Source organism: Archocentrus centrarchus, chromosome 14 (genome assembly GCF_007364275.1).
Source record: "Archocentrus centrarchus isolate MPI-CPG fArcCen1 chromosome 14, fArcCen1, whole genome shotgun sequence".
Classification (NCBI taxonomy): domain Eukaryota; kingdom Metazoa; phylum Chordata; class Actinopteri; order Cichliformes; family Cichlidae; genus Archocentrus; species Archocentrus centrarchus.
This window is the reverse complement of record NC_044359.1, coordinates 36,822,960-37,078,071: the sequence shown is the minus strand read 5'-3', so window position 1 is coordinate 37,078,071 and position 255,112 is coordinate 36,822,960. Positions and strand designations below refer to the sequence as shown.

General features: G+C 42.3%; 6 protein-coding genes across 13 annotated transcripts; 1 reads left to right on the top strand and 5 right to left on the bottom strand.

The window, feature by feature from the left end:
• Positions 1–14,264: 14,264 nt before the first annotated feature.
• On the bottom strand, positions 14,265–37,652 carry nova1 (NOVA alternative splicing regulator 1). 2 transcript variants are annotated; one of them, XM_030746949.1, is made up of 4 exons: positions 32,621–32,857; positions 30,037–30,180; positions 16,352–16,518; positions 14,265–15,979 (listed from the first exon to the last, which is right to left on the bottom strand). In XM_030746949.1, exons 1-4 carry the CDS (start codon positions 32,622–32,624, stop codon positions 14,960–14,962), a joined length of 1,335 nt encoding a protein of 444 aa, XP_030602809.1. In that variant the 5' UTR covers positions 32,625–32,857; the 3' UTR covers positions 14,265–14,959. The 2 variants fall into 2 exon arrangements, with proteins under 2 accessions (XP_030602809.1, XP_030602808.1); XM_030746948.1 differs by lacking the exon at positions 32,621–32,857 and adding an exon at positions 37,091–37,652 and having other exon boundaries at positions 14,266–15,979.
• A 9,123-nt stretch (positions 37,653–46,775) lies between these two features.
• kptn (kaptin (actin binding protein)) lies at positions 46,776–60,447 on the bottom strand. Of its 2 annotated transcripts, XM_030746297.1 has the most exons (12): positions 59,961–60,447; positions 57,415–57,497; positions 57,225–57,309; positions 57,100–57,154; positions 55,600–55,678; positions 52,610–52,683; positions 51,835–51,941; positions 48,940–49,044; positions 48,792–48,855; positions 48,568–48,703; positions 47,695–47,868; positions 46,776–47,224 (listed from the first exon to the last, which is right to left on the bottom strand). In XM_030746297.1, the coding sequence occupies exons 1-12, from the start codon at positions 60,160–60,162 to the stop codon at positions 47,060–47,062; spliced, it is 1,329 nt and encodes a 442-aa protein (XP_030602157.1). In that variant the 5' UTR covers positions 60,163–60,447; the 3' UTR covers positions 46,776–47,059. The 2 variants fall into 2 exon arrangements, with proteins under 2 accessions (XP_030602157.1, XP_030602158.1); XM_030746298.1 differs by lacking the exons at positions 57,225–57,309; positions 57,415–57,497.
• A 15,601-nt stretch (positions 60,448–76,048) lies between these two features.
• On the top strand, positions 76,049–78,924 carry crx (cone-rod homeobox). The gene is made up of 3 exons (XM_030746128.1): positions 76,049–76,547; positions 77,325–77,476; positions 77,721–78,924. The coding sequence occupies exons 1-3, from the start codon at positions 76,451–76,453 to the stop codon at positions 78,357–78,359; spliced, it is 888 nt and encodes a 295-aa protein (XP_030601988.1). The 5' UTR covers positions 76,049–76,450; the 3' UTR covers positions 78,360–78,924.
• A 6,005-nt stretch (positions 78,925–84,929) lies between these two features.
• Positions 84,930–90,150, bottom strand: h3f3c (H3 histone, family 3C). Its single transcript, XM_030746129.1, has 4 exons — positions 89,998–90,150; positions 88,332–88,475; positions 87,304–87,457; positions 84,930–85,359 (listed from the first exon to the last, which is right to left on the bottom strand). The coding sequence occupies exons 2-4, from the start codon at positions 88,457–88,459 to the stop codon at positions 85,231–85,233; spliced, it is 411 nt and encodes a 136-aa protein (XP_030601989.1). The 5' UTR covers positions 88,460–88,475; positions 89,998–90,150; the 3' UTR covers positions 84,930–85,230.
• Positions 90,151–92,288: 2,138 nt separating this feature from the next.
• arhgap32b (Rho GTPase activating protein 32b) lies at positions 92,289–227,660 on the bottom strand. 5 transcript variants are annotated; one of them, XM_030745823.1, is made up of 25 exons: positions 227,176–227,660; positions 185,589–185,709; positions 163,853–163,958; positions 156,181–156,275; positions 155,850–155,934; positions 133,523–133,609; positions 131,706–131,843; positions 130,733–130,825; positions 130,264–130,386; positions 128,641–128,718; positions 118,979–119,060; positions 117,317–117,367; positions 115,925–115,999; positions 105,102–105,251; positions 101,725–101,827; positions 100,561–100,705; positions 99,981–100,063; positions 99,589–99,696; positions 99,019–99,164; positions 98,734–98,935; positions 98,401–98,546; positions 98,204–98,278; positions 97,268–98,098; positions 96,375–97,039; positions 92,289–95,977 (listed from the first exon to the last, which is right to left on the bottom strand). In XM_030745823.1, exons 2-25 carry the CDS (start codon positions 185,681–185,683, stop codon positions 93,785–93,787), a joined length of 5,955 nt encoding a protein of 1,984 aa, XP_030601683.1. In that variant the 5' UTR covers positions 185,684–185,709; positions 227,176–227,660; the 3' UTR covers positions 92,289–93,784. The 5 variants fall into 5 exon arrangements, with proteins under 5 accessions (XP_030601683.1, XP_030601685.1, XP_030601684.1 ...); XM_030745825.1 differs by lacking the exon at positions 227,176–227,660 and having other exon boundaries at positions 97,268–97,516; positions 97,739–98,098; positions 185,589–185,761; XM_030745824.1 differs by lacking the exons at positions 115,925–115,999; positions 117,317–117,367; positions 227,176–227,660 and having other exon boundaries at positions 185,589–185,761.
• Positions 227,661–239,117: 11,457 nt separating this feature from the next.
• Positions 239,118–252,189, bottom strand: vps26bl (vacuolar protein sorting 26 homolog B, like). Of its 2 annotated transcripts, none has more exons than XM_030746792.1 (6): positions 251,809–252,189; positions 246,961–247,117; positions 245,337–245,501; positions 245,068–245,243; positions 244,911–244,972; positions 239,118–240,890 (listed from the first exon to the last, which is right to left on the bottom strand). In XM_030746792.1, the coding sequence occupies exons 1-6, from the start codon at positions 252,029–252,031 to the stop codon at positions 240,855–240,857; spliced, it is 819 nt and encodes a 272-aa protein (XP_030602652.1). In that variant the 5' UTR covers positions 252,032–252,189; the 3' UTR covers positions 239,118–240,854. The 2 variants fall into 2 exon arrangements, with proteins under 2 accessions (XP_030602652.1, XP_030602651.1); XM_030746791.1 differs by lacking the exon at positions 239,118–240,890 and adding an exon at positions 242,125–242,769 and having other exon boundaries at positions 244,830–244,972; positions 251,809–252,177.
• Positions 252,190–255,112: the final 2,923 nt, after the last annotated feature.

Below are 255,112 nucleotides of genomic sequence, written 5' to 3'. Positions count from 1 at the left end.
TTTCCCACAAACTGTAAGTGGGCCTATCCAACTGGGATAGGCTCCAGCCCCCCCGCGACCCTTAACAGGATGTGCGGAAGCGAATGGATGGATGGATGGATGGATGGATGGATGTAAGTATATTTTCAGTTGGACAGTATTCTGATCATTATTAGGATTGTTGTACACAGATTGAGATTTTCCTATATTTTAATGACCTCATGGTTAGAGTTAGTGGGCATATTGAGTGGGGTGCGCAACAGGTGTGAAGTTATGTTGTTTCATAGTTTAGGTAATTTCAATGTAACACTGTCATTCAGTTCTTTATTGTTGTTTCAGTGTCTACAGTTTCACGAAGGACATCAATGAACTACCTCATCATCGGCTCCTGTCTCAGGTGATCTATGGGACAAGTAAGTATGTATATTAATTTTTAATGCACACCAAGATTGCACTTGAGTCACAGACATGCAGCTGCCTCTTGAATCAGGCGTCACAGCTTGCTAACGATGACAGCTGTTACTTGTACCAGATGTGATCTGTCCCACTACTGTACAGATATAATTCAAGAATTACCAACTAGTATTTCTTGTGCCAACTAACTAGTAAGTCAAGTAACTGTGCATAGCCACAGTGACTTATATCAGCAGCAGTCCGGCTTAAACAACAAAATATGATCCATCTCTAGCTTCTGTATGATAATATAAATGCCACCCAAGCCTAGATCATGTTTTTTGTCAGAGCTGGAGGTCAGGAAGAAAGTTTACCTAACATGAAGCTGACCAAAGGCTCCTGCTGCCTGTGTGCAGCCGATACTGACAGCTGCTGTCATTTATGTGCAGCTCTCCATGAACGTGAACACACAAACCATCAGCTGGCCTTTACAAGTCATGTACGGTTAACTGTTGGGCTTGTTAATTAATTATATCAATATCATTATCATATTCAATATTCTTAAGATTCATGCTCCAGCGCTGTTGTAAACCTTCTTATTTGGTCATTTAATCCACACAAAGAATGATTAGGCATGGTAGGGAAATCATGCTCTGCAGTGCACTTAATATTAGATAGATAGATAGATAGATAGATAGATAGATAGATAGATAGATAGATAGATAGATAGATAGATAGATAGATAGATAGATAGATAGATAGATAGATAGATAGATAGATAGATAGATAGATAGATAGATAGATAGATAGATAGATAGATAGATAGGATTTATGGCAAGGAAATATCTATCTATCTTTCATTTTACTTTGCTGTATCTATAATAAAATATTTCTATGGATAGGAATATATTAATGACAGTTTCATAAAGGAAGAGGAACTGGAGCACTGTTTAAAGGCTCTATCCATTCCTCTGAAGATTTGCCAGTGGTCTTCAGGCACGTTTGAAAATGACAGCGCACCACATTGAATAATTAAACACAGCTTAATGATGGAGAGAAAATTGTGTTTTCATTTATTTTGACAAAATCCTATTCTCTGATAATTGGATCATATAAGTAGTGATTACTCTTTACTCATAATGAATTGGGCCATTTTTTGTTCTCTGATAACGACTGTGTGGCATTTCTGCATGCAAGCACAGCCCCAGCTGCCAAGTCAGGTCCTACTATCCCACCGCTGGCCTGGGGGAGCCGACCATGAAGCAAAGCACTCCTGGTTCCAGTAATTCCTCTGTTACTTATAACATATGTATACATACTTATACATATACATACATACTTATATATGTTACTTATTACTTATATGCAAGGGTTAAACATGAATCATTTGAATAATGACACAAAGATCAAATCATAGTGGGCTTTAATTAAGCCTTTCCTGCCACAGCTGTGCACTGGTCGAACTGGTAACATTAGAACAGCTTCAGTTAGCTCAGCACAGGATACCAGTTTATGTTTGTGCCACCTGCAAAGTAGCACCCCTCACTCTGTGTGTGTGTGTGTGTGTGTGTGTGTGTGAGTGAGTGTGCCTGTAAGTGCTGAATAAAGCCACTAAGTGGAGTCAAAGAGCATTTGTTTAAGGCGATGACAGCAGACACAACCGTATCTCCTGCATTTACCATACAAGTATTCCAGGTACACGCCATCTACCCAAATGTAGCTCAGTCATTAATCATCTAACTATAGACACTTTTTCATGGCTGAGATCACCGTTTTCTTTCGCTGATGTTTATCTCTCTGCTTGCACTGCTGCCTTTCGGCTAAGCTGGTAAAGCTTTGTACACATTCTGATCTAGTGTGGAGGTTTGGGGGACAAAACTGTCTTTTTATAAACCTAAGAGTTCTGATGGATTTCTTGAAATGATGCAAACACATCCAGGTAAACAACCCGCTCTCCTGACATAATGATACTGTAATACGTCTTTAGATCCTTCACATGTTTCCTTCTTTATTAAAATGAAAGAACTAAGGGTAGTGAGAACATTTTCATATTTTCCACACACTCGTGGTATGCATTTTTCATGCATTTATCCTCGATAAGTCTCCAGAGTCTGTGACGTGTTGACACATGCACATCCTGTGCCTTTACTTCAAGAAACTGAGTTTGTCTCTGAGCTGCTTTGTTTTTATCATAGCTACATCTCCTCTTAATCCCTTATGCCCAGCGCTATCATGGCTGCCTTGACAGTGCAGACAGTTCACTCACATTCACTGCAGCTACCTCGCCTCAGCACTACTATCCTCTGTTCCCACAGCACACACCAACGGCAACATGTCCACGAAAAAGTGCTTCAGAAGTGTCAACACTGCTGCCACTAGCAGTAATGTACAATATCGCTCCATTTTGTGCACCTCACAGTCTAATGTAGTATAAAAATAGTTTGTAAGCACTAATTATATCATTATTTTTTTAATATAATTTTGATTATAATTTTTCTTCCTGAAATCAGCTCTGCTTTTTTTTCTCTTGCTGGCATATAATCTATAAAACCATGAGCTTGACTACGACACCTGCTGTTTACTATAGTTTAATGAACTAAATGCAGCACGATCCCATATTGCATCACTGGCACCTGCCTGTGTTCTCTGAGTTTACTTTTATTGCTGCAAACAGCACATCCCATATGTCAGTGGCTCTCTGTGGAGTGTATGAATTTGTGTGACGTTTTATCATCACACCGTATGAGTTCATTCACAAAGTGTATACATTTACAGGACTTTCTGAATGCACGACCTTCAATGTATTTGCTGTTTAACCATAAATTTAAGATGTGATAATATCTGATACTGAGTGCAGGAACAGTGTTATGTATCTTTCAGATCCCACTCCAGCTAAAATTACTCCATCCATGAAATAGAGGTATCCATGGTTACTTCAGGAGCCATGTTATAGGGTGCCTCGGTGTATCTCTGCTCTCTTCTCACTTTCCACCTTTTTCCCTCATTCATCATTTGAAAGAAATCATTGTGCCTCCTCAAGGTTTCTGACAGTTACAATTTGGTTTTGCAAATGGGATTTGTAGTGACTAATCTCAATAATATTGATGAAGACAAACTGGCTATTAAATGTCTCTGAATTATGAATGCGAAGCATATTACATCTGCAGTTAACCTGCTTGACTCTAAGGGAGTGAAACGCATAGCTTATGTAGTTCAATGCTACAGAGGCTGCAGGCTGAAATATTGTATGGGAGCATCCCCAGTACAACATATTTGCAGTCTTCAGAACAACCTGTTACCTTGACAACGCAATTTTATCATTCAAGCCCATTGCTACCTCCTCTTACAGGAGGAATCAAATGTGCCTTAAATGTATAGTGCTGCAGGGTTTTACACCTCAGTTCAAGGTAGAAACAAGAAAGCGAATGGGTTAAGATGTGCAGAAAATTTTGAATTATGATTTCACTCCATCACTGCACCATGGGCAATATCGAATTGCAATTTCTTACATTTACACTGTTTGGAAGATGGTTTGCTCTGTAGGGCTTAACAAAAAGCAGGTAAGGCAGACACTGGAAGATCAGATTATAAGGACTTAAAATGATTTTGTTCTTCATAGCTACACTAAACTACATGACAGATATTTTAAGCTTTTCGGATATACGTGCTATGACATGCATTGTGAGTGATACACTACAGCGGATTAGACAGAGTTCAAACTGGCAACATATAATTTCCCAAAATACCAGTGACCTCGGGATGTTTACTATTTCTACTGACTTACTCATGCAGTTATGCCTAATTGTCAGGCCATATTTGCAAGTTAGTCAGTCATTCTGATAATTCTTATGTAAGCTACATGAGAGCTTTCCACCAGGCGAGTCCATCTGCTGTTGTCTCTTTTTCACTGAATTCCACAAGCATTCAGGGAGGAATTCAAAGATATGCCAAAGATATCTAAATCAAATTAGCAATAAACTTTTATATTTCCAGCACTCAGAGAAAAGAGAGGAAATACACATTTTTTGTCAGGATTGGATACATCTGAATACTGGGTGATGTGACAGGAATTTTTTCTTGTGGAAAAAAAAAAAGCAGAATCCCTTTTTCTTGGACCAAATATGTCCAATTGAAGAAAATAAAAAAAGGCACAACTCTCTCACCCTCATAAGTGCATTTACCATCTGACATTTTTCAACTTATCTCCCCACAAACTGACATGAGGTGATCCATATGCAACAGCTCATAAAAAGGCAAGTATGATGATTGTTGGGGAGGGGCATCTGTAATTTTTGGAAACATTGAAAAATGTATAACGCAATTAGCTACAGTGCTGTGCAAAAGACTTCTTCCAGAAGCACATCTGTGAGGTCAGACACTGATGTTGGAGAGAAGGCCTGGCTCACAGTCTCCGCTCTAATCCATCCCAAAGGTGTTCTATCAGGCTGAGGTCAGGACTCTGTGCAGGCCAGTCAAGTTCTTCCACACCAAACTGGCTCATCCATGTCTTTATGGAGCTGCTTTGTGCACTGGTGTGCAGTCATGCTGGAACAGGAAGGGGCCATCCCCAAACTGTCCCAAATGTCTTGGTATGCTGAAGCATTAAGAGTTCCTTTCACTGGAACTAAGGGGCCGAGCCCAACTCCTGAAAAACCCCCCCACCCCATAACCCCCCCTCCACCAAACTTTACACAATGCAGTCAGACAGGTACCGTTCCCCTGGCAACCACCAAACCCAGACTCCTCCCTCAGATTGGCAGATGGAGAAGTGTGATTGATCCCTCCAGAGAACACGTCTCCACTGCTCCAGAGTCCAGTGGCGGCGTGCTTTACACCACTGCATCAACACTTTACACCACTGCATCAACACTTTGCATTGAGCTTGGTGATGGAAGGCTTGGATGCAGCTGCCATGGAAACCCATTCATGAAGCTCTCACTGTTCTTGAGCTGATCTGAAGGTCACATGAAGGTTGGAGGTCTGTAGTGACTGACTCTGCAGAAAGTTGGTGACCTCTGTGCACTATGACCCTCAGCATACTCTGACCCCACTCTGTGATTTTACGTGGCCTACCACTACATGGCTGAGTTGCTGTCGTTCCCAATCGCTTCCACTTTGTTATAATCCCACTAACAGCTGACTGTGGAATATTTAGTTAACCTGGCCCTTCAGCAATGGTCTCTGTGGAAGGGTGGCTGTCAAGAAGCCATTTTTAAGGAAGTGAAACAGGGAGAAAAGGGTGATGGTATTCCAAATTACACAAGAACTAACCAGTGGTTGATCATCTGGCGCTGCGCCAGCCTGAGAATTTCACTGGTTCACTATCAGAACTGTTCACCATTAGCAATTAGCAAGCAGGCGCAGCTATTAGCACTAGCAAGTGGTTGTCCAATAGCCGGGGGAGTCCCCCCAGTTGTCTGATCCCCCGATACTGCCGAGCTGTGATATTTTTTTTTTTTTCTGGTTAGATCCCTGTTTAAATCAGTGGCAATAGATATTAGGGAGTGATTAATCAAAATCTCAGCTTTTTGAGTCAAATGGTTGTCAATATGTATGGAGGAGGTGAGAAGGAGAGAGGCACAACAGTGAGTGGCTACAGCTATCTGTAAGACACAGTGGAGGGTGTCTCGGTTTGGGGCAGCAATGCAACCACTCGAGAATTTTGCAGAGTACTGCATGATTGATTTATTAATAACAGATTACTTAAGTTAAAAACAGTGAGGCATAACCATGAACTTTATATAAAAGATGGATGTAACCACCATGACATCATCTATTAGTTTCGGATTGTATTTTGAAGCCTTAGCATTTTATTTTGGCATTCCTGTTTATGGAAGCAGAAGTCATATTTGGATGAGAGGTTGGCATGCTAAGTTATCAGCCAACTATAACATGCATTTTTAGAAAATTGAATTCAGTTCGATTAAGTTTTATTTATATAGCGCCAAATCACAATCAACAGTCCTCTCAAGGCGCTTTATATTATAGGTAAAGAGCCGACAATAATACAGAGAAAACCCAACAGTGAAAACAGCCTCCTATGAGCAGCACTTGGCGACAGTGGGAAGGAAAAACTCCCTTTAACAGGAAGAAACCTCCAATAAAAAAATGTATAGCTAGCTAGCCAATTAGCAGTTGCTATACATTTTTTTATTTGACAAATGATCATGTAAAATCATAATTATAAGCCATGGACATCGATTCTGGGTCAGGAAACTGTAGTCATTGCGGAAGTGTCTTGAACCTGCTTTTGGGGTGGCTGTAGCTCAGGAGGTAGAGCGGGTCACCTACTGATCAGAAGGTTCGATTCCTGGCTGTTCCGGGATGCATGCCAAAGAATCCTTGGGCAAGATACTGAACCCCAAGTTGCTCTCCAATGCAAGCGTTGGAGTATGAATGTGTGTGAATGTTAGATAATAAAAGCACTTAGCTTAGATACTCACAGAAGTGCTTGTGTGAATGGGTAAATGTAAACGTGTTGTATAAGTGCTTTGACAGAGTAGAAAAGCACTATTTAAGAACTAGTCCATTCACCATTTTTATCTGAAGGCCACCAGATGGCAGTAGCTGTGATTACAAAATGAGTTCTGGTCCTATGGGAGTCTCTGGGAAAATGGCGTTCTGACTTGGGCTCAGCAAATATTTTCCTGATGAGTTTATTGTTTCAGGATGCATTTTGAGTCATACCGAATAAAAAATTAAGTCTATTGTAAATCTTGGTCATACTGTATTTAAAAAGGAGGATCTGCGATATGCTCATTGGCTAATGACTTGTGATTGTCACATTTGCTTGTTTTGTTGTTTTTTTTAACTTAATTTTAATTTTCAAGTAGTGCCCTTTTTTGTTTGGGGGTGGGGGTGGGGGGGAGGTGGAGGTTGTGTGTGTCTGTTTTGTTTAAAAAAAAAAAAAAACAGTGGGAGGCTGTGGTGAAATTATCCATCTTTACAGTATGTTGGACACACCTACACATACCAAGGTGTCCCCCAATAAACTTTCTTTTCAGGTTGATGTTTGTTTAGCATGTCGTCATGATGGGGAATAAAATGCATCTCCATCAGTCAGTCAGGACAGTGACTGGTTGGGTCATTCTTAGCAGATCTCCACCTGTTTTAATCAGCCAAATTAGGTTAAAAAAATTAATTGATTTAAAAAAAAAAATACCAGCATAAAAATAGCGGACTGGCCTCCACCTATAAAATCCCTTAAGTTTGCAGGGACAGACTGTGTTCAGACTGTGTTCACAGGGAAGGCAAACAGTTCAGTGTTTCCCTTGGATGCTTAACTAAATGAAACAAAATGTTCATATTTGTACACGAGCTCTGCTTAAAGTCGCTGCTGCTGAAAAGCAACAAAACAAGCTTTTGAAGCTGATCAACATAATGAAGTTAATAAAGTATCAACAGTCTAAAACACTGCCCTCAGTAAACACACCCACCTGTCAAATAAATCAGAGTAAAGCAGGTGTGAAATTTATGCTGCTTTTCACTGCAGTCTTGTCACGTGAGCACTGTGTCCACGTAAACATTCCCACTGTTCACATTTAATTCGGCTCTTCAGAAATCGATCTATTCATAGAACGTGTTGGTTGCAATTATGTAAACACTCAACCTTTCACTCAAGTGAGACAGAGCAGAGGGACGGGGTGGAGAATAAAAGCAACAGAAGACAAGTGATGTTAAAATGAACATTTATAATGACTCTTTGTTGCTGTCGCAAAAATAATCTTTAAAAAACAATTCAATTATTAACACTGAAATGCTGACTTCACTGGTAGTCCACGAGTCATAAAACACAACTCACTGAATTTCTTTTACAAACACAGTACTACAGTTACATTAAATAGTCATTACCGTTAAATCTATTAATGAATAATGTTCAAATTAACTAAATAATAAAATCAATGACACTTTTAAAATCCTCTCATTCCCTCACCATAGTCGCTGTTTTCTTTATAATCAACGGTGTATCATTTAGAAAATATACAGCTTCTGAGATGTTTCTCTGACAAAAGCAGAAAACAGACTGGCAGCATAACAACAATGGTACATGAGCTCAAACATTGTACAATTAAGGTGATGTTTTTCAAGGGGAGTGGAAATGGGACGGAACCATTCCAGTGATCTAACATTTAGTTATGTAGGCTGGCTGCCTTTTGGCTCAGTATGGAATTATTTGGCACTCTTGCTGACAAATATTTGCCATAAAAAGCTTTCACACTTTTTCTAAAATGGCACGAGAAGGCATTTTCCTTTCTGAATATATTCAGAGGACTTTTTCATTTAAAAGACATAAATGCTGTCCTAGAAAGCCCTTTGAGTCGGTAACACTGTGGACTTTCACAGATTCTCTCACAGATGAAAGACAGAACCATTGTCATTAATATCAAAGAGAACCCAATCAACAAAACATCACTTTGCTTAGGTTGGAATATTTGACCTTATGCTGTCAGTCCATTTTTTTCTCGGCGATGGAAAGAACAGAGGTTAAACAACATAAAACCGAACCCCAGAAAGAAAATTTACAATGACGTGAAAATGTTTGCAAGGTACGAGCATGCTTTCTTCAGTTTACACTTAAGCAAGCAATCAACCCTGCAGAATAGTCCAAATAACTGGAAAATGAAAGAACAGTCTGGCAGAGTTTGACAGTTAAAGTGGCGTAAAATATCCAACACATATATGAGTTCTCGAGGATGGAAAAGGTCAACAAAGTTCATGGGAGGTTCAGAGGGTCAAACACAAAAATGGCCTCATGTGGTTGGCAAAGAATCCTGTATTTTCCTCAGACGAAAGGGCTCAGAAATACCTAAAACCAGTTAAAGGGTGGACACGGTAGCGGGTGCTCCGTGTAACGAAACCAACTGTGATGTTGTGCAGGCTGAAAGTGAGACTCAGGTAGAAGAGGTTTAAAGAGAGGAGCGAGCAGCCTTAGCCAGTTAGTAACGTTTAAAGCCAGTCCTAGCCTTCTTGTGAAAGGGCTCCATGGGGCTGGATGAATGTCCAGACTGAAAATCAAAAACAAAACATCACAGCTTTTGGAATGATACTGCGATTCGGTTAGCACTCGGACGTGCAGCAGTAAATGCAACAACGGGGTATTTGCAACACAAAACAATGAGACAGAAATATCACTCATGTAACTAGGCCTTAACCATTCAAAGGTTTCCTCTGTGGTTTTTCATTGTGTTGAGGTGGCAGAGGCAATCTTCTTTTTGCTGGTGCCGATTATGTCTCTCAGACCCGGCTGCTGTGTCAGCCGGACCTCGAGCTCGCATCCTTCAGTCCGGTGTTCGAGCGCTGGATAAGTTAAAAAACCATTTGAAAATTTGGAATTTAAAAGCAAAAGAGGATGCAAACGGATAAAAAGGCGTACGGATCCTTTGCGGTTTCACATTCTAGTGCAAAACAATGCACACAGTGATTGACGTAGACCTCTGCTGAAGGGAATGTGAAGGAGAAGCCTTCGAGTGAGGAAACAGTTGCTACTTTTCTATTTTGTCTGAGACTCCAGCCCTTTCCATCATTCATGAGACCCGACAGGATCAGGGAATAAACAAATTAAAGTCACATCACAGCAACAGCAAAGAATGGTGGCAAAAATCAAATGAACTAAACTTCTGAAAGCCAACATGGTTTGCTTCATTTCACACCCAGTATGACCCACTGATCAGTAAAGTGCATTTATGCAACACCAAACAAACAAGATAATGTTGACAGCGAATCGGAAGTTGTGTTAAAACATATCTGATTCATGACTATGGCCGTGTAAGGCCTACCTGACTGTAGCTGAAATCTGTTATTGACATAGATATTCTCTACATGTATTTGACATTCCTGCCCTGAATTTACATCAAAGACCAATAAACATTTGACAGAACTTAAAAAAAGAAAAAAGAAAGAGCAAATGGGTACATTCATAGATTAGATCTGGGCTTTCAAGCTGTGACAGAAAAAGATTTTGAAACATTATGGGACAAGTTACATGAGGTTCAACCTGTTTGTAACAGAAATGAATGCCTGATATCCTAGAAACACAAGGAGCCAATGCACTGAGTAACATTTTCACGTTTGCTTGTTTCACATTTTTAATACTCCTCACTGTACCGAAAACCTAATGATGTGTTCAGAGATGACTGATGAGAAATCTGATCTCAGATGTGTGTTTGTTTTTTTGTTTTTGTTTTTTTTGGGCCAACATGACAATAATGAGCTCCCTCCCAACTCACAACATAAAAGAAAACTTCTTTTTTTTTTTTTTTAAACATGAGGTGAGTAAAACCGAAGTGCTTTACATTTGACTGCATGCAGCGTTATGTCTTTGAATGTTTGCGAGACACCTCGCAAATTTTTGTAAATTTTTTTTCCTCCATAATTTACTTTGATACCATGCAATAGAAGACGTGCAAAAAGATAACACCTAACTCCACAAACACATTTTTGATTGTTAATGGCTATGTTATGAATGCTTATAACATGTTATGCTTAGTCCATGCTGGCCTATAGAGACATTTGTGAGAAAACAGCAGTACTTAAGCCACAGGTCAAACAAACACACAAGGGATGCATGGAGTGTAAAACAACATGGATCCATAAAAATCACAATCTTTAACTCTTACTCTATGTACCTATGGGATAAAACAACGCACAAAAAGTTCTTTGTCCTTTGTTTTCTTAAGTAATGTATTTGATTATCTTTTCTTAACTTAAAAGACAGTGTTTGATTGGCACTTGATCAGCACTTCTAAACAAGTTATTGATATCTAACATTTGATCGCACATCTACAATTTCAGAAGCTGCAGAGGTCTAGTTTGGCACAGGTTGTACTATGGAGTCTATTATTACTTTTACTATCTTACCAATACTGTATAGTATTCTATACACCTCGTTTTATGCTCCAGCCTTTTAGAGCATGTTTCTAATCAACAGACCAGACATCTTTTCAACTAAAATATTTTGTATAGTTTACTTATCAAATAGCAGCATTTTCATAACTTACAAAAAGTACATGTAAACCTATTCATTCAAAATCTTAGTAATTTCAAAGGTTCATACAACAGACATAAAACACAAAACAGGACAACATGCTACTATATTGCTTCCAATATTCTTTACATTTTCTTACTGTCAAACTAAATCATCAATGACAGAAATATGGACACCACCGGTCGATGATGAGTCATCATAATGCACAAACAAATTGCGAAGCTAATCTTAATCAGGCTTAGTTGGCACTCTCATCATCCACACAAATATAACATAGTTTCACATTGTATCGACAACGCTGGACTGCATTTGGACTACAAACTAGAATAGCTACAATAAAGTACATATAGATCATATGACATGACATATTGTATTCCACAGAAATGAATTCTAGTCATTTTCAGATAAGAGGATATGCATAAAGGATGTCATTGTTTCGGCTTGAGGTCACAAACGAGTTCCCACCTTATTCTTGCTAACCTATGCGTTCTGTCCTTACTATGCTTTGTTTTGGAGGCTGCAGCCTGAGCTCAGCCAGCGTATGAATATTTATTCGGCCACGACGCGCTTTCTTTTGGGAAAAAACAACACTTTCTCTTCCCTTAAAAGGCCATAGTTCACTGTCTAAACCTGTCTACTTGTTCTTCTTAAAGAGGGAATTTGATACTTTGAGCTGACGCTGCTGGTTGGTCTTGGTGGGTGTCACAGTTTCTGGAGGCAGGTGTTTTCTATGCATGTTAGCCTTGTGAACTCTATGGCCTGGGGAAATATTTTCATACCCTTATGACCTACAGTGCATAACTTGCCCACCAGCAGCATATCCAACACACCACCCATGAGAAGACAAGACAGGAGGAAGGAGAAAGAGGGGGAGAGCACAGTGTAGGGATAAGCACAGACAGGGATTAGGACACAGGAGGAATCTCAGAGCAGTGAGAAACGACAGCATGCAGGGGAATAAAATGTTGAGAGAAAGAGGAAAGTTAATGAGGGGTTAGAGAGAACTAGCATTTGGCACGAAGTATTGATCAGAGAGCTTCGAAGGACAGCTCTCTGCAGTCAAGCAGTCCAGTTGCATTGATAGAACAGCTCCTTGTTTTGTGCTTGTATCTTATTACATGCTAAAATCTTGGGCAGTAAAAGGTTATCTTATGCTATGAATTCACTGGTGGCCAGATTGAATTTATGGATGACTGCGAAGCCTTCCAGACACATAGTGAAAGGAAAGATTTAGGAAAGGCTCACAGCTGTTGCAGTTGCCACACATAATGTTCAGACACAGAGATTTAACGCTTTCGTATCCGCTTACTTTCAAACGTGATTTATGAAAATGAAAAAGGCTCTTCATTAAATTTTTCCCGGAAAAAAAAAAAAAAAAAAAAAAAGGGTGCGGTTCTGGTTTTCTTGGACATAACTCAGCACCAACCCTCACAGCCGTGTATTCAGGAAGCTGATCATAGAGCTTGGGTTGATGGGGACAACTGAAGATCTAAAGTTTTATCTTTAGAGCGGGGGGGGAGGTGGGGGGGTGAACGTAAACAGGACTGTGCAGAAAAATGCAGTGGGAATAATTTGTAGTTGGGGGAAAATGTCTGCTAATTTAAGTGCAGTGCATTGGTAAACAGAAACATCACAAGATGCTTGAATATAAATGCTCTTGTGGCAAAATCCCTTCTATCGGTATTGGTAGTTCTTGTGTATGTGACATACATGTGCACATTAAAATATACTTACATCCCCAATCAGGGATAGACACACCTCACATTGTGTTCTTAATGTCTCACAGTGCAGTCTTCAGAGACCCAGTGTACTCAGGATGAACACTATGGATAGCAGCACAGAAGGAAGCCAAGGTAATCTTCGAGTGCTTGGAAATACTCGAGACAATTAGCCTGCCTGCATTAGACAAACAATTGTCTATAAAAGACAACAATGCCAAAACATTTTATGTTGTAGTGTGTGCTTCACTTGAGGTTAGTGAGCTTTAACATGTTTTGGGAACAATAACAGGCTGCCTGGATGAACTGCAGAATCATCCTTTTTTCCCTTTTTTGTCTTGATGCAAATTGGCGAGGACGGCTCACAGAAAAAGTGAATCCAAGCCTTTTTTTTTCTTCAAGTGTCATTTTACTTCCCTTTCATTAGTGTATGTCTCTTGACTATTTGGTACCCTTAATGTAAAGGCAATAGTTTCTTTGTTCACAGACATTGGTTCATACAGCTTTACTTATCAAAATGCTTTTGTAGTGCTTTGTTCCCTTTGCGAACTGAACTGGTTAGACACTGCTTTAAGGTAGTCTGAGCTTTGAGTTAAATCTTGGGAGTTACAAATGTCGAAAGTAGAACAAAAGGCTTGCGTTGAATGAACTTCAAATATTAAGACTGGATTGCTTTTTCATCACTGATGCTGAAATTGATCGTTTGTCACTAGGTGAGAGGCTGGGTCGGGTCCAACGGGCTACCGATGGCTGGACGACACAGCAGCTTTTTTTAAATAAGTCGCGAGATTAAGTCGCCAGAGAGATTCTGATTCCATGGTAAAGGAGATATACACCTAATCCTATAGCACCAAAAAAGGGTTAAACAACATATTTCTGTGTGTTTTGTGACTGAATATGCAACTATGTTTCAGTGTTTGTGCGTTTGTGGGAGCATCATCTACGTGTATTCATGTAAAATATATTTATACATTCCTGTGTGTCTCCTCTATCCTCTCACATTGATTATTTAACCCCTGAACTATCCTTGCAAACAGCAACAGTGAAGTTCAGACTGGGTTTGAGTTATACATTTCTTTCACTGCAACACAATATTTGATCCCTGTAAAGAAAAAATAGCGATAGGCTAATAATGTTTTTACATTCAGATCAACCTGCATTTGCAGGTTTAAATAATCTATTTGTGTTTGAATGAGACCATGTCAATAAATAAATGATGAAAATATAAAATACCCAGATTTAGAAACTTCAATTATGACATGAGCCAGAATTTAACATATGTCAACATAGATATGATTTTTTTTATTTTTTTTTAAAGAAATGATTCTCAGATTGCTTCCCCATAAACTGAGATGACCTCAGGTGCTTGTCATAAAACCATGCCCCTGTTCACAACGCCGTCTGCATTGTATACAATGAGCAGGGTTTGTAAAACAGCTCTATTAGCTGGCTGGAACTTCATCTGACACACTCAACTCACCGGGAGCTGAGGTTTGCAACTGAAATTAATACCAACAAAACCAAACACAAAAAGTAAAATAAAACAGCTATGAGGTTTTGGAGGAGGGTGACACCCTTTGGCCTCACCCTTGAATCTGCAGCTTGGCAGTGGACCAGTTCAGCTTACTCTGATCACCATCATCAAAAGGACTCGACACAAACTTTTAAAAAACATCAGGACGTCAGTCCTAAAAACACATTCACATATCACACACACTTATCTTGGTTGTCTCCCCCACCTCCTCCTTTGTGATTCTCTCATTTGATACTGAAATATTGAACAGATATTTGGACGTTTCTTTTCTTCTGCTTTATTCATTATGACTCTCTCAATTCCCTTCTATCTCTGTCTTCATCCTTTCCTTCTTTCCTCTTCTTTTTCCTTTTAGCCCACCTTTTGTGGGTTGGTAGCGCGCACGCCCTGCTCGTAGGTGATCCGCTGGCTGATCAGATACTGTGCTGCTTGCGTAGCGGCTGGCGACCCTGTTATGGTAACTTTACGGTTCCGAGTACCAGGAATGAACTCTCCTTTTTTAGAGATCTGGATGCGGGCTCCTGTTAGCTCCTGGTACTCCACCAGCGTTTTCCCTCCTTTCCCTAAAATGGCACCCACCAGATTCTCGGGCACAGCAATCTCAACCACGTCCTTGGCCCCATCTGCCAGCTTCTCTGTTGCCAATAGGGAGGAGGCCATCAGTGGGGATGAAGCATTTAAGTAACCATTGGAAGCCCCAGTAGCAGCTGCTAGAGACCCCAAGGAAAACCCGCCGAGACCTGTAGCAGGGTGGCCAGCACTGCTGGAGGCATCACTAGCGTAGGAGGCCAGCAGGTTAGCCGCAGCAGCAGCAGCCGGGTTAGCGCTAGCTGCTACTGCAGCAAGGACCCCTGAAGCAGCTGCCGGGTTGAGGCCCAGGCCGAGGGTGTTAGTGTTGTAGCCGTAGCTGGCCAGTGTGTTGAGAGCTGAGGTGATGGCCAGCAGATCATTACCAGATAAGCTGGACATGGCGGCAGGGAAGGCGCCCATTCCTGTCAATCCAGCCTGACCCAGAAGGCTGGAGGCAGTGGCAGCGGCTGCAGCTGCATTGGGCAGCACCTCGCCTGTGTTAGCATAGGGGGAGCCAGTGGGGTTGGAGTTGGCGACTGGGCCTGAAACGTTGGAGTAACTTATGTTGAGACAGCTGCTGCTCTGAGGGTCCTCCTGAATTTTCTGCACTATGATTTCCACAGCCTTTCGGTTCTGTTCAGGCTCCCCGCTGATGGTTACTACTCGTTCCTGCAGGTTGATGCCTTCTGGTTTCTGCGAGAGCTGCACCCAGGCCCCTGACTGCTCCATCACCGCTTTCACTGTGGCTCCACCCTTGCCAATGATCAGCCCAGCTGTGCTATTGGGCACGATCAGTTTGGCCTGTAGAGAAACAGAAAGATTGTGGTAGCAATAAAAGGTAACATGAGGAATATATAATAGCATAAATGGTCGACAGAAAGAGCAATGTCTCTCAGTGAGTCAGAATACTATACCAGCCCCCGCTTTACTCAGCAATTTGTTAATCCCAGGGGTTTAGGCTGCAGCTGCCACACAGCTCTGTCTAGCTATGAAAGACTGGAGGTAAAAATAACCACATACCCTCACATTTTCCTGACCCTACCAGACTGTGGGTCGTGGCCCAGAAAACAGCTATGACTGACAACTAATAAACAAAGTGCTCTGGAAGTGAACTGTTCCTATGGCCTAGTGAACGCACACCCCGATGACCCCACTAACTGTCCAGGATCTCACCTGTTTGACGCGGTCTGGGTTGACTGTGGTCTGTGGCTGCAGTATGCTGACTGGTTCTGGTTTCTGGGCGCTCTGGGGCATCTCGCGGACTTTCTCCGCAATGAAGTTGTGGACACCATTAAGGGCTTCGACCGTACCCTGGATCAGACAGACTCGTTCTGTCGTTCCTGTGATGAGAAAGTAGGATAGGACAAACACAGCAGAACGGTTACTCTAAGTGGGTACTTAGCAAGCAGGTCTTTGAGGGCTTTGGTAGAGACTGCACAAAAATCTGCATTTATATTAAGGTGTACTGGCAATGAAGCATGTTCCTTGACATATCACAAAGACATCCAATTACTAAGCTATTGCTTGTTTCCTCCATTTATCCAATCAATAGAGAAACAGCTGAAAGACTGAACCATACTTAGTTAGCAGGCCATGGGGGGGAGAAGGATTCCTCTTTAATGATGTAATACTTTCAGTGCTGTATTACTGAGCTTGTCCTTGCCTTGCAGCTCTAATAGACGAAACACACATTTGTTCTTCCTCTGGACTTTTTTCTACACCCACATTGATGACCCAACCGGCATTCCGTTGCCATGGTAAAGGGGCTGAGCCATGGAAACAGGTGATGCAACAGTGAGCCCTTTATACTCGCTTGCACGATTTTTAAAACACGCTTCCTTTTGTATCAAGCTTCCTGCTTTGCCCTCCTGCAATCTGCCTGCTTTCTAACTGACATACAGTTAGACCTGACATACAGATTAAATCTGAGTAACGAGTGAAAGCAACATGACCCACTAGCCACTGATAAGACCAGCTGAAGAGTCCTATTCTTCTTCATGGCTGGCATTTCCATCTTTAATTCAATTTCAGTATTTAGTAACACACACATCTGCATCTGTCCTCCAGCTATTTGACACCACGTAGGTAATGCTAAATCAATTTGGTGAAAATTAGGCAGATGTCACCAGTTTCATGCCACAGACATATTGAATATTGGATTTAGGTAATCAATAGGTTAGTTCAAGCATATCAAGAAGAGGGATAAGAAACTAATTGGGCTAAACAGGCAAAAGTGTGCCTGAACGGCACTGGACCTTATTTTCTTGGTTTCTTTTTGAGTTCTTGATGATAGACATTCAGTTCTGCATCATGCACGCAGACAGCATACATCGATCAATCAGCTCTATCAGCCCTATCAGCCCTATCAGCCCATGTCAGTATTGTGGTCTACTATAGACCGACTGGCTAATAACATATTAACCATCCGCAGTGGCTCATTTTATACTGGTTTAAATATTTAAAAATAGTGATGAAGAGCTTTAGAGGAGTTAATTTACTTAGTGCTAAGGCTGCAGTCTGGACTGTTGATATGCTCTCAGTCAACCAAATTCTTATTGGTCAGACAACTGCCAGTGTTATTTTCATCAGGAGAAAAGCAAAATCCCTTAAACATTCAGAATTAATCCATTATTTCTGTCTGCAGGAAGAGCAAATCTGACTACAACTACCAGCTTAATTAAAGCTCCCAATGGTCCCCCCCCCCCCCCGGTATATCTCTGACTTGCTCACTGTTTATAACCCAGTCAGATCCCTCAGGTCATCGGTCTAGAGCTTTTAAATGTTGCTAGATTCAGATCTAAGTTTGCTGAGGGTGCCTTTAGTTATTGTGGTCCTGTTCTTTGGAACAAGCTGCCTGCTGACCTGAGATCAATTACATCTGTGCATACATTCAAAAACAAACTCAAACCCTTTTTTTTCCACACAGACTTACACTCAATCACTTTGTGTGTGTGTGTGTGTGTGTGTGTGTGTGCAATTTTTGTTGTAAAGTTTTATTTTTTCTGTTTTCACTGCTGTAAGGCATTGTAATCCGACACAGGTTTTTATGTTTTATCTTCTGTGTTCAGTTTATGTATAATGAAATGTGCTACATGAATGAAATTGCCATTTTTATATTTGCCATGTTTATATTTACTAAACTATTACCTTTGAGTCAGCTCCAACCTAACTGAAACCACGTCAATGAAATCACAGGTGTGACCGGATTTTGTTAAAACAGAGGGCCAAAAAGGAGACAGTAAACTTTGCAGAAGTTTGTATATCACAGCTCATCATGTCAGATCATCTAAAAACAGTAAGTTAGCATGTCTGTGTTAGTATATGAGGTGGCTGCGGCTCAGGGGGTAGAGTCTACTAATGGGAAGGTCGGAGATTCAATCCTTGATTGCTGCGGTCTGTGTGTCGATGTATATTTAGGCAAAATAGTCAACACCAAGTTTCCCTGGATGCATCCATCAGAGTGTGAATGTGTGCATGAAAGTTAGACAAAGTCTTTAGAGATGGAATAAAAGAGCTGTGTGACTGGGTGAATGAGGCTTGTAGTAAAAAGGGCTTTGAGTGCTCAATTAGAGCAGAAAAGCAGTTCAATTTTATTTATATAGCACCAAATCACAACAAACAGTCACTTCAAGGCGCTTTGTATTGTGGGTAAAGACCCTACAATAACACAGAGAAAACCCAACAGTCAAAACGACCCCCTATGAGCAGCACTTGGTGACAGTGGGAAGGAAAAACTCCCTTTAACAGGAAGAAACCTCCAGCAGAACCAGGCTCAGGGAGGGGGGGGGGGTCATCTGCTGAGGGGGGAGAGACAGGACAAAAGACACAGTGTGGAAGAGAGACAAAGATTAATAATAACTAATGATTAAATACAGAGTGGAGTATAAAGACCGAGAGAGTGAAGAAGAAACACTCAATGCATCATAGTAACCCCCCAGCAGCATAACTAAGGGAGGGTTCAGGGTCACCTGATCCAGCCCTAACTATAAGCTTGATCAAAAAGGAAAGTTTGAAGCCTAATCTTAAAAATAGAGAGGGTGTCTGTCTCCTGAATCCAAACTGGGAGCTGGTTCCACAGAAGAGGGGCCTGAAAGCTGAAGGCTCTGCCTCCCATTCTACTCTTAAGTATCCTAGGAACCACAAGTAAGCCAGCAGTCTGAGAGAGAAGTGCTCTGTTGGGGTGATATGGTACTATGAGGTCTTCACTGGCTTAGATATGAAGCTTCGTCACTCATCCACATGGAAAACAAATTGCTCAGTTTGTTACGATTTTAGTGTAAAACAACAGTTTGTTCTTGTTTTCCAAGAACAAAAAGAGAAAAACAAAATTTCACCATCAGTGAGCTCTTACCCTTTCAACTGTCACCTTTCTTTTTCACTAACAGGTATGGTATATGACCAATAATTCAATAATAATTCTGAAAAAATAAAACTACTAAAGATTTCTCTTCATGCGCGCCTGCCTGTCATTCCTGAAGTGGCAGACTGAAGCCTGAGAGTACAAGCACTTATCTGACTGCAGAATTTTACGTCAGCACATATATCATAGAGCACTGTTAGCAATATTTCAAAAAGATAATGGATACAATTCATTATATAAAATACATGCACGATGCTTTCTAGATATATGCTGCATTGGGAAATCTAAAAAGTCCAGCCATCTGAAAATGAATCTGTGCCTAAACAGTGGGTTATATTTCCTATTAGGCCTAATTGCTTCTCTTTCCCCATCACATTTATTAATAGTAAGTATGCTGGAGGAAATGGTAAAAGGATTAATTCTTGTGTATGAATTGAACTTTCATATGCAGCAGGATACAAACAACGAGGACAAAATCCCAGGAACCAGTATGTGCGCAAAATTTAATCACACCCACACACCACTGTGACTTCAATAAATTCACCTTAGCCTGACTTATTCTAATTTTTTAGACTGAGCAGCCTCGTTCCTTGAAAAAACCCTATAAACTAGGCCACCTTAAATGATGCAACAGATCCTTAGAAGATATATTGCCCTGAGTCTTTGTTGTTCCTGCATTAAATGCTGAGGAGGTCCCTGTGCTTTGCTTGCTACAGTAGTTATCAGTTGAACGTCTCTGTGTTCACAGACTGACAGTGCTGCTCCCAGGTCAGTGGGGCTGTTTTTGCTAAGTGCAGAGATCGTGATGTGTTACTACAACTTTTGCCACTGATGAGTCACCTTAAAGAGGATGCGAAATTGTGGGCATCAGCTTTTGCCTTCCCCCTTTTTTGAGGATGACAGTTTTGTAATAAAAGCTCTACTTTTGAGTCGCAGAGTGAGCTCGGCCTCCTGTTGGCAGCAGGACAGAGAAATGTGTCAGTGCCCCAGAGAGCAAACATCTCAGTCTTCAGCGTTCCCCATGAGAACGGTGACTTAGGTCTTCTATCATGATCCTAAAATAAGAAAGTTTCTCTCCAGTTGACAGAGAATCCACATCTGCATTAGCCTGTCCAAATCCTTTGCCTGATTTATTTAGACTCTTAGCATGTCACACATAAAATATCACCCATAATTACTGTCATCACATCAGCAGATTTTCTAAGTAATTATTCACACTGCAAATTGAGCTGAAAATTCTTTGTTGGAAATCTCCATGCTGAATATATTCATGCCATGTTGTTGCGATATGGCTCTAAAATGTAAACACCGATTTTGAATGTGGAGATCTTTTTGTAATGTGACATTTATATCCACAAAATAAGAAACAGCGTCCTGGAAAACGTTTATATTCCATCATATAATGACCAAAGGTTCCCACAATCCATCTGTCCATCCTTAAAAAACAAAGACAGTGAACACCTCCAGTACAAAGAAATAAGACACTAAATTATAGATCCTTTTATTTTATGTACTGGGTTCTAGGAAGCTATAAGACTCACACACTGTAATTGTAAGCACTAATGGGATTTCTATGAGACCTTTTGGAGTAAAAGAAGATAATTTCGGACCGTTGTAATGAAAGCTCTGATATTTGTGCTGAATTAAAATACACCTGGAATTTTCCTGTTCCGTGATGGGGACAGTAAAATCCCTCTGACTGGAGTTTAAAGACTCCACTTGTTTAAAATGAATCGTTTCAACTTGAAGGCTTTTACAGAATGAGTCTGGTGATACTCGATCCTTTTGTTACTGTCAACAAATTTCACAAAGCGCCCCAAAAAGAACAAAGCTCGGTGCTTCAGGCGTCCCCTGTTATGTTGGTGGCCCATTTCATCTCTGTCAGCATGATTAGGGAAAAACTACCAATCCGAAGTCCATGAAGCATGTAGGACAGGTGCAGCAACGGCAAAGGTGCAGATTCAGATCACTTTTGCTAACACTGCAATGTAGGGCACTGGCTTGGTGGAATACTGTGCTCCTCCAGCATGCTTCTAATTGGGGACCATTTTCTCCTGTTTACAGCAGCACAAATACAGTAATGTGAGATTCAGTCAAAATAAATACAGTCCCAGACTTTTCTTATTTAAAGAAATAATTTAACAGCTACAACCAAATATTAAAATCATCCTTCCTTATTTTCTGTCATATCTGTGCTGTTACAATATTCATATTATCCATGTCAAAGGTTTCAAATAAAAATACCTACAAGCATGAGCCAGAAGCTCAAAGCTCCACACTCACAGTTTATTCTACTCTTGGCTCTGTGTGATGTCATAAAGAGCACATAATCCAGCTATCTCGGGTCCACAGCGCTGGCTGTGAGCCCCACACACCTGCTGCCCCGCTCTTCTGTTTGCAAGGGACAGCCAATCAGGAGAAAGTTGGCTTACAGCAGTAATTATTCAAACATGGCAATTGTGGCACACTGCACTTCAGAACCCAGAAAAAACTTTACTAACAATTTCTTCTCAGTCATTAAAAATCCAAGTTGTCTTTTGCTGAAATCAAGGTTAGTGCAATAACAGCAGCAAAGTCTTATTACTTTTTCTAAACAGATGGTATTCATTTGCCGAGTGTCTCTGCATATTTTTCATGTGGTTGTCCGAGCCCCATCTCCAGCAGTTCTCTGTCCCACCAGTGGGGTCCACACTGTTTAAGAACAGCTAGGTTAGGTTAATTTTAATGGCACTAAAACGGTGTGTTTCAGACGGTGGATGAACTGAGGGGCAGCTAATTAAGGATTTTTGAAACTGTGATTCATGTAAGCAACTCTACTAGAGTCCAAGCTTTACAAAAGCGTTATGCTGGTTAAACACATATTCCAAAAATACTGTATTTCAGAAATGAAAATGAAATACATAAACAATCCAGTGGTAAAAGGGTTTGAGAAGCAAAAGCAGTCAAAGATACACACCCTCTCCAGTCTGTGGCCAAGACAGAGAGACAGACAACAACTCACACTCACAATCAGCAATTAACCTAACCCCACTAACTGCATGTCCCTGCACTGTAGGAGGAAGCCACAGTACCAGGAGAGATCCCACGCAGAGACGTGGAATCTGGCTACATCCTCACAGAAAGGCCAGATGGTGGACTTGAACCCAGGACCTTCTTGTTGTGAGGCAACACTGCGCCAATGTGCTGCACGGGCATTGAAGATTAATTTCCTAAACCTGGCTAGTAGTTGAAACATATAGTGTCTAGAAGCTATAATTTTGAATGTGGAATTTGTTTTGGCTATTTTGCAAAGAACAATTAAAACTGATTTAATTTGCAAAATTAAGCTAAATTCACTGCACTGACATCAGCAAAAGAAGGTTACAGGGCTGGGAACAGAGTGACACAGAGGAGTGACTCAAGCTCAACAGCTAAGGTTGGGCACTTGCAGGTGGCAGAGCCTGGCTCTTTCCTGACACATTTCTTCAGAAGCAGATTCAAAGCTAAAGAAATTATTTTTCAGTGTACTGTCAAATAATTTTATCTCTCATATTCAGGCCACTAACAAGTGGGAAGACCAACTGCTAATGTAGCAGCAAAGGTAGAGTATTACAGCCAAGTCAAGCTCTAACAACACCAGATCCTACGATATAACAACACCCTTCAGAAGACAAAAACCTGGCACCAGCATGACACCACAAAATTGCAGGGCTCAAACTTGGAACCGCTGACTTTAGTGGCTATGGGAAAGGCTATGACAAGAAACTCTGGAATGATTGACAGATACAGATTCTGTCTGCACCTGTCACCAAAACCACTGCTTATAAGGCTACATAGTGTTTGGTTCTCAAACCTGCTGTAATGTGGGCTGTTACTCAAAAGGCAACAAGGCAGAACCAGTTTGGAACCAGCACCATGTTGATGGATATGAGATACCACAACATTTTCTACAAAATTATATATATATATATATATATATATATATATATATATATATATATATATATATATATAAATATATATATATATATTCATTCAGGTATAAGACAAAAATTGTGTTTTGCATCTGGCCTTTCGCAGCTTTCATGGTGTAACATTGTATTTATTTTGCTCTTCATTCCAAAACCAGCTTTCAGTTTGAGGCCTGTACAGAAGTCCTCTGAAGAAAGAAGTCATTTGTAAATATGTGTCCATGATTGGGCACAGAGTGCAAATCTGTACACAGTAATTTCAGTTCACATCAATTTGTAAAACCACATGTACAAATTTACACATGGCTCTTCTTCTCCTGACAAAACCTAAACAGGTCTCCATAGTAAACTGATATCTGAGTGCAAAACTGGTGTCCCTTTAATCAGCTGACCTTTGTCAATCACAAAGAACAGTAGTAATGATACACCCTGTATCGTGCTTGCAGCTCAGGTCATCTTGCTCACTGTAACGCATTAGTACCAGAGAGCAGAACAGCACCGGCACAATTCTGAGTCACTGGAGGCACAGACATAAATCTGGGAAAAGATCTCATTTCAGTCACTTTGAAATCCTCACTTATGGCATCATGCTAGAGTGTAGTGATACTGTCCATAAAAGTGCATCAGTATGTGATGTATGCAGATGGGAAAAAGCAAACACAATTTCTTTGTCCACTCATCACCTTACACTCTGTGGAACAGTGGTGTTTCCAGCATGAGGTCATGATATTTTATTAGATAATGAAAAACATATGCCCATTGTTTCAGTGACGTCACAGCAACCTCGTGTGTTCTGTGCTGTACAAAGCAGGATGCTGGCTGAAAGCCAACAGCACAAAGCAAAGGGTTAAAGTTTGGTTTCTAAGTTCATGTTCAAATCGTGAGCTCCCACAGCTCCCACAGCTCTCTCTGCAGCCGCTTACATATGTGGATGTCAGTAAGTAGGTGCAGACATGCATATGTGCTGAATGCAGTGGGTGAATGCATGACATGCAGCATTTATACAGGCTCCAGTAACACAGCCATGGAACAGTTCAGATGAGGTTAATGTAGATCATAAAAGAGTCAGCATTCATGTGTTAGAAAGTGAGCACGCAAACAAACGTTTAGGAAAAGAATGATGTCATCTTATCTGGCCCAAACCCTCCCAACTACCAGGAACCAAATCTAAGCAAAACAGTGTGCAGAGAGGAGGGAAGAGGAAACTTGGCGTGTGTTGGAGAAGCTCGGGTGCAGCTGGGAGAGGGGTCACGTCCACAGAGAGAGATTGAAACAAGCTATTTCTGGGCCTGCCCCACTGTCCCCACTGTCCCCACGCTCACATACAATCATGCATCATCCACACCCTTCACTATCTCTGCTCATCCATCACAGCCAGCCACAGCAGGGCCCAGTTGCAGATCCCCATCAAGACCACTGAATTCATGGTTTCATGTCTTCCACTGATGGATGGCTGATGTGAGGAGGGTGGGAGTCACTACAGAAGAAAATGGCCACACCAGTTGTTGTCGCTTGATTTCTCCGGTACGCGGTCGTGCTGTTGTGAGTGAGCTCAGTCTGCTGGTGGAAGAGCAATGAGGGCGTCAACAGCGTGCAATGGCATTACCATGCTACGATAGCCCAAAATGCAGCGGATTCGTCGCTGACGGTTAAGCAAATGTAGCCGATAAGTTTAACAAGCCAAAAGTCTAACATTTGGGAACAAACTTACATCAGCAACACTTCGTCTCCACTGGCTACTTCAAAAGCCGCCCTCTCAACTATTGTACAGTGTACAGTAGCAGTCTTAATTTTACTCGTGGGGGCCAGAACAACCAATCAAATTCTTGCCAGCACCCTCTCCCTGAACTCTTCTTCTCACTCAACACCATAATGAGTAGGGGGATGGGCAGAGCAGGTGGTGGCCTATGAGCACATCCACAATCCAAGTGGGAAATAAGGATATACATATCACTCCTTTCATTTGTTCCAATGCTGGAGTAGTAGCTGTAATTCATTCCCTCAAAATGGCTGGCCTCCTTTGTGGAGAATTTCAAGCCATGCCCTCCAAACATGTATCCTTTCATCGTGGTTAACAGAAACACGGGGGAAGAAAAAGCACAGGAAAAATATTTGCGAGCACATCCTTCTTCACCTCTCCCCCAGCACTCAGTAATTCTTTACTGCAGTCCAGTCTGTCCAATATATCACATCCAAGTCCCAGAAGAACAGGCCACATTCAAGCGATGCTGGCTATTTGAATTAAAGGAAGGCTATACCTTCTTAGGATCCTGCTGCAGCAAGCAAAAAAGCCATTACAAAGGGTTGGCTTCAGAAGAATCGCCCTACTGGCATGCTTTTTGTTAATACTGTCAAACATATACATACCACAGAAAAGACGATCTATACAGCTCCAAAAAGAATTAGGAGGAAAAGGTGTGGATATTCGGCCCTCGAGACAAACTCTTTTCCTTTTTCCTTCTCTATTAAAATACGTGATCCTGTGTCGACTTGTGCTTGGTAACACCTCACTCTGTTTGTTTATTTTTATTTATTTTGCAATGTGTAACAATTAAAATACAAAAGTTTTTTTTCTTAAATTAAAGAAAGGGTGATATTTCCTCTTTTACAGCAGATACTTTAAAAGTACACTTAAAGTACCGGTTATGATGAAAGGAACATTTTGGAGGATAGCATTTTTCTTTGCTATGTTATTAGCAGTTGCTAACATTGTTAAAGGCAATCTGAGAACAGTCTGAGAGTCGAATTTGAAAACATCTGGAGTATTTCTCACAGATCTACATACGACTGGCATCTATTTCCCATCTAAAGAGGTAATTTGATCTTCAGTACATCTATATGAAGTACAAAATATACTTCTACACAGGGATTATTTGCTTGCATCGGTTATCTCAGAAAACATCTGGACCTAATGAGCAGCAAGACGCTAAGCACCTGTTATTTTTCAGCAGGTTGAAGCGTCCTCTGAGGCATGAAGGACAAACAGCCAGACTCCTCTACGACTCAGCCGTTTTGTGTTTGGAGGATAAGATGGCTCAGCTTTGACCTCCGTATGATAGGGGTCAGTGAGCTGCATGAGCATCCATCTCCTGATTTGAGTGACACCCTCCGGCACAGCTAATGCTTTGGATGTATGTCCTCTGCACCATGGCGTTGGGAGGAGGCAAACAAGATGGCAGTCCTGCATAGTTTTTACAGAAGTGTGATACAGGTCGTGTATTGCAGTGATATAAATACTGTAATGTTACAGTGATGGGTGCAGCCTGCTAGCTGGCATCCTTGTAAGCTGGTTCACTTCCCAGAAAGGGGACTTTTGTTCCCTTCCATAATAGAGCTGGGCGATATATCGATATTTTAAAAGGCCCCGTGTCTTGAAAATGCGTTTTTATAATCTTATGAGATTTCTGAAGTCTAAAGTCGCCTACTGCCAGCATTGTTCTAGGCCCCTGGCAACAAGACCACCTCCCAACATTACAAGCCAGTAAGAATCTTCCAATAGGAAGTGACCAATAGGAGCTGAGCTAAGATTCACCCATAGTCCCGTCCAATCACTTTTCTCGGGGTAGTGGGAGAGGAGTATCATCGCCTGCTGCTAACATGGATAGCTAAACGTACTGTGGTGGCCATAATGTTCATCAAACATATTCTGATCACTGTCAGTTTAACCCTAGATGCTCTTTGTAAACTGAAGCCGCTCTCCTGGTTAAAAAATGACCGCGCAGAGCCCAAAACTCTGCTGCTGCCTCACCTGCTTACTTTGTTTGTGTGAGTAGTCTTAACATGTAAATTCTGAGTAATGTGTTAAATGTCAGTAACGCTTCAGAGTCACGCGGGTAACAGCATCCGTGTTTGTATGAAAAGATTTCTGATGCATATTCAAGTGTGGCATGAGAGCTTTTGAAAGCAAAGCCATGGGGTCTGACCACGTCATGCATCCCAAGTCAGGTGGAGGGTGTCAAATGTGGGGGCTTGACCGGTATGGTGAGCTGATCACTCCAGTAAAATATCCAGAAAGGATCTGTGACAGCAAACAAAGCAATGAAAATAGTCAACAAATAACCAAACTAACACTGTCGTGGTTTCCCATCATCTGAAAAGCTGAAAACTCTGAAACACTTCAGATGATGAAGTATCCACAGGAACAGGACAACCCTGCTGTCGCCTGGTGGGGCTAATGTGGTTATGTGGTTAACGTAATTATTAACCTTGATCACATGCACACAGGTTAGAGCTCCAGGGAAAATGAAATGCTGAGGGACACCCATGAACTGTACAGACTTTAAGGAGCGATTTATAACAAATAGAGCAGTACTGGGTGTGTGTTACTGTGTAATGATGTCGCTTTATGTGCTTCAGTGCAGTTAAATTCAGCTGGCTTTCTATTAGCCATTTACATCTGTTTGCTTCTCTCACTCATGCTGCATTTTACTGCAGCCGAACTCACACCAAGTCTGTTCTCATGGACATATTTTTCTGAACGACTATGAGATATTGACTCAAATGTGGCCCATGACCTACATGGGAAAAAAAATGCTAACACACTTGATAAATGATGCTCTGCACTGCTGTAATCTGGGTTTGTGTAACCGCAATGCTATCTGACAAACTGTTCACATACAAGACAAAGAGCCTGGTAATAATTCAGCTGTATTTACAAGTAAAGTTATGGTTCAGAGAGAAAGAAGCATGCAGTGTCTCATTCATGTCTGCATCAGTAGCCATGTAGTCTACTGACTGACTGCACCGCTCCTATTGGCTGCTTCTCTCATTTACAGCTATCTTCCTGAAAGGGGCAGGTGCTGTTTCAGATCAGTTTAAAGCTACAGAAACTGAAGCACACAGTTAAAAACTGAGATCAAATCCAGGGGTAAACAGAAACGGTTAAAGAATATTGATCTGTGTGGTATTTTTGGCTGAAACGTGAATATAAACATTCTGGGGAAATGGAGACTAACATTAATGTCAAAGTTGCAGAATACGGAGCCTTTGAAATCTAGCTATACGGGACAATATTAGACTATATATTATTAATACTGATACAGTTTTATGATGAAACATTTCCTCAGTAAAGCCGTGCCAGTGTTTGCAGCTCTCGTCTCACTTGTGCAGTCCCACCCCCTCTCTGCACTTTAGCTTTGCTCTCAAAGTTCTCCCGCAGCAAAGAGGGAGACAACAGCGCTGCTCCAACAGTGAGGTGGTGCATGTTAACCTAAAGTGAAAATGATGTGTCAGAATGGCCGACAAAGTTTGTTAATGTGCAGAAACAAGAAGCTAAGACAGTGGTAGCTCAATCCAAAGCCACCAGACGTCACTGAGGAATAATGATCATTTCCACCTTACAGAAAACGTGGGATGCTGGTCTACTTTGTGTGTATTTGGATACAAACGAACTCTTCAAAACACCAAAGTCGCACAAAGTATGCAACCAATTAAGGCAGCAGTAGACAATCAACTCCCAGTTGTGTTTTGTGGTGTTTGCATTAGTTTCTCATGTTTGCTGGAGTTTAACAGCTTAGCTTCTTCATTTGACGGCGGGTAAAATGGTAAAATGAAGATATTCTAAATTTACACATAAACCAAAACTGATTATTTTAGTAGAGTTAAGTGTTTCTGGCTGTGTCCTCAGCAGTGCATAGCTTTATTTTCTGTTCTAGCTTGGGGGTGGGGGGGTTGTGCGGTCTGCTATCTACACTCTGACTGTGCATCAGAACTTAATACAAGCCCACTTCAAAGAAACAGAACTATCCCCAACAGTTTAGACAGTTAATAATTTATCTTCCTAACATCCATCAGGTCACCGGCAGCCCGTCTACGTTTAGGTTCGAGGTGGTTTTTAGCCACATGCTAAATATTCAGAAACTGTTAATGAAGTCTGATAAATTCATTTTTGGCATTACAGTTTTTCTATTAAAAACTTTTCCTTTTGGATGTTCCAAATAAGTAGAAATCCTATAAAAAGCAGTGAATTCAGCTAACCCTAACCCTGTGACCCAAAAGAAATATAGAAAATTGTTTTACAAAGTTTCTTAAAAACCAACAGCCTTAAAATAGGACTTATAAAATGTATTTTTTGTTGTTGTTAATAGAACATGCATAGGTTTCTCTTGTAGAATATATCAAACATATATCAGGGATCGTCATTCAGCCATAAAAATATCGAGATGTGATTTTATTTTTTAAGCCAGCCCCGTGTCAGATCCCTCTCACTGTCAGCACACAGTTCCTGTTTCTATTTCTAGCTCCACTGTCAACAACAGCAAAATGTGAGAGAGTAATTTTGTAAATATAAAAGACCAGAATTGTCTGTCTGTAACACCCCCATGCATGTTTAGTCTCTCAAGGACATAGGGATAATTAAGTTCAAAGAGTTCATGATTACTGTGTGATTAAAATGGAGTGCAATTATTCCTGGGAAGCCAAATGAAGAGGAAATATCAAAATCAGTCTTCCACTAAGACATCAGTCCTTTGGCCGGGTGATGAGTCAGATGACTCGTGTATATGAGCCTTTGTGATCATCAATCTTAATTACTGAGCGTTCATTCTTACCTGGGTAGAAGTCTTTGGATTTGGACAGCTTAATGGTGGCACCCGTCTCTTTCTGCAGTTGTACGATGGTCTGGCCACCCTTGCCAATTATAGAGCCCGCTGCATAGCTGGGGATCAGCACCTTCAGGAAGTACTCACCCTCCTCTGGGGGAGAGGAACAAAATGGGAAAGGGTCATATTTTATAAAGCAGCTCTGCACATCTTCATATACACCAAACTGTTACAGTAAAAAGAAAAAAAAAAAAAGATCATAATAAGGAAGACGTAGCTTTGACATGTATGCAGAAAGGCAAAAATCATAATGGCAGGTGCCTTTTTTCCTCTGGTGAAGGGAAGATATCTGAAAGGAGATTTTGTCTTTTGAGTAGGAGTCTTTGTAGCTTTGAGTACATTCACATTCTATCAGAGATTGGTGACATGTTCTGTGTCCTGTCCCAGATTTCTTGTAGAGTAAATGATGACCTCCTTTCCAGTTTGCAGAGGTCTAATTTTATCTGTTTTCAAGGAGTTTTTGCAACCTCTGACTGAATTCAAAGCCAAACCCAGTGTTACTAATCATTTTTCACACTTGAACAACAGGAAAGTAGAAGGAACGGTTCAATCTGAAAGTGAAAATGTATCTTCTAAAAAACATGAACTCATTATCCATACAGTTCATGGATGCCAATACAGTGTGAGCCTTCGTAATTAGCAGACGTGTGGAGAACATATGGGAACCAATCCCACAGATTTGCTCAAAGAGTACGCTGCCAAGATGGTCTAAATCTCCTCCATTTTGGAAGGGGCTTCTGTGGCTTATAGTGGCTTGTAGCAGTCAGTGAGTGACAGCACGTCAGTTCGAAGAATTTCCAGCCAAACCCGTTTCTCCCTTTCAGCTTGGGAAGTTCATTTTCCTACAGTCGCAATTAAGAATTAATCAACCCCAAAGTGGGCGAAGTGTCTGTCCAAGAAAGCCCTGATCATATTGAGTGCGTAATCTAGTAAAAAGCAATCAACCACATATTGAGCTTGGGCCCAAATGTAATTAAAGAACCTGCCAACAATGCATCAAAAATCCTGTATTTATAGATGTGTGACGGCTGGGTTTACCCAGTGAATTACAATTATACGAATGACGTCATAGTAAACACTTGGTACAGATGCGTACTTGGTATACCAAAGCACTGATACATAATCTCCCTTGCATGCCGATTTGGATGCAATGACGTCATGTTTGATCCTTTTCAGCTGCCTCAAGGGTGACGTCACTGGAGCGGGCAGAGATGTAAAAAGGCACTGCATTTTCAAGCGCAGAGATGAGATAGGTTTCTGATGGCAAAGCCACGGCTTCTGCCACCATGTCACCGCGTCCCACGTCAGGTGGAGGGTATCGAATGTGGGGGCTTGACCGGCATGGTGGATGGATGGATCGAGGTGGACCAACCTGTTGCCTCAGTTATGCCCTCATTAGAATCAGATGTGAATGAACATGGCACTGTGACATTAAGGAATTTCACAGCCTACATGTTAGTTCTTCTTATTGCATTAATATGCCCCTCATGCTTCATTCAGACACAGGCTTGTTGTCGTGCACATCACCCATAACCAACAGCTCTGACAAATGCACACAGATGATGACATGATTGTTAATTTCACTTTTGGTTTAGATTAACTGGCCATACTCGCGTGAGAGCTCCAAATTCCCGGGATTGCCACATTAAAATGAAATTACACATATGAATGTGATGAACAGCTAATAAACGATGCTGGTCAATTTGGCATTTTTCTGATAGCAAAAGAAAGCTTTGCAAAACTCACTCTAATCAGTCCTGCTTTCCTCACAACGAACAACAATAAAATGACCTTGGAGAACAAATAACCATGATTCACGACTGACATGGTCGCTCTAAAGCTTCTGAGCTCTCCCTCACCCTTTGGCAAATATTGGCTACCGTAGCCACACAAAGAAATTAATTTGAATGATGCTGATTGCAGGATCCAAACATCCAACGACCTGTTGTTGACAGACAAGCCCAAACCCACTGCGTAACTTTCTGCTCATCTCCAGCCGGAGTAAACCCAGCAGGGGAGGAAGCCACTAAGATTCCCTCCATCACCCTCACAGCCACGTTTGCTGTCATTAGTCAATAATTAATTCTGTCCTAGTGTCTGAGATCACAGTAACAGGTTTTAATGGCGTCATGTGGTAGAGTAAACATGGCAATCTGTTGCTGCAATCCGCCAGGGAACGGGAGCAGTGGGGCACATCAGGAAACTGAGCCAGTGGGGTGTTAGTTCAGACCCCTGCTTCCAATACTGGAAGGATGGCTTGGAGACGTGGACTTTGAGCCAAATGTGTTTAGTTAAGTCACTCGAGGGGGGTGGGTCAGAAGGAAATGCCTTGTGACCGTCCTCCCTCCTTCTCACTACCCCTCCAAGTACCCATTCTGCATTTCAATGGACTAACCTGCTCCTGAGAGGCAGCAAGGACGATGGAACTAAAATGAGCAATAATGAACAAATGAGCTCTCGGTGTATAAAACTGCATGTAGTCTAGCATGATGGATCAATTCAACAAGTCAGACAAAAAGAGTTTGAGGCTTACCCATTCTGAGATCTGCTGCTTCTCAAGTCCTCTGTCAGATCGCCATCAATGCCGGGACACAATCTCTAAAGGGGATCTTAACATTAGCCTAGGCATAGGTGCAATGGTAGTGTTGAGGAATGCGGCCAGTCGACCTTTTTCACCGAGGTCTATTTCATCAGTGGGTACAGAAAAGGAGATTTCACCGCAGCATCCGAGCCATGCCTGCAGCTGGCCAGAGCCTCAATTGTCCGAGAAAATGCTAATGCAGGCTCTCAGTGTTTTCAGTGAAAGACGGCGTGCATTGTTCAAGCCTGCATCGGTTTGAAGGGGGGGGTCTTCCCTGCCGCATCACCCTTTTCACTGCTCTCATCCATATTCATCGAGTGGCCTGTCTGTCTGCAGCAGCACGCGGGACTGACACCTCGCTCGGCCAATGGGCAGCCTCCTCTCTCCAGCACGTCATATCCCCACCCCCTGATGCCGGTCCCAAAAAATTGAATTTTCTCCCCTACTCCGCCTCTTTTGACGCAGCACTATAAAGTATGGCAGTCCATTCACTCACTTTTTTCAGTGGAAAGTGACAAAGGTGAAGTGGCAGGGGGAGCAGGTCTCAGCACTGAGCAAGGAAGCATGTGGAGTGACCTTCAATAGTGGCTGAAGAGGTGTATGGAGAACATAAGCAGATGATGAAGGAGGTGGAGGAGGAGTGATCTGAGACGGCGTGCCTTACGCCACCCACCCTCCTCCTCTCCTTTTCCCCACCCCCAATCCCTTAGACGGCCATGTTTGAGAGGGCGGAGGGGCTCATCAACCATTGCAAATGGCAGTGCCGCAGAATGGTGGAGGGGGGTGATGAAGCCAATCACTACGACTATAAATCTTACACCGAGAGGTATCTCAAGTGAGTGTAAATGTGTGTAAAAACTGCATCGTGAACATGTCAGTGTCTGTGTGTGGACCTGGGGATGGGTCCAGTTTCATTTTATAGTGGTTGCCACAGAAACTGTTATAATTTTTTTTTTTTCAGGCTTTTGATTAGTTTAATCCACAAATCAAACCTGAGCATCACGGCCCATTTGGCTTTGGAACGAATGCCTTCCAGAAAATTCTCGCAGTCTCATTCACTGAGAGATGCTCTGGTATATAGACACAGTTCCCCTGTAGACTCCACTCCCTCCTAACCGTCTATCTCTCTCTCCTTTTCTCTCAGCTCTGCTCTGTCTTCATTTCTATTGCTCTCTCTCATTCTCTCTTTAACTGCCACCTGGCAAATTCACAGTCCGCTCACGTCACATCGCTCTGCAAGGGCACCTGTGTCCTTCCCACCAAAAAATAAAAAAAAATAAAAAATAAAAAAAAAAACTGCTCACATTCCACTGCCAACCTTTCCATTAGCAACATTACGAGATCATACCTAATCCCTGAGCCACACAACCTTTTTGGAAGGCACATGCTTGGCAGCCAGATGGGCTCAGAGTGTGGGTAATTAGAAAGAGAAATGAATGAATGATGTTCGCTTTAAGGAGAGAAAAGCAATGCTGATAAAAGAGGAGTAATTCCTCTCATTCAGTGTCCACAACTCTTAATGCACAACAAGGGGATCAGCTTTGAAAGAGCACAGGCTTCCTTCCCTTTGTTGTAACTGCCAGTCACGTTAATGATCAGTTCAGTAGGAATAACGTGATCAATATCAGACGTAGTCAAGGGGTTGGTGATTACAAGGATGACTGAAGATTATCAGGCTGTCTACCCCTACTGCTAACAGAAAGGCTGGGGGAGGGGGGGGGGGGTACATTGTTATATGCGATGCATGTAGATTATATGAAATTAAATGGGAGGTGACATCAAAACATGTTACATAAAGTGTGTGTGTGTGTGTGTGTGGGGGGGGGGGGGGGGGGGGTATTTTGTGCAGGTCATTACAAATGTCTGAATGTGCATTTCAGGTGAGCACGGACACATGAATATGTTCCAGCAGGACTCGGCTCTGCAGATATAGCTGCGTATCTGACAGGCTGCAGTTTCACTTGTATAAATCTAAACCTTAACTTATTGCTTTGGAGATACTTTACTTATAATAAAATGTAGTATATACCTCTGCTGGGATTTCAGAGCACAATCTAAAGGGCAGTATATGCTGCAAAGTGGCCATATAGAAGTGCTGCTTGACCGTACTCTTCAGATCAGCTCTACATTAAACTGCAAATGTGATAACTACTTCTATCACATTTGCTACACAAACCACTGCTTGTAAATGGGTTTAGCCCCAGTTACCGGGGGCTTTTTAGCATGCATTGCAGTGTGTCGTTTAGATTTTTAAAGGGAAACAGTTGAATTCCCTCCCAACACTCGGAGGGCCATTCGATAGCTGAGCGCAGACAAACAATCTTTTCTTAAAAGCACCCAGAAAACAAGAAATCCTCGTTATGCCACAGTAAGCTCATACAGCTCCTGAATCTTCACATTTATTTATGTGCACTGAACAAATAAGTCGTTATAATTTTCTATGTGACTTGTCTGTCCACCTTTGGTTTTTCTAGAGTGCACAGAGTAGGGGCAGTTTGGGGATGAGACGTTAATGATTACAAATGGGATTTTTTTCACTTTGTTTTCCTTGATTAAGCAATCAGGTATTCTCCACACTGATACGATCTTTTTCAGGAAGTCATCTGAAACACCCCCGAGACAACAAGCCAGCCTCTTCAGAGTCAGACCCTCATCAGCACACGATTAATTGTGTGCATTGGGAAAATAAGACGGATGCAGAAATGAACGTGGAGTTGGGCTGGTAAGGCGGTGTCTCGTGCCATTATAGAAATCACAGCACTAAAAAGCCTGAGCTGTCTGTGTGGCGAATTATTTTTTTTTTTCAGAATTCATCCAGGATTTTCAAAATTTCACCTCACACCACCAAGCCGTCCTTAGCACCTGGATGGGAACAATGCAGCAAAGTCTCGGTGCCGCAGTCAAATGGTGAAAAGTCTCCTAGAAGCAGGAACGCTGTGTGACTTCTCTGTTCTACAGTGGTTTTAGGGGTGCTAACGGAGGACATATGGGGTTGGATGTGTTCTAAAATGCTGTCTGGTACTTCAGTGGTCCTTGTGTACCTTGCTGAAATTACATTTCTGGGGTGCAGTGAAGTGCAGCAAAGACGTGCTCATGCTGTTAGAAATGGGAAATGATGCTGCTCTCACTGAATGCTGGGCTGTCAGGACGCAAAGACAAAGAAATTTCAGTGACATATGGTGAAGAAGCTGCTTGTTCTCTGCAGACGTCTAATTAGCATTAAGTTCTTGAATAAGTGGTCCCTGTGAGTTGCAGACCAGAACAATCACAAGCTGGAATAAGATGTACAGTAGCTGGAATCAACCGTCCTCTCTGCTGCACTCCAACATCTTACTGACAAATCATAAACCTTCTTGCTGATTCTTTAAACGACCATTTCTCCTCCTCAAAAACCAATCAGGTTTGGATTCCCATGCATGATCCTTATTGGACTCCACCACCCAGCTCTGCTTCTTGAGCACGTACATGTTTTGAATTAGCATTCTAGTGTTTCACAATTGTCCTTTTACCATTACACAGAGGCAGCACGTCAAACATCATGAGCTAAAACAATTCCAAACAGATGCTGAGATTTGGCTCAACGCACACCCTATAAATAACCCAGGTTTACTGGGAATCGAGGCTGCAAGTGGCGATGAGCATGAACCCTGCAGGGTGGTATGATTTTCACCTGTTGGCCTTTCTGCTCAGTTCACCTTAAAAGCACAAAATCTGAGAACTCAGCGTAAATCAGGAATCTCATAAATCACTAACACTATCACACCTTCTGTTGTTTCTCATCCATCTCTTGTCAGTGTTCACAAACCAACACTAAACTGTCCAGGATCAAAGAGTAGCTTCCTCTGACACTGAACAGTGCAGTGCTGAGGGTTTGCTGGACATACTTGACATATTTGTACTGGTCCAAGACTTGAAGGTGAGTGCTTCACAGAGTCTGTTATTCGTTTGAGGGTAAAGTTTGAAGACTGTGATGATATTTCTGTCAGTTTTTGACTTGTCTTGCAAAATAAATCCCTGACTAATGCTGCAACCAACAGAACTCTGATGAACAGATTTCTGAGGACCCTAATATTAAATTATTTACAAATCATCACTTATCCACTGAATTACAGACTTCCCAGCATAACCTCCAGATGTGGAGTAGAGAGGTTGCCGAGTTTAAATTCAGAGCTGACCTAAGATGAGGAGGCCGCTCACTCAGTGGAGCTGTTGGGGTATGCGGCGTATGAAGTAACAGCCATAAACACACTCAGTGTTTCAAAGTGCCAAGTGCACAGGTGCTGCATGTTAAAGCCAACATGCCGCCCAGAACCGCTCATATGCGGCTCGGAATCACACTGAAGGCTGTGCTCCGCCGTTACGCTCTGGGTTAATGTGGAGAAGACAAAGTGGATGGGCTGCTGCTTACTGCTTTCCTCTTACCTCCAGTGTTGGTGCGTTTGGTACAGCCGGCCTCCTCAGCCGGAGTTTCCAGCGGCCGTTTGCGGGAGTCCGGGTTATCGGCGTCCATATGGGTCTGCTGGAGGCTGTGGAGGTTTGGATTTGTGTATATCCCGTTGTGGTCAACGGCTGCTCCGCCACCACCACCGGCCATCATCATCTTTCCTCCCCGGAGCTGTAGATAAATTTGCGCTATTCCCCCCTCTTTCTCTCACACTCACAGCGCCCTCACCACCACATAGCCGTGTACCGTGATATGAACGACAAGTTTTGGGGGCTCGAAACGGTATCAAAAGGAAGCTAAATGTTAGGCACCGGGATCGGGGTCTCCTCCTTCCTCTGCTCGTCTGGCTGCTCCCTCACGGAGCTAAATATAAGAATTCCATTGAGTGAAATGCGCTCTTTTAATGCGCTCTCCGTCGCTCCAACAGCATGCTCCTTATTGTTGACGCGCAAAACAACCCGCGCCTTAAAATAAAAAGCAGCCCCGCACTCCGAGAGAAGACAAGTGCAACAGCTTCGCGGAGGTCTGTCTTAACTTCTCTTTACGCCATACTTCTCCTTTCAGCCCAGTGCAATGAGCGCAGCTGTTGTTATTGTTGCCTTTGTAGTGCAAGAGGGGAGAAATATAGTTTGAGAGCTCCAGAGAGGACTACAGTGCCACAGGCCGGCCAAAAGACACGGGACCGGCACAGCCAAGACTTACGTGAATTTCCTGCTTTTCATTTTTCATTTCATTTTTCATCTCACCATCTGTGTGAACACTGACGTTACTGTATTTAAATCTTTCTTAGTTATTTTTCCAGTTTAGTTTTTTATTATTATTTCTAATAATATTTTTTTTTTATTTTTCCTTTTGAGTGAAACTTAAGTCAACTTGAAGATCAGTTTTTATATTTGTGCATTCATAAAAAGTAAAGAAAAAATATCTAGAAGGAAACATGTAACTGAAGTAACTCCTGAAAGGGTCGTTTTCAGGAGGTTTCAAATGTGGCATCGAGGACCGAAACAGGAAGGACTTCTGGAAAATAAAAAATGTAAAAAAAAAAAAATGAAAAGTCAGAAATAAATACTAAACAATTTTTGCTTTTTTCTTTTTAAATTAGGCCAATTGTAATGATTTTAATTTTGGCCAGACCTCCTGTATTCTGGAGCCAAAAGTGACATTATTTGGATGAAAGCTGGAGTGCTGAGTTAATGCAAGCTTGCATTCATTAACTGTACATAAACACACATGCAGTATCTGCTAAATAAGCTGAGAGTATAACTATTAAAATGCTAGAATTTTACCCACTAACGTAACTGTCTGCACCACACAGCATCATGCCTTTTCTATTAGAAAGCCGCCAAAAGGCACCATCAGCACCATCACTGACTCTTTAGCTGACGCACATTAGGACACCTGTCAGTCAAAGCAGCCACACCTCCAAGTCCAGGATCCAGTTAGAGGGAAACTCTCCACAGAGGCCAAATTCTACCAGGCTGTACCTCTGACCACAACTGTAGTCACAGTAACCGAGATGTAACCAGACCAACATGGAGCATCACTGTAAACTTTATCACTGCCAACTAACCGCCTATTTTCACGCAACCTTTGAATAACAGAAAAATTATATACATCAGTTTGTTTTGCAAGACATTTCACAAAAAACACAATTCGGTTAAAATAATAAATCCAAGAATAGATCCAAATTCATATTTAAAAGCTCTAAAATGAATTAGGACATTACATGTAAGATTTAAATTTCCAGTCTATAAAAGTTGCTGAGTAGCTCTTACCTTTGAAAATAGCCTCTCGGTTTCCGCTCCTGTCCTCTCGGTCTCACATCTTTCCCATCCATCAGTGTCGCACACTGGTTTTCTCTCCCTGGGAAATACAGCAACTGAACCTTCAGTTCACACACAAACTGTGCAGAAACACTTTGTGTGTTCGCTGATATTTGTTGAGCTGTTGCATTTAAAATGACCTGGCACTTAAAACACTTTAAACTCATACTCGTTCCTCTTCTGTAGCTAGCTAGATGCTTAAGTACCGAACCCGCCCCTTTCCGTCTGCACCGTGAAGGCATCACAGGGATGAGAAGGAAAAAGATGAATTGAAGCTGGAAGCGGCCGTGGGATATCATTATTTTCTTATTACTGAGCAGATATCTTCATGCCCTCACTGGAAGCAACAAAAAATTAACTCAAAGTAAAATGCATTAACCTGCCAATCAGATTTAATTATTCATTAACTTTGTGTGTTACTTAGTAACACTGTTGCAGATCATTCAGGTCCACTTTAACCCCTATGTATATTATTGTGTGTTTGTTTAAATGAATCAGTACTATGAATCACAGTAATTCATATTTTGGTCTTAGTTACATTCACCTTATCAATGGAAGCTGGGATTTAGTGATCTGATCTCATCATTCATTTGTCCACCAGTCAACCTACACTGCATGGCCAGATAATGCTGGGCCATACCTCAGGTATTTTCAGTCCCATTTCCACAGTTGTATAAAATCAAGCACCTCACCATGCAGTCTGCGTTTACAGACATTTATGCAAGAATGGGTCTAAAGAGCTCACTGAATTTGACTATGGTACTGTAGGCACCTGTGCAACAAATCAGTCTGTGAAATTTCTTCCATGATCAGCTGTTAAGTTTTATTATTGCAAAGTGAAAGCCTTCAGGAACCACTCAGCCATGAGGTGGCAGACCACATAAAGGTACAGAGTGGAGTCTCTGAGGCGCATCCTGTGCAAAAGTCACCAACCCTGGTGACTCAGTGACTGCAGAGTTCCAAACCCCCCTCTGGCATCAACATCAGCATAAAATCTGTGCACAGGGAGCTTCATGGCACGAGCTTCCATGGTCAAGCTGCAGATGTAATATGTAATTGTCCCATAACCGGCTCTTAAGGTCTGGATGCTGTTTTGAAGGAGTTGGCCGCTTCCAGTCAGGTCTGTGGGTGGCTCCGGTCTGTACAGCACCAGTCTAAACACCAAAGTAATGCTCACCAGAGGAAAACGTACAAGTTTCATGTTAATGCAATTATATATTATTTATATACCACTTGTTCATAACAAGAGTCATCTCAGGGATGATTTGACAATTTTAGGATACTTACGATGCATCTGTAACAATGTAACAGATTTAACTGCTGAAGCATGGAAGGGCAGCATAACAGAACAGATCCAATAACTGAGTGCAGACATTTTACTGCACAAGTGCAATCATCCTTTAATAATACACAATAATTCAGCAGCAACCTTGAATTGTATATTTATGCTAGTATTTCTGTCTATCAGGCCTACTGTGTTGTGGTGTTTCGGTGTGTCCCTTTTCTCTCTCCCTTACTTGGGTGCCACCCCCTTTCTCCTGTGGAGCAGTGCACAGTTGACTCCACTCAGCAATGAATCAGCTCTGCAGTATCAAAGCTCTCAGTGTGGGTTAGCTTCAGTACTGTCTGTTTTTGAACTTGAAGTGAGTAGTTTGTTTTGTTTTGTTTTGTTTTGTTTTGTTTTGTTTTGTTTTGTTTTGTTTTGTTTTGTTTTGTTTTGTTTTGTTTGTTGTTTTCAGCCAGATGATTGTTTCTTTTGGATGTCTTTTTGTCAGCTGGTTGTTTTTGTTGGTGGTGGTGGTGGTGGTTTTAGCTAGGCTAATAGTTTTTAACTTAACTGGTGTAGGTGTGTGGTTTTGTTTGGTGCAAGTTTTCTACCGTCACAGCCACATATTTGATATAAACATGTTCTGAGCCAATCTTTGACTCGATTGGATCTTTATAAAAATGATTTGTGTGAAGTAGCATCATTTTATGGTGCTACTTCCCTGCCCAAATATGAATTAAAGGCAGCTATTGTGTCCAGACTGTAGAAGGGGATTCTTCACTTATCAGTATCTGTGGAAACCCCTGGCCTCACAGGTGATGGTGTGGCAGCTCTACTCCTCTCTGGTCCAGTTGAAGAAACTAAATTCCAAAATCACAATTATGCATAAAATGACACCTCAGAATTAAAAAGCCAACAATATAAAGTCAAACAAAATAGGCAAGCTTAAAGAGATGTGTTTTAGGGCTGGCTTTAAAGATAGGGGAGGATCAATATTGCAAATGTGTTGTAGGAGAGAGTTCCAAAGATAAGGAGCCACTGAGCTGAAAGCTCTAAAGCCCATGGTAGTCAGGCGAGCAGGTGGTATAATGAGAGTAATACAGGCAGAGGGTCTCAGAGTATGGGACGTGGCGCCAATGTGCAGAAGATCAGAGAGATGTTGAGGTCCAAGGTTATGGAGAGACTTAAAAGTAAGAAGCTGAATCTTGAAATTAACACTATGTTTTACAGGAAGCCAATAAAGCTGTTGGAGGACAAGAGGAAGATGTTCTGTGGAAGGAGTTCTGGTAATGATACAAGCAGCCGCATTCTGAACCAGTTGGAGTCTATGGAGACGTTTGTGTGGTAAATCAGAGAGGACAAATTACAATAATCAATATGAGATGTAACTAGAACGTATACAAGAATAGCAGTACTGTTAGCTGTGAGGGATGGGCCGACTAATGTTATGTAAGTGGCCATATGCAGGCATGGAGATATTATTGAGTGATATTATTGAGTGATATTGTTAATAGAGGGCAGCACAGTGGCGTGGTGGTTAGCACCTCGCAGCCTCACAGGTAGAATGACATCTAGAAGGTCTGGGTTTGATTCCACCTTGGCCCGGGCCTCTCTCTGTGGAGTTTGCATGTTCTCCCTGCGTGGGTTTCCTCCCACAGTCCAAAGACTTGCAGTTCCTGGGGTTAGGTTAACTGGTCATTCTAAATTGCCCATAGGTGTGAATGGTTGTCTGCCTCTCTGTGTTAGCCCTATGACAGGCTGGCGACCTGTACAGGGTGTACCCTGCTTCTCGCCCTATGTCAGCTGGGATAGGCTGTCATCAGCATAAAGATGAAAATGTATGCCAAAATTCATAAAAATGTGGCCTAAAGGTTGAAGATAAATAATAAATAGAAGAGGGCCAAAGACAGAACCAGGGAGAATATCAAACAAGCGGGCAAGCTTGTGATCTTAAATGTTTTAATTGTATGTATTGACTGCAAACTGAGAGATAGGATTTAAACCAATGATACCAACAGAAAGAAAAGAAGAGGGGATTGTACAGTGTACTGTATGTCGAATTACCTAGAAGAGCAAGCTGCTGCTGAATATTACTAATCTTAGTATTAAAAAACTCATAAAAGTATTACATTGCTTAGTGCAGTAACACTGAGGTGAAAATATATCAGGCGGTTACATAATGCGGTCCTTTAGCTTTAAGGTGGCATAACTCTGGGGTGAACCAGGGAGCAGAGTGGATGAAAGAAGCATTTTTCAAAAGAGCAAAATATCTAGAAGACTGTGTACTCCGTCGTTATAGGATACCAGCTCACCAGGAGTCGTTAAATTGTCTCTTCTAGACAGACTGTCAACTCCACTGGAGAAGGCAGTTATATCCACATTCTTAATGTTGCAATATGAAATAGGCTGACATTGTCATGTCATTCAAATATACCAGTTCATGGTCAGATATGAGAAGGTCAGATGGATGTACAGCTCTGAGGAATAACAGCAGAACAACAGATAAGGTCAAGAATGTGGTCTTTAGAGTAGGAAAATCAAACAAATTGCTGCAGACCAAACATGCAGACATGATGTGAAATCTCTTGTAAAAGTATCAGTGACAATGTCCATACATATATGAAAATCACCCAGCAGAATAACATTAGAGGACACAGAACAAACTGAATTAGCAAACTTAGAAACTTCATTGAAAAAGTTCTTATTTAGCTTGAGCAGGTGACAGACTTTAGCAAGTGTAGTGGGAGTAGGCCCATTGATTTGTAAGATCATGGACTCAAATGAGGCCTAATGAGGCGTAGTTTTAGATGATACTTTCCACTTCTCATTGCAGAGTATCATGAGACCTCCACCAGGAGCAGATCACTGGGCTGACAGCTGTAAACAAACCCAGGAGGAACAGCTTGACAACACTGTGCAAAATCATTGGGTTGATGCCAGTTCTCAGCCACACAAAGAAAATTAAACTTAAAGTTACTCAGCAGATTGCAGAGCAGAGGACCCATACTGGTGAGTGAACGGACCTTAAATAGCCCGAAGCAGAATTTGTTTGTCCAAACTGTGGCATTAGTCCACCTCGCAGTGTTAGCTAGCACACTGTGGTCAACAGTGCATCCAGATCTCCATGGAAGTCGAGGGGGAGTAGATCCGAATGAGGGGAGAAAGACAGGACAAAAGACGCACTGTGGAAGAGAGACAGAGATTAATAATAACTAATGATTAAATGCAGAGTGGGGTATTAACAGAGTGAAAAGAGGTGAATGAAAAGAAACAGTGCATTATGGGAACCCCCCCAGCAGCCTAGGCCTATTGGGTCACCTGATCCAGCCCTAACTACTGTATAAGCTTGATCATAAAGGAAAGTTTTAAGCCTAATCTTAAAAATAGAGAGGGTGTCTGTCTCCTGAATCCAAGCTGGGAGCTGGTTCCACAGAAGAGGGGCCTGAAAGCTGAAGGCTCTGCCTCCCATTCTACTCTTAAGTATCCTAGGAACCACAAGTAAGCCAGCAGTCTGAGAGCGAAGTGCTCTGTTGGGGTGATATGGTACTATGAGGTCTTTGAGATAAGATGGGGCCTGATTATTCAAGACCTTGTATGTGAGGAGAAGGATGTTAAATTCTATCCTAGATTTAACAGGGAGCCAATGAAGAGAAGCCAATATGGGAGAAATCTGCTCTCTCTTTCTAGTCCCTGTCAGTACTCTAGCTGCAGCATTTTGGATCAGCTGAAGGCTTTTCAGGGAGCTTTTAGGACAGCCTGATAATAATGAATTACAATAGTCCAGCCTAGAAGTAATAAATGCATGAATGAGCTTTTCAGCATCAGTCTGAGAAAGGATGTTTCTAATTTTAGAAATATTGCGCAAATGCAATAAAGCAGTCCTACATATTTGTTTAATATGTGCATTGAAGGACATATCCTGGTCAAAAATGACTCCAAGATTTCTCACAGTGTTACTGGAGGCCAAAGTAATGCCATCCAGAGTAAGTATCTGGTTAGACACCATGTTTCTAAGATTTGTGGGGCCGAGAACAAGAACTTCAGTTTGATCTGAATTTAGAAGCAGGAAATTAGAGGTCATCCAGGACTTAATGTCTTTAAGACATTCCTGCAGTTTAACCCAGGCCCTTTCTAGCTGCCTCCTGCTCCACATGTTGTGCTGTGTACTGTGTGTGATATGTACTACATATGGTAAATGGTAAATGGACTAGCTCTTATATAGCGCTTTTCTACTCAGTCAGAGCACTCAAAGCGCTTACACAACATGTTTACATTTACCCATGCACTCACATTCATACAAGCACTTCCATGTTTATACTAAGCTAAGTGCTTTTAATTAACTAGCATTCACACACATTCATACTCCAACAGGATGATCGGAGAGCAACTTGGGGTTAAGTATCTTGCCCAAGGATACATTGGCATGTAGCCTGGAGTAGCCAGGAATCGAACCGCTGACCTTCCGATCAGTAGGTGACCTGCTCTACCTACTGAGCTACAGCCACCCCATATGTGATGGGTCACTGTATTTATATGTGTGATATGTGTATGTGATGAAATAAAGACCTTCTTCTTCTTCTCTAATTGCTGTCTTTGTGGATGGATAAAGCTGGGTATCATTTTCATATCAATGAAAACAGATGCTATGCCTTCTAATAATACTGCCTAAGGGAAGTATGTAAATAGAATTAGTCCCAGCAAGGAACCCTGTGGAACACCATAATAAACTTTAGTGTGTGAAGAAGACTGTTTGTGCTGTTTGATGCAAGCCTATGAGCTTGTACAAGAGACCTGTAGATGTTTTTTGAGGTCTCGAGAAATTTTTAAGTCCATCTTGTATTTCCTGTCATATAGCATCATGTCATCTGGTTGCAGATTGTAGGAAACTAAAACTGAGGTCTCAAACCTTCAAACTGCCAAAAGGAGCAGATTTGACAAAAGTGAAGAGTCATAGTTGTCAGACTGTTGCTGATGTGTTTAAAGATGCTGTTACAGTACATGGTCACTGAATACCTTTGCTGTCCAATTTAAAGATTATGCTCCAGCAAACATGCCTGTGCAGGTGCACAGTGGGTAGTTGTGGGTGAACTGTGGAGTTGTGCGGGCAGGCCAAACCCACACTTATCTAATAGCAGTTTTGCCCTTTTGGGCCCCCAAGAGGGAATTCAATGGGTAACCCACTGTGAGCTGCCCATTGAAAACTCGTGTGAGTTAGTCCATGCAGGCCCCACGGTAGTTTTACCTTGTGAGGCCCCCATGACTGTGGGCAACTCATAGTGGGCTTGCCCATAAAAATCCAAAGGGGAAAACTGCTGTGGGCCCTATGTAGGCACACCCACCTTCGGCCCATGTGGAGTTAGTGTGGTTTACCCTGCCCACACAGCCCACAATTCACCCACACCTACACACTGTGGGTCTGCTGGCACATTATTTATGATAAGGAAACACCATACAGGGAAATGTCACTATTGTGGAGAAGATGACGCCATAGAACAGGCTTTATTACACTGTCAGAAATATGAGGCTGAGAGAAGACGACTGATTCAAAAGCTCAGTAACACGGAGGTTAAATTGGATCTTATAGGTATACTATAAAAGAACGTAAGAAGTGAAGGATGTCAGGCCATATTCCACTTTCTAAGACTGAATAACTCGTTTGACAGGATTTTTTTTGTTTGTTTTCTTCCCTTTGAAGGCAAGTGGCTCCACAGTGTAGTGGTTTACATGTTTGACTATCACGCAAAAGCTCCCTAGTTCAGGCTTGGGAGGGGACTTAAACCCCTTCAGGGTCTCTGTGGTGACTCCCCGTGAATAAAGGAGTGGCTAAACCTAGTTCTTTTTTTTTTGGTCAAACATTCTGGTCCACACTCCACACCAATTGGTGGCGGTATTGTACAGCGGTGGGCAGCCCACTGCGGGTCCCAGTATAGGCTGCCCACATGGACCCCAAGGGGGCATGTTTGCTGGAGTATACTTGGGTCATGGTTTAAATTTGTTAAATTTGTTGTCAGATTGAAACCATTACTTCTTAGGCCTAAAGGAATACAAGGCTCAACAGATGAAGGACATCTAAATTAGTGGAACAGCATTTTGTTTCCAGCTTACACATGATCTCCTATAAGGCGCGCATTTGTAAATTATATCAGGGAGTCAAATGTTATTTCTTCTTCAGAGGAGCCACAGTAACCAGTGTTATCTGCAGTGAGGCTGCAGCACTATTGTTCTGGGACATGGCACTGAAGGAAATAATAAAGTGTAAAAAGGAGCATGCTAAAGACGAAACCTTGTCGCACCCCATTTCTTACAGGAAATCCATCAGAAGCAACTACGTGTTCTCTCTGTGAGGTGCCGTATTCCAAGAGACACTAACAACATTTAATGAAGATTAAATGTGTCTTCAGAAGTTAATCTCTTCTAGGTTAGGCCAAGCCCTTCCTCTGGTTTAAAAAAATATCAGACAAAAATGTTTAATTATTATACCATTACTATAAGGAATCCTGATAAGACATAAAACAAACCAATCAACCTACTTAGCATAGGTAAAGATCAAATTAATTAAACCAGAACAGGATGTAAATACTAACATCATTTATTATGTGTAAATGACTGTACAGTATCATCATCATCAGCCTATTTGTGTGCCATCTTTACAATCAACTATATTCAATATGAACTCACAAAGCAGAACTGATTATGTATGATTCTCCTAACCAGTGTCTCTCATTATCAACACATTAAAGTCTCCAGGAAGATAAACTCCTGAGGAAAAACTTCACGTTGCACCTTTAATTAAGACAAACATTTCATTCTGAACCACTGGGATTCACGCATGAAAAAAATAAAAAGCAATATTTTTGTTAATTTGAAGGTGTCTGCAGTGTACACTCCTGTTTCTGAGCCGGAGCCTCGTTCTCCTCAGTGTTTCGTGCTTTCGCTGACTCCAGCTCAGAGCTGGCTGTTAGCGCCGACGCCCTCTGGGTGAGCCGCTCAAGGACCACATCAGCAGTCCTGGTGAGACTATGCTGGAAAGACAAAGAGGAGTAAAATAATGAGTGTCTGCGGGGGTGACAGAGCCAACACGTGCATTAAGCAAGACATTCATTTTTCACAAGAAACTCATGGTGATTGTTTTTCTTTGGAGTTTACAGTGGATCCTTCCTAATTCCAGCTGCTCAACAGGACTGGAAAAGCTCATTTTAAAAGAGAAAATCTACTAAAAACATTAAGTAATAGGTCATCCTGTCCTTTTGTAAACATGAGATAAAAAGCCTGTGAAATCAGTTTTGCTTTTAAAGTTCTGCAGCTGGCAGCCTGTGAGCCTAATCTGCATTCACTTCCTCCAGTTAAAATGTCTTTTCTCAGTCTGGGAGTGAGCTCAGCAGATACTGTATGTTATGTTAATCTGCAGCTCAGCAGCACAGAGGCACTGACCACGAGACGACGCTACACTGTACCATCACAGATCACTGCTGCACAGACTTCTGCTACACACCTGTAAGATGTGAAGGCCCTTCAGGGTGAGGACAGCCAGCTCTCTCAGACCATCCGCGGTTAAGTCTAAATAGATGAGAGACAGCAGAGGACTCTTGAAGCTCCGTCTCCACTGCAGATGAAACTGTCCATCTTGTTCTCTCCCCACAGGCTGGAACTTATAGCAAAGTAGTTCCTGCATAATAGAAAGGGAGGTAATAGATTTGTTTTTTTAATCGAGAGCTCACCATTTTGAGCATTTCTCTGAGATCGAGGTGACCCCAAATATAATCTATCACTTTCAATCACACTCATTTGCTCTGAACCTACTATGTCCTTTTATTCATGAAGAGGTCTGTTCTTACAGTCAGAAAATCCCATGAAAGCAACAAGCTTCAGTGTGTATGTGTTTCATTTATTCCTCTGTGCCACTGAGCTCCATTTATGTTCATAAACTATTAAAAATAGATCAAGTCACAGCAATGCACTGGTTTCTTTTCTTTTCTTTTTTTTTTGCTGTGAACAAACACTGCAGTTTGTTCTGAGTCAGTTCCACACGTCCACAGCACGCTGCTGCTGAAAATACTCACTAGAGCTCCAAATGTGGATCATTCTACAGCTACAGGTGGTACAAGCAAATGCACTGCTTTTCATTTTTAAGTAACGTTTGTTAAGAAGTACAGTAACCGCATTTCCACGAAAGGATTGAGCCTTTATCCTAAGTGACACGTCTGTTTTAGTGAAAATGTGCCTGTGTTCAGTGGCTTCAGGTTAGGGGAGTTGGAAAGTACTGAGCGATTAACACATTCGTGGTCTTGGTCTTCCCATGCCTTTTATTGATATAAAAAAATACACACTATCATTCATCCATCCGCTGGTAAAGAAGGGCTCTCACCTGTCCATATGTTCCCAACAGCACTTCCTTCTGCCCATCAAAATCCAGATCAATGACCAGAGCACAAACCACTGCGTCCCATTGGTCACTTTCTAAGAGGCACGTGGACTGAGACAAACCATGCTCCTGGACATCTCTGCAGTAAAACACATGCAATAAAATGCTACAGTTCTTCACCTTAGGAGAGCAAATGAAGCTACACAAAACATCCATCTGTCTCTGACCTGTACACCACTGCCATCTCTATGGTACTGGTCACCAGGAGGTTGTAGCTTTCCATTTCCACACCTGTACAAGAAAAGAAAGAGACAGTCTTGAGGTGCACTGCAGAATCAGAGTGAAGCAGAGACCAAATGCAATGCAGTGATGTACTTGTCTCTCCGCCCGGCTGTCTGAGCTCTGTCTGGAAGCTCAGAGGGAACAGCAGCACTGTAGAGATTGGACTGTCAAACTGGACCCGCCAGCTCTGCAACACCTCTGACACAAACACACAGACACAAAACATCTTAAAACACAAACAGAAACACTTAATTAGACTTAATTAGGAATTGACTTATATTCACATACTTCACCCAACATTTAATAAACCTACACTATACTGCCAAAAGTATTTGCTCACCTGCCTTCACACACATGAACCTGAGTAACAACCATTCTTAATCCAGAGGCTTCAACTATTCTGGGAAGTCTTTCCACAGGTTTAGGAGTGTTTATGGGAATTTCTGACCATTCTTCCAGAAGCACATCTGTGAGGTCAGACACTGATGTTGGAGAGAAGGCCTGGCTCACAGTCTCCACTCTAATCCATCCCAAAGGTGTTCTATCAGGCTGAGGTCAGGACTCAGCATTCAGGGAGGAATTCAAAGATTTGCCAAAGATATCTAAATCAAATTAGCAATAAACTTTTATATTTCCAGCGCTCAGAGAAAAGAGAGGAAATACACATTTTTGTCAGGATTGGATACATCTGAATACTGGGTGATGTGACAGGAACAATCTTCTTGTGAAAAAAACAGCAGAATCCCTTTTTCTTGGACCAAATATGTCCAATTTAAGAAAATTAAAGAAGGCACAACTCTCTCACCCACATAAGTCCAGCGGCGGCGTGCTTTACACCACTGCATCAACGCTTTGCATTGAGCTTGGTGATGGAAGGCTTGGATGCAGCTGCCATGGAAACCCATCCATGAAGCTCTCACTGTTCTTGAGCTGATCTGAAGGCCACGTGAAGGTTGGTGACCTTTTTGCACTATGATCCTCAGCATGTGACCCCACTCTGTGATTTTAAGTGGCCTACCACTTCATGGCTGAGTTGCTGTCGTTCCCAATCGCTTCCAATTTGTTATAATCCCACTAACAGCTGACTGTGGAGTATTTAGTTGTGACTGGACTTGTTGCACATGTATTATTATATCAGGGTACCACGCTGGACCTCACTGAGCTCCTGAGAGCGACCCATTCGTTCACTGATGTTAGTAGAAGCAGTCTGCATGCCGAGGTGCTGGTTTATACACCTGTGGAAGTGACTGGAACACCTGGATTCAATGATTTGGATGGTGAGTGAAGCCTTTTGGCAGTATAGTGTATCCTCATTAGACCTCAGCTGAGTCTAAGATAAGTTTTTAATTACACAGAGCACTGTATAGTGGAATGTAACCTATATTATGCTACTTGATCCCACAATGTAATGTGTCACATTTTAAAGATTTACAGTCCAGGTAGAAAAAATGATAAATTAAATGGTGGCTGAATTTCATGCCACTGCTTCATATCCATGGTCCTAGTATACGAGCTGACTCATCATCTCCGTGGCATTGCTTGAATAAATCGAGGCTACTGTTACTGCTATAATGAGAGCTGTGACTTTCCTGCTATAGAGTCTCCTGTGACAAGTCGACTGAGTGAAAATGCGATTCAACAGTTTTAGACAACGTGGCATTATCATGATCATTCCATGAAAAAAAAAAACCCTACTGGCACACTATTAAAATTAGCTGCTTTTATGTATTTGTAGCAGTTTAATCCCAAATAATAACCAAATACAGCGTATCCTTTAAATTTGTCGTGTTTACTAGATTAGTATTAATATTTGGTTTTATTTGGAACTAATCGCCTGCAGTTTATCGCTTCTTTCCATCAAATGGGAGATGTTGTAACAGAGGGACATTGTTATAGCTCTGTATAGCTATGTATAGTCTGAACCATTTACTGTCATTGCAGTAAACCTGTGGGTGTTTGCAAGGGCAGGACAAACTGCATCTCGATCTAGTTTATTAGATGTGGAATCTCTTTCAACCAGTCCCCACGGCAGCTCCAACAACCATCAAACTGAGCAAAGGTCCAGTGAGTGGAAACACTATAAACATAAGTGTACACCAACCAGGCTGCAGTTTACATCCAGGGTTTGTTTATATATATAGTTGTGGTTTATATATGCTCATCATGGGCATGAATATCATGGTAGTTTGGGCTTTTCATGAGTTCGCTGAACTGTACAGTATACATCTTTAATGGCTTTAAAAAACAGGTTTGAATGGATTTTGGAATTTCTCTAATTCACACAGGCTCAAACACATTGGAAAGGGCCTTATATGCAGTCTCTGTCGCAATCAGGCTGGAAACACCTGGAGGAGACTGAGGAGGAGAGCAGCTCCCTTTCAAAGAGAGGCCAAAGGTCAGTGGCTGTAACAGTATACGAATAGACTCCAATAAATACATACAGTCACTTGAATCTTTTAATAAATGGTGCTGAAGGTTCTACACTGTGTTTTAACTTAACAAGGCCCATTACATTCTCAGTAGTGATCATGACTGACAACAACTTCTGTCTGCCAGTATAAAAAGCATTTGTTCAACAGCATTCATTGACTAATATTCAGAACAATGGGAACGAACTCTGTGGAGCCCTGACATCAGCCCCACTGGTAATTTGAGCACTACGCTTTCAATGCCAGAAAACCAACCAATTTAAAGGAACTACAAATTCTGCATAGAACAGAGGTCAAATATCCAGCCAGAATTATACCAAAAGCAACTTGAAGAGCCTCCCTTGAGAAAGGCAAAAGAAATTTTTTCCACATGAGAACAGGACAGATGGACAACTGTAGAAGATAAAACCAACAGCCACTGCTGCACACGCTTAAAAATAAATGATTTCAGCACAGGACTGGTATGTGCAGCATCCCTGGAGAGAAGCAGGAGGGGTCCAGTTTTACTTAGTCACTGTTTGGAGGCAGACTGCATGTAAAGGAATCACCAGACCCTCACCTGGCTCCGCCTGGCTGACCAGAGCCAGTCCGACACAGCCGTTCTGACAGCCAAACACTGAAAGTCGCCGGCCACCACCTACGCTCAATATATCCAACCACAGCACGCTGCACAGAGAGAAGGAAACAAGCACACAGGGTTACAGACACACGTGCGTTTCACTTACTGTCACTATGACAAAGGGTTTCTTTCTTGTACCAAGAACTTTAAATAACATCATCAACAATGACCAACATTAACAGTTTTCATTTTATAAATACAGTGTTGTGCAAAAGTCTTGAGCCAGCCATCATAATTTGCTTTTAAGAAGCCAGAGTAATTTTTAAAGTGGTCTTGAGCAGTACTTCTACAGGCTTTTCAAAGTTTTACATTTTCACTTATTTTCAGTCCAGTCCTTGACCATTTTCAGAGGAATGTTTTTATTGTTTAAGCCACTTTCAAGCACAAAAGGGAAGAATCAGTGGTGTGTCTATACATAATAGACGATTTAGCAATGAACTAATCTTAACTTGTATCATTAAGCACTTTGCTGCTAGCAGCCTGTCACAAAAACACATAACTTGTGCAGGATGACAGGTATAAAATAGTATCTTTACATCGAGAAGGTGATTCCCAAAGAGCTACAGTGCTCTTCGGGAATCACAGCTGCAGTGTTTGGATGGTTAATGTAGGAAATCATGAGTCTGATTAACAGATAAACAGAGTGACACACATAGTGCTCGTCCCTCATTAAAACCAATCAGACCAGCAGCCACATAGAGCTGAAGGGACTCACTTGCTGGGCAGCTGCTGTAGCTCGGGGAAGAGTCTCTCCACTGGCTGCTCTTCAAACTGGTGCAAGGAGGCGTTCTGTTAGACACAAGAGAGTCAGGCTGAGCGGTGCTCTGATGTCTGCATGATCAAAGTAAACATCTTCAGATATGCACAACTCATTACAATCATGTTTTATCTCCAATGCTAGAAAAAAGCTTCTTGTAGGCTTCATCCCTTTAATCCCTGAGTCTTCAATTTAACCCCAGCATGGATGCAAATGGTTTCATTTTGAAATTCAACTTTTAAACCTTTCTGGGACTCATTTATACATTTCCATAAGAGCTGGGTATATTAAGATGCTAAATATTTGCTATAAAATAGGGTTAATATTGTTTTTACATTGTAATAACAGACAGAAAGAACATTAATGTCATAAACAGTTAAATTATGCACTGGGTTCACACTTTTTCCTGCCTGATAGTAATCAGGTGGCTACATGAACACTAAAGCAGGATTTACTTGCTGTGATCTTTCCTCCTGTTCATACTAGCATTACAAAATCCCTTTATTATGTGCTTCCAGTGGAGGTGATGAGGGGGAACAAAGCACAGTCCTTGTTCTCTGCTAATATGAGGCTTCAGCAGTCTGAGTGAGACAACTCCAATGTCTGTTTGGTCCAACAGTCCCTCTGGAGTCTCCAGAGACAGTGTGTCCCTGCTGAGCTGCAGTGCAGCTCAGGCAACACAAAGAGCAAGCTTCATAGTAAACAGACTGCCACGCTGAAAGATGTTCACTTGGTTTGGCTCTTCTGACAGGCCGATGCCACATTTTACCTTCATATAATTCACCAATATCTTTAAAGAAAGAAGACTGAAGACTTTATCCCCCACAGCGTCCACTGGAAGCACTTCATCCTTGTATTTTCTGTTGCTTATGTGGACATGGGCTGTGGTGGAAGCAGGCTAACACACATCCCTTTCTATAGCAACATTTCCAGCTACTCCTTAGGGACCCTGTGTTCTCAAGCCATATGAAATATACAGTCTCAATATACAATGTCCAAAGATGAAAAAGTTTAAGACACTAAGACTATAGGCTTAAAATCTGAAGTTAAAGAGTTACAATTTAAGGTTATGAACAAGAAAACTGACATTCAAATTACCCTACTGATACAAAAGTTTAATCTTTTGCTTTGTAAATACTGAAAACAGAGGCTGTAACCTTATTGTTGAGGACAAACCATGGGACCTGGGGACCTCTGCAGTGACAGTACACACTAGTACTGATCAAGATCTCAAGCAAGTATTGGAACAGAGAGGCCAAGCCCTTTATTTCTCCTGCAGACTGAAAACATTTGGGTTTGACATTAAAAGATAAATATGAGGCAAAAGATCAACATCTCAGCTTTTATTTCCAGGTATTTACACCTGGATCTGATGCACAGTTCAGGAGATAGCACCTTTTGTCTGAACCCCCCCCCCCTCCAATTGTTCTTGTGAGCAAAAGTTTTGGAACATGTGACTGACAGCTGTGTCCTGTTACATTGATTATTCCAACAAGAAATAGCGCTGAATGTCTACACTCAGGCTCAGATCTGGGTTTTGCCGGTGCAGACTGTGCATTTATAGTTAGAGGAGGAACCAACATGAAAACCAGAGAGCTGTCTGTGAGAAACAAGCAGCTGTGAAGCTGAGAGAAGATGGAGAATCAATCAGAGCCACTGCACAAACACTGGCCACAGCTAGCACAACAGTTTGGAACATCCTGAAGAAGTGTCCTTTGGAGAGGAGTGTATTCCCCTAAACCCACTGGGATTTTCTATATACCTGCATAAATATGACCTAAATATTCATCCAATTTTCACAAAAATTCTAAAGAGGATGAAAAGAACCCAAATATAGAAATGAAAGGGACAAATTACACTTGGTTTCTCATCCATCGGGTTTCTGTTGCTTATCCCCTCAGCCCCAACCGGTCACAGCAGATGACCCCCCCTCCCTGAGCCTGGTTCTGATGCAGGTTTCTTCCTGTTAAAGGGAGTTTTTCCTTCCCACTGTCACCAAGTGCTGCTCATAGGGGGTCATTTTGACTGTTGGGTTTTCTCTGTGTTATTGTAGGGTCTTTACAATATAAAGCACCTTGAGGCGAGTGTTTGTTGTGGTTTGGCGCAAATTGAACTGAACTGAACTGAACTGAACTGAATTAATTGAACTGAATTGCCCACGTTCTGGGGATGGCAGTCTCAACAGGGAAGCCCAGATCTTCCTCTCCCCAGACAATTCCTCAAGCTCTTCCAGGGGAAGACCTAGGTAGTCCAAGTCAACCAACAGATGTAATCTCTCCAGCATATCCTGGGTCTGCCCCGGGCCTCCTCTCAGTAGAACATGCACAAAACGCCTTCTGGAGGGATCATAGGGACTCATCCTTCCAGTCTACATGTGCTTTGTAGACTTTGCTTATGACCGGGTTCCTCGGGAACACCTGTGGGGTGTATGCAGACGTTGAACTGGACGGTTGTGGTGACAAGAGAGCTAAGTCAAAAGGCAAAGCTTTCGATTTACAAGTCTATGTTTATGGCCAGAAATCTGGGTAATGACCGAAATAGTATGGTCACAAATACAACGGCCAAAATGAGCTTCCTTTGTAGGATGACTGGGCTCAGCCTTAGAGATAGGGTAAGGAGCTCAGACATCCGAAGGGATCTCAGAGTAGAGCCGTTGCTCCTGTATGTCTAAAGGAGCCAGTTGAGGTGGTTTAAGCATTTGGTTAGGATGCCTCCTGGGCACCTCCCTTTGGAGGTGTTCTGGGCATGCCCAACTGAGAAGAGACCCAGAGGTAGACCTAGTGGCTGGGGAGAAGCCTGCTGCCACCACGACCCAACTTTGGATGAGCAGAAGATAAGAGATGGATGGACTTACTGGAGAGAATATCACACACATTGATACACAGATAAGGAAGACACAAATATTTTAAGTTCTCATCAGAATGCACAGATCTGGTGTTTGCTCTGACCTCCTTGTAGAGGTGGATCCTCTGGTCATGACCGCTGAGCAGAAACACCGTCTCACTGCCTCCTTCGGCACACTGCACTCTGACAGAGGGAGAGAAGAAGCTCACTGACATTTACTATCCACACACACACACACACGTGTGTGTTCAGTTAAACACCATCTGTACTTAAACTGCTTACTGACAATGCTACAGCCATAAAGATACTAAACCCATTCATGAATACTCGTGAACAAGCTCATCATAAATGATGGATTCCAGCTGAGAAATTGAGTCAGTCTGGCAGAAACACAATGAATCAGGACAGCAATAAGATGTAAGATGTGGTAACAATAGTTATGAGTACTACAGGAGAACATTAAGTTTTTACAGCACTGGAACGTCACTTGTCAAGTAGCTGAAGCTGTAATGCTGCCGGCCTGGAGTTATGGTTTTTGCATCTATTATGATACAACAGTCCACACAGATTACTGCACATAGATTTTCATCTTTTTGTTTACTAATATCTGTCTTCCATGTATTCCTGTCTTAAGATATTGACACTGTATGATCTGAGCAATCTTTGAAGTTATTGTTAAGCCAAACTTTGCAACATGGATCCAATAAAGTTGGGCAGGACATCAAGTCACCTACTGCATTGTGGGCCAGGACGCACGGCTGGTGTTCCTCTGCTGTCTGTTTCTATGAGAACAGCAGGGAGGGTGACACAGCATGCAAACAAGCTTCTGCTGCCTCGACTAAAGTGGATTTTCTTCCTTGTTGGAATCCCAAACACAGGTGCCAGATGGCCTTCTCAGATGCAGCAGCAATTACATCCCGAGATGGCCATCCTAAAATTGTGACACCATACACTGACAGCTTTATTATTTATTTAAAAGTTGCAGAATCATGATGCTCTCTGACACCATCAGAATTTCAGCCTAGGCTGTTTTTTAGTCACAGGACCTTCATAACAGCAACTCTGAACACACTCACTCTGTGACGAGGATGACATGACTTAGACCTCTTTGCATTTCTGACATCTTTCATCTTAAACTGCCCAAAATCAATGTGTATACCAAGCTTTGCTCAGTACAGACTGTCCACACTTCAACTGGCCCAGCAAGTCATCAAATCCAACAAAAATTACACATGTAACGCAAATTTTAGCACTCCTGATCACCGAGAAGTTTGTTTAAATCATCAATCAATGATTATGCATATGGCAGAATTGATGTTGCTCCTGCTAATCCCTTAAAGCCTGGATGCAGCCTGGATGCAGCCTGGACGCAGCCTGCTATCGTTCCACAGAACTTGTTTGTTAGTAATTTCTGCTCGATGCTGCAAACCCGAGGAGATCATCACCCCTGGATTCTGTAACAGCCTGCTGCAGGAGATCAGGAACAGCTCTGTTTTCTCTTTTAATTCTTGGTTAAAACTATGTAGCAAAATCCGCAGGGTTAGTTACCATGGTGATTATACTCAGCATGAACCATCTTTGCGGCTCTACAGCAGCAAACTTACTCTGTGTGGTAAAGCTGGAAGGGCGTGAACTGCAGCTCCAGATTCAGGCAGCTTTCTGTTGAGAGAAACACCATCAGCACACGTCAGAGAAAGCACCACACAGATCTAGACAACGCATCACTCACGCGCAATAGACTCCAGGTTGAACTCCGACCCAGGCTCATAGTCACAGTAGATATTTAAGAATGGAGTGGCTTTGTCACCAGAGTCCTGCGAGGAGATCAGCTGTGATTCAGTGTGCTTCTACCATGACGGAGAGTTTGTCCCTCCGTCACAGTAAACTTTACACAAGCTCTGATTTTAGGATGAAGATACCTTAATGAAGGTGATGCCCACCACCAGACCTCTTTTGGGTGGAGACTTGATGAAAGCGTCGATTGATACAATCTCTGCATCGACTAGATAAGAAAACAGGATCAAACCATTTCAGCACTGACCAACAACAAAAACAGCAACAACAACCTGCATCATAATCAAATTAGCATACGACCGCACACCCACAGCTTTATTATTTAGTTATTACTCGCAGAATGAGTTCACTCGCTTGTTTTCTGAAACAAGAGAATAAATATTTTGGGAATTCATTATGAGAAAGAAAACCTGTTGTGTTGCTCTGAACTGATTACATACCTGAAATCCTGACAGACGTCAATGCAGCTGCTGCTGCTGAGCCCTCCAACAATACCATCTACAGACCCTACGCGAGTATGACAAATACTGCTAGAATAACTGCTCATATTGCTGCCCTAACTGACAGGTATGGCACATGTCCTGACAGATATATATTGCTATACTCCTACTACACATACATAGCTCATACCTTAAACTCCACCACAACTCATGCTAATTCACTTCAATAATTATAACAACTAAAAGGAGAGAGCACAAAAAACTGTGATGAAAAGTTGTTAAGTGTGTTTATTTAGTTCGCTGAAGTATTTCAAAGTCTGTGCTGCATTTATTTGAAAACTTTAGTTAAGACTTACTCAGCGAATGCATTATGATGCCATTTAAGGTGAAAAAAGTTACACGGTCTGTGGAAAATTCACAGGCACCATTTACAGGAAACACTTCCTCTGCTGTCACAAGGACACACAGGAAACCTTTCACACCTCATAACTCAATACCTGCATTTATTATTTAGGTATTTTACTTATTAAGCTCCCAACTGCATCGTATTTAGAGTTTTATTCACTATGCTCGTTTACATTTTTTTATTTAGTTTTTCTGTTTTCTGTTAAATTCTGCTCCTCCGGTGTAATTTTTACCTCTTTGGAGCTGTCATATTGTATTTATTGATATTGTATGCTGAGCATTTCTGCTTACAGCTATTTTATTAAACATTGTATTTAAAGTTTTGGAAGCTGTGACACAATAATTTCCAATCTTCTGGCATAAATTAAGTATATTTTATATATTCTGTATTATTTTATAATAATATAGAAGGGATGCACTCGTAAGTAAACAAAGAAATCTTCATAAAATAACTGTCTCAGCTCTTCATTCCACTATCTTTGACATTTTTTTCAACCTAATGTGTCTCAACAGATAACCGCGGGCCTCTGACACTGAGAAGCATCTTCTTGTTTGCAGATAGGCTGATATGAGCCGGTATCAGCCCATATCAGTGCATTCCCAAATGTCATTCAGAAATCTGCAATACTTTTGTTTTTGTTACTTTAAGTGCATTATGATGCTAAAATGTTTGTAAAAATATTCAGTGCATGACTTTTACTTGAAACTGAGCCTTTCCACACTGTTGTGTAGCTACTTTTACTTAAGGACAAGCTCTGAATACATCTTCCACCTCTGCAGCAGCATTTCTGTGCACATATCTGAGCAACAAAGGAGTAAAACAGCTTCTTTGCAGTCCCCACTAAGTGGGGCCCCTTTAGGGAGTTCTGTAGCTTAACTTCAAATTGTCTATTGCCCTGTTAAGGGGGAGGGGGTAAAGTTTGTCAGACCTCAGAGGCCCCCCCAAAAAACCTGGGGCCCCAATCATTGTCCTGGCATGTCTGGTTGCAAACTGCTGGTGTTACTGAATTTGAAGGGGGGGCACCCAAATCTGCAGCAAAATGTACTGAGTTCTTCTTTTGTTCATGAGTTTCAAGAAAATAATCCACCTGGTAGGTCTGCCGCAGCTTGCTGGCAGACAGACACTAATGAAAACAGCCTCTATGGCAGAGGAATGATGTAGTTGTAAATGTTTGTATGTACCTTAGATGTGCAGTGATGGATGATGTATTCAAATCCTTAAGAAAAACAAACACCACTGTAGAGTCACACAGTCATCCCAGCGGTGTTCCAAAAGGGCAAGTACGGCAGGTACAGCTTGTCCGGACATCAATTAAAACCAAAGGATCTCTCCTCGCATCTCAATCAACGTTTGCGCTGTGAGCCTCTCTCAGTGCCCGTTTGCGTCACGATTGAAATTTCTGCCATCTTGTGGCCACAGTGTGCTATTATCTCTTCCACTAACAGTGTTAGGAAAACGCGCTCAAGGCATTATAAAAATGCCGGATTGTTTCTTGCAGTCAAAGCTAGTGACTGACGGTGGTTATGTCCTCTTTTTATATATATAATTTCCAACCTGGGGGGTCAGGCCCCTCCAAAGAATACCAAAAATGTGAGGGTGTTCAGACGAAGGGATAGAAGATGACTCAAAGTCCTGATGCATAAAACTACTTTAACCGATACTTTCTTCTCCAGCCGTTTTCAGAATTTTTGTAAATTGTTACTTTATTTGATAGAAATGATCAGAAACACATGTTCAATAGGCTGAAGCAGAAATAAGCATATCATACTGATTCTCGTGTAAAGTGCTTCATTTCTGTACTGGAGCACCTGTTTCCTGCGGGTACCTGGTATGTAGGTGAACTGAACCTCCTTGGCCACCGGCCGGATCTTCTGCTGCAGCTCCTGGTACCTGAAACACACCACCTTCCCCTTGAGGGTGGCCGCTAACAGCTCCTGCTCCCCGGCCTGACACAGCCCGTAAATGTTACTCTGCGACGGGAAGCGGCTGAAGCTGTCCTCCACGAAGGGATACGACTCTCGGAGCATCTTGCAGGACACAAACACACTCGCTGTTTTTTTTTTAATAAATTAATATTAAGACTTTTCCCTGTTCATGCTTGTTTGTCTCAGCTCTCCGAGCCACAGCATCGAGTTAGCTTACAAATTATGTTTCCGCTCATTTCAAAACACAGTTGAGACTCTCCGCAAACAACATATCAGTGCTAAAATAACACAGATAATATTATTTTATTCTGAAATTGCATATTCTCTAATGAACGTCTCTACAGCATATGAACAACTTGAATATGAATCAGACCCAGAAACCACGAAGAAAACATCCGGGTCTGACCGAAGCTGCATTCACAATTATTGGAAATATGGGATTTAATGCTCATTAGAGAAAAATGGGCTCATTCGTGACAAAAGTGCGATCAGACCGATTAAGAATGTGATTTATTTCACTCAAATTAGCTTTCAGAAAGGTTTTTGTTGTTGTTGCTGTTTTGTTCATTTGTCTTTGTTCCCGTCAATGATTTATTCATTTTTTTCTTAAAACACAGCTTCCCGCTGACTTTTCATGTGCATATGAAACGCCACACACCCCTTTACAGAGCAAAGACAGTCATTCTCTTCAAGTTTAAAAACAACGTTATAGCGCAGCATTAAAGGACTTCAGATTTCTGTGCTTTGGGGTTAACGGACGCTCCGAAAGGCAACGCGCGTCTTTTCTTCTTCGTGTCTTAAACTGGTGATAGAGTCAGTGCGTCACTTGCATCATGCTGCCATCTATCGGCAGCCCTAATCTACCTCTATCTTTCACATTGTGTGACCAAAGTGGGTGTGGAATTTATTTATTTTGTGGATGCATCGCTTTCCATTTACCTAACCCCCCCGTACTCCTTTGAGAAATCCTGACTCAGAATTATATACATGTATGATGAAATGCCTGCAGCTGCAAACCAGTCAGCTGCATTAGAACAGTGAATGATGTTCATCCACCAGAGGTCAGAGCTAACTCACTCATTTAGTTGACGTGATTCCAGACGGCGCGGCACGGAGCGCCGTGGCCGTGGGCTCAGATCCAGGCTGGAGCTTTTCTGTGTGGAGTTTGCATGTTCTCCTCGTTCTTGCATGGGTTCTGTCCGTGCGCTCCAGCTTCCTCCCGCAGTCCAAAGGCATGCATGGGGTTATGTTAACTGGAGATAACCTGGCTGTGTGCGTGAATGGTTGTCTCTGCCAGGCGATTCTAGTAGCTGCAATTCCTGCAGCAGGTTAGACTCAAGTTTAAAAAACATTTACAGATTTTTCTTTATCACCAAATGAATACACGCGCAGTTTACGCTTCACTGATGTCAGCAGGTGTAACTTAACGACTTCTCACCTGGTCTGTAATCGCCTTGATTTGAACTACTGAGGGACGTTATTAGCAGTCACAAGTGAGACTTATCACTGATGAAAAAATCATAGAAGAAAATTATCACTTGAAAACCTTTTTTGAACAATTAGATTGTTTTCGTTTCTGCCCTCAGTGTAAAAAGTAAGAGAGACTGCAGCAGTCTGTTCTTGCCTCTCACCTCTCAGCCAGTTATCCGTAAAAAAAGGACTATCGAAAGGTTTTGAGCTGCATCTGTGTGAGATCATCAAGCAAACAATACTGCTTTGCACAAACCTGATTATTAAAGCTTCATATTTAATTATGTTTAAGCTTTTTGTTTTGTTTTCAGTGTCAGCTTTCAGTTCAGTTTGGTGTCAGCTGTATTTCAGAGTCAATTTGTTTGTTCTTTTTTTTCTTTTTGGTGTATAAAATGTTCACTTTCAGGAGTTTTAACATTACTTTTACATATTTGTTGCTCCTTATTTTTTAATCATTATAATATGCTTTTCTTTTCTTTTTTTTAAAGAACTATTGCTCAAGAAAAAGTCTGGCTCCTCGGCAGCAAACTGTAAAGAAATGAGCGGCAGTGAGGACTTCAGCAGTGCTGTGATGACAGACGGTTCAGGCCTGCGCCGCTTTTGCCGCTTCTTCGTATTTAGAGGCCAAACCCGCACCCGATAAGTTACGTACGGGCAACGTATGTTTAACGTGACACGTGAAACAAACGCAAACGGAGAACGTAACGTCACACTCGCACTCAATGAACATAATATATCGGAAAATGCAAACACTTGGAGTTTATAATAAATCTTTTTAATTACACATAAATGATAATAATTGCTGTATGTGTGACAGTGTCTGTGTGAAGTTTCGTTGAGATTGGCCCACCCGTTAAGGACGTGCACATACAAACATACACTACGATCATTATAATAAGACTGAGATCAATAATTAGAATTTTGGCTAAGATTTCATGTTTTGACGAGAGAACTGGGTTAGTGCAATAAATACTAAGACACAGATGATGTTAGCATTAAGATCACGTTTAGAGACACAGTGTATGTATTTGTAATTAAGACTGAACCTTTCAGCAATTAGAAATTTATGTTTTAATGAGAGATTTTCATGACTGTGATTTTTTTAAGGGACGGGGCTTAGATATGGTTACAGTGCTCAACTGCAGCGACGTTTTTCCAGGTAAAGATGTAAATTTTAAGGCTACAACAGTGTACAGTAAAACACAGTGAGAAAAGGAAAATGCAGTAAAGCAGAATTACTGTACTGTACTATAAATGATAATATGTTACAAATACTGTATAAAAAAAATCACTAAACTGTACACAAACTTCATACAGTCCTGTAAACAGGGTGTAACTTACATCCAGCTGTCAGGAGGCTGCTGCATAATTTACAGCAAAGTTGCTAAAACTGAAGACATTCCCATATTTTTATCATCAGCTAGTTTTTAAGTCAAGATGATTTCAGTTACCTGAAAGTTTCTACACCTTGTTTTATTTATTTATCTTTTTAAATCAATTTATTTTTAGCTAACTACAATGTATATGCACAATCTTTACATCTCACATCACCTTACAGTTAAGAAAAAGTTCAAACAAGCTCATAAAAACATGTGATCCTATTTCTGTTTTGTGACAGTTCATCAACCAATATCTACTTTATTTATTAGAGTTCCACTATAGTGGTCATTTTATGTGCTTTTATTTTTTTTATTTTTAAATAAAAGGTTATTTAGGGAGATGTTATTGTAAGATTTACTGTAATCTTACAGTAACAGATTTACTGTTACTGTAAGATTTGAAATCCCTTTGAAAATCTTCATATCATTAAAACAATGAACAATCTTCAAACTTCCCAAACATTCCTCTGATTCTCAGCCTAAGCTGCTCTTACACATATTACAAACTAATAGCTCACAGTAGTTATATATTTGCTGGGTCCCTGGCATCACTGCTAAAAGGTCACATTTAAGTGCGGTACAGTAGAAACACTGTGAATAAATTGCGGTGATTTCAGTTCAGTTCTAATTTTGGCTGCTCGGCTTGATTTCAAACTAAACTAAGAAAAGAGACTCATCAGTGACCTTTGTCTTTGTCTGATCACTGCACAGTGTGTGTTACCGTGTCCTGTACGTGTGCTGAGGTGAAGCAGACGGAGGTGAGGTCCCTCATGCTGCTGCTCCATATTGTGATGGTTCAGAGGTGGCAATGTGCTACACCCCCACTTCTCCAAATGCCACCTGCTAATCCATCTGCAGGATTACTGTCCACTGTAATCACTCATCCTTCACTGTGACACACCTCACCCCACAGGGCAACTCCTGAGTCATTACACACACACACACACACACACACACACACACACACACACACACACACACACACACACACACACACACACACACACACCTTGCATAAGATGTTTATCATGCTGTAGTTTTATGTGAATGTAAAAGTGTTAGTCAGGTTCACCATCACTGTGTGCTTTATCATTCACTGGATTTAAGAGACATTCCCTTCACTGATGGTCAGAGGAACTTTTTTGTATTGCACAGCTTCGTCCGGTATCACACATTCACTGTGCTGGATTCAGACTGCAGGAATTGTACTTCATTTGGAGTCTCTTGCACTGCAGTTTCCAGTTTCAGAGAGCCAGTAATTCTCAGTTTAGGTGTAGAAAATATAAAGAAACAGCAAAGAAAGTTGGCATTGTTCTAAGTGACCATAAAGCACTCGCTGGTGTGTGAATGTGCTGGAGAGTGTAAGGTTAAAGGACTGCCATCTTTGGTATCCAGTTCAAGCTGAGTGGAAGCGTCTCTGTTTTCATGTGCACACCAACCACAGTCATTGTTTTCAAGTCGAATCCTTTGAGGGAATTTCTACAAATCTGACTTTGATTCAAGTTTTGAGTTGAAAACTGTGCAATTTTTGTTTATTTATTTATTTTTGCATTCATTAATTTTTAAATCAGTAACATCCATATTTGAAGGTGTGTCTGCTGTCATGGTGACAACTTAGTGTCCACTATTAATAATGTTTTACACGTCATTAAATTCCTTCAAATCTGCACAAACGTGAATGCAAACTTCAGCTTGACGGGTTGACAGACACACAACCTGATTTCCTGCAGAAGCATGGGACTGCATGTCAGCTGTGCTTTATGACTAAAACACATTATCTGACTTTGACAGTGTTACAGAAATGAAAAAGAAATATGACCTTGTAAAAGTAAAATACAATAAAGCTGGATAATTACTCCTAAAATTGTTGCTTTCATTACATACAAACAGCAAATTTACACATGCAATCTATGTTTCAATCCTGGACATACAGTGCTGTGAAAAAGACTGATTTTTTTGGTATTTTGTCACACTTATACATTTCAGACCATCAAACTAATTTTATTAAACAATGATAAATACAGAATGCAGTTTTTAAATATGACTTCATTTATTGGGGGGAAAAATCTATCCAAACCTACCTGACCTCATGTGAAAAAAGTAATTTATCAAACATCAGTGTGAGGTTAAGGCATTCAGAGAAATAAAGTATAATCTGTGCAACAATGTATTCTGCATAACTAATGTTTCACAGGAAAAGCACAGAAAGAAAAAACCTAGAGTAACATTGTGATTAAACAGACATGATGTTGGAATAAAAGGTTCAAATATAAGAGGCAGCGAGACCTTGGAATAGCTTAAAAGAAGAAGTTCATAGAGTGAGATTCACTCTGAGTGTGTCGCTTTATTTCTCTGTTTATTTGAACAGACATTTCTTACTGAAAAAATAAACACAAATAAAGCACTATGCAAATATTTTTCAGTTTAAGATTTTACTCACATTTTTATACATCACCAAGTTTCCGGCTCACGCTGCAGTGCATGCCCTGCATTCCTCGGCAGCAGTGGTGGAAATTAAAGCTGTGCGTTTTCAATACACAATCGAGCACACGACTCGTGGAGGCAGAGAATCAGCAGCACTTCGGTCTCACTGAGCTGGATGACAAACTAGCTGTAATATTGCCCCTGACATTGGGCCTCATTTACTAATATTAACATGGAAACATTCTTACCCTGCACAAAACAAGAGCTCACCCACAAAATCACCATCAGACAGGTGTGCGCTGGCCAATTTTGTTCTTGCCACCGTGGGTAGGTAATTAATTCAGATTAATCAGCAGAGGCAATGACAGATCAAGTGGAGAGAGCGGTGACGGTGCTGTCAAGAGAAAACTCTGCACCACTAAAGCAAGAAAGAAGGACAAAATCCAACTGGAGAAACTGAAGTCTGAGGAGGAAGCCAGAAATAGGGCAGCTTTCCAAAGTGTTTTCCATGAACATGAAGAGTGCTTAAAGTAAAGAAATAAATAAAAAGTGAGGCTGAAATAAGGTGTGCTGAATATCATTTCCCCTGAGACCCTCACTGTGCTCGAGGAAAGTTTGCAATCAAATCTGACATTAAAAAAAACCCAACAGACTATGAGAAAAAGAAGAAAACAAGTGGAAGAGAAGGAGCACGTGGCAATGCCAAGAAATTAGACTGTTAGTAATGACACTGACATGGATAGCTGTGTGGCAGGCAGGACAGGACCCCAGAACGCACAACTCATGGGACAGAACTGAACATGGTTTTATTGCAGAGTGACAATAACAAATACAGTACTGCTGGAGCTGGTCAGGTACCAAAACTAAACCACAGAAACTATGTTGCAGAGACACACAGCACAGAACAAACATTGACAACAACACAACAAGGGAGCAGGGAAAAATACTGACTATATATACACACCAGGAATAATGAGGCAACAGGCAACAGGTGGGGAGCACAGCTGCAGGTAATAACAACGGATGAGACCAGGAAGTAATGCTAAACACAGAGCACAAAGACCAAAGGCACACCAAAATAAAACAGGAAGTGACAAACAGAAACCCAGACTAAGGAACATGAACTTGAAACCAAGACGAACAATACAAGAGACACACTCAAAGCAGGGCACCAAAGATAGACACAGAGACGAGACTATTGAACATGGGAACACCAGACAAAATTGGGACATGATTAAACTCATTCAAATGGAAACAAAGGACAAGAAACCAAAAACCAGAGATCACAAAATAAAGCAGCAAAACTTAAGAAAGCACAAAACACTGGGCAAAATGGCCCGGGACAACAAGAGACATTCAGAAATGATAGAAGTAATTTTTAATGAAAGATAAGAACATTTAAGATACAATAAGATGAGATACAGGATGAATAAATATGTTTCAATTAAAAAAGATTCAAGCCTACACCTTTCCATTTAGGCCCCGTTTACATGAGAACGTTTTCAGATGAAAAGTTTTAATGCGTTTTGGCCTCCTGTTTACACAAGAATGGCATGAAAACGATACGTTTTGAAAACAGATTCCAGAATGGAGCCTTTTTCAAAATGCTTCGGTCTCCATTTCTGTGTAAACAGATGAAAACACTACTTTTTAAAAATGGGGGTACTAGCACATGCTAGGCAGATTCATGAGTGCATTTTACAAAGGAAATACAACAAGCCATCCATTAGGGCTGGGGGATATGGGCCAAAAATAATATCTTGATATTTTTTAGCTGAATGGCGATATGCGATATATATCTGGATATATTTTCTTCCCAAGAGTATAAACATAAAGGTACTTCTGAGTCAAAGCTACATGCCCAAAATGTCACACAGACACTTTTATTAACATTGAGCTGTAGATATACATGAGAAATTGCTCAAAAATCAACTATTAGCATATTTAAATAATAATGCTCCTCAAATAAATTAATGCTTTTTTCCTCCATTACAAAAGACTCATAGCTGTGCTATTAAAATGTAAACAGAAAAGATAGAGAGCAAAAATAGCAAAAGGCTGACTTCTTCTTTAAAAAGCCAGTCTGGTGAAGTCTACTTCACTGGAAAGTACTTCTTCCTGTGTGTACTCCTGTACATCCAGTACTGTGACAGACTGCATGAACAAAACTCCATCCTACAGTCAGCAGGATTCTAACCAGCTCAGTAAATCCATAGACATATGCACTGACGTATCACAGCAAGGGGCCCACCCGCTCAATGCAGCGTCTGCAAGCACACAAAAAAGACCCACTTCCACTATTAAGGTCACGTGACTTATGGTACAAACCAACTTCTGCTGCGTGTGGCGGGGCCCTCTTACCTGCAGCCAGGGATTCTTGGGGTCCAGGCGATGCCAAAGCGTACAAACGGACGCAGTACGAAGGCTGTATGTACACAAAACATGGCAACAGTGGAGGATTTCAGGTTTCCAAAACGTTCCAAAAGTCGCCGATGTTACCAGAAAAAGTCGCTAAATTTGTCACTAGTCGCTTTTTGGGAAAAAAAAAAGTCACCAGCGGGGTCTGAAAAGCTGCTGAATCTAGCAACAAAGTCACTAAGTTGGCAACACTGCCATGCTGTCACTTCCTGCACGATTTATAGGTGATGCAGTGAGGGAGAGAGGCGGGGCAGTGTGAAGTTGTGTAGAGATAAATTGGGAGAAAAGAAAGGTGAACTGGTGGCTCTACAAGTATGATTGTAATGCAACATGGACTATATTGATATAAACGATATTGTCTCATATCACATATGAAAATATATTGATATTTTTTAAAAACTCGATATATCGCCCAGCTGTACCGTCCATACCTGAAGCCTTAGAAACTGCTAAACAAAGATTCACACCCTTGGCTAACTGCTTGAGAGGTATACCAAAGAGACAGAAGCCAGAAGAATGTTCTCTACTGAAGCATCCAAAGTGTACTCTCAGTGGCAAGGGACCAATTTGACAAGAGCCCCCACCACCACCACCACCACCAAGGCTGGTAGACAGAGCAATACTTGGATGGAACACACAGCAACAATGCTCAGTGGCTAGTGGCTCTAACAGCGGACCACAGCAACCTCCCTGAACAGGCTCCAGTAACCATCACAGTGACAGACATCCAAGAAAAAGTCTCAGATATGAAAGCAGGCCCTGACACGATTCACACCTACTGGCTAAAGAAGCTAACTCCACTCCATGAGCGCCTGGCAGCAGAAATGAACCTGCTGCTAATGGATAAGACACACCTAACTGAAGGCTAGACAGTCCTGATCCCCATGAGGGACCGGTCCCAGCCAATAACCTGCCTAAGTACAACATGGAAGCTCCTGTCAGGCATTAGAGTGGCTAAGATGAACAGGCACATGGCTCAGTGAGTGAGGCCCATAAAGGAAGAGGCAGTAATGCAACAGGAGCAAAACACCAGCTACTGTAGATAGAGCACTCACTTGAGACTGTAAGACCAGACTGACCAATCTGTGCACTGCCTGGATTGATTACAAGAAAACCTATGACTCAGTGCCTCATACATAGATCCTGGAAGGATTAGAAATATACTAGATCAACAGGACCCTAAGAGTCTTCATCAGGAATTCAATGGGGATGTGGAAAATACCACTAGATGCCAACTTCAAGCCAAAGTCACCATCAAGTGCCTCCTCCTTGAATCGCCACCGTATTGTGGTGGAGGGGTTTGTGTGTCCCAGTGATTCCAGGCGACATGTTGTCCAGGGGCTATGCCCCCTGGTAGGGTCTCCTATGGCACATTGGTCCTGGGTGAGGGGCCAGACAAAGATTCCAATGACCCCTCATGGACAATACAACAAGGGAACTGTTTACCCTGCCTGGGATAGGGTTACCAGGGCTCCAGCCTGGAGCCAGGCCTGGGGAGGGAGTTTGAGAGAGAGCATCTGGGGGCCGGGCAATAGCCCATGGTGCCCAGCTGGGTACAGCCCGAAATTGCGACACAGGCCCATCCTCCTGTAGGCCCACCACCCACAGGAGGTGTCGTAGGGGTTGGATGCAGTGTGTGTCGGGTGGTGGCCAATGGTGGAGGCCCTGGCGGACCAATCCCCGGCTATAGAGACTGGCTATTGAGACCTGGAATGTCACCTCTCTGGTGGGGAAGGAGCCTCAACTAGCGTGTGAGGCTGAGAGATACTGGCTAGATATAGTCAGGCTCACCTCAATGCATGGCCTGGGCTCCTGGAGAGGGGCTGGACTCTGTTCCAGTCTGGAGTTGCCCTGGGTGAGAGGCAGTGAGCTGGGGTGGGTATTCTTGTATCACCTTGGCTTGCTGCCTGTATGTTGGAGTTTTCACCAGTGGACAAGAGGGTTGCTTTCCTGCGCCTTCAGGCCAGGGAACGGGTCCTCACTGTTGTTTGTGCATATGCGCCAAATGACAGTTCAGAGTACCCACCCTTTTTGGAGTCGCTGGGCGGGTGCTCAAGGGTGCTCCATCCGGTGACTCCATCGTCCTACTGGGAGACTTCAACGCTCACATGGGCAATGAAAGTGAGACCTGGCATGATTGGGAGGAACGGCTTGCCTGATCTGCAAGATCTTCAACTACTACCTCCAACAGAACTTTGACAACATTCTGAGGGAGGCTGAGGACATTGAGTCCAAATGGACCATATTTCGCTCCTCTATTGTTGAGACTGTTGTTCAGAGCTGCAGCTGCAAGGTGGTTGGTTCCTGTCGTGGTGTTAATCCCCGAACCAGATGGTGGTCACAGGAGGTGAAGGGAGCCATCAAGCTGAAGAAGGACTCCTACAGTTGGCCTGTGGCACTCCAGAAGCAACTGATGGGTACTGGCAGGCCATGCGAAACGTGGCTCGGGTGGTGGCTGAAGCAAAAACTCGGGTGTGGGAGGTGTTCGGTAAGTCCGTGGAAAAAGACTTTTGAATGGCCTCACAGCGATTCTAGCAAACCATCAGGTGCCTCAGGAGAGCAAAGCGGTGCTCTACTCACACGGTTTATAGTGCAGGTGGGGCACTGCTGACTTCAACTGAGACCATAGTCGGGTGGTGGAAGGAATACTTTGTCATTTATTATATCCTCCAGTAGCCCCTGTGTGTATTTTAGTATGTTTTAGTCATGGTCTCAGTATTAGCTATATTTCCTATTTTATTTTGGTAGTCTTTGTCCTGTATGTTTGGTGCTCAGTTTTACTTTACCCAGTCTTGTTTCATTAGTAATTTTTAGTTGTGTTCCCTGGTGTGTCTTATCTCCCTGATTACCTTTTGTACATATTGTCTGAGTCTTTCTCACATCCTCCCATCATACTGTGTGTGCCATGTGTTCTGAGTTTCATCCTTGTTTCCTAGGTTGTGTATTTGTAACTGGCTTTCTTCTGTAAATACATTTCTTCCACACCAATGCTCCAAATGTTCCTGGTCACTATTTTGCTACCTCATTTGGTATCTCAGTTATGAAGAAATGTCCAATTTGAATTTGTGAGCCCTACACAGCCCCAGCCTTTTGACGCTGCCCTGTGCAGCTTCGGCTCGTTCCTGCTGCTCCGCCTGTGTTTGCCAGCACCGCCATCAGCAGAGAATGCTGCACGCCCTGTTGAGTGGCCCCAGTCATCAGAGGAGTTGACTGCAAGCCCTGCACAGTCCTAGCCGCCGGAGGAGACAGCTGTGAGACCTCTGCAATTTGGGTATCCCTAGCAACCTAGGTATCCTGAGCAACCTCTGCAACCTGGGAATCCTGACCAACGTGTTTCAGAGCTGCTGCAGCCCCAGTTAGTGGAAAAGATTGCAGGCCCTGCCAAGCAGCCCCAGTCGCCACGTTATGTGAGTCCTGAGTCCAAGGGTCCAGCACCGCCTGATCAAGAGGCGTCCCGTTGCCTCCATCAGCGTCGGTCTCTAGAGGGCTTCCTTTGTTGCAGGCCTCTGGAGGGTCTCCTTTATCACCAGTCCCCAGAGCATGTCTGCCATTGTTGGCTTCCAGCCATGTCACCCTAGGGTCTCTGTCATCAGCAGAGGCCTCCAGTCAAGCCACCTGAGGGTCTCTGTCACCATGTCAACCTCCATCTGGAGGGCCTTAATTGCTGTCATCATCCTCCACTTAAGCTTCCTGGGATGTCTCGTTACCACCGCCGACGCTGGTCTTCAACCAGCCGCTGGCCTCCTGGCCGGCCACGTTCCCTGTACTTGCCCCACAGCCATGCTGGACGTCCCGGACTGTTTCTGTTTTGGACTTTCTTGCTCCCTGCTTTTTCTTTTGGGTTTATGGTCTTCTGCCACTGCCAAGCTTGTATGTTTTAGTCTTGGTCTCAGTATTTGTTATATTTTCTGTCTGTTTCATGCTCAGCTTTACTTCACCCAGTCTCGGTTTTCCAGTGAGTTTCAGCTGTATTCCCTGGTGTGTCTTATCTCCCTGATAATCTCGTGTATATATCGTCTCAGTCTTCCTCTGTTCTGTCCTTCCCTCATACTGTGTGCTCTTTGTGTTCCAGGTTTCCTCCTTGTTCCTAGGAGCATTTCTGGCTTCTGTCCAGTCCTGTTTGTATTTAGTATATTTTTTCCAGTGAGTAACCACAATAAAGCTGAGTTTAAGTTTAAGTTTATGGACAAAATGTTTTGACAGTGTCAACACTGCCAGAAGTTTTGGCCATGTTTTATATTTGGTCATAAACATTTCAGAACCAGATTTAATCTGGATGGGATTGTCTTGGCCTCCAGTAATACTTTCAGGAACCTTGGAGTCATTTTTTGCCAGGATATGTCCTTTAACAGGTACATTAATTAACCTTCTTTCCTCTAACAAAATAATCATATTCGTGGTCTTTACTTGCCTTCAGTGCCAGTCCCAGCTTTATATGTTTCCTTTTTCCTTCTTTCACTCACTGTAGTCAGGGTGGGCATGTGTGTACGCATGGGCAGGTGTCCCTGTACCTGTGAGGTTCTTAAAGGCAGGTCAACTTATTGGTTCCACTGGATATCTGGCTGACAAACTTGCTCCTTATCAACTGGCTCAGTCTTCCAACAGTCTGATTTTTCTAGTTGTCTAAACGGTGTGTAAATGGGGCCCATTTACACACCGTTTCAAAATGAAAACAGCTACGTTTTGATGCATTTCAGCCTCCTGTGAAAACAGAGTGAAAAATGATTGTTTTTGGAAATGGGCTCCAGAGTGGAGCGTTTCTGAAACGCTTTGGCCTCTGTCTCCATGTAAGCGGATGAAAACGATGCTTTTTGGAAATGAGGGCACTTGCATATGCATGCTACGGTTGTGGTTTCTAGATCCACACCACCAACTGGTGGCGTGGCAATGGGAACTGCAGTGTTCTCAGTGTTTTGGGTTTCCTAGGATAAGTATCCTAGGATACTTAAGAGTAGAATGGGAGGCAGAGCCTTCAGCTTTCAGGCCCCTCTTCTGTGGAACCAGCTCCCAGCTTGGATTCAGGAGACAGACACCCTCTCTATTTTTAAGATTAGGCTTAAAACTTTCCTTTATGATCAAGCTTATAGTTAGGGCTGCTATAGGCCTAAGCTGCTGGGGGGTTCCCATAATGCAGTGAGTGTTTCTTTTTCATTCACCTCTTTTCACTCTGTTTATACCACACTCTGTATTTAATCATCAGTTATTATTAATCTCTGGCTCTCTTCCACACTGTGTCTTTTGTCCTGTCTCCCTCCCCTCAGCAGATGAACCCCCCTCCCTGAGCCTGGTTCTGCTGGAGGTTTCTTCCTGTTAAAGGGAGTTTTTCCTTCCCACTGTCACCAAGTGCTGCTCATAGGGGGTTGTTTTGACTGTTGGGTTTTCTCTGTATTATTGTAGGGTCTTTACCCACAATACAAAGCGCCTTGAGGCGACTGTTTGCTGTGATTTGTCTAATTGAATTGAATTGAATTGCATTGAATGGCACTGAATTGCATTGCATTGCATTGCATTGCATTGCATTGAATTGAATTGAATTGAATTGAATTGAATTGAATTGAACTGAACTGAATTGAACTGAACTGAACTGAACTGAACTGAACTGAATTGAACTGAACTGAATTGAACTGAACTGAATTGAATTGAATACCATTCCATTCCTGACTCTGTTCTGTCGCTCCACATCACCACAGCCTCAGACTGTCTCAGATTCAGCCTACAGGGAAACCTCTTACATGAATTTAATAATAAAATCCCTAAAATTAGACTTTGATTTCTGCATTCTGCATTTTTGAGTCCACCTATTCTCACTGAGTTCATGACACATCCTGCCTCAGGTGACAAAAGTAGCCCATGTAATTGTTACTTTTAGGTGGGACAATTGCAATTTCGCATTATCAGGATGTCTTAAAATCTCCAGAAAAAGCTGATCAAAGTTGATCAGTTAATCAAAAACACTACAGAGTACTAAAAGGGTCTAGGTCCTAGACCCTTTTAGTACTCTGTAGTGTTACAGTAGTATGACGATCTTTATTATATTACAGGAGAAATGATGATCTCACTTTCTAGACTCTAGAAAGTGAGATCTTCTTCATTAGTTCCATGTAAAATCCAGAAATGTCTTCTATCAAAGTCTTGAATGATCACAACAGCTGGCTAAAATTCCCTGAGCCTGGTTCTGCCAGCGGTGTCTTCCTGTTAAACAGGATTTCTTCCTCATCACTGTCTCCAAGTGTTTGCATTTGGGAATACTGGATCACTGGGTTTCAGTCTGTAATGTTATGAGTTCTTACATTGCTGTGAGGTCTTATCTTACAACATAAAATACCTTGAAGTGCCTACTTTCATGGTTTGCACCATATATTTAAAATTAAACTGAATTAAATTCATTTGAAACCACAGTAGAACTCGGTGAGACACATCTCTGACAGTACAGTGCTCCAATGGGTGTGAGTCCTAACTGGGGAGGGGGGCTGGTGAGCTGGTTAATGGCGGTCTGTGCAGAGTTTCTGGTGGCACCTGGTTTGCACAGAGGAGATTATTACAGTGTGTCTGCTTGTTTTAGTGTGTGCGTGTGTGTGTGTGTGTGTGTGTAGGGTGAGTGATTGGAGCTGACAGCAGTCTCTGTATTGCTGGTTGGCCTGCAGATTTAGCCGACCTGTTTTAGACACTCTAATCTGGATTAACTGCAGCAGTGTGTCAGTGGGGACGAGGACCTGAGCCTCCCCCATCCCCTGCCCCTTCACCTGCTTTTCCTCATCCCTCTCACTTCCCCTCCCATCCATCCATCTGTGTGTGGGTCTTCTCTCCCCTCCTTCCACCCACCTGGTTACGTGGTCTCTATCCCATGTGCCATCTTTCTGAGTTTAAGGCCTCGCACAGCAGTGGCATGCTGATCACAAAATGTTCAGTCATAAATATCAGTGCTGGCTCGCTTGCTTCATTTTGAACATGTCTCTGTAAGTCCAGCTTTTTGGGGGGAAGGGCAGTTGGGCAGGGATTAAACCAGCTCAGTCCTCTTCCCTACTTCCCTATTTGTTATTGCAGCCGTAGGAAGAGTTGTTCCAGTGCTGAACAGAGACTGCATTGCTGCCATTAAGCGGGCAGCGTTTGTACAGCATATATGATCATTTACCTCAAATAAAAATAAGTCACAGAGAAAAGAGGTGCAGTTTCAGAAGAGACCATCACCATGGCCTTTGACTCACATTATAGTGGCTGATGTTAATGATTCTACAACACTAATATTCCAAATGAAAACAAAACTGAGCAATTAAACAGCTAAAAGTAAAAAGTTACTCTATAAGCAGTCATAATTTTAAAACTGAAATAAAGGCTTGTCAAAGCCAGAACCCTTTATAAAATCATAAAGTTCCCTATCAGTCACACGTATGTATGTCAGACTCACTCCTGAGTAATATTCTCTCATCACTGGTAACAATCTGGTCCACAAACACAGTTTGGGACTGAAGAAGCCCCAAGTGTGTGTTTTTAATTCCTTTCCATGTAAACCTGATGTGTCTCCTTTAGGTGCTGCGGGTTTGAATCCTCCGTGTCTCCTGCACCTTCTTGTCTTTCTTTTTTGTTCGGTTCACCTGCTGAACCGTCCAATTCACGCTCCTGTGGTGCTGCTGCTGTTGCTCCGTGCTGCTCTGCCACTGAACGGATTGCTCTGCCTTTCCTCTCTTTATCTGGGGATAAGATACTTACTTTTCAGATAAAGCATATTATGATAAATCAAATGAGCTTTATCGCTTTTGTACATCTGGGTGTTTGTGCGTGTGTGTGTGTGTGAATGCAGCATGTGTTTATGCATCTGCTTTGCAGATATAAGCTGTCATGTGTGAATCTCTGAAGTGTTGGAGATGTGCAGCAGCTTCATTGATCAGGAGAGGAAAATGAGACTGTGGGACGAGACTTTTTGTAAGAATCATAGTTTTTATACTAGCATTTATTTTTCATTTTAAATCACTATACAGGTTAGTGTGAAACGTACATTTGTTTTTTACTATATATTTTAAATACACAGACTGAAAATTATTGTAGTTTATAACTTTTGGGTAGATATCTATGTTACATATATTTTAACAACTTGCTTTGTGTAAAGTTCACGTGATTATTCACGTGAAAGGTTACAATTAGACAACTGCTTTAAAACAATTGTACAGGCCAAGAACAGTTTGTACATTATGTAGACTCTGTGTGTGTGTGTGTGTGTGTGTGTGTGTGTGTGTGTGTGTGTGTGTGTGTGTGTGTGTGTGTGTGTGTGTGTGTGTGTGTGTGTGTGTGTGTGTGGGAGGGGTTTGTTGGAGCCACTTGCTCCCTCTAATTAGCAGCGTGCGCCGGTAAAGAAACTCAGTGGAGCGACCTCACCGAGGCGCAAAAACACCCGGAGGCCACTTCACCTGTGCGATGACTTTGAGTGTGTGAAGTTGGAGTTGGAGGAGGTCCGGATGCTCGCTGCGCTGCTGTGTGCTACGCTGCTTAGCTGACAGTCGGTTACAGCTGGAAGAGCAGTTTAAGGGGGAAAAAAGCACTTTGACGCTTGTCTTGTGAACTCCTGCGCGTCCCGCTTCTCGCTTCAGCGGGTGGGCTCGGACGCACCGACTTGTTGCCCCAGCTGAGCTCCGAGGGGGCCACCGCTGTTGTGTTGCGTTTCCGACCTACAAGTCAGTGACAGGACTTAAAAGGCTGCTGCAAAGATGATGTCCTACATAAAGCAACCCCATTACACCATGAACGGGTTAAACGTGCCTGCCCCTGGGATGGATGTGCTCCACACAACCGTCGCTTATCCGCGTAAGTACAAACTTTATTTAAAAAAAAAAAATGTTTCTCAGTAAGATGCGGGAAAACGCGCAGGCTGTGACGCTGCGAGAAAACGCGAACTTAAAAAAAGTGTGTGTGTGTGTGTGTGTGTGTGTGTATATATATATATATATATATATATGACAGAAAAGTATGGAAATACAGTATAGAGTTATTACACTGAACAAAATGGTGTGTTTCAGGAGAACTGTGGTAGTAAGAGATAATTTGATGAAGCGTCGGTCTTTAAACGTCCTCGGTCTGCTCTGTGAGGATCAGATACTCAGCTCAGCCTGTTTCCATTGAAAGGAAAACCATTTGTTCTGAATTCAGATCCACACAGGTTGTTGGTGGTGATGTTTTACTCATTTTCCTTTGAGGCTTCATTAACGCTCAGATGAATACAGACTCACATAGTTCCTCGCAGTACTTGTTCTTCTGCAAATACAACTTAACATTTGGCTGTGTGCGCCATGAACTGCAGACTCACAGGACTTTAAAACAATAGTTTAAATCAAATGTTGTCTCTTTAAGTAAGGTGAACTCTACTGAACACCTCTGACTATTTATTTATTTTATTCTTTGTCTTTATTCTGGTGTTATATTGAGACGTTTCCATTAATATTTGTATTTGTTGTCATGCTCACATGGAGCTGGAAAACTGAATGTTTTGAGCGCCTGTTTTCTTTTCACATCGTAGGTACAGTCTCACAGTTCATGCCACCCTTCTGCTGATGGCAGCATGATAATCTCCTCTCTTATTTTCAGCCACTCCCCGGAAGCAGCGCAGAGAGCGCACCACCTTCACCCGGACACAGCTGGACATCCTGGAGGCGCTCTTCTCAAAGACCCGCTACCCAGACATCTTCATGAGAGAGGAGGTGGCCCTCAAGATCAACCTGCCTGAGTCACGTGTCCAGGTACTGCAGAAGTAGGCTACTTCCAAGATGGAGGTCACTGTGTTCAGTCTTTGTGGGTTCCTCATAGTGCGACAGCTTGTGAACTTTAAATAAAGTAAAAGTCTTCTAAAAAGAGTTTCTGCTGCATAGCAGTCTGTCCTTTCGTGCCTCTGTAGCCCAGAGCTCTGATTATTTACAGGTTTAACACGTTTCTGTGGCTGACAGTCGCTAACATGCTGCATCTTTTTTGTTTTGGTATCTTCAGGTTTGGTTTAAAAACCGCCGTGCCAAATGCCGCCAGCAGCAGCAGCAGAGCAGTGGCCAGTCCAAGCCCCGCCCTCCCAAAAAGAAGGCCTCGCCAGTGCAGGAGCCCAGCGCTCCCGATCCTATTCCCAACCCATCTGGCTCATACAGCCCCTCCTCAGCCCAGTCGGGCCCCAGCCTGGCCCCGAGCTCCAGCACTGGAAACACTGCTGTGTCCATCTGGAGCCCGGCCATCTCGCCCCTGCCTGACCCCCTGGCCTCCTCCTCAGCACCCTGTATGCAGCGGCCCTCACCTTACCCTATGAGCTATGGCCAGCCGTCAGCCTACACCCAGGGCTATGCCAGCACAACCTCCTACTTTACTGGCTTGGACTGCAGCGCCTATCTGTCCCCCATGCACTCACAGCTGTCGGGCACTGGGGGCGCTCTCAGCCCCATTGCTGTGCCCTCTATGGGGGGCTCCCTAAGCCAGTCCCCAGCATCTCTGTCTTCACAGGGGTACAGCACTGCCTCCTCCCTGGGCTTCACCTCTGTCGACTGCCTGGACTACAAGGACCAGCAGGCCTGGAAGCTGGGCTTCACCACAATGGACTGCCTGGATCACAAGGACCAAAACTCCTGGAAGTTCCAGGTCCTCTAGAAAGGGTGTCACCATGCCACGTGTGTCAATGAATCCCATGTAAGATAGGGCAGAGCGATTCTGCCAGAGGACTGAAAATTGATTTCTCAATTTCTTGTTTGTAAGATCTTCTTGATTTTAGAAATGCATTTGATTTAACGGGTTTGGAGATGAACGACTGTCATTGATGCTGCCTGACTGCAAATCGTGTTTTCTTCTTCATGCCATCGTAAATAAGAGAACAAACGCCTTTAAAAAGTTTGAAGGAAAAGACTGGAGTTCTACCTATGACACAATACAAGCTGTCTCTCACACACACATACACACACTTCATGTTCAGTTTGCATAGACCTGGAAGAGCTCCTGGAAGTCCTGTAGGTCCTCCTTCAGGGTTACTTTAAGCTATTTATTATTATTACTATTATTATTTGAAGTTACATTTGAATATCTAATTTGATTGCATGTAGATTTTTTAGTGTTTGTGTTAAGTATTACAGTGTTCACCTTTAGTGTCGTCATCCTGATCTGTTTGATGGGGAAATAGATTTTGTTTTGATTGTGACATTAAAGTGATCTATTCTTTACACGCTTGTGCACTGATGATCATTGAGATGAATTCCAGTGTGAAAGCTTGTTACGGACGTGTGTGATGCAGTTAGAGGTCAGTGTGAAGTGGGGTTTGGCTGTGCTGCAGTGGGCTCTGTTCTCGCCGTGTTCGTCATACGGCCTGCATGGCTCTTACTGCTCCATCTTGGTTATTTTAGCTTATCTGATTCTGGGAGTGTCCCAATCCTCTTAGCCTCCCTTCAGCAATGCCCTAAGTGAATTAGTTAGGATTATCGCCCCATCTCCCTCTGTCTCTCACCCACCTCAGTCTCTTCCTCCACTTCCATTCCCGTCTTTTTTCGTGCTTCCCTCCATCTTTTCTCTCTTTTCCTCTTCCCTCATCAGCATTGCAGTATTACTTTTTCCTCTACATCTTCTTATAGCTTTTTCAGTTCAGGTGTAACTCAGTTGTTACCCCCCCCCCCCCCCCCCCCCCACACACACACACACACAAAACAAACAAACAAAACCAACAAGAGCTGAATCACTGACCTCGGGGCAGTTTAATAAATTCTTTTTGCTACAGTTGTTTCATTCATTGTTTGAGCTCACTGTCACTTCAGAGGCTCCCCTTCTTTCACCCCCATCACTCCACAACCCCCCCCCCCCCCCAACTCCTCTGACAGTTTGGTAATCCTCACATGTCCTGATTACTGCAGTATAAACTTAGCTATGACATCACATAGGTGCAGCTTGCGTGTTGTGGGAGTTTTTGTTGAAGCCACGTTCTTACCCAAATGGAAAATCATTTGAATCTGAGCTGAACATCAAAACTAAAACCTGGGCCAGTGAAATGCTCCACATCAATCAAGAGGCACAATCACACATTTCTGATGTCATTCTGATATTTACAATAATAATAATAATACCAGTTTTTGTTGCCATGTAAATCATATTTGATCACTGTCCTTGACCATGTAGTGCAATGAGAGAAGTTAACGGGTAGCAACAGACATTTTAAAGCATTTTTCTGCACTCAACACTGACCTAATCCCACTCTGTGCTCTGTTTAATCCCTCTGCCTTCCCTCTCTGTGGTGCAATTGGTTAATCCCTGCATCTGCATGCCCTGATTGGTTAACCTCTCTTGGATGGTGCAGTGCACTTCTAATCTTCCCCCTCAGCACTGAGTGTTTCAGACAGACATTTGTGCTGTAATCCCATGGAGGAGCAGATGTGATGGGGGATGGACAGCGCCGAGCAGACCTTGAGGAAGGTGAATGCAGGAAAACTAAAACACCACAGACAATCTGAGAAGGAAAGGTTCAGCCTTTGAAGAAGAAAGATATAATGAGGAAGTTCAAACTTTATTAAAAGTAATTGTTACAGGTTAAAAACATGGCAGCAGCTAAATGTTAAATATCCAGAAACCACCCGATGTACAGTCATTGCTACATGGACTCAACCAGGTCAAAGTCAGCTGGAACAGAGTGGAGGAGAATAAGGTGAAAAAAAACAGCTAAAAACAATAAAAAGCAAAAAGTATAGTTGATATGTGGTTAGATAAACCTAAAAATATGTTTTATACTCAGCTAAAAGTAGTTTTTAAAGAAAAAAAAACACATTCTGGTCTGCAATTTTAAGTGGTTAAAATTACAATAAATATTACCAAAAGTATTCCCTCACCCATCCAGATCACAGAGTTCAGGTGTTCCAGTCACTTCCACAGGTGTATAAACGAGCACCTGGGCATGCAGACTGCTGCTACAAACATCAGTGAAAGAATGGGTCGCTCTCAGGAGCTCAGTGAACTCCAGCGTGGTACCGTGATAGGATGATACCTGTGCAACAAGTCCAGTCACTGCTAAATATTCCACAGTCAGCTGTTAGTGGGATTATAACAAAGTGGAAGCAATTGGGAACGACAGCAACTCAGCCATGAAGTGGTAGGCCACGTAAAATCACAGAGTGGGGTCAGTGGAGGGTCATAGTGCACAGAGGTCACCAACTTTCTGCAGAGTCAGTCACTACAGACCTCCAACCTTCATGTGGCCTTCAGATCAGCTCAGTGCAAAGTGTTGATGCAGTGGTGTAAAGTGTTGATGCAGTGGTGTAAAGTGTTGATGCAGTGGTGTAAAGTGTTGATGCAGTGGTGTAAAGCACGCCGCCACTGGACTCTAGAGCAGTGGAGACGTGTTCTCTGGAGGGATGAATCACACTTCTCCATCTGCCAATCTGAGGGAGGAGTCTGGGTTTGGTGGTTGCCAGGGGAACGGTACCTGTCTGACTGCATTGTGTAAAGTTTGGTGGAGGGGGGGTTATGGTGTGGGGGTGTTTTTCAGGAGTTGGGCTCGGCCCCTTAGTTCCAGTCAAAGGAACTCTTAATGCTTCAGCAGACCAAGACATTTGGGACAGTTTGATGCTCCAACTCTGTGGGAACAGTTTGGGGATGGCCCCTTCCTGTTCCAACATGACTGCACACCAGTGCACAAAGCAGCTCCATAAAGACATGGATGAGCCAGTTTGGTGTGGAAGAACTTGACTGGCCTGCACAGAGTCCTGACCTCAGCCTGATGGAACACCTTTGGGATGGATTAGAGTGGAGACTGTGAGCCAGGCCTTCTCTCCAACATCAGTGTCTGACCTCACAGATGTTCGGAAATTGGTCAGAAATTCCTTCTTCGGGAAAACTTCTGGATTAATTTACTATAATGAATTAATAGGTTTTATGTTTAGTATATTTTCCATATTATCCTACTTTGAAAAGTAATTATTACTAAGTAAACCTGCCAAAGAAATGAAGTAAAATGAAAAAGGCAATGAAGTATTAAGTAGATTAACAGAAATATTTTATTACAAAGAGACCAGAAGTGGGAGTGAGAGAAATATATTTTTCACTAAGAGGTCAGATTATATAGTGTAGAAATGCACACACTGGGGGGCATTCCCTCCAGAGATTTTGCCAGTGGAGATTCAGAAAATGATTACTAACATTTTGAAAACAGGGTGACCAGATGTCCCACACTGAATGGAGCTGCAGCTTTTTCATCTCGTCTCCCTGTTCATGTACTGAGAAAATGTCCCAGTGGCTCATTCAAAAACCAACACTGCAGGACACACACTGCAGGACACACACTGCAGGACACACACTTTAGTAACGTTTGTCTTTTATAAACTAGAAAGAAGGGAAGGAAACATTTTGAATCACCACAAAGACACAAGCTATGCAGGTTTCTGCAGAACAGCATGCAAACTACCACATTTAAAAGCAACAATAAAAAATGGCAAAAATAATAAACAGGTGATGCTGGTGCAAGGCAAGTCTCAAAATCTTTACCTTCATAAATATTCTTTTTCTATTATTGTTTATTTATGACAGGGGAGCTTAATGACATGAAGACAGATAAATCTCATAAAAATGTTTGCCCATAAATGCGTCTCCTCTGAAACCCAAAAGGACCAGCAGACAATAAGGAGCATAAAAACAGTAAAGAAATGATGCCAACCAATCAGAGTGTTTAAGTCCAATAAGGTGTGGGAGTCACTATGGAGCATGGTTTGAATGGTTTGAAGGCAGGACATTAGATTCAACTCATTGTCATTGTGCGCACAAGGCACACAACGAAATGTTCGTTCCAGATCACTCATCCAGAGACGAGCATCTGCTGTCATGCAGCCAGAGACCGGCAATGTGGTTTAAGTGTCTTACCCAAGGACACAACACAGCACAGGGACAGGGGCTCGAACCTGCAACCTTCCGGCTGCAAGGCGAGCGCCTACCCACTGCCACGAAACATGATTTCTGACTCATGGTCACAGCAGCACACGGTGTGAGAAGGTAAGAATATCTGCCCTAGTGATCAAATAAAAATGTGTGTAAGTAAGTTGCACTGAGGGTTTTTGTCAGGTTTTATGAGGTTTATTTTGCATGTTTAGAAATTCAGCGTCTCTTTCTGTTGCCTCAGGGTGGAGTTGTGTGATAAAGGGTACTTCTTGAGGGAGGCTTAAAGGGTGAGGGTTAAGAGGACTTTAGGTAAGGTAACCCCAACCCTGCCTAACCCTCAGTGGTCCCATGGCCTCGTGTCTGCTTGTAGAAAACATCACACTGGCCAACGTGTGAGAAGGGAGGATGCAGAGCTCCTGGGTCCACAGGAACACCAACCGTGGTGTGTTCAGGGCCTAACGTGTGACGCTGTTTTACAGCACAGGACTGTTTGTGACGTTTCACAAAGAGTGAGGGGACGGTCTCACAACATGAGAATCAATGTGACATGATACTGGGTAACACAAAATAACCCTGTATAAATGTAATACATGTAACTATGTTTCATAATTTGTTGACCTTTGTGGAAGATGGATGTTTTTTGCTCTCTAACAGTCGTTTTCTGATCTTTTTCCTGCAGTTAGCTTGTCCTGATTATTTCTCCTGAGGCATCAATGAAGTGACATTTGTTGCTTGAGCATCAAACACTTCATTTGCTGCATTTTTGTGTCATTTTATTCAACAAATGTCCTTTAGGGGCATCACTAAAGCTCACTGGATGTAACAGGTGACCCATGTGCTGAAAGACTGCAGGGGTCCAGGTCTGAGTGTGCCCTGGACCATTTACTACATGTGGCTCCACCTTCTCCGCTGTCTTCCTGTCTACTCTCTACTGTCCTGCTCAATGAAGCCTAAAAATATTTAACACAATTTTAAAAATGAATATTCAGCATAATTTGATGGTGGAACTATACGTATTTATGTAACGAGATCACGTGCTGAAGACAAACCTGTCCCTGTTGGAGGCTTCGTTGAGCTTCTGTAGGTTATGGCAGCTTTTCAGAAGACAAGTCTTCTGCCTTCCTTTTACTGGTGGGACGTATGGATTATGCCTTTATTTATTTCTATGTACGTTTATCAGTGAGAATTTGTTAAATCCTCAGTTATAACTTCATACTTGAGCCAAATGAGCAGCACTGTCGTCATCATGAGTCAAAGAAAACATGACTGGTGTTTTGAGTTTTTGTCTAAGCTCTCCCCCATGTGGTCGTTGGGTTCCTCTGCACTGACGAACCAGCTTTCTGGCGATGCAGCATATGGAAAGCAAATATGACACACAAACTATCATTCATTTGTTTTAACATCTATTTATTACCACCATAATATGAGAAATTTGGAAAATACAAAGATCAGCTTATTTATACGTCTGAAAATCTCAAGGAATAAGAAAAATATAAAAGAAAAAAGTATGAGGTTATACTGTGCATCCCAAATTTTGAGAAGGGACAGATTATATGCTCAGGTGTACAGAAGCTGCAGGAGACACACAGACCGTAAACATGCAGAGATTCACTATAATGTCAATTTATACGGGTGTGATGAGTTTAATGCTAATCTGTGGTGACAGAGAGAGATGGAAGCTTAATGCGATGACTGATCTACAGAGAACTGAAGAGGAGACGGTGAACCGTCGCCCCCTCGTGGCTGCCATTAGAATTTAAGTTTCCTTGGAGAATGGAGAAGCCCTTCCTGATTTCCTAGAGCAAATCAGATCACTGCAAAAACAAAACTAACTGATCAGGTTGATACTATTCATTGCTTTTTTTTGTTTGTTTGTTTGTTTGTTTGGAGACGCTCCTCCATGAATTAGATGTGTAAAAAAAATAGACACCATATCCACAACAATAATATTTTTAAGAAACCAAGAGATTTTTGTTTGAATACAAACGGTTTGGAAGATCAGAGTTCACAGGAGCACACAAACAGACCAGCAGCCCATCCCCTCCCAGACCAGGTGACAGAGGTGCACTGAAAAGCTACAGCAGAGCATCAGGGGGAGGCGGGGCGCAGAGGGACGGACTGAGCAGGAGGGGAGGACGATGTTCAGAGGGGGCAGAGGCCTCAGGACTAGTTTTAATAGCACCCTGCTGTGGAAGTTGCAGCTCCCCTTAAGCAGACTAGCCCCTTGGCCACGTCCCTCTGCTTTGGCTGTTTACCACAAAAACTGCACTCTGAAAGAATCCAGGTGAGCTTCCTGTTGGGCTTCCAGATGTGAAGTGCCTCCCAAACCCAGTGATGCATGCTTGCGTGTGTGTGCACATGTGCATCTGATCTGCAAAACCTTTACATGCACGAAAAAGGTACCCTAAAACATTTGGTGAAGACAAAAAAGAAAAATCGATCAGACTTCAACATATTTCTATCTCTTCATAATCATGATTACTCTAAAGTCTACCGAGAAGCTGGGCAGGCCGGGGAGGGAGGGGACCAGGGACAGGTGGAGGTGGGACGGGGTAAGATGAAGGAGTGAAGGCAGGGATAGGTAAAGAAAAACAGGACAGAGATGAAACATCAGGAAGGCGGACTAAGCGCGCTCTCCACGGATACGACGTGCCAGCTGGATGTCTTTGGGCATGATAGTGACACGCTTGGCGTGGATGGCACACAGGTTAGTGTCCTCAAACAGACCCACCAGGTACGCCTCACTAGCCTCCTGCAGGGACAAACAGGTACAACACATATTAGCAGTGGATTGCAGTATTACTGATATTTTTGATATAAGAAAAAATACCAAGGACCAAACTACACTACTCAAAAAACATGAAAGGAATCAGAGTTGAGCATCAGTGAGGTAAACCTCTGTGACACTGACGTGGTCAGTAAGTAGCAGAGGGGGGCGTTCATCAGGTGCACTAGAGGGGCAACAATGAGACAACCCCCCAAACAGGAATGGTTTACAGGTGGAGGACACTCACATTTTCCCTCCTCATCTTTTCTGACTGTTTTTCACTAGTTCTGCATTTGTTTAGGGTCAGTGTCACTGCTGGTAGCATGAGGCCATACCTGGACCCTACAGAGGCTGCACAGGTAGTGCAACTCCTCCAGGATGGCACATCAATACGTGCCATTGGCAGAAGGTTTGCTGTGTCTCCCAGCACAGTCTCAGAGCATGGAGGAGATTCCAGGAGACAGGCAGGTACTCTAGGAGAGCTGGACAGGGCCGTAGAAGGTCCATCAGCAGGACCGGGATCTGCTCCTTTGTGCAGGAGGAACAGGATGAGCACTGCAGAGCTACAAAATGACCCCCAGCAGCCACTGGTGTGAATGTCTCTGAGCAAACAATCAGAAACAGACTTCAAGAAGGTGGCCTGTGGGCCTGATGTCCTCTAGTGGGCCCTGTGCTCACTGCCCGGTGCCGTGGAGTCTGATTGGCATTTGCCATAGAATACCAGTATTAGCAGGTCCACCACTGGCTCCCTGTGCTTTTCACGGATGGGAGCAGGTTCACCCTGAGCACGTGTGACAGACATAAAAGGGTCTGGAGAAGCCGTGGAGAACATTACGCTGCCTGTAACATTGTTCAGCATGACTGGTTTGGTGGTGGGTCAGTGATGGTCTGGGGAGGCACATCCATGGAGGAACACACAGACTCTCTGCAGGCAACGGCACCCTGACTGCCATCAGGATGATGTCAGACCCTACAAACTACTGAGCACCATTTAGAGTTGCTGCAATGAAATGTCTGTAAAATGGACCAATCTGCAGCATCATTTTCTCACTTTGATTTTTGGGGCGACTCTGTAGGTTGATAATTTTCATTTCCATCACACGATGAGAATCCTAACACGTTACCCCGTCCATATCAGTGTAGATATCCACCGTGTTTTTCTCCACTGAGATCTGATGTGTTTTCAAAGTGTTCCCATAATTTTTTCAGTAGTGTATTAGTCACAAAGCAGCCCAGTATAGGATAACCAGTATTTTTCATTACAGGAAGAGCAGATGTTACAGTTAAACTTTGACCTACTAAAAGGTCAAAGTGAAAACATTCAACATCTGTATCCTCTAACCTGTGATGTCATCATGTCCTTAAATATCTACAGCTGAAGGGGTTTGTAAAAGTATATCTACATAATTCTCTTACTAGGCCTTTAAAAATTCATTACAGAAGAACTATTTAAGAAAGGGCAACATTTAATCTGCTTCTATCTTGTTCAGTGTTCACATCCTCAGTTAAATGCATGGAAGGAGGATTCAGAAACCTCTCCACACAGGACTGAAAAGACGCTTGTGCTGTAACACACACTGAATACACCTCAGAATAACGTACGGTATAATAAAAATATACCACACACACACACACACACACACACACACACACACACACACACACACACACACACACACACACACACACACACACACACACACACACAGAGGTTAAAGAAGCACCTTTTCTCTGTTCAAACTGAGAAAATGATCTGAAATGAAATTCCTTATCACGACTTACAATAAAAACGGAGTGCCAAAAAGATATAAGCATTATTTTGGAAGAAACAAAATAATAATGTTATAAAGAAACAAACTGTGTTGGATTTTACGGACACAGTAAAATCCCCCCCCCACCCAAAGCTGTCAAACAGCAGTGAGGTTTCACCTGCAGAGCTCCAATGGCAGCGCTCTGGAAACGCAGGTCAGTCTTGAAGTCCTGAGCGATCTCCCTCACCAGGCGCTGGAAGGGCAGCTTACGGATCAGAAGCTCAGTGGACTTCTGGTACCGGCGGATCTCTCTCAAAGCCACGGTACCGGGCCTGAAACACATAACGTCAAGCTCAGTGCATCGTTTCAGTGTAAAAGCTGGAATTTGGAAAAGCTTAAACATGATATCTGACAATCAGACTTATTAACAACAAATGCCCCCCCTTGCTTCTCCCTCATGGGGGGAGCTGGAGCCTATCCCAGCTACCACAGGGTGTGAGGCAGGGTACACTCTGGACAGGTCGCCAGCCTGTCGCAGGGCTAACTCAGAGAGACGGACAACCGTTCACACTCACATAGGTAATTTATAATCACCAACCCAAACCCACTAACTGCATGTCTGTGGGAGGAAGCCAGAGCACCCAGGAAGAACCCACGCAGACATGGGGAGAACATGCAAACTCCACTTTGACAAATTCAAATTGAAACTGGCTTATTTGTTTAGTTTAAGTACTTTTTATAGTTATTAGGCTGCTATACATTTTATTTATATGAAAGTAAGCTACTTTTGAGGGGATTCCTTTGCACACACACACACAGGGTGGGACTCAAAGCGGCCTTGCTTTGTAGCTAAAAAGAGAGTCTTTATTAGAATGTATAGGTCTGCTTTTCATCCACTTTACATCGTTCTGTTTTGTTGGTAAAAAAAAACATTTCTGTTACTGCAGTTCTATAATTATGCAAATGCAACAAAAACCCTGATGAAAATGTAAAGTTAAAGTACTAAATAATCATAAACAGAGTATTCACATGTTAAAATATGATTTTTTAAAAAACACCTGTTAGTAACACTGACAGGCTCGTTTATGCCCAACAGGCTGTCACCTTCATTATGAGGCTCAAATGTGTTTTGTGGCTCCAGGCAGAATTTTCTGGTTAAGAATTCATCCTGATAACGAGCCATTAATGTGACTCAGGGAATGTTACCTGTAACGATGAGGCTTCTTGACGCCACCTGTGGAGGGGGCGCTCTTGCGGGCAGCCTTGGTGGCCAGCTGCTTACGAGGAGCCTTTCCTCCAGTGGACTTACGGGCGGTCTGCTTGGTACGAGCCATTACGACAGAGTATCACCTGAAGGGAATGCAAAAACAAGCAGACCATGAATTGATCGTGACATTTAATCAGTGGACGTACAGGAGGCACTGAGGACAGCTAGTGACCTAAGATTCAGATAAAATCCTTAATAACAGTTTGCAATATTTAGTCTTAAATGCAGCAACTCTGAAACTGATTTAAAAAAAATATTTAAAATATAACTAATTAAAAACATGAAATTCCCCCACCTTTACTAGTTCATGCATGCTGACGATTCTAATGTGCTTTTGTCTTTGTGAGTTTATATAAGTGATTTTAATGTTATGTGGGTATGTGTTTTATTTTACACATTTCTGCCTTTTACCTATGCTCACATGCTTCTGTATGTTTGGCTTTATTGATTATTATGCCATCAGCCTGAAGACGAATATTAGCCTGTGTGGCTAAATCTGGCATATTTACATGATGAATCTAAGTGCTCGTTTTAATTAATATGCATTGTCCCTTTTAAATAAACAGAAACATTTTATTTGTTATTTTGCTGAGTTTTTAATACTTATTGGATTAATTATTATAATTTTTTTCCTAGTTGGTTCCATAAAGAATTACTGTCAATTTACCTGGTTAAGTCTATCTGATATAACTTTTCATATTTACTTATTTAAAAACCCAATTATAACTAATAATAATCAACTAAAATTATGCCCTTTTGTTAACTTCACGGTCTGCTGAAAGCTGAGTTTACATACGGTGCTGCAGAAGCTTGTAAACAACAGTATAACCGATAGTGAAGTCGTATAATGAGTTTCCTTGTCTCAGTGTGCTTCCTAAATCTCTGCTCTCCCGTCATTTCGGACCCCTGATAAAACTTTCCCCCGGGCTCGGTCGCTGCGCGCACACACACACACACACACACACACACACACACTCACACACACACACACACACACACACACACACACACACACAGTGTCCAGCCAATCCAGGACATTGTGGGATCCCAATTACACCAATCACAGCGGTCAACAGGCTGCTTCTCTGAATCCCACCAATCCGCCGCGGCTCCGCTGTACTTAGGGACCAATGAGATTTGAGCCAGGAGCATTTTAGGCGGGACAAGTATACTTAACCCCGCCTCTTACCGCAAGATTATGGCCGCAGACCTAAGCGAACCTACCAATACAGAGGCAATGAGCGGGACGTAAACTTTGACATTTTCCCACCAAAACAGAAAACGTGTATTCATAAGAGCATTAACAAAACGTAGGAGACAAGTGAAACTATCGAAAAAGAGTCAAAGGCGGTTGAAGTGGAAGTATTTTAAAGCAAAAAAGCGAGGTAGAAATCGCCGCTGAAAGTGGACTACATATTTCGGCAGTGGAAGTACTGAGCCGTTTTTCTCTCTGCTTGGAGATCGGGGAAGCTGCTTTCTCTTCTCACTACACCATCGAAAAAACACGATATTAAAGCACGAAAATAAGTTTATTCGCCCCATTTTCTCCACCAAACGGTGATTAATATGCTTATGTAACAAAAATTACAGGAAATTTTTACTTACCGGGGGTGAATTTTGCGCCTTTTCTTCGCAAGAATACAAGTATGTTCTGGTTGTCTGGCAGTGTCAGATATTTACTATCTCCCACACAATGGAAGCAGCCAGAGCGGGAGCAAAATGGCGCCCGTGTCAATCATCTGTCTCCCATAATGCAATGGTAACATTTGTAAACAACGTAACTTCGGTTCCTCGAGTTTCCCTTTCAAACTTTAGGTTTCAGGAGACGGCAGGTGAAGTCGGTTATGAAAGTATTCATAGATTTTAGACTATTTCTTTATGGTTTCCTTCAAAATCGTGTGTTACGAAATAGAAAAAAAAGATGCAAAAGTGAGAATATGAAAAATGTAAAAATAAAAATAAGGCACACTTCCATCTAAAACGGCAAGAAAAAAAGGAGAAATGGATAATGCTTAAAAATGTCAAAGCAAAAAAACAAATTATTCGCTAATGCAGTCTTAAAATGTAATCCAAAGTCAAGTGAGGTAGTGCAGATTGATCAAAAAATAAGTACAGTATGTCCTTTAAACCCAAGTAAAATGAGAGTACACACGGAGCTAACAAAATACATGCCTATTTTAGCATTTATGGATCCCATATTTACGGATTTCCTGTTTGAATTTATAACGGAGCATTGATGATGCATCACTGCATCTAAACCCCTGTAATTATAAAAACATCCTTTTTAACATCTGCTCGGTATATGAAGCAGGAGGCACAGCATGCCTGCTTTTCTCGAGCCAGCTGAGAGGTTAGATTCTCTTCATGTGGGTCAGTTTACCGACATGTTTGATTAATATTTCTTTGGACTGGGAGTAGGACTTTTCTAATCATTTTTAGGTCCCTCTAATGGCTAAATTGAAAACGCCGTGACTTGTGAGGAGCTTTTGTCTGAAAATACGTGCAGATTTCTGGTCACGTGGTCTCATCGCAGCTGAACCAAATTAGTTATTGATTACAGCAAACATTTCAATTTTGAAATCATAGACTGGTCAGTTTATTTAAAAAAATTTGCCAGAATCTGCCTTTACAAACAAACGGGGGGGAAATGGGTCATTCTATGGTGCTGCAACAGGAGGTCACTGCTGCACAAAGTCAGCTCGTGAAATTTCTTCCCTCCCAGAAATGAGCTGCTGCGTTCAGGAACTGCAGCAGCTCTGTAACATTGTGTGTAACCACATAATGTTACAGAGCGGGGTCTCCAACTGCAGCGGGGCATAACGTTTAAAAGAGGCCGCCACTCCGTAGAGCCACAAGCACTCAGCAGTGAGAAAACACAAGTGAAGGTCAGATTAAAATGTAGCTTGGGCCTATTCAGAAAGCCACAAGAAGTCCATCAAGATGCATTTAGATCAAAGTTATTTTAGTTTAAGATTTAATAATTATTTGTATTCCACTTGGATTTGTTTTGTCTTCAGTTTAGTTTGAGTAGGTTTGATAATTTATAGTTTATTTGAAAATGTTTCATTTTCGATCATTTTAGCGTTAGTTTTATCTTTTTTAAAAGAAGTATATGAAGAGCATTTCTCAGCACGTTTTTCCAGAAGTTCAGAATATTATACAGATTCTTTGAAGGGAGTTGACTCAGTCATGTAGACATGCCGATTCTCTCACACAGGCCAAACAACTGTGACTGAATTGAAGGACTAAATCTACAGACAGTTCCTCCGTATTATTTATTAGTTTATAGGGTAAACAATACTGTTTACTTTTGAAGAAAAAAAAAAACAACTGATTTTTACTGTGATAACCTTGATTTAGATCATATAGTAAATAATTTGAGGCATGAAGCACTTTCCTCGCAGTGATGGTCTGTCAGCAGCAGTGAGTACTCAACATCCTGGTCAAACACTACCACACACAGAAGTGTCATTTAAAAGCCTTACAAGATACGACTGCCATCCTATAAGAGCTGTCAGATCTACTGAGGGTGCGTAACGGACATTTTTATGCATGTTCTGTGAATCAGGTGGAAAAGGTTCACTCATATGACTACAGATGGTGTTTCTTCTCAAAGACCACCTGTAGTCATCAGCATATCTTGGTGGCATGGGGGGTGTGTGTGTCCAGACTGATATGGTTTGTAGATGTCTGATCCATCATCTAGAATTCCTGGGATTCCCAAAGCAGCGCTAATTTAGGATAAACTCATAACTAGATCTTTGACTTGGGGAAACAAACTCACTGAAACCTCTTCTGCAGATTTTTTTTTTTTTCTGTCCGTCTCCGGTGAACTTCCAGACTCGACCGCGCAGAAGTGTGAGAAACATCACGCATATGCACACAGAAGCCCTGGATGCTCTCTCTTCCTGAACAGTTTATTTCATATCTGACTGTAGATAACCTCTATTTTGAGACGAGTGTTTTCACATTCAAGTACACATTGCCTTACATCAACGCCCCATCTGAAAAGGTAGAGGCTTTACATAAGGCAAGAGGAGCAGAACCTGCAAGCGATATAGAAGTCAAACAGTTACAGAGTACAACCTGGATTTTGACATAATTGAAACATATTGTAATCCATCCATTATGCTTACCCATAAGGTCTTATAGTATAATACCAAATGAATGTACTACACATCGATTTCCAGCCTGACAAAAAAAATGTCCCCACATATCCTTAAAAACATCCCTCCTTCATTGTTTTAAATGCAGAAGCAGAGAGGTGACAGAAAACTAAATAACCCAAGAAAATCACAACAGCCTGTCGGCCCGACAGAAGTGTGTGTTTGTGTGTTACGTCACTAAAAATAAAATATGGATTGCAGGAACAAAATTTAAGGCTCATCTAAGTTTTCCCCAACAAAGCAGCAACAATGTGTTGTTCACCACACCGTTCAGAAGGACGCTGTTTTCAGCTTTATTCTGTTAGTCCAGTTTATGAACGTACCGTGAATTTGACGGGGAGAAGAAAAATAACCCCTTTACAGTTCTGAAGCTACAACAGGCCTTCATCCACCTTCATCCCACATGTGCAAGAACCGTGCTGAGTCATTTGGTCCCTCTTCTAATGAAGAACACAAGTACCAAAGCATTCCATTAGAAGTCGCTGTTTATAACAAAGTTACATAAAAATGGCACAGTCACAGAGGAAATAAAGACATTGATAAGCACTACATTAACTCAAAGTAACCCACTGCAGGTCCTTATCTAACCTCCTGCTCAGTCACATTCTTCAAAACAAACAGGGACACACTGCACCGCCTTCCTGTGTGTGTGTGTGTGTGCTAGCAGGAGGCAGCTGTGTAGACCTGCATGTATCCTCCTTAAATAACTTGTGCTGTGACATCCAGAGAGAACGCAATGGATAGAGAAGTACACAGAACTGTTCTGTAAGAGATAGAGTGCATGCATTTCTAAAATGCAAACCTTAGTCCCAGTTGATGCTCATACCCAGCGCCACACCTAAAAATAAAAAACAAACAAAACCTAAACTAAAATCCCTTTTTACATGTGTTTCTATTTGTATATATAGATGTAGTATATATAATTTACATTTTTGTGGTTCCTGTTACAAGTACCTCACGTCTTTCATATCATATACATTTAAGACTGGCTACTGTCTCAATCAATCACAACAACAACAAGACCACAGGGACAATAATTTCAGGTATACATTCAGGACTTTCTGTAAAAAGTCTTACAATATTCTTTACAATTCTTTAAAAATACAGAGAAGCAAAAATATTGGTGATACAACAGTCCACTGTCCTGCAGAGGCTGCTCGACCATAGCGCAACAGAGTCTTTCTTCTAAACTGCTTAAGATTATTTGACACCTCCCCCTAAATGCTTCATTCTGTATGAATCTCTGTCTCTGGCCTCTGCAGGGCCAGGTTAGTCTGGATAAAGGCCCCCTGGCCCAGTGCTGTGGAGTAAGCTCTGTTGCTGTGGCTCCCTGTAAATCCCGGGGCTGGGTAGGAGCTGGCTCCTCCGTGTTTTTGAACAGGGGCGTGAGGCTGAGGTACTGGGTGGTAATCGTCTAAGTTGTCATAGTGGGACTGCACTGTTTTGGTGCTGTGTTTCTGACACGAGTAGTCTCTGTCTAGGTCTGCTTTGGCCTGGCTGTAGTGTTGCTCTCGGACACTGTGCGATCGCTCAGGTTTGGAGCGGCTCATTTGTTCCCTGGGGGCTGATGGCTGATCATCTGTGTTGTGGTAGCTGCTTGATGTTTTCGCTTTACTCTGGTGGTGGTCAGAATCTGGACAATCGTAACGTGCTTGGAAGTTCCTCTTGTGTTTAGACCTGCCGCCGTCATCTCCAGGCTCATGCTTGGCCTCGTGCCGGCCGCTCTCCTGCTGATGAGAAAGACTGTGGCTCAGAGCAGAAGGGAGGGAGTGAGAGGACTGGCATTTCTTGGAACTGCTTTGCTTGGAAAGTGCATCAGACTTGTCACCCACTCCGCTGCCCTGGACGTGCTTGTCAGTCTCCATGTACATGAGGGCGTCGGGGTCTGAAACCATTTGTCTGGGCAGGTAGCGGCCGTCTTTGCTCTCGGCCGGTACCAGCACAGCTTTGCCAGGGTCAGATTTACTGCGCAGGTGCAGGGTTTCATAGCCTGATATATCTGCTGGTGCGAACAAGCCCACGTTGTCATACTGAGAGAGGACGGGGCCTTTAATCTTAAGCCTGGCCCTGCTCTCCCTGCGGATGGAGTGCATACGCAACCGTTCTGCCTCCTCTGGGTCCCAAGATAAGTAAGCAGGAACTTCTTTGCTCCCATGCCCGGGGGGCATGTCCCTGCTCACAAAACTATGCTCCTTCCCAGGAGGGAGAATGTGACGAGCGAGGTAGTGGTATCCGGTCTTTCCAGCAGGACGCCCAGCGAGCGCTCCTGGATCTCGGCTGTTGTACGAATGGATGTGCCTGACTCTGATAGTGCCATATGGGTCGATGTCATAGTAAGGCGCCTCCAACGGACCTGAACCAGAATATGGACTGTAGCGGTACTGGACTCGTCCGTTCTCAAAGTAAGGCTGCAGCTGGGTAACGTGGTAGTCTGCTTGTGAGGACTGCTGCGGGGGCTGCTGGTAGGCTTTGCACTGATACACAGGCCGGTGGTAGAAGAACATGTCATCGTCTGGAGGAACTTCAGTCCTCTGGATGGGGACTGAGCGAATGCTGGAAGGAACGTGGAGCGAGTGCACTCTGCGGATGGTGGGATAACCATGGGTTCTGTCGTGGCTGTAGCCCGGATGCCCAGGCCCTGGAGACACATAAACACTCCTGGGGTTTCCTCTGGACTTAATGGAGTGATGGTATGACCTGGGGCCTAAAGTGCTGTACCTGTTATCTATTCGGGCACTGTAAGGTATCTGAGGCTCAGACTTGGACACATAGGAGTGTGGAGGGACACTGTCTGGTTGGTAGTGGTGTGGTATAGAGGGGGGCCCCAGAGATACAGGCCTCTGGTGGTAATATGCAGCTCCTGAAGGATCAATTAGGACTGGTTCCCCTTTAGCATGGTACATGTAGGCTGGTTGGTGTGTGGAAGATTTACGAGGAGAAAGAGGATGGTGAGGCAGAGCATCCTCCACATGGCCAGGCGGAGGACCTTCACCCAGGATATGGTAGGAGGCTTCACTCTGGCTGAGTGCTGCTGTGGCCAGTTTGCTCTCTATAGTGCGAACAGGTGGGGCTGGAGGAGTGGCTCCATAAGAATCATGATATTTTCCGGACTCTGCACAGGGCTGCACTGGCTTTATGGCCTCCCAAGGCTTCTCCACAGGCTCGGCAGATGTGGGCGCGACTCTTGCGCTAGCCTTAGAGAGATGAGGTTGGGGTTGGACTGGTGTCTGGGATTGTGCGTGAGGCTGTGTCTGAGCTGGAGACTGTGTTGGAAGATAAGGCTGTATCTGGGCTTGGCTCTGCTGCGGAGTTTGGGTTTGGGGTAGTGGGACAGCTCTTTTTGGCTTCTGAGCTGGATGAGCTGGCTGTTCTGACGGCTTTGGAAGAACTGGGGGTGGTGCTTTCTCCTCTGGTTTGACCTGAGAAAAAAAGCCCAAAACAAAATAAGACACTATTTACACAAGGTTTAGGAAAACAACACAGAACTAAATTAAATAAAAATACTAGTTGAGTATTTTTTGACAAGAGCAAGACTTTGCCAACATGAACTCCAAAAATCCAAAGAATGTATCAGTCTGGAGGTATTTTAATGCAGATTCGTAGTAATACAGTCAATTCATTAAAAAAAAAATACAGGGATAGATTTTTGAATTGCTATAGACTGCACTGAGGCAAACTCCTGTCACAAATACGTGGAGGAGCTGATTCAGTTTAGTTTATGACAGCACATGAGCCTTTTGGTGGAGTACAGTGAGTTTTGGGACTCACTGCTTGGACCCCTTGGGACCAGCCAACATACAGAACTGATATATTTACCTCAGGAGCAGGCTGTGGTAAGATTCCACTGTCCTTGCTGCTGCCACTGGGAGTGGTGGCTGCAGTGGAACTAGATGAGCTACTATGAACTGTGACCTGTCCTGTCACAGGCTGCTGCCTTTCTGGACTTTTCCTGGTTGGAGAAGTCAGGCTGGCTGATGTGGAGAGTGGGGCACACTTGTAAAGTGGAGTGTCTGGTGGGGAGGAGTCTGTTTCTCGCTGTGATGCAGCTGGAGCTGCAGAGGACTTGGCGCTGTCTGATGGCTTAGTGGTCATGCTGGTTAACTCGAGTGGCTGGTGTTTGTTTGAAGGAGTGGAAGTGGAGGGATAAGATGAAGCTGTGATCACATTTATAGGAGCACTATGTGGTGGTGGGGAACTTCCTTGTCCTGCTCCGTCCACTGAGGCAGTCTGGAATTGTGGGACAAAAGGATGTGGCGAGTCCTGGAAGTTGGAGGCCTCATGTAGCTGCTGAGGGGACGCCAGCGTTGGCTCAGAGAACCGGGGCTGAGACTGAGTGGACACCTGCTGGGCAGACTCGGCGAGGGCCAGGGCCAACATGCGGGCAGCATTTTTAGGGGGTGGAGGAGGAGGGGCAGAAGTGGGTGCTGTAGAGGTGAGGGAACAAGGGGTTAGGTCCTTTGACGAGTCCAGAGTTATGGCTCCTAGTGGGAACACAAAACACAAGGGAGCTATGACTGAAGACTGAATAAGCAAGAGAGCACTAGGTGAGTTTTAAGGTGCTTTGGGTGGGGTGGGGGGGTGGGGCTCAGGCATCGTAAGAAAAAAATTCAGGATGAAATCCCTGCAAAGCTAAATCTAAGCTACACAGTGAACCAAAGGGCAGGTCAGAAAAATCGAACACACTGCATCTACATCATTCTCCGTCCTACCTTGGTGCTCTTGGCTGCTGGGAGCTGGTGCCTGCTGGACGCCGTCCTCTCCCGTTAGCTCTCGACTGTCCGCACTGTCAAAGACGGCCAGCTTAGAGTTCAGCTCCATCTGAAAAGCTTCACTTAGAGATGGCTCAGCCGCTTTCAGCAACACACTGCCCATCAGGGGAGGAGAGTCCTTGGGTATCGAAGGAGGAGATAACGGCTGTGGAAAGACAGCCTGTCCAGCTGTAGTCTTGTCATGTGTCTCTGTGGAAAAAGTGTCTGACGTGACAAAAGGCATCAAACTGGTGGCCTTTCCACATTTAATAGGTGACACAGCTTGTGTGGGTTTATCAGTGTAAGAGTAAGACGTGGTAAGTTTTTTGCTTTCTGCCTTCTCTCCAGCAGCACCGCTGGTGTCTGTGGATAAGGGGGAGGTCAGGCTGCTCATGAAGGAGGCAGAGATGAGATCAGAGCCATTGGTCTTACCACAGATATTGCCCTGGCTCCTCTTTAAAGTGGAGCCCTCAGCCCTGGCTGGTGAATCATCTAGGGGGAAGGCATAGGAGGTGTCGGGGAGACTGCATTGGAATGACATGGGGTCAAAGTCCAAGGAAGCCATGCCGATGTCCGGTGGGCTTAGGTCCACATCTTCACCCGCTGAGCGTGGAGGTGAGATAAGAGCGGGCACACAGATGGGTCCGTCGTCTCCGTCGCTGTCTTCTGTGCCATCCAGGTTATCGTAGGAGTTGCAGTGCTGCCGGCTGTCCAGCAGCTCGCCGTTAAAGGAGGCCGACAGAGCGTCGCTGCTGGAGCGCGGCCGCCGGGGACGGTACACCTTGGACTCGCCTGAAGGAAGAAGGGGTATGACAATCACAAATAATGTCCCGCAGATACTGATCAATTAAGCTTTTTATACTAAGTTTAAGTGAACTGGAGGTCATAAATGATTACCTTCAACATTATGCAAGGAACTCAGAGACTCTTCACTTTTGGCTGACCTTAATGTTGCTGTGTCTCCTCTGCCTCCTGAAACACAACCATTAACATTCATCAGGGTAAGTCTTGTGTACTCTCTTCAGCTCTTGTCACTGCACAACGCTTAGTTAGCCTAAGGCAGTTTTTACTGTAGATGTGGTGTGTGCACTCACCAGCAAGAGCCATAGCCTTTAGCTCATTAGGCTCACTGGGGTTGCGGTGCAACTTGCGCTTGGATATAGAGGAAGACTTGCCCAGGTTAAAGAACGAACGCCAACTACCTACAGGAGACTTCTTGGACTTGATAGGCGGCCTTTTCCTATGATTAAAAAATGATGGTTGACAAGAAGGCAGTTGGTTTACTTGACTTAATAAATCTCAACAAGTCTGCAAAGAACAGGGGAGGAGGAAAATTACTCTCCCTGCATTTTCATCAAAAACCAGAAGAAGATGCATCATGCAAGGATTTTTCATTTGTAAAGACATAAAAGTGGAAAACAACAAACCTCTCTGTGGGAAACTCAATGACGGTGTGGAACTTGCCCTGCAGAGCAGCTGGACCTTCACCCACTTCAATGTATTTGCTGTCTTCAGTGACTGGAGAGTTGATCTGAGCCTGGGTCCTGGCCTGGGCCTCCTCTAGGCTTAGAAGTTTTGTGGAGGGAGATGAAACCAGCAGGGACTTGGGCCGTGACAAAGAGTTGTGACCTGACGATGTAGAAATAAAGCAATCAATGGAAAATTGTCTGTATTTAGCTCAGTGAGTGCACAGGGGTCGAATGTCTCTGTACCTGCTCCCTCTCTTATTAGTGAGCTGAGTTTAGTGCTGAAAAGCACATCAACATGGTTCAGGATGAACTCCACCACCACAGACTGGATTCGGACTTCCATGAAGGCTGCTGTGCCACTGAAGCAGGCAGATTCAATCTGTTTTGACCTGAGACAACAGGGAACATTTTGACTGAATCAAGAGCTCCAGTTAAAGAAAATTGGAGGTCAGTTTGAGTAAAAATCATTTCAAGATGAATTTCCAACATGTGATGTTGGGTTGAAAAACATCCGCCCACAAACAGCTGCCTAAATCCTTTGATTCAGGCAGAATGACTCATTTGAAAACAGGAGAGAACACTTCCTGCAGCATGCAGCCTATTACCCAGGCTGATTCAAGTCTAAAACTGACAGAGTGCTACCAAAAAGAACAGCAACTTTATTACATATACATCAAACTAAAAAGATCATTACATGCATCTTGAACTTAGAGGTCACCTGAAGTCTCCAGCCAGCTGAGGAGGCATTTAGGTGAGTATTTGCAATTTATTCACCACAACGAAAAGATTCACCAAAGCAGGATGACCTCTCACCTCAGCAGGTTGGGTGCCCAGACGATGGCAAGGTTCTTACTGTGCATGTTGGTTATGTAGCTGAATGCTGCCAGGCGGGAGAGGTGCCTCATGAGGAACTCCAGGGTCCTAAGAATCACACGTTTAGATTACACTGGCTCTGTGCAGACTAATGAGCGTGATAAAGCAACGTTGTCACAGCATCAGGGTTTGACTCTGTGGAACGCCGCTCGGAAATTTCACACAATATCCGAAATTCAATTCATCACATTTCACACAAAGATTCCATTCAGCGTAGCAGCATTACAGAAAGCATTAATTTTAACACCATCAGAGACAAATGAATGCACAGTGAGTGTGTAACCTGCAGTGCCTTAGCCTGCCAAAGGGGGGCAATGTGCCTCTGCACTGACCTATAATGCGGCGGCGGAAGCTGCTGGATGACGTCATGGATTTTGATGAGTCGCTCTTCGTCGGTTGCTGCTGATACAGCCTCCTTCAGAGTGAAAGCCAAACAAGAGATGAGAAGATAGGGAGTCACAGATAATACTGGGATGTAGCAGAGTGTCCACATTAATCTTATCCTCTCAATATCCCAAGTTGAAGCTGCTACACAGGGCGCAGAGGGAACTTCAGTATGTAACCTTGAAGCCCCCCCCCCCTCAGCCCAGCCGCCGTAACGACCAGCATGCATTTACGTCATCCTGAAGGATGGCTCTGCGGTGCTTAGAGAAAGTTTTTATTCTAAGTCACACACAGAGCGGTTTGCTGCATTTGTAATGACAGGGTGTGTCAAGTGCAATGCTATTATTTTAGGGGCGCCTGTGGCCCGAGACTGGAAGAGGAATTTCAAGAATTTCTATAAGATAAACCAGTTTCATTTCTTTTCTATAGAATCAAATTTGAAAAGTCAGCAGTGTCAGTCACACCTAATCTGTAACAGTTAGCAGCCCTGGAGCCCACATTAATGTAACCGCTGTGCTCTTTGCTTACAGAGAACTTCTCGTAGAGCTGGTAGGTGAGCAGTGGGTTAGGCAGCTCTCTGAAGTAGAGCTTACACAGCGAGCCAACACAGTGGATGTCCTGGATGTAAACATCTTTGGTCAAGTCGGGGATCTGCTCAGAGTCAAACTCGTGCCTGACGGGAGAGAAAGAGCAAAGCCAGAGTCAGCAAACCATCCGGCACCTATCAGCTGAGACGGGGAAAAAAGATCCTCCCCCTGAAACACCTCAACGTGGGTGATAATCTTCTCTGCATACAATGTGTGTCAGTGTGTTATGTGGTCAGCACATCCCTGTTAGGCACCTTTCTTTATTCGTGCTGTTTTCTACAGCGTAGAATAAAGCTGAAGACATTAAAACAATGAAATAACATATACGTACATATGTGTAAAGTATTCCTCAGAAGAGCCACTGTTTGCATTAATGAAAGATGTGTAATATCATTAAATACTGTTTATTTATGATTGTTATTCCACATGTATCTGAAGACTAATCCTCTGCTCAGAGTCATACTTCAGTACTTTTAGGTCACAAAAAGTCCAGAAAGGGTCGACAAGAATCAATAAAAAGAGCGCACCGAGGAACCATGTTTACTTGACCTGCGAGATCTTCCAGAAGTGGTGACCCTATTTTTAGAGAACTGATTGGTAATTTCATCCTTGCTGATTTCTAATCTGGAACATAATCTGCTCTGAAGCAGATTATGTTCACAGCATAGGTTACCATGGCAATTTATCCTGGTAGGAAGGGAATAACTCTGAGGGTTAACCCTGAAGTTACCTGGATACAATGAAACCCTGCCTCATAGTACAGGCCTCTGCACTGTAATATCCTTATTTCATTAGAAAATTACAGGGCTTTTCACCACAGTCTTACATAAAGTATTCTGCCATCTCTCTCAGGCTTACCACATAAAATCCCTACAAAAAAAACTAAACGACTGGTTCTACGGTCCACAGTATTACCAATGGTATTGAGGACATGCCACACACACACACACACACACACACACACACACACACACACACACACACACACACACACACACACACACACACACACGTACGTGATATACGGTGGTGAGTGTCTTCTGTGGAAATGTGGAGATACTCAAAGTTACATACATTGGCTGCTGGTCAGTTTGTGCCTCCTTACCGCAATTTCTGGATATTTGAAGCAATTCCAGACAGGCGGTAAATGCCGTCCACCACGCCGTGCTTCTCGATGAATTCCGTGCAGCTCTTGAGGACCTGGGGCACTGGCAGCAGAAAAAAAGAGCAGCGTTTCATCAGTCTGTCTGTGCGGAGCGCTCCGGAGATGCCAGGATATTGAGAGCGGATTACTAACTTTTTTGTGCTTTCTGATGGAATGCACTCTTGGAGCTAGGGTGGACACAAATATATACTGAATTGCTTCAAACATGCATTTCTTTATTTAGTTTTGTGGCCTTTAATCTTTTTCTACTTTGATGCAGGCAGACTGTAAGGAAACAGCCAGTGACTGTGTGGCAGACAGATAAAACCAAGAAAAAGCTTATAGCGTCCTCATTCTCCTTCAGCAGCTATGCATCATACAGACATGTTATTGGTCTGTGCGAGTGTGTGTATGGAAGAAAAGGACAGCATGTATATGTACAAGGAGCTCCCCGTGACTCCCACAGCTCACACATCGTTCAGACTGAGAGCAGGACACTCGCTGAAGCAGCTGTTCAAATTCCACACGTAGCCAACGAGTAAACAAACTAGCTGATATTCTGCAGCAGAGGACGGGACTGAGAGTTCTTCAAGTGGGAAGAGCTTGTTATGAGCTTCTGTTATCACAAAGATACACAGCATGAGTTTGAATGTGGAGACACAACGGGGATGTTTCCCCTCTAATTCAAAATAGCTTTTTTAAATAGCTTTTAAAATGCACTTATAACTCTTAAACTGGCTTATATGCAACAAGGAGTGAAAATTCTTTGTCCTTTCCTTATGGACATGAGCTGGATACTGGAAGATGACAAACTTCATGGTAAACAGCACCTTTCTGCCCTACATGAGCACTCCAACGGCTTTATACAGCATATCTAATTCACCCATTCTCACACACATTCACACAAGCTCTTTCTACATAAAAGTGCTTTCTATCTAACATTCACACACACAATCACACTCTTATTAATGCACCAGGAGCAACTCGGGGTTCAGTATCTTGTCCAAGGATGCTTTGGCATGCAGACTGAAGCAGCCAGAGACTGAACACCAACCTTCTGAACAGTACATCGCCTGCTCCACCCAGTGCTGTGCTCAGTAAGTCTTGACACTAGCCACTGAGGTCACAGAGAGCAGGGGAGCAGGGGAGCCTCTATATAATCATACATGTGTTCTGGAACCACAGACGTCACCCTCTGCAGGTTTAAGGTACTTCTGCATTTTATACACTTTTATTTTTTATTTAACCTTTATTTATACAGGTAGTCCCACTGAGACTCAGTGTCATTGGGTGAAATCATTTGAGAGAGCTGCAAGTCCTTCTGCAGTGTGTTCCATGAAGATGGAGCAGAAAAGGAGAAAGCCTTTTTTCCAATCTCTGTACGAACCGATGGAACAACAAAGGCAAAAATGTACTTTCAGTGCAAGAAGAATAGAAACAGGAGCAGAAACACTGTAGAGTCACAGAGAGTAAAAACAGTCAATTTAAAAAAACAAAATAAAGCTCAACTACACAGAAAAGAACAGCAGTATGAACTACAGACATAAATATCAGTGTGTACAGTAGTGCAAATAGGCACAAAGTGGCATAGTGTTAATCATAATATTAATGTTGCTGGCAAATGTGGTAATTAATAACAGAATGTAGTAGTGATAATAATCCTGGGCTGTGTAAGAGTATTAGTGTTGGTGTGTGTGTGTGTGTGTGTGTGTGTGTGTGTGTGTGTGTGTGTGTGTGTGTGTGTGTGTAGATTTGTAAAATGTTTCAAATGTCAGAGTAGAGAGGAGTTATGAAACACTATGTAACATGAGTTTTGTCACTGACAAGTGTTATTTTCTAACTCTTTTTATTGTAAAACAATAGAAAATATCCATTATTCCTGACAAACTTTGCTTTTGTGGATTTTAGAATGATTTTTGCCCCAAATTAGCTATTATGGTATTAGTTATTTATAGTTATTTTTTTCTTTTACTTCAACATTTTTACCATTTTTATAGACAATTTTTGAAGAGAAAAGAGCTTGAAAAAAAAGGTTACCAGCTGAATGAAGACCAGCCCAATTACCAAGCTAAATGAAGAGCTTCTCAGCTGATCATCCAGGAGTGAAACTCACAGCTGAGGATTTTAGCTTTCTTGGTTTGTTGCCAGCAGCTCAAAGCAGAAAAAAGATCTCTCTAATCCAAAAATTCTTATTGGAATGAATTTGATGTCAGCATTTTTTAAAGAGAGCTACAAACACTATGAAAGGTGTCTCGCACCTTAAGCCTTTTCCATACTGAGCAGTGCCAAATGTAGGTTTACCATTTACACGTCTCAAACCGTACCTCTCGTCACATTTTCTCTGTGCCTCATAAACACACACCGTGACTGTCTGACCCAGCACCGTGTGACAGCGCCCTCTCTCTCCGTGACCTGGTAGGGCAGGATTTACAGAGGTCAACCACCGTCTCCTTCACCCACAAATGTGACAGAGCACCCACGGGTGTGTGACCATGCTGTTAAATGACCTGGACTGTGATCACTATAAACTAATGTACTGATAAGATGAGAACCCTTCATGTCCACACCACACAATGTCAACCATTAAACGGGCTTTTAAGCTGGAGTCAGCATGAACTAAAATGAAGTTATTGATCGGTACTCAACAACAGAGTAGCATTATTAAGCTGGTCGGAGCTGAAGTTACAGTGTAATCAGGACACCATTACGAGCATTACGGCTGCACACCAGGCTGCTGAGAGCTCAGAAAATCATTCTGGCTGCAGCTGTATGTGCGTACGGACTTTAAATCCAGCAACCCTCCTTAATACAACCAGAGGAGCTACAAGAGCTCATGTTTAGATGCAGCGTGAGGTGGACACCATTCAATGACAACATTAAATCAACAGCTGAAATGGATATATTAAAAAAATTGTTACACTGCAGTGTTCTTCTGGGAAACCGTGGTACCTGGCATTCATGTGGATGTCCACTGAGCACACCCACCATTGCTTCAGTATGTTCTGACTGCATTTGCCTTCTCCAGCAGGACTACCTGCCTGCCAACCCTCAAAAAAAGCTCTGGAAAAACTTGAAAGATGACAGAGCTTAAGGTGACCAAGCAAAGAGGGAAGTAAGATGACAGCCGTGCTGAGCAGCGCAGTAACACGATACGGAAAACGAACCGTTGTGTGGAGGCTGTGTCAGAGTAAACTACAGGGTAACCACACTGTGCACTGACATTTAAAATACAATCTGATTATAGAAGAATGTTATTAACTTTCAAATGGCTATTAAAAAAATAAAAATTGGAGCTTAAAATACTGTACGGTGCATTTTTGTAATGCTGTATCACTCACCATCGTGTCCTGAGTTGAGGAGGTGCTCTCCCAGGTCACAGCCAAACACCCTCTCCCGGAGGATGCCCCTCTGCTTCAGCTTCTGCTTGGTGGGCCTGGACTTCATGAAGGAGCGCAAGAAGGTGATCAGCTTCCCGTGCTTTTTAGACACTGAGGAATCAGGGAAGGAGGAAAGGAAGGAGACACTTTAGATCCCTCACACAGCTGATTATGGTTTCACAGTACGTGCAGATTTCCCGCACGATGCATCCATGTACTACAGTTAAACCCCCAAGGTTACTCGAGGTTGTCCCATTGTGAATTTCAGCTTCATTGTAATGGAAACTTCTTTTACGCATGTGTGATTTCCTTGAAGCTACGTCTTCGTTCTAAAATACCACCTCCTAGGAAATTACAAAGGAGTCCCTCACACACACACAAAAACACAAAACAGAAGAAAAGAGGGGGAAAAGAAAGTGATCTTAAAAACAGCCTGTATTAATCAGATAGCATGTCTGGGAAAAGCCATAAGCTCCTTAAATTACACGCAAGTTTTCTCTACTGTGAAGAGATACAGAAAGGCTTTCCAGTGAATCAGACAATGAGCACGTTTTGGAGGACAAATCTGAGACGGTCGACTCAGACAGTAGCAGTGGTTTAGCACTCTGTGGTCACTTTACTCGACCCAGTTGTGTAAACTTGCCTCATGAAAATTTAAAATTTCCTTTCAATGTGCATTTACGTCACAAAAAATATGGGAAAAAAGAAAAAGGAAAAAAAAAATCCCAACAAGTTTTAATCCTAAATTTTCCATTGGCCGCTCACGTAATGATTATGGTACACCGGTGCACTCCATCAATCATTCAAATGGCAGAGCAGATATTAAATAAACTTCATGCAGAAACAGCAGTGTGATCTACATTTTTCATTTTCACGTCATCAAGCTGAACACTTAAACTCTGTAAACAGCATCAGTTCCCCTTTTGCCATTTTTTATACCTTCACCACATCGGAATGCTTCGGAGTTGAGCCTGAGTCATCGCGGAGAAGGAAACCTTATCCTCACTAATCTTTCTAGTGTCTGCTCTCGTACTGATGTCAGTGGTCTGCTCTCAGCTTACGTCACTACCTGAGTGAAGACGTTCTCTACTTGGATCTTACCTTTTTTCCCCTTAGTTGCCTCTTTTTCATCTTTACACCTTGCTGCCCTTCGCACTGACTTTGACCAACTACTCTTCTGACTTGGGAAAGCAAAAACATCTGGAATTTATATATATCTTCCAACCGTCGCCTGTCTGAAAGGGAAAAACTGATGTGTCGCATCAGTTTTTTAAATTTCTGTTCCAGGACACACATTCCTTCAACTCATTCTAAATGCAGTCGTGATCACAACCCTTCTATTTCTCTCATGTGTTCATATTTATTTTACCTTCATATCAGACTCATTGTATCTCCAGACTGGAATAAATGTACAGGTTGCAAATTCCATTAAATAGATGCCTAATCCTTTGCTGTCTGTGGCTGGGCTGCACTCCAGCTGAAAGTAGGCCACTGCTTACTGAACTCAGTCTGCAGAAACAAAACAAGCCGAGTTCAACAGAGCTAAAGCTACGCTGTAACACAGTAACAATATCCGAGCGGCGTCTTTAATCGCTGCTTTATTAGTGGAAGTGTTGATGACCTGATCGAGATGAACACATTAAGACACGCCCACACGTGCTGTTGTGAACATCATTTAAAAAGAAGCAGCCACTATGCGAGCGCCTCTAGGTGAAAATGAATGAGAAGCTGCCTCTTCTCCATGCTAAACACACACCACGGAGCTGCTGACTTAACTGGCAGTCCGTCGAGTACGTTGAGAATGCAAACATCTAGACGAGTCAAACTAATGCACTAATGGAAAGGAGAGTTACTTTGTAGCGGAATTAATTTAACAGTGCACACAGAGGCACACAATGAGACAGTGTTTCACTGTGGCAGTGACTCTTAGTACTGTGAGTAACATCCAGTATACCATCAATATTACTATCAGTCCAACTACATCACAGCATACTCACACTGTGGGATTTTCCCCTATCATTTCTTATAAATGATAATCAAGTCAATCCTCCCTTTGTCTTTCCTAAAGCTGAAATGTTTTCAGCTAACGTGTGGGCTGACCTCCCTACTCCAGTTAGATAAATCATGTGCAACAAACTCTTGAATTCTGGGTCTATAGAGAGCCGTTTTAATGCGGCAGCACGATCGGCTGTGAATTGAGAGCTGGTCTCATTGTTCTATTTCAGGAGAAATTAGAGCTACAGTTCACCCCTCAGGGAGAAATTCCTGCTGTTGCCGTACCCACACACAAAACCGCTGAGCCAGCTTTGTTTACTCACTGTTGAGGCATCGAAAAGGGCCTTAAGTATGAGGGATGAGGGGGTTAAACTGTGCAACTGTGTTGGCTTACATGACACGTTGCTTTTTAAACCTGTAAGACATGAGGAAGAGGAGCACAATGACAAGTATGACGCTCTGGAGGATGGACAGAGACTCCCATCTTCTTTCTGTCAAAGGAGATGACAGACAGAGGGGGCTGAGCATGCTCTGCACTGAAGCTGAAATCCAGCTGGTTACAGGGCTTCCAGTTTAAAGACAGTGGGACTGATAGAGGCTTAAAAAAATTACTTTCTCTGACATGAATTACAAGATTTGTAGCTTGTGGCACCCAAGGGGAACACATTTTTAACCAGAATGAAACTGAAGCCACACTCAAAGGTTTTCAGGACTTGAAGCAATGCCAACTGTGAATGGTCACCATGGCAAACTGTGGAAAAACTCATCTTAAGGCAAGCAGCATTTTGGAAAAAAAAAGCAAAGATATGCTGATAAAACCCCACGTTTCAGCCTTTTTTGCACCACAGCACCAACATCATCAGAACATTTTCTTTACTGCTTGAGTCATAGGTGGGCTGTCCAAGCTTTTAGTGGGGTTTTTTTTGGTTATTAGTTTCTCTTCTCTGAGCACAGTGCCTTGGCTTTTTCCATTGGGGGTCTGGGGGGTTGAGATGGAACAGGTTGCTGGTTTATCTAAAATGACAAACAAATGAAAAGTAGCTGGTGCACAAACATCTGAATTCCAGAGCTTTACAAAGTTATGCTCCAAGTTGCCATGAATGTACTATGAGTCATGTAGCCAATAGAGAAACACTAACAATGTATCCTACATTTCCCATGATGCCACTGGATAGTCTTTGATTAGACCATCCCCATCAAGCAAATGCCTCCAGTTTGAATATCAAGCTGCAATTATAAAGGTATAGTCTCAAAGTAAGAAAACAGCCCTCTCTCTAACTCAGGTGACGTCAGTGTCTGATGACAAAATCAGGACTACTTCAAACTCCTTTTCAAAGCAAGTCTGCAGCTATCTTCAGCATCTCTGGGCTCTTATTTAAACAGTTATTTTGAAGCTTGACCTAAACTAGCTTTATTTTAAACAGAACATATTAAAAAAAAAACTCCATGCGAAGACACCAACTGCTCAAAAACCTTTTTAAAAAGCTTTTTGCCCCCTCTGGAACTTCTACTTCTGCCACCGTCTTTGCTGTGGTGGAATTCTATGAAATTCAGTTCAATATTCTTTTAAGTGCCATGTCTCTCTGATTATATCGCCGATCACTTGGATTTGACAAAGCTCTGCTTGAGACCCAGAGGAGTGTATGCTACTGTCTTTGCAGTTTTCATCAAGCTGATCCTGTGTGAAATCAGAGGAGTGCCATTTTCACACAAACTGCTGAATCATCATGAAACACACTGACATATTTCATGATTCATGTCGGGAGGGGGTCAGAGCTCAGACATTCACAGCACAGGAAATCAGAGTCCATGCCTGGCTTTTGCTTTTACAGCAGATATGACAAAGCTCAACACAGAGGAGGTGGTTATAATGCCTCAGGATGACTGACAGGTTTCAGTTTCTGCCCTTAACAGACAGTATCTGAAACCAGGCCTTTCCCCAAGAGAGAGCAGAAAGGAGGCCAAGCATTACAGCAGGAACAATTAGTGACATGATGGCAAACATCAAGCTTCCTTTACCCTGTCAAACCCAAAGCCAACCACCTCATTCCTTTCAATTAGCAGGGACACAGACTGGAGGAAAATTCCAGCTTAGAGTGCTACTGCTTCCAGAACAGAGCAGGGATACCACAGAGCTGAGCGGCAGACTCAAGCCTGAGATATTTGATACAACAATCGTGTTTATTGACAACAACTGGTAGGTGTGGATAGAGCTCACCGGGGCTTCAGAATACCCATTATTTTTAGCCAGCACCCCTGAGAGTGTGCACGGGTGGGGAATACAAACTCCCCTGCTCCTCTTTATCACTGTGTAGATGACTTGGAAATGATTCCATCATAAAGTCAAGTCTTCAGAGGTCATCAAAAGTGTCTGTAGATGTCTGCAAATTTCCAAGTTAGCACTGTGCATTAACTTGTCAATGCTGCTGCAGAACACAGAAACATGCACACCGCTTTGATCATATGTCTATAAAAGCTGATCCTGTACTAGAGGAACTGACAGGCCGACTCCATAGACTGGATGAAAAAGGGGGATTTGTCCACTGAAAGGCGACTACTGAAACTAACACTAACAGCAGGAGATGCTGCGCTTACAGCTGTTAACAAGTCACCTGGAGGGGTTTCTGCATGCTTGTTCACTGGACACAGCAGAGCGGTCTGTGCCTGTTAGAAGGCAGTCATGAGTGATGGTGACCTCAGTGTGGACAGAGGAGACCAAGTGTGCAGTGGTAGCAGGAGCTAAATGCCTCATTGTTTCATCTCTCGGGGAAGGAAGAGAGAACAGAGGGGTGGATGTAGGTGGATTCTGACTGTGTGGACTTGGAAAATAATTATGCCAACTAGTGTCAAAGAACCCCAAAAATAAAGAGAAATATTAAATAAAAGGAAAAACAAAACAAAAATATCCAAAACAAGAGCAATTTTGAATCCACTCAAACAGCACAGAGCTGAGACTCCTTTAAAGCCAGTTTTCATAAATTAAATCTCAATCTACACTCTCCTGTTTACTTTAGCAACACCTGTGCAACCTAATGCAATCCAGAACAAGAGCTCATTCACTTTCAGCTTTTACTCTTTTAATCACTAATGGAGCAAAGCCTGTGAGCCAGTCTGGGCAGGCTACCTGCATCATACATGCCTCACTCTCCTCAAGTCATACAAACACGCCCTCCCAAACTGGCAGTCTGTTTTAACCACCACATTTCCCATCTCTGCCACCGACATGTCAGTGCTGCCCCGTCCATCACCATCCCACCATCCACCTTTAGGCTCATATTTGCAGCTGGTGATGCACCCACAGCTTGTAATACATCTGTATCTGGGCGCAAGACTGCCTGAATATTACCTGCCTAATCTTTCCTGTTTTTCTACACCGTATTTATTTCTAATCCAAATTTGATTTCTTCACTCTGTAATAAAATTAATTTTTTTTAGGTTGCCTAATCCTGCATTATAGTTATTAAGAACAGTTTTCAATAATAAAAACAGCCACTAAACATGTCAACAATTAAAGTCCTAGCACCTGCCCAATCATATCAATATCTGAAAGTGTAGCAGCAGCAGAGTAAAACTGAATTTATGACAGGGCTGCGTTGGTGTCAACTGCACAGGTGTTCCTAATAAAGTGCTCCCTCAGTGTACATTCAAATTACAGTGATAGAGGACTGAGCCGTCTTTGACTGGTGCTCAGTAACCCATCTGCTGCTTTATTATACCCCCATGAATGTTTAACCAGATCATACGTCTACATCCCATAAACGACACATTTCAAATGTTAAGCAAGCTTTCCTGAAACGCAAGTTCGGAGCTATAACGTGACTATAAATGTGAATATTAGCACTTAACACATGTAAAGAGAGAGGAAGTGGAAAAATATGGAGTCATACAGCGCAGGAGAATATTTTTCCATACTTCTTTAACACCCAGGAATAGCCTTCCATCATCAAAGCCTCTGATTCCGCAGAAAACACGAGCGGAAGTCCCAAAACACAGGCCTCAAAATAAGAATATCCGTGAGGCAATATTGGAGGAATATACTGCGAACTCCAAATAATTCAAACGCATTTTCTTACCTCTGCTGCATAGCGCCGGACCTGCCTAGAAGCGTTATGACTTTTAGTCCAAAGTCCAACTTGTCTTTTTTCTTCCGCTAAACTCGCACCTGTACAGAATAAGGATGGAAACGGCTCTAAAAGCAGCGAGGTCTCTGACCGAGACAATAAAAGTTTAAAGTTCAGCCAGGAGAGCAGAGCGGAGCCGCAGCCTTTCCTCTGCTCCGTCAGCGAGCTCCAGCCTATCAATCCACTACCGCGCGCCTGGTGCCTTCAAATACTCCCGGATATATCAGTTTCCCTGGCTTTCACCAGCTGTTCAAGTCAATATGCCAGAGTGAGTGGGACTAACCAACAACCTTTAGCTTATATATTAAAATTAAACGCCTGTAGATTACCTGTGTAATTACTGTAAACCCACAATCAACATTTAACTCAATTTAAACGTGAACTAAAAGTCAGCGGCTGTCAATGCTGTTAACTTGTCGCAGACGATTAAGCTACTTCATTTGATTAATTGTACATCGTGTCATTTATGTGTTTGCACCCGTTCCTACTGGCCAACAGTAATTAATAAAGCCCTAGAGTTCTTTCCGCTTAAATAATGGGTTTGAATTGCGCTAAATGTGCAATATTTCTAGCAGCAATTGAAGGCAACACCGGTGTCGACCAGCCAAGCTTGCACAGCGGAAAATGCTACTTCATCCTACACGCTCCTAACAAGCAGCATCACCACTTTTACGCTCTGCAACATTCAAAATCTTCAAAGTAATTACAAACAGATCCTAATGTGAACAGATCAACTGTGTACCTGTACGTCTATAAAAGCCTCAAATATTCCGTTTTTTTTACTGAGGCTGGATTAGGTGCATTAAAGCGACTATACTGATTCATAAATTACTGAGTTGAAGCAAATTCCAAAATGACTTCCTATTCGTTCTTATCCCCCTCCCACACACAGACACACAACTCTCCCATTGGCTCCTGCCTGTCAGTCTCCCAGACTGACAAAGTCAAACCAAAGACACAAGACCAACTGACCAAAGACACAAACACTGTGACTGAGTGTGGCTTAAACAACCTGTAGGTATTTAGCTTGACCATGGCTTTAAGTCAGCTCTTCCTTCTGAAGAGCCCCTGAAAGCATCATCTCATTTCATTAAATAGCTCAGAACCACAGCAGGCATACGGACTCAGAATAACACTCATTTTTAACTCATTTGTTGCTGACCTAGAATCATAAGACTGCAGGCAGACTCGTGCGCTCCATGTGACTGCTTTAAGATGATGCATATTTAAGTTACACACAGATTTCCTTGGGTAATTACAGTACATTCACTCAAGTCCTGAACTTAGGTATACACTCTGCCCATTTGTAGTTTTTCTTCTGGTTCATGAACACTTCTACTTAATAACAAGTTACTCATCCGATGAGCTTAAAGAACAGTAGCTTCTAATGTTGAGCAGCAGATGTTATTCTGAGCAGTTCCAACAGAGCATGAGAAGCTGAGGTTGGGAACACTACCTTACAGCAGGTAGTCATTTAGCCACTGCTTTATTCATTCAAATTGATATTATCAGCATTAAGATGCTGACAAATATAATCAGCCACAAGGAACATTTCTCTGCACAATCTTTACTTTTGCATTCTTAACCACTGCTGATGACAGCTCTGTACTCTAATCTTAAATGCAGGCGTTTTACTGACTGAGTGTTTCTGCATAATAAACTGATACAGCTGTCCATCTTCTATGAGCATGTAATGTGCTCTATTAAAGACTTTTTAATGTGGTATCATCCAGCTGTCTGTATGACAGAAAATTACTGCGAAACTCAAATTAGGTTCATCTTAAACAAGTTTGCTGTGTGCAGCCCAGCTCATACTGCCCACCTCCAAGAAGAGCTGAGGTAAAATGGCAGCCTCTTGTACAGAGCAGGGCAGTTTCTCTCTGAACTTACCACGAGGAGGACCTCAGCCACAGGGCTGAATAAACCAGCTGCAGGGAGCGTGGAGTTTTCTCTCCTTTAATGTATTTGTCCACTTTAGGTATGCTTGTATATTTGTCACACGATACCTTTAAAGTCAGATCATGTGAATGCTTTTTTGGCGACACAGTAGTGGGAGGCAGTGTGACTCTCATTAACGTGACAGAGATGGTCAAACAGACCGAGTTGTGCTCTAGAACAAACAGCTACTGAGCACACCAACGGTGCCCTGCACAGGCAGAGCAGCAGCTCCAGAGCAGATTTAGAGAAGGCGGCTCATAGTTTCTAAATAGGAAATTTGTAATGCTTTCATCTTATGTGGTGTAACTGTTTCTATCTGCCTATTAATATAATAAAAATGTTGTGTGTTCATCCTGTGACAGCCCTCCCTCGGTCTGCAACAAAGTCCCAGCCTATACTGCTAACTGGATGACATGAAGGATATTCAGCTAATGCAGCTCAGCTGAAGCTGGCCCAGTTCAGTTTCTGCCCTCCACCTCCCCTGACACCAACCCTGTCTGATGTCTGTGTCTTATTTTAATAAATTCTCTTTATTTAGATAAACCTCTTGTTTAAAAAGTATGTGGTTTCAAAGCAGTGCAGACACTTAACAGCTTACATATGCAGTTTTAGCTAAGGTTAACTGATTACTGCAGCAGCTACCTTTCACTTAATGTGTACATGTCAGCTGAGCTTTAGTAGTTAACCGTCTTTCTGTGACTTCAGCTCATCTGTCTCTTTATCGCTCTTATAGACAGGAAGCAGTAAATTCTTGCCCTGCTATCTTGCACCATATAACAGGCTGGGAGCTTGTGATAGATTAAGCATCACACAGCTGGTATTTTGCATGGATATGAATAATCCATTTGACTCCTGGAATGTCAGAAGTACAAAGATGCCAAGTTAGCTGCAGAGGAGCAGAACTCCATGTTGTCTGAAGCATAAACATGGCAGTAAATATGAATTCCCACCAGTTGGTTAAAGGCCTGTGCATTTCACAGTCACACAGTTAACATGAGAACTTGCTTCTGATGTGAATCGCAATAGTGCCGAAGTCCATCTCAATGAAAGCCAAGTATCATACAACTAAGGATATTTGTTTTCTATTTCAGTGATGGATGCAAAGATGTAAAGAATGATCTCTGTGCCTTACACAAACAGTACGTAATCAAAAGCAGCCTCCCAGAAACAAAGGTGCAGTCTGCAGCCAGTGTCTTATTGAAGCTGCAGAGGAACACGTTACTCAAACCTTGGCCAGTTTCACAGCACCAGGAAATGATTTGAGATCCTCTGGAACAGGAGGACAAATCTAACTGTCTCACACATTCTCTCCTCCTCTCCCTCACACAAGCAGCTGTCTTGGCTCATGTATGCTCACAGCTGCCCAAATCACTGGTCCCCAGACATGATGAAGCCTGCACTTGGGGGCCGGGGGGGTGTCTACATCTGGGTCAGTAACTGGTAGGTCTGTTGTCTGTGGAGGAAAGAAGTCTAACGCCCCCCTTGTTTATCAAAAGTTCACAACTCTTTTTTTCCTTTACCATGAAGCTAGTACAGTTTGATCCCAGTTTCCACTGCAACACAGCGCAAACACATGGTGTGAGGGATTAATAGCTTCTAGCTTGTATGGTCTTCATTTTAACTGGAACAGTGCAGCATGTTAACAATTTCCATCCTTTTACCGGGAAGCAGCGAAGGCTCGCGGTGAACTGCGTGGATCGAGGCAGAGCAAGCATATTTTTCCAATGTTGTGTGGCTTCCCTGCAGGAATGTGCTCTTTCAGTCACCATGGAGAGGGAGACAGAGATTCTTACGGTTGCAGGACAAAGCTTAATGCTCAGTGGATGGGTTTACAGGCTCCCACATTGTGAAAGGATTAAATAAATCAAGGCCGGTTGGGACCTAGCGCCACGGTACCCCTGCCACGGCCTTTCAGCTTTGACCAAACAGGCACACACAAACACAACTGGCCCTCATCCAGACACAGGACATTCAACAGCAATGAGTAATGCTCTAGTAACCTGGCTCACCCCTGAACTCATTTAAATGCATCTAGAGGGGCCACAGCAGTTTAAAGAACGGGCTGGAGAGCGAAGACTGTTCTCTTTAAGATTATGCTTTGGAAAAAGGGTGACAGAGATACCCCCAAATCCATTCGCAAAACGTAACTATATACAGTACTGATATTCCCTTTTAAAGACAGATGAAATGAAAAGCGGACACAAATATTCAATCTGACATATCTAAACACATCCTAACATATCCACATAGTAATAATGCGGATGCTGGAGTGAAGAAGAAACAAAACAGTAACAAAGTTAAAAGAAAACATGGGAGTTATTTGCATTAGACAGATCTTTTCAAAAAGCAGGTTACAATGTGGCAAGTGAAAAACTACACACAAACACTGGAAATAGCTCCACACTACTGCGTGTACATGCTGTACTGATAATATACAATCAGATGTGGCTGAAGGCTTCCTAGTCCTCCCTCCGTGTGGAGAAGATGTGTTAAAGGTCACAGACAGGACAACTTATGAGGTCGGGAAAGGCCAACCTCTTTCAGTGCAACGCCAAAAAGTGCACAAGCCTTTATTTGTGTGTATTAACAATAAAACTGTAATGTCACAGGCACACAGACTAGTCGTACCAGGGTCACACAGTGCAAACACATCACTCGGGGGAGAAGAGTTAGTTTTTGGTTAGGGGTGGTGGTGCAGCACACCAAGGGCTTTTTTTTTTTTTGGTCTACCTGAACTTATGCTGTAGTGGTTTAGCGGGTCGGCCACCCATGCACTGTCCTGTATTACACTCTCCATCTCCAAGTCTGCATGCATCCCGATGGACAGATGGGCCAACAGACATTTGGATGGATGGATGATGGAGACATGAGAGAATCAGCAAAGGGAGAGAAGCACTTCAAGTTAGAGAGCAGATCAACTGTGTACTTTGGAAATGTGAAGAAATGGCACTTTCAGAGAGCAGATAACAGAACAGATAACTGTACTCGTAGCAATGAATTATACATGAATCAAATAAAAGAGTGAGAGAACTTCAATTTAACTTTCGAGTTATAATCCTTAGGATTTAAAAAAAGGAAAAAAAATCATCCAGCCTAAGATTTACATCACATACCTGCTCATAAGGTAAGGATTACACTTGCACCAACATAGTACAGTATAAGGACATAGTACAATAACAGCTACTTGTCCACGCGGGTTTGAATGCAAGTACTTGTTTAGCCTATAGGCTAAAAAACTGCATTTTGCTTCTTTGCATCCAATCACATCCGAGCAGTGATGTCACAGGGTACCGCGGTGGTTCTACTTATGCTAACGTCTCTTCACTTCCATCTTTGCTTTGAGATGAGAGTTATGGAGGAGCCAAAACTATGAAACGAGAAATCTTTGGTTCCACAGAATCACTTTTAAGCAACATCAAGCTGCTTAAAAGTGATGAAATGCTCCACAGCTGGATCATCTGTCAAAATAAACAGACCCTTTATTTAATAGAAATGTGAAATCCAGATGTTTAGAAGATAGATAGACAAAAATATATGAAAATTTCTTCAAAGGTCTTTACTCACTTAGGTACTGAGATTTTCTGACATAGCTCATTATTAATAGCATTATTACCGTTATTGACTCTAAGATTTAACATGTCTTTTAAAGCTTAAAACTATGCGGCATTAATCCATCACACCACTAAATAGAAGGCTTCCACTTAGGACTAATCGATGTTTCCTCCCTTAGAGCGCCTCCAGAGCTCTTTGCCCTTGTTCCTCGAGGTGCATTTCAGGAAGGAAGAAGTGGGAGGCCTTCGAGGTCACGGGAGGAGAGAGACGTTAGCATAATGAACCCCCCCCCCCCCCCCTCCAGAGTACAATGTGAGGAATTAAGCCACTGCAGGTCAGCAAAAACAACTTTTGACTTCACAAATTATGGGGTTGCAGTTTTATGAAACACACTGTTAAAGTCAGTAAATCACGTAAATCTTAAGGATTATAACTTTCATTAGGCTCATCGATTTCTGATGTACAAAAATCAAAAAGTGTAAATGTGAAAATACTTCTATACATGTGTGTGTGAGTAAGAGAGGGTGGTGTGAGCAGACAGACAGGTGGAGTGTGTATACCAACACGCACAGGGGGGAAAGAGACTCCAAGAAGCAGGCTGCAGGCCAGAGCAGGGGGAGGCTGAGGCAGAGGAGTCACAGTCAAATGCAACAAATCAAGATACATGCTAAACACTACTGCACATCCCTGTGCAGTCAGACAGCAACAGCATTAATGCGTACTGAGGCAGTGGAGAGCAAAAAATGCACATTCTGAAACATACACTTCAAAAGGCATTCCACTTCTTAATGATAATAAAACTGAGCCAGTGTTCTCATTTAATGTCCTGTCGCTAAATGCTGCTCATATGGGTCATTTTCTCTGTAATTATTGTAGGGTCTTTACCTACAATATAAAGCACCTTGAGGCGACTGTTTGTTGTGATTTGGAGCTGTATAAATAAAATTGAATTGAATTAAATATATGGACAATGGGCCATGTGCAGGATTTCAGAAAACTTAAAGACTTTAGTTACTAGTATGTCCAATCATTCAAGAATTAATACGAGGAGTATCTGCTGTCTATATCTGAATCATGTTCCTGACCACTTGCAGATACTCTAATGAAACAAATACATCATTGACCCACAAGCGCACATGCAAAAAAACAAAAAACTGCAACAAGCATTGAGACAATACTTGAAAGCAAGGGAGTGGGACAGCAGACACAGTCAAGCCTTGGACTGAGGAGTGTACTGTGTGTGCACTACAACAAGATGCATTTGGGATTGGTCACAATCTGAAAGGATCAAAACATTAAGCTTGATACTTGAGTGGCACATCAAATTACATGAGCACCCACCCAGAGAGCCCACAAGTAATGACCTCCCCCCCTACTTAATGGTCCGTTTTATTCTTCTTCATCTTTTTCTTTCTAGCTGCGTCATCACTTAATGGAGACCCAGGAATCTCTGAGGCTTCGCTACGGTTTGGAGCCTCGGCTCCACTCGCCCAGCCCAGTGCCAGCGGGACGGCTGTGACGCTGAGTCATATTGCTTGAATCAATGTTTGGATTTGGAAGCTGTGATGTGGATTCATTCAAGACATTAAGGACTGATCGTTGAAAAGGGCTTCGCTCACAGCAACAAGATGTGAGCAGCTATTTCTGACAGCAGTGTTCAGCTCAAGCTGCTAAAAACACTGTTGAGTGCTCTCTCTGATTCTGAGAGGGTTTGTGTTGTGCATTTGTCTTTGACACACTCAGGAGCACGCTGAAGAGCTTATCTGTTTGCTCGGGACAGCAATAGATTAGCGCAGTTATTTGCAGAGGATTTGCATATGGCTGAGTCAATAAAACATGATTAGTGGCCTTTTTCAGCTGATCATGTGTCAGAGTTATGAGCTGCCTTTCACAGTAAGATGATCATAACCTAATTATGTAGCAGAAGTCTGTAACAGAACTCTGAATATTTCATTTAATTCTCAGACCAAACTTATCAACTACAATATATCACCAACAAATATCTGTTATATCTGCAAGCAGCTATCACTTTTAATACCCAAATCACTAAACTGAAGCGAGTCTGTTAGACCAACACACACACGCACACACACACACGCGCGCGCACGCACGTGCACACAGAGCAGCATTTCCTGAAAACACCACCACCATATTAGTGAGATGTTAACTGCTATCAGTGATCTCGCCCTTCTAACACATTTCCTGTGACTAGTGTAAGAAGAGCAGCAGTACCTGGTTTTGGCACTGAGTTGGTCATGGACTGTGGCACTTTGTCATTTATGAGCTCCACACACTCACTGGGGAAGAAGCCAACCTGGAGAGAGGTGGGAGGAAGCACAATCACATTTTAGAGGACAATAATGACACCTGAGAGAGCAGAGGTGCTAAGGTGTGGTTGTCACATCAGTTATGTGATTTATTATAACTGATCTGAACCATTTTGTCATCATTTTACATAAATATTTCCACACTGAACTGAAGCAAACTCAGATAAATTCAACCCTTCTTAGTGCGTCTAATTTAGTTTTACAGCAGGTTTACATGTGAATATAATCACATTCACTTTAATTTGTATAAACAGGGTTTCAAGGTACCCAGGACACTTAACAGCACAGACACACAAACAAACAAACAAAAACAGGACACAAAACAAATAATGTTAGCAGGTGAGACCATGTGGCAGTCTGAAAAGGTGGCATTCAAAAGGTCTTATGGCCTCAGGCACACAAGAGTAAAAACATGACAGTGATCTCATTCTGACTACGAGGAATAAATAAATAGGTGGCTGTAATTTTAATTTTTACTATTTATTTTTTTTGCATTTGATGACTACCGATAATTGGAAACAGTTACAGCATTCAACTGGTGTGTGCAATACCCTGAACCTCCAGTAGACCCTTTTCAATCACAAGGAGATTGCATGTGTCACCTGGTGGGAGGTAGTCACACTCTGACAATTTATAGATGCAGACAGATTGCCAACACTTTGCAAAATGAGTCATGATATGAGCTGATGAGCACAGCTCATCTGCACGTGTCTCTTTGGAACAGGGGACTTGAATCAGCTGGCTGCCACCTTGATAAATTCTCCCTATATAACAGTACGCTTGTGGAGCGGCCACATCACTAATTAAAGAGGAATTTCCCATTCAAATCTATGAGGTTACCTACGAGTTAATGTGAATTTCTCCTTAATGTGAACAATTTGTGATTTCATATTATCAGAGGCTCCATGTAAATGCCAACTCGACCCCATTCAGTCACAACCTGATAGAATGATTCTGTCTTATTAGTTTTTAATTGTTTTCCTGTGGCACTAAAGTTGCTTTGAAGACAGCAACTGAGGGGTTGCAGGCCTGGTCAGAGAGCAGACAATTTATTTTACAGTTAAATTGCTGGTGTCTTCCTTTAATGCAGTCAGATGTACTAGCTTTTAATACTAAAAATAATATATCACACACACTTACAGAGCAGTTTTCCTCAGTATATTAGAACATAGGTCACACACTGTTTTGGCGTCTTTCACAGCTGTAGTTATTCATAGACTTGCTTCATGCCCTAGCACACACAGGCCCCACTTTACTTTCCATTTATGAGTTTTTCATTGATTTTGTGACCAAAATCTGCATGTATTTAGCTCCTGCCTTTCTACAGCAGCAAGTCTTTGTGTAGTCAGTTCATTGACTGACACACACTCTGTGGCAGGATGTGTCTGAAATCACCATCAGTGATGCAGTGACCTTAAATCTAAAACAGCATCTGCTAATGCAGTTTAACTCCATCTGTAACTACTATATAAATCAAAGCATTACTCCCATTATTTGTCAAGTATATCATCTTTATGTGTAATTAACAGTGGAGTTGGATTCACAGTAAACAAAGAGGACAAAAGGTCGAGTTAGACAAATGGAGTGTGTAGCGTTAGGTTTTGTGGGTTCAGACTAGTTACAAAGATACTAAAAACCAAGAGGAAACGTCACTAACTTCACACAACCCTTAGATCACAGGCTTTCAGAAAGAAAGGGGAACATGGATTACTTCCATTGTAATCACAATAGGATCTGGTTATATTCAGGAAGCAAAAGCTGTGCATGTGGGCATGTGGGGATTGTTTCAGATCCTTTCATAGACAAACTAGAACACCCCACCCACTGTTGGCTGGGGTGTTGCTCAGAGTAATCACAACCTGTCAAAAAAAAAAAAAAAAAAAGAGCTGTGAGGCAGAAGGCCAAGCTCAATGTAAGGCAACAACTTCCAGCCAGGAAATGATGCAGCCTATCGAAAAACCTTGGAAAGCGGCTGTTGTAAAATGCTGCGTTAGTACGTCCAATGTCTGCGCACTGCTTTGGTGCATTAATCTGGACATCCTGGATCACATTTCACCGTCTTACCAGTTAAACACCACCAACGCAGCCCCCTCTGTGGCTTTAATGCTGGCCCGCTTCCTACCTGAACGCCCACTTAGCAAATTTTGCCCAGTGTTTTGTATACACTTGTCTGGGTGCAAGTCTTGTACACACAAACACAAAGCGGACATATTGTCCTCCTGTGTTATTAACCTTTATTTCAAAGTACAACTGCTGATTTAACTGCTTTGACAGCTTTTCACTACTTCAGGTTTTTTTTGGTGCCTTTTGGCACATTTTCAGTCTTATAATATGTAAATTTGTAGTTTGAATTATAAGCAGCCAATAAGAGATAAAAGTATATGAAGCAGGATCTAAATGCAGCTAATATGGAGGCAGTTAAATAAATAAATATATATATATATATATATATATAGACCAGCCTTATTTTGCTCGTCATCCTTTGAAGTTGCAGATGGCGTGTTCAGAGTGGATGCCCCTTAAAACCTGTCCTGTACAGACTTACAGTTTGATACTACACAATAGACCAAAGATCCCAACTGGATAGTATTAAATAAACTTATATTCTCTTAAACTTGAAAGTTCTCTAAACTCCCATTGCTGCATTATGATAGACATTAACATGACAAAGAATCTGTCCAAATTTTGTTGGGCAAACAGAAGTAATTTTTATAGATGTAAAAAGAAAAGATGTTGATGCTGAAGCATTTCTTGAGGATTGTGAGCTGCTTGTGTAATCTTTCCTGAAGTTCTCTGGTAGAGTTGGCCTTCCTATTGGTAATTTAGCATCTCCTACAAACTAAAAGACTATTATTTAAGTCGGTTTGTTGGACGTTTTATTTTGAAAGAAAAAGAGATTCCCTGCTAAGTCTATCACATTCCATTTGCACTCAGTTTTCTTTCCATTCCATTTGCACTCAAGAATCTGCAAGAAATTACCAACTCAATCGTCCAAAGAAGAAACCCTTCTCCAAAAGAAGGAACTTCAATGGACATTGGCAGACCCATAACAAGAAGCATGTATAAGAAGCTTCAAAACCCCAACTCTAACCCCAGAGAAAAGAACCCTGGACCAGGTGAAGGGACTTCATCCGGCGCTGTCGAACCCAATGTAAGAAATACGCAGCAAAACCCAAACCCCAAACAAAGAAACCCTGGATCCAGTAAAGAGGAGATCGCTATCCTGAGATCCCAACTGCAGCAGTCTCTGTACATGCAGCAGACCAGTCACCACAAAATGGTAGCTGCAAACCACAAAGCTGCCAAGTACAAGGTCCAGCTGGATTGGGTTCAGCTGCAGTTGAACTGCTGCAGACAAAATGTAGAGAACACAATTCAAGTTCTCCAAGTACAGCTGGAAGAGGCTCGCAGGAATAGACCCAAGTCTTACACAGAGGAGAACTTCACAGCTCAGCTGAGTGAAGCTCCTACTGAAGGCACTGCTAACACAACAGATGTTGCAGTTAAGAATCCCATAACTGCCCAACCAGATGAGACCTTTGATGCACTGGAGGTACTGAGCAGCCACCATGCTGCAGAGCTGCGAGTGGAGGCTTCTACACAAACCATGGAGGCCCCACACACAGACTCTGTAGAACTCAAGGCAACCAGAGAGGCTGACTTAGAAACCCAGTGCAAGAAGCAGCAAGTGCAGATCGACCAGCTCCAGGAGCAGCTCCTCAAGGCTCAGAAACAGCTTGCAGCCTCCTCTTCAAGCTGTTTCTGAGCCTCCTCCTCAAGGCTCAGAAACAGCTTGCAGCCTCCTCTTCAAGCTGTTTCTGAGCCTCCTCCTCAAGGCTCAGAAACAGCTTGCAGCCTCCTCTTCAAGCTGTTTCTGAGCCTCCTCTTCAAGGCTCAGAAACAGCTTGAAGAGGAGGCTGCAAAACGCGAAGAGGAAGAAAAGCAAGCCCGCTGTGAGACTGCAGAGCTCAAAGCTAAGCTCTGCACCAGTGACACCCTTGTTGAAGAAAATGCTTTGAAGGTATAGAACTTCAAGCAAGAGCTGGAAACCACCAAAGCTTCCTATGTGGAAATCGTAGAGAAGCAAAAGCAGGACAACATGAATGATCCTGAGGTCCAAAGTGAGACACTGCAGGAGACTCTGGAAAGCCAACAAGAGAAAGAGGCTGATGTTAACAAACTAGATGGTCCAGAGGAAACACCCAAAAAGAAAAATTAGAAGCATGGCTGGCTGCATAGACTGTTCACTTGTGGTAGTGCAGCGGCCACATAATCTCCTACATAATTTCATTAGTATACAACTAACTATCAAGAGCAAATAACTATTCACTTTGCTCCCCCCCAACCGGTCTCAGCAGATGGCTGCCCCTCCCTGAGCCTGGATCTACCGAAGGTTTCTTCCTGTTTAAAGGGAGTTTTTCCTTCCCACTGTCGGCAAGTGCTTGCTCATAGGGGATCGTCTGATTGTTGGGGGTTTCTCTTTAATTCAATTCAGTTTCCTGTACAGCACCAGTAACCCATATGGACACGCTCACCTATTCGTATAAAAGGGTAAGTGTGTCTAAACCTTTGACTGGTGCTGTACATGAAACTGAACTGAATTAAAGATGATTTGTAGGAGATTGAGTTGAATAAAGTGAATTACGCACTGAATCAGGGAATTTTAACATCTTACCCATAAATTTGACCAACAAATAACAAAATAAATAAATTGGCTTTAAAATAAAAAAATCTGAATTGTGAAGACTTATTTTTTTTAAAGCATTTCAAATGTCAAATTACAAATTTCACATTGCTGTGGAGGAGTTGTGGTCCACTCTTCTTTACGGCATTTCTATTATTTCATTGAGGTTTGCAGGCATTCATTTATGCACGGCTCTCCTAAGGTCCCACCACAGCGTTTCAATCAGGTTGAGGTCTCAACTTTGACTGGGTGATTGTAACTGCTTAATTCTCTCTTTTCTTGCTGTGCTTGGGATCACTGTCCTGTTTCATGACCTAATTTCCCAATGTTGGACAGACTTCACTCTAGAATACTTTGGTAGAGGAGTTCGTCGTTGACTCAATGACTGTAAGGTATCCAGGTCATGTGGGTGCAAAATAAGCCCAAATCATCGCCCCTCCACCATCGTGCTCACAGTTGGTATGAGGTGATTGTGCCAATATGCTGTGTTTGGTTTTATCCAAATGCAGTGCATTGTGACAGTGTAATGACTAGTGATTTTCCTGGCAACTAATTTATTACTCGACTAAACAAGGGAAAATATTTTTGACTAACCGACTAGTCCAAAACTAAGAAATGCTCAGATATCAAACAAAAATGTATGCCTGTTAAATGGACAACGTCAAAAACTGTCTAAACAAAGGCATTTGAAACCATTAATCGCATTTTTCTATAATGAATCACACTTTAAACGCTGCTTAACTGTGTGACATTGCACATTGTGCATTATGAACACTGCATGTTACACTCCAAACAGTCAACAACAAAAAAAAAAAAACTTAAAATCAACTGATGTTAAATATATGGACAATATTCACGCATCATTGAATATCATCACCTTGTTAAAATAATGGCCTAACCCATTTTTCAGTTTTTTCGGAAAACACAATAAACTGAACTAAATATTGAAAATATGATATTTATTAATATTTTCACTCAAAAAGGTTATGACAATAGATGACTTTTGACATACTAATAACAATGCCTGTCAATTATGTAACATCTAACAATTATGTAACATAAGAGGAATAAATGACTTTTAGTTTTAAATATTCAACTCTGTCAACCATGAAACATAACTAAAACTAACTAAACATAATTATGAGGAGGGGTGTGCATCTCCTCACTTCTCCCTCCAGCTCTTCTTTGCTGGGTTTTTGACTGATGCCTTTTGATGTGGCAAATTGTCAAAGAAGTGACGGCACTCAACGGGCATGACATGTTTCACTGACTGGAGATCCTGGAGCTTTCTCTCCTTGATGGGCAGAGCACTTCGAGACATTCCTATCCCTGCTATTGGCACATTTGGCACCTTTTACCTTCACTGCTGAACTGAAGAGCCCACAAATCATGCAGGCAGATATCCAACGTTTTTGCCTGGTCTGATGCCAAAAAAGTAAACTGCATTCAGTTTCAGGAACTCATCATGCCTAAGCACTTTCACATGGATTTATTGCTGGTTACGCTGCCTTCGTTTTGTCTTCATGGTGGCAGCTGTGACTCAGGAGTTAGAGCAGGTCATCTACTAATCGAAAGGTTGATGATTCGATTCCCCGCTGCTCCAATCTGTATGCCAAAGTATCCTTGGGCAAGATACTGAACCCCAAGTTGTTCTCCGACTGTCGGAGTATGAATGTGTGTGAATGTTAGATAGTAAGCACTTAGCCATTGAAGGAAGTGCTTGTATGAATGGGTGTGAATTGGTAAATGCAAAGATGTTGTATAAGCGCTTTGAGTGCTCAACTAGAGTAGAAAGGCTCTATATAAGAACTGTTCCTTTTACCATTTAATGGAGCAGAGGACTAATCACAGGATGGGGTATAAGCTGGATTGCAGATGACATAAACATCATCATCATCATCAGGTAAGTCCTCTTGATCCTCTCTTCAATGACTGTCTCATTATGATTTTCACTGGATGAGGCCTGATTGGCGTAAGAATTGTCAAGTGCATTGCCTACCCAAAAGGAGAAACATTTCTACCCTTGTCTGTACAGGTTCTCAGTCTTTCAGGTCATAGCAGTCTCTGGAGCCTGAAAAAGGTGAGTGGACTTATTTTTGTTTCTTCAAATCATTTCACGTCTCATCCAAAAGGCTTCTTCAGTTCTCAAACAAAAAGGTGGCGAGACCCAGGTATTTAAACCCCAGTGGGCGTAGTCCCCTGGAGGTGGTTGTGACCCACTATAGACCCTTTTACTGTTTGTAAACAATGATGACGTAGGTAGCGATGCGCGTGCATTTTGGAAACGGAAATATGGCAGAGTTTAATAGCACTTCAATCTGCGCGAAGGGATTATCAACAAAAGATCGTGAAAATTACCTGCAAAAATTAACTTTGACCATCGGCAACCGACTCCGATCCCTGTGGTACGTTAGCAAGTGGGCCAATATCCAGTGGCCGGATATATACGTGTATTTGGTGGAGAAACCCAGCATATACACCCGAGAGAAGTTACGCACATCCAAGTCACTGGACGCTTACAGTTATGTTGTTTGCGGCTGTGTACCGAACGCCAAATATCCTGACACAGACTCTGAGTTTTGTGTCTTGAAGGCAGAAGTTCTTCCTAATCAAAGACAAGGAAACAGGAGCACTGTGTATGAGGCCCGGGTCATTGTAAACAAGTCAGAGAACTACGTCCTCACAGTGAACTGTACCTGCATGGCAGCCTGAGTACTTCATCAAACTGCTTTTCTAGCTTGCTAAGAGTTTTCTGGCTGCAGATTTTATTGATTTACAATGAAAAATATATACTGTTGCAGTCAAAAGTCTGGACACATTCAACCATTCATATGTGAGTCTGCTCAAACTTTTGACTGGCACTGCATATTGTAATCTATAGTGCGATTAAATATTAATTAAAAAATCAGGACTCTCTGAGTCCAGCGATGCGTCACCTGTAAATAGCCACACTACAGTTTAAAAGCCAGATAGCCTACCAGCTAATGCTGTTTACTTTAGATACCTGACACCCCGGTATAACCAGAGTAGATTAATAACTTTACCTGATATAAAATGGGCGCGTCAAATACGACCATTTCTGATCGTGTCCTCAGTCCAGTTTTTATCAATACATTTGATGGCTTGCAACCACAGACGCCTCCGTTTTCTCTCAAACAGCCGTGATCCCATGGGATTCGGTACAACTTCAGTCCACTTTAGGTAGAGTAGAAATTCTGGCAGCCAAACACGCAACAGCAGACATTTTGATGCTGATATCGCTTTTAAATCACGTTTAAATGCTGTGCAGTCTCATTATCCTTATTGATTTGAATAGAGTAGCAGTTCACTTCTGTTGCCAGAGTGCACGCGCATCCTTTGATGACGTAGGCCGTGAAAGGGTCTATTGTTCATGTGCATAATCACATGCCTCAAAGTGTGAAAGGAGGCGTGGGTCATTACAATCAGTGGTTTCAGGTGAAACCAATTTGAGACTTGGCCCTATTGTATCAAGTGACCTGTAGAGGTCACCTGAAGAAAGGTGTGAATGGGGGTTGAGGTGCCTGTGAGGGAGCTCAAGACAGCGTTATAAGTGGGAGAAAGTTGGTGACGTAATCCACCTCCTCTGTTGAATGATGGTTGCTCACAGTGACGCTTCTTTTACTCCTCTTTCAACCCTTTGAGGTGTACAGTCACATATATGTGATCATTGTGAAAAATATTCATTGCCTTGTGTTCCCTTGTATTAAGTTACATCAGGAATTCCCAAAGTAATGTGCAACCCCCCCACCCCACCCCCGAAGGGTGCACAAGCTGCCTGTAGACACTGCACAGTTTGGTTAGGCTAACCAAAACTGTGTAGTTACAATATAACAAATCATAACAAGAAAAAAAATAATTAAATAAAAAGCCTCAGTAGGGTCTCCCTACTTAGGCTGCTGCACCGGTGCCCCCGGATAACTGGAAGAAAATGGACGGATGGAAAATAAAAGCCTGTAATAGAAGTCTTGTATTTTATAAGTCCATAAATAAGTGAGATCAGCACACATAAATACAGTAAACCTTGAGAGGGGTGTGTGCTGTATATATATATATGCTAAAAATGTCAGCATATATATTCTTACAGAGTAGCTAAGGTATAGCTAGCTAATCTTATTGCTTGCAAGATCCTTTTTGAGCGGTAATGTTAGTTGACCAACTTGCCACTTTACTTCACCAGCTAATGTGATGCGTGGCACTCACTTATTTACTATCTTCTGTATCATGTCAAACAGTCCTGAGCAAATATATGCATGAGTAATATGATTAATATTTGCTTTCTACAGTAACAGCGGAGGTAGCCAGCTAGGTTTAACTTAGCTTACTCTAACCCATCTGCCATTGGCTGCTTTGTCTCTTCTAAGTCAACATTTACTCAGTCTACACACTGTGAGAATGGTGACTGCAGCTTTCTAACAGCTGCGGGTGTCATTAATAATGGTGTTCTGAGGTTATCCAGAGCTCCTTTGTCTTTTTTCACCCACATGCAATATTTAGAGTATCAAGAGAAAATCCTGCTCACACTGCATAAGACTCAGGCTCAACACTGAAACTGGCACTGTATCAAAAGTCCTGAACAGCCCCAGTTTCAGTTATAGGACCGGACTGAAGACAGTGCAGGAATAAGAATGAGCTCAGGTGTACCCTGTGATCTCCCCAAAAGCTTCACATAAAGGTGGATTTGTATCTCCCTTTGTCTTTCAGCAAACCCTTGAGTGTTTGAAGTTTGCTTCAAAGCTGCTTTACAAAGAAGGATTCTCTCCTTGTCCTTGAAAAACCTCAAGTACAAGTCATATCAAAAGTTTACAGCCAGAGGAGAAGGACGTGCATGTCTGTGTGAGTTTGTGTCGAGGTGAGCAGCGTACCTGAAAGCCATGCTTGCCCCTCCACCATGTGGTGTCTTCTTTAGGGGGCATGTCGATCACAGACACGATGTCGCCAACCTGCAGAGAGCACCAAACAGCAGAAAGACAGATTCAAGTTGTTTCTGTCTGGCTCTCAGTGACTGAAGACATCAATGATTGCTTTAATTGAAATGATAATACATCTAAGCGCTGAGACTGTTTGGAGCTGAAGAGCTTGTCTAGGAAAAAACTATTAAATTTTCATATTTATTCACTGATAATATTTGGCCTGAAGACATCTTTATTGCTCCTTCAGCGTTTTCCTTTTTTACCACCATCTGTGTAACATTAACTGTTACAAAACCAGTTTAGAAAATATGTGTGAAGAATTCTCTCTCATATTTTGACACAGAGGACAGAGAGAGTGTGTTAATACTAATCATCTACAAACCAAGTGTTCATAAGCTATTGGCTCAGTAACACAGCATGGGTCTACTGAGAAATCTTAGGTGTCCTTTTGTAAGTCCTGGGACAGACAACGTTTACTGTTCAGGGGACCAGTGTTAATTTCGTTGACGAAATATTTTCGTCATAGTTTTCGTCAACGACCCTTTTTTTCATGACGATAACTAAATAAAAACTACCCAAAAGGATAAAAACGATAAAAAAATTGACACTTTCGTTGACGAATGAAAACGAGACGAAAATGCTTGGCGGGGACGACAGCCAATCAGAACTGATTTAATTTTGTGACAGGGCGGGACAAGTTAGGAAAACATCCAATCAAATGCACAGATGCACAAATTTGCTCTAAACCCGGGAAGGACAAACTAGCCTGTGATTGGTCATTACTTCCGATAGAACTAAGTGATGTAAACAATGTCAGCAGGGAGAAAGAGAAGAGCCGATGTAGGGACACATTTGTCCTTTGACGTTGTGACAAACTAAACGATGTGTAAACCATGTGGGGCGACTATCTCGGGTAAAAACACAGTCACCCAGATCTCCATGCAAAGGTCAGCATTTTAATGTCATGCAGGGTAAAGTGTTTTTCCCAGTTTGTGTTTAGAGAAAATCTCCACACCGCGGTGGATCAGCCTTTATAATCTTAGTCCTGAACACTGCCCTGTACCTTTCAGAGCGTCCTGCTGTAAAACGCTCGGATTATCTCAGTAAGGTGGTGTTAATGATCAGGTGTGTGGGAAGCAGGTGAAACGCTCATGTTAATATTATTAATAATATTCAATAACTTTTAATAAATGTTTAATTTTGTGTAAGTGTGTATAATGACTAATTCAAGGGAACTGAAGAAAAAGCATTTAGATTTTACACCCTTTATATTTTAGTCGACTCAATCGACTGTAGAAATCTTTATTTCCAGAATTCAACATGTTTTGAACTCTAGGCCTGTTTTTAGGGAGGGAACAGCCACACGCTGTTCGATTCATCTTGGACTATAGAAAGTAAACAGCAGCTTTTCATAGAGACTAGTGAAGGAAAAGCAAGAATGGACTCCACTGAGTTACTGAAGCTAATGGAATAGTGACACCCTGCACACCCCATTCTCTATAAATGCTCATGTATGTGACATGAATTTAAGTTACATATTTTTTCATATAAAAATAAAAACAAAAATGCTGTCACCTCAAAGGACAGCTCGTCTGAGGCCTGGGCTATGTAGCGCTTGATGACATGGGCAGCAGCAATAGCCGGCACGTTGATGGACGATTCTTCGTGAACCAGCAGATGATTCCCCTTATTGTCCACCTGGTGAACACACAAACACACACACAAAACTTACATGTCATATTAACAGCAGCAGCTATCAGTTAACAAATGACAATATGAGTGCTCCAAAATGTGTTTCTATTGAGGCTCGTAGATCACATGTGTGTGTCGATACAAAGTGGACGACCTGCAGGGCTTTTTCATTTCTTTGGTCATGACCAGCTTTCTGTGTGTGAGTGAAGTTGCAGTTGAGAGGAATGAATGAATGCTTGGCTGGAGGTTTCTGCTAATATCTACTGAAGATTCTGGTATTCCTACAGTAAAACCATGGAACTGCTTTTCTATATAAACTGTAATATTACTCTTTTACAGGAAGTGCAGTTACCTCCATCCATGTGAGGGCCGGCCCACAGTTGATCTTGTTGTCAGCAATTGCTGAGAGCCGGGAGAGGTAAGCCAACAACATCTGGGAAACTGACTAACAGGGAAGAAAACACACAGACCAGTTAGTGGCACTGCCTTTACTTCACAATAATGGCGCTTAATAGTGCAATAACTCATTACAAATGCAGTTAATTTTAAACTCTGCTGCTACAACAGGTCATTTCAGTTTAAGTTAAGAGGCCTTCTAACTGGTTAAAGTCTGGTTCCTTTTGTTGTGTGTTCACAAAAGCAGCTAATTATGAGTAAACAACTTGAAGTGACTTTAGCTGAGACCTAATGTTACAAAGGAAATTTAGCTTTATGGTTTCACTGGTAGCACACTTCTGCAAATTAAGTGTTTATGAAACAGTAAAACTTTGATCTCAAACTTTCTCCTGATTAATGTTTTCTCATGAAACACTCATGTCCATCACTGCTTCCTACTATTAATATTAATGCTTGATGGCCAGCCTGATGGCATGAATTCAAAAATAAATTAAATGAAATGAATCCAATGCAGCAACTGCTTGAAACTGAAATGGTGTAATGCCGGCAGCTATTTAAACTGTCGTTCTCAGGGCATCCACATACACAGCACCCCATCAGTGATAAAATGGTTGGACAGTTTGGCTTGATGACTCTGATCATACAGATTTAGTTTGGCTCAGAATACATTTTACAGACAAGACAAATCAAGGCAGACATGCAGGTCAGACTGAATATATGAAAATAACTGATACCTTGTCAGTCAGACCACAAACCACTCTGGAACGGTTTTCCCCAAATCTACGATTTACTGATTCTAAATATATGATGTAAAAAAAGGTCTTTCAATAAGCCTTAAGACAATGATGAAGGAATCCTGGAGAAAAAAAGGCCTATAGCTCAGATAAAGCCCCAGAGTAGCTTATTTTGCTCACAGTGCTCCCGTTTACCTCAGACTGATCAGTCAGACTGTCCAATCGAGGCAGCTCGGGCAGCTGTGAGAAGCGGCGGTCATAGATGCAGAGGTGCAGGTGCTTGTCCAGGACACGGAAATCCTCATAGCTGCGCTTCACGATCCAACTTCGACCCTTCAGAACAACAACACAAAGAATGAAGGGCTACAAATTTCTCTTGAACTGCAGTGAGGCTAAACTCCAAATCTGCAGTAAATTATAAAGTGTTATTTTATAGTGATGATAAATCTAACTGAGAGGGACAACACACGAAGCACTTCAAGACGGTCTTGGTGTTGGGAGTTTAAAAAGAAAGATTAAGGACTCTGAACACTTTACATTGCTGCTAAATGTTTCTCATAACCAGACTGATGTTTAAGTGTAATGACTGTATTTTCCTGACTTGCAGGCTGTAATTATTTACCATTCATTTCAGTACAACATGGTAATCAACTACCTGAACCTGCTTTATTTAGCTGTTCTACCACAAAAAGCTATTTTAACAACATGCTCCCCAATGTAAAGGCTGCTGCTCTGCAAGTTAATTTTTTTATTATAAGACTGATACCAAATGTGGTTTTGTAATGACAGAAATGATAAAAAGTCATTAATCAGGCTTTGAACTATAGGAGAGTTTTTCTCAGAAAGCTGGGACTCAGGTCTCCCATGGATTTGTCTGCTCTGTATTGAAAAGCATTCACAAACAGATCATCAGCTGCGTATCCAGTCCCTGCGTTGTAGAATAACACCATTAGACGCCAGCAGTGCCAGCGCAAACCAGAAGAATTCTGCCCTCAAGCCACCAAATGAAATCTAATTTTTGCTTTTATTTTTTGTATGTGCTTTTTTGTCCTATCTAAGAGTTGCTCCATGGATTGGTTATTTCTTTTTTAACCAGCAAGAAACCTCAAAACCCCTCTGAGAGAAACTAGTGGTCGAAAAAGTCTTTTGCTTTGATTTGGCCTAGAAAGATCTGTCTTTACTTAGGCCAGGACTTGCATGAGTGGGACTGCAGTGCATCACTCAGCCCACTGAATCTAGAGCTGTTTTAAAGTGCTGGCTGGGAGACATGCCACTGGGAGGGCTCTGAAGGCTTGGGGAACTCTTTATGCTTTCCTGCCCCACTTACAGATGGTTCTCCTAGTTAACCCTCCTTTCTGGGTGTATGGAACTGAAACAGTCTCACTGCTGTGCTTGTTTTTTCCCCCCTTTTTTTCCAAACAGAACTGGTATAGATTTAGCAGTTTTCCAGTTGCTCTAAGTAGTTAGAATTTCCAAGTGCCCAGCCACATACTTGTGTGGCATTGCCAAGGACTCACAAATGGAAGATGATCAGACAGGAAAATGCATGAAGCTGGAATTAAAAAATGTCACAGGAGGAGACCGGGGCAAAGCTCGTGAGCATGTCTGTGTTTGTTTGCTGCACTTCAAGGCTCCGGCCTCATCAAATTTCTTGTGAAACTTTGTAAATATTGTAATTATAAATAATAAGGTTGGTACTTTATGCTTCTTAAGTAAGGAATTTTGCAAATTGAAGAGTTGCCATTTTGACATAGTGGAGAAGACTTGGCACATATCATTAAAGCTCAACTAAAAAGTGAATTAAATGGGAGTTTTAGAAATTGATCCAAAATGACAGGGACACTGATTCACTGTGTCAGGACAGAGGCAACAGCAGCCAAATTTAAACCAGGTATAATTCTGTAGTCTCTAAAGTTTTCTGACTGCATGTTGTATAAATATATATAGGACAGGCGTGTGCGAGATGTCTGTATACTAATGCACCATCAATGCACTGGAGTCTGCAGTCTTACCTGGCAGTAAATATGAACTAAGTACACCAGCTCCTTAGACTCGTAGCCATTCCGCGTCACTTCGCTTTGTTCATCCCCGAGGGACAACTGAAAACAGAAAGAGAAGGGTCAAGGCCTTAGATGAGCATAACACGGGTTGGTTAATGTAATCACTGGTTCTTTAAATGTGATGAAAAAGTCTTTTTTTCTTTTGCCTTGTTTTATACACACATCCCTGCCTGACATATTTGGATAACACTGGCTCATGAATAGAATTTCAGTAGCAGTTTTGTGGGTTTCGTGCATACTGCGGTGCCTGTCCACACACAAATTTGTAATGATGGCTCTCAGTTCACTTCTTTGTTTGAGATGAAGTTCTTTTTCTAACTTTGCTTGGTGTTTCACTATGGGAATCACTTTGGCATGACCAACCACAGAAGCCCCAATGACACTACATCTGTTACCAGACACCAGCCAAGCCACGCTCAGGGTTCTGCCCCTCATACCAACACTGCCGACCGGCGCCTCCCTACTCATTTTAGCAGTGCTAGCGCTGCACTCTTATCAAAGAACCAGGGATTACGTTAAGCAATGTTTGGTTACCAGGGTAACCCTTGGTTCTCTGAAAACTTTTCCCCACTCAGCCAGATGAAAATCTTTTCACGCCCCACACGAAGTGCAGTCCAACATTTGTTCTGCATGACTTTTCTCCCAGCCAGGTTCTCTTTCAAACCTCACTCTGTATCTCACTATGGGAGATATAGCCCATCCCGGATTGCCTGTCCCAAAGGTCAGCATGCAGCTTGGAGTGTACCAATGAGGGCACAGTCATATCAAGGCAATAAAACCTAATAAATGTGTGTGGGGATGTCCAACTAGCAGCTGCACAGATATCCCCCACAGAAACACCCTTAAAAAGGGCCAATGAGGTAGCCTACTGTGCAGGAATGTGCGCACAGGTACACAGGAGGTTGCAGTCTCTGGTACTCATATGCCATCGCAACAGCCTCTACCACAAACTACTGACTGAAAATAGGCTTCCCTCTATGAGAAGGAGCCCAAGACACAAAGAGCTGGTTGCTTTCCCTAAAGCCCTTAGTCCTGTCCTAGCAAATGTTAGTGGTGGTGGTGGTGGAGGGTGAAAAGTTAATAGCTCCATTGTTGAGCAGCTATAAGTAGACTCCCTAACCTTAGGCATGAAGATACAGAGAGCATGCAAGTAGTTGACTACTTGTTGTTGTAATAAAGTCAACTAATTTGGGCTAAGAGTGTACATATTACACCAACAGGAACTCTTGGCCATGCAATGAAGTTCTCGGTGCACAGCTTTATGCTAATGTTAATGCCAGAGGAGGTCTGGATTTCTGTTAGTTGACAAGGTTACAGAGGTTTCCTGTAGTTCAACAGATGAATACCTGTCTCATATGGACAGCCTGTTGTCTTCACTGATGCCAAAAAGAGTGAGACTGAACTGTGTGTGTGCGCAGTTAGACCAGCTTAGAGTAGCATCCATTAGAACACAATGGCTATAGTGTAAAAGTCCAAGTCCAGTGGCTGACCTCTTCATCTCAGCCTCCTCACAACTACTCATTAAACATTTTTATCTTCTCTTCCATTTGCTGCATCTGCATCTGTGTTTTAACACAAACGTTCTGCTTTCAGAACAGCAGACACAAAACCTGAGTAAAGGTATTTATGCGCTCTGTAGGTCTGCTAAAGAGATACTGTGTGAACAATGTCGTGGTGCCAGTGAGGGGAGGAAAACACATGGAAGTGTTTTTGTTCCCATTAAAGCAAGTTTGATTTAATGCAGTTGTAAATGAAAGGGGGGGGGGGGGGGGGGGGGGGGGGGGGGGGCAACGAGCCTTAACAGATCAGCTGTCCTTTCTCACAGACTACACACAAGCTAGAGTGTCAGCAAATGACCTAATTATCTGTCTGGTATTTACTATCAGCACTAGGCAAACAGGAACTGTTTGTGCAGTTTTGCACTGCATGCACAACTAAAAGCATTTCTCTTGGCAGAGCAGCGAAAAAAGCAAAGGGTGGTGGTGGTGGGGGGTTAGCGGGGGGGCATTTGCTTGGGGGTATGTACAAAAAAACTAACAAAACAAAAAAACCCAAAACAAATTTTTAAAAAAAACAAAGAAAAAGTTTGCACTGGTAGAGTTGGAGTTCATCAGCTGAATAGTGACTGGCCAGCCCCCCAGCAGGGAAGCAGGAGACAGGAAAGGCTGGGTTAGCTGGTTAGAAGCCACTTAACTTTCAAAATAAGAGCAAGGGAACTATTCACTAGTAAAGTGATTGACCCATCACCAATGGGGATTATCCTCCCACCATTAATGAAAATACAAAATAAACGTAGAAGTCAGCATAATATTACGGCCCCATTTCATAACAGAAGACCCTTCAACAGACATCTGATCACCTTCTGCAAAATTATTTTGCCCTAATTTGGAGGCTGTGCCCTAAACTTTTATCCAAACACTTTTAGTCTCCCTGAGCTGGTAAAGATTTAATGCATATTCAATATTAACAATACTTACTAAATCAAAACAATTTTAAGCATGCTGTAAGAGATTGATATTCTGTGATTATCTTTAACATTTCTGCAAATACTTTTTGGAAACACCTCCTAGAACAGACAAAACATTTCCATGGCGACCAAATTAGAGAAAGTATATAATGCACTCTGTACAAGGGTCTACACTACATAATGTCTTTCCATTTATGTAATCTATAACAATAAACCAGATATAAAACATATTTACAAGGTATTATCATTATATTATACTCCTCTGTGTACAAGAATATGACTACATAATGCATCTATAATCTGCTGATAACAATGCGTTATGTACAATATCACTATAATCATAAGACAACCATGTTGTGAGTCATAGTCTGTACTATTTATGGCCATGAGTCATCCCGGACCAACAAGGGGGATAATGCTCAGCCAATCAGAAGCTGGCATCACAGGCTAGTATAAGGTTGCAGCCTTGAACTGATGTTACAGACTGGCTATTAGAAATTCCTAAAATTCAGTTTCTCACTATTTAGCTACTGCCAGCCGGTCAGTGACCGAGGTCAGTTGCTAGATATGGGAATCTCCACTTGCTCCATTTCAGTCAATAATGGTCAAGTAGATACAGCCAGTAACACATTATGATCACATGATTAGGTTAAGCCAATCAGGCATTAGAAAGAGGCTGTGTATCATTAGCATATATTATCATAGCATTAGCAGCCTGAAATCCTCCATGCTGTTTACACTTCACAAGTGCACAAACACTGGGAACACAGAGCTGCTTCAAATGCAAGGTTATAGATGAAGGTTAAGATGGAATACAGTGATCCCTCACCTATCGCGGGGGTTATGTTCCAGAGACCATTGAGATAGGTGAAAATCCACAAAGTAGCGGTGTTATATATATATATATATATATATATATATATATAGCGGGCTAGCTCTGCACCTAGAGCTAGCCTGCTATGCCTGCAACAGTGCTAGAAAGTACATTTTAATGGCAGCTGTACTTCAGTTTTCCAATACTTTTTACCTCCACTGCATACCAGAGCAAAACATTGTACTTTTAACTTCACTCCATTAACTGTAAACTTGCCTTTCAAGTATGACTTGAAGAAAATAACTGAACCCTTGACCCCTACAGGGAGGGGATCTGGTGGTTCTATTGTATAGTGGAAACAAGTGCAAAGTCGTTCTGAGTGATCAACTTTCTCTTATGATGAAACATTTCTATCCTGATGGGAGTGGATAACTTTCTGATGACTCACTGAATGGTTTGGGGACAAAATCACAGGTGCCCTGCAGAGTCACAAGATTTCCAGTTAAAAACTTACTTTGGACAATTTTAGACACCACATGATCAAACCAGTATGTGGGGACATAACAGGCAGGAGTTGCTCTGCCAAATCGACAGTTCAGTAAAAATGGAGAGGAAAGGAGACACGTAAGGCACATCTGTCGCACAGGGCTCTTTTGAGGTGGTGGACTCACCCACCTTCCAGAAATCCAATTAGCAGACATTAGTGTTGAGGCCGCCTATAGCGATCTTAAGCTGTATCAGTTCCTCTCGTCTCCAACCATGACGAGGTTGTGTTAACTCATTTGTCATTTAATCTAAAATTCACAAGATAGACAAGTTTAATGGTCAACTCTATTTCAGCCAGCAACGATGTCGGCCACTTACTGTACACAGGGTTCTGCACAGATTTACAGCAGAAGACTAAATCAGGCCTTAGTCGGTGCAAAGTTATTCCACTCCGTCTTGATGAGGACCTATATGTAAAAATGAACAGTGTGCTACTGATTGCTCACACTGTAAGAAACACAAAAAAGGGTACTGCCATCTTGCTGCCATGTCATTTTCAACCAGTCTGTGCAGTCGTGACCGGGTCAGTGAGAGAAGCGGTATTGATCTCCTGCCTTCTGGTCTGGACTGCACATGTGGACCAATTGATAGGTCCACAGGCTGACTCTGACTTAGAACCAGGACACTAGCATGACATAAGCAATGACTGTGCTACCTAATGAAGCTTTTAGTGTTAATAAATTATTTATCAATGTCATTATCAAAGGTTGCTCTTTTTTTTTAATGTCTTAATATTTTTCATGATCTGTTGGATCTTTGAACTCAATCTGACACAATAAAACAAAACAAAACAAAAAATAAGGTAAATGGAAAAAATATGAATTTACTGCTGCAAATATAAAAGTTCTTGGACACTTCAAGTCAGAGCTACACATGAACCAAACTCATTAACTAGACTCACATTTCAGGGAGTTCAGTTTACCTCCATCAGGATGGAGGATCTATGTCAGTAACATATATGAGGTCATTCTTCATCCTACCCAGCCCTGCAACACTGCTCCATGTAGTCTGTTTGTCTTCATGACTTTTATGCGACTGTTAATGTCAGGGTTTGTTTGTTTCTCAGCAATAAAAAGGAAAGATATGAGGTCATTCAATCCATCAGGTATTGGCTGTTTAAACAAAAGCCACTTTGTCTGCTTTTTGGCTGCTTTCTTTGTGTACTTTCTTGTGTTTATTGTTGATTTCAATTTATTGCTGTACTTGTATGTATTTGTTATTACTGACTGCTGTATAAGAGCCACATTGCCTCTCAGGGACATTAAAGCACTACTCTGCTCTATACTTAAGCAAGTGGTGTGCACGCGTGTTTATAAATTATTCCACATGATGTTGAATATTCTGCACCCAAAGTTCTTTTGGAAATGTTTCAGGGTGCAGTCACTGTGAAACCTCTTGATTTAGTCTGTTGTCATGCGAACTGTGGGACTCCATCCAGCAAACAAAAACCTCTGTGGTGTTTGTGAAATACTTTTACATGCAGACAAAGTGAATGGGTACAACAGAATTTGGGAGTTTTTGGTTACAGAAGAGTCTGAAAAATGTAATGAAAAGAGATTACGCTTCAAACAGAACATCTGGCCTCTCACTATGGAAAGGAAGATGCTGCTAAGGAATGATAGCACAACAATTGCAGGGCTTTAATATGTCAAAGAGGCTTAAAGAGCCAAAATCTATGGATAGCAAAACAAGGCCGATAAAAAGATGGTGTGAAGAAATAAACTCTGAGCTTGGGGTTGGAAATTATAAGCAAAACATCAGAACAAATTATGCTAAGAACACATCTTTTGAGTTTGTGGCCAGAATAGTAGCACGGGCCAAATAGATCAGATAACACAAGATGAAGGCTTTCTCGGCTTCCTGTCAGCAGATACATCACACACACTGATCGACCCCAACATTAAAACCTGACTGATGAACTGAACAGTGATCATCTTGTGACAACACAATGCTCTGCTGGGAAACCTCGGGTCCTTCCATTCATGGGAATGTTACTTTGATATCTCCCGAACACCTCAACAAAGCTGCAGACCAAGCACAGCACTCCATGGTATAGCACCCCCTAATGGCAACAGCCTTCCCAACAGGCCAATGCCTCCACAATCTCAACATTAGGGATGGTTAGGATTTTCTTTTTAAATTTCAAATAGTCTTTTAAGTTTTTGTAACCATTTATTTTCTTAAAATATATATTTTTTCCTTATATTTTTCAGCACATGGTAGTATGCAATGCACTTCTATCAGCAGGAGGTAGCAGTAAATCAGCTAGATGCTGTTTGGCAGCCTTCAGTAAACAACAGAAAAAGAACGTGTTACTAGCTACCACAGGGACAGACCAATAAACAATAATCTGTGGCACAGTGAGATTAGACGCTGCTACAAACAGGCGGAACATGCAACGCTAAAGATGGCTGTCTCCCAGTGAGATATTCAATTTTAAAAATCTAATCAAACCGTTCCCTGTGAATATGAACAACCTGAGCCCATATCTAATGAGAATAAGCTTGATCCATGCAGGTACCGCCTCCAACCCACAGGACTCAAAGGATTAGATGCCCATCTCTCTGCACTGTTTTGTAAAGTAACAATGGTAATAATCCTTCAACACTACAGCTTCTGTAGCATGAATGTGCAGGTGTATGAATAAAGTGCCAATTTTTCTTTCATCCAGTAAGGAACTTTCTCAAACTATGAGAATAATCTGTAGAGACGCATCTCGCCAAGTTTCCCAAGTCCTCGACCATCTCTGTTTACAGTATTTAGAAAATACAGATGACATCTAGTGAATAAACAAGCCAGGAAGTAAGTGAACAGCAGGCTGGCTCCAGCTGAATAACACCAGTGTTGTTGTGAAGCGAGCACCCGCAGGGACGTTTTCAGCTGTGATGAAGACTTTAAAAACAAAGACAACAGTTTTGGCATTTCAGCAAGTGTGTCTTGATACACAGCCTACCTACCATTTGAGGCCTGTTTTCTGCACTGAATGCAGCACACCACATTATAATTTGCTTTCAATCCAACCTGTGCTGCACTAGCACACATTGTCCCCGTAACCACAAAGGCAGCTGTAATCTTGCCAGTACTCGGCAAACTAGGTTTTCAAAAACCACCAGCTCCAGAATAATAGAGCAGGAATAGAAATATTGAAGAATTCCAGATATACTGGTTTAAGTTAAGATAACAACAAGACTGGCATGAAGGCTTTGGATCAATGTCATTTAAAGCCTCACTGTGCTCATGCTGTGCTACACATGGTCCCACTAAAACAAATAAATACATCGCTGGATGTTCTGTGCCTCAACTTTCCTTGTTTACACTGTTGTAAAAGCAGGATTGTGGAATTCCTAAAGTCCTTTCATGTTGGTCATTTTCCAAAGACGGACACTCAGAGATGCACGTTAATCTCAGCTGTCCCTCTAACAAAGGTTTCTGCATGCAGTGCCACACCAATCTCTTGGACAAGCTTTTTACACGAGTCCTGCAGGCACACAAGGACAACGGGGAAGCACAGCTCTGTAACCGCAGCAGCAGCAGAACATGTTTACAGACAGGACTGAAAGGGCAGAAAGACCTCTCATACTTACAGTAGGTCAGCTCTGGTTTACGCTCCTTCCTACGCTCTCCTTCTCTTCATGCACCTCCTTAACACTCCAACACCTGCCCCCCAGTCTCTGCTCCTCAAGTGTAAGAATGTACATCCAAGCTTGGTTTCGCCGCCACAGAGCACAATTCCCCTCGGCGGGGCGTAAATGTCAGCTCTCCACTTTCTTTCACATACAGTGTAAGCTCTCCCAGTGTGGGATCCAGAGAGAGAAGGAGAGAGGAGGGGGCAACAATATCATCAGCAGCTGGTGTTAGAGGATGAGAGGTGGCTCGGAGGATTCCTCACTGGGACGGCTTTCATCTCCTCCATTTTGCCCTCTTTCCCATTCCACCATTGGGATGCCCCATCCTGTTCTGTTTTTTTTAAACCTTTTTCTGGAGGTTGGCACCCAACACAACTTAGGAAACCTGATTAGCAGCAAGAAAAAATAAATGGAAACATCCTGGTTTAAAGTCCCCCCTGCCCCCCCACAAAACAAAAACCTGTGTTCTTTAGTCCTGTTCTGGCAACGTCACCGCCTGCTTTCTGTGTCCCTGCTCGACACGCTATTCTCTCCTTTTTTCTCCTCTTCCCTGTCTGACATGCTGGATCACCCCTCCCCCTCTCTCCTCCTCTTAACCCTCTCTGCTTGGTATGTTCCCAGGACAAAGAGCAGGGATGGAAAGACCGAGAGAGAGAGAAAAAAGTAGCAGAGGAGCAGGAAAGGGCAGGAGGGGATGGGGGGCTGTGCACTTGCCAGGGAGCTATTTTCCCTCCTTCCACATCTGTGCTGTCCTCAAGCAAAGTGGCATCTGACTGAAAGTGATCTACCGAGGAAACGATTAACAGGACTTCCCATCATTAAACCTAAAACCATGCTCAACTGTGCTGGTCAATGAGTGGTGATTTGCAAATGCAGCAAATAATGGGAAGCTATGCATGTAACCAAATAACCAAAATAACCATGGAGTGTGGTGGCTTGCAGTCTACCACACTTGCAAAGTAGAAATAGAGTCACCAGAAATATAACCCTAATCTACCCTCTGCTAAACAGCTTGCTCTCAGTTCAGGTTGCAGCCAGTTGCCTTAAACAGACAGAGAAGTGTAGGTTGGATCAGCTGTGATGACTTTATATGTGCCATCCACACACAGGATGGGTTAAAAAGACGGCCCCGCTCGCCTAAGGAGGACCTGTGTGCACCATAAGGGTGCAGAGCTGCATGGGACCTGTAAATGTCTCCCAGCTCTGCATGAAAAACATGCAAAGCAAATCTGAAACAACATAGTTCAAATATCCACACAGTGCAATTCAACTTAGACATATAAATATGCATCTAATTTTACTCTAACAACACCTGCTACCCAACTTTTTACCACAGAAATGGCACAGTGTGACAGCAGTGGCCTTCAAGAAAACACAGATTTCCACATTAGCTGTGAGCCGGTTCTCTCAGCTGTCTGCTCTGACCGGCTGCTGGAGAACAGCTTCATTTCATTTTCTACAATAAGTCTGCTTATGAATATCAAATGATAATCCAATGATGACCCAGTTCATTCGCTCTCTGCTCTGCTATGCCAGGGACAGGTTGGACTGATTTATCCGAACCCCATGTGGAGAGGTCAGATCCAGGAAATGTCCTTGCAGCCCAACCTGCTGACCAACAGCTGAAAGTTCTGTTTGAACATAAAGACTTCCTATATTCCTGTGTTGACTGAGGAGAAAACAAGCAGCAGTGGAAACATCTCAAGCTTTATTTTCTGGCCCCGTACAGTTAGTTTTCAGAGAGATCCAGCCAGTGGCTGTGGATGATTCACGTCATCCACTGAAGTCAACCTGAAGAAATCCAGTCAGGCGTAAATGTCTAGAAATTTCTTCCACTGCACTGAGGACTACAACGTTATCTTAGGATGTGACAAAATGAACATGAACAGCTATTACTGACACACGAGGAGATTAAACGAGAGTCAACTTCAAGAGATTTAAAGAATTAAAGGCACTTTGTGCTTTAAGTTACTGAGTTTCTAAATGATTTTCTGATAATTCATACGTCTGCTTTGCTACATTTTGTATGACATATATGAATGTGTGTGTGTGTTCACTACACACACCTGACAGATGTACAGAAGTTACCTGTTACAGTGGTAGGAATGCTCATATTTAACATGGCCACAGTTTCAAATAATAAGGTCATGTACGTACGTGTTTGAGATCTGGTTCAGTTTTTTTTACAGATTTGGTTCTGTATGACATTAGAGTGGGGGTATCCTAATATGGGCAGACACAGCTCTGGCTGTAAGCGCCACCAACCTGGCATTCAAAGTGTTTGTTTGCAAGGGACAGCCAATCAGAAGGAAGTCTGCTTAGAGGGAAGGTGGTCTTAAAGGGAAAGGAGATAAAGCAGTGGATGAACTGAGGAGCTGCACCAAGGACCGCTATGAGGATTACTTCTGAACAGTTAATCATGCAAAGTTACTGTAAGGTACTCCAAGAATAAAAATAAAAATATGAAGTTGGAAGTCAGCATAACGGGCCCTGTTTAAGGCTTTGCATCTAACTGTCTTATTCTGGCCTGAAACTCCTTCATCAAACACGTTTCAGATACGATGTCCTCTAGATCACCGTTCCAGGCAGAAACTCAAAGTTACTAAAATGTTCAGAAAAGAAAATGGAAAAAATGAATGAACTTCCAACAGAGACACAACAAGAACCACAAATATAAACCTCACGGTGACCTTTGAGGAAACGGCAGTCTAGGGAATTTGAATGTGCACATTTGTGTGTTTAATCCATCACACAGATGGTATTTCAGTCTAGACCAACATGCCAAACACACAGCCTGACAGAAACACCAACCTCGTGTGTTAATAAAAATAACAGTGTGAGCTGTATCAAGCATTTGAGATTTTTAATTATATGTATGATGCCTCAAAATAAAATAAAATTATTTTTATCTATCTAAATGGAGCACCCATGCTTGATGACCCAGATTGCTCTGCTTTGTTTTCACTACAGCCTCCCTTCTCTGCTGCAACTGGGATGTGAGAGAGCTGGTCAGTCCAGCTCAGCTCTACACAGACATGGAACGAAACTCAAATGCTGGGAATCTTATTTTCTGAAATTTCCTTGGAGTTGGGTGATGACATGGCTGAGGAAAACCCAGGGATTTGCGATTCTTGCACCATAAGATCACAGTCTCACCAAATGACTGCAAACACCAACCAACCAACAAAAACTACTACTTCTGCTGCAAAGCAAACAGAATCAGTTTATTAATAAATCACTCTTCACTGCTACTTCCCTACTAGCTATTAAAATGCATGTCAGAAGAGTAAGTCAGAGCTTCTTGTTAATGTGTTACGTTTAAAGATGTAGGATTGGGAGTTTGGAAGCATAACGATTGAAAAAGCGTGTATAAATAATGGCAGGTCCGCCATGGCACCATTTTCACCCTGTGGTGTTTTTATTTGGCTGCAGAGCTGGAGGGTCTGAGTGCAGGGCTGCCTGTGGGGCTTTGCTGCTGCAGTACTCCAGGGCTGAAGCAGGAAGTGTGAAGGAGCTGGATCTAAAATCATTTCAGAAGCTATAAAATGGGTCTGCTACGGCACCGAGGAGCGCCATGGAATTTAAAAGGGGGGGCTGTTAGGGGATTAGATCATGGAGCGGGTTCACTAAACAAATCCCAATATACAATTTTTTTTTTTCCTGTAGTGTACATGCACTTGCACACAGACTGTATAATGTGTATAGAATTTTGGAGCTTGAACACAATTTGATATTTATACTTGTGTATGAAGACATATTTAAGTCATACGATGAGTGATCTTAAAGTGCAGCTTTAATTTGTTGCAGTGAACCTACAGCATGTGCTCTCAATTCAAGTAAAGAGGTCATTGTTAGGCTGCAAAAACAAAACTAATGCAGAGATGTAGCGGGGATGTCTTAACAAGACCTGGACGCCCGTGAAAGACAGCAGTACTGGATGATCACAGGATCCTTTCTTTGGTACAGAAAAAAACTCCTCACAGCATCCACCCAAAGTAAACACCACTCTTCATCATTATCTGATAATATCAAAACAAATAAAGGTCACAAGAGCAAACTCAGAAGGTTCACAACAACGAGCGTACCCTTCATGAATCTAAGGCCACGTTAGGCATTGCCTAAAAACATCTTTAAAGGCTTCTTCAGTAAGTTCAGAAAAATATGTGTTATTAATGGATTATTATTAGATTATTTGGACAGATTAAACCATTAAAAACCTGAACCAAAATAGTTGGAAGAAATAAAATTTTGTAGAAGGCTCGGAACAGCTCATGACCCAAAGCATACCACATTATCTGCAAAGCATGGTGGTGATAGCATGATCCATGTGTACAGATGACTTTCATTGTCAGTGGGTCACTAGTACTGACAGTACTGACTGAGTGAGTGAAGACAAAAAGCACAAATGTGCAGCTGGACAGAGTCATACTATCTGCTAATATTCAGCCAAACACAGATAAGGAAACTGGACAGTGTTTCACAGTACAGATGAAACACTGTACAAACACTAAAAAACAGACAAGCCACAAGGTTTTAAAGCTGAAAGACGTTAACGGATTACCCGCCGGTGATGCGTTTAGGGGGCATCTATAAATTGTAGCCATAAAAACAGCTCCTGCCCTGGTTAAAGGGAAAAGGCTGGCATCAAGCAGAATTATTCTTTAATGCATTTATTAGATTTATCGTTATTGAAACTTACAGGACCTTACAACCTTTATTTGATTTCACCTCAGCCCTCAAAAAACTGTATACCACTTTACATTTGAGCGCGCTCACCTCACCCAGCCTGCCAGATGCAATTTATCAATGTCTGTATCTAAATACAGCAGCAGGAGCAATAACTAATAATGCTTTTCCAGTACATCAGCATTAGAATATTAGATATTTACATCACCATCAGTATCAGGCCATTTAGCTTTCACTGTCTTTAGCATCTAGTGGGCTTCTCCACTACTTTGCCACTCCAAGGACCCTCCACTAACATACAGCAATGTGCTGCTCAAATAACAACCATGAGACAAAGAGAAATGAAGGTTGTGTGTGAGAGGGTGCGTGTGGGGGCTCTGGCTGCTCTTTTGTTTCTCCAACAAGGGCAGAATGAGTCCAAGCGTTACATCACCCTCAGCTCACAGGCAGCAGAGAGGTCCTCTGAATGAACATGTGATAAAGGGTCTGACTTCATCTCTCTCAAGGCCCTCGTTCTGTTTTGTCCAGGCAACCACACAGTTTGACCCTAAATATCATACAGATGTAAAACCATCAGGAAAACTGCAGGTTACTGTTAAATGTCCTGTGCCTGTAAATGACGGGCTACCTGGCTGTGTGCTTTGGGGTGGAACTGCAGCTGATGGATTGGGTCCCACTGGGGGAGGGAATTCATCTCTATGCATCTCTCATTGTGCTTTTTGGGGGGGGGGGGGGACTGGAGTAATATATTTTGTGATGATGGAATAAAGCAGATGACAGAAAGGTGAATGTATGGATGGGTAAGAGGGGAGACAAAACTACACACAGGCTGCCATCACCCTTCCTCTAGGACAGCTTCTGTCACACACAGTCTGAAGGGACCAATCAGCTGTACACACAGTGAGGTGGTCAAAAGACCTGAGAGGGACCTCAGTCTTCATCACGTGCTTGGCTGCATACACAGCCTCTTATTTCATTCACCGGCACACACAAATCACACTCTCCATAACTGCATGAACCACCGTCGGCATGAGACAGGGGGCGCTCCTTTGCAGCTGTGTTTCCCTCTGCTTCTCCCTCTGTGTCGTCTTCCAGGTTCCTGGTAGGCGTGGTTAATTCGTGCGGCTGAGAGCACCTGGCCGATCTCCCTGGAGCGTTTAAGAACCGGCCGTGTCAGCTTTTGCTGTCCCTCTGTTCTCCCAGCACCATGTTATCTGTTGGCTTTGGCCTGGTTATTCCTGCTTTTACACTATACCACACCTTACATTCAGTCACTCATCCAGCTGCACACACACTAACTCACCTCAAAGTTAATCATAGTTTTTGCTTTATTTGGTTAATACATGGGTAAACTTTGGTTCATGCTGTCTCTCTCCCATCATATGCCCACACTGGTCCGTGTCTATATAAGTCAGTCATAATTCACTTTATGGCATTGTGCTTGGTTCAGTGTTTTAGTCATTTCACGGTCTTTAACGTTTCTCTCCTTTGTGTTTATTTGAGGGGAGCAGCTTCGATGTTGAAGGCCCATGTGGCTCCGACTAATTCAAGAAGAAAGAAAAGAACTGTGTGGAGGTGAAAGATGGATATCACGTTTATGATGCATAAAGCTAGGTAAGCCTCACACATTTCACAATACCAGTCACAGGGTTTAGGACCCCTGTTTTCCCAATATTAATGAAAATGTTAGCTGTTAAAGGAAGTAACTGTAACAGTACAATGGTACTGAGGAAAAAGTAAACTGCTCAATTGAACAAACAAAGAAAAAGCTTGCAGCAACAAAACTAAATTATACCTTGAAATTGAATCCAAACAATTCCTAAAGCTTATGATTACTTAACTCTGTACAAAGGCAGTGCTGGAAGTAATCGCAGTACTACTCCCTCTAATGCATTTCTGGGAGGGAACTGTACTGCTGAGAGAAAAATGCTGAAACAGGGGCAACGGTTGATAAGGAGCTCATCCTACACCACGATAATGAGTCAAAGCAGAAGAAAACACGCAGCACTCAGAGAGCACGAACATCCGCCAAGGCAGCTCCCCCGCTGGGCGGTATTTAAGGAAACAATAACTTATTTTGTTTTCTTGGTTCTTTTTAAACATACATTAAGAAGTTTGTATCATATAAGGGCAGCATGACAGATGTTTACTTTGATTACACAAACATTGTGTAGGAGCAGGTGTAACAAGTGAACACGGACAACTTGAGCTTATTTAATATTATACTGCAGTATATTTCTAACTTACCAGGCAGCTCTTTTCTTTAATGACAGAACACAACTTCAAATAGAGACAGATGTGAAATGTAAAGGTGAGGTCAGAGGTCAAATGTGACATGATAGCTTAAATCTTTTTTACTATATGTTGACACACGCGCATGCACACACACACACACACACACACACACACACACACACACACACACACACCTTGTAATTTTGGACCAATAAATCACTGAGTTGACCTTGGTGACTTTGGTGGATGGAAGCCAAATTTGAATGGACTGCTGAAATGAGCCCTACTGTTAAATGCTCGTACAGACACAACAACGTTTAGTTCCTCCAGAAAAATGTCAGGATTTTTCTGGTCAACATCACATACATCATTTTTTTCAACTGTCCATTAATAGCAAAACATGTAAAAGCTTGATCCTCAGTGTGGCCAATGTTACACAAGGCAGGGCAAAATACTAGGCTGAAAACCATATGGGAGAGCAGCGTTGACTGGCTGGTTGGCGAGCACAGTGGGACAGCAGCGATGAAGTCAATAAAGCTGTTTTGCTGGTCTCTGGTTGCAGACTGTGTCATGGAGCCACTGACCTGCGAGGCTGGGAGAGGGCTAAAGGGAACAGAGAAGCTGGGGCGATTAAACAGAGGCATCGAGGAGGGCACAGACTGGGGGAGAGCAGCACACGCAGTCCACAAGACAACATATTGTGCGAGTGTGCCAGGTCACAGGGAAAAGGGCCAGAGCCAGTCCAACAATCAATCAAAAATGAACAAGCTATAAATGGAGACATCACTCATTGGCTGATGAGGCCACGGTCTGAAGCCTTTGCCTGAGAAATCTGACTATCGTCATGTTTTTTTTTTGAATTAAAAGTGGGTCTGACAGAGAAACCAGTGGACGCTGTCATATACAAAGTAGCTACATTTATCTTTTATACACTGTTAATGAGAGAGAGAGCGCTACAGATCCGATGCAGAGAGAGGGACTGCGATACTGCATGAGGAAGTCAGGAGTGGCAGAGAAGCATGTGAAGGTGGTGCGGCACATGTTTGAGGACAGCAGGTAGGACTGACAGATGGGTTCAAGGTGGGGGTGGGATTACAACAGGGATCAGCTCTTTTGTTTTCAATGGTGATGGACTGTTTGACAGATGAGCGCAGACAGGAGTCTACATGAACCATGGTGTTGACTATGATGACATTGTGATCTGTAGTGAGAGCAGGGAGCAAGTGGAAGAGAGCCTGGAGAGGAGGAGGTATGCTCTGGAGAGCAAGGGAATGAAAGTCAGGAGAAGCAAGACAGAATACGTGAGTGAGGAGGGGCAGTGAAAATGCCAGGAGCAGAGGTACTGAAGGCAGATGAGTTTAAATACCTGGGGTGAACCATTCAAAGCAACAGACAGTGCACTAGAGGAGCGCTGGAGAGAGTGCAGGCAGGGTGGAACTGGTGGAAATGGTTGTCGGGTGATTTGTGACAGAAGGACAGCAGCAAGAGTGAAAGGGAAGGCTTGCAAGACATCAGCGAGACCTGTTATGTGTGGCTTGGAGACAGTGCCACTGACAAAAAGACAGGTGTCCAAGCTGAAGGTGGCAGAGTTGAAGACATTAAGACTGTTTCGTTGAGAGTGATCACAATAGACAGGATTATAAATGAGTACATCACAACGCAGCAAAGTTAGAGAGGCAAGGCTGAGATGGTTTGGGCATGTGCAGAGAAGAAACAGTGGACACACTGAACAAAAGATGCTGAAAATGGAGCTGCCAGGCAGGAGGAAAAGGGGAAGACCTCAGAGAAGGTTCTAGAGAAAACATATGATTGGGTGCCAAGAGAGGCACTGTGGTGCTGCATGAGTAAGACTTATTTTCGTTAACAGAGGAACCGAAAGGAGGACATGCAGAGGGTTGGTGTGATGGAGGAGGATGCTAGGGATAGGGCGAGTTGGAGGCAGATGATTTGCTGTGGCGACCCCTAAAAGGGAGCAGCCAAAAGAAGAGTCTGTGGTTCTGTCAGGTAGGTTTAGGCATCAGGGTCATGGACAGATGATGGAGTTAAAATGTGGACTATTCTGGCATTAAAGCAGATCACATTTTACTAACCTGACAGCTGTGATTGTCTGAACATTAAAAAGAATTTAACAAAGAACTGGGGGGAGCAGAGTTTTTTTTCCTTGGTGCAGGTACTGGATCAGGTGACCCTGAACCCTCCCTTAGTTATGCTGCAATAGGCCTAGGCTGCTGGGGGGGGTTCCCATGATGCACTGAGCAGTTCTCCACTCCTCTCTTTTCAATTCAATTTAATTTTATTTATATAGTGCCAAATCACAACAAAGAGTCAAGGTAAGGTAAAAACCCTACAATAATACAGAGAACAGTCAAAACGACCCCCTATGAGCAGCACTTGGTGACAGTGGGAAGGAAAAACTCCCTTTGAACAGGAAGAAACCTCCATCAGAACCAGAGATTAATAATAACTAACGATGAAATGCTTTTGTATTTATTTGCTAGTATTTAAATCAGCCCTTTTCATCCACATCCAGCTGTGTTACACAAACGATCATCTAGTTGATCGCTGAGCTTGTTTTAGATATTGTCTGTATGGATTCCATAAACAGTGAATTTAGGTGGCTGAGGTCTCTGCATGCTCCAGACTGCAGCCTCAAGGACTAGCTTCAGAGCGAGTGCAGGACAGTATGTTCAGCAGCACTGGATGGCACAAAGATCAGCAGGGACCAATCCATTCTCTCAGGAGTGCTTTTAGCCAGCGCACAAAGGATTTAAAGTGTTAGCCAAGGTTAATCAATACCAATTCATCTACCCTCTCTACATTCAATTTAATAGGTTTCTAAGTTTTGACATTTAATAGATTCTTAAGAATGCACCAACAATACTGTGCCAAAATCAATACAAATTTCCATGGCCACCCATAGCATGATGACCTAAACAGCATTTTTTTCCAGCCCACTCACTTTGATGTGCAGTCTGCATAAGATCTGCCTGAAGCTAGTTCAAGCCAAAGAAATCCTAATGAGAGCTGCAGAGGAAAACAAGAGCCAGTCCTCCTCAGAGCCATCATTCCTGCTTCTGGTTCCTCCATAACATCCAGCTGCCAAATCAGATTCATACATGCCTGCAGCCACAGGATGCTAATGTCACAGATGTATTCCTAATTATTATTATTATTTAGTAGTAGTAGTAGTAGTAGTAGTAGTAGTAGTAGTAGTAGTAGTAGTAGTGGTAGTGGTAGTTCTTGTTTATTGCATTGTTGTTGTAATTAAGAATATAAATATAAAAACAGTCAAACAATAGTTTATTATGGATGTGTGAGGCAATAAATGACTATTCAGAATGAGAGGATATTATTGACTAAGGTTTATACAAAAATACAAGATGTTTAAAAGTATCATATTTTATTTTGCTTTATTTAGTAACCTTTATAATGCAGGACAGATGAGATGTCACATTAGACTTTCTTGCTGTTCATTACTTTGACGGACAGGGTTGTAAAAATTAAAGTCATAATGTAATAACAGACAGACAGTCTGCATTTATGAGGGCACAGAGAGAAAAGAATGAGAGACTCTAATGTGTGCTAAATGAGAGGAAATCCTGCCATATGAACTCCATCTGAACTAGATCACAGCTGCACTTCTGGCCCCATAGTGATCACAGACGCTCTCCAAGCCCTCACAACATATGTGTTAGGATGCCAGCATGCAAACAATGCCCACCTTTTTTTTCTCCAAGGGACGGAATAAAATATTCACATTTAGTGTAATCCAGCTGAAAGCAAAACAAAAGACTCACTGTGGAAGAGGGCCAGAGATTAATAATGATTAGATGCAGAGTGGTGTGTAAATAGAGTGAAAAGAGGTGAGTGAAGAAGAAATGCTCAGTGCATCATGGGACCAAGGGAGGGTTCAGGGTCACCTGATCCAGCCCTAACTATAAGCTTTATCATAAAGGAAAGGTTTAAGCCTAATCTTAAAAATAGAGAGGGTGTCTGTCTCCTCAATCCAAGCTGGGAGCTGGTTCCACAGAAGAGGGGCCTGAAAGCTGAAGGCTCTGCCTCCCATTCTACTCTTAAGTATCCTAGGAACCACAAGTAAGCCAGCAGTCTGAGAGTGAAGTGCTCTGTTGGGGTGATATGATACTATGAGGTCTTTGAGATAAGATGGGGCCTGATTATTGAAGACCTTGTAGGTGAGGAGAAGGATTTTAAATTCTATTCTAAATTTAACAGGGAGCCAATGAAGAGAAGCCAATATGGGAGAAATCTGCTCTCTCTTTCTAGTCCAATAACAATCAACACATTACCTCCAGATTATTTTCAGAGAAATATAACAACTGCCGTCTGTTGGGAAGGTTGGACATAAACTTAGATATTTCTAGAATAGCCTAAATATATTGTTCATAGCATTTAAGTGTCAGCTGTCAGTACCAACCTTCTATATTGTACCTCTGTATTTGAGGACTTTTAGAAATGCAAAAAATTATTAGTAGTGGCTGGTCTCCAACATTAACCAAGATGAACTCCATTAGTTTTTACAGTTTCCAGGGATCCTGATTGTGTAATTGTGTCTGATGTCACTGTGCTATCATCAAGTCATTAAATTCTTTTTGGAGCAGCTGTATTCGGATTTGTAATAGTGTAGAATGGAAATGAAAGGCCAATCAAGCTGTTGTCATTAGATCATTTTCATATGGCCTGAAACGCTCTTTTTTGTGTTTTTTTTTTTTAAAGAAACTGTAGTTTAAGGCAATGGTATCTCTAATGCCAAAGCAATTAAATAAGCAAAAAGTTGATATTAGTTTATTTTGAAAGTGCTATTAAGGTCCAGTCAGATAGGTTACTGTTCCTCTAAGTTACAGCCATGCCAGCACCACTGTCAGGCTGTGCTTTTCTGTTTGGTGTGTTGACGTGCTGACATTTACCAGACACAATTCATCCTCTGGGGAAAATGACGTCTGGACCAAATTTCACAGCAATTCATAAGTTGTCAATACACTTTGCAACGAAACCCTCTGAAGACCAAAGCAGTGCATGACAATGTTTTCATTGTTTTACAGTCTGAATCTGAATTGATTAAACTGTAACACTGACATCATTTTGACTGTCTAAAAACATCGGCTGTGCTCAGACCAAGAGTGCACACGCTACTCAGCACATGTCATTTGTATAAGCTTAACCAAATCACAGGAAGTAACATGTCTGCAATGACAATGAGGTGGCCCCACTGGGAGCTGAGCTCCTGCTAGATTTGGCAGCATGTCCTGCTGAGCTGTGTTATGTACTGCAGGTATCCAGCTACAGGTACATTATACTTGAGTTTCAGTAAGAGGAGGAAATAACTGCATTCACTCAATTTAAGTCAGTTAGTTTTAACAGTTTGACAACCTACATGCCCCAATAATCGTCAGCGTTCAGGTGAGGTGTGACAGTCTCGTAACGATCACAGCAGAGGAGCGGTTCATTAGCAGCACGCTGGCTGCACGCACGGTTGAAAAGCCCAGACGTGAACAGTAATGAGGTTCTGTTGGGTCAAAACAAAGCAAAGAAGCTAATGGTGAATCAACAGAAAGAGCGCAGAAAGAAGACATTAAATTTTAATGAACCGACCGCTCTACGAACCACTGAGCAGATATAAAAGGCTTCGAAAATAAACTTTAGATTTTAAGCTGTGACTGAAAGGCTGAACAAAAACCAGAATACTGACAGGCTGTCAGTCAGATGTTCCATCTAAAACACCAGACTCATAAGAAAAGAAATGCCACGTAAGTGGTGCTCTCAGGCCTTCTGTGACTGCCATTCTTATGTTTCCACAACAAAGCCTTGTCTGACTCATATTCTCCTCTGGCAAAGATTTTCATTATGGAAGTGAAATAAAAAGTGTTCTAGCAGAAGGCCCAGTGCCAAAGCTGAACCTAAGTCCTCGGTCCAGCTGAGGAAACAAAAAACCTCACTGTATTCGGTCCATGTGCATGACTATTTTTTTTAATTTAGTGGTGGAGCTATATAAGAAAATATCACAGATAATTGTCGGGTGAATATCTGCGCTTTTCACTGTCCAAATCTGTGAAGAAGATACAAAAATGTGCAGTAAGGCGTCTGTGAGACACCCTGAATGATCTTCTGGGCAGCAACATTCTGACTTATCGCAAAAGCTCTGATAGTTATGCCATGTGAGAATCATTAGGGAACAAATAAACAAAATGCAGTTGTGACCAACTCATTAAACAAGCAAACATGTTTGGTTGAGGCGAGATTAGACATAATATACTGAGTGACATGGGGAACAAATAGCCAATAATTAATCCCTCAGCAAACACAGAAGACATGAGGTTCTGCATCTCAGCAGAGGCGGCGGGAGCCGCACTGAATACTAAAATCATACAGGAGGCAACACAAAGAGACAGGGCTACTTGAAGGCACATGAAAACCATAAAGGTTGAAGTAGTCATACCGCTTTGGGCAAGTATCAGCTGGGAAAACAAAAGGAGAACCAATCAACCGGCTGCAGGTGATTCAGAATAGCTTGAGATGCATACAGCGAGTTAACGGGTGGAGTCCACAGTGTAACCTGAGTTAGACCAAAAATGACCTGCATGTGAAGCATAACAGAAGCAAAGTCTTGCTCTGCCTCCTCAACAGCATTGTAATAAAGTTAGCTGACTGCTGACCCCTATTGGTTTCTTTGAGTAATGACAAAGACGGCTGGGTAGTCTCTGGGATGACTGGAACCTTTTCTCAAATCAACCCTCGTAGCAATGAAAGAGCATCCTTTCTTTTCCTGTTATGTTTCACACAGCGCATAGAGCCAGTCACTAAAGAACAGCTCATTTTACGCGACTAAACCATTTCAGTGTCACTTTCAGAGGCGCTCCAAAGATTTAGCACTGCACTTCCATGTTTATGTCCTGTCTTTAATTTCTCAGCAACACCAAAAACACTGGATCCTACCATTCTCACATGGTATCCTCCTACAAACTGCACATCTTGAGTTTGTGAAGCACACTTTCTGCCTCATTCCCACAGAAAAATGTCGACAGCTTTAACTCCCGGATCTTTTTAAATGTTCCACCATTAATTATGTTTGCAAAATATTGCATTCATCCTGCAACACCATTCCTCCTGACAAACTGTTTTCACGGCTTTAATCAAATGAAATATTAGACATACCTGTACTCCAGGGAGAAGGGCTTTTCATTAAGTTACTCAGGCATTCATGTTTTGCTTAAGCTTTTCAGCTAATTAAAGATAATTTTCAAAACAGAAACTGGAATAAACAATTCAAATATCTAACTTCAGATAGGGGTGGGGGTGGGATAAAAGGCCTTGGTTTCCAGTCTTCCAGAAGAAGTTTGGATATCCTAAAGCTGAGAAAAATCATTCAAGGGGGACTTTTAAAAACTTCAAAACAACTGCCAGCAAAGTGAGGCGTGACTATGATAGCATCACGGTGAGAAAAATGAAAAAGAAATAAATACATAAATAAAAATCGGCTTCTGACTCCAAACCTAGTAAGGTCAGTAAAGGCGGGGGCGTTCAAGGAGCCAGCGAACAAATGCTCATCACCATCTCCATCATATCAACGGCAAAAAGGATTCTGCTTGACGTCAACTGGAAAAAGGGGTGAGTCATGCTTCTTTCTGTTTTTACAAACATCATCAGCCCGTTTCTTTGCCAGCACTGCGGGAGAACATCCAGTGAGATCATGTGTTTTTGAAAAAACAGTTCAAAGGTTCATCTGTATCATGACTGATATTCACAGGGCTGGAATTTTAAACAGACAGTCCCAAACAAAGGTTTGAAAACCATACTGATCCACACATGCTGCCCCATCTTCATCATAACAGATTTATGCATCGCATTAAGAAATTCAAGAGAATAGAGGAGAAAGCTTCAAGACTGTACCTGAATTGTGCCAAAGTCCACATTCTCATAGTGGAAATGAGCACACTCTGCCAGTTTTGGGAAGTGGCCCTTGGTGAAGCAAAGTCTGCGAATGCAACGTACACAGTTTAGTTAGTGCTTCATTCTCTTCATATGGTAACACCTTGGAGTGTGTATGAGTAGTAGAAAAGGCAGAGGGCAATGCAAACGGAGGCAGTGAGAGGAGGAGGAAGGCACAGAAATAGACTCGATAAACTGGTGATAAACAGACAGGAGTGAGAGCTAGAGATGGACAGAGAGGAGAAATCTGAAAGGAGTGTGTGTGTGTGTGTGTGTGTGTGTCTCCACTCACTTCTTGACATTCTTGACCTTCATGCTGGCTGTGCTGCTGCTGCATGAGCGCATGAGGGGCTCGGTCCTCAGCTCGGGGATCTCGGCGCTCCTTGCCTAGAAATCACAAACACGAGTTATATTGTACTGCAGCTCTGCAGAAACACTCACATAACAAGCTGACTTTTAAGTTTGAGAATATTCAAAACTACTTAGTGGAAAAAGTCCTGGTCGCTCCAGGGAGGGTAAAATGTCCCTGCTGAACTTTGTGCAGTTCACTTGAGTTAAAGCAACTCCAACCTCATCCAAAACATTGATTTAATGAGGCGAGTCAGCTAAATTCATACCACGACTACACATCATTCAATTAATTAGGCCGAGTGACGCATCAGCTTGCTTAGATCAGGCGGTACATTGCAAAAGCTGTGTGGCTAATGCTACAACTAATGCTGTTTGACTCCATCAGATGTATCTGGATGAGCTGAGCCCTGCTGGGGGAAGTAGATAACTAATCACACGTGTCCAGTAGCTTGTTAGTTTCAGCTTTGTTTATGCATGTGTGGCATGAAGACTGGGAACTTCTATGTTCTTCCAGCTCATCCTGACATCGCTTCAATATGAACGCTCCTTTTAGCTATTTTTAAACTTCATATTTTTATTCTTGGACTCTAGTGGAGTAACTGTGCATGATATAAGGTACACAATAATCCTTATTTATCTCAGTTCATCCTCTGAAACAAGTTCCTCTCCCTTTAAGCCAACTGTCTTCTGATTGGCTACAGGAGGGTAGAACAGCAGGTGGGAGGGGTTTCTACGCTCACAGCCAGAGCTGTTTTATTAGGGATATCCTCTCACTGACATCATACAGAGCCAAGAGCCCAAAATGCTAAATCAGGCATTAAAAGCAGTCTGAAGCCTGAGCTCACTGGGAATACTTTCACATATGCTGATGCACGTTCTGACTGGTGACAGTGGGCAGATCTGAGGATGAGCTAACAGTTTAGTTCTGCTGTTCTGTGTTCACTGTGGCTGCCGTCAGCAGCAGGACAGCTTTTCTTTGTATGTTTGCAATAATATTTTATATAACTGCAAACTGTGGTCAATGGAGCCGACAGCTGAACGTCTTCAACAGCAACATGCTAACCCTGTCAGCGCCTCTTTCATTTGCTTGTCACTCTTGTTATGTTTTAATGGGAAGCTTTTATTGCACTTACAGTAACATAACCTACTGTCAGCTCTATTAATATTATTTAACTTCACCCGTCCCATCAGCTCCACAGTGTGGTGCACTCACAGTGAGAGCAAGGAAAGGACAAACAAGGATGAGTGTAAAGAACAGCAGTATGAAGTAAATGCTCTCACACCAAGCTGAAATGAGATGAATGCAAATAAATGAGGTGAATAAAAACTGACTTTGCCTTTTCAGTTTATCTTGGTCCTTTATTGTCATTTATTATTTTACTAATAAATACTAGATTAATACATTTATGTTCTTTAGAAAGCAACATTTCAGTGCAGCCTCGTCTTGTCTTATACAAAAGAGTGAGTCAAAGTTTCTTCCTCACAGTGAGGATTACAGCTTAATAATTTAAGAGTGGCCCTGAACAAGTACGTGGAATTGGCAGATACCCAAACCAAGGTATCTGTATCCTATCAGTACTGGAAAAAGCTACACATGTGCATCTAAATGTAGAGTAATTAATGTCCATGAATGTCCCTTCTATATCTGGCTGATAGACGAGCCGAGGAAGTGTATTGTTGCATTCCTGCTGCAATGTCTTTGCGTACTTTGTCAAAAGTATTCCCTCACTCATCCAGATCACAGAGTTCAGGTGTTCCAGTCACTTCCACAGGTGTATAAACGAACACCTAGGCATGCAGACTGCTTCTACAAACATCAGTGAAAGAATGGGTCGCTCTCAGGAGCTCAGTGAACTCCAGCGTGGTACCGTGATAGGATGATACCTGTGCAACAAGTCCAGTCACTGCTAAATATTCCACAGTCAGCTGTTAGTGGGATTATAACAAAGTGGAAGCGATTGGGAACGACAGCAACTCAGCCATGAAGTGGTAGGTCATGTAAAATCAGAGTGGGGTCAGTGGAGGGTCATAGTGCACAGAGGTCACCAACTTTCTGCAGAGTCAATCACTACAGACCTCCAATATTCATGTGACCTTCAGATCAGCTCAAGAACAGTGAGAGCTTCATGAATGGGTTTCCATGGCAGCTGCATCCAAGCCTTCCATCACCAAGCTCAATGCAAAGTGTTGATGCAGTGGTGTAAAGTGTTGATGCAGTGGTGTAAAGTGTTGATGCAGTGGTGTAAAGTGTTGATGCAGTGGTGTAAAGCACGCCGCCACTGGACTCTAGAGCAGTGGAGACGTGTTCTCTGGAGGGATGAATCACACTTCTCCATCTGCCAATCTGAGGGAGGAGTCTGGGTTTGGTGGTTGCCAGGGGAACGGTACCTGTCTGACTGCATTGTGTAAAGTTTGGTGGAGGGGGGGGTTATGGTGTGGGGGTGTTTTTCAGGAGTTGGGCTCGGCCCCTTAGTTCCAGTGAAAGGAACTCTTAATGCTTCAGCAGACCAAGACATTTGGGACAGTTTGATGCTCCAACTCTGTGGGAACAGTTTGGGGATGGCCCCTTCCTGCTCCAACATGACTGCACACCAGTGCACAAAGCAGCTCCATAAAGACATGGATGAACCAGTTTGGTGTGGAAGAACTTGACTGGCCTGCACAGAGTCCTGACCTCAGCCTGATGGAACACCTTTGGGATGGATTAGAGTGGAGACTGTGAGCCAGGCCTTCTCTCCAACATCAGTGTCTGACCTCACAGATGTGCTTCTGGAAGAATGGTCAGAAATTCCCATAAACACTCCTAAACCTGTGGAAAGCCTTCCCAGAAGAGCTGAAGCTGTTATAGCTGCAAAGGGCCCACATCATATTAAAGCCTCTGGATTAAAGATGGATGTTATTCAGGTTCATATGTGTGTGTGAAGGCAGGTGAGTGAACACTTTCAGTGACACAGTGTGTAGTTTGACATCTTACAAAATAGCCTTCAGTCCAAAGTGTGTGCTGTGTAGATTTTTATTTAAAATATCACCATCAGTCTTACTTCTGTTTGACAATTATTCCAGAACCGACTGACTGATTTTTAACTTATGCTCAGTAGCTGGTGTCATGTCAGGAACTGCCATTTTTCAGTCATTTAATTCTCATCAATAAGATGGAGTCTGAGCATTATGGAAAAAACAATGATGACATTTTGCATGGGAAACTTTAGGTTTTATTGTTCAGGTTTCACAGCTGAACTCAAATGTATCACAAGCCTGATACACACCTTGTTATGTTGAGATATCAAATGAGGACTATTTCTGCAGCGCCTGACCAAAGGACCACTCCACACACTGATTCATCAACAGCCACTCTCCCTGGTTGTTACAGTGTTCAAAAATAAAGCAACTCAGTTGCATCATTTAGCTTAAATAAGACTGAAAATCAAAAGCAGATGTGGTCAGCAAAACATGAAGAGTCTGGGGAATCTATTTTAGTGCAAGCAGATTTTATCAAATAAGGGTAAAAAGAAAAAGACAGACACAAAACACATCAATGGCAAAATAATTGGGGTAAAAAGGCTGCAAGTAAGATTTAAACAAGATGAGGACGAGGTACCGAGAACTGTGAAAGTTTTATTTATTCAGACTGTAACCTCACCACAGACACACACTCAGTGACTGTTAAGGTGCTGTGCAGATGAGATCAGACCACTGAGACTTTCCGCACCACCTCTATTCAAGGTCCTGCTAAAGGTGGAAACAGCAAACTTTCATCACTCGAGGCAAAAATACACAGTGGAGTACAACCAGGCTATGAAGGAGATACCAGCAGCTGGTGATTTAAATGGTTTATATGACAAAAAGTGCAAACGATGGATGGAAAATACTGATATGTTACATAGTGTACTGTATGATGCCGATTGAAAAAGGTGGTAAAGCTGATTAAAAACCGCAACCCAATATACAACATCCCAGGTAGAAAGCAGTTTTCAATTTCACTTTTATTAACTGAAATATTAAATTTCACTTAATAAAACTGAAATGTAATATGCACACTTTTCAACATGAAATTCTTAGACACAAAAACAAAGAAATTGCTGTTTCATTCAACTTTCATGAGGACTTGAGCAAATATGACAAGTTGTACCACAAAAACAAAAATATCAGATAATCCTATCGAATAAAGAATATTTCTAGAGTTTTCAGATGGTACTCTAATTATAACTGAGACAATCATTCAGTTAAATATTTGCATATTTTTCATTTCTGAGACCTACTCTACCTACCATTTCGTGACCTACTGCCAATCACGCCATGTGGACACAGCACCTCAGCCTTGCAAGACTGCTCACATGAAATGAGTCAACAATCCTTTTTCACTACTCTTAATTATTTTGCTATATTTATTTTCATGTATGAAAACAGTAGTTGCTGGGTTGTTTCATTTTTTTGGCCACAGCAGCTTTATTGGCAGTAGAGGGAGACAGGAAATGGGGGAAAGACACAGGGGAAGACACGCGGGCAAGGTAGCAACAGGCCGGGACGCGAAGCAGCGCGGCATATACATGTGGCCGCCTGCTTCAACACTGAGCTACCCGGGCTGTTGCATTTTTAATGCCTCTGGAAGGAGGTGGAACATGCTGGAAGTGGGCTGATGGACCATTTTTAAAACAGTTTATCTTGAAAAGTATTTGCTATATGAAGTTAAAATATCACAGCAATCATTATATATCTCCAACCTTTGGACCACAACAGTTTCAGACAAATCACAGATGGTCCAACAGAAGGCCCATGTTGAACTGAGATAAAATGACCCATTGAAATATTGTGATATGAGTTATATCACCACTCATGATGGCAGAGTGAACCTTATGTCAGTATAGACAAACACTGTTTTATCCATCCATCCATCTTCTTCCACTTATCCAATTTAGGGTTGCGGGGGCTGGAGCCTATCCCAGCTGCCATGGGACAGATCCACCCTGGACACGCCGCGAGTGACACAGAAAGACAGACAATCATTCACACTCACATTGCTCAAACAGGAGAAAAAAAATGATTCTACGATCTGCGTCTCATGCAGAATGTAGGAATCGAAGATCCTGCTGTTCATTTTCTTATCCTGTTACACGGGTGCACGCATGTTTTGTTCTTCGTGCACTGCACAGACTCTGATCTAGCCTACACAGTGCACCAGGGCGTTGGTGTGACAGCTTACACTAAGTTGTTCACACTTCTCCTCATCACCTCCTCGAACCACCGCGGACATGCATGATGCATGTCGCCTCAGAGAACGCAAACCCGCATCAGAAACCGACCCAAGAATCGCACACACGCAGTATTAAAAACCCCGCCTCTCATTAATATTCAGTAGCCTGCTCGGATTGTTGTTTCGCTCCCTCTCTGTTGCCCGATCGAAGTGAGCAGTCGAGATACCGCTCCAACCACGCGCCAACCACGGGTGGCTCGGCACGTTACCATGGAGACGGCCTCATTTTCACCGTGCTGCTGATGCAGGAAGCAAGACCCGAACTAAATAAAAGGAGGAAAGGAAATAATGAATGAAAGGCGGCCGGTGAATGGGGTAGGCACGGAGAGATTAAATAAACAGATGACACAGATGGCAGGTACATGACTGATCTGTGCAAAGAGCTCGGAGCGTAATAGCTTTATAACACCAGCAGTCTGCATTAATCATGAAGGTGCAATAGACTTTTGGGAGCAAAGGGGGGAGAGCTTTCAATAGGAGAGGCAGACACAACTCATCAGCCCAGTGGCTTAAAAACAGTCTCTGATAAGGACGTGACAGCAGCACACAAGCCGATCAGGGCGGGGAGGTGTTCTCACTGGATCAGCCATGTCAGGAATCACTGTCAGCAGTGCACACCTTCTCTGGCAGGTCGTATGGATCTGGCCCACAGAATAACTGCTTCTGCTTTTCTTTTCTACAGGCGTTTTTAAGGTTTGCAAACACTAATGATTGTTGATGGAGCTGAACTGACGGGAGATGGAGACAGTTCTTCATTCATCTTTTTAAATTTGATATGAAGGAAAAGTTCAATCTAATCTCTTTTTGATTTTGTTTCCTACATTTTTGTACTTCACACTCATGTCCAGGATATTGAATGTTGACATAGCTTCAGTAAGTGTGATTTACTGATGTACAGGCTTGATTCAAAGGGTAAGGAGATAAAGTGCAGATGTCCGAACAATATATTCTGTTATAGACAAGTTTAAGTACACTACAGGCACATAAACACTGGGCCACGCCTTAATCTTTAAATTCAGGTGTGTTCAGGCTCACTGGCACAGGTGTATAAAATCCAAGCCACCTTCGAGTGAATGGGTCTTTCTAAAGAGCTCGCTGAATTTGAGAAACGCTGCTATCACAGGATGCCAGTCCATGACACTTCTTCCCTCCTGAACATCCTACCATCAGCTGTAAGTGCACCATGAGGGAACAGCGTATGGACTTTGTGGACTGACTGATCCATGCATGCGTCCTCTATAAGTCCTCCTTTTGATACCATGTTTTAATGACAGTATCATGTGGTCCAAAGCTTGTGTTTGCATTGAGTCACAGTGTACAGTAAATGTCATTTTACAGATACCTTATCACCATTTTTAATTGTTCAGCATTAATAACAAATATAACATGAACAATCCGATTTGTTTACGTGATCCTTTTGTTTTAATGAAGCCGTATACTGAAAGTGCTGCTCTACAGCTGCTGCTTTAACACCACCGCTCTCTTTGTCTGTGTAACTGTAAAGATCTGGAAAGCTTGGCTGGTATGAAACGTGCACTCCAGAGACAAGAATGATTTCGGTCAGCCCGTTTAAATGTTTGTCATCATAAACCCTGGATTGTGCTTTAAAAGTCTCTTCTATGAAAGTTTTCTATAAAAGTGACATTTATTTATTTTATATTACACGTTTTAGGTTCATGTTTCAAGATTTCCAGCTTAAAGTTGAGTCCCAGAAGGTTTTTGTCCTGCACTTCTGAACTACTGGCACACTCCCCTCCCAAGTACCCAACACCGATTCCTGCACACTCAGACGTGCAGAGATCCTGGAGAAACACCATTATACAAAGAGGTAAAAGGATTTAAAATAAATAAAATTAAAAACATCAGTATATAAGCTGACAGACAGCCAATGCAGGGACTTTAAAATGAGAATTGTGTGCTCTCTTCTTCTGGTTCTAGTAAGCACAGTTGATATTCAACATTGTGAGGTAAACCACATTACAGCAGTGAAACTTGCTCATTTACTGGAAATTGTGTGTTTTCTGCATTAAAAACCAAAAACACAAAACTCCTGAAAGTAACAAATCCATCAGACGACTTTCACAGACCACATTTTTTTCTGGATGTAGTACTCACTGACAAGCAAGCATTAATAAACTGCTTTGTAACGTCTTTATTTAACAATCTGTTACCATTACCCAGCGAGGGGGAGTCACCCAGCCGCAGGGTGATTCTTCAGCAGCTCGCTCTGATGATGTGTGGCAGTGTTTTACGTGGGCGGGTTATAAAAACCAAAAAACAAGCCAAAAAAATAAAAAGATGGGCATGTGTGGATGATACTTCTACTAAAACTCCATATCAAAAAAGGTAAAGTGTGTCTCACCATGGCACTGATGGTTTCCTCCCAGTCCGGTCTCTCTCTGGGATGGATGTGAGCCAGTTCAGGAACGAGATCGTCGTCCTCCAGGTGACGCCCAGGTCTCAGACCCCTGCAGCGAAACACACACACCAGACGCAGAAGGTTAGACCGTAACCGACCAGCATCAGTGACCAGCACTGGCCTATCACAGTATTTATAGTGTGTGTGTATATGATGATGTACTGTGTCATGTGCCTGCTATACTGGTATTAATTTCATGAGTTATATGAATTTATCAAATACCAGTGAACACATGGATTATACAGTACCATGCAGAAGTCCCTTCTTACCTCCACCAAGGAGGTTCTGTTTCTTGTACTGTTTGCATGCATACGTGTCATTCTGTGTATAAAAACGGTTTTGAAAGAATTAAACGCTGTGGGGGTGTCGAGTCGGGTCATGGTAACAGGACATTAAAATTTGACCTCCATCTACCAAGATCGTCACGGCCAACTTAATGATTTATTGTTCTAAAATGGACAAAAAGCCTTAAAACTTAGAAGGTATGATTCTTACAAGTGTGGTGTGTGTTCTCACATTTGACCTCTGACCTCTCCTTCAAGATCAATAAATTGATCCGAAGGTCAAAATGATAATAATGCTATATAGAGCTATTTAAAACTGTTTCTTACTGCCATTGCTTGTACTGAACATATAGGCATATAAGGAATGATATATGGGAATTCTAAATATCACATTACTTTGGACCTCTGACCTCTTCTTCAGGGTCAAACTTTAATAAAATGTCTCATCTTTAAAACTGTGCTCCACACACTGCTTCAGTGATGTTGAGGTCTGGGCTGTGGGAATCTGATCCATGACTGATAGTGTTTCATTTTGTATTTTTCTATCCAGGTATGGTGTCACTGCATGGGCAGAGTGTTTGTTGCCAATCTGACACCTGCCAGCTGGTATTACACTGCAGATCAACATCTGACGGTACTTTCTGCGTTCGCAGTTCTATCAAATTGTCCTGAACACCACCGGCTGAAATGCGGCCCAAACATGACAGACACTGGGTTTTACAGGTGGCTATAGACACTCACGGTTGTTCCACTCTCCTGACCAACTTTCCTGAAGAAAGTTTATATTCAGATTCATCATTCCATAAGACCTGTTGCCACTGATTTTCAGTCCAGCAGTTATGTACCTTGGCTTAGCTCAGCCTTTTCTCCCCATTTCCTTTCCTTAAAAATGGCTTCTTAAGGATTGACTGAAACCACCCTATCATATGCTTTTTCTGTACAACTCCTTCTGACCTCCTCTTTCTCAAACTTCTCGACACTCTCAAAGCAAAGCAGTGCTTTCAGCATGAAGCCATGCTGCTGCTCACTGATCACTACTTTTCTTCTTAAACTAGCTTCAATAAATCTTGCCCGTAACACTAGAATACTTCTCATCTGTTCTTCAGGTAGCCTCTCATTCTCCAAGATTATGTTAAACAATATGGTCAAAAAGTCCACTCCCCTTTACCCTAGACATTCCCATACATCTCCATACATCCACAGGTCATTTGGACCAGCCACTTTTCCCATCTTCATAGCTGCCTCACATCCTCCTTACTAACCCTTTGCATTTCCTGATTCAGTAACTGTCCTCTATCCTACCTTCTCTCGCTCTCATTTTCTACATTCATTAGCTCCTTAAAGTACTCCTCCAGCTTCTCAACATCTCTATCCTTAAATATAACCTGCCGCGCATCCTTTCCAGCTTGATCTCTCTAGCAATCGATAAAATCCTTGCTTACTGTCCAGCCTCAACAGCTCACTATACCCCCCTTTTCTTTTGCCTTTGCCACCTCTCTCTTTGCTGAACACCTAGACTCCAAGTACTCCAACCTACTTTTCTTCACCTCCCTGAATATCCCACTTTTTTTTTTGAATACTTTTCTGGAGTTCCTCATTTTACCACCAAGTCTCCTTGTCCTCTTTCATCTGTCCAGAGGATTCACCAAACACCTTCTCGGCCCAGCGCTACAGCTGTACCTTCCCTGTCATCGGGTAACTCTTCCCTGCTGCCCAGAGCCTGTCTCAACCCCTTCCTGAACTCTGTGAAACATTTTTCCCTCTTCAACTTCCACCATTTAATCCTCGCCTCTGCCTTCTCTTGCGTCCTCCTTGATTTCCAAAGTCATCCTACCATCTGATGCTGCCTAATTATATTCTCCTCTGACACCAGCTCCTAGTCACCTATCGCTTTCAGATTGTACCTTCTGTATAAGATGTAGTCCACCTGTGTGCACCTTATGCCTCCATTTGTCTCCATAGACACTAATGTAGGTCTACCTGGTTTCACCCTCATGTGATCAGACAGAGATGCTAAAGGTGGGGGTCTGGCTTTATTTGTGAATCAGAGATGGTGCAGTTCTGCACATATCACTGTGATATTAAATTACTGGCAGTTGGTTTGCGACCATATTATGTACCAAGAGAATCCAGTCATATAACAATACTTGTGTACGTTCCACCCGAGACAACGGCCGAAGTTCCACGTGAAGTTCTCCATGAAACTGTTGCTAGGATACAGACTAAACACCCAGAGGCACTCGTTATAATTTCAGGAGACTTCAGTCATGTTTCTCTCTGCCCCCCCCCCCCCCCCCCCAAAACAAACAAACAAACAAAAACCCAGCAGCACTGGAAGACTCCACTCTCTCCATTGTAAAACAGAGATGGAGAAAATCATTTGTACACAGTCATCAGGATTTTCATTTCTTATACAAATAGGGGATGAGCTATTTCAGACATGCGTCATCATTCTTACGTTCCTCCCTCTTCTAAAAGCACATGTTTACCAAAGCCTTTTCCATCCTGTTCCCAAAGTTTAGTTCAGCAACTGAAACATGCAAAACATGAAGACAGAAAAATGAAAGTTTAGGAAGAAGCAATCAGGATTTCATAGACCATAAGAACTCTATGAATTCAGTTGTACAAGATATAAGCACGTTTTTTTCCCTTCTTTCTTGGGTTATTTGGATATGTGAAGAAATAAGTTATGTAGACGTGTTTGGTTTCCTAGACTTGGAGTCCAGTGCCTCTGGTACCAAACAATGCATCAGCTGAGCTGTTCCTAACTGGAGGGCCTGCCAGAGGGTTAAACACTGTATTTAGAAACTACAATGAGTAATTTGTTATGCTTTAATGATTTAGTGCAAGAGGATGTGTAGCTTTGGAAAAGTCATTTTAAGCCTGTTAAAGATCAAAACAGAAAATGTTGATCCTTAAAAGAGGATTTATCATTTGTCCATGACTAAACTGAATATGTATGGGTTTCTTTCTGCTGCTAAAATGAATCAAACAGGGTTACATGGAGCTTTAGGAAACTGCAAAAGGGTATTTTTCAGTTGTTTTTTTTATCTGATATTTAGTTGCAGGTCCACCTTGATGGACGACCTTTAAAAAGAGTCGATGATAAAAACTGCAGTGTGCCCAGCAGCTGCAGGGTCCGGCTCAAGACATCTTAAATGTAACAGTCAGGAAATGAAACATGACATGAGCAGTGGATAATTCGATGAGCGCAAATTAGTTTGCAATACTTTTATAGAACAAGTTGAAGTTGATGAGACATCTGTCTAAACGGACCTTGTTCCCAGAGAGCTGTCTCACACACACACACACACACACACACACACACACACACACACACACACACACACACACACACACACACACACACAAAAATCAAGAATGCTTTTTAACCACTGTAGACAAGAGAGGAAATTGAAAGAGGGGAAAAAGCTGTTTAGGGGAGGATGGGACGTCTGCAGAAAGTGAAGGATGACAGCGCTGAACTCACATTGAGACGATGCCTGCATTGAGATAATTGGACTTAAGGGCCAGGGACTCTGAGACAAGATATAGAGAAGACAAGTTTAGCATAGCCTAATTCTCTTCACTCTTAAACCTTTTTACAGTATTTCTCATAGAAAATACTTCATAATTCACTCCAATTATGATGTTTTTCTTCTGCCTAACAATCCCATATAGGCTCAGAGATTCAAACAACACTAAGATCCACTGAACAATAACCATACTGTATACTTCAACAGCCAACAAAAGCAGTCTGAATGTTATTTATTCTTTCCAACTGCATCAAAATCACAAACAAGGTCCTGAACACACACACACACACACACACACACACACACACACACACACACACACACACACACACCTTTACAGCTACAGCCTGATTCTCTGTGGGCCCTATTAAAAGCCAGTCAGCCTGGAACAGATCAGTGAAGAGCTTCAGAAACGGTACAGACTTTTCACAGTTTTGGAAGCTTCCAAAAGGTCATTAGAAAAGCCTTGATTAGAAATGAGTGAACAGGAGGTCAGAGAGATGCAGCAGGAGCTGCAGTCAGTCATCTCAGAGTGCTGACTGTAACAACAAGAACAGCTGCTTCAAATCTTTTCCAGAATGGGAGGATTTGAAGCAGCTTGACCCAAAGTGAGGAAACGGACTAACCTTGAATCTGAACACCACAGTGCCAGCTGAACTGACTCATTATGTATTACTGTATAGTCAGGAGATAAATGTAAGAGGACCAATTGGAAAAGAACCAGCAGCAGCTATTCTGGCTTTTATTAAATGGCAAAATGCCACCTTCTCCTTCATGGGAAGTCTAATGCAGTTACTCCATGACTCAGTGATGTCCTCCTTTAATGAAAAATTAAATATTTAGTGAGAGGTAATTCTGGAAAGTTCTAAACTAAAAGGGAAATCCCTTTGAACTTTCTTCAGCTCTTTAATCTCTGTCCTCCGACTGGGCCTCCCAGTCAGCAGAGCTTCTTTCCTTCCCCAGAAACCAAATCCAACTAACTTTTTTTTTTTTGGAGACACAATAGAGCAGTGTGCCCAAACACAAGGGTGCGACAGTTCTCCTCAAGAGTGCTCGATCTGAACCAGAACAAGATCTTTTGTTGGACTGTGACAGTGTCTGATGAAACCATGGAGGCAAGGTCATGGCAACACTCTTGGGGAAAAAAAAAAGCTGCATGTATCATGCTAGCTCCAGATGCTACAAACGGGCTGTTAAAGTGTTTCCCTCTGAAAGCATGTGAGTGCACAGAGCAGATAGTGTCCACACATTATCTTGCTCAAAGGAGAAAGTTTTTCGACTACTGTCTGGCGTCCCACAGCCTGACCATAATGACATGGTTTAAGCGCCACTTACCAGGGAAGGCTTGAGAACTACTGACAAAGCGTGAAACACTTTCATACACCACAGATAAAGGCCAGCTGTTAAGAGTTCGATTTACTCGGCCAGTGTCATCTTCTCTGTTCAGAAGTGGAGTGAAATTCCCAGAATCCTTCCGACAGTTTGCATGCAAAAAAAGGGGGATGCTCTTTGCAGCTTCTGTTTCAAATGTTCTTGTAACAGTGCAGCCAGAAACGCTTGCTCATCTTGAGCAGCACTCTTCCCTGCTTTCCTCTCTACCTTCTCCCCAGCTACAAAAACAGATAAGAGAAAACCCTGACAGAACACTTCCCTCAGCTCAGCTCCCAGCCTGCTGACTCAAATGTTTCACACTCCAACCGTGTAAGAAGCAATACAAAGAACTACACATTTAAAACTGTGTGGAAGTTTCAGTCTCGACTAGTTTTCCAGCATTTCTATCAGTCTTGCAATTTCACTCCGTAAAAACAACAGCAGCTCATTTTTTTTGCTTTGAAAATTAAAGCCATGAATCTCTCCCCACATTTATCTTGAGTCTCCACTTCCTCATTTCTCCTCCATTAGGCTGCTTCAATACTGGAGCCACTGAATGTCTGACTCAACATGTGCTCAGCCACAAACAGAAATCCTGTGGTTTTCATGCACTGATATTTCAGTGGTCATGCTGCAGGTTTTACCTTTCACAAAGACGTACAGGTTTGAAGGTGGAGAGGATGCTCCACTGTCACATGCCCCACAGCACGCAGCTGCTGGTCTAAGGCATTTTATTCACACTCACTCACACACCTTCCCTCTCTTTCTTACCATCCGACTTCACTTCTCCAGTCCAAATGACATTCCAATGTCATTGCTGTAGATCCTAGTGGTGTGGATCAGTGAGTCAATGCTTCGTTCACTCCAGGCAACTTGATGTCATCCATGTAGAGGAGGGGGCTGATGCTTGCACCATTCTGTAGACGGTAACTGTAGCCAGTGTGGTTAATGATCTGGCTGAGGAGGTTCAAGCTTATTCAGAACAGCAGTAGGGACAGAGCATCTCCTTGGTAAATCCTGCACTTGATGGCGACTTGTGAAGTTGGCCTCTAGTGCTGTTCTCCACTAGGGCTGCAACGAGTCATCGATGTAATCGATGACGTCGACTACAAAAATTAGTCGACATGGAATTTTAACGTTGAAGCTTCGTATTTTATAACCCATCCATTCATTTTCTTCTGCTATCGTGCGATTTTGTAACTGTACACTACAGGAAGATACGGGGGCAGTATTTCCTCCATTGTCTGCCAATAACAATCCGGTCTTTAAGTCTGACATCATTTCTGGGTCCAAATGCTCCTAAATAAACATACCTTATCAACTGCAGCTATTTCCGCTTCTCTTTCTCATCGGTAAAATGACAGCTGAGTGTATTTTTTTCGAGTCGGATCGGTCAAAACAACATGGGACACAGCATTGCGGCATATTGATCTCGTGACAGTTTGGACACACATGTCATCACTTAACAACCGGATACCAACGAAGAAGAAAGTAACATGAACATAACGCTGGTGGAACAGGAGGAGAAAATGAAAGAAAATGGAGACAGACTGTCAAAGGTGTGGGAGCATTTGTCAGAAAACAAAAATAAATGGTGAGCGTTTAAAACACCAGCACCCTGTGTTAACTCAATAACCACACCACTGACGTTAGAATCCACACTTTTAATGGCCACCATTAACAAGACCAACAACCTGCACCCCCTGCTCACTCACGACTCCCCCCTTAGACCCATGCGCAGTAGGTTATGTACAACTTAACAATCTCCCCTCTTTCTTTAAAGAATATAGAACAGATTAAAACATTTGAATTTTACTTATTTGAACTTAATCTTTAAATTGCCACTCCCTTCACTAAGGGCTCTCAGCAGTCCAAGTGCAGATGCTCCTACTTTTGTTAAGCAGTTAGCAAGCTGCTCTTTGGCAGATGTCCATACGATTTCCTGAATCGTCCCTGACTCCATAAGTTCTTTGATGCTACTGATGTCAAGTCGATGTCTCTTTTCAATTACTGATTTTGTAGACTTTACAGCATCAAGGAGGGAATAGTTATCCAGTACACAGATAATGGGCAGGACATTGTGTGTGCCATCACCAACCACGAGCTCTGAGTGTAGCTAGAAAGACAGGACTATCTGCAAGTGCTAAAGTCTCTCAGCTAACGTGCTTCGTATCACTCTCCTGATCCGTTTTGACTGCCAGCATATAGGTGAAAATTTTCCATCTTCTCCCATGAGCATGATGAAATGTCCACCTTGTAGCATGTTTTGTATTTGATGTCAAAATAGATATGTCATACATGATGTCAGGTCTGCTCTGTCTTGCTACCCACAGTATCAGTACCAATCTTGGATTTTAACATATCCATCTCTGTGTCTGTTAAAGGAGCCTCCCGCTGTGGTGCTCTGGTTGGATCCATAAGAATGGGCTGTAGGTTTTTTTATGTATGCACACTGTTGTATTTTTACTTCATTCTGCAGAGAATAAACCTCCATCCCAATGTAGTTGAAGCTGTTATGTTCTTCTCGTCCAACTTGAAAAGCAGCTTTCAGTTTGGGGATAACAGCTGAAGAGAGCATGTCTGAACCACCCCATACAAAGTCATCCAAGTGACATGGACTCCTGTCACCTTACACAAGTCATCTTGCCAGTAGAAGACAGCTGGATCGACTTTTGACACAGTGCCTCCCAGGTTCTGCATGGTTTCTCTCACCTTGTTGTACCAGAACAAGGAAGCATCTGCCAAGCCATACACACATTTATTTAGCTTCCATACGAATCCTTCACTCTCTGCCTCTTGAGGTGGACGGATATACACGTCCCGGGTTAAATCTTTACCTTGCAAGACGGTTGCTTTGATGTCCATGAAGTTTATTTTCCATTTATTTTGACATATGATGGCTATCACCATCTTCGGGGATTTGGAGGAACAAGTAGGTGAATCTTTAGGAAGATCTTGAGTATTTATTTCTTCAAAGCCTCTTGCAACCAGTCTAGCTTTGGGTACATGGCCCACTTGTGTTTTCTTGAGTGTGCACACCCACCTCGTTGAAATGCATTTCTGACCTTCGTCTTTTTCCTCTGTAAATACATTGTTTCTTTTCCAGTTATCAAGTAAAGTTTGTTTGGCATGTGAGAAAATATCCTCATTCACTGCTAATATCTCTGTTGTCGGTGTTGGACTTGACATTTTCAACTACTTAAAGGTTGTTTACTTGTCCCATATCAACTGATCCTGTGGATCCAGCTTTTTCCTCTGGGTCACTGTATTCTAAGTTGTACCAGTTTCTGTGTTTCCCACTGGCCTTTCCTGCCCGGCTGGCTCTGTTTCCAGAATATTTTTGACCTGTTTCTTTGTGTATTTAACTACTTGTCCAGCTTCAGTCAGCTTCAGTCTTTCACTGACGATTGTTGAGTGTGCCAGTGGGAGATCACCCTCTCCAGGTAGTACTGAGTCAAATATAGAAGTCATTAGCAGGACTCTGGAGAACTTGACTGCATACTGAGGCAGTAATTCAGCCATTTGATTCAGGTGTGTTGGATCAGGGACACATCTAAAACCTGCAGGACAGGGGCTCTCGAGGCCTGGAGTTGAAGAGCCCTGCACTAGAGCCTGCTTCTTTTTGTCCAAGTCTGTAACGAGTCTCTAGATTTCAATCTCATTTTTCCAGCTTTCGTAAGACGTCTTCTCATCAAACGATGGAGGAACTTTGTAATTCCCAGCAGCGGCCATCCTCTGCTACCAATGTTAATTCAATAACCACACCACTGACGTTAGAATGCACACTTTTAATGGCCGCCATTAACAAGTCCAACAACCTGCACCCCCTGCGCACTCACGACTCCCCCCTTAGACCCATGCGCAGTAGGTTATGTTCAACTTAACACCCTGCGACGTCAGCTCTGGATGGGTGTGTTTTAGTGCGTCATTGATGTTAATGTTCTTACAGTAATGTTTCTGTTAGTTTACCTGTCGGAAACAAGCTTTCATGGATGATGTTTGCTAAGCGACACCATTTCAGTTATGTTAGCTAACGAGTGAAGGACAATAAGAGCAGCTACAGCGGCTCTTACTGTTTCTTTCCTCGCATTAATATTAAAGTTGATTGTGAATAGTAATCCTCTGTATGAACTGAACCATCTGTAAACGTCTCAGTTTTCTTGGACAGAAAAATCTTTTTGATTTAATTTGAAGCCTTATTTGAACTTTTGGACAGAAGCCATTTTACTTATTTGCACATTATATTTTCATTTAAAAATAAATATTGCATTCACTTTAATATGCATTGTTTATTTGATGTTTATTGTGATGGTCACATTAATGTTAAAAATACATTTGATTAGTTTCAAACTCGTATTTTTGTGGGTCCTTATTTTAATTGTGAGAAGCTGATATTCACAGGTGGGCAGGCCTGAACAGGTGAGGTAAGACTGAAATAATCATTGACTAATTGACTATGCTCAATTAAATAATTGACATATTATTCGACTACCAAAATAATCTTTGGTTGTAGCTTTATTCTCCACATCCCCGCTGAATTCCTGATGAAGGTTCTTAGGGTCCTTTTGATCTCCGTAGCTTCTTTAGCCATTAGATGTTAATCATGTCAGGGCCTGGTGCGGTCCAGTTCTTCATATGTGAGACCCTTTCTTGGATACCTGCCACTGTGATGGTTACCAGAGCCTGCTCAGGGACGTTTCTGTGGTCTGCTCTTAGAGCCACTAACCACTGAGCATTGTTATGTGTTACATGTTTCTCCCATATGTTCTTCCAGTATTGCTCCATCTCCAGCCTCTGTGGGTTCCCCTGCCACTGGAAGTACACTTTGGAAAGGTCAGAGATCATCTCGTTTATTCTCCAGGGCTGTGAGTCTTTTCTTGGCAGTTTCTAAGACCTCAGTATGGACAGCTTGTTGTACTTCTTAGGGATCCCTTTCTTTATCACACCATTCTTATATCCAATCATCTCAAAGATCATTGTTGCTGTGGTATAGATCAGCTGGTTGGTTTCAGTGATGGTCACAGCAGGGACTGTCCATAGTGCTGCATTCAAATCTTCTAGCAGACTTTCAGAGGGTATTTCACATAGTCACAGAGGGTCAGGGTTTCCAACTCAGCCATGATCTTCTCTGTCAGGTCAGCTGCTCTGGCATTCAGCATACCAGCTGTTATCGGGGCTTGGTACCCAATCTCAGAGTCTGGGGATGATGATATCTCCTGACCCGACGTCCTGGCTCCCCCTTGCCATAGCATTTGTGTTGTACCTCGTCAGTCTCTAGTTGTGATAGCAGTTGCTTCTTGTGGATGTTGGAACACTGAGCTACAAGCTGTTTCGATGTCAGTCTGGATGTTCTAAAAGATGACTAGAAAAATGCATATGTCCCACATCCTCTTGATGTAACCCCTTTCAATGAGGTTACATGTGTAGTAGCATTCCAACAGTTCACTAGTCTTGTTCCTTATCCACTTATGCCACATTTGTATACTTGGTCCACTAGCCCACTTGTCATCAGTATGACCTGGTTCCTCAACACATGACATAGACCTTGTTAATCTGGGAAATGTCTGAGCTGGTATGGCTTCAATTGTAATTCCAAGCAGCGGCCATCCTCTGCTACCAATATTAATTCAATAATTCTGAGGTAGACTTGGGTAGTTGCTAACAGAGCCAAAAGCCCAAATCACAGAAAACCATTTCCAGCTACTAAAATATGCTGTGCCTTCAATAATACAATCTTCAAGCAGGTCCTTTATATTCACTTTAACTGATAGTATAGATGTGATAAATTAGATTAGATTAAACTTTATTAATCCCTTTAGGAAGATTCCGACAGGGAAATTAAAAGTTCCAGTAGCACCTTTTACAGATAAAAAGGGACACAAACAGAGCAGAAGTCACAAAGAAACAAACATATGCATACATAAATAAATAAATAATAAAACAGACAACAAGGCAGATATAAAATGTCTAGGATTCCAGTATTTCTTTCTGTTATGTTGTGTTGTGGTCAGGCTCAGACCACAGGGATACATTATGGTCCCATTAGGACCATGAAAGATAAAGCAGGGTTTGCTGTAGGCTAGGGCTACCTTGGGATTGACAAATGACTCCTATGAGCCTAAAGTATGTCTGTTTCTCAGTCAGATTCACCTCTCATGCCCAGCACCAAGACAATGACAGAAGAAAACAGCAAAACCTGCACTTCATTAAACAGTGGGTGATGTCACACTGGCTACTTATAGCCTTTGTGTACAGTCTATGAAATATTCTGTTTTAAAAAATTGTAGGAGCACGTTTTGTGATGTAAAAACTTTTGCATAAATAGTTGTAATATAGTAACAGATTGTATGCTAATAACTGAGAAATCAGAACAATACCAAGTTTATCTTTATTTACACGTTTTTTTCCCCACCAAAAGTCCAAAACATGAAGCTGTTTTGTTTACTATCATAACAAAAACAATAACAACAAATACTGATGAATGAAAAACCAGGACTATGCAATGTCTCAGATTCTATTAACGTAAAGCTGATTAATGAGCTTAACAACTGACAAGTGTCAAAGAAAGCAATGGAACAGTTTTGTGTGACATCATCTGATGGAAAAAGGAAAAAAAAAAGACTCTGTGGGAACACCATGTGTGTTTTTTGTTTCTTGTGGCTGAATATCGTTATTATGACTGAGTGTTTGGGCTTGTTGTCCTGCTGTGAAATTAATCTGAGATGCTTCCATGCCACCTTTGGCACTTGGGCTCAACTGACCTTCCTGAGTATTTTCCATCACTAAACTTTCATAACGGATGTTTGTGTGCGTCACTGGTGGACTATTATTGATCTGAGAGCCACTCACAACGAATGAGTCCTGAATCGCAACAGAAAGAATGAATATAAATCTTCATATGTACAAGACAAAAATCACTCACAGTAATTTTCAACTGAAGGCAAGTCTAAAGGTAAACGGTACAAATTCAGTTAGGAGATGAGACATGAATAAATTCAGCCAAAGCACAACAACAAGTGTTGCCAGTTTGGGTGGCTCTGATCACTGTTTATGAGAGCAGCTCTTAAGAGCATAACATGTTTTCTGTACTGAAGTGAACACACATGGATACATGCCACTTTTAGAACTGCCAATATTACCCTCCAGAGAATATCATGGCACTGGTTTGATGAAAGAGATATCCAGAGAGTAGTGACCGGGGCTGCAAGGAGCACAGTGCCTCATCCTCAGCTCGGCAAAAATTAAGTGATTTTGTTTAGTTTAAATTGGTATCTGAAGTCAACAATTTATCTACAAGGAATAAACTAGAGAATGAAGTTGAAGAGTCTGTGGAATGAAACCGGTCCAAATGCACAGAGTGATACGGCTGAAGGAAGGCAGTTTAATGCAGACAGTGACAGCTGCTTCAGACACATCCTTCCATTACTTTGTGTTTTACATCTGTGAATCACTGTTAAAGACTGGCTTTCTAGCACACTGCTTGGTCAGTGAATCAACTTACTGTACATTAACATGAGAGGCAGCCAGTCACAGCCAGGCCGTCCTATATAACATAACCAGACCTCTGCTGGCTGCCTCTGGCTCCAGCTCTGACAGCAGGAGTTTTTTAGAGTGAAATTCGAGCTCAGTTTCGGGACATTCGATCCCTGAATGAATGAGTGCTGCCCTGCAGAAAACAACAGAGGGGAGGCTGAAACAGGTCGTGCCTCTGTGAGCGAGACACTCTCTAAGCCTTTGGCAGCTTACCACCAAAAAGGAGGCGAACGGTTTTGTGACACTGCATCATTTATTTATTATTATATATAGTGTAATGTTTGCTCCGGCTACAGATTTAAACGAGTTCACCTTTGGAACTGTGACAGTAAATTCACACTGCAAAAATAACACAAACACACATATAGGTCTCACCACAAAAAACCCTTTAACTCTCTTATTTTAATGTCTATAGTCTATATATTAAATATTTGGTGCTGCTTCAGTGATGATCCACTGCAGCTGCTGTAAGCCATAAATGTCACGTTAAAAAGGCAGGAGGCAGGCAAAGCAGAATAAAAATAAAGCGAGAGCTCTGCTGAAATAACCAATTTGTCTATTTTGTACCTCTAAACAAAACGTATACTGTATGAGCAAACATGCATTTTTACCTGCACAAAACCCTGATGCAGTCCTTTAATAAATGAGGACAAACTCAGAGGGGACATAAATGCTACACTGAACCTTTCCAAGCACTGCTGTGCACTTAGAAATGAGACAGCCCCAAAAAACAAAAGCAAAATAAGTGGCTACATGTCAAAGGCCATCACTGTTCTCCCAAACGCTCATAAAAACCGGCAATTTTCAGCATCACATGAGGCGCAATTCTAATTCTGAGTTGCATAATTAACAGAGTCTTAACAAGTTGCAGAAGGAGAAAATCTGAGCCGGCAGCTCTTGATTTCACCAACAATAATGCCCAACTGTCACTGGAAAATCTACTGCCACTCATCAGCAAGCTGAAGAAACAGCATAAAGGAACTCCTGACTGCTGCTTGGTTAGTATCCACACCTGTGATGGCTGCTCTCTCTCTGCTTCACTCAGAGACAGCTTTGGGGAAAGACACAGCCTTTATTCTAAAAACATATAAAGGGGTCGCCTGCGTCTGTGTTCTGTTCAAGATATTTCTGACATTTACGTGAGTAACTCCGCATCTGCCAGATATGAGACGGGACAGACCTCTGCTGAACAGAGCTGTCAGAAAACTCTCAGTTCTGCTGTGATCACCGTAAAAGGCTCTGTGACGTGAGGTCTCTGGATTCAGAGCTGCGAAGCTACTCGTGAGGCTAACGACAGCTCAAACAACTACAGGGTGCAGCCGTCAAACAGAAGCATCGTTCTATCTCATAAATAATATAATTTTCAATATGGGTGAAAGTGTCACTGGTGTCAATGCTGAAACTCCTTACAGTGGGTATTACTATTACTACTACCTCATTAAAACCAAGTTTGACTGTTAAACAGTCATGGTGAACACTGTTGGAGCTCCTGTGCCGGCAGGGCGGCAACACGTGTTTGTTTCGTGTCTATGAAAACATGGCAGGAGGCAGTCACGGCGCTCTGGAGATTTTTCAGCTGCTGAAAGGACTAAATCAGCATTTTGGATTTTATAAAGAGTGTTGGGAGGCGATGGTGTGGCATCACCTCACTGTGAGCTTTTCCGTGTGGAGTGTGCCCGTGTGGGTTCTCTCCGGGTAACCCCTGGTTTTCTCCCACAGTCCAAAGACATGCGAGTCAGGTCAGTCCACGATGTGGGAACTTTGAGGCAGGTAAAACTGTCATGTTTTGTGTCTCTGACGTACCCAGAGTTTGTCCATCGTGTAAACTGAAGTTATCACTGTTACCTTCTAGTTCCAGTATCAGAAATGTGATGATAGAGTAATGAAGGTTTAAGTACTTTGTTTCTTCTCTTCATGGCACCATGCCTTGAGAACTCATGAGAACCCACTAGATGTTTAAACGTTGCTGCCCTTGCTAGACAACACCAGAAATATTAGTTATTTTGTTAACGTACAGCCAGTAGTTACCGGTTCAAAGATGTTATCCACTGGCTACTATCCAGTGCTGCAGCCCGCACTCTCTCACCCTCTTTGTGAACCAAAGTTGTAAATGAGAGAGGGGAAACAGACGACAACCTTATGCATGTCACAAAGCACCGCACATTTCAGAAACACTTAAATTAACTGATTAATGAATAAATGATTTGACTAATGAGGAACGTGATTAATGGTTTCAAACAGCTCCTAAATGCTCATGCAGTATTTATCAGGCCAACATTTAACTTCATCCATTCAAAGTATGCTCAGTTTGAAATGGTTTCTGTACCAGGAAGAAGAAGAAGAAGAAAAAAAAGTCTCTTTCTTGTTTTAACAACTCGTTTAACTTGGTTAAACAATATTTTAAAAATATCAGTTTGTATTTCTTCTAGTGCTTATAGTCGGCCTATAAATTACATCTAAAATGAATGGGCGATCCATAGAACAGGTTTCAGGTGAAATATCTCTCCGTTATTTTATGTCTGTGCAGGTTCTCAGTCATCCAGGTCAGAGTAGTCTCTGGAGCTTGAAAAAAAGGCGACTGGACTTCTTTAAGTTTCTTGAAGACATTTCACCTCTCATCCAAAAGGCTTCTTCAGTTCTCAAACCAAAAGGTGGACAGACCCAGGTATTTGAACCTCAGTGGGCGTAGTCCCCTGGAGGTACGGCTGCATCTAAAGGCGAAAGGGTCAGTCTTTCGAGGATGCCAACGTTTTGCACCGAGCAGAAAGATGGTTTGAAAGAGGAGTTAAAGAAGCATCTATGTCCACTGTGATCAACCATCGCTGTACAGAGGAGGTGGATTACAACTTTCCCCCAGTATACAATGCTGTCCTGAGCTCCCTCCCCAGGTGCCTCAACCCCCATTCAAGCCTTTCTTCAGGTGACCTCAATAGGTCACTTGATTCGGGGAGGGGGGGGGGTGTGAAGTCCCAAATTGGTTTCACCTGAAACCCTTGATTGTAATGACCCACGCCTCCTTTCACACCTTGGCACATGTGATCATGCACATGAACAATAGAGGATCACAACCACCTCCAGGAGACTACCCCCACTGGGTTTAAATACCGGGGTCTCTCCACCTTTTGGTTTGAGAACAATTACTATTTTAGGTGCCGTTTACACGAAGCCGTTTTCACTGGAAACGGTGTCGTTTTGATGCGTTTCAGCCTTTCGTTTACACGATGGCGTTTCAGAAACGATCCGCGTTTACACGAGGACATGTGAAACGATGAAAACGATGTAGTTCCCATGCCAGGCCACAAGTTGGCGTTGGTTTTCTCTTTGCAAAGTTTGTTTACGCAAGACGCGCATGCGTGGAGTGACACAGTAGGTAGTGCGGCAAATTGTTCATTACTTACAAAACGGCCAATGTGAGAGGTTTTGTGTGGACAGATGATGAGGTTGGATCGCTGCTGCACACAACGCTGAATTACAAACGGTAAAAACACAGGAAAAGCATAAGAAGCACTCGTGAATCCGCGAGTACTGTTTATCAGTTTGCGCGTGCGCGAAAAACTGGCCGTCGCAACCATAGTGCGCATGTGCGAGTCGAGCGTTTTCAAATCACCCCGGTTTCAAGTGTTTACACGAAAACGCAAGCCGGTGCGTTTCTGAAACGCTCCACTCTGGACCCCGTTTCTGAAACACATCGTTTTCACTCTGTTGTCGTGTAAACAGAAGGGCGAAACGCATCAAAACGACACCGTTTCAAAATGAAAACGGTCTCGTGTAAACGGCACCTTAGTTTCCCATCTAAAATTTCAGAAGCAAGTTAAACACAGTGACTAAGGCAGCTAAAGCAAAGTTTAAAATCCAAAGTCTGAGTTGTTGTAGGAGCTGCACATTGAGTGTCATTTCCCCTGCAAAGGAGAACAGTTCTGAGAAAGCAATGAGCAGCAATAAATGGAGAGAGAGATGGCAAACAGGGCAGAAGCTGTTAGTAGGCAGCGCACAGGATTTCAACCTTATGCATATTCTGGATCTCGTCCACAGGCTGGAAGTCTCTCCAGTCAGCCAGCAGTTTAGCTGCCATCCCAGTGAGGCGGTTTATCTGTCCTACATATGGCATCACAGACGGGACTCCCATCCGCATATTTCTATCAGTTACTAATGAACTGTTTTCATCCTAAAAGGGGAAGCGCTGATCTGCCATGCTGTTGTGCTCCAGCTGTATACTACTTATAAACAGCCCTACAGGGTAAGGCAGATATCAATGCTCAAATCAACTCTGTCTGTCTTGATATAAAAACATCTGAACATTTCCATGGATCTGCTGCTCAGAAGAAAGTGGGCTTGGATTGAATGGTCGACTGTAATAGTGACCATTCGTTAAATAGCAGCATGGCTGCTGTGGAGCACTGTAAATTAGGGATCTAAAACATGTTGCATGTGGGCAACCTAACTGCATAAAGGCACATAATGATGCAGCAGGGGAATGCTGCTGGGTCAGATATTAGCTCTAAGTGACAAACTCTGTAATTCTCATTTTCTTTACGTTTCATTTATTTTATGCTGAATTAAAAGAGAAGTTTTTATTATTTCCTGTTTTTATTCAACAAGCTGAACAGGCTGCTGAATGAAATCTGCTATGTCAGCATTTACAGTTCTGTGAAAAAGTATTCGCAACTTTCCTGATTTCTTTTCTCTTTTTTTGCATATTTGTCACACTTACATGTTTCAGCTCATTAAAGACATTTTATATGATAACCAGAGTAAATACAAAACGCTGTTTTAAATTATTAAGGGGGAAAAAAGCTATCCAAACCTACCTGGCCCTGTGTGAAAAAGTAACTGTCCCTTAAACCTAATAACTGGTTGTGCCACCCACTGTACCAAGAACTGCAATCAAGAGATTGCAGTAACTGGCAGTGAGTCTTTCACATCACTGTGGAGGAAATTTGGCCCGTTCGTCTTTGCAGAATTGTTTTAATCCAAAGAAACAGCATGAACAGTCTGTGTAAGGTCACATCAAAGCATCTCAATTGAATTTATGTCCAGACTTTGACTTGACCACTTTATTTTAAAGACACTCAGAGGTGGACTTGCTGGTGTGTTTCAGATCATTGTTCCCTGCTTCATAACCCTGCATGAACTTAGGGCCAGACATTCTCCCTCAGGATTTTCTGGTAGAGGGCAGAATTCACAGTTCCATCAATTACAGCAAGCTGTCCACATCCTGACGCAGCAAAGCAGCCCCAGACCATCACACTACCGCCCCCATGTTTGACTGTGGGCATCATGTTTTCCTTATGAACTGCTGCGTTAGTTTTATGCCAGATTTAACGGGACGCAAACCTTCCAAAAAGTTCAACTGTTGTCAGTCCACAGAATATTTATAAAATTCAATTACATTTTATTGATATAGCGCCAAATCACAGCAAACAGTCAACTCAAGGCACCTTGTACTGTAAGGTGAAGGCCCTACAATAATACAGAGAATAAAAGACACCAAACCTCTGAGCACCAACAATCGGGTCCTTGTGCCTTTGTGCTTGGCAGGCTGGCACTATAGTTGAGGGCTTTTGTCTTCTGGCCTATACAAACATCATCACTCTTCCTGTGTCCACTGTGTGACATTAGACAATAAGTAATTATATGGTATGTTGCTGTACATCATGTGTGGAACACATCTACTACCAACTTCCTGTTGCGCTGTGAAGAACTGCATGTGTCTCTTAGCATAAGAAAACTGGACAATGTACCATTGTGTTAAAGCAACTTTCTTTTTCATGGCCACACATTATATGTCTGGATGTTGCCATGGCAACAATGTTCAATGAAAAGTCACAATTTCCATAATGATGCATTGCAAGGCTCTCCAGAGGACACAAACCTGAAGCTGAAGCCTTCCTGATTAATTCACTTGGAAGAGTTTGTGAAAAGGGACGCATTCTGCTCATTTCAAACTGCATCTCCCACCCTGCTGCAGCAGCTTTGTATGATTCACATTTCAAAATAACTCCTCTTACACTGTGCCTTGGTGCCCTTTAAGTCTGCTTTCTTCTGACTGGCTGTCCTTTGCAAACCAAGGTTTGTGCAACAGGTGGGTGGCGCTTCTGTGCTCACAGTATAGTTTTAAGCTACTTGTTTTAAAGTTTGGACACGGTTTGTGTGCATACAGCATGTGGTAAATGGCTAGTATGAATTTTGTCAATATAAGGCCCAAGAACCAAAAATGAAGGCGTCTGACTGTACAAAGTGGGGGCCCCTCAAATCCCTTATAAATGCTGGGTGCTCAGGCTGTAAGCAGACTTATCGAAGGATGGATTATTACACCCTGCCTCCTTTAAAAGCTTTGCCATTCAAAGATTTGACTTTGAAAATTTAAGTTTATTAATGTAATTTAAATGTATTAACGCTTTAAGATGAGGAGAACGTAGGGACAGTGAACAGTGATGGACTAATAAAGAGAGCGTCCTACACCTCCATAGTCACGAGACAAATGTCATTACCCCAAATTAAATGGCATTTTTCTCCCCCGTAGGAGGCATTCTGTTTAAAAGGGCAATAATTTAATAGGTCACGCTCAAAAGACCAAAGGCAGAAATTTAGCTCTAAAAGTTTTGGATCCTACATTTCCAGCAATGCAACTCAAAATCAGGCCCTTTTTGTGGTAATTTCCCCACATCTTTCACACTCCGTGCCCCAGTTTTTACACAAAACTTTATGTTGCAGTGTGTAGTCTCTATACCCAATCCCCCAAACAATGACATCACTATGAACATAATCAAGGTTATTTCCTCAGACTTGACAAAGCAGAAAGACTGGGCTGTTTCCACATGCTTAGCAGCACTAATCACAAAAGGTAAACATACCTTCATGGGTAAAAATGTACGTACTTGCCCTTAGGTGAAAAATTAATACATGTTGCACTTGTAGACCAAACCTTCAAATCTTGTGAACTCAGACACTTGAAAACAGCTACTTGCTCATTAACATTTAATCAGATCCCTGTATTAACATATGAAGGCTACACCCCCAGTAACCTGCGCCTGCCTTAAATTACCAGCTACATCTACTTGGTTAGTTTGCGTAGGCCTCCTCCTGCACTGTAGCCTCTGTGGTCCGCTTATCCCTGACTGGATTACAGCATCACTAAACAGCATGCAGTTTTACAGCATTTGTCTCTGTCACCTCCTGAGGGCCTCGGGTCCCCAGTCCGCCCTCCTCAGTCCAGTCAACCCTTGTCCACCAGGATTCAACGGACAACTTTTTTAATGTCCTAGGTCCAGCCAAAAACCCTCCTCTACCTGCGCATAAAAGAAGTAATCTGCAGCATCGACCTGAGCTCACATATCCTCATATGCATACTCTATACATCATCATCTGGAAACATTTAGCAAAAGCAGAACCATCCAATTCCCACTTTACCCCTTCTTTCATCTCTTTCCCTCTTTCTTCCTTTTTCACTAGCTTGCTCTCAGTAGTAATGTTGAACCACTGTCTCATATATGCTAAGCTGCTGCTGCCATGGTAACCTCAGTGCAGGATTTAGACCCAGTTCAGGACTGGAGGGGCAGCGAGCGAGGGGCAGGTGGAGGGGCTGCGTGGCCTTAACTGTAATCCCCACCACCACCAGCAGCCTAACGGCAACGGCAACACACATCTGCAAAAACACAGACAGATGCACACGACACGCCACTAATCCAGCAGTAGGAATAACCCACATCGAGCCGTGCTGCCTTAGCAGTAATGTTAGAGAGAGAGAGAGACTCCTGTCTACCTGGTTAGATGGAACAGCACAGAGGTGTATTTCAGAGAAAGCTGCTGAAAATGTGTCTTAGTCACCACTAACGTTTAACTGATGAACAGAAATAGTAAGGAAATGACAGCTAAATGAGTCACAGCCTTCATTTCCATCTCTGATTGTACAATGTGTCAAAGGAGATCCCCGGGAACGTGTTAGAGATTACTTATACCTCAGTGGTAGAGAGAGTAACAACTGGAATGTCCCCGGAGCACCTGCTGGCTCATCAGAGAGCTCGCCATGCACAGGGAAGCACACCTTGGAAGAGCTACAGCAGTGTTTGTCTTAGAGCATCCCTGTGAAGCATGTGTGTCTACTGGATGAAAGTCCATATGCGTTTTTGTGAATGTGGATGCTTGAGGGGAGGGTGTGTGTGTGATGACAGAGCATGTGGGTGTGGGTGCACAGCTGTAGAGATGACGTAACCAGCTGAAAGCTGATCCACTCAGCCTATCGATGGGGGCAGTGGTCACTGGAGCTGGGAGCTGACTGAAGGATATCTAAATAAGAGGTTTCCAGCAGTGGCGGTTAGTGATGGCAGCTGCTATGGGGTTTTATGATTCGTGTGTGTGTGTGTGTGTGTGGGTGGGGGGGGCTCAACCTATCAGCTCAGCTATAGTGCTCAAGCACGTTTACCATTGCCTCCTCCTCCTCCCCCTCTGCATGCGCATACCCTGGTGTCATTTCTCCTTCAGGCATAGAGGAAGCCAAGTAACACCCCCCTTCTGTCATAGCACACACACACACACACACACACACACACACACACACACACACACACACACACACACACCAGATTCCCCAACTACCAGCTGAAAAACTGGACTGACTGCTAGCACAATTACCTCAGATAAAGTGAGAGTAATGGTACAGAGGAAGAGACACAAGCATGCAGAGAGCGAAGGAAGGAAGGAAGGAAGGTAGGCTTACTTACTGTAGGTAACAAAACATGCATTCTTCCCTCTCCAAAAAACCCTCACTCCCAAAAACACATACATGCTCACAAACTCTCCATGCCTCTTTTCTGACTATAAACAAACTAACACACTTAAAGCCCTAAGGTGTGGTCCTTCTCCTCCACACACACGCACACAGACCTCACTCTGATGGAGAACGTTGGGGGCAGTGTGTTCCTGGGGGTGTGTGCCAGCCTCGTGCAGCTTGCTTACCTGTCCAAGATGTCATGACTGGATGTGGCTGTGGCTCCCAGCAAACCCAGTGCTGCACTCCCCACTGCTGCGGCAGCCCCGCTGCCTGCCTCCATGATACTGACTCACTGCAATGAGCAGCCTGCCAGAGAAGCAGAGAGGGAGGGGGAGAGAGAGAGAGAGAGAGGGAGGGAGGGAGGGAGGGGGCGGGAGGGAAGGTGGAGGATGTGAAGAGGTAGATTAGGAGGGAGAAAGAGGAATGAGATGAAAGAAATCACAAGAACAAGACAACAAGAGAAAAAAGCAGATGGATAGAGAGGAATGTGGGGAATAAGAAGAGACTGTACTGAGAAAATGACGTGTGGTGAAAAAGGTACAGAGGAAAAGAATTGGGAAGACAGGGTGGGGTGGGAGGTAGGAAAAAATACATTAATTGTGGTGTAGTCTGCAGATTAAATAAGTCATGAGCTTTCCAAGACAATCTTTTTGCAGTCTTCGCATCTTTCCTTCCAGATCTCCACAAAAACTGAATTTCTTGACCAAACGAAAGACCAAAGAAATGAAACCAATGAGCTAATGAATCACTATCCTAGAAACTTGGTATACACTATACTGTAGGGCAAACACAACTGTAGGTGGATTTTCTAGTAAAAGTTCCAGAAACCTTCCAGAAAGTACCAGGAAAAACTAGTCTGTACTCCATCCGTATCCAGATCAACCACAAACAAGCAGAATGCTAGCATACCATCAGGGATGATCAGCAAGAAGTTCTCGAACCTTCAGAAAGTGCTACCCTTGCAGTTTTTCCCACAGTAGGAACTTTTTCCAGGGACTTCTGGAGGGACAAGTCCACAGACGGGACCGTAGCCTGACTGGTCTGCTGTAGCATTTCAGTCAATCCATCATTCATCATTCCTCATGTGGTAAAAATCAGTTTGCTTACTTCTCACCTCACAAATTGATGGCTACTAAACAGTAAACACAACATTCAAACCCGATGCAAACCCTTACACATCAATGGCTGAATCAATGAAAAGTGAGGCCATTTCTTACAACTAAACAACCTCTAGATCCATCTATAGTTACCTTTCACTACTGCTCCATCACAAAGTCCACCTATAGAATTTAACACATTTTTGTTAGTTATAGTTTTTTTTCAGAGAATATTTTAAATGTATGATAAACACAAAAGGCTGCCTCAAAGCTAAATAAATTTAAAAAAAAATAATCACTATTTACAACCCTTTATATCCAGTCTCACTTTGTTCAATAAAATGTGTGTTTTAAATCATTTTGATTCTTTATTCATTGGGTCTTTGGACTGTGGGAGGAAACCGGAGTACCCAGAGGAAACCCACGCAGACACAGGGAGAACATGTAAACTCCACACATTCCACAGACACACAGTTACTGGGGTTAGGTTAATTAGTGATTCTAAATTGCCCACAGGTGTGAATGTGAGTGTGAATGGTTGTCTGTCTCTCTGTGTTGGCCCTGTGACAGGCTGGCGACCTGTACAGGTGTACCCTGCCTCTTGCCCTATGACAGCTGGGATAGGCTCCAGCACCCCCACGAATCCTGAACAGAATAAGCGTGGATGGATGGATGGATGGATGAATGGATGGATGGATGGATGAATGGATGGATGGATGGATGGATGGATGGATGTGCACATCAGACTTTCCTCATATACCAGAGTTTTACTTCTTAATTTATTACCCCGAAAAGACATCAAGCAAAATAAATAAACAAAAAAATAAATATATAAATGCAGATTTTTCTCAATATTTATCTGCACTTTTTTGTGTTTGGTGTTAAAGGGCATTGCAGAAGCAATTAACTTGTATTTTGCAAGTTTATTAACTGCCAGTTTGTTCTGAATTGTGTAGTCTGTAAAATTTCGATAGATAATGGTAGAAAACATTCCAACAGCAATTTTTTTTAAACGTATGTTCTGTAACATTTTTTATTCTGTACATTTAAACAATTTTTAATTCCAATGTCTGAACGTAACCTAAAAATACAAAATGAGATGCTCCTCGTCTCTCTCAGTTGCCTGTAAAAGCTTGTGGAATGATTTCCATGTGAAGGATGAGGGATGGATCCGCTCTCAGTGTCAGCAGTGAGCGGAAGCTTGGAAATGGAGTCCTCTAATTACTAAACTCAACAACAGTTTATATCATTATACTGACAATCATATGCAGTATATATGCTGATCTCACAGTTGTTCATGATAAACAACACACAGCAGGGCAGCACAACAGTGCAGGACAATCTTGTGTATGTTTGAGCACAAACCCAAAAATCTGAGCAGGTGCTCACTTTTGAAGAACTGAACCAAGACTATGGTTTTGATTCAAATTAATGAATTATTAAAATGCTTCCAATTATTTTTCTGTCATGTGACTCCATGATGATTTTAGCTCATATTTTATAGTCACAAAGCGCATGTGACAGAACCAGCTAGCATCCCTTCACTGCTCAGCATGCACAGAACAAGCATTGCACTGTCATTAAGATGACTTTAGGGAATATTAACAGTGATCATCACCTACCCACTGAATCATCGCTGTGACTATAATCACAGCAGAGAACATTTTCCCATCTCGGGTATTATTCCTATAATACCACCCACCACATAACCTTGCAGTGAAATCCTGATGTGCCAGCAGACCAAAATAGATCACAGTGACACAACAGGAATGACCCTAGCAATGACCCAGAAATCTCACTCCATTGGGAGTCAATAGAGCCAGATTTCTGTGGCAGTCAATGGCTATGCTCTGTAATCCCAAAAGGATGACGCCATGAGTGGGGCACGAGAGAAAGTGTGGGAGGAAGAGGATCTTCACAAGCCATACTGAAGCAGCTGGTTCTACATCTGAGACAGACTTGCTGGGCATACATAATCTCCAGGCCTCATTGGTGCATACAGAGTGCAGCTCAAGCAATAAAAAAAAAAAGTACCATGTACATGAAGTATGTGTCATCAATTAAGATAGACAGAGTTGTTTAACACCAGAATTACAGACTCTAAATATGTGTATCGCTATTTTTGAGATATCTAAGTGATTCAGAGATCTGTGTCCTAAAAATAACAAGGCATGCACACGAATCATGAGTGATTAAGCTTCCCCCTGGACCAATCAGAAACTAAAGCGCCACCCTCTGTTGACCTGTGACCGTCCTTGATATAAGACGTCTGAGTGGAAAGATAAACTTCTACGTTTGTGTATGTGTGCAGTGTTCATCTATTTAAACCAACACAGTACTGGCCTGCAGCACGTGGCTGTATTGAACAAGTGGACTGACATGACCAGGGTGAGTTGTGGACACAGACATGAGTTACATGTTGAAAATAAAGCATGCCCTGAGCTACTGTTAACTCACACACAAACACACAGAGCCCAACCCATCTGACATTAACTGGCTATTTGTGTGCAACTTCATCTGCCTGTTTATGCTGTGGGTATGGAAACACATCCCTTAGGTAATGTGTGCAGAGGGAATGAAGTGCGTGCATTTGTTAACAGAAAGAGTTTGTGTATGCCAAGCAAGCAGCCAGCCACAGCAAAGCAGCCTGAGCTTCCCACGAACACCTGATGCAGCAGAAAAACTCACAACACGGCTGACCTTGAGCGAGGACAGAGCCTCAGCTCATCTCAGAGGAGATTAAAAATCAAGATTCAATAGTGTATCCACAATAAACATCCTCACTCTCATCAGAATGGCAGTATAGCAAGATGGAGTCAGGAAACAGTCAACTTAGCAAAGTTATCTCACAGTGGAAAGGTCCTGGACCTCCTGAGGGGAGCACTATGAAGGAAGATCAACAACGCCAGGCTCTCTCTGCCTTTGCTGGCTCACTTTCTCTGCTGCTATTTATCTCCACTGTGACGGCTGCACATTACAGCTCTGAAATTTCAAACTGGACACAGTTAACCATTGAACACTACTGCCCCATAAAGGAGATGTGCAAACTGCCTTCGTTTGCCGCCAGATCAATGCAACATTAATTTTATTGGTTGAACAGTGGATCATACATTATACATTTTCTGCATCACCACACTAATACATTTTCTGTGACAACACAATTTCAGTGGTTTTTAGTCAGGTACGGCTTAACAACTTGCACATATAAAATGTACTCTCCCCATATCTATATAGCATTTAAAACGCCCTGTAAATAAAGGGATCAGTGAAAAGGTGACACTTCCAGACGACTGGAACTTAACCTGCTCCCATCCAGGTTATCTGTTTAGCATAAGTTACCACGGTGATTTAAACAGGGAAAAAGAGAGCCGCTTTAGTGAGACTGAAAACTCTGAGTTTAAGGTTGACAGAGAACACTAAGCCATTAATCTTACTTTGTAGCACACTCTTCTGGTATGTGGTTGTCTCACTGTCTGTGTTGGCCCTGGGTACCCCATAGTACTCCAGCGGCCTGGCTATGAGTGGTTAAGAAAATGGATGGATAGACAGAGCCTGATGTATCAGCTGTCTGATATTATTATTACCGGCCTATCACAAACATTTTTGCAGCAGCGTATATATTTTGCACAGCTGAGCAGATGACAGCAAGGAGACCAGCGGAGTCAAAAAATTACCTCATTTTTCCATTTTTATATTTCCAATAAAATGCTTATATATATATTTTTTTTTTTTTTCTTTGGGGGGCAGCACAGCCTCACATTTTAACTGCCTCACGGTTAGAATACCTTCTGGAATGTCCGGGTTTGATTCCACCTTGGCCCAGGCCCCTCCCTCTCTCTCTCTGTGTAGAGTTTGCATGGCCTCCCTGTGTCTGTGTGGGTTTTCTCCAGTTTCCTCCCACAGTCCAATGACATGCACTTACTGGGGTTAGGTTAATTGGAAACTCTAAATTGCCCATAGGTGTGAATGAGAATGTGAGTGTGAATGGTCGTCGGTCTCTCTATGTTGGCCCTGCGACAGGGTGGCGACCTGTAAAGGGTGTACCCTGCCTCTCACCCCATGTCAGCTGGGATAGGCTCTAGGCTCTAGGCTCCAGCCCCCCCCCCGAACAGGATAAGCAGAAATAAATGGATGGATGGATACATTCTTGAGGTGGACCAGTTTATTGACTGAACGTTGTTATCAGCCAGTATTAGCCCTGTTCATTACCATCAGCGTATTAACAAAAAAGATGCCTACCTATTGTGTCCCATCAATTTTGTATGCCTTTAATTCATCATATAATTCCATGAAGACATCTGTGCTCATTCAAAGATGGGGTGATGAAGGACCTTTTGACTTTCAGTTATTTATTCATAATGGAGGGATTTTTTTCTCCATCTGACACAAAAGGAGTACTGTGCATCCACGATAAATGCACTGGCATTCCTACTTTTCTAATCTTACACTCAGAAGACTACAAACAACATTCACCCCATTCACACATATCCATACAGCACTTTATTCTATCACATGCAGTGTTTGTAAGTGGGAAGTTACATTAAGCTCTAACAAAGTCAAACCAACAGACAAGCACCCCCTTCTTCTATTTTCTCTTGTTTTCAGATTATAATGGATGAGTGTAGCTGCAAATTCATTTCACACTCTGCAGAGGTGCGAGCACGAACACACAACCACGTGTGTGTGGACCTATAGCAACGCACATTAAAGGTCTTAAAACTCTAAGAATTAATTTAATGATTTAATGGAGAAACCAGCTCTATTGTTGATCACTGACCAATCGCAGATCCTGGAGCTCATCAGCAGAACCCATAGTGTACACATATACAACCACATATATAAATAGTGAGATTGCTGGGATAACTGATAATTAATATTACTGATAATAAGAGTGTTACTTTAGTCTCTAAAATACGGTGTGGGCTGTGCTATACACGTAAGTGTATGATATGGTAATTAGGAAGACAAAAGATTCAAATAAGTAATTAAAGCTTTAGTCTGTAAGTAAATGTTACAGCTGTAGCTCAGGAGGTAGAGCGGGTCATCTAGTAAATTGTTCGGTTGGCGGTTTGATCCCTGGCTGCTTCAGTCTGCATGCCAAAGTATCCTTGGACAAGCTACTGAACCCCGAGTTGCTCCTGATGCATTCATTGGGGTGTGATTATGTGTGTGTGAATGTTAGATAGAAAGCACTCAGATGGGGGAAAAGGTGCTTGTATGAATGTGTTTGGATGGGTGAATGAGGACAAGTAGAGCAGAAAAGAACTACATAAGAACCAGTCCATTTACCATTTATGAGATGATATTTTCCCATGTTGGATTTCATGTCATCTTTCCTGTCCAATTGAACTAAATCTATAACAGATGTAACATCAAAACATTCAACGGAGACAGAAATTAAAAATTCAGACAATGTGCCCGTTAAAAATTAAAATATACTTGTAGTTTTTCTTTATGAAATTAATTTATATTTAATGTATTATATTTTTTAAAAATGCAACAATGTTAAAAAAAGGTTAGTTCACTCCCATAAAGTTGATGTTCTACTTTTAGTTTTTGCGTCACTTTTTGCTTCTGTTACTGCATTTCCTTCAATGCCATGAAGCAGAGAAAAGTACATGTATTCAAAGGCTGGTATTAACATTGGTAGGGTCGTGAGGCAAATTGGTTTCCAGGGTTTTCGGTGACGAATCAGGATACGGTGCGGTGCTAATTACACCCGTGGAGCAAATATTGGTAGGGACATCTCCCTGCCATCCCTTGCTAATCATGCCACGTGATTGGTAAGGACAAAACAGACACTATTTGATATTTCTCAGGAGGTGCAGGGCAGGTTACAGCGTAGATAGTTAACGGTAATTAACACATAATGCACCTGCACAAGCACAACTGCCAGCAACATTGCTGGCCACTTACATAGGTTATGTTGTAGACTCAGCGCTGCAGCATAAATCAGAGTATACATGACAATATTTTAATAATCGATTTTTGTTTATTCCACTGTTTCTGTGATCGTTTGGAGCAAACATCGTAAACATCAAAATTCGACTGATTGCACAGCCCTACCAAACTCTCTAAGGGAGAACCCAGGAACTCATCTCCACTGCTTGTACCCAGAGTGTTATTCCTTTGGTCAGTACCTGTTTTCTCTTCACCACAACAGATCAGTTCAGTGTCTGCATTCTGCCAACACTACAAAGACTCTGAGATACATTAACTCCTCTACTTGGGGCAGAGCTCCTCCCCAGCATGGAGTGGGCATTCCACCCTTTTCCAACTGAGAACCATGGCCTCAGATTTGGAGGTGCCAATTCCCATTCCCACCACATAACACTTGGCTGCAAACCATCACAATGCAAGCTGGGGGTCACTGCCTGATGAAGCCAAAAGAATCACATCAACTGGAAAAAGCAGAGAAGTAATTCTGAGGCCACCAAACCTGAAACCTCCACTACTTGGCTACACAAAAGTTATGAATAGTATCTCGAAATCCAGTACTCACCAGGAACAGGTCTGACTTACTGCCAACAATGCAAACCAAGCTCTCACTACAGCTGCACAGGCCCAAATAGGCCATAAAGGATTCAACAGCCCATAATCCCAACATAAACCTAACAGGACAGAAAAAAATATAAAATGAATCAGTAAGTGACAAAGTTCATGTTGCCCAAACTTTATAGCTATTAGCAATCTGTACAAGTTGGCTATCAAATACATGGTAATGTGGCAGCGTGCCACATTACCATGTATGTGAGTGCCACATAAGCACTGTATGTGCTTAATGCAACTGCATTGATGATTGTATCCCAGCTGTCATTCAGCTCTGTGTACAGCATATCTCTGTACACAGAGATAGCTCAGTTCATTTAAGAAAGATTTAAAGAAAGACTTTTTTGTTTTTAGATAAATTCCACCGCATGCAAATCGTGACTTCACATTTCACATGACGACAAAGTAATGGCAGCAGCATTGGACACAGTGTTAGAACTTAAAATACAACTTAAAATAACTGCCAGTCAGAATGCAGAGTATTTACATTTTCAATGAGGAAAAAGAAGTTCCTGTTGTAAAAGGTTGCAATTTGTGTAGATGCATATGTGTGCGTCTGTACATTACCCCTTCCAGCATATGGATGCAGCCTGCTATCTAAACTAGCTAGCAGTGACAGATAATTTACTGCTCCACCCTGTATTCACGTATGGTAATCAGGAATTGCATTTCCCAGAGGAAATGAAACAAGTGAATATGACAAGAGGTCAAAGCCCAGTCAACCCTGTTAGTCAACCAGTCACAAAACCGTTACGGGAGGATCTCCTTGGAGATACTTCTTGCAGGGCAGGCCAGCCCAGGACAATGCACTGCAGCTTCCAAGAGATGTCAGTGTATGAACAACAAAGTCCGCTCATCTCATGAGGGGGAAGAATATACCGAGCACTGCAGAGATGTGAACCTACTTCCAATTCCATTTGTTCCAACAAATAGATATCTGAATAGGTCAAACCTGTGTGTTGAGGGAAACCGTTTCACTGGATAAGGAGCTGCTGGAGCTCCTTATCCAGTGATAAGTTAGTGTGTTAGACGTGGCTCTAACACACTAACTAAAGTAGTGTGTTAGAGCCACGTCACTAGTGTGGCTGAAAACACTCCACAGGAGCTCCAGCTTGTAAATCTTCTGTTGTAACACCACTGACCACCTCCACCTCGAACATGCACAGAATGATAAACCATCGGGGGCCCATCCAGTGTAGACCCTCCCCCTCAGTTGAAAGACTTTTCAAACATATTGATGTGCAAATTAGCCAGTAATGGCAACCTGGGCACTTTGAATGGAGCATTTCACTCTCCAGTGTTTCTGACAGACTCACTGAATACGAGCGGTATGCAACCATTTCATGCTTTCTGATCTGGACAGCCGAGCCCCAATTTGTAAAACTTGTTCTGCTGAAATATCAAGAGGTCATTAAATCACTAAGAAGTTTCCCCACTACAATTGTCATTTACAAGAGTCTGAGAAGCAGGCAGACTGAATTCAGGCACATTTATCTCTGACTGCATAAATAGATATTTGTGGACTTTTTCACATCTCTTTCTACCTGTTACATTCACACTGAACAGTAATTAAAAGCAGTGCTGGGTAGTGTACCAGTGCAATTTCAAATACAGCCTCACCAGTAAAGAGACAAAATGGCCCAGTGGGCATTTTCAAGAGGTTTAAATACACTATGTTATTGGCCACTAGGATTACTAAAGAGGATATTGAGCGGTGACCTGTATTAGCTGTGCACCCTCCTCACTCATGCTTCTAATCATGACACATAAACTACATTAACAGAAGGCAGCAATTAATACTCCAAAACTGTTAAAACAATGTGTGAAACAAACCTCTAATGGCTGATTTATATTTCAGCTGTCAATTTTTATAGCATCTAAAATGTAACCTACGCTGTTACCAGCATTCCTGCTATTGCATGGTGTTTTATATGTTAATTACCTTGTGTTTGTGTCCTCCTAAATAACCAGATAGCATGATAGTCTTAACAGCGAGGAGAGGCTCTGACACCATATTCAGCAACAGTAAAGACAGACGGAGGATGAAGAAGAGAGCACAGATACACTCCACAAACAATGTGTGACCAACAGGGGACTTGTGTCTGCTGTTCGCAGGAACAATTAGGAAAAAATATTCTAGTGTTGGACTCGCTGTGGGAGGGGCTCAGACAGTTCAAGATACAGCATTCACAAGATTTTCAGAAAACCTGAGCTCTGACTTTGGGCAGAGGTTGCCGAGATTCAAACTCGTCTGAGATTTTTAGTAGATATAGCTATAGTGTGAATTTGAACACTAGGTCACATCGGTACTGAAGTATCACGTTCACAAAGTTGTCCACCCACCAGACGCGGTGATAACAATACCCCATGAGCCTTTTTAGGCTGTGGGGTAAAAATTTTTGGTCATACAGCCCCTCACTAATTAAAAGTCCTCTTTACATCAAGAATAATAATAATAATAAAAAAAATACATATATGGACAATTCCAAGTATTAGACTTCACTGTAATACCTCGAGGAAAGACTTCCTGTATCAGCACAATGAAGTACGACCCTGTAAACAACAGGGCCACACATCATGTCTTTACACTGGTTTAGTAATCATTTTAAGGAGCATGTTTTTAGATCAAATTATCTATTTAAGCAGTGGCTTGTCTGAGGTCCTGTGGGTTCTTATTCTTACTTGCCCATGCCACTGCATGTCCTTGACATTTACACAGATTAGTGTTTGTTGCTTAATGAGATTCTTCCCCATTTTCCTAATTCCTCCAATTGTGTCAAACTCCATTCTGCTGAGCCTCATCAGCACTGATAGAACTGTTCGAGTGCTTGACTCCCTGGTATACCGCACAAAACGTGCACCTTAAAGCAAATAGCCCATAAGCTGGAGCGGAAATGGCGTCTCACTACTTCAGAAGATCTAGCCTGGTAAAGAGTGTGATGCGCCATTTAAAATAAAAAATAAATAAATTTTAAAAAGCCCTCTGCAACGTTAGGACATCTTGCTATTCATCAGCGAAGAAAATAAGAACAACCTTGAGTTTCTTTTCAGCTCTGTAGACAAAGAGTTAGAGCTCTGTTGTACTCCCTTAACTTTAACTATATGAATCCATGAATCACTTTACAAATAAAATTTCAACCATTAGACTTTAAATTATTCATAACCATCTCACAGCCATAGGTTTATGTACTGCTACTTTGAGTACTCCTGATATTTGTTTAAATTCCTCCAAACCATCAGCTTGTCTGTTATGCCGTGTTTCCACTAGTACCTACTCAGCACGATTCGACTCGGCATGGTTTGTAGGGTTGTCCATTTGTACCTGGTACCAGGTACTCTTTTAGTGGCCACTCAGCCAGGGTTCCAAGCAATCCGAGGAGATCCGAAAATGTGACACGGAAAAACAGCATGCCACTGATTGGCCAGGGAGTGTGGTCACTAGCTGAGTCATGAGAGCGACTCCTTCACCAGAATCAAACGTGTTTGTTAAAACACAAAACCGAGGGAAATGGAGACACACAAACCAACACCGTGGTCCATCCACACTGAGGTGGTACGCAACTGTAATGGAAACAAAACAAAACTGTGTCGAGTGGCGCTGTGTAGAGATGTTCCGCGAGACTAATTTCTTAGTCGACTAAAGGAGGGAAAAAAAATTTGACTAACCCATCAGCCTAAAACAAAGAAGCACTGAGATATCAAGTTAAATTTTAGGACTGTTTAATGGACAATGTCAAAAACTGTAAACAAAGGCGTTTGAAACCATTAATCGCATTCTTTAATAATTAGTTGCACTTTAAATGCTTAACTGTGTGCCACAGTGCATCATGCATTACAGACAGCAAAGAAAAAACTATACTCTATATGAAAACGTGTTGCTGCAAACAATGTAATGCATCACTAAAATGAGAAAATAACATCCAAAAAAATGAATATATTGCAACTTAAAAGTGTGATGCATTATGAACAATGCTCGTTGTTGTACCATTCATGACATGCATCTCAATAAAAGTTAAAACCTAAAACAATAAAGCATAATACAAACGGCTGGGTTGAGGGGCCGCAGCCTGAGTAGTGAATCCCAGACCTCCCTCTACCCCAGCCGCCTCCTCCAGCATACCCCCGATTCAGACTTCAGCACTGGGTCTTTGTAGAGCTACAATGTAACTTATGTAAGTGGCCGATGTTGCTGGCGTTTATGCCTGTGCAGGTGCACTGTGTGTGTTAACTACCTTTCGGTCATGTTCCGGTGTGTTCCATGCAGTGCTGGCCAACACAGGAACATAAAATTCTGGGATTTTTTTCCCCCTCCTGGGTCCTACTCTTTGCTGTGGTCAGTTTTTTTAAGACACAAACATTTGTCCCTTTATTTTTTCCGCTTCTTAGTACAAACTTGTGGGAAGGAGCCAGAAATGCATGGAATAAAATTACGGTGTTTCTCATGGGTGCGCTTCAGGGTATGTTGTAAACCTTCAAAAATAACTAACAATATTAGACTTAATAAAAATATTAGGCCAAGATTAACAGAGTTTTGGCACTTTTCTTGAAAGATGTCAGGGCTGCAGCTCCATCTGGTGGCAGATGGCTGCGTAACACTTACGACAACCATTTACAGTGCCAGGCATCAATTAAAATCTTAATTAGGCTACCCGACTAGTACTTCTGGTACCGACTAGTGACAATAGCGACGATTAGTCGACTAGTTGCGCACATCCCTAGTGGGCACAAGTGGAAACGCAGCATTTTATCAATCTATTAATGGGCTACATGCCACAGACCTTTGAGGTGGCAGTAATCAAACCATGACTTACAAAGCCATCACATGACCCAACTGTCTTAGCGTTATAGGCCAATCAAAAATCCTTGAAAGAGTAGTTGTAAAACAGCTAACTGATCATCTGCAGAGGAACGGTTTATTGGAAGAGTTTCAGTCAGGTTTCATCACAGTACAGAAACAGCATTAGTGAAGGTTATTGGTCTCTGGCTCTCTTCCACAGCACGTCTTTTGTCTTGTCTCCCTTCCCTCACTGGTCACAGCAGATGACGGGAGTGATGAATTAAACTTCTCCCTGAGCCTGGTTCTGCTGGAGGTTTCTTCCTGTTTAAAAGGGAGTTTTTCTTTCCCACTGTCACCAAGTGATTGCTCACAGGGGGGTTGTCTGATTGTTGGGATTTTCTCTGTATTACTGTAAGGTCTTCACCTTACAATACAAAGCGCCTTGAGGCAACTGTTGTTAGGATTTGGCGCTATATAAATAAAACTGCACTGAAGTGAACTGAACCTTTGAGCTACTGCCAGGAGCAATGTACAAGGAAACATTGTGTGGAGAAATGCCTTCATACAATCATTTTAAAATGTACAATGTGATACACATACACTCGTCACAGGAACCACGCCATTTAGGAAACCTTTTTGTGCGAACAACTAATGAATGTGCCTACAGTATTGTCCACACTGCAATCAGTCTTTATTCTCTATTCATGCAGCATTACAGCCAGGAGCAGAGTTGCTTGTCAATTAGAGAGAAACTGCTCTGAAAGGTCACACGGCACATCTGAAAGGTTACAGGTTGGATCCTCAGGAGAGCCATCTGTTCTGTCAAAGTGTCCTTGAGAAAGATAGTGAAGGTCTAACAACAAGCACAGAATGAATAGGACACAGCACAACATAAACTGCACTGTCATGCATTAAAAAAAAAAAAAAAAAAAAAAAAAAGGTGTGTAGTTTCACAATTCATGACACAGTCACAAGGAAGCGAGAAAGTATGCCGTGCAGCACAAACTATTTGTGTGTGATGGTGAAGTGAACGTGTCTTTTGGAAGACCTGATCTGAAAAATATCCATATATTTAACAAAATTATTTTCTCAGTTAAAATTAAAAGTACCATCTGGAACCTCCAGAATCTTCTTTTATTCAAATTAGACTGATGTTTTTGTTTTTGTGTTACAACTTTTTGTATTTGCTCAATCCAGAAGCAAAGTGAAAATTCTCTTCATTTTTGTGACTCAGAATTTCATGTTTGAAAGTATTCCACATTTTATTTTACATATTTATACATTATTGTGAAATACAACTATATGCAACCAAAAACTGGCACTAGCTGTTTTTTGCAATGTGAATAATTTTCTAACAATGCATGTTCAAACACAGGGCATTACAGGACTGCTTGAAGTTTTTCATATTTTAACAAACCAATACTCAGACATTTGTTGGTGTATCTGTCCCAAATTACAGACCCCGGTTCAACTCAACAAAGACCGGTGAAATTTTCAGATTTTTTGTCTTTAATGGTTTCTGAGATACTCATGTTCAAACACTGCCTCAGATTTTAATGTGCAAAAAAAAAAAAAAAAAAGCTGTTTATTTTTAAAAAATAAACAGCTTATATATGAAACTATAACTTCAAAACAATCATTATATACACTATACTGCCAAAAGTATTCCCTGATCCATCCAGATCATCGAATCCAGGTGTTCCAGTCACTTCCACAGGTGTATAAACGAGCACCTAGGCATGCAGACTGCTGCTACAAACATCAGTGAAAGAATGGGTCGCTCTCAGGAGCTCAGTGAACTCCAGCATGGTACCGTGATAGGATGATACCTGTGCAACAAGTCCAGTCCTGAAATTTCCTCACTACTAAATATTCCAGTCAGCTGTTAGTGGGATTATAAAAAAGTGGGAACGACAACAACTCAGCCATGAAGTGGTAGACCACGTGAAATAGAGTGGGGTCAGAGGATGCTGAGGGTCATAGTGCACAGAGGTCGTGCACAGAGTGTATGTAAAGTCTGACAACCGTCCCTCTACAACTCTACACTCCAGTCCAAACCAAAATCCCAGGTATTTTTTTATGGATCTGTAGCACTTGTTTAGTTCAGTCTGTGAGGTTAAGCTGAACTTGGTTAACTATGGGGATGGAACCAGGTGGTAAATCAAGCCTGTCATTTGCGCAGTATGAAGCTGCTTTATAAACTAAAGTTATCCTTTGTGCAATACGATGCCCTAGTGTTTGTTTAGCCATTAGAACCTGTTTAATATGCTGGCATGTGGCTCAGCGCTCAGGAGATGACGCAGAGGATTTGATGAACCAGACTACATCTGGGTAAGAATCAGGAAAGTTCATCTGACAGGTAGCAGAACATGTGAGGCTGCCAGAAAAAAAGACAGTAAAACCCTTCTCCCAGTACTGCTGTAAAGGTGCCTGAATTCATTTGGCTTCTACTAGATATATATTTGGACTGATGAAAGCTAAGAGATGCAGTTATTGGAAAGAAAGTTTGAAACTGGGTTACTAAAGTCATCCAAAGTGGAGCAGTTACTCACACAGTATAACACATCAACCTGGAATTTTCAGCCTGTAACCATCTTGATTTTTTTCTCTTATTTTTTCAGTTAATTGGGTATTTGGTAAAACTTCAAAACTAAAATTGCCTTTTATATTTTACAGTTTCCAGCTGCAGTTCAAAACCTAAAGATGTCTGCATCAGATTGGTATCAGACTAAGAGCAGCACTCTCATATTGTCTACATATATCTGTGTAGATAGTTATGGTTTGATTAATCAGGGAAAGTTCAGTCTGTGATGTTAGGAGAGGACTGACTGAGCATTTGGAATAGGAGGGAAAAAAAACACCTCACACTTATCTAAGCAGCTCAAAGACACACAACCAGAATCAGTTAATAACATTGTAGCAGTGCTCCATGCTAAACTATAACCATAGCTTATAAGCTGTGTGGTGCTGCTCTTAATGTTAGTTTAAAAAGAAAAAAAGAGACTAGTGGAAAAAATAATTGTGTGAACTTACAAAGCTACCTTAAATAAAATAAAATTAAAATACATAGCAAATGTCTTTAGCTTTAGTCTTTATTACTCTGATGAAATGTGTCATCCTAACGTGCCTGATGAGGCTCGGATGCACGTTGACTGGCGATGTCTACATGAATGTGAGTCAAGTGGCTTTACAAAGTGTTTATATTGTAATATCTACTCTAATTTTCCTTAATTTTACCTCTAACAAATATCCCCCATGTTATAGTAATTCTACAACCCACACTGAAACGAATAAAGGCTAAAATAAAACACTTTCAGACAATCAGATCTAAACTCAGATACACTGGACGGCTATTTTATTTGTTGCACCTGTTTAATTGCTCATTCACAAACATCTAAATCAGCCAATCACATGCATTTGGGAATGTAGACATTTAAAAGGGATTTAAGTGGCTTTGAATGTGGTGTGGCTGCTTGTGTCAGAGAGGCTGGTCACAGAATATTTCTGTGACAGTATTTTACAAACTGTTGATCTGCTGGGAGTTTCCTGCACAACCATCTCTAGGGTTTACAGACAATGGTCATAAAAAAAAGAGAGAAAATATCCAATAAGTGGCAGTTCTCTGGGTAAAAATGCCTGCTGTCAGAGGAGAATGGCACGACAGCTCTGAGCTGATAGGAAGTGAAAAGTAACTAAAAAAAAAAACACTTGTTATGACCAAAGTAGGCAGAAGAGCATTTATAAACGCACATGTCGAACCTTGAAGCAGATGGACTACAGCAGAAGACGACCACACTGGGTGCCACTCCTGGAAACAGGGAACAATTCACACATGCTCACCAAAATTGGTAGGGTCAGAATTTGGTGTGAACAACATGAAAGCATGGATCCATCCTGCCTTGTATCTACGGTTCAGGCTGCTGCTGGTGCTGTAATGTGTGGGGGATATTTTCTTGGCACAATTTGGCCCCCTTAGCACCATCGTTTAAACACCACAGCCTGAGTATCATTGTGGACCCTGTCCACAGCCATGAATGTATATCCAGGAGCTTTGCTGCCTTACTTAGCCTGGAATGACTGTTAGTTGTTGTTGTTGGCTGTAGATGATGTTAAAAAGGTAGTGTTGTATAAGTGGCATTGCTGACCTGGTTCACTGACTTCATGCCTTTTCAGCTGCTAAGGTTTCACAATGTTACAACAACTCCCATTAACCATTAAATGTCTCTGATGGCCAAAGCACCTGCTCTTTTATTTGTTGCAGTCTTCCTTTAATAATGAGACTCCCCCTGAACAGCAGCCACTGAGGCCACTGCTGATAACAGTGGGATACTTCTAAATACTGTGTTTCCCCACACAGAGGCTTCATTTGGATGAGCTGCACAGGTACATTAACTGCCACCCAAGTTCAGATAGCAACTCATTTTAGCTTTTTGTATTACCTTTATTTTTATAGCTTTCCCAACAAGTGTTAAAACCAAGTAACTCAAGTAAAAGAGACTCAAAATTTACTTAAATTAAGGCATCACTTTTAAGAAGGAGGTGTTATGTCTTCTTTTAGTTGCAGTCTCATACTTAATGCCTTTAAATCTTATCACAGCTACAAGGTTGCCATATCTGACAAAACCAGCCCAATGGCCAATCAAAACTAGCCCAAAAACAACAATCCAGAGTTGGTATTGCAAGGGAGGCAGTGGTTAGCATTCCAGCACATTGTGTGATGAGTGTAATTTTTCATGCAGTTTGCGTGCAAAAGAGCCCTGCCCAAACCACAGCAAGCCTTCATTTCAAGTAGCTCATTTCCACAGGACAACAGTGGATCAGGCCATCCTGACTGGCCAACTGATGGATTCATTGACTAATCTCTGCAGCTCTGTTTGCCTGCTATAAACAGACAAAAATCTATTTGTGCTAACTGACCAAAGAGATTCAGTGACATTGGGCCTGCAGTGAGGCTGACCTCATCTGAATAACAGTCAGATTACTGTTAAACACACACCCAAGTGTGAATCGCAGCAGAGGATGAGCTCATTAAAACAGAATCTGGTGTACGAAAATGCCCCTCAACCAGTGCATGAAAACACCTTTTTCAGTATTCTACTTCATTAGCATTGCCTGGCAGGAGGGAAAGAAAGCCAAGAAGTGAGTCACCTGGCCCTGTCCAGGTGTATATAACTTGCTAAATGCATGCAAGAGATGAGTGTCCTTGAAGCTGATTTAGGAGCTCTTGTGTAGGACTGTGTAATAAAACCTGATAATTAGGAGGTAAAAATCTGATAAAATGTACCCACTCGCAACACCACACCATGGGGTGAACACACTTAGTGAATTACCACAGAAGATACAATAGAAAGGGAGATGTGGATCTAAATTACCATGCTGAAAAATGAGCAGACAGCAGAAGCAGAAATACCAGTAAATACATTTATCTGTACCCTAATGATGCTATTACCACACTGAGGTAACAGTGCTCATTTCAACTGTCACTTAAATATCTTCATCTAATCAGAATAAACAAAACTCAATTACTAGAAGTAGGTCACTTGTCAGTCTGCCACGTATGCTCCTTTGTCTCGTTGCTTCCACTGCTTCAGTTCTTCACATTTACACAGTTAAGTGAACACAAAGTGGTGCAGTTGAAAAAGGAGCAACTTGGCAAATGGCAGTGGAAACATGAAAGATGTTTTTGGAGGCAAGAGAAAATCTCCTTCATATCAAAGCATTTAACCACAAGTGGCAAGGCTTGTGTAACAGAGGCCTGAGAATCCTCAGAAAGACACCAAAACAACATCAAAGCTCATATGTTCCCAATAACCAACACACACGCACGCCACATTTATCTATACTAAAGCGTTGATATATCAGTCGACATTAGCCAGTTGCCACTATGTTGGTATCAGATTTGTAACGGCTAATAAATGAAGATTTAAAAAGTAAAGACATGAGAGAAACACCCTTCAAAATGTTATTAGTGCTGATGTTACCCCGTTTATCCACCAGAGGGAACCCTGCAACTTCCCTGTTGGCAGTGTGTGTTTGGAACCCACAAACACAGCAACTAGCTGATCCAAGCAGAGTCAGGCAGCAATCTGTGACTTGCTCTGACAATAAAAACAAGATTAATTTTAAACTGTACTGTCATATTATCTCAGTGAGGACTCATAAATAAGTAAACACAACAAATGTTAGAGAAATGTGTTTTGTTTTCATCAAATATCGGTATTGGCATCAGTCAGGCTCTAAACTATCAATAACTAGAGTAAACTGAGGTGACAAGCGAGTGGCTTTTAACTGTATGGGTTTTTAGCTACGAAGAAGAGCCGACATCACACAGCCTCCTTGATATGAAAATGGTTTGGCCATCTCAAGTGTGACAAAGCAAAGAGCAAAATGTGCTTACAGCCTGTGTTTATCAGCTGCCACAGATGCATTAGGCAGCAGAAGATTGTGTTTACTGTAAACTGCTGTTGTGTTCTCTCATTGCAGAAAACACAACTTCACCATGCACAGAAATACAAATCCAGGTGAATCTCTCCTTGAAAGGTCAGTGTTTTATATTTTTGGATTTTAGTGATATTGCAAATGTACACTATATAGTACAATAAATCAATAAATGAATACCCTGCAGCAATGAGCCTGCTGAAACAGCTCCAATCAATATTGGAATACAGACCAACTGTGCTGCCCCACTTTTTAACCGCTCTGGACAATCCTTCAGATTGTTTTATGATTTAAATGCATGTTCCACACAAAGACATACTGAATAAATAAATACATGAAGCATGTGATCAGTTTGTGTCTTCAGCCTCAGGTCAACCATCAGTCAGTTAAACCTGGGAACTGTTGAACCCGGTGGCTGCAGTGACTGGAAGGCAGGTGGGCATTTGGTACCATTTAATTCTGTACTTGATTTATGTTCATATAGCACGATCCAGCTACTATAATGCTGACTGATCACTGTATGGAGGAACAGGAAGAACAGGGTGTGCAACCTTGACACACATCTACACACAGGAAGTGAGACACACACCAATGGGTTTATTTCCCGCACTTGTGTAATACGTTTATATAAAGCTATTTAAATGAAGTGCTACATAAAACTTGTTTCTCATTCACACACAGTCCGATAGCAGTGAGATACCATTCAAGATGCTGATTAGACTACTGGGACCGATTAAGGTTTCAGTGTCATGTCCAAGGTCACTTTGAAATGAGCGACTGAATCACCAACCTTGTGAATCAGCATAGTGTACTTGACGGATCACATAACAGCCTGTGAACCCAGACTGAAGTGGAGTTAAAGTGGAATCCAAACAGCACGCAGCTAATCAAGAGTTGTAGACAACAGCTATAAAAAGTGTGTAAGAATCAGCAGAAAGTTTTATCAGTGGCAGCTCCATGAATCACCTCAACAAACCATCTAATAAAGAGGGGAAATGAAGGCCTCCCAGAAACAGAACCCAGCAGGCATCTTAGAAATTCTACCTGCATGTGAACTAATCCTTTATGGTGCCATGTAATGGGTTTTCCAAGTAGAGCAGTAAAAGCACCCGTTTGAGCCTGTGTTTTTAATTATTCAGTCAGACGTATTATCCTACTCCACAGTTTCCTGTATGGCTTTACAGGAAACCAGCAGCACCTGTACAGTCCAAAAACAAAGCAGAAATCACAATGAGAACTCCACTGAGGTCAGGACTTCATATTATGTTATTTGTTTTCTCGACTTCTTAAGTGCATCTGTGGAATGGCCTGGCTTGAAGTAATTCTGCATTAGTGAGAAGTGTTTTCCAAAGAAGTGTTGCCACCATCGTGTAAAGAGGAGAACAGAAAGATGTGTCAAGATGGCACCCTGTCCCCAACACGGCATGCTGACTCATGGTGACAAACACTTAAAATAAGTTATTTATCAGGAAACCTTGGACATAAATCTCCTGGAAAGCTAAGCTGAAAATGCTGCTGAAACTAATCCTCTGTCCCAGCGAGGCATCTCTCCTGTCAATTATTTCTGACAGTATTCGCAGCAGCAGAAAAGCATGCGAGCACAAACCCATGGCTCACTGATTGGATGCATCCCTGCATGTCTCGTCTTCATTACGGTTCTCTCCTGTATTGATTAATGAGGCCAGGACAGCTCGCCAGTGCTACACTGCCTCAGCAAAACTCCATCACGAACAATATCCACAAGAGCTTAACCAAACAACAGATATCAGTCTATGGCTTGAGGGTTTCCCCCAACACAGAAAGGCTTTTTGTGTCTGTGGAGCATCTTTAGCTGAATACAGGTGCTGGTCATAAAATTAGAATATCATGAAAAAGTTGATTTATTTCAGTAATTCCATTCAAAAAGTGAAACTTACATATTATATTCATTCATTACACACAGACTGATACATTTCAGATGTTTGTTTCTTTTAATTTTGATGATCATAACTGACAACTAATGAAAACCCCAAATTCAGTATCTCAGAAAATTAGAATATTACTTAAGACCAATACAAAAAAAGGATTTATAGAAATGTTGGCCAACTGAAAAGTATGAACATGAAATGTGTCTGAACATTAAAGTATCAAGTCTGTATGGAAGCTATGTTGTCTTACAGATTTACACCAATTTGACAATAGCACAGCCAATAGTCCAGACAATGTCCCAACCAAATAATGAACAGCCATGATTGTTTGTAGAAGCAGTCTGCATGCCTAGGTGCTTGGGTTATACACCTGTGGTCATGGAAGTGACTGGAACACCTGAATTCAATGATTTGGATGGTGAGTGAATACTTTTGGCACTATGGTGTGTGTTGGCTTCTTTTTTAGATTCCAAATTTCTCCTGACTGACAAGCTGTGCGGAAAAGGCCAGCAGTCAGCAGTAGGGTTTAATCCCGGGATCCGGGATTCCCGGGAAATGCGATCAGAACCATTTCCCGTTTCCCGGGAAACGTTAGACGGGAAACCGGGAAAAAAGTCGCGCGCGTCGATTTGACTTTCAGAAAGAAAAGAAAGCTTCAGAAAGTTAAATTTAAGGAAATATTGAGAGAAGGGTTCGTTTAATGCGAAAAGCATTACTCTTCATTTCAGGCAGGTTCAGCCTCTGTTTAAGGCTTCAGCCTTCATCTCAAGCGTTTTAATAGAGGTATTACACAGTTGTGCTTTTTTCCTCTTTAATTTGTTGAAATCGTAGGCAATGTGTTTACCCTAAGGTATTTTGTATTATATAATTTTATATTATTATATATTGTTATATTGCATTATATAGCCTATAAAATATGCCTGCCCTGAACAATAAAGAAATATCTGTTTAACTTCGAGTGTTTCTTTTCCTCGTTTGCAGCCGCTTACTAACAATCATGAATTAGGATACGGGCCTAATGTGTGAAGAAATTATCATGAAATAGATAACTTTAACATATTTCGCTTTTAAAATGGAGTTGAGTAAAATGTATATTTTTTAGGCTATAAGGATTGGCCAGTTTTTCAAAAGACGATTCACAGCGAACCTACTTTAACCCTCAGACACGGTGTTATAAATTTGCTGTTGCCAGAATGGCAATGACCAAGTCGTAGTGCATTACTCAAGGCCCTGTGTTATGCCATATTATAGTGAAGTACGGTAGTTAACTTTTCAATGACTATTACAGCGTTCCACTGGTGGAGATATAGCGCAACAGATGTCGCCACGACAGCGTGGCTGAGCCTTTATCAATGCTGTGGAGATGAACCGTATTGTTTTGCACCAGCAGTTGTAAAATATCTTGGTATAATTCCATGTACAATGGAGGAATATTCTAATTATATTTGTTAAGGGAGTGTTGAGGAACGATACAACACCGCATAGCTCGATCACTCCAATGTCGAGATGTAGGTTTTATTGCGTTAATCAAGCTGACGTTGCCCCCTACTGGGCATAACAGGACATAGCTGGAAAGCTACCTCTACAATATCACAATAGGTTAAGGCCGACACAGGCTACAGAAGGCCTAATTAAAATAAAAAAATAAATAAACTTTTTCCCGGGATTCCCGGGAAATGGCTCGTCATTTCCCGGGATTTAATTCATGTCATTTTCGGGAAAAATATTAAACCCTAGTCAGCAGCTAACATGAAAATTAGTAGATCCATTGCACCAATGTGTAAAAACACCTTTGCAGCATCTGATCTGCTACAAATTTCATCAGAAAAAGAACAGCAGGGCAGAGCTTCTTAAAGCAAACATAAGTCCCTCTCTCATGTGTGTGTGTGTCTGTCATATATATATATATATATATATATATATATATATATATATATAAAAATATATATATATATATATATTAGGGGTGGGACTTTAACATGTTAATTTCAATTAATTAATTACAGAGAAATTAACAAATTAAAAATTTTAATGCATTTTAATCGCACTTTGCACCGTGGAACGTTTCTCAGTGCACGAGTTCCCGCAAAGATTGGAAGTGAGCGGCTAGCCTTCATATCAGTGTCGCCTGCCCTCACCTCTGTAGCTCATGTCGCCTACCAACCGTGAGTGTGAAGCACAGCTGTGTAAAAGCAGCTGGTTAAACAGAGAGCGAACTTTTGCTCCTTTTTGTGGTTTAATTTTAATTCTTTATTCAAAATAAGCTGTTAAAACAAGCATAACAACATCAACGAATACAGCTGAGCGAATGATTAATTTCCAACTATATTAAGTGAGACATTAATGTTGACTAAAACTATCCAGTTATGATGCTTAACTTTAATATCATCCTTTTCATTTAACCTCAAGCAGACACACTGACCAGTCTGCTGTTGGGCCAGTTTTACCTCACAGTCTGATGGACTCCCTCACCACCCTAAACTGCAGCAGTAGTCCGTGTTCTGCACAGGAGATCCTCCGTGAGCTGGAGGGTTACTCGGAGCAGAACCAGGAGCAGTGGGGGAGCGGGTTGAGGTGCCACTATAAAGATGAAGTGCAGGTTTCGCCATGTAAAGATAAAACAAATATAATTGCTTCATTTATAAACTAAAACTGAAAACGGGTCTAATGACATAACTTAATCACTTTCTAAACCATAAATGATAGCTTTCTGATGATGTCCTTCAAAAGGCCACATCAAAACTACGAGACTCCTAAAAACAAATGTCTTCAGGGCCTGTTTTTTCCCAGTATAATTACAGCATTAAGGCACACATCTGTATAACAGTATTATGAAAAGCATCCTGTTGAAAGACACAGACTATTATCAAAGTGCTGTTGACTGTAACCACCTACAGCTCAGACCTTTTGAATAGTCCCCTCATTAAGTCTTGGAGCTCAGTGTGAAAAGCCAAAAACTGATCAAAACCATCTTTCCCCTATAGACACCCATTCAAAAGACCAGCACACTAAAGCATGAAGCTGCAGGAGTTGTGCTTTCCAATTTGAGACAAGCAGCAATTTAGAATTAGACACCAGTGTGAAATAGGTTGGCAAACAAACTGGCTATGAAATTAGGCTAATGAAAGCAAGGAACAGTGTAAATTAATGTCCATGTGGAAACAACAGGTAGGCATTTTTGGATGCTACAGTGCAAATACATGTGTAGTTCCATCTGTTTTGAGCTTTGATTTTTGGGGCACTGAAACAGCTGAAACCAGCTGCCTGCTCCTTCTGGAATCAAGGCTCATGAGAGCATTGACTTAAACTAGCTGCTGTAAAACCAAAACAAGCTGAAAGACACTAAAGTCTTGCTCTATGCATTCATCGCCACCTTGACACTTCAAAAACAAGCTGTCATGTGTAATATTTTTATACAAATACTCGGGCAGTTCACTTCCACTGGTTCAGGGAATTCACTGAAGACAGCAGTACTTGTTTTCTTATCCCCTCAGTACTGTAGGCAGCAAATGTATTAAATAGTGCCTGATACTCACATACTAATCGATACTAGAAATTACTATTGGATTACTCATTTACAACAGTATTGATACCAAGAGTGCCATCTGTGCCTCCTCCAGCTGACACGCAACACCACTGCACACAGGAAGGCACACCAGTGATCCCCTCACTAGCAGTAGTCCAAAAACGTGAAGACTGACACCCTTCATGGAGGTCAGCAAAGCTCCTGTTTCAACATCACTCACGTGTTAAGCCGTTATTAGCGTTAGCCTGTCCGGCGCACATGTTCACATTAGCCATTTAACAATTAGCAGTTACCCACATTAGCTATTGCTTAGCGTTAGAGTAGCAGCTATGGCTAGAACAAATGAATAAAACCATAGCGTTAATGTGGGAGCTAGGCAGCAAATGTTATCAGTCCTGCCCATATGTAACATTAATACACATGATAACAATTATGTGTGTGTTAAAAGTCTAGTAGTGACAACCCTACTCTGCATCACAGAGGCTCTCTCACCAGGTAACACCATCAATAAATACATGTTTGCTTATAAATAATTGTGTTGCATATAACTGAGCAAACTAATCATGATTATAGTTTTTGGCATAATCGAGCAGCCTTTGTCCTACATTTCCCATAATTCAACTCGGTAGTGCCTTTCATTAGACGCTTCCTGCCTCTTAAATTTACTTTAAAGCATCACTCGCCTCGAGGCGACTGTTGCTGTGATTTGGTACTATATAATATATATTATAAATAAAGCTGAATTGAAAATTCAATTGAAATAATGTTTCACATCGATTGGTTATATATTCCAGTACTGGCATCTCTTATTACTGGGTACTTTAACTCATCTAATGTAAAAAATGAAAAGGATCTATTGCATTTATAATGAGATGGTAAATAACTGAAGAACAACATAAGCTACACACCTAAAACGGAGAGACACACTGCAGTGTCCTGCTGTCGTTTTGCACATAAACAGTATGACATTGACCTTCAGAAGTGCATATTCATGAGGTAATTTGGAGCTTTACAGGAATTAGGCTATGACAAGGCAGTTTGCTCAGCATCCTTGAAAGACATGACTCCCTCGAAGGTGTAGACTTTAAAAGGCAAAGAAGGTTTCTCTGTTAACTTCTCTAGCAAGGTTGTAGAAAAGAAACGTCAAATATGGCCTCAATCTCATATTTATGTCCACCACTGTCCACTGGAGTCAGCTAGCCAGCAGTTTGCCATCCCAGGTTAAACTCAAGATAATACTGTGTGGTGCAGCCTCTGTGATTCATTTTCAACAATGCAGTTTCATCTACCCCCTTATTGCTTGACATCTGACGCCTTATTTAAAGTCTACTGTCTTCAGCCTCTGGAGACTGGATGCCAGGAGAATGACCTTGTTAATTCAATTCACCTTTGGAAGATGAACACAAAGTCTGCCTGCCAAGCAACAGTGTTAAATATCACAAGCAGGCACTTTACAGACAGCACTACAGCTCTACATATCTTTGTTAGCGAATGAAACAGGAGCAGTTTTTTTCCCCTCTCCTGTACCTTATTCAGTCCTTAAACCTTTTAATTTAGCCTTGAATCACTGATTTAACTTGGAAATTCCCACAAAAATGTTAGCGCTGGTATTATAACTGATCAGTCTCAGTCTGTAACTCTTTGCTCCGTCCAGCCAATTTCAGTCATTCTGGGTCATTAGCTCACACTGGATATATACAGATTTCATGTCACTACATGGCACAAAAGAGCCACGACTATTAACCTGGCCAAATGAGCCCAAATACTTTCCGGGGTCACTGCAATCACCTGATAAGACTGAACTGGAACATCATTTCAGATGATTCATTCAACCTGACACTGCTGTCCTGGCCAATAAGCTGACAGCATGTTCAGTCCACACAGTAGTTGCTAGGAGCATTTAACCTTTTCCGAAGCAATGTGCTCATATCTGAGTTGACAACTTGTACAGCTACACTGATCACATCTATACCTACAGCCACCCCTCACTGTATGTTCTTGAATGTCAATAAGGTACGAGGATGTAGCTGTTAGTTAAAGAAATTAGAACACCAACAGATTCATCAAGAATCGAGAATGCCTTTATTAGTCCCACAAATGGGAAATCTGCAGGAGTATAAAATGAGGGGTGTAACTGGAAACCTAGAGACCTGAAGGAAGTACACACCAAGCTGACTCAAGCCTTTAATAAATATATTTAAATACTCATTCACATTCCTCAAGCGGCCAAGCAACACACATGGTGCCAATATTAATTTGGTTATTTCATAGCTTGAGTCATAATACTTTGACAACTGTATATCAAATTGCTGCCATGTTTGTGAGTACATAAGTTCCCCTCTAAAAGGGATCTGATAACAGGCTTTAAGCAGAGTCCAAAGCTGGTCATAAAGGCAGCGTTCTAGCCAAAAATAAACGTCATCCCAGGGCTCATGGGGGGGGGGTCCTAAGCTCAGTGGGGTTGAACAAGAGAATCACAAGATCGCACAAGAGCTGTGAACCAAAATGGCCACGCCCAGTGGCAGACTGCACTGAAATAACACCACAGTTCCAAATACAAAATTGTGTGAAATACTGATCATGGACAAAATTAAAATATGCTCTGAAAACAGCCCGGCGTGAGAGAACATCAGCCTGGAGCAGCACCAGGCTGTAAACTGCTGATCAGAACACCGATAAACATTGATTTGCAAAACATGCTCACATCTGACTGTCGCAGCAAAGAAACAGTCATACTGAAGCATCTGTTCGTGTCAGGTCCAAAGGTTTTTTTGACAAACTGATGTCAGAAGATGTAGAATAACCCTGTGTGCATCAACACTGACTGCCAAGGTTCCCCATAATGGTCAGTCCAGTTTTGCTCATTTCTAAGTGGTCCTATACACCTACTTAGAATTCCTTACAGAGATCAGGAATCGCAATGCATTTTGGGTAGTCGCCACTATTTTGTTGTTCACACAAAAACGAAACAAAGACAGACCCAACCGGCAGGGAAGTCTGGAGGAAAACACACTGAAAAAGCACCCAAATGACCCGTGAGGAGATCAGCAGCACAACACAATACAGAGAGAAGCTAAACAACAAGACAAAGCGGTGCTATTAGGACGGATTGATCCATACGAACACATAGAAAACTTTATTTGTAGGAGCTACCGATGCTCAAGTTCCCAACATTTTCTCAAAAACTGTTTGTGGTGAGCACCTACACATCAGACTAGTTCAGAATTATAAATGGCTTCAAGCTTACATTCATGCGTGTGGGACTCTGTGACACATGCAGACAAACACTGTTTGCATTGCTGACCCTGCAAAGACACATTTTATATAGTTCATTTTATTTAATACTGCACTGCAATTTTTTTTTGTCTTTTTCCAATTATGTATTTTGGTTTATATTTTTCCATCTCAAAGCACTGCATACACCCTTATAAAGCATGAAGTCTTGCTTATTTAATATTGCACTGTAATAACATCCTTCCATGGGTTAGCTGCACTAAACTGCACCGTGAATCTTAAAAATAAAAGCCATTCAGGTGGTTTTATGTCTTTTATGCCAGAATCTCTCATTACAAACACTTTGTGTTCTGGAGCAGCAGAAGGTGCAGGAGATTGGAGTCGCTTTGTTCTCCATTGATACCGATCAGAGGCAGCCACAACAACTTCTGCATGTCCGAGGTGTAGCTATGGTACCCAGTAAGGATCACACTGCTGCATTTCATAAGCTACTTTGCCCAAAACAAAAGTATAAAGATTTTCTTTGTGTTATCCATGTTGCAGCAGCCTGCAGCCTGTAACCAGTATCACGTTCCTATCACGGTTTTGGGGTTATGGTTTTTGGGTCGGGTCGGTATACCTCGGTTCTCGTATTTTGTCAATGCTCCAGAAATACCATACATCAGCAACAGACAATCCACCATTTACAGTGTTTAAAATATCTGCTATTCTCAAGGACAAGTCACGTAGCCATGCAAAAACTGAAAGAATGTGTGGCCTGACACACACTGTGACAGTCTCAGGTTGAAGCAAGGTGAGATTTTTGTACAGTAAAAGTGGAGACATTGCTGATTTCAAAATGCTTAAGCAACAGGTGTTGCACAGTGCTTACACACCATCACAGTTTTATCCACTACTTTCTTACCGCCATCATCATAGGTAGCACTAAATCCAAAATGGTCCCACAGAGCAGACCAAAATGATGCTGCTACTGCTGCATCCTCTAACCCCGGGCCTCCTTTGTCTTTACAGCCTGGCTGCTGCACTTTACCCCTGCCCCTTCATTTGGGTTACTGGTGCAAGGCTTTTTTTGTGCATGACCTGAACCGAACGACACACGTCCCGAATCGAGACAAGCGAACCAAATGGGACAGATTTTTTTCATGAACCGTTCCATCCCTAGTAACCATGTAACAGACGTGTGCCTGTTTTTTAAAAAACAAAAAGCATGAAGATTTTCTTTGATTCTAGTAAGCCATGGCTCCGCAACCTCAGCTCCGTGTTGCTGCGTCCAAAGTCAAAAAATGTTATTTCACAACACAGCAATGTTTCTAAAGTCCACAACTTAACTTTCAAATCAAAAAAGCAAACTCTATTTATATATATTCCATGTAAACAACTTGCATCAACAGTCCCATTATGCATGCCACCGATGACATCACAATCCCGAGCCCGAGTGTGAAGTGCCAAATATTTAAGCCTGAGATATATCTTGGCATTTTCTGAAAACTGACCAATCAAAGGAGCACGCAAGAAAAATGAATTTCAAAAGGCATTCTTTTTCTAAATCAAGTGCCATGGCAGTGTTTGGGGTTTCTTTTTAAAGAAAACTTATCAGGACCATTTGACACATCACTGATAAACAGTAAACATTAACATTAAACTCTGTGCAGTCAGATGAGGACCGTTTTGTTTCTTTGAAGAGGTTTTGTGGGTCATCTCTGACCGAATGCTTGCTCATAGGGGGTCATCTGATTGTTGAGCTTTGCTCTGAATTATTGTAGGGTTTTTAACTATAAAGTGCCTTGAGACGACTGTTGATGTGATTTAGTGCTATATAAATAACATTTAATTGAATAGCAATTAAATGTCTTTAATACTGCTTTTAGTCAGTGCTAACACCAGCAGAATTACACCTCTCAATTTCATACCACAGTAAACAAAGCAAATGATCATTTCATGTACTTACACACAGACTTCTTTATTTAAAAACAAAAAAACAACCACAAATGGCATTTCTTTAAATAACAGTGCAGAACAGAAAATGTTAGCATTACCGTTTGTTGACAGGAGACAGAAATGTTATGATGGTTGTAGAGTAGCCTACTAAGTTTACTATGAGGTGTAATATTACATTACACTAGCTTAAGCATTTATACAGGGTTTATACAGGAATCCTAGAATTCAATTTACTACCTTTTACTACCTCTACAATATTTTTACTACCAGCACGAAATCGAGCAGCAGCCTTTTTTGTGGTAGCGGTGGATTCACAGCACTAAGCCACGTAAGATGATCGCCCATCTCTCACCAAAGACAAACCACTTACTCGAAGGTGCAACTGTGACTTTGTCTTGACTAAGATAAGACCTCATACACATTAATATTCCAAACACATTTCAAAAAGACTCAGGAAATTTGTTTTTTAATCTAAACAAAATGCAATGAAATTCAAGTTTCACAAGCCAATGATTTATTTTCCAATAGAATATTGGAATACTGGTTTCCTGCTGAGGTGTGATGGCAATACTTGTGCTCGTAGCTGACCTTGAGGTTGCAGTTGCGGTGCTTTGTGTAGCACCAAAAACCAAAATAAGGATCTGCTCCCCGCACGTGCGAATCCGCTGCTGTGAATGATGGATGCTCGGTGTGCTTTGATTGCCACTCACAACGTTTCAGGTCAAATTTATATTGTTTTTCTGCACACTTTACAAAACGCCTCTCGATTGTTCCCCTCCGGGGTCCGGGGTATATTTGGCCATTTTGGACTACTTTTGTTTTTAGCTTTATAGTTGACTTTAGAAACTGTTTACCTTGCCTTGTTTGGTATCACTTTTTTCAGCACGACCTCATGTGTGACTGTATAGTTATTCTTTCATTTTTACCTACTGTATTAACACATTGGACTTATAATCACATAAAAACATAAAATCAGAGTAGAAAAAGGTTAGATTTTTTTTTACTGTAAAAATCACAAACATGCTTAACGAATTATTTGTACAATTAAAATGCAAATATAAGTTGTAAATTTTCAAAACTTGTATAAAAATATATTAAATAATAAAGTTATATACAACTATTCACATTAAAATGTGAATACCCGGAGAGAGCGAGAGCAAGAGAACCCGTGCAGACACAGGAGAACACGCAAACATCACACAGAAAGGACACGGCCACAGTTGCTGTGAGGCAAGAGTGCTAACCACTGCTCTCTCTGTACCTCTGTACAAAAGACAACAGAAAATATCAGGTATGAAAGACACAAAAGAAAAAAAATAAATACTGTTGGCTGCCAGGGCTCCTCATCAGCCCGCTGGCAGCAGAATCTTTAGGTGGTCCACTGGAAGTTTTAGAGCACATAATTACAGGTCTCAGTAGATCTTAATGGGGTGCACATGAGCCTCGGTGACTTTATTCACAATATCAATCCAAAGCACGCGGCTAAGCGCCAACCATGAATAAGAAATACTAAAAGCATAATAAATATAAACCACTGAGAATACGGTCACTTTCTGACTGGCATTATTACGGGAAGAACAAAGTCGTCTGAGATTTTCAGTAGCTGTGTAGGTCACATTGTTCTCAAGTCATCGCGCTCACAAATGTGACAACCCCCCCAACCAACTTTCAATTTAAATTAGGTCCATTATCTATTAAAACATCGTTTATTACCTATTCCAAGTCATTCAACCATAGTACAACAATGATTTGAAAATGTCCCGATGGAGTGATAGCCCATACCACCTCACACCTTGTGAATAAAAAAAATAAATAAGGAATGCAATATTCAAAAGGAAACATAGGAAATAAAGGAAATAGGCACATGCAAAACTAGGGGTCATTAACTGAGCGAGTATGCACACCGAAAAATGACAACTTAAACTATTTATTGCACACTGTCTTGAATGGGCATAAAATAAAAAGTTCAAGGCCTGCAACACAACAGATAACTGATGTCTCTTTTAATAGGAAGCACTGGGTGCAAAACGAAAGGGAGGGAGGCACAATGTGCTTCGCTCACCAGACAATTAAATGCTGTCTGGCTCATGATAAGTAAGTAAATAGCTCTGACTGCTGCCAAATACTGTTGTCACAATGAAAATAAGTGCTGTTCAGTCTCAGCTGCACAGTCTATAAACATTGCTCACATACAATTTAATATACAGATTTAACAATAGGAAAATGTGCCGCTACCTTGTACCAGGGCTGTGTCATATCACACTGTCCGCAATAATACTGTATAAAATATAAAAATGCCATATTTCAAGATTACTGCTACAGTAACGCCACAAGTTTACAAGTTTCCCTAGTTCACACAACAATGAGACAAACATGTCTGAGAGCTAGAGATGCACGTCAGCCTCCAATGATTTAGTACCTAAAAACTAGGCTACTTCAACAGCCTCCAACAAAGTGCAGTACTTTGCAAAATATGCAAGAAAACTGTTCACGCTAAAGGCGGAAACAATAAATGGACTTCACCACTTAAGGCAAAAAAAAACCACACACACACGTTGAGTAGAACCAGGATACGAAGGAAAAACTAACAGCTCATGATGTGCAGCCCAAAATTAAATAAATGACCACCAAGCATCACTGGAGCACTTGCTGGTTGCACTTCATATGAAAGGAAGTGGATGGAAATTACTGATGCGGTTACATGGTGGAAAAGCAGCGCGCTAAGCAGCTGGTAAAAAAGCTTGACCAAGCTGCAACGTCCCAGCTAGAAATTTTTTTTTTCTATTTTCTTAGGGGACAATATTGTGCAGGCTCCTGAAGAGTTACAAATGAAGTTACTTTAGTTGCTGTTAAATTGAAGAGTTAAGCAGCTATTTTATACTTTTACTTCAAATTTCCAGGGAAAACACTACCTAGGTTAATTGTGGGTGCAGCAAATTATGACCAAGCTTCACTGTTCAATTACATTTTGTTGCCACAGTAATTACAAAAGAAGTGAAAAAGGCACTAAAGTGAGGTAGTTACAGAGCCACAACATATGTGGTAGTTAGTGTGATGTGTGAGACTTTATTGGTGAATTATAAAATACATTTTAGCTTTTATCTTTAAACCTAAAACTTAATCTTAAGACCTTATTTTGATAAATGTTACTAATAACATTACTGATAATTAGATACATTCCATGAAAATTAGCATGGCACCTCCACCCTCTGCAGTTACAGTGTTAATCATTTCTTGTAACCTGTTAGCCTAACTATGTAATTGTTACTGCAACCGTGAAGACAAAAATCTTTCATTTCAAAATCCCTGACATCACATAACACTGTATCCTGAAGTGTGCTTTTTTTTCCCCTCTAGCCCTCAAGCATCAATTATTAGAACTCTTACCCTAAAGTTTCTGCTTTAAACTTCCCCAGCCTTTAAAATAGCACAGGTAACGACAGTGGAGGGTCATATCAGAGGACAGGGACGACCATCCTGTGCATTTTCAGGTGACAGGATTTGTTGGTTCAGAGCCCCCAATTTCAATGGCAAGAGTAAAGATTGGAGGACACTTGACAAAGGTGAAATCGAGACCCTGTCTGGTGTCACAGCACACCTGACCAGTCTCTGCATGTGAAGCGTGGTTGTTGAATTGTTTTAGAGTTAGTGTACAGCTGAGCTGTCAATGAAATGCTTTTTCTCTGATAGCAAAGCAGAATTAGAATAGCAAGCAACAAAAGTGCCCTCAGTACTGAATGAAAACACCAAACCCACCACACCGCTGACAGCTAATTTTTGTTAGCTGTCAGCAGTTATGGAGCTGGGGCTGAACATGTTCTTGTAGTTATAATCCACCGTGAAAACTCAAAGAGTGGATTTGAAGTTGTACAACTTCAGAGATGTCAGAAACTTTCTGAAAGAGATCTTGTTCTGCTCCAGTTAATGAGATGTCAGACAGCGACAAAGGTTTTACATTCACACCGTTCTTTTTGCACAATCTGGCAAAGTACACAAAATATAAAGCAGAGCAGTACAGCTGCACACAGACAGTATGAATACCAGAAAATACTGTGGATACCTGGATTCTGAAAACTTTCATGAAAGCTGTATCACTATTATGAACAAAACAGAAATCTAATAAAAAAAATATACCAAAACATATGAAAACCACAAAAATTTTCATTGACTTTATTTTACTTAAAATTTCAGAACTTTGGGCGCCAGATTGGCTCACGGTGTGAGCTGGTAACCATATTCCTCAGGGCTGAAAGTCCGTGGCTCAGGTTCGAGGCTGACCCACAACTATTTGCTGCACATCTTCCCCCACTTGTTCTCCTTACTCTCCTGTCTAGTCTTCGCTGTCGCACTATCCAACAAAGGCCAAAAATAAAACATTTAAATTACAAAACTTCTAAATTAACAGGCAAAAACAGATTACAGCCTCTGAAGGTTGATCATTTTCAGCATGTGGCAACCTTTCATTCCTAACACATTACCCAGTCCATATCAGTATGGATGTCCAGCATGATTTTCCCATTGAGTTTTGATGTGTTTTCAAAGCGTTTCTTTAATTTTCTTGAATTTTGGAACATTTTTCCTGTGGCTGTTTTTTGCTGCAATGCCCCAATCTTTCCTTCAAAGATGATGCAGAAACAGAATGCTGGTCACCATAAAATGAGAATAAAAACATATTTCTGTGACACTGCACTTCCAGCAACACCTTTTCCCAGCAACTGACTCCAAACTGCTGACAGAAAACATCTGAGACAAACAGCTGACAGCTTACCAGAACAATCTGCTGAGTTTCTACACTTTCGGTACGACAGTTGCTTCCAAGTGGTTTCACACAACTTGTTGCCAACAAAGTCCTGAATGAGAACTTTAGTTTGCAAATCTGATCTCATTATCCTCTGCTGGGCCATTGTGGAAATATCCTGGCAACTTGCTAATCAGGGCCTGTGTCAATGCCAGGATTGTTTACGGGGGAATGGAATCTCCTCTGGGAATGTCACAGCATCCTCGGAGGGCTGAGAGCGCGCAGTGAGCTTAGAGCAAGATGCTTTTTCCGCACTAAGAATGAGAGAGTCTGCAGCCCTTTGCATTTGTGGGACAGGGCCCGAGGACAGCAGTGTACGCATATTGCATAATTAATGAACATACAGAAAGGAATATTAATGGACACGCAGCTCTGCACAGTGCGTCAGTATCTGTGGCTGGGGTCAGAGGTCACGTCTGGCTTTGTGTTTGTGCGTGGCTGTCGAGGACTGAGACAAACAAGGAGAGCTTTGAGAAGGTTTCACATATGTAGAAAGAAAACAAAAGAAAGCAGTTGGTTGCATAACAGGAGAACGAGGACACTCTGTCTCCTTTGAGTTTTGGTTAATTTCATTAATTACTGTGCCTCACACTGACAGTCCTGTATACAGGTTGCCTTTTCATAGACTTGATTCTTTTAACATTTATTTACTGTTTGGATAAACTTCACATTGCCTTACCATTTCCTTTCTGCGTACAATATGTGATGCAAACAAAAGCCTATCAAAATAACACTTAGCTTTATGTAAAAGAGGTAGAATTTCTTTTTCTAATTCTATTTACTCCTGACAGAAGCTTCAAAAATACCATGATACAAATGCTAGATCACACCGCCCACCACTACAAGAATGTGATCAAAGATATTCAAAATAGTGTAGGATAATCTCCTCCAGTCTCTCTCCTGTAAAACGCCCAAAATTCAAAGCGGTTAGCAGCAGAGGGTAAGCATGCACCGGCTGGTGGAGCCATCCCACCCAACATAATTGTTTTGGGGGGTTTACACTTAATATGTGTATAAAATGGTTCTTCCCTCCACTTTTCACTCTGTCCTCTCATCCCAAAGCTGAAAGCGTCACCGACAAACAAACAAAAAGGTTAAAAACAGAAGTGAAACCAGAGTCTCTGCAACAGTTTCAATAAATTCTCATTTAAAACAGAAACACCAGTCATATATATTTAGTCATATTTTACTGTATTTTTTTAAAAAGCTGCACAAGCCCCCACAAACTCATAACTGATGCCTCTTTTCCACTAGAACAGGTGTGTCCAAACTTGCGGCCCGTGGGCTGCTTCCAGCCCCAATTAATCCTCTTAATTGGAGGGGAAGGCGAAATGTCAAAAAAGTAACTTAGGTGCCGTTTACACGAAGCCGTTTTCACTGGAAACGGTGTCGTTTTGATGCGTTTCAGCCTTTCGTTTACACGATGGCGTTTCAGAAACGATCCGCGTTTACACGAGGACATGTGAAACGATGAAAACGATGTAGTTCCCATGCCAGGCCACAAGTTGGCGTTGGTTTTCTCTTTGCAGTTTGTTTACGCAAGACGCGCATGCGTGGAGTGACACAGTAGGTAGTGCGGCAAATTGTTCATTACATACAAAACGGCCAATGTGAGAGGTTTTGTGTGGACAGATGATGAGGTTGGATCGCTGCTGCACACAACGCTGAATTACAAAACGGTCAAAACACAGGAAAAGCATAAGAAGCACTCGTGAATCCGCGAGTACTGTTTATCAGTTTGCGCGTGCGCGAAAAACTGGCCGTCGCAACCATAGTGCGCATGTGCGAGTCGAGCGTTTTCAAATCACCCCGGTTTCAAGTGTTTACACGAAAACGCAAGCCGGTGCGTTTCTGAAACGCTCCACTCTGGACCCCGTTTCTGAAACACATCGTTTTCACTCTGTTGTCGTGTAAACAGAAGGACGCATCAAAACGACACCGTTGTCGTGTAAACGCAAGGCCGAAACGCATCAAAACGACACCGTTTCAAAATGAAAACGGTCTCGTGTAAACGGCACCTTAAAGGGCCAAACTGTATGTTATTTTTGACGTCAATTCGCGGACCGGAAGTGGGCGGGGGCCGGGAGCAGCTCACAGGCCGCAAGTTTTGACACCCCTGCACTAGAACATACTCAGTGCAGCTCGACATCGTCTTGTTTTGTTTCCAGTACAATTGAGTACCACCCCAATGTGGGTGAAGTCGATATAGCAACGCGGCGATGTGCGATGGTACCCGTGAGCAGCTGTTAGCTCGGAGACCCCACGATAAACTTTCTCTGTCTTCCCTCTGGATTCTTTCATCTGCCACCGAATGAGGAGCTGCAGAAATGCCTAAAAAAAAAAAAAAAAGAAAAAAAGTACCTAGCGCCTGAAATGCGGCATAATGACTGAAAAGCATTTTTCGTGGCCATGTGGGATGTTTTTTTCATTTCTTGACATTTTTAGAAAATAAGATCTGCAGTTCATTAGGCCTACACCACACTGTCCACGATAATTCCGGTAATTTTTTACACAATATCATAGCTACTGCAATGCCGCGTGTTTACCTTCCCTGGTGCGCACAATAACGAGACAAGCCCAGCCATGTCTGAGAGCGAGAGACACACACATCTGTCTCAGATAACAATTTAGTACCTAAAAAAATGAAGTTACTCCAACAAAGCACAATACTTATGCAAAACAACTGTTCCTGCCAAAAGGTGGAAATAACAAACGTGTTTCACCATTTAAAGGTAAAAACACACAACATCAAGTGCAAACTACAAACTGCCTGCAGCTCATTGGAAAAGAAGGATGGAAACTGCCCTCCATTCACTTACACTTCTAAATGCAGCAAGCATCAACAAAATGCTCAGTATTTTTTTCTGCATCATTAAAAATATTATCCCACATTTTCTTGACATATTGTGATATAACTTGACGCTATATCATCCACCCCTAGAATGCATTAAAAGTGTCAAATTTGCATTTGATAGCTGCTGAATTCTCAAAAAAGCAGTCAGATTCCCCCTTTGTGGAAAAGCTGAAATCTCTCGGGTCTTATCTGCAGTACTACACAGTGTTATTTCAGCTCCAGCTGGATGTCCTAACATGTAAGAGCAGCATTAATGTCGCTCACTTGCTTCCATCTAGTACTTTATCTTGACCATGTTAACAGTCGCGTCATAAAAATTACGGCTTAACCTGAAGGAGACAAAGCCAAAACAGTTATGCCGTCTGACATTTCACCATCTCACAAAAGACTAATCCAACCCCTCCTCGCCCTAACAGAACCTGATAAAAAGCTTAGGAACTCAACAAAGAACGCCCTGTGACACCAAACTGACATTAGACAGTTTGCAGTAATCACCAGGAAAAATGGCTACAAGAGTACAAGAGAGGGAGAGCTTTTCTTTAAGAGGGTTAAACAGAAATAACTGTGGTATATTCCAGACAGCTTTTAGTCAGACAAAATTAAGAGCCAGTTGATGAGTAATATATGATCTCTCTCTCTCTCGCTCTAAAATTTTGGCTGTAAAAATTCTCATCAGCTTAAAACTGGCTTTAATGCTGTGTCAGCTCAGGCCAGAATACTTCCTAAAACTACAATAATAGAAATGCTGCACGTCTAAATCTCAAAAGAAAAAGGCATGATTCCAGAAGTGAACCCAAAGAACTCACAGAATAGAGCAAAACCCGAATCTTTAACCCCGAACTGCCTCCACTCCTGCTGTGTAGTAATGATATTATGACAGACAGGAAAACTATGCTTATTTTTTAAAACCAATGATGTCAAATTCATAGCATGGTGAGATTTGCACACCCCAGTTACATGCAAGCCTTTGTCTACTCTGTTTCTACACCGTGTTCATTCTATTGAATAGTAAGCCTGTTGACCTGATGCTGTATACCTCTGCAGGCTTACATTTTTTTCTCCACACTGGAAACTGATCCAGAATCAAACAGAGAACCTGTGAAGTGGACTTAATGTTAATTTCCAGGTTTATATGGTCCAAGAAAGGAACGGTGGTGAACCAGCAACAGGGTCATGGGCAGCCAAGGCTCACAGACAAAGGAGCGAAGGCTGGTCCACGTGATCCCATCCAACAGACGAGCTACTGTAGCTCGAATTGTCAAAAAGGTTAACGCTGGTTCTGATAGAAAGGTGTCAGAATACAATACTGCATTGCAGTTTGTTGCGGATGGGGCTGCAAAGCCGCAGACCAGTCAGGGAGCCATGCTGACCCCCACCAAAAGCACCAACAATGGACACGTGAGCATTAAAACCAGCCCACGGAGCAATGGAAGAAGGTGGCCTGGTCTGATGAACCACATTTTCTTTTACATTACGAAGCCGGATGCATGTGCGTCACTTACCTGGGGATCACTTTGGGAAGAAGGCAAGTTGGCAGGGGCAGTGTGATGCTCTGGGCAATGTTGTCTGGGTAGATTCTCAGTGATCCAGGTCATGGTAGTCAAGAGCTTGCAAAAAAAGGCGACTGGACTTTATTTTTTGAAGATGTTTCACCTCTTATCCAAGAGGTTTCTTCAGTTCTAAAGCCAAAAGGCTGAGAGTCCCAAGTATTTAAACCCTAGTGGGGGGTTGTCCCCATTGGAGGTGGAGGTTGTCCCGCTATGCATCATCACATTGAGCCAAAAAAAAAAAAAAAAAAAAAAAAAGGTGTGGGTCATTACCACAAGGGGTTTCAGGTGAAACCAGTGTGAGACCTTGCCCCACCCCATCATGTGACCTATTGAGGTCACCTGAAATAAGGTGTGAGCGGGGGTTGAGACACCTGGGAAGGAATCTCAAGACTGCACTGTAGGTGGCTGACAGCTATTGTCATAAGCCACCACCTCTGCTCAATGAGCAATGTTCTGCTGGGAAACTTTGGATCCTGCTATTGTTGCAGACCATGTACACCCTTTCATGGAAACGGTATTCCCTGATGGCTGTGGCCTCTTTCAGCAGGATAATGCACCCTGCCGTAAAAAAAAAAAATGGAATGAATGATTTGAGGAGCACAACAACAAGTTTGAGGTGTTGACTTGGCCTCCAAACTCCCCAGATCTCAATCTAATTTGGGGTGGCTGTGGCTCAGGAGGTAGGGCGGGTCCTCTAATCAGACAGTTGGTGGTTCGATTTCTGGCTGCTCCAGTCAGCATGCCAAAGTATCCTTGGGTGAGATACTGAGAGCCCCAAGTTGCTCTCCGAATGTGTGTGAATGTTAGAAAGCACTTAGGCATAGAAAAAAGTGCCAGAATTAATGTGCGCAGATGGCTAAATGAGTCATATTGCATAAAGCATGTTAATTAAAGCACTATATAAGAACCAGTCAATTAACCATTTACCCGTGAGTTATGCTGGACAAACAAGTCCGATCCATGGAGGCCCCACCTCATAACTTAGAGGATTTAAAGGATCTGTTGCTAACATCTTGGTGCCAGATACCACAGCACACCTTCAGGGGCCTAGTGGAGCTCATGCCGCAACAGGTCAGGGCTGATTTGCCAGGAAAACGGGGACAGGCACAAAGTTAGGCAGGTGGTAATAATGTAATGCCTGATCGGTGTATGTCTCATGAATGATATCAAATCATTTTGAGCCAGAAAGAACATTTCTGTCACAAGGTAGAAGCTGCAATCACTTTAGTAACTTTTATATAGCCTCCATTTATTGAGATAAAAAGTGTCACTGAGATTAAAAATGCCTTTTTTGAGAGAGATAAGGTCATCAGTGTCACTGGCCTTTTGTGTTGTCTGTCAAAACATGCATGGAACAGGTTCTATCGACTATATTGACTATACATATAAAGTAAAATCATAATAGATGAAAGAGTAAAACATAAAAAAGATTAAAGAGGCTGGCCCATGAGCAGAAGCACTAATCACAAAACAGTAGAAATAAAATCTTATCAGTATCCATCCCTAACAAAACTTACTCATCATAATCAGTGTGTCTAACCTGACACATCACCTGATCATTGTATGGGTCTGCCTTTTTGCTGTAATATCACACTTTGGTGAGAACAAAAACAAGTCTACCTGTTATGTATATAGATGAGAAAGAGATTAGTCCACTACATGGTGCCTTCATTTTGTCACTTGTTCCTGCGGTAAAAGGAAATGCAGTGCACCAGATCACCAGAGAGGGTAAGCTGCAATAATGTGAGGAGCCATCCTGAGTGAAGCAGGGTTATTGTTTCATGTAAGAAAACATAATGAACTGAAGCAAAGAAAAGACATCAAGCACCGACATGCTGGGAATGCTAGAGTTTCAGAAATGTAGATAAGAATTTAGTATTTGCTGTCATAAATATATACAGAGAGGAAAAAGATACAATTGTGAAGTTCTGTTGTGTTTTCCCACTGCACTGAACCATGACCCTGACAACAAAATACTCAACAACCCAGAGCTGGTAAACTGCTTCAGCCTAATGATAGCACAGGTTTCACAGGCGTGCTGGCTCAAACTAATGAGCCATGCAGACTGAGAAATGTTGCACAATTACAAAACAAAATCTCCCTGAGAAACTTTACTCAATATGCCCTCCAGCAAGACGTTTAGATCCTAAATGTTGCAGTGATGTACAGCTGTAATGGATGGGATGATGTTGTGTGTTTTAAGTTGGTTTGCCTGGTTTAAAAAAAAAAAAGAGTGAAGGCCTCCGTGCATGTCTGATTAGACTGTAATCTAATACAGGGTATGAAGCATCAGAAGACCACGGGAACTGTGGCTCACATAACATGTGAGGGAACGGGGAGGGTTCAGACACTCCCTTATGGATGACATCTAATTTAGGATTCAACACTTGAACTGGAATCCTTTAAAAAGGGAATACCAAATGGAGAAAGAGGAAAAAAAACCGGGCCAACTCCTGTTTTACTGACAGAAGCGGTGCATTTGTAAAGGCAATAAAACACCCACAAAATAAATACAATGAACGCGGGCTTCATCAGCTGCAGTTTTTACGCTGGCGTGAAATATCAGACAGAAGAAAAACCGAGCAGTTTAAACCGAGCATACACACGAACAGACATGAATTATTACCAGTCAGGGCTCGAAATGGGCTCCAGGTGAACGCGACATCACCTGGTTCAGCAAGCTGCACACGATCTAACTCTGATACCAGTGAAAGTGGGTAACCCGGCTCTATCAAGTTTCTAAATTGTACAGCCAAACAGAGCAAAACATAATAAATATACCTGAAATTCTCCTGCTATTATCATGCTGGCAGTGAGGCACGAAATTAAAGCAAAGTGGTGTTTAATCGCTCCTTTTTCCAATCAGGTTCTGGATGTAATTTCCAGAACTCGGCAGACTAAACAACTCCAAGCAAGCCTCGGCTAGCTGGCGAGACGTTATTCCCGCTGTGCCCAAATCCCTCTTCCTATCCCACCATCACCACCACTCTCTCTCTTACCCAACGCTCACAATCTCAGCTCAACTCACTACGGCTCCAAATAACGTTACCCAGCACAAACGAGTAACGTACTGCGAACATGTAGCATGAATGTGCTAAAAGTACCTGCGTTCTGTGGTTGTGGTCTGCGGTCCCTGACCACCGCTGACTGGCTGCTGAGAGGAGCTTAGCTCTCGCCGTCTTCGTCTGGCGCTTCACCGCTGTTAAATTCCCTCCTCATCGCAGCTTAACCCGACACACTCATACACGTCAGACACAAAGTATGTTGGAGATATCTTTCAGCGAGTCCCCGGTCTGAAGGAGAGCGCGGCGGCGGTCGTGTTCACAGTGAGTTAGGCTAACACTGAACAAAAAAAGGACTCCCCCGGGACAGCGCGGCGCACGAGCAGCGTTCAGTCTGTTTCAGTCTGTCAGTCACTGCTGCTCTTCTGCAGGGAAAAAACAAACACTGCTGTCTTCCTCACACTTTTCATTCCCACTGGAAGCCAAAGGAAGACTTCGTTCGCCGTTCCCTCCAGTCACAGGACGTTATTCCCAGAAGAAAACTTCTTTTTAAAAGAACCCTCTCCTCCGCGTGCCACTGCGCGGACGGCGGATCCCCGACTGAACCCGCGAGCGGCGCTTTCTCTGTGCTGCCTTCGCGGGCTGTCGGAAATGTCCAGCACCAAAGCATGTGAAAATAGGACACAGAGGATCTGCCGTGATATTCCGTGATGCTGTAAGGTTGAGAGTAGAAATGGCTCAGCTGAAAAGCATTTCGTCCAGTGTACAGAGCTGCAGCAACATGTTCAAAGATCGGATTTATTGTTAGAAATATTAAAAAGCTACGTTACTGTAGCGCTGAAATGCCACATAACCAGAAACCAACACACATACATCAGAATGCTGACAAAAAACGTGTCAGTGAGATGAGTATCGTCTTTGTGCTCAGATAAGTAGTCTAACAAATTAGAGCCAGCACAGAAATTAAGCTTGTGTAGTGAAAGCTGTAGCTACTGTATGCAGAGGTCATGTTGCACATGGATAAATGGTATTGTTCTCAGCCTTAATGGTCAAGAGCTTTGGTCTGAGTGCATATCACGTCACCTAAAAGGTTTTAAATAAAAATAAAATAAAAGCAGCACAGAAATGGAAAAATGCTCATAAGAGGCTGATTCAGTATGTAACAGTCCTTCCTTTAGATTAGCCTGAGAAAACAAAAACGCTATACTCAAAGACATCAGCGTCTCAGCAGTCTTCTTTTACTCCAAATATGATTTCACTGCACTGCTGGATCGTTTGTGGTACAGTTGATACACAGAGCGCAGCACCTTCAGACAGGTTGATAACCATTCAGGAGCCTGAAAGAGGACTTTGTTTTCTCAAAAAGTCTGCTGACCCACTTTTATAGAGTTGAGAACTGTTCTTTTCTTAGTAATCTTAAGGAAATGTTGCCTGATCTTCTTGTTTTCAGTCAGCTTTAATGACATACCGTAGACCAGATGTTCGCAATACCTTAAAGGTCATTTTTGTTCATTCCAGCTGCCAACTGAATGTTAAGAACCAGCTGCTCTGATATCCCAAACATCCATGTACTGTGTTGAAGAGATATCAGCTGAAGCTAAAACGGGACCAGTTTGTGGTACAAATTAGTATTTTGTGAAATACCAATACTTATGAAATACTAGTCCTTAAGGTCATATTCTTAAGCCTCTTGCAGAAATGTGGACAGAGCGTCAAAGAGAATTTCAAATTTAAAAGAAGAGCAGCACACCCACTGATGAAACACTGCCCCCAGTTATGAAAATTTTCAACTTTCAGAGGATGATTACTAATCACTGAAATAATCAAAGACATGAGTGGCATGTTCTGTAAAGTGTAGGAAGTTTTCACGAGCTTTCATAATTCTTGTTGAAACACACGGGCTACTGAAGTCCAAGGGTTTATCAGTTAGAATAAAAATGATTTACTATTTACAGGAGCAGATGATACATACACATTTACTCAGGTTACTTTCCCAGCTCAAAGACACAAATGCAGCCTGTGACTCTGAGACCTGGACCCAGGCAAACAGAGAGCGGACACAAGAGTAAATCGTGTCTTTGTGTGTTTGAGGATTTTAAATAAGAAAAGTTAAGACTAAGCATGTGAAAACAACACAGAACACCTGAAAGCCTCACTGCATTATAGAATATGCTGAATGTTTACCTGCCTGATTTTTCCTTCACATAAAACAAAGAGATTTCTACCATAAACACCTGCAGGAAGGTGCCTGGTGCTCAAAATGAATGAATGAATTTGGCTCACATAGATTGACGGTTTGGCCCAATTTACTCAGTATTCTTTTCCACAGTTGCTCAGTGTGTGCTGTGGGCTTGTTGAGCCGTGACGCTAAAGCAGGAGATGCAGATGATCAGACTGAACAGTCTAACTCAGAGAGCTCACAGATTTGGGCTGTTTCAGGCGCACACAGCTGACAGTATAGATATTGTGAAAAGGCAGTGTGATCTTCTGAGACTATTTTGTTTCCCAGCAGGCGAGAATTATAGTTTCTGACCTCTGTTTTACCAAAGCTCACTGTCACTCACACATCCAAACGCCTCTCTGTGAATGTCCACTGACCTAAAGCGAGTTAGTCATACAAGGTGACTCCATGTCTCACGAGTGGATCACCACATTTCATCTGCTGTGTAGGTCTGATTAGGAAAGATTTAGATGCGTGGGGAATGTGGTTTAAATATTAAAATGTCAATCTGGGGTCAGTTGTCTTTGTGAAAAACAGTTAGGCAGGCTGACAAATGAGGCCCATTTTCTGAGGAAAGATGGAGGATCATTATAAAAACCTTCATCATTGCAGAGAGCTGCTAAAAGAGGATCAAAGTAAGGAGCAAGGAAATTTAAACCTGGACACCCAGGCTCACCTCCTCGCTCCTGACAGATGATCCCAGGCCGGGTTTAGCTCACTTTCCACCTGGCAGGCTTCGATGACAGACTGTCTCAGCCTGAGGATGAAACCCAAACACCTTCCTGTCAGCTCTGTCAGCCAGAGGAAACGTCCAGCAGTGAAGCAAATGACCTGAAGCCACCAGTCAAAAACAGTCTGGGCAAAGATTCCAGTGCATCCATATTCCTCCCTCCCGTCTCTGCAGCACAAGATGTACCGACTTTGCATACATTAAACTGATGACTCATACGTTTTCAAATGATGCTTCCATTACATGTGTAAAAAGCTTTCACTGACTCAGCCATTAGGTGCACAAAAACCCATCTATTCACAGAGGAGCACACAGCACAGTGACGCACCGATAATTTATAAAAGTATAAATTCAGTCACTGATATCTTAAGATGACGGGAGTTACGCTTTTTATTTCAACACACTGCATATGTACTGTACATTTGAGAGCAAAACTGGAGAACAACTTGCAGTTGTCTAGAACTCAAGCCCATGACTACAAATGTAACCTGAATATAAGGGATGGTAGAAATCACTACGATGGACAAGAACTAAGAAACTACCTGGATTATTATTACTGCTGGAGCTAATCTCACATCATCAGCCAGACTGAGACTGGGGCTGTATGCTGGCCATATCACTGAGCTGATCTTTGTTTCCCAAAGACACACTTCAACACTCTTTGCCCTGAGGCAGTTTTAATTATCACTGTCATCCAGTTATTTTCATCAGGCATCATCTTTATACGTTTAACTGGAGCAGCACCAGACAGAAGCTTCAGCATCATCTCCATGGCTGGTGCAGATTTGCGATTCATCACTGAACGTCACTCCAATCATCCACACCCTGTGATAGCTGAATCTCGATTTTTGTTTGTTTGTTTATTTCAGTATTTGTGCTGCTTTTTGGTTGATTTCTCTTTGTAAGTCACATTTTATTCCACTCCTTTCTTACAGTGCAGTGACACCCATAAAGTGCATACCCAGAGGTACAACAACACTTCAGGAGTCTTAATTAAGTGAATATGTTCTAAAGTTCAAGGGGCCTATTATGCTCAAAGCTCCATATATTTTATTTTATTTATACTCCAGTTTATCGTATATACAGGGCCTTGGTGCAGCCAGAAGGAGTGCTCTGTGAAGTGGGATTTGGCTGCTGTTGGGCTGAATAAAAGGAACTGCTGTAGTGTTGTTTTGTGCTTGCTTCCTTAGGAAAGCCAGACAAACTCAGCTCCCAATCAAGAAAAAGAGCAGCGTAAAACCTTTCAGGGTAATGTGGAGCAGACAGGTGGGGCTGCTGTGCCGACATCCCGAGCTGTGAGGCGGGCTTACCACTTATCTTATAACTATGTATCTTATACTTGTTTGTTTCAGGGTGAGAGGCTGCATCAAGGCCCAGTTTAAAACAACCTGTTTTAGGACTCTGCCTTTTGAGCTGGCTTTCTTCTGATTGGCTGCTCCCTGCAAACAGAAAGTTTGAAAGGCAGGTGGGTGGGGATCCTGATGACCATATTAAGGATGTCTGCTCTCACTGGCATCATGCAGAGTAGAGAAAATGAGCGTTTAGAGCAGTCTGACGTCTGAGTTTTTGTTTCAGGGGGATTACTTGTACAAATGTGGCCACCATTGGAAACACATATGTGTGACAGAAAATATGGAGAAGGCAGGTGTGAAGTCATTTTATGTGATGAATGGCCTTTTACGGCTCATATTTTTTTTTTTTTTTTTTTTTTTAAAGCCTGTCATGTCTGGTAGATCTTGCAAGCAGAACTGTGATCTGAATGCGTTGTTGTGCCAAACATATTTGCTATTTCAAGATGAGCTCTATAGGTTCTCAATAGGCTCTTCTTGTTGATGTTTTAACCCTTTATTTTATTTATCTGAGTTATTTTTCCACATACTATGTAACAGCCAGAGCTGACAGGCTGAAGAAGAGGAAAATAAAGAGAAGAAAAAGGGAGAGAGAAAGGGAGCAAAAAAAAAAAGGGGAAAGAGCACAAGTCTATTAATCAGATACTTCATCACTTTAACATATAAAAAAATACTATCAATACTTGCAAAAATAAATTTGTGTGTGAAAAACAAAACTAACAAAGCATGTTACGCACACCAACAATTTTGTTGAGTTGTGATTGAGTGGGCGTTTGTGTCTGTGTCATGTTTGTGTCTGTGTCATGGAACGTACTTACCAATGAGGGCAAAACGCTGCAGCTCCACCCATCAGAAGCCAGAGGCAGGTACGGAAAGCCCCCGGAACCCCAGGCCACCAGCAGCCCACCAAGGGCCAGGAAGACCCCCGGCCACTCAGTCCAAAGACAACCGCACACCTACCCCAGCAGACGGGAGAGGGTGGTCTCAGACGGAGCCCCCCCAGTCGAGGAGCGAGGGCTCCAGGGAACCCAAGGCGATGAGAAGCCAGCCCTCCCCCAGCGGCCAGCCCCCTGCACTGGCCGGCGGCAGGGCTCCCGGGCCCACGGCACCCAAGGACCGCCCGACCCTCCACAGAGCCCCCCCCCACGCCGAAGAAGCCAACGCAGCCCCGCACCGCACCCCCAAGGGGGGCAGGCCAGCACCCACGCCAGAACACCCAGCCCCACCCAGGAACCCCGAGGCACCCCCATCCCAGGGGGGTAGGGGGGAGGAGGCAACCAGCAAGGAGCGGCCAGGAGGCAAGGCACAAGGCCCAGACCCAGGTCCAGCCATACATACAAACACACCCAGACACCCGTGTACACATTTATACACAGATACTCATACATGCCCATACATACTTACCCACACACAGATATGCCATACATACACATTCACTCACCCACCCATACTCACGGAGACGGTGACAAATACACAAAGACACACATTCATCCATAGCTACCCACCCTCTGAAGGCGGGGCAAGTGGAAACCACCCCAGGGCCAACAGCGACCCCAGGACGCCACCAGCCCGGTCCCCAAGGAACCACCCGACCCCTACCCCGGGCGAGACGCAAGAAATCGGGGTGTAAGATGACCCATCCACCCCTCCTCCTCCCCAACTTGTAGGTCTATGTGTTAATGTTTGTGAGTGAATGAGGTGTATAGGGTGCAGTTAAAATTGAGGGGACAGTTATGCCACACGCGCCAACTGTTGGTCGTCAGCGCTTGCCCACACTGCCCCCCCAAAACCCTCCATGTCTAAAGTGCAAATAAAATTTGGAGACAGACAGTGACGAGGATCCGAGTGGGGCCACCTCAGCGGCCCATCTCATCAACCTCTGAGTAACATGCCTGCCCCAAAGGTCCTATGTGTATCAGGGTGTAAGTGTGTATGTGTTGTGAGTTATAATGACTAAAGTGCAATTAAAACGGAGAGGCAAGGGGTGGTGCAGCTCTCCACGTGGCCTCTCCATCCTACATCTGTGAGTGATGTGTATTCTGTGTGTGTGTGTGTGTGTGTGTTTGTGTATGGGGAGGGGGAGGGGGGGGGGGGGGGGGGGGGGGCATATGACCAGGAAAAATCCTGGAAGAAGAGAGCCAGCTGTCCGCTGGCTCAATAGGCACCCCGACCTCCCACACCCCAGCACAGGGCAGGGGGAGGTGAGCCCGGGGCCGCGGTGACAGCATCCCGGAGCACTGCAGCACCCGAGGTTGGCGCCCTCGCCCCCACCGCAGAGGGCGGCCCGCTCCTCCTAGATGCCCATTCACTCAACAATAGACACAAACAGGCGACAGGACATACTGGCCTGGGCATGGAAATGCAGTGCCCAGTCCCCCCCAACCCACCCCACCCGGCGGCGCGGCCGGGACAGCCGCGCCCCCCCCCGCGCCTGGGGGGGCCCACCGGGAGCCGGCGCGGCCCCAGTGCCGGGGCCCCAGACCCCAGCCCCCAAGCCATACAGGGAAGACCAGCCAACCGACCGAGGGCCGGCACCACCCCCCCAAGCACCCCGCCCACACCCCAGGACCGAAGGCAGCACCATCCAAGCCCCCACCACCATCAACCAGGACAGGCACACAGACATCACCAGAAGGTCGCCCCAGGACCCCAGCCCCAGGAGGCTACCAGCTACCCAGGCCCCCGGAGTCCCCCCCCACCCCCCCACAAAGCACATCAGGAGCAGAGCCCGCAGCCCACCACCCCCACTAAGTAATGGAGCTGAGCAGTGGGAACCAAAGAGAGTCAAATTCCTCCAATTTGTTTTTAGAAGAAGCAGACATTCTCTCTAAACTAACATGATCTACTAATAAATTTCTGTACTGAGTAATACATAGTTTATTTTTTGTCTTCCAGTTCATGAGGATCATCTTCTTAGCGATGCACAAGGCAGTAAGAACTATGTGTGATATATTTAACTCCATAATTAATTCACTGACATCACCTAAGATGCATAGTCTGGGGGAAGTTGGGATACGCTAAACCATGTGGATAGATCTTCACAAATCCTCTGCCAAAATCTCTGAACTGGTACACAAGACCACAGAGCGTGTAGATGATTATCCTCTGAATTGCTTGTACAGTGGGTGCATATGTTTGAGTGTGTAAGGCCCATTTGGAACATCCTTTGTCCAGTGTAGTATGTTCTATGGAGAATCTTATATTGTACAAGTTGTATTTGGGGTCTTTTAGTCATTTTGAAGATATTTAAACATATTTCTGTCCATAAATTTTGATCCAGGTTGACAGAAAGATCACGCTCCCATTTTGTAATTGGGAGGGAAACTGAATCATCAGTTTTTATTAATAATTTATATAATTTTGATAACAATTTTGGGGTACAGAGGTTAAGAAATTCTGTTACCCAAGTAGGCATTTCTAGATTCAATTGATTAAGGTTAAATCTTCCCTGTAGGACGGACTTAACTTGTTGATATTCCAGAAATCTACCGTTGCCAATTCTATATTTTGATATAAGTTCTTGGAACGTGATAAAATTTCCATCTTGGATAATATGTTCTAAGTTATTTATACCCTTATCACGCCATAACGGAAAATTCAGCATTTTCTTTTTCTGACAAATATCTGGATTGTTCCAAATGGGTGTTAGTTTACAGGGGATGAGTGAAGACTTAGTTATTTTTAAAAATTCCCACCAGGCTGTCAGAGAGGTATTTATACTAAGGACTTTATAGCAGTTATGATGTTTAATACTGGAACTAATGAAAGGTAAATCTGAGATTTTTATTTTTCCACAAAACGCCTGTTCTAGATCCAGCCATGGGTTGTCTAATGAATTGGATTTGATCCACTTTGAAATATACTGCAATCTACTGCTTAAGAAATAGTAATAAAAGTTTGGTAATTCTAGACCTCCACTGTGTTTTGGCTTTTGTAAAGTTTTTAAGCTTATTCTTGATGGTTTGTTTTTCCATAAAAATTTTGAGATGTTTGAATCTAGTGACTTAAACCAAGGAAGAGTAGGTTTATTAGGGATCAATGAAAATAGATAATTAATTTTTGGTAAAACCATCATTTTAATGGCAGCAACTCTCCCCATGAGTGATATAGGTAAACTGTTCCAACGTGTGAGATCATCCTCTATTGTTTTTAATAAGGGGATATGATTTAATCGTACCAAGTCTGAGAGCCTGGCGGAAAAATTTATGCCTAAATATCTAATATTTCCTGACTTTAGTGGGGTCCTAGAGGTTCTCTGGAAATTACAATTCAGAGGCAAAACTGTTGATTTACTCCAATTGATAGAGTAATCAGATATAGATGAGAACTTATCTATCAGTGTGATAGTCTTCAAAGAGAGCCTTGTGAATTCCCAAGGAAAAGTAATACATCATCAGCATAAAGGCTAAGTTTATGGTCCATATTTTCAGTTTGAATCCCTTTAATATTTACATTTTGACGGATTGCTGCTGCTAGCGGCTCAATGAAAATTACAAAAAGAGAGGGAGAGAGTGGGCAGCCCTGCCTAGTGCCCCTCTGCAGACTGAAACTTTGTGAAATGAGATCATTTGTCCTAACACGCGCATTCGGAGAGCTGTGTAGTGTTCTGATCCAGTTTATAAAGGATGAACCGAATCCAAATTTTTGCAGAACTGCTAGTAAGAATTTCCAATTTACCCGATCAAATGCCTTCTCTGCATCTAAAGACACGATTGTCGTCTCTAATTTGTTAATAGAACAATAGTCTATTATATTTATCAGTCGACGTGTATTATTGGCTGAGTGCCGACCCTTGATAAAGCCTGTTTGATCTGGATGTACAATAAATGGAGTAATACTTTCTAATCTTTTGGCAAGGGCTTTGCAAATTATTTTAAGATCTACATTAATGAGAGAGATTGGCCTGTAGCTGGATGGGAGTGTGGGGTCTTTGCCTGGTTTAAGAAGCAGGCTAATGTTAGCAGAGTTTAAGGTTGGAGATAAGATGTGGTCATTCTGAATCTGAGTTACCATTCTGAAAAAAATGGGAGCTAGCTCAGACCAAAATTCTTTATAAAACTCGGCTGGAAAACCATCTGGGCCTGGGGCTTTATTATTTGGGAGATGCTGTAGGGCTTCACTAAGTTCAGACAATGAAAGAGGTAAATCCAGAGCTGCAGCCTGGCTGTCATTTAGTTTTGGTAGATTTATATTATTAAGAAATTCTTCAATTTCAGTATCAGATGGGTTAATCTGTGGTGAATATAAGGCTTCATAGAAGTCTCTGAAAGAGTTATTTATTTGTTGTGGGTCATGAGTAATAATACCAGTCGAGTCTTTAATAGAAAAAATAGCTGTTTTTTCTTTATTCAGTTTTAATTGCTTGGCCAGGAATTTTCCAGATTTATTTCCATGCTCAAAGTTTTCCAAACGCAGCCTCTGCAACATAAATTGTGTCCTTTTATCAATTATTTCATTTAGCTCCAGTTTCAGTTTCCTCAGGCTGATAATTGTATGTTCTTGTGGTGAAGCGGCATAGGCAGTTTCTAAAGATTTAATTTTTTGTTCTAATTCTAACACAAGTGCTTTTTCTTTATTTTTCCTATGCGAGCAGTAAGATATTATTTTGCCCCGCATTACTGCCTTTCCTGCTTCCCAAAGAACACATGGTGATATTCCTGGAATATCATTATATTCTAAGTATGCTGACCATTCCTTTTTGAAATAATTAATAAAATCTTCTTCTTTAAGTAATGATGTATTAAATCTCCAGTTCCTGATTGGTGGTGTGACTCTTTTCTGTGTCAGAGACATAGACACCGGTGCATGATCGCTAATAGTGATAGGGTGAATCTGAGTGTCTGTGATATCCATCATTATGGAGCTGCTAACTAAAAAGTAATCTAAGCGGGAATGAGATTTGTGTACTGGTGAGAAATAACTATAATCTCTCAAAGTAGGGTGATGTGAACGCCAAGCATCGCAAAGTCCAAAATCCTTCATGTACTGTTTAAGAATGTCTGCAGACTGCCAGTTCCTCTGACTCACTGCTGTACTGAGCCTGTCAATATCTGCATTAAGTACCAGGTTGAAGTCTCCTCCTATTACAAGTGTGGTGTCCGAGTGATCTGAGAGTGAAGTGAACAAAGCATGAAAGAAGGAGGGGTCATCAACATTTGGTCCATATATACTAGCAATACATAAATCTGTATTCTGTATAGATAAATTAAGTATTATAAATCTACCTTCAGGGTCTATTGTACTGTTGCTAATGTTAAAGTTTATCTTCTTGTTAATCAATATAGCTACACCTCTTTGTTTGGAGTTATAGCAGCTCATATTGATCAAAACAAGTGTTCACCGTGGATGTTGTCCCCTACCTTTTCTTTTAAAGCACAGGTTTAACGGCCTGTGTGACCAGGAGGAACCACACAAAGCCACCTGACCTTGTTTTAGCAGATACTTTAAAGCGGGTGGTCTGTCCTGTGATGCTCACGCCTCCCTTGGTGAGTCACCAGCATATTGTCACTACATTTGTCCCTTTTTGCAGCCAAGATCACAGAAGCAAAACTGAAGCCAAAGCTGCTGATGTAGGCAGATATAACGCAGATCTGAGCCGGTTAATACGAGGAAATGAGTTTTCCCTCCATCTGCCTCCAATACTGCTTAACTGAATCTATTCCTACTTATATTCAAAACTGGCAGTCATTTGTCTCAAGTACATGACTTAGAAATCTCATAATATTCATCTATTCTTGTTCCATTATTCAATAGGAGTAATAATCCTGCCTGTGGAACACAAGCGATTTCACACGAAGCTTTCTGTGACCGTCAGACATCAGGACCTGTCCTCTGTATTCACTCAGGAACGTTTCCTTAGCAGCAAGCTTTTCTTTTACACACCGCTCATTCCTTCTGCTCATGAAGGTGCATTCATCACATAATACCTCCATCACAGATCACTCCTGGGAAAGCCACTCTGCTGCCAGTTTCATTCGACATGACGATTGGGTCATTTTACAGTTTGAGTTGTGTGAACGGTGCAGAAAAGCTCCAGAAGTGACACATTACTGCTTTATTTTATGAAGCACAAACAATCCTGCAGTCTTCAGAGAGCTGCTCATGTCTGCAGTTAAAGAGGCGCAGCAGTGAAAAACATAATGCTCACTGCAGGTTAGCGCTCACCCTTTAATTCAGGATAACATCAGCCTTCATACTTTTTTCATAAAGAGAAATTCTGATTTGAGGGTTTCTGCGCTGTTTGAAACTGAATGCAAGATCTTTTTTTTTTTAATAACTCTTTCATGCCCACGTTTAGAAACTGTAGAGTTACAGAACCAGCAGATTAAATGAGGCCTGTGTTTATTAAGTAGACATCCGTGTCTCATCGTTTTCATTTCCCAGCATCGTCCTTTACCAGGACCCGAACCCAGACCGGCAGCAAAACTCACCATCATATAACATTCACTCTGCTTTGGTGAGAGGACTGAATTTTAAAAACCATTTCATCACCTGCGTACAGAAAATCAGACCCAAACCTGATCCAAACCTGCCCCCTACTGACGACACTGCTCACACACAGTGAGAAGCGTACCGGGGAGCTTCCTTTCAGCTTCAATAACCCTCCCAGGACTTAAGGAGCTGCTTCATGTACGCACAGCAGAAATATCACAGTCCAGTATTTTAGTATTTTGAGAGTCCCAGAAAGAGAACTGTCAAAAACACACATACACACAACTGCAATGAACACAGGAGGCATGTTTCTCAGATATTTATTCCCTTTGATTTCAAAGAAAAACTGGAATATAAAATGATTAAAATCAACATTTATAGACAGGAAGATAAAATATGACAGGAATATAAACAGGTGGGGGCTGCATTTATTTTGTACATTTCATTGTTCCTTCCTGTTTTACTGGCTCACTGTTGCTGGTGTGTACCAGTACTGATAGAAAGCAGAATCACAGGCAGGTAACAAAAAGCACGAGCTCTCAGACTGCTGTGAGACTCTTGACTGCGAGGCAGAGAACTACTGCAGAGGGCCTGAAAATGATCAGGGTCAAAGGTGAGGGGAAGGTTTTTTTGTTCATGCTGGCCTCCTGCTCCTTCTCATAGACACGAAGAGTGCTCAGTTTACCCCTGGATTTATTCCTTTTCTTCAGCACTCATTATGTCTTTGTGTTTGCTGTGAGTAAAAAAAAAAACGCATTCTGCCATACGCAGAGGATAACATTCATGTTACCATATTACCAGAGTTTCACCAATTCCCACCAGCACTCCTGATGTATGATTTGGGCTTGTTTTTCCCTATTAAACTGAAATAAATGTGAATTAAAACATTTCCTGTTGGCTCAAATCAGCACAGCTCAGCCTGAGTCTCAATAAGCAGCCGTCTTCGTGGTAGCAGTCATGCCACCAAAGCAAAACAGCAACAAAGTTACAAACTTTTCCTTACTGCCTGGGAAACTATGAAACATACACACTCAAAAACACAGTGATCCATCTGGGAAAGCTGCGCAGCAAAAGCTCGTTAAGCAAAATATTGAAGGACAGGAAGATCCAGGGGTTCACTTTGAATGCTCCACACTTTGCACTCTTTAGTGTGCTCTCACACAGTTCAGAAAAGGAAAACAAGGACGTCATTAATCACACTCCCTGACCTGCAGTAAAAAAGCAAAAATCTCATCTTATTTATTTAGAAACTGTTGTGGGAATCTTCATTTTCACTGTTTTTGTTAAGCGCTCTAAACCTGCTTTCATACTAAACCCATATTTTTCCTTCATGAACAGACCGTGAATAACCTGAGGAGCAGTCTGAGTGGGGAAAAAAGGACACAGCAACTCACCGCGGCAACTGTTATTGCACTGAAACATTTTGGCACCAAACCCTTACAGGCACAAATCTAGCTAACGAAACAAAGCAGTCTCAGCAGCCCATATTGTGTTAACAGGCATCTATGTCACTAAACACTAAATACTGTCTTTATTAGATCTGAAGTGATGCCGGGGGAAAATGGAGTCAGACTTTCCCCTCATGGGTCCAGTGAGTCTGTAAACAGCACTGAGAGCAGGAAAAAAGCACATAGTGCAAATAGCAGAGTGATGTTTCAAACTATTAGTGACTGGCAGCTGTAACTAAGATGGAAGGGAAACCCTGCAGCGCTGACAAGGAGCACACACTGAGCTATACACTACTGAGGCATCAAACATGTTCAATGCTGGCTTAATAAAATGGATTTGGGTTACAAATGAAGCCATGCCTGTTTCTGGAATGTATGAACATCTATCTTCCTTTTCTTGTACTGCTGTTTGGTTATCCTCGAGTCATATCAGTGACGTAAAATTAAGATGGAAATGAAAAGTTTTTCTTTCAGCAGAGGGCATGGCAGAAAAAAAACCAACTTAGTTCATATTAGAAGTTCACATTCCTGTGAGGACACATAGAAACATGCTGTCACATTAATTGTTTAGTCACTCATAAACATTTTGAATGACTGCCGCATCAATTTTCCAGCAAAGTAAGTAGTTTAAAGCAGAGGTCCCCAACCCCCGGGCCGTGGACCGGTACCGGGCCGTGGGACATTTGGTACCGGGCCGCACATAAAGAATAAATAACTTAAATTATTTCCGTTTTACTTGTTATCTGCGCCTAAACTATATTTTATTTTGAAAAATGGGCGGATTCGCTCCGTTACTTCCCTCCATGACTTCCTCTTGACGTGTCAAGACGTTTCTGCTCACATGATACGTCACCGCTAAAATTAAACCCAGAAGCTTCAGGCCTGTCTAACGAAATCGGTTGGTTGACCTACATAACGCTTCTTTAAATTTTTGAGTGCTCAACAAGAGTAGAAAAGCGCTATGTAAGAACTAGTCCATTTACCATTTTTATTTATCAACACCGGGGATAGCAGTGAGGTAGACCCAGCCATCAAACTGACTCTCCAGCGCTTGACACCGCGGCTCTGCAGCCACGCTCCATGTGAAATCGGCCGAACCCAGTCAAACCAGAAGCCAGCAAAAATGAGTATCAGAGAAACAAGCTCAGGGGGCTTACACTGATTCAGTGTTATGGTGAGTTGTATTTTTCATGCGCTTTATACAGTAAAAATCACCTAAGTCGAAGTCGCACAAATCGGGTTTTCGCTCTAGTTGGATGGCATCTGCAGGTCCTGATTTTTTCCTAACATTAATTCCAATAAAATCATCACATAAATCCGTCGGATATTCACCTACCTCGGATGAAAAATCTGGTCCCATTGTAATAAATTTCCAGTTAAATGTGATCGCATAAACTGGATGAGTTTAGCGCTAAAACCCTCCTCAGCTCCTGTCCGCCCACTTCCATGCATCGGCTCGTTCATGCACAACTACACACACACTAACAACGCCTGGAAATTGTTTTAGTGTTTATATCAGTTCATTTCACCGGGGACAATCGTGGCAAGTGTAAGCTACAAACTTGCACTTACGAGTAAAATTTCAGATTATAAAATTTGCAGAAGCAAATTCATAGATGAAGCAGAAGCCATTGCACTGGGCCATTTGAATCCGACTGAGGTGATTTCTACTGTATTTGTTTTTGCGGTGTATCTTATTTTGAAGGCATGTTTTACCATGGCTCTAACAGCTGACCAGGGAGCGCTGTGGGCAGAGAGCCTGTTATTCATGTTGAGGCGGGATGTTACGAGAACGCTGCTGATAGAGTTGCATACGAATACAAAGTGGATTCCCGTTTTTTATTATTATACGTAGAAAATATCACACTTGGTTATGGTCGTATCATTTATTTTGACGTATTTATTCGCCACACCTTAAAAGCCGGTCCGTGGAAATATTTTCTAACACTAAACCGGTCCGCGGCTCAAAAAAGGTTGGGGACCACTGGTTTAAAGGAAAGGTGGTGAGATACACCCCGAGATGGCTCTGTGCCACATGGACATCCTCACACACACACACACACACACACACGCAAATGATATTTAAGTGCATCTAAAGGGTGAGGCTCACCCCAGTGAGCTGTACAATAAATGCTAAAGCATCAATTAAGCACTTACAAGCCAATTTTGTGCAGTTTTGAGAGACAGAGAAGTTAGCTGACACCATCCAGTCAGTCTTAGTGTGGTAAACTCCACCCAGCTGAGAGTGTTCCCTTCACACTGTGACAAACGCTGCAGTGCGCTCCACCTCGATGCAAACGAGTGATTTTCACATTCAGAGTTCAGACCGACGTCTGTGCGCTGTCTCTGCTCGGTGCTCACTGCAGTGCGTGCTGGGTTTTAGCTGGCGTCTTCCTCGGTGTTCTGGCTGTAGGACTTCTCTGGGTTGGAGCCACCTTCAAAGCGCTGGGAGGCAATGGCAGCTTGATGAGACATGCTCTTCCTCACGATGTCGCCTTTCCTCCACAAAGTGATCTCCTGAAATAATTGACACAAGATTAACAACATACAACGTGGTGTGAGGGAACGTGCTGATGGTAAACTCTCATATCTACAGTTAATTAACTGTAGAATATCCTCATATTGCCAGCAGAATTACAAACTTTCCTATTTGGACTGCCTGCTGTCATGTTCAGCACTTCTCCCACATGTTTAACCCTCTTCAGTGCCTCTCTGTGTACACACTGCGGTGTGCAGCACTGATGAAAAAACACTGACACCCAATCTGCCTTGTTTTCCAGCTAGACCCCCGGGACCATGGTTGGACAGAAGCCCACTCCTTGGGCCAGATGTACTAAATTGTGCTGACTGCTGACTGAGACTGTGTGTATTTAGAAATGGAGAAAAGTGCATCTACATTCTTTAATCAGATTTATAAATCTGTGCAAACAGTCCTTTTTTAAATACACCTCAGTCGTTATGAACATTTATGAACAAGCCTCATTTCCACACTCCTATTTCACCATGAATGGATGCAGACATCTCTTTAATTCACTGTTTGCTTATTAAATTGCTGTTATCTCCTTAACGTATTAGACACAGCAACTGAGACAACAACAAAGAGACGGTGCGGTCTCCCTGGAAAAGTGCAGAAAAGCAAATGTGGGTTTGCCAGACTCAGTTCTAAAATCATAAACAAACAAAGAGGAAAAAAGGACCTTACAAAGATTTTTTTAAGTAATAATACACAGACCAAGCGTAACATCAAGACCACCTGTCTAATATTGTGTAGGTCCTCCTTTTGCTGCTCCACTAGACCTAGAAGGGGTGGTGGGCCCCCACGGATCGGACTTGTTTGTCCAGGACATTCCACAGATGCTCCTTTTGATTGAGCTCTGGGGACTTTGGAGGCCGAGTCAGCACCTCAAACTCATTGCTGTGCTCCTCAAACGGTTCCTGAACCATTTTAGCTTCATGGCAGGGAGCATTATCCTGCTGAAAGAGGCCACAGCCATCAGGGAATACTGTTTTCCACGAAAGGGTGTACACAGTCTGCAACAACAGTTGCCACAGTGCATCCAGGTGCTCCCCAGGTAAGCAACGTACACACACCTGGCCATTCATGTGATGTAATAAAAAAAAATAATTCATCAGACTAGGCCACCAATTCTGATGCTCACGTGCCCATTGTTGGTGCTTTTGGGCACCCTGACTGCTCTGCAGCCACACACAACACACTGTGATGCTCTGTGTATCCTGACACCTTTCTATCAGAACCAGCACCAACTTTTTCAGCAGTTCGAGCTGCAGCTCAGCTGTTGGACCAACAGGCCAGCCTTCACTCCCCACATGTATCAGTGAGCCTTGATAGATACTGACCACTGCAGACTGGGAACACCCCACAAGAGCTGCAGTTTTAGAGATGCTCTGAACCAAAACTGCCATCATAACTTGGTCCTTGTCAAACTCACTCAGATCCTCACGCTGCCCATTTTTCCTGCTTCTAACATCAACTTTGAGGACAAAATAATTCCATTTAAATGCTCCAAAAGGCACCAGCAGCACAATCACTGCAGAGAGATCCAGTTCAGAGATTAGCTTAGCAGACAGCTCCATGTGAGTCAAAGCAGCCATGCCCCTGACATTAAGCCTTACCTGTATCCAGTTATGAAGGGGGAAACTATCCAGAGGCCGAAAGCGTTTTTAGAGTCAGACTATAATCAGCTTTTTAATGATCAGCAAAACCGAACAATGGAAAGTTATTTTAACATGGGAGTTTATGGGGATGGATTTTTCACGTGGTTGGGCTTACCTGTGACCCTCACTGACATCACCAAAGCTCCTCCAGAGACACAAACTCACTTTACATCTGAGTTTCTCCCCCTTCCTCCCATCTTCCTGGAATAAACCGTGTCCTCACTGTGTCTACCCCACTCTGAATGTGGTCATATTCCTAGTCACTATGACTAAACAAAAAGTGAAACTCCAAGAAAGACACAACACTCCAAACTGCATTAATCACCACCAGCTGGAACATCATTAACAGTCAATCATTTGTGTGAGTGAGCAGATCAACTACAGATCTACTGTCTGTGCACCTGCTGTTTGAAATAGCGTCTTTCCTCTTCATCTATGAGTACCAGATTGAGGTAGTACCGCACAGAGAACTTCTTGTTAATGTCCCTCATTGTGGGCGTCAACTCGTAGCCTGCCAGAAACAGCCTGATGGGGATGGACTCGCCTGCAGCACGAGACAAAAGCAGGTTTAGTTCGCAACAAACAAATTCTACTGCAGCGAGAAGCAGAACCACAGGCTGTAGAAAGCCTCATAATCACCTCTGACAGGTGCACCATCCATTATTTCATACTTGGCTATGGTGTCATTCTCATGGTAAACGTTGGGGCCTGTTCCAGTTGTCTCCCGCTTGATTATGTCAATCTCCATATGTTTGATCTTAATCCTCACTAGCAGGAAGTATATCTTCCCTACTATCACATCTTTTAGGTGATACCTACAAGCAGATGACACGATCTGTTAATATTCTCTCTTGCTTTAAGGATATAAACATGCAACGTTATGATCTAATAGGATTTTAAAACCATACTTGGACTTATTGTACTCAAACTCTATGTGCAGACAGTCCTCAATGCCCACTTCCATCTTGATGGAGGAGTTCATCTCAGGGTAGGTGCTGAGCGTGTGAACCACAATGTCGAGCTCTTTGCTGATGTCGTTGAGTCTCCGGCCAACTGTCGCCCTGAGGAAGTAGCTGGAAGCAAACGCGAGAACATGTGGCTACAAAAGAAGACTTAACAGCCAGCATGCAACATGTGAGGTGGCACTACCCAGTACACAGGTTTTCATCATTGTGTGCCCCCCCCCCCCTTTAAGACACACCGTGGTAGGATGGTCAGCCTCCTGTCAGCATGCAGCAATGTTTACAAGAACGTGCCAATTTTATAAATCAAGGCAAATTAAGGTAGCAATTTATGTGCATTTTGCCAGCATTTCTTTTAAGTTATTCTTTACTCTGTGTCACTTTATAAAAACAAACTGAGGGAGGACAAGCAGCTGAAAAGATGCTTTTCTTTACATCTCACCTTGTTGAACGGATAACACTCTTTTTGGCTGTTTCCCAAAAAAAGAGAAGGTTCTGAGAGTGATTACAGTAACGAAAAGAAAAAATATTTTCTTTCTCTCCATCTGTGTTCACTGTCTCAGTTGTGTTGCTTCCTCTCTGTAGGCTGCTGTGTGTGGGGGTTTTAACCAGTCTTGAAAACATCACATGCAAACTCAAAAGAAGCCATTTTAAGACCACGAGTGCACACTGCCCCTCGATTTCTGTCAGACGCACCTACTCATCACATCTGGTTTCAAAACAGCAAAACAGTGGCGCTGATAAGCTCAACTTAAGACTTAAACTGGGGCTTCACAGTGACTGCAGGCATCTTTTATATACACTGTGGATTCACAGTCCCCTCCCTACAGCTGATCTTGAAATGAGTCTTGAACTCTGGGAAGTGCTGATGTGTGCTTGTAGTTGTTGATTTCTGAACTTCTTCTCTGCAGTGGATGCAAACATGTGCGTTCCTTTCAGAGGCGGCCCGTGCTGGTTTGACACAGCCTCCCGTGTAACATTTCAAGTGTTTTTAAGAGTTTTTTCTAGATTGCTTGACCTTTCTATCTTAAATTAATGGACAATTGTTTCTGTTTTTGCTTTCATATGTGTCAAAACCTTTGCCTAGTATATATCTGAGGACTCACTTATCTGTACAATATAACACTTCCATGCTAATCTGATGTAATATCCAAAATCAGAGGGTTTCTGTACCTTTACTTTGTAACCCCTGAAAATAACTGATGAGCTCGTGTGCCCTTCAGATTGACTCTCACTAGTCTGAAAAACTATGATTTTTTAAGTCTTTCAGAGTTGGCAGTGCAACACCTCTTCAGCCTGTGTTAGTGTTAGCACAGAGTCACCTCAGTGAGCTGTGTTGTTACAGTTGTGAAACACATCTTTGCTTTCATGCTAACAGAAACTTCTGGCTCTCTCACTCCCTTCTGTAAAATATGACATAGGAGATGCATAGCTTAGCACATACAAATGAAAGACAGGGCAACACCCAGACTGCACAAAGGTTATGAAATGTTCACTTTACAACAAGCTATCAAAAACATGGAACAAGCCACTGACTGAGTGCACTTACAGAGAACGGGGCAGAACTTACCGTAACTTGACATTCTGACCAGTGTACGATTCGTAGGGTTTCTCCACATGTGTGAACTCAAAGTCAAACGTCTGGGACTGCGTGAGCTCCCCGGGTCGAGCCAAGTCTTTCACCAGAGACACAAACTCGTGGTGGTTTCCTCTGTCATAGTACATCTCTGGAAAACACACATTAATACCATCATACATCACTTGCTGCAGAAGTCCGATGACTTTAAACTCTTTCACCTGAGGCACTGCTAAGATAATCGTGTACTGACTGTGCTCTTACTACACCAACATGTCTGCAGCAGCCAGACTAACTAGTTCAGCTTCATCATCTTTTGTTTTTTTCTTTTGAAAAGGTTCCCACTTCTCAGGATCCCAGTCTGCCCTGCCACGCTGCAGCAAAAGTACTACTTCTTCTTATTTGGGAACAAACAGAACAGAAACAGAAAGGGGGAAAGGAGAGCTGCACAACTGGCAACAACGTGACAACATGCACTCATGCATCAAATGCCTGGAAAGGAAACAATAAGAGGAACTCCCCACTGTTGTTACAAATTAGTTTAACTGTGCAGACATTACAAAATAAATAAACAGATTCTAAAAGGATGCAAACAAGGTGAACCTGTACTACATACAAGTTTACCTTTTAAGGAGAGTAAGTGCTGCAGGTTTGAAACCCAAAATGTTTTCTTGTTCTTTATTGTTACAGTAGTTCAGCTGCTTAACAGTGGATGGCCTCATTTGTCATATTTAATCTTTCAGAATGTGTCCAAAGTTTCCAACAGGTGACAGGTCTGTACTGCAGGCAGGCCAATTTAGCACCCAGTAATGCAGGTGGGATCTGTGGGATGTGGTTTGGAATTAGCAACCCTCCCAAAAAAAAGACATCATCTGTACGTACCGTTAAATCACGAAGTACCTGTGATTAACCACATTTTTTGGAAAGCTGAATACAGTTACATTAGCCACACCCAGGCCTGATCACTGCCAGACCTGCTGAATCAAGAAATCACTTCAACAGAACCTGTCTGACAAAGTGAAGTAGGCTGAAGTAGAACTCAAAAAGCAACACATCATGGCACAATCGTATTTACTCAGGTTATCTTTGTCTGATATTAAAATTTGTTTAATGATCTAAAACATTTAAGTGCCACAAATATGCAAAAAAAAACAAGAAATCAGGAAGGGGGCAAATACTTTTTCATGGCACTGTAAAAAAGGCCGTTAGCTCTCTGCATGGAGTACAAAGTATGTAATTTCCTTGCTGAGTTCAACAAAATAGATGGCTGTATCACAGAAAATGAAATACTTAATTAAAAGTTTTGGTATAATTACCTATATTCAGAATGCCTTTGCTCATAGCAAAGCTGCTTCTAAACTAGAACACAGACTTTAACTGGTAAGTCTACAGTTTCAACACTGAGGAATCCAATGTGTCAACAAAAATGAGGTCAAACAAACTATAACACACATAAACATACTAACACAGAGAGACGGACGAGCGTTCACACGGTCTCACTTTCGACAGTGTACGTGGCTCTGGGAAGGTCACCACTCTGCAGTGATGCTGCACAAGTCAGAAAAGTTCTCTGCAGGAACATCTGAACAGTCAGATTCCTCTTGGCCCAAACAAGAGAACAATCATAATCATACTGCAGTCATAGTTTGATATGACGCTAAACATGGTCTGACCGATTTATTGGCAGGATGGTATTATCCGATGATATTAGCTATTTGCCGATCTATCTGTATTGGAATTTATGATGGCAGATAAATGGATATTAAAGAGTAAAGAGGAGATGAGAGAAACACTCTTCAACCAAGCTTTGAGTGTTGCATAGTTTGTCTACCAGATGGCTCTCCGCAACGTCCCTGCTGGCAACACGTGTTTGGAGTGCCACAAACACAACAACCAGCTTGGGCAGAGTGTAAACAAGTAAATATGTAACTATACACAAGAAATGTCAGGGAAATCATCCAATATTGGATTTATCAGAAAATTTGATTTTTTTAAATCACCAAATATCAATATTGGTCAGGCTCTAGTATAAGAATTATCCCCATACTTGCTCAATTAAGAAAAAAAGCATTAAAATAAATTATCAGTGAATTCCTCAATAAATATATATATATTTTAAAAAGCATGTTTCAGTGCATTACGGTTGCTTTGAGTTAATTTGTAACGACTGGCCTTGAAAACGTAGGTTTAGCAGCATCGATAAAAACATTCAGTACATTCCAAAAGTACCTCCTGTCTCCTTTTCCTGACAGCACTGATGTTTTCATCAATGTCAAAGGAAGGAGGGGAGGAGAAATCATAAGGACTTAGGAAAGGAGAAGAGGGAGAGCCATCTTACAATAGTACTACAACTACAATGTGCAGAAGACGGAATACAAAAAAACCCATCTTACTTCAGCACAATGTGTTCTTCCTGTTGTTATAGGTCATATAAACAGGAAAAAACAGTGAAAAATATTCCTTCATTACAAAGGTCAGAATTTTAAAGAAGGAGCATATAGGGTGAGATTTACTGAAGGTCTGCAGCAGCATAAAGACTTCTTTAAAAAGCTACTCTTGGGATTTATTAAAGAGGGGAGGTTGGTTCTGTGACTGAAAGCTGTAGATGGGGTATTTTTTTTTGCAGCTGGTCTTATGGCATATGTATTTGGAGGAGTTTCCATTTCAGGAGGAGAATATTTAAATGAATCATGCAAAATGGATTTAACATTGATGGCATGCAATTTACTGCAAATTGCACTAAACCTAACGCCAAAAAAAAGCATGCATTGTGCCTGTTGTGGTTGTGATAGATGCTTCTCAGAGTTTCTTTATTTGGAATGAGAGGAGGACAACAAATGTGCAACTGGCACACTGGGTGAAAGGCTCAACGCCGCGAGCGCAGGGCCAAAACTCAGGCTCTGTCCTAAACTCCTCACTCCGTCCTCCTGCTGAATGTTTATAGCTCAGTCCCACTGAGCCTTTTTACAGGCTCCCATCCATGATACCTGTTTGTGTATTATGAGACATTGTATGGGGGAAAGAGTACTTTAATTTGCCATGTATTGTTGTACTTTCATATATTTTGATGGGAAGTATGTCTTATTGGGTATATTGGATAAAATATACCATATGTTAGTGATAGTGTTATAAAACTGCACTTTAGTGTTCTGGGGTTAATGAAACCATGTTAGTGTTTTAGAATAATGCCTGAATGTTACAATATGTGACTCCCACCCATGTGGTACAGAAACATTTTCATTAACACAGTGACTGCTCAGGATCAGACAGTAAATAATGTTCTTCTAGACACTGTAAAAAAAAACCTGCTACACAGAGATTTCAGGTTTATATGGTGGATAGTTTGTAATAACGCAGCTCTCCTCTGGATAAATCCTCAGCACCTCATGCACAGTGCCCAGCAATAAGAGTTATCCCAAAAACATACTGATTCTCCTTCAGCCTCCTCTCATTTATCTGAATTGCCTCACTGTTTAGCAGGCCTACATCACTCTCTCCCTCCAGCTCTTGGTAGCATGCTGATTATTCATGAAGTGAACTGGCTGGGTCCTTGTATATAAATTACAGCACACTGGTAGTAGACCATCCTCAGACTGCAGCATCACAGTAATTTGCCCCACTTAGTAAATCTTTAACATAGCCAAAAAAATTAAATGCATCTCATTTTTTTATATGTTCCTGCTGCAGGGATGGTCCAGTGTAACTCATTTCCTGCTCCTTCTTTTACATGAACAAAGTAAAATCCATCCCGGCTGACCCAAAGTAAAAAATTCATTTTTGACAATCCTTAAGACTGAAATACAACTCATATTTTAAAAAATCTACCTTCTTCATGCACGACCACAACTTAACAAAAAAGCAGGTTTTCGAACAACATTTTAACTGTAGTTTAAGAGCCTGTTGTTGACAATAAAAAAAACATTTTAGCGGGTTATGGCATGGAATGGAAAAGGCACTCATATTTAACATTCACATGATGAGCTTTGCCATTTTTTTTTTAATCGTCATGAATGGCCGGATGGTCCATCCCAGTGCATCCTGTACTAAAGGAGGTAAGAAAGGAAGCGCTGAGGCTCCTTTCCAAGGCATTTGTAAAGCTTTTATTATGACCGCCACACAGATACTTCCGGGTCACGTCACTCAGGAACCGTCCGAAGCAAAATGGACTAATGAAACGTATCCACTGGTTTTCGGGTTCCTTTTCCAATGCTCATTCCAAAATTGTTTTGGAAATCGGATCCCAAAATTCCAGCTAAAGTAAAAACATCATGAAAACATAATGAATCTGACAATGTGCAGAACATCAGGCCCGCACTTTTATCTGAAGCTGTTCAGGTCACTGAGGGGTCATAAAGTTTACCACCCTTTTAACCACCTGGACACAACAACACAGTCCGCCTCTAGCTGGCGGGCTGCCATCTTTGTTTAACACATATCATCAGTAATATCTGAATTCTTACCCATACATCGTAAACTAGGCACCGAAACTGTGACTTCTTAACAAAAAGAGTCGGTTAAATGTGACAGAAGACGTTTAAAACAGGGGCCAAAGGTCACCGAGACGGCGCTCCAATGGCTGATGAGTCAGCTGACGTAGCTCGCGCCCACATCTGTCACGAGACCCCGAGACTCCAAATAGACACTTGTTACTGGAGTACAGCCGCGCGCTGCGGCCCGGGGGGCTTTACCCGCGTCACTCCTCACTTTTTACACACTAAAGCAGTAACACACAGCACTCTGAGTGTCGTCAGTACACGTAGCTAGCTACACAACATCTCCCGTCACACTTTGGCTACTTCTGCCGGGGGCTGAGTGCGGAATTAAGGCCTAGCAGCTGCTCACCTATCTGACCGATAAACTCGATCTTGATGCCGTTGTGCTCCAGCCTCTTTCCAGGGTATTTGAGCGTAACGTTGACTTTTCCCGACACCGTCTCCCCGTCGTAGAAAAGAAAATATTTGTCCTTTCTGCCGTCTTCGCTTCTGTGCTCAGCTTTTTTCCTCGTTTCGCCATCATTCAGAACTATGTCTATGTCCGCACTCTGACCAAACCCAAAGAAGCTCATCGCTGCTGGTTAGTGACCGGGCCCCGCTGGAAACGCGCCTCTTTCCTGTGAAAAACACCGCAGTTTGTTCTCGTTTTGCCGCGAGGTGTCCAGCGCGAGCTGCTTCCCAGATTATTGAATATTTTGAGTTACAACCGCTTGACTGCGCATGCGTCTACAGTCACGTGAAGGAAATCTGTATTCATCGCGTAAGTTTGTTTCGGTTCTTTTTTCATTAATTTTTTGACATAAACTGTACTCTCAGCGCTAAACTGAACGGAAACGGCAGCAAACCGCTGAACGCGAACATTTTAGACATGCTAACTCCTCCCTTCGCCGTGTTTCTGCACTTTTTAGGCGCAGTATCAACAGGCGGAAGAAGCCACAACTCCTGGCCTCACGATTGGCCAGGCCCTGAGTACAGCCTTACAGGCGTTGATCTCTCACTTAAAACACGTTATGACCTTAATGTGATTGATTGAGCCAGGCCTTCTTTCCCAGATTATTTTATTTGAAGAATTGATAGAGGCCAGAAGTGGGGAAAAATGAGTTGAAATTAGACAAAGGTAGCGTTAATATGAAAGTAGATGGATAATTATCTCATGGAGATTTATACTTATACTGAGACCTCTTCTGTTCATTTGCAGGCTATGTTCCCCTTCTTTTACTAAAATAGAAGAAAATGTCAAAGGTCTCAGCACGCATCAAAGTAGGTCCTGTGGCTGCAGAGCAAACAGAAATCATCACTGCCTGTCTGACAGGTGGGATGAGGCGTTGGTGCTGATACGCTGTATTTGGTGTTCTTGTCTGTTTCAGAAGTCTTGTGGTTTGTTCAGATGGAACTTTACAAACCTAAATTGTGCTGAAATGTTCTGTTCTTTAGAGAAAAGAGGCTTTCTCCTGGCAGACATGGCTGTTCAGTCTTTTTCTGATTGTGCTGCGGTGAGCTTTAACACACTGAATTTACTGAGGCATCCACTCCTGGTTTGATTGGAAACTGCCTTGAATGTTTTCCACTTGTGAATAATATTCAATGATGGACTTCAGATTATTTGGAAATGTCCTTATAAGCCTTCCCAGATTGGTGGGCTGCTGCTGCTGCTTCTGTAAGATCACTGCTGATGTCTTTCGTCCTGTTAGGCTGAGGCTCTCACTACTCAGTATGAATGCAGCTGGATGCTGGTCTTATTGCTGTTTTTACATGTTAGTACATTTATATCTTAGTTATTTTGTTTTTACCTGCAGAAATGACAAAGAATCTTGAATTAACACACCTGAATGCTGCAGACCGACAAACTTCTGTTGTTATAGAGGTGCTCACACTGGCTGATAAATAAATCAAGATTATCTGGACTTTCCTGCTACTTAACCTTTTTAATTCCATGTAGTTAGTTTTTCACAGATTGCTTCTCGGCCTAAGTTTTGTTAAATAAATAATGACGTGCTGTACTGTGTCATGAGTTGTAGGTAATCTGAAATTGTATTTACTAAATTTTGTGACCTGTTAAGGAGCAGATTATTTTTTATTATGTCCTGATATGTAAAACCTTTGAAATGAAAGAGTGTGTGTGGGTCTGTGCTTCTCTCTTCTAATGTGGATGAGATTATAATCGTATAGACTTTAAACGAGTCTGATGTAACAGGTTCTGTTACAGTGTAGAAATAACTTGTTTTGTCCTCAGTGTGGTGTATGTAGGTTTACGTGGTCATGACTTCCATCTTTTAACTTGAAATAAAAAAAAAGTCTAAACATCCAAATGATTGTTCTCTTAACAGATTCACATTTTAAAGAAGGAACCTGAAAGATAACCGCCCCCCCCCCCCCCCCCCGCCCCCCCCAGCCTGAATGAAACTTTAACAGGTACAGGGCTTAGAGAAATTTTATAGGGTAATATCTACTCTTACAAGCTTAGGTACATATAATTAAGTTATAATTAAGTTTTTAATCTTATCTGCTTTTGATTGATAATGAAAACTTAAAGCTTGACTGCATGCTGTACCAGGTTTAAGCACTAGAGGTCAGGAGCGCACCATTTTTAACATCCTCATACAAGCTAAGTTCACTGTGGAGTCTGGAGTGAGTACAGTAACCAGAAATGCATGAACAGTAATGTTTTGCAGTCTGTTTAAATTGTGGCTTCATTCGGTCTTTCCGATGACTGAAACAATAATGAAATTTAGGACCCAGTTCTGTGATGGCACTGCTGGCCACTAGAGGGCAGAGTTTAATCACAGCAGGAGCCGGATCAGCCCGAGTGCCCTCTTCGGTTTAAGAAGGTTTTTGTATTTAAGCTCCTGATGTTTTGTGCCATTATTCAGCATTTTAAAAATGTTCATGTCAAAAATAAATCCTCTCCCGCATCACAAGCATGTCATAACTTTTTCCCTCCCAGATTTGAATTCTTGATAAGATAGGAAATCCTGTAAAACCTTTAAAAGGTTCCCACTGACAAACAGCACAGAGATGCTGTTTTATGCAACATGCTCAGTTTTGGTAACATGAGCCACACGCATCACTGTGTACAGCAGTATTTCAAATATGAAGGGAGGAGAGGGGGGAAACGGTTATTAAAATGGTGTGTGTTTGTGTGTGTGTTGTTGCTTTATCTCGTTCTAACTGCCTAATGTTCTTTTACATCAATGACTCACTTTTGACACAGTTTTTTTTTTTCTAAAATTGTCCCACAACAGCATCACATGAATTGTACGACTCCTTCTCATGTTTGGACAAATGACTAAAAACTTTTAACAAGCAGAGGCCTCCTAGCTGTAATGATGCGACTCAAACCAATTATTTCTGTGAAGATGGAGTAGGAGGTGCAGCTGCAGCCCCTGCTCTGGTATGGACATATCTTGTCAGTGTGTCATTTCATCATGTCCTGCTGTGATATTTTCTAAATAGCCAACTTCCCTCTGTCAGGTTTTTTCCCCTCACTGTGGAGTCCGCTCTGTGCACACTTCTGAATGCAGCCTTCTCCTCTGAAAGTGTCTGAAAACCCAGACTGTGTGAGGATGTCAGAAAGAGATAAATCAGCTGTTTAGGGGCGAAACATTTGCTGTGTTGAAACAGTACCTGACATGCCTTTTTTAAAAATAAAACAT

Coding starts and splice junctions, on each gene's coding strand:
- nova1 (XM_030746948.1), bottom strand. CDS start 37,268: ATGATGATGGCCGGTGGTGGTGGCGGAGCAGCCGTTGACCACAACGGG. Junction 30,181..37,090: donor CAAACGCACCAACACTGGAG/GTAAGAGGAAAG, acceptor CCTCTCCCCCAG/AGGAGGGTGAGTACTTCCTG. Junction 16,519..30,036: donor ATCCAAAGACTTCTACCCAG/GTAAGAATGAAC, acceptor TTCTCATCACAG/GAACGACAGAACGAGTCTGT.
- kptn (XM_030746297.1), bottom strand. CDS start 60,162: ATGCTCCGAGAGTCGTATCCCTTCGTGGAGGACAGCTTCAGCCGCTTC. Junction 51,942..52,609: donor CTACAGCAGCTGCCCAGCAA/GTGAGTCCCTTC, acceptor CTCTCTGTGCAG/CGTGCTGTGGTTGGATATAT. Junction 48,856..48,939: donor ACAGCCGGGCGGAGAGACAA/GTACATCACTGC, acceptor TTTCTTGTACAG/GTGTGGAAATGGAAAGCTAC.
- crx (XM_030746128.1), top strand. CDS start 76,451: ATGATGTCCTACATAAAGCAACCCCATTACACCATGAACGGGTTAAAC. Junction 76,548..77,324: donor CACAACCGTCGCTTATCCGC/GTAAGTACAAAC, acceptor TCTTATTTTCAG/CCACTCCCCGGAAGCAGCGC. Junction 77,477..77,720: donor TGCCTGAGTCACGTGTCCAG/GTACTGCAGAAG, acceptor TGGTATCTTCAG/GTTTGGTTTAAAAACCGCCG.
- h3f3c (XM_030746129.1), bottom strand. CDS start 88,459: ATGGCTCGTACCAAGCAGACCGCCCGTAAGTCCACTGGAGGAAAGGCT. Junction 87,458..88,331: donor AAGAAGCCTCATCGTTACAG/GTAACATTCCCT, acceptor TATGTGTTTCAG/GCCCGGTACCGTGGCTTTGA. Junction 85,360..87,303: donor CTGCCATTGGAGCTCTGCAG/GTGAAACCTCAC, acceptor TTGTCCCTGCAG/GAGGCTAGTGAGGCGTACCT.
- arhgap32b (XM_030745823.1), bottom strand. CDS start 185,683: ATGGAGGCAGGCAGCGGGGCTGCCGCAGCAGTGGGGAGTGCAGCACTG. Junction 105,252..115,924: donor CCACTACAGCATAAGTTCAG/GTAGACCAAAAA, acceptor CTGATTCCTCAG/TGTCTAAAAAGCACGGGAAG. Junction 101,828..105,101: donor CCTCAACTCAGGACACGATG/GTGAGTGATACA, acceptor TTCTGCTGCCAG/TGCCCCAGGTCCTCAAGAGC.
- vps26bl (XM_030746791.1), bottom strand. CDS start 252,031: ATGAGCTTCTTTGGGTTTGGTCAGAGTGCGGACATAGACATAGTTCTG. Junction 247,118..251,808: donor CGAGTTTATCGGTCAGATAG/GTGAGCAGCTGC, acceptor TGTGTTTTCCAG/AGATGTACTATGACAGAGGA. Junction 242,770..244,829: donor GACGCTATTTCAAACAGCAG/GTGCACAGACAG, acceptor CAATTATTTCAG/GAGATCACTTTGTGGAGGAA.